The sequence below is a fragment of the Sorex araneus genome, chromosome X (assembly GCF_027595985.1).
Source record: "Sorex araneus isolate mSorAra2 chromosome X, mSorAra2.pri, whole genome shotgun sequence".
NCBI lineage: Eukaryota > Metazoa > Chordata > Mammalia > Eulipotyphla > Soricidae > Sorex > Sorex araneus.
In genome coordinates, this window is record NC_073313.1 from 265,773,721 (window position 1) to 266,054,173 (window position 280,453).

The 280,453-nt window shown below is 51.2% G+C and overlaps 13 protein-coding genes and 5 pseudogenes across 15 annotated transcripts in view; 12 read left to right on the forward strand and 6 right to left on the reverse strand.

Moving 5' to 3' along the window:
• Positions 1-5,452: 5,452 nt before the first annotated feature.
• On the forward strand, positions 5,453-7,425 carry LOC101553431 (UDP-glucuronosyltransferase 1A9). The gene is made up of 2 exons (XM_055121283.1): positions 5,453-6,334; positions 7,369-7,425. Exons 1-2 carry the CDS (start codon positions 5,480-5,482, stop codon positions 7,423-7,425), a joined length of 912 nt encoding a protein of 303 aa, XP_054977258.1. The 5' UTR covers positions 5,453-5,479.
• A 630-nt stretch (positions 7,426-8,055) lies between these two features.
• On the reverse strand, positions 8,056-8,584 carry LOC129400134 (proline-rich protein 3-like; annotated as a pseudogene).
• Positions 8,585-13,565: 4,981 nt separating this feature from the next.
• LOC129399883 (UDP-glucuronosyltransferase 1A9-like) lies at positions 13,566-15,504 on the forward strand. The gene is made up of 2 exons (XM_055121284.1): positions 13,566-14,420; positions 15,460-15,504. Exons 1-2 carry the CDS (start codon positions 13,566-13,568, stop codon positions 15,502-15,504), a joined length of 900 nt encoding a protein of 299 aa, XP_054977259.1.
• Positions 15,505-18,194: 2,690 nt separating this feature from the next.
• LOC129400132 (proline-rich protein 3-like) lies at positions 18,195-18,720 on the reverse strand (annotated as a pseudogene).
• A 3,110-nt stretch (positions 18,721-21,830) lies between these two features.
• Positions 21,831-23,758, forward strand: LOC129399884 (UDP-glucuronosyltransferase 1A9-like). Its single transcript, XM_055121285.1, has 2 exons — positions 21,831-22,693; positions 23,714-23,758. Exons 1-2 carry the CDS (start codon positions 21,839-21,841, stop codon positions 23,756-23,758), a joined length of 900 nt encoding a protein of 299 aa, XP_054977260.1. The 5' UTR covers positions 21,831-21,838.
• A 2,885-nt stretch (positions 23,759-26,643) lies between these two features.
• LOC129400135 (proline-rich protein 3-like) lies at positions 26,644-27,169 on the reverse strand (annotated as a pseudogene).
• Positions 27,170-31,542: 4,373 nt separating this feature from the next.
• On the forward strand, positions 31,543-154,093 carry LOC101555017 (UDP-glucuronosyltransferase 1A9). 3 transcript variants are annotated; one of them, XM_055120542.1, is made up of 5 exons: positions 31,543-32,397; positions 149,319-149,450; positions 150,039-150,126; positions 150,573-150,792; positions 153,386-154,093. In XM_055120542.1, the coding sequence occupies exons 1-5, from the start codon at positions 31,543-31,545 to the stop codon at positions 153,681-153,683; spliced, it is 1,593 nt and encodes a 530-aa protein (XP_054976517.1). In that variant the 3' UTR covers positions 153,684-154,093. The 3 variants fall into 3 exon arrangements, with proteins under 3 accessions (XP_054976517.1, XP_054976516.1, XP_012788707.2); XM_055120541.1 differs by lacking the exon at positions 31,543-32,397 and adding an exon at positions 81,161-82,015; XM_012933253.2 differs by lacking the exon at positions 31,543-32,397 and adding an exon at positions 146,121-146,986.
• On the forward strand, positions 40,081-41,010 carry LOC129399599 (UDP-glucuronosyltransferase 1A10-like). Its single transcript, XM_055119861.1, has one exon. It carries the CDS (start codon positions 40,081-40,083, stop codon positions 41,008-41,010), a length of 930 nt encoding a protein of 309 aa, XP_054975836.1.
• Positions 49,310-54,962, forward strand: LOC101554227 (UDP-glucuronosyltransferase 1A9-like). Its single transcript, XM_055119867.1, has 2 exons — positions 49,310-50,185; positions 54,918-54,962. The coding sequence occupies exons 1-2, from the start codon at positions 49,331-49,333 to the stop codon at positions 54,960-54,962; spliced, it is 900 nt and encodes a 299-aa protein (XP_054975842.1). The 5' UTR covers positions 49,310-49,330.
• Positions 55,421-65,151, forward strand: LOC129399600 (UDP-glucuronosyltransferase 1A9-like). Its single transcript, XM_055119868.1, has 2 exons — positions 55,421-56,275; positions 65,122-65,151. The coding sequence occupies exons 1-2, from the start codon at positions 55,421-55,423 to the stop codon at positions 65,149-65,151; spliced, it is 885 nt and encodes a 294-aa protein (XP_054975843.1).
• On the forward strand, positions 65,828-66,700 carry LOC129399601 (UDP-glucuronosyltransferase 1A8-like). Its single transcript, XM_055119869.1, has one exon. The coding sequence runs from the start codon at positions 65,828-65,830 to the stop codon at positions 66,698-66,700; it is 873 nt and encodes a 290-aa protein (XP_054975844.1).
• On the forward strand, positions 75,054-79,366 carry LOC101553956 (UDP-glucuronosyltransferase 1A9). The gene is made up of 2 exons (XM_055119870.1): positions 75,054-75,929; positions 79,340-79,366. The coding sequence occupies exons 1-2, from the start codon at positions 75,075-75,077 to the stop codon at positions 79,364-79,366; spliced, it is 882 nt and encodes a 293-aa protein (XP_054975845.1). The 5' UTR covers positions 75,054-75,074.
• Positions 136,047-136,808, reverse strand: LOC101557802 (dnaJ homolog subfamily B member 3). The gene has a single exon (XM_055120544.1). The coding sequence runs from the start codon at positions 136,806-136,808 to the stop codon at positions 136,047-136,049; it is 762 nt and encodes a 253-aa protein (XP_054976519.1).
• Positions 140,140-141,028, reverse strand: LOC101557530 (transcription initiation factor TFIID subunit 9-like; annotated as a pseudogene).
• A 4,510-nt stretch (positions 154,094-158,603) lies between the features above and the next one.
• On the forward strand, positions 158,604-205,394 carry MROH2A (maestro heat like repeat family member 2A). The gene is made up of 43 exons (XM_055121286.1): positions 158,604-158,688; positions 158,802-158,983; positions 161,106-161,237; positions 161,484-161,646; positions 164,227-164,325; positions 164,708-164,859; positions 165,334-165,477; positions 166,792-166,884; positions 166,976-167,054; positions 167,154-167,267; positions 170,560-170,636; positions 171,996-172,115; positions 172,387-172,497; positions 173,908-174,049; positions 174,707-174,747; positions 175,135-175,276; positions 175,744-175,796; positions 176,052-176,159; positions 182,022-182,141; positions 182,486-182,608; positions 183,700-183,852; positions 184,754-184,876; positions 185,617-185,696; positions 187,868-187,976; positions 188,564-188,659; positions 191,335-191,439; positions 192,157-192,280; positions 192,668-192,786; positions 193,183-193,335; positions 193,796-193,950; positions 195,896-196,055; positions 196,141-196,334; positions 196,759-196,896; positions 197,197-197,311; positions 197,949-198,095; positions 198,407-198,589; positions 199,654-199,809; positions 200,917-201,048; positions 202,178-202,280; positions 202,467-202,532; positions 202,863-202,992; positions 203,091-203,111; positions 205,081-205,394. Exons 1-41 carry the CDS (start codon positions 158,604-158,606, stop codon positions 202,982-202,984), a joined length of 5,013 nt encoding a protein of 1,670 aa, XP_054977261.1. The 3' UTR covers positions 202,985-202,992; positions 203,091-203,111; positions 205,081-205,394.
• On the forward strand, positions 177,974-178,720 carry LOC105943082 (60S ribosomal protein L18-like; annotated as a pseudogene).
• A 1,875-nt stretch (positions 205,395-207,269) lies between the features above and the next one.
• HJURP (Holliday junction recognition protein) lies at positions 207,270-217,181 on the reverse strand. The gene is made up of 9 exons (XM_055120540.1): positions 217,078-217,181; positions 216,372-216,438; positions 215,386-215,438; positions 213,557-213,629; positions 212,871-212,920; positions 211,907-211,999; positions 210,862-210,940; positions 208,550-209,922; positions 207,270-207,529 (listed from the first exon to the last, which is right to left on the reverse strand). The coding sequence occupies exons 1-9, from the start codon at positions 217,171-217,173 to the stop codon at positions 207,464-207,466; spliced, it is 1,950 nt and encodes a 649-aa protein (XP_054976515.1). The 5' UTR covers positions 217,174-217,181; the 3' UTR covers positions 207,270-207,463.
• A 56,485-nt stretch (positions 217,182-273,666) lies between these two features.
• Positions 273,667-280,453, forward strand: part of TRPM8 (transient receptor potential cation channel subfamily M member 8) — a 76,311-nt gene continuing 69,524 nt past the window's right edge. The window contains exons 1-2 of the mRNA XM_004610822.2: positions 273,667-273,783; positions 276,796-276,869. Coding sequence (XP_004610879.1) covers positions 273,667-273,783; positions 276,796-276,869 — 191 coding nt within the window. The remainder of the gene's footprint in view (positions 273,784-276,795; positions 276,870-280,453) is intronic.

The window sequence follows — 280,453 nt, forward strand, 5'->3', positions numbered from 1 at the left end:
TTCCTGCTGGACGAATGTCAGAGGTAGAAGGAGCCACTCTGATTGGCTTGAGTATGAGCACCCAGCCCAGCAGAGAACCACAATGCTGACGGCGGATCACGGCAGCAGGTTGTCTCCGAGGCTGGAAGCCAGAGAGTGGGATTGAGACAGTATCAAGGCCGGGCTCCTCAGTGCTTTCTTGAATCCCCCCATCTCCCCCACCCCCATGTCTTCCTCTCCCGATCTTTTGGCCCCACCTGGACTGGCCCTGCCTCTCTGGACAGGTCCTCTGTCTTCACGTGGCTCTTAGGTCACCAGTCATACTGCACGGGGGCATCGGAGACCCTCTCGCAGTTTGACCTCCTCTTACCTAATGGCCCCTGCAATGATCCTGTTTTCCAACTGAAACGCAGGATTAGGGTTTCAATATCTTTTGGGGGGAGGATTCTGCTCAATCCATGAAAATCACCCCAAGTTTCTTTGTAGTCCTTCACTCCTTCCCCTCACAGCAGCAGCCTGCTGTCCACCTCTGTCCACCTCTGTCCCCCCTGTTTCCCTAGTTACCACCCAGAGGCCTGTCTCCCGGGAGATTAGTTTGCATCTTCCAGAAATGTCCATGAACAGAATCACGGAGCGCAGAGCAGTGGCGCTGACCTCCACGTATCAGAGCTTTGGTCACACCGACTCTAGACTTGCTCGAGTCGGGCTCATTTTATTTAGCAAAATCCACACTGTTGTCTTGCATATCCATAGTTGACACTCAGAGATGCCTTCCATTAGAGGTGGCTCCGTCGTTGAGGATCCGTTCCCCCACCTGAGCTATTTCCACGATATTATAAATAAAGTGACTGGGCTAGAGCGATAGCCTTGCATGTGGCTGGCCTGGATTCGATTCCTCTGTTCCTCTCGGAGATCCCAGCAAGCTACTGAGAGTATCCCACTTGCATGGCAGAGTCTGGCAAGCTCCCCGTGGTGTATTCAATATGCCAAAAACGGTAACAAGTCTCACAATGGAGATGTTACTGGTGCCTGCTTGAGCAAATCGATGAGCAACAGGATGACAGTGCTCCAGTGCTCCAGTGATGCAAGTGTTTCCTTGCTGGGATGAGTGATTAGGCACGCAAGGAGACACGGGGAGGCTCAGGAAAGGAAAGGATTCCTCGTGTTGAGCTTGTGTTAGACTTGTCCTGGAGACAGATGTCTAGGGGCCACCTGGGGCATCACCGAGCCAATCAGGAGAGAGGAGAAGCGGGATCCCGAGAGCTAAGCTCTGACCTTTGACTGGTTCTTTCTCGGGAAGGCTTGGGTGGCAGAGCAGAACGTGCAGGGCAACCAGCTGAGGAGGGGCCACTAAGAACAACCATGGGGGTGCTTCCTCGTTGCCTGACTCACAGCTCAAGCACCATCGAGGCAGAGAGACATGACTGGGCACGCTGGAGATCTCCCCATTGCTGGGACAGGCTCTGAGAACTGACCGGCCCAAGGACAGCCGCCTCCCCCCAGCCAGAGGGTATTGGATGAGGTCACAGTACCACAAGAGAACAGGAAGTGTGTCTCGAACGTAGGCTTACCGTGTGGGGAATAGGACCAGGATGCTTCTCTATAAGAAGGGATGGCCTATGGCCGATCCATCTTAGATCAAAGCCATGGTCCCAGGTGCGAGAATCAAACGCTGGTTTTAATGGACTTACCTTAAGGACTAAGGGAAAAACGTCTTTTGGTGTGTTGTTTTGTTTTGGGGCCACACCTGGTGGTTCCTCAGGATTTATTATGGACTCTGCTCAGGGATCAGTCTCAGTGGTGCTGGGGTGAGGGTAGGACGAGCTTGACTGGGGTTGGTGCATGCAGGCAAACACCTGAAGCCCTGTACTATCGCTCTGGCTCCTGTATTCCTTTTTTTTTCTCCTTTTGGGTCACACCCATGGTGCTCTGAGGTTACTCCTGGCTCTGCACTCAGGAATCACTCCTGGCGGTGCTTGGTGGACCAGATGGAATGCTGGGGATTAAACCCAGGTCAGCCGAGTGCAAGGCAAATGCCCTACCCACTGTACTATCGCTCCTGCCCTTGTATTCTTTAAAAAAAAAAAAAAAACAAAACCCGTTTTGTTTATTTAAAATAGATTTCAAGGGCTCTGGTATAGCTCAAAGGGCCAGTGCATATGCTTTGCATGTTTGCTTGCATTGGAGGCCCGTCAACGGGCAGCTCTGTGAAGCCCTGTTGGAAGATGAGATGGAAGTGGCTGCAGAGAAAGCCACTGGAGAAAGGCTCCATTTTTACCCCAAGATTACTCACACGGGGCTGGAGCAATAGCACAGCGGGTAGGGCATTTGCCTTGCATGTGGCCGACCTGGGTTCGGTTCCCAGCATCCCATATGGTCCACCAAGCACTGTGGGGTACAGTTACAAACTTATGGACTTTCGTGTTTGCATTACAGTCATACAATGACCGTTTAGCCATCCCTCCACCAGTGCCCATTATCCCCCACCAATGGTCCCAGCATCCCTCCCCCCAAAACCCCCTGCCAACCACCCATCTCGCCTCAGCTGCAGGGCATTCCCTTTAATTCTCTCTCCTCTTGGGTATTGTGGTTTGCGATAGAGGTATTGAGCAGCCATCATGTTAGATCTATAGTCTACTTCCGGCACGCATCTTTCAACCTGAATGAGTCCTCCTAACATCCTTTACGTGGTGTCCCCTTCTCTATCTGAGCTGCATTTCCCCCCCAGCATGTGAGGCCAGTTTCCAAGCCATGGAGCAGATCTCCTCCTAGTTCATATTTCTACTACTCTTGGGTGTTAGTCTCCCATTCTGTTACTTTATATCCACAGAGGAGTGCAATCTTTCTGTCTGTCCCTTTCTTTCTGACTCATTTCACTTAACATGATACTTTCCATGTTGATTCACTTATATGCAAATTTTATGACTTCATCTTTTTGAACAGCTGAATAGTATTCCATTTGTAGATGTACCAAAGTTTCTGTAACCAGTCAAGTGTTCTTGGGCATTCGGTTGTTTATTTTTTTGTCTTTTTTTGCCTTTTGGGTCAAACCTGGCGATGTACAGGGGTTACTCCCAGCTCTATACTCATGAATTACCCCGGCGGTGCTCAGGGGACCATATGGGATGCTGGGAATCAAACCTGGGTCGGCCGTGTGCAAGGCAAATGCCCACCCTGCTGTGCTATCCCTCCAGCCCGGGGGCACTCGGGTTTTTCCCCCCGATTTTGGCTATTGTAAATAGTGTGGCAATGAACATACAATGCAGATGTCATTTCTACTATACTTTTTTTTTTGCCTCTCCGAGATCTATTCCCAGGAGTGGTATTGCTGGGTCAAATGGGAGCTCAATTTCTAATTTTTTGAGAATCGTCCATTCTGTTCTCCAAAAGGGCTGAACCAGTCGGCATTCCTACCAGCAGTGAAGGACAGTCCGTTTCTCCCCACATCTGTGCCAACACCGGTTGCTTTTGTTCTTTTGGATGTGGGCCAGTCTCTGTGGTGTGAGATGATATCTCATTGTTGTTTTGATCTACATCTCCCTGATGATTAATGGTGTAGAAAATGCTCTATTTATTGAGCCATTGATTAAGCTGATTGAATTGGGCATTAACTCCACATTACTTTTTTAAAAAAATCTTTAAATTTTATAAGTTAGTTTTCTCTGCAGAGAGTCTCTTGCCTGCGCGCCTGGCTGTCTTCCCCAGGGCCTCCTCAAGGGGATGGGTTCCAGCTTCCCTCCCTGCCCGAGCAGAGGTCCCAGCGGCCGAAGACCTCAGAAGCCTAGCCACAGCCATGCTCAAGGCAGAGCCAAGAGTGACCCCTGTGTATCGCCAGGTGTGACCCAAAAAGCAAAAAAAAAAAAGGTCACTCTCCACACGTTCAGATGAGCCTCACGCATGAAGGTACCAGCAGAGGATCTCAGGTGTGTGGGACCCGGGGCTGAGACCCCCAAGCCTGCTCAGATCAGGACTGGGCCTCCTCCTCCCAGATTTCCCATTTCCCAGTAGCAAGGCGATCACACCCAGGGACTGCCCCCTGTGCTGTGTAATCCCGTCAATGGCCAGCATCCAGAGACTTAAAAGCAAGCTCCCGGAATCATGTGGCCGCAGCATGATATCTTAGCCTACTTCTCCCCCTGGGAGAACCTGGCAAACTACCAGGAGTTTCCTGCCCACATGGGAGAGCCTTGCAAAGTCACCATGGTGTGTTAATATGCCAAAACCAGTAACAAGATGGGTCTCATTCCCCTGACCCTGAAAGAGCCTGCAATATGGCATCATTGGGAAGGACAAGTAGAGAGAGGCTTCTAGAATCTCAGGGCTTGGACGAATGGAGACATTTCTGACACCGATCGAGAAATTCAATGATCAACGGGATGATGATGATGATGATGATGATGATAAGCTAGTTCACAATGTCTGATTAAACTCGATATTTAAACGCCAATCCCACCACAATTACACCTTCCCTCCACCAAATTCAGGATGTTTCCATCCCAAACCCCAATTGTAGTCACAAAACAAACCGAAGTAATATATTTTGTATTGTCTGTTATGAAGAACTGCCACCCCCACACAACCCCCTACCTCTGTGGCAGGCACATACCTTCTTATTTCCATTCTTACTCTACTATATTGGCATTAGTTTTTGCAACACAGATACTGAGAGGCCATCATGTATGATCCTTTGTCTAGTTTCAGCACACACCTCCCATCCCGAATGATCCTTCCCACCAACATTGACTTAGTGGTCCCTTCTCTAGCCCAACTGCCTTCTCCCCTGAGGCAATCTTAGTTTAGATTTCTTTTATCCTGTTTATTCAATTATGGCTCTGACTAGACTTCCCAAACTGTGTATAAAAGTACTGGCAGGTGCTTCTGACCAGCCCTGGGCCGGATAGCACCTTGTGTGCATCACAGATATGGAAGGAAACAATTCAAGCCAATGAGTCAGCTCATCACCAAGCCAGGATGGTTTGCTGATCCTGTTTTAGCCTCTCCTGGACTCAGAGTTTGGAATGATTCAACACGAGCAGTAAGCCCGGTGAAGGGCAATTTTCTTCCTCATCTTAACAGTACTAAAGGGCTTCAAGACTTCAGATGAAACATGAAATATGAATGACTTCTACATCTGGGCAATCTGTGATCATTTCAGTATAAGTCAAAAATATTTTGGGTTTTTTGAAAAAACTATCAGGTTAATTAAACTGACTTTCCAGTGGTGTCTCTGAGTTCTTTGGGGTCTCGAACATTGCTTAATAGTTCAGCGCAAAGAGGGCATAGAGTCCAGAACATGATCTTTGACCAATCAGAGCGGAAACTCGTTTAATCAGGGACATGCAAACAGAAATCAGAGCATGTTAATCTTTCTATAATTTATAATCTCTTCATTGAGTGCATGAGTGCACGCCCTCTCCTGGGCAGGACCTGTGCCCAGGTTTCTTCTACAAACTGTGACAAGCTCGGAATCAGCAGCTCCCTGCTCTGGCTGTGTTTCCCGATGGCTCCCACGGTGTTGGCCGCTCTCCTTCCCCTGAGTGTCTGTCTCCTGCTGGTACCCGGCCCCACCGAGGCGGGCAGGCTGCTGGTGGTGCCCATGGATGGCAGCCACTGGTTCACCATGAGGCCAGTGGTGGAGCAGCTGATCCACAGAGGGCACGAGTTAGTGGTGGTCATGCCAGAGGTGAGTTGGCAGCTGAAGAAATCTTTGAATTTTACAGCCAAAACCTACAAGCTCTCTTACTCTCTGGAAGATTTGAATCATGAATTCAAGGTTTTTGCTGACCATCAGTGGAAAATTCGGGAAAAGAATTTGCTTTCTCTTTTGATGGGCTCATCCAGCAAAATTTTTGATTACTTTTTCTCACACTGTAAGAGCGTGTTCGACGACAGGAAGCTAGTGAGATACTTGGAAGAGACTTCTTTCGACGCGGTGTTCCTAGATCCTTTTGACATGTGTGGTCTGATTATAGCCAAGTACCTGTCTCTCCCTTCTGTGATCTTCACCAGAGGGATGTTTTGCCATTATCAGGATGAAGGGACTCAGTGCCCAAGTCCCCTGTCTTATGTCCCGAGAGGACTCTTAGCTTTCTCGGACACCATGACTTTCTGGGAGCGAGTGCGGAACCTCCTCTTCCATGTAGAAGAACATTTATTTTGCCACCATTTTCTGAAAGTGGCTACAGATATTGCCTCTGAGATTTTGCAGACCACCATCACCCCCTATGACCTCTATAGTCATACGTCCATCTGGTTGTTGCGGACTGATTTTGTGTTGGACTATCCCAGGCCCGTGATGCCCAACATGGTCTTCATCGGAGGCATCAACTGCCATGCTGGAAAGCCCCTGACAGAGGTAAGCCCCCGCCTGAGCAGAGCAGGGAGAATCCGGCCATTCATGCTGCACTTCTCTCTCTAAGTGATGAAATTTTCTGTGATTATTTAATTGTACATGTGAAAAATGTGAAATTGCTATTCTGATCATATAGCTGTATTGTAGAGTTGGTTTATAGATCAGTCATAAAGTCTTTTTTCAAATCCTATGTTTTGTAAAGTACTGAAAACCCTTGTCAACAGTGAAATTCCCTGAACTGGAACTTTCTGGCTCTCATTACGGAACTGCATTCAGAGTGTGATTTGTGTTGCATCAAAAAAATTGCACGATGTCCTCTGTTTTCGATGACTAGGATTAATTTCACTACCCCATCCTACTAAGTATTTATACTTTTATACTTTTTTGTATTTCTTCAAAGTGCAGCAACTTCCTTCAGGACCATATAACAGGAAATGTGGGTGTATGCTAAACATGAGACATCTTTCTGAATTGATCATGTCAAGATTTATCAGTTTTGAAACTAATCAGTTTCAATAAATTGATCTAGCCGATGTTCAAACCCTCATTTATTATACTGGCAACCAAAATATTCGAAATCATTGTGTCTCCGAAGCCCATTGAAAAGTAGAGAGAAGCTCCTAAAATTCATGGTTATGCCAAAGGGCATGAATATATTTTACAGAAATCCCTGTAAAATTTAAAAAGATAGAAAGTATGATAATAAAATTCATATACAAAAAAACCACTTCTGTATCAGAGGAGAATGTGGCTTGGAAATTCTTGTGGATTAATTTCAGACCCCGTGTTAAACCTAAAGGGAGCTATTAGTTTTGGGTCTCAGGAATCACAATAATGAGTTTTAGAGATCACTATTTCCAACAGTACCACTCCCTGATCCGGAAGTACCAGGTATACAATAACAATCCCCTTTCTTTGATACCTAGAAGAAGATTTCTGTGAACTGATTCCTGTGGCCGGACTGAGAGTTGAAAATTATTGGTCTGTGTTTTCTTCTGTTTTCCTGAGTTTTGACCTAATGTTAATTTTCTCTTCAGAATTTCACCCAGGCTGCAAATGTTCTGCAGCTATCCTTTTTCCTGAAACTCTTTTAGACGTAAACTTGGGAATTTGTCCTTGGTTTGCATAACCTATCCAATTTTGAGAAGTTTCAGTTATGTACTCAGTGGAATTTGGCTTAATGGCAGTTTATATTTTAATTGTGATTACAGCTGAGGAAGTTCCCATGGTGTTGAATTTATAGTGTTGGAAAGCTACAGTTTATCTGTTTTGGATGCTAAATAAAATCAGTCAGTAAGTTCAAGATAATCACTGCATGGTGTTTCTCCTACATGGGACAGAGAGAAAATAAAAAAACTTGCAAAATAAAAAAGCGCAAAAGTATGGGCTAGGCTGGACGAAAACTGTGGAATAAGTGTTGCCTTGACCAACTTGACCTTGACCAACCAATCCCATGAGCATTATTTCCTCTCTTTTTATGACAGTGTTGTGTTCCATTGGGGAAAACCACAGATGGGGTCCCCTGGCGAGTCTCTCAAGGCTGGATCAGACGAGCAGTGTACCAGTGATAAAACAAATGGACCCCAGTTGGTGGACTGGGGTGGTTGTCACTGATTGAGGGTGGCAGGTGAAACAGCCTCACACTAGCCGTCACAGGGTCACAGGGAAATATATGCCCGCCAGGTCACAGAGGGCTCCTTCCCGCCTGTATGGAAGGTGCAGTCTCAAAGAGGAGGTCCATTGATGCCTGGGTGGTAGAAGGCACATAGGTCCTCGTAACGGCAATGGCCCTCTTTGGCAAAGTGCCAGCAGACCGAAAGGCTGGATTTGTCTTCCATAACTTGAGGTCCAAACTTAGGCAGGCAGGTATTCTTGATAGGAGACCAACTTTTGAGCCTTTGAGGGTTTCTCTGCTCTTTGTGAAAGCCACCCCAGGAGGGACCCTCATGGCCTGGTCCAGGAAAAGGAGGTTCAGCATTGACTCCCCACCAACCACGGCCATATGGGGTAGACCTGGAACCTAGGGCCCCTCGAATTGGGCTCCTGCCTGTGGGGGAGGGGAGGTGGGAGACTCAGCAGTGGTGGAATTCTTGGTCCTCTCGGTTCTGGAGGACCTCTATGAAGAGGGATGAGACTTCCATCTTCCTGTCTCCAGGCTCCTCCTGTCTGGCATTGGGGCTGTTGATGCGGGGGCTGTAGCTGAATCTGCTTCTTTCGCTGCGGCATTGTGGTTGCAGCAATGGCTGCCGTGGGATTAGGGTAGGGAGTGTTTTGTGATGTGTGACACGGCCGCTTCTGTGGCCGCACAGTCCACAGTCCAGGAATATGTTTGCTCATATGTGAGACTGAACTCTTCAGAGCGTGGGGAGCGGCCTTGAGCATGGCGGCAGTTGGGTTGTGGAGGTCTGTGGCTGCCGAGTTGGGCCCCTTGGGGCGGGGATGGCTCTCACCCCCTCCTCTGGTATGCCCATGTGAAACAGCCTGGCCCGGAGTCAGGTGGCATGGTTATGGGGGCCTCATGTTATGCTCCCTTCGGGAGAAGCAGCCGTGTGTTCTGGACAGTGGCAGATGATGGGATTATCTGGCACTGGCAGGAGGTGGCTTATGGGCTGACCCCTGTGTCTCCAGAGACTGGGAAAGTGGGCAGAGGATCTCTGCTCCTGGTCCCTTGAGCCCAGAGTCCAAGGCCACAAAGTTCCACATTACCTGGGTGTTGCAACAATGTTGCAGTAAGGTTTAGCTAGACAGTGTGAGGCATTTAAGATATGCACGCAAAAGAAATAAACGTTTTATTGGAGGATCACATAACTGTCTCCAGGGTTTTTTGTGCTGTGGTCTGCCAGAGAGCAGCCTGTTCAGCCCCCATTTATTAACTTGGTTGATGTTTATAACCAATGATATTCAGCCACATAGGCAGAATGTGCAAATTAACTTAGTCAATGGAAACAGTATTAAAGTCAGTTACACACAAGGAAGTACAGTCAGTTAAAGTAACAGAAGAGAAAAACGATATTTACATCCAAGCCTAGCTAGGCCTGATATGATGGTATGTTGTACACCAACACCTCGGTACCGTAAGACTGCACTCATGTGTGATCTTTACTCATTTTGAGTGCATGAGCTTACGTTTAGAATTTATTGTATCCTTCGTTTATAAGTCCAAAGTGATATATTACTGTACTTTTGTCGTGTATTTTCCTAATAATAGGGTTCAGTGAATTGTTCATTGGTCTGTGTTTTTTTTTGGGGGGTGGAGATAGGCGTTTCTAAGTGTTAAGCTCAGTTTCTTATTTATCTATTTTTGGTTTGTTGGTGTGTGTTTTGTATGTGTGTGTGTGTGTGTGCGTGAGCATGCATGTGTATGTATTAGTTCTTTCTTCAGTTTAACTCTGAGTCCTCTTGGAGTGCCAATATCTACTCTAGGGCACCAGGATGCTCTTTGCTTTAGATGGTAATTGGGTTTGTTTGTTGTTGTCACACAAAATCTTTTGAATTTGGAGCAGTTCATTTCTTTAGTGCAGTTCTTTGGTCTTTGTTTTGGGCCAAGCCAGCAATGCTCAGGGGTTATTCCTGGCTCTGTACTCAGGAATTACTCCTGGCGGTGCTTGGAGAACAAAGTGGGATGCCAGGGATGAAACTCGCGTCAGCCACGTGCAAGACAAGTACCCTACTGGCAATACTATTGCTCCGGCCCCTGTTTAGCATAGTTTTTCCTCTATATATCATTTTTTTCCTTTTTTTGCTTTTCGGGTCACACACGGTGGTGCTCAGGGGTTACTCCTGAATGTGCACTCAGGAATTACTCCTGGTGGTGATCAGGGACCAAACGGGATGCTGAAGATCGAACCTGGGTCTGCCGCATGCAAGGCCAACGCCCTGCCCACTGTACTATCGCTCCAGCCTCCAGTTTTTCCTATTTTCTGATATTTGAGTGCATTCCAGTTTGCATTTCAATACCATACAGTTTGAAATGCTAGTGTTTTTCTCAGTAGTTCAAAATCAGGAAGCTTATGCGATGATTTTCTTCTATCTCAGGATTGCTTTTGCTATTTGGGGTCCTTCTTGATTGTAATTGTTCATTCAATTTCTTTGAAAGCACAATGTGTTGGAATATAGCTCTAAACATTTCGGTTTAACATTGGTTTGTCTTTTCTCCCTGGCTACACGAGGCTTAGGTTTATTGGGTTACACCCATTAAAATGCTCTTGAGACACTCCAATTCCTCTGTGTTTAATGGAATATAGCTCTAGATATTTCAGGGTTAACTTCAGTATTTTTTTTCTCCCTGGCCGCAGGGAGTAGTTTCAATTTATTGGATTACACCCATCATAGTACTCCTGAGGCACTCCCATTCCTCTGTACTTATCTGTAACCTCTTCTCCTGTGCTCTGTTGGAACCGGTCAAGCACCTTTTCCCCCTAATCAGCCTCTGTTGACTTGTAAGGTCAGGACTTACAAGGACACTGGATTTGTATTTGTAAGTGTAATATTGCTCTTCTCTTGTCCTTATGTCCTTTCTCTAGTTACTTTAGAGCAATGTCCTTTTTGTATAGACACAGGAAGACAGTTAATGCCATGCTTTTGTAACTTGGGAGTTAATTGACTCTGAATAATATTCACTTCTGGGCATCTGTTTTTTCGATGTAAGCCTCACTTACCCTTTGTTCCTAGCATTTTGAGGAGGGACTGGATGGACCCAGGGCAAGCTGTGACCTACCCTGGCATCCAAACGGGCCAGGCCAAGCATCATAATACTTAACTGTAAGTTAAGAGCAGGGTCATGGACAAATTCTGTCATGATCCAAGAGTAACAATGGGATTAGGACCCACTAGGCTTAGGAAAGACTCATCTGGCCGGAGCACTGTATTCTGAGATCTATAGCAAGATGCCCCCAGGAGAGCCAAAGTTAATGTATCACTTCCTGTGTCCATACAAAATAACTAAGATGATTAAGCAGAAGAATTAAGATGAATGTTTCAGTGGTTGTTGGACTACAGAAAGAAGAAACGCACCCCTAGATGGTATTTTGTCCAAGGCGGGTCATCTTGCTGGATGAGAATCTGTCCTAGGAGAAGCTTTCCCTGAGGAAAGGACTTTGCATCTGTTTTTTTTGTATGACCACACTTAGGTGTTGCTGCTACCCCCAGTGCTTGGACTTAGACGAGACTTAGTGTGGAGAGACTAGCCTAGAAGACAGGAGGAGACGGGAATGAGGGGCAGTGTGAGACTGGAATGGGGCGCTTAGTGAGACTGGAACAGGCGCTCGGGGAGAACAGAATAAACGGCAACTGATCACCAACCAGACTTGCAGCCCTGTTTCCTCTTTCACCTGTCCCATTGCCACTGGCCATCGGGATTGGGGAAGCAGCCCGAGACCACTGAATGTAGGCAGCAAGAGAGTGCCACAGTTTTGTATTCATTTTGTGATTACACGTTTTCTGCTTACAAAAAGGATTCAGTGAATCAGTAGATGGCTTTAACTGAGATGCTATTTTAATCCTGTTCATTCTTTCAAGCAATGAATACCTGACATTTTCTATTTATATGTCTTCTCTGCCCTACCCGTCTACATGATGTGTTAGTTTTTAGTGCACAAATCTTTCATCTCTTTTTTCTGGTTTGTGCTTAGATTTTCTTTGATCTCTCTCTGGAATGATTGTAAACGGTATTGTGGTTGTCGGATTTGTTATTTTACTTTCTTCTGTCTCATTGTTTATATGTGGAGATGCAATCAAAGTTTTATTTTAGAATCTTTTATTTTCTTACTTTTTGGGTCACACCCATTATCACTCAGGGGTTACTCCTTGCTTGCACTCAGGAATTACCCATGGCAGTGCTGGGTGGACATATGGGATGTCGTGGATCAAACCCGGGTCGGCCACATGCAAGGCAAATGCCCTTCCTGCTGTACAATGGCTCTGGTCCTGCAACCAATTTTTATGTATTAATTTAATATCATCATTTTGTTGAAATCAGTAGTTAATCTAGTAGTTTTTTATGGACATAGGGTTTTCTATTTACATAATCATGTCATCTTCCAAACCTGTAGTTTTCATTTTTCAGTTTGGAATCTCTTCTTTTTGATTCACAAATTCAGTTTTTATATTTACTAACATATTTTGACTTTTATAATTTCATTGAAAGTTCCTTTTCAAAATTTAATTTAACTTTCTAGTTGAATCACTGCGAGATACAGCTAAAAAACTTTCATGACTGAATTTCAGTCATACAGTGATGGAACACCCAGTATGCATTTTCCACAACTAGTGTCCAAGTGTTCCTCCCTCCCACCACGACCCACCCCTACCTCTGTGGCAGGCACATTCCTTCTTACTTTCATTCTTACCCTCCCTATAATTGGGCAGTATTTTTTTGCATCACAGATACTAGGGGCCATCATGTGTGATCCTTTGTCTAGTTTCAGCACACACCTCCCATCCCGAATGATCTTTCCCACCAACATTGACTTAGTGGTCCCTTCTCTAGCCCAACTACCTTCTCCACTGGATGCAGTGTTAGTTTGGATTTCTTTTATCCTGTTTATTCTATAGTGGTTCTGACTAGACTTCCCAAACCGTGTATAAAAGTATTGGCAGGTGTTTCTGACAAGCCCTGGGCCGGTGAGCACCTTGTGTGCATTACAGGTATGGAAGGAAACAATTCAGGCGATGAGTCAGCTCATCACCTGGCCAGGACGGCCATAGAGAGGCTTTGCTGATCCTGTTTTAGCTTCTCCTGGATTCAGAGTTTGGAATGAGCCAACAGGAGCAGTAAGCCAGTGAAGGGATATTTTCTTCCTCATCTCGCCAGTGCTAACGGGCTCCAAGGCTGTAGATGAAACATGAAGTATGAATGCCTTCTACATCTGGGCAATCTGTGACCGTCTGATGATAAATCCAAACATTGTTGCGGGTTATTTTGAAACTATCAGGTTAATTAAACTGACTTTCCAGTGGTGTCTCTGAGTTCTTGGGGTCTCGAACATTGCTTAATAGTTCAGCGCAAAGAGGGCATGGAGTCCAGAACATGATCTTTGACCAATCAGAGTGGAAACTCATTTAATCAGGGACATGCAAACAGAAATCAAAGCATGTTAATCTTTCTATAATTTATAATCTCTTCATTGAGTGCATGAGTTCACGCCCTCACCTGGGCAGGACCTGTGCCTGGGTTTCTTAAACAAACTGTGACAAGCTCAGAATCGGCAGCTCCCTGCTCTGGCTGCGTTTCCCGATGGCTCCCACGGTGTTGGCCGCTCTCCTTCCCCTGAGTGTCTGTCTCCTGCTGGTACCCGGCCCCACCGAGGCGGGCAGGCTGCTGGTGGTGCCCATGGATGGCAGCCACTGGTTCACCATGAGGTCAGTGGTGGAGCAGCTGATCCATAGAGGGCACGAGTTAGTGGTGGTCATGCCAGAGGTGAGTTGGCATCTGAAGAAATCTTTGAATTTTACAGCCAAAACCTACTCGCTCTCTTACTCTCTGGAGGATTTGAATCATGAATTCAAGATTTTTGCTGACCATCAGTGGAAAATTCGGGGAAAGAGTTTGCTTTCTTTTTTTACGGGCTCGTCCAGCAAAATTTTTGATTACTTTTTCTCACACTGTAAGAGTGTGTTCGACGACAGGAAGCTAGTGAGATACTTGGAAGAGACTTCTTTCGACGCGGTGTTCTTAGATCCTTTTGACATGTGTGGTCTGATTATAGCCAAGTACCTGTCTCTCCCTTCTGTGGTCTTCACTAGGGGAGGATTTTGCCATTATCTGGATGAAGGGACTCAGTGCCCGAGTCCCCTGTCTTATGTCCCGAGAGGACTCTTAGGTTTCTCGGACACCATGACTTTCTGGGAGCGAGTGCGGAACCTCATCTTTCACGTAGAAGAACATTTATTTTGCCACCATTTTCTGAAAGTGGCTACAGATGTAGCCTCTGAGATTTTGCAGACCACCATCACCCCCTATGACCTCCACAGCCACGTGTCCATCTGGCTGTTACGGACTGATTTTGTGTTGGACTATCCCAAACCTGTGATGCCCAACATGGTCTTCATTGGAGGCATCAACTGCCATGCGGGAAAGCCCCTGACAGAGGTAAGTCCCCCGCCTGAGCAGAGGAGGGAGAATCCGGCCATCCATGCTGCACTTCTCTCTCTAAGTGATGGAATTGTCTGTGATCATTTAATTGTACATGTGAAAAATGTGAAATTGCTATTCTGGTTATATAGCTGTACTGTAGAGTTGGTTTATAGATCAGTCACAAAGTCTTTTTTCAAATCCTATGTTTTGTAAAGTACTGAGACCATTATGAACAGTGAAATTCCCTGAACTGGAACTTCCTGGCTCTCATTATGGAACTGCATTCAGAGTGTGATTTGTGTTACATCGAAAAAATTGCACAGTGTTCTCTGTTTTCGATGACTAGAATTAATTTCACTAACCTGTCCTGCTAGGTATTTATACTTTTATACTTTTTTGTATTTCTTCAAAGTGCAGCAACTTCCTTCAGGACCATATAGCAGGAAGAGTGGGTGTATGATAAACATAAGACATCTTTCTGAATTGATCATGTCAAGATTTATCAGTTTTGAAAGTAATCAGTTTCAATAAATTGATCTAGTTGATGTTCAAACCCTCATTTATTATACCGGCAACCAAAATATTTGAAATCATTGTGTCTCCGAAGCCCACTGAAAGGTAGAGAGAAGCTACTCAAATTCATGATTACGCCAAATCGCATGAATATAGTTTACAGTAATCCCTGTAAAATTTAAAGAGATAGAAAGGATGATAATCAAATTCCTATACAAAAAAAAAAAACCACTTCCGTATCAGAGGAGAATGCCGCTTGGAAATTCTTGTGGATTAATTTCAGACCCCGTGTTAAACCTAAAGGGAGCTATTAGCTTTGGGTCTCTGGAATCACAATAATGAGTTTAAGAAATCACTATTTCCAACAGTAGCATTCCCTGATCCGGAAGTACCAGGTATACAATAACAATCCCCTTTCTTTGATACCTAGAAGTAGATTTCTGTGAATTGATTCCTGTGGCCGGACTGAGAGTTGAAAATTATTGGTCTGTGTTTTCTTCTGTTTTCCTGGGTTTTGACCTAATGTTAATTTTCTCTTCAGAATTTCACCCAGGCTGCAAATGCTCTGCAGCTATCTTTTTCCTGAGACTCCTTTAGACGTAAACTTGGGAATTTGTCTCTGGTTTGCATAACCTATCCAATTTTGAGAAGTTTCAGTTATGTACTTTGTGGAATTGGGTTTAATGGTGGTTTATGTTTTAAGTGTGATTACAGCTGAGGAAGTTCCCATGGTGTTGAATTTATAGTGTTGGTAAGCTACAGGTTATCTGTTTTGGATGTTAAATGGTATCAGTCAGTAAGTTCAAAATAATCACTGCATGGCGTTTCTCCTACATGGGACAGAGGGAAAATAAAGAAATTTGCAAAATAAAAAAGCGCAAAACTATAGGCTAGGCTGAACAAAAACTGTGAAGTGTTGCCTTGACCAACTTTCGATTGATCCCATGATCATGATTTTCTCTCTTTTTATGACAGTGTTGTGTTCCGTTGGGGAAAACCACAGAATAACTTTCATAAATATTTCGTTGTTGTTGTTAGTGAACATGGTTTACAAGAGAAAATTCTCTACAGCTGCTTTATCCATCATCAATCCAAGAACATTTCCATCGAGTCTGTGTTTTGTGTATTGTGATGTATGCTGCTATGAACAACTGTATGCAGATACGCGATAGAAATGATATTTTTCATCTCCTGCCCATAAATGTCTAGTAATGGCATTCTGGGATCATATGGTATTTTATCTCTTTTTGGTGGGGATGTCACTCAGCGGGGCTTGATGGCTATTTCTGGCTCAGTGTTGCTCCCGGCAGTGCTCAGTGGGTCAGGGAAGACCGGAATGAACCCAGGGCTCCCTCGTACCAAGTCTTTGCTCCAGTCTGTTGAGTGTGTCCAGTTCCTTTTAGGTTCATTGATAAGGAGCCTCCATGCTATTTCCAGAGTTTGTACCTCTTTACTCCTTTCGAATGCATTAGTTTACATTTTGAATTTATTGTATATATTTATAAATAGAAGGTGAAATTGTACTTTTGTGATATATTTTTCTAATAGTTGGGGCCTGTGCATTGTTCATTTTGTGTGTCTTTTTTTTTTGGAGATGGGCGTTTTGGAATGTTTAGTTCATATACTTATTTTTTACTCACTTTTTTGTTTGTTATTCATTAGATCTTTTTTCACTTTAACTGTGAGACCCCATACGACTCTTGAAGTGCCAAAGTCTTCTCCTTTTTAAATTTTTCTTTTGGTCATTTTTATTTTTGCTTTTTTTGAGGGAGTCACATCTGGTGTTGCAAAGGGGTCACTCCTGGCTCATGCACTCAGGAATTACTCTTGGAAGTGCTTGGAGACCATATGGGATGCTGTGAATCCAACCCAGGTTCGCTGCATGCAAGGAAAATGCCCTACCCACTGTACTATCGCTCCAGTCCATCTTTTAAAATTTTAATAAAATTGTTAAAAATAAATTTGTTCTCAATAACTATATACATTTAATATTCCAAAACCAATTCCACTGCCATTACACCTTTCCACCATCAATATTTTGAATTTTCCCCACCACTACCCAGGGCTTCCCCAATAGAAGTCCCTAAATAATTAATTTTGTATTGTTAGTTATTAATAATTTTCAAAAATGATCAAATAATTTCCTTAGAATAAACTGTGTGAAGATTGTTGTATCTCAGTCTGGAAGCATTAAGCCCGTGCATATGAGATTTACTAGCATACTTCTACGCATTGATAAATGGACATCAGTTGCTTTCTACTTTACACCCCACCCAATGCGCTGTGCTACTGGTACATCAATGGTGTAGAGTATGAGATGTTGCTCTAGGAATTCTCACGTTTCACTCAGAGTGATACAGCTCAAGTTTAATTTTCAACTGTATGGCGACTTTGGGGTCCAGAGTCATCTCTACAGTTTATTGATCTCTTCCAAGATTTCTTTGTGAGTCTCTGGATTATGGCTGTTAATGAGCTATCATGGTGCCAGAGGCAGTTTTTTGACGTGTCTGCCATGCATCCAGAAGAACAGGGATATGTGGGGAGGTTACCCATCCTGACTCTGAAAGCCTGGCGATTTCAGTCACAAAACCCTGCATACCTATGCTTTTCAGCAGTTTCACTCATGGATGAGACTCGTCTGAGTCTGTGGATATTGGCTGTGAGCATGATGGCAATTGATTCACAGAGTTTCACAAAGCACAGTGATCACAGACCACAGTGGTAGGGAATCATGCTACTGACAACAAAACTGCAAAATCCGAAAGTGGGGAAAACTGATCTACCAGGGAGTGACTCTGTCCCAGTCAGCCAGACTTGCCCTAGGCGAGATAACCTGGTGAGTTCACAGAGCACTTGAGGACAGTGGGGAGAAGGAGGGTCACATTAAAAGGCCTTTAACAAGCAGCTGGAAGGAGGAAGGGTAAGAAAATGCTCCAGGGCTCTCAGGAATCGAGGGCGATCCTGGGAACCGTGTGGACAGATGTGCAAGAAACAGCACCAAAGAGGTTTCCAGTTCAGCAGGCACTCGGTGATGGGATCCAGGAAGTGGTCGAAGGGAGCAAAGGTGGGGTCCCCTGGCGAGTCTCTCAAGGCTGGATCAGACGAGCAGTGTACCAGTGATAAAACAAATGGACCCCAGTTGGTGGACTGGGGTGGTTGTCACTGATTGAGGGTGGCAGGTGAAACAGCCTCACACTAGCCATCACAGGGTCACGGGGAAATATATGCCCGCCAGGTCACAGTGGGCTCCTTCCCGCCTGTATGGAAGGCGCAGTCTCAAAGAGGAGGTCCATTGATGCCTGGGTGGTAGAAGGCACATAGGTCCTCGTAACGGCAATGGCCCTCTTTGGCAAAGTGCCAGCAGACCGAACGGCCGGATTTGTCTTCCATAACTTGAGGTCCAAACTTAGGCAGGCAGGTATTCTTGATAGGAGACCAACTTTTGAGCCTTTGAGGGTTTCTCTGCTCTTTGTGAAAGCCACCCCAGGAGGGACCCTCATGGCCTGGTCCAGGAAAAGGAGGTTCAGCATTGACTCCCCACCAACCACGGCCACATGGGGTAGACCTGGAACCTAGGGCCTCTCGAATTGGGCTCCTGCCTGTGGGGGAGGGGAGGTGGGAGACTCAGCAGTGGTGGAATTCTTGGTCCTCTCGGTTCTGGAGGACCTCTATGAAGAGAGATGAGACTTCCATCTTCCTGTCTCCAGGCTCCTCCTGTCTGGCATCGGGGCTGTTGATGCGGGGGCTGTAGCTGAATCTGCTTCTTTCGCTGCGGCATTGTGGTTGCAGCAATGGCTGCAGTGGGATTAAGGGTAGGGAGTGTTTTGTGATGTGTGACACGGCCGCTTCTGTGGCCGCACAGTCCACAGTCCAGGAATATGTTTGCTCATATGTGAGACTGAACTCTTCAGAGCGTGGGGAGCGGCCTTGAGCATGGGGGCGGTTGGGTTGTGGAGGTCTTTGGCTGCCCAGTTGGGCCCCTTGGGGTGGGGATGGCTCTCACGCCCCTCCTCTGGTATGCCCATGTGAAACAGCCTGGCCCGGAGTCAGGTGGCATGGTTATGGGGGCCTCATGTTATGCTCCCTTCGGGAGAAGCAGCCGTGTGTTCTGGACAGTGGCAGATGACGGGATTATCTGGCAGTGACAGGAGGTGGCTTATGGGCGTGACCCCTGGGTCGCCAGAGACTGGGAAAGTGGGCAGAGGATCTCTGCTCCTGGTCCCTTGAGCCCAGAGTCCAAGGCCACAAAGTTCCACATTACCTGGGTGTTGCAACAATGTTGCAGTAAGGTTTAGCTAGACAGTGTGAGGCATTTAAGATATGCAAGCAAAAGAAATAAACGTTTTATTGGAGGATCACATAACTGTCTCCGGAGTTTTTTGTGTTGTGGTCTGCCAGAGAGCAACCTGTTCAGCCCCCATTTATTAACTTGGTTGATGTTTATAACCAATGATATTCAGCCACATAGGCAGAATATGCAAATTAACTTAGTCAATGGAAACAGTATTAAAGTCAGTTACACACAAGGAAGTACAGTCAGTTAAAGTAAGAGAAGAGAAAAACGATATTTACATCCAAGCCTAGCTAGGCCTGATATTATGGTATGTTGTACACCAACACCTCGGTACCGTAAGACGGCACTCATGTGTGATCTTTACTCATTTTGAGTGCATGAGCTTACGTTTAGAATTTATTGTATCCTTCGTTTATAAGTCCAAAGTGATATATTACTGTACTTTTGTCGTGTATTTTCCTAATAATAGGGTTCAGTGAATTGTTCATTAGTCTGTGTTTTTTTTTTGGGGGGGTGGAGATAGGCGTTTCTAAGTGTTAAGCTCAGTTACTTATTTATCTATTTTTGGTTTGTTGGTGTGTGTTTTGTGTGTGTGTGTGTGTGTGTGTGTGTGCGCGTGAGCATGCATGTGTATGTATTAGTTCTTTCTTCAGTTTAACTCTGAGTCCTCTTGGAGTGCCAATATCTACTCTAGGGCACCAGGATGCTCTTTGCTTTAGATGGTAATTGGGTTTGTTTGTTGTTGTCACACAAAATCTTTTGAATTTGGAGCAGTTCATTTCTTTAGTGCAGTTCTTTGGTCTTTGTTTTGGGCAGCAAGAGAGTGCCACAGTTTTGTATTCATTTTGTGATTACACGTTTTCTGCTTACAAAAAGGATTCAGTGAATCAGTAGATGGCTTTAACTGAGATGCTATTTTAATCCTGTTCATTCTTTCAAGCAATGAATACCTGACATTTTCTATTTATATGTCTTCTCTGCCCTACCCGTCTACATGATGTGTTAGTTTTTAGTGCACAAATCTTTCATCTCTTTTTTCTGGTTTGTGCTTAGATTTCCTTTGATCTCTCTCTGGAATGATTGTGAACGGTATTGTGGTTGTCGCATTTGTTATTTTACTTTCTTCTGTCTCATTGTTTATATGTGGATATGCAATCAAAGTTTTATTTTAGAATCTTTTTTTTTTCTTACTTTTTGGGTCACACCCATTATCACTCAGGGATTACTCCTCGCTTGCACACTTAATTACCCAAGGCAGTGCTGGGTGGACCATATGGGATGTCGTGGATCAAACCCGGGTCGGCCGCATGGCTCTGGTCCTGCAACCAATTTTTATATATTAATTTAATATCATCATTTTGTTGAAATCAGTAATCTAGTAGTTTTTTTATGGACATAGGGTTTTCTATTTACATAATCATGTCATCTTCCAAACCTGTAGTTTTCATTTTTCAGTTTGGAATCTCTTCTTTTTGATTCACAAATTCAGTTTTTATATTTACTAACATATTTTGACTTTTATAATTTCATTGAAAGTTCCTTTTCAAAATTTAATTTAACTTTTTAGTTGAATCACTGCGAGATACAGCTAAAAAACTTTCATGACTGAATTTCAGTCATACAGTGATGGAACACCCAGTATGCATTTTCCACAACCAGTGTCCCAGTGTTGCTCCCTCCCACCACGACCCACCCCCTACCTCTGTGGCAGGCACATTCCTTCTTACTTTCATTCTTACCCTCCCTATATTTGGGCAGTATTTTTTTGCATCACAGATACTAGGGGCCATCATGTGTGATCCTTTGTCTAGTTTCAGCACACACCTCCCATCCCGAATGATCTTTCCCACCAACATTGACTTAGTGGTCCCTTCTCTAGCCCAACTACCTTCTCCACTGGATGCAGTGTTAGTTTGGATTTCTTTTATCCTGTTTATTCTATAGTGGTTCTGACTAGACTTCCCAAACCGTGTATAAAAGTATTGGCAGGTGTTTCTGACAAGCCCTGGGCCGGTGAGCATCTTGTGTGCATTACAGGTATGGAAGGAAACAATTCAGGCGATGAGTCAGCTAATCACCTGGCCAGGACGGCCATAGAGAGGCTTTGCTGATCCTGTTTTAGCTTCTCCTGGATTCAGAGTTTGGAATGAGCCAACAGGAGCAGTAAGCCAGTGAAGGGATATTTTCTTCCTCATCTCGCCAGTGCTAACGGGCTCCAAGGCTGTAGATGAAACATGAAGTATGAATGACTTCTACATCTGGGCAATCTGTGACCGTCTGATGATAAAGCCAAACATTGTTGCTGGTTGTTTTGAAACTATCAGGTTAATTAAACTGACTTTCCAGTGGTGTCTCTGAGTTCTTGGGGTCTCGAACATTGCTTAATAGTTCAGCGCAAAGAGGGCATAGAGTCCAGAACATGATCTTTGACCAATCAGAGTGGAAACTCGTTTAATCAGGGACATGCAAACAGAAATCAAAGCATGTTAATCTTTCTATAATTTATAATCTCTTCATTGAGTGCATGAGTTCACGCCCTCACCTGGGCAGGACCTGTGCCTGGGTTTCTTAAACAAACTGTGACAAGCTCAGAATCGGCAGCTCCCTGCTCTGGCTGTGTTTCCCGATGGCTCCCACGGTGTTGGCCGCTCTCCTTCCCCTGAGTGTCTGTCTCCTGCTGGTACCCGGCCCCACCGAGGCGGGCAGGCTGCTGGTGGTGCCCATGGATGGCAGCCACTGGTTCACCATGAGGTCAGTGGTGGAGCAGCTGATCCACAGAGGGCACGAGTTAGTGGTGGTCATGCCAGAGGTGAGTTGGCATCTGAAGAAATCTTTGAATTTTACGGCCAAAACCTACTCGCTCTCTTACTCTCTGGAGGATTTGAATCATGAATTCAAGATTTTTGCTGACCATCAGTGGAAAATTCGGGGAAAGAGTTTGCTTTCTTTTTTTACGGGCTCGTCCAGCAAAATTTTTGATTACTTTTTCTCACACTGTAAGAGCGTGTTCGATGACAGGAAGCTGGTGAGGTACTTGGAAGAGACTTCTTTCGACGCGGTGTTCCTAGATCCTTTTGACATGTGTGGTCTGATTATAGCCAAGTACCTGTCTCTCCCTTCTGTGGTCTTCACCAGGGGAGGATTTTGCCATTATCTGGATGAAGGGACTCAGTGCCCGAGTCCCCTGTCTTATGTCCCGAGAGGACTCTTAGCTTTCTCGGACACCATGACTTTCTGGGAGCGAGTGCGGAACCTCATCTTTCACGTAGAAGAACATTTATTTTGCCACCATTTTCTGAAAGTGGCTACAGATGTTGCCTCTGAGATTTTGCAGACCACCATCACCCCCTATGACCTCCACAGCCCCGTGTCCATCTGGCTGTTACGGACTGATTTTGTGTTGGACTATCCCAGGCCCGTGATGCCCAACATGGTCTTCATTGGAGGCATCAACTGCCATGCGGGAAAGCCCCTGACAGAGGTAAGTCCCCTGCCTGAGCAGAGCAGGGAGAATCCGGCCATCCATGCTGCACTTCTCTCTCTAAGTGATGGAATTGTCTGTGATCGTTTAATTGTACATGTGAAAAATGTGAAATTGCTATTCTGGTTATATAGCTGTACTGTAGAGTTGGTTTATAGATCAGTCACAAAGTCTTTTTTCAAATCCTATGTTTTGTAAAGTACTGAGACCATTATGAACAGTGAAATTCCCTGAACTGGAACTTCCTGGCTCTCATTATGGAACTGCATTCAGAGTGTGATTTGTGTTACATCGAAAAAATTGCACAGTGTTCTCTGTTTTCGATGACTAGAATTAATTTCACTAACCTGTCCTGCTAGGTTTTTTGTATTTCTTCAAAGTGCAGCAACTTCCTTCAGGACCATATAGCAGGAAGAGTGGGTGTATGCTAAACATAAGACATCTTTCTGAATTGATCATGTCAAGATTTATCAGTTTTGAAAGTAATCAGTTTCAATAAATTGATCTAGTTGATGTTCAAACCCTCATTTATTATGCCGGCAACCAAAATATTTGAAATCATTGTGTCTCCGAAGCCCACTGAAAGGTAGAGAGAAGCTACTCAAATTCATGATTACGCCAAATGGCATGAATATAGTTTACAGTAATCCCTGTAAAATTTAAAGAGATAGAAAGGATGATAATAAAATTCCTATACAAAAAAAAAACCACTTCCGTATCAGAGGAGAATGCCGCTTGGAAATTCTTGTGGATTAATTTCAGACCCCGTGTTAAACCTAAAGGGAGCTATTAGCTTTGGGTCTCTGGAATCACAATAATGAGTTTAAGAAATCACTATTTCCAACAGTAGCATTCCCTGATCCGGAAGTACCAGGTATACAATAACAATCCCCTTTCTTTGATACCTAGAAGTAGATTTCTGTGAATTGATTCCTGTGGCCGGACTGAGAGTTGAAAATTATTGGTCTGTGTTTTCTTCTGTTTTCCTGGGTTTTGACCTAATGTTAATTTTCTCTTCAGAATTTCACCCAGGCTGCAAATGCTCTGCAGCTATCTTTTTCCTGAGACTCCTTTAGACGTAAACTTGGGAATTTGTCTTTGGTTTGCATAACCTATCCAATTTTGAGAAGTTTCAGTTATGTACTTTGTGGAATTGGGTTTAATGGTGGTTTATGTTTTAAGTGTGATTACAGCTGAGGAAGTTCCCATGGTGTTGAATTTATAGTGTTGGTAAGCTACAGGTTATCTGTTTTGGATGTTAAATGGTATCAGTCAGTAAGTTCAAAATAATCACTGCATGGCGTTTCTCCTACATGGGACAGAGGGAAAATAAAGAAACTTGCAAAATAAAAAAGCGCAAAACTATAGGCTAGGCTGAACAAAAACTGTGAAGTGTTGCCTTGACCAACTTTCGATTGATCCCATGATCATGATTTTCTCTCTTTTTATGACAGTGTTGTGTTCCGTTGGGGAAAACCACAGAATAACTTTCATAAATATTTCGTTGTTGTTGTTAGTGAACATGGTTTACAAGAGAAAATTCTCTACAGCTGCTTTATCCATCATCAATCCAAGAACATTTCCATCGAGTCTGTGTTTTGTGTATTGTGATGTATGCTGCTATGAACAACTGTATGCAGATACGCGATAGAAATGATATTTTTCATCTCCTGCCCATAAATGTCTAGTAATGGCATTCTGGGATCATATGGTATTTTATCTCTTTTTGGTGGGGAGGTCACTCAGCGGGGCTTGATGGCTATTTCTGGCTCAGTGTTGCTCCCGGCAGTGCTCAGTGGGTCAGGGAAGACCGGAATGAACCCAGGGCTCCCTCGTACCAAGTCTTTGCTCCAGTTTGTTGAGTGTGTCCAGTTTCTTTTAGGTTCATTGATAAGGAGCCTCCATGCTATTTCCAGAGTTTGTACCTCTTTACTCCTTTCGAATGCATTAGTTTACATTTTGAATTTATTGTATATGTATTTATAAATAGAAGGTGAAATTGTACTTTTGTGATATATTTTTCTAATAGTTGGGGCCTGTGCATTGTTCATTTTGTGTGTCTTTTTTTTGGAGATGGGCATTTTGGAATGTTTAGCTCATATACTTATTTTTTACTCACTTTTTTGTTTGTTATTCATTAGATCTTTTTTCACTTTAACTGTGAGACCCCATATGACTCTTGAAGTGCCAAAGTCTTCTCCTTTTTAAATTTTTTTTTTTTTTTTTTTTTTTTTGCTTTTTGGGTCACACCTGGCGATGCACAGGGGTTACTCCTGGCTCTGCACTCAGGAATTACCCCTGGCCGTGCTCAGGGGACCATATGGGATGCTGGGATTTGAACCCGGGTCGGCCGCGTGTAAGGCAAACGCCCTACCCGCTGTGCTATCTCTCCAGCCCCAAATTTTTCTTTTGGTAATTTTTATTTTTGCTTTTTTTGAGGGGGATCACATCTGGTGTTGCAAAGGGGTCACTCCTGGCTCATGCACTCAGGAATTACTCTTGGAAGTACTTGGAGACCATATGGGATGCTGTGAATCCAACCCAGGTTGGCTGCATGCAAGGAAAATGCCCTACCCACTGTACTATCGCTCCAGTCCATCTTTTAAAATTTTAATAAAATTGTTAAAAATAAATTTGTTCTCAATAACTATATACATTTAATATTCCAACACCAATTCCACCGCCATTACACCTTTCCACCATCAATATTTTGAATTTTCCCCACCACTACCCAGGGCTTCCCCAATAGAAGTCCCTAAATAATTAATTTTGTATTGTTAGTTATTAATAATTTTCAAAAATGATCAAATAATTTCCTGTGTGAAGAAACTGTGTGAAGATTGTTGTATCTCAGCCTGGAAGCATTAAGCCCGTGTATATGAGATTTACTAGCATACTTCTACGCATTGATAAATGGACATCAGTTGCTTTCTACTTTACACCCCACCCAATGCGCTGTGGTACTGGTACATCAATGGTGTAGAGTATGAGATGCTGCTCTAGGAATTCTCACGTTTCACTCAGAGTGATACAGCTCAAGTTTAATTTTCAACTGTATGGCGACTTTGGGGTCCAGAGTCATCTCTACAGTTTATTGATCTCTTCCAAGATTTCTTTGTGAGTCTCTGGATTATGGCTGTTAATGAGCTATCATGGTGCCAGAGGCAGTTTTTTGACGTGTCTGCCATGCACCCAGAAGAACAGGGAGATGTGGGGAGGTTGCCCATCCTGACTCTGAAAGCCTGGCGATTTCAGTCACAAAACCCTGCATATCTATGCTTTTCAGCAGTTTCACTCATGGATGAGACTCGTCTGAGTCTGTGGATATTGGCTGTGAGCATGATGGCAATTGATTCACAGAGTTTCACAAAGCACAGTGATCACAGACCACAGTGGTAGGGAATCATGCTACTGACAACAAAACTGCAAAATCCGAAAGTGGGGAAAACTGACCTTCCAGGGAGTGACTCTGTCCCAGTCAGCCAGACTTGCCCTAGGCGAGATAACCTGGTGAGTTCACAGAGCACTTGAGGACAGGGGGGAGAAGGAGGGTCACATTAAAAGGCCTTTAACAAGCAGCTGGAAGGAGGAAGGGTAAGAAAATGCTCCAGGGCTCTCAGGAATCGAGGGCGATCCTGGGAACCGTGTGGACAGATGTGCAAGAAACAGCACCAAAGAGGTTTCCAGTTCAGCAGGCACTCGGTGATGGGATCCAGGAGGTGGTCGAAGGGAGCAAAGGTGGGGTCCCCTGGCGAGTCTCTCAAGGCTGGATCAGACGAGCAGTGTACCAGTGATAAAACAAATGGACCCCAGTTGGTGGACTGGGGTGGTTGTCACTGATTGAGGGTGGCAGGTGAAACAGCCTCACACTAGCCATCACAGGGTCACAGGGAAATATATGCCCGCCAGGTCACAGTGGGCTCCTTCCCGCCTGTATGGAAGGTGCAGTCTCAAAGAGGAGGTCCATTGATGCCTGGGTGGTAGAAGGCACATAGGTCCTCGTAACGGCAATGGCCCTCTTTGGCAAAGTGCCAGCAGACCGAACGGCCGGATTTGTCTTCCATAACTTGAGGTCCAAACTTAGGCAGGCAGGTATTCTTGATAGGAGACCAACTTTTGAGCCTTTGAGGGTTTCTCTGCTCTTTGTGAAAGCCACCCCAGGAGGGACCCTCATGGCCTGGTCCAGGAAAAGGAGGTTCAGCATTGACTCCCCACCAACCACGGCCACATGGGGTAGACCTGGGACCTAGGGCCCCTCGAATTGGACCCCTGTCCGGGGGGGAGGGGAGGTGGGAGACTCAGCAGTGGTGGAATTCTTGGTCCTCTCGGTTCTGGAGGACCTCTATGAAGAGGGATGAGACTTCCATCTTCCTGTCTCCAGGCTCCTCCTGTCTGGCATTGGGGCTGTTGATGCGGGGGCTGTAGCTGAATCTGCTTCTTTCGCTGCGGCATTGTGGTTGCAGCAATGGCTGCAGTGGGATTAAGGGTAGGGAGTGTTTTGTGATGTGTGACACGGCCGCTTCTGTGGCCGCAGAGTCCAGGAATATGTTTGCTCATATGTGAGACTGAACTCTTCAGCGCGAGGGGAGCGGCCTTGAGCATGGGGGCGGTTGCGTTGTGGAGGTCTTTGGCTGCCGAGTTGGGCCCCTTGGGGCGGGGATGGCTCTCACGCCCCTCCTCTGGTATGCCCATGTGAAACAGCCTGGCCCAGAGTCAGGTGGCATGGTTATGGGGGCCTCATGTTATGCTCCCTTTCGGGAGAAGCAGCCGTGTGTTCTGGACAGTGGCAGATGACGGGATTATCTGGCAGTGACAGGAGGTGGCTTATGGGCGTGACCCCTGGGTCGCCAGAGACTGGGAAAGTGGGCAGAGGATCTCTGCTCCTGGTCCCTTGAGCCCAGAGCCCAAGGCCACAAAGTTCCACATTACCTGGGTGTTGCAACAATGTTGCAGTAAGGTTTAGCTAGACAGTGTGAGGCATTTAAGATATGCAAGCAAAAGAAATAAACGTTTTATTGGAGGATCACATAACTGTCTCCGGGGTTTTTTGTGCTGTGGTCTGCCAGAGAGTAGCCTGTTCAGCCCCCATTTATTAACTTGGTTGATGTTTAGAACCGATGATATTCAGCCACATAGGCAGAATATGCAAATTAACTTAGTCAATGGAAACAGTATTAAAGTCAGTTACACACAAGGAAGTACAGTCAGTTAAAGTAAGAGAAGAGAAAAACGATATTTACATCCAAGCCTAGCTAGGCCTGATATTATGGTATGTTGTACACCAACACCTCGGTACCGTAAGACGGCACTCATGTGTGATCTTTACTCATTTTGAGTGCATGAGCTTACGTTTAGAATTTATTGTATCCTTCGTTTATAAGTCCAAAGTGATATATTACTGTACTTTTGTCGTGTATTTTCCTAATAATAGGGTTCAGTGAATTGTTCATTGGTCTGTGTTTTTTTTGGGGGGGTGGAGATAGGCGTTTCTAAGTGTTAAGCTCAGTTACTTATTTATCTATTTTTGGTTTGTTGGTGTGTGTTTTGTGTGTGTGTGTGTGTGTGTGTGTGCGTGAGCATGCATGTGTATGTATTAGTTCTTTCTTCAGTTTAACTCTGAGTCCTCTTGGAGTGCCAATATCTACTCTAGGGCACCAGGATGCTCTTTGCTTTAGATGGTAATTGGGTTTGTTTGTTGTTGTCACACAAAATCTTTTGAATTTGGAGCAGTTCATTTCTTTACTGCAGTTCTTTGGTCTTTGTTTTGGGCAGCAAAAGAGTGCCACAGTTTTGTATTCATTTTGTGATTACACGTTTTCTGCCTACAAAAAGGATTCAGTGAATCAGTAGATGGCTTTAACTGAGATGCTATTTTAATCCTGTTCATTCTTTCAAGCAATGAATACCTGACATTTTCTATTTATATGTCTTCTCTGCCCTACCCATCTACATGATGTGTTAGTTTTTAGTGCACAAATCTTTCATCTCTTTTTTCTGGTTTGTGCTTAGATTTTCTTTTTTTTTTTTTTCCCAAATAAGTATTTTTATTTTTTTTTATTTTTATTTTTTTTTAAATTTATTTATTTTTAATTAGAGAATCACCGTGAGGGTACAGTTACAGATTTATACACTTTTGTGCTTATACTTCCCTCATACAAAGTTTGGGAACCCATCCCTTCACCAGTGCCCATTCTCCACCACCCGTAAACCCAGTGTCCCTCCCACCCTCCCCAATCCCATCTCCCCCCCACCCCACCCTGCCACTGTGGCAAGGCATTCCCTTCTGTTCTCTCTCTCTAATTAGCTGTTGTGGTTTGCAATAAAGGTGTTGAGTGGCTGCTGTGCTCAGTCTCTAGCCCTCATTCAGCCCGCAACTCCCTTCCCCCACATGGCCTTCGACTACAATGTAGTTGGTGATCGCTTCTCTGAGTTGACCTTTCCCCGGAACGTGAGGCCAGCCTCGAAGCCATGGAGTCAACCTCCTGGTACTTATTTCTACAGTTCTTGGGTGTTAGTCTCCCACTCTGTTATTCTATATACCATAGATGAGTGCAATCTTTCTATGTCTGTCTCTCTCTTTCTGACTCATTTCACTCAGCATGAAACTTTTCATGCCCATCCACTTGACTACAAAATTCTTGACCTCCTTTTTTCTAACAGCTGCATAGTATTCCATTGTATAGATGTACCAAAGTTTCCTCAACCAGTCATCCATTCTGGGGCATTCGGGTTTTTTCCAGATTCTGGCTATTGTAAACAGTGCTGCGATGAACATACATGTGCAGATGTTGTTTCGATTGTACTTCTTTGCCTCTCTGGGATATATTCCCAGCAGTGGTATTGCTGGGTCAAATGGGAATTCAATATCTAATTTTTTGAGAGTCGTCCAAATTGTTTTCCAGAAGGGCTGAACCAGTCGGCATTCCCACCAGCAGTGAAGAAGGGTCCCTTTCTCCCCACATCCTCTTCAACAGCGGTTGCTTTTGTTCTTTTGGATGTGTGCTAGTCTCTGTGGTGTGAGGTGGTATCTCAAAGTTGTTTTGATCTGCATCTCTCTGATGATTAGTGATGCAGATGTGCTTAGATTTTCTTTGATCTCTCTCTGGAATGATTGTAAACGGCATTGTGGTTGTCGCATTTGTTATTTTACTTTCTTCTGTCTCATTGTTTATATGTGGATATGCAATCAAAGTTTTATTTTAGAATCTTTTTTTTTTTCTTACTTTTTGGGTCACACCCATTATCACTCAGGGATTACTCCTCGCTTGCACACTTAATTACCCAAGGCAGTGCTGGGTGGACCATATGGGATGTCGTGGATCAAACCCGGGTCGGCCGCATGGCTCTGGTCCTGCAACCAATTTTTATATATTAATTTAATATCATCATTTTGTTGAAATCAGTAATCTAGTAGTTTTTTTTATGGACATAGGGTTTTCTATTTACATAATCATGTCATCTTCCAAACCTGTAGTTTTCATTTTTCAGTTTGGAATCTCTTCTTTTTGATTCACAAATTAAGTTTTTATATTTACTAACATTTTAGACTTTTATAATCTCATTGAAAGTTCCTTTTCAAAATTTAATTTAGGGGCTGGAGCGATAGCACAGCGGGTAGGGCGTTTGCCTTCCATGCGGCCCACCCGGGTTCGGTTCCCAGCATCCCATATGGTCCCCTGAGCACCTGCCAGGAGTAATTCCTGGGTGCATGATCCAGGAGTAACCCCTGTGCATTGCCAGGTGTGACCCAAAAAGAAAAAAAAAAAAAAGCAAAATTTAATTTAACTTTTTAGTTGAATCACTGCGAGATACAGCTAAAAAACTTTCATGACTGAATTTCAGTCATACAGTGATGGAACACCCAGTATGCATTTTCCACAACCAATGTCCCAGTGTTGCTTCCTCCCACCACGATCCACCCCTACCTGTGGCACGCACATTCCTTCTTACTTTCATTCTAACCCTCTCTATAATTGGGCAGTATTTTTTTGCAACACAGATACTAGGGGCCATCATGTATGATCCTTTGTCTGGTTTCAGCACATACCTCCCATTCCGAATGATCTTTCCCACCAACATTGACTTAATAGTCCCTTCTCTAGCCCAACTACCTTCTCCACTGGATGCAGTGTTAGTTTGGATTTCTTTTATCCTGTTTATTCTATAGTGGTTCTGACTAGACTTCCCAAACTGTTTATAAAAGTACTGGCAGGTGTTTCTGACAAGCCCTAGGCCAGTGAGCACCTTGTGTGCATTACAGGTACGGAAGGAAACAATTCAGGCGATGAGTCAGCTCATCACCTGGCCAGGACGGCCATAGAGAGGCTTTGCTGATCCTGTTTTAGCTTCTCCTGGATTCAGAGTTTGGAATGAGCCAACAGGAGCAGTAAGCCAGTGAAGGGATATTTTCTTCCTCATCTCGCCAGTGCTAACGGGCTCCAAGGCTGTAGATGAAACATGAAGTATGAATGCCTTCTACATCTGGGCAATCTGTGACCGTCTGATGATAAATCCAAACATTGTTGCGGGTTGTTTTGAAACTATCAGGTTAATTAAACTGACTTTCCAGTGGTGTCTCTGAGTTCCTGGGGTCTCGAACATTGCTTAATAGTTCAGCGCAAAGAGGGCATGGAGTCCAGAACATGATCTTTGACCAATCAGAGTGGAAACTCGTTTAATCAGGGACATGCAAACAGAAATCAAAGCATGTTAATCTTTCTATAATTTATAATCTCTTCATTGAGTGCATGAGTGCACACCCTCTCCTGGGCAGGACCTGTGCCCAGGTTTCTTAAACAAACTGTGACAAGCTCAGAATCGGCAGCTCCCTGCTCTGGCTGTGTTTCCCGATGGCTCCCACGGTGTTGGCCGCTCTCCTTCCCCTGAGTGTCTGTCTCCTGCTGGTACCCGGCCCCACCGAGGCGGGCAGGCTGCTGGTGGTGCCCATGGATGGCAGCCACTGGTTCACCATGAGGTCAGTGGTGGAGCAGCTGATCCACAGAGGGCACGAGTTAGTGGTGGTCATGCCAGAGGTGAGTTGGCATCTGAAGAAATCTTTGAATTTTACGGCCAAAACCTACTCGCTCTCTTACTCTCTGGAGGATTTGAATCATGAATTCAAGATTTTTGCTGACTATCAATGGAAAATTCGGGAAAAGAGTTTGCTTTCTCTTTTGATGGGTTCATCCAGCAAAATTTTTGATTACTTTTTCTCACACTGTAAGAGCGTGTTCGACGACAGGAAGCTAGTGAGATACTTGGAAGAGACTTCTTTCAACGCGGTGTTCCTAGATCCTTTTGACATGTGTGGTCTGATTATAGCCAAGTACCTGTCTCTCCCTTCTGTGGTCTTCACTAGGGGAGCATTTTGCCATTTTCAGGATGAAGGGACTCAGTGCCCGAGTCCCCTGTCTTATGTCCCTAGAGAATTCTTAGCTTTCTCGGACACCATGACTTTCTGGGAGCGAGTGCGAAATCTCCTCTTCCACGTAGAAGAACATTTATTTTGCCACCATTTTCTGAAAGTGGCTACAGATGTTGCCTCTGAGATTTTGCAGACCACCATCACCCCCTATGACCTCCACAGCCACGTGTCCATCTGGCTGTTACGGACTGATTTTGTGTTGGACTATCCCAGGCCCGTGATGCCCAACATGGTCTTCATCGGAGGCATCAACTGCCATGAGGGAAAGCCCCTGACAGAGGTAAGTCCCCCGCCTGAGCAGAGGAGGGAGAATCCGGCCATCCATGCTGCACTTCTCTCTCTAAGTGATGAAATTTTCTGTGACCATTCAATTGTACATGTAAAAAACGTGAAATTGCTATTCTGATCATAAATTGTATTGTAGAGTTGGTTTATAGATCAGGCACAAAGTCTTTTTTCAACTCCTATGTTTTTTAAAGTTCTGGAAACCATTGTCAACAGTGAAATTCCCTGAACTGAAACTTTCTGGCTCTCATTGTGGAATTGAATTCAAGTCATGTGATTTGTGTTGCATCAAAAAGATTGCACAATGTTCTCCGTTTTGAATGACTAGAATTAATTAAACTAACCCGTCCTGCTAGGTATTTATACTTATATACCTTTTTGTATTTCTTCAAAGTGCAGCAACTTCCCTCAGAACCATATAGCAGGAAGAGTGGGTGTATGCTAAACATAAGACATCTTTCTGAATTGATCATGTCAAGATTTATAGTTTTGAAACTAATCAGTTTCAATAAATTGATCTAGCTGATATTCAAACCCTCATTTATTATACTGGCAACCAAAATATTCAAAGTTATTGTTTCTCCGAAGCCCATTGAAATGTAGAGAGAAGCTACTCAAATTCATGATTTCACCAAAGGGCATGAAAATATTTTACAGAAATCCCTGTAAAATTGAAAAATATAGAGAGGATGATGATAAAGTTCATATACAAAAGATCCCACTTCTGTATCAGAGGAGAATGTGGCTTGGAAATTTTTGGTAGATTCCTTTGAGACCCCGTGTAAAACCTAAACGGATCTATTACTTTTGCTAATAGCTATTAGCTCTTAGTTTCAGGAATCAAGATGTTCAATCAATGCCAGCTCGTCTCATGGTACATTGGGACAAAAGATGACTCTCATGGCCTTCCTATCATTCCTTTTTGAAAAATTATTTTTCCCAAGAGTCATTATATTTATTTTACAAGGCTGTTCATGATGATTTGTTACAGACATTCAATATTGCAACCCAATCCCACCACCTTTGCACCTTCTCACCTCTATTATTTCCAATTTTCCCAACCACCCCTTAATACTGCCCCAAAACAGGCTCTCAATAATTTGTTTTTTTTGCTAAGTAATTTTTTATATTATATTACCTGTTATATATAATTTGCTAAAGGAATGATAAAAAGTATTTTCTTAGAAGAAAGTAAGCGACGATTGTTGTATCTCACCGTAGAGGTATTAAGTCCTTATGTAAGAGGTCACTAAATCTGTTGTTACAGGCTAAGCCTTCTGTGTTAAAATCTTGTTATCAAGATTTGATGCCTTCTACATTACATCTTATCCAATCTTGTATGCTACTCCTGTTTTATCAGTCTTGTAGAGTTTGGGGTATTGCGTGGCCACAAGTGTGGCTGCATGCTCCAGAAAGCTCTAGATTTATAATGGATGATAAGTATGGAGTTAAGTTTTTAACTAGGTGGCAGCTTTCGGGTGTGTATATGTCTACCAGGGCTTCCAGAAATTCCAGGGAGGTGGAGGAAGCAGCTCATCTGCAACTCCACGAAAGCCTGAGATTTCTGTCACAAAACCCGCATACCTGAAGTTTTCAACAGATTAATTTCTGGATGAGGCTCACCTAGCAGTGGATTGGACTCTAATTAAGCGCCCTGTTGTCCTGAGAAAGCAGCCATACAAAGACCTAGGGGAAAGTCACGTAACATCATTATGATGATATATTTATCACAAATATCATATTCTAGGGGGCTGGAGCGATAGCACAGCGGGTAGGAAGTTTCCCTTGCACGTGGTCACCCGGGTTCAATTCCCAGCATCCCATAAGGTCCCCTGAGCACCACAAGGAGTGATTCCTGAGTGCAGAGCCAGGAGTAACCCCTGTGCATAGCCAGGTGTGACCCAAAAAGCAAAAAAAAAAAAACCCACAAATATCATAATTCTAATGGTATGTTTATTACATAGCGTTCAGTAAAGGTTTTACCTGTGGATTTCAACCTTCTGACATCTAGGCATTAGGGGAAAAAAAGAAGTAGTTAATGAATCACAAAGTAGCATATATTAACTGTTTTGCACAATAATGAGTTTTGGAGACCACTATTTCTAGCAGTACCATTCCCTGATGCCGAAGTACCAGGTATACAATAACAATCCCCTTTCTTTGATACCTAGAAGATTTCTGTGAACTGATACTTGTGGCCGGACTGAGAGTTGAAAATTATTGGTTTGTGTTTTCTTCTGTTTTTTCTCAGTTTTGACATAATGTTAATTTTTTCTTCAGAATTTCATCCAGGCTGCAAATGCTCTGCAGCTATCTTTTTCCTGAGACTCTTTTAGACGTAAACTTGGGAATTTGTCCTTGGTTTGCATAACCTACCCAATTTTGAGAAGTTTCAGTTATGCAACTTCTGGAATTTGGCTTAGTGGCAGTTTATGTTTTAAGTGTGATTACAGCTGAGGAAGTTCCCATGATGTTGAATTTATAGTGTTGGAAAGCTACAGGTTATCTGTTTTGGATGCTAAATGAAATCAGTCAGTAAGTTCAAAATAATCACTGCATGGTGTTTCTCCTACATGGGACAGAGGGAAAAATAAAGAAACTTGCAAAATAAAAAAAAGCACAAAACTATGGGCTAGGCTGGAAGAAAACTGTGGAGTAAGTGTTGCCTTGACCAACTTTGGGTTGATCCCATGAGCATTCTTTCCTCACTTTTGATGACAGTGTTGTGCTTCACTGGGGAAAACCACAGAGTCTCTTTCATAAATATTTCGTTGTTGTTAGTCAACATTGTTTACAAGAGAAAATTCTACTACAGCTGCTTTATCCATCATCAATCCAAGAACATTTCCATCGAGTCTGTGTCTCGTGTATTGTGACGAATGCTGCCATGAACATCTCTATGCAGATACACTATAGAAATGATTTATTTCATCTCCTTCCCATAAATGTCTAGCAATGGCATTCTGGGATCATATGGTATTTTATCTCTTTTTGGTGGGGAGGGCACTCAGCGGGGCTTGATGGCTATTTCTGGCTCACTGTTGCTCCCAGCAGTGCTCAGTGGGTCAGGGAAGACCGAATTGAACCCAGGGCTCCCTCATACCAAGTCTTTGCTCCAGTCTGTTGAGTGTGTCCAGTTCCTTTTAGGTTCATTGATAAGGAGCCTCCATGCTATTTCCAGAGTTTGTACCTCTTTACTCCTTTCGAATGCGTTAGTTTACATTTAGAATTTATTGTATTCTTATTTTTATAAGTTTAAGGTGATATTGTACTTTTGCGATATATTTTTCTAATAGTAGGGGCCTCTGCATTGTTCATTTTTTGTGTCTTTTTGGAGATGGACATTTCGGAGTGTTCAGTTTATATACACAGTTTTCACTCACCTTTTTTTTGTTATGCATTAGATCTTTCTTCACTTTAACTGTGAGTCCCCATATGACTTTTAAAATGCCAAAGAGTGGGGGCCGGAGCGATAGCACAGCGGGTAGGGAGTTTGCCTTGCTCGGGGCCGACCCGGGTTCAATCCCCGGCATCCCATATGGTCCCCCAAGCACTGCCAGGAGTAATTTTTGAGTGCAAAGCCAGGAGTAACCCCTGAACATCGCTGGGTGTGACCCAAAAAGAAAAAAAATGCCAAAGAGTTCTCCTTTTTACACTTTTCTGGGTCATTTTTATTTTTGATTTTTTTTTGTTTGTTTGATGGGGTCACCCCTGGTTCATGTACTCAGGAATTACTCTTAGAAGTGCTCGGGAGACTATATGGGATGCTGTGAATCCAACTCAGTTTGGCTGCATGCTAGGAAAATGCCCTACCCACTGTACTATCACTCCAGCCCACCTTTTAAATTTTTTTTTTCTGCTTTTTGGGTCACACCCAGCGATGCTCAGGGGTTACTCCTGGCTTTGCACTCAAAAATTACTCCTGGCAGTGCTAGGGGGACCATATGGGATGCCGGGGATCGAACCCGGTCGGCCGCGTGCAAGGCAAACGCCCTAACCTCTGTGCTATCGCTCCGGCCCCACCTTTTAAAATTTTAATAAAATTGTTAAAAATAAATTTGTTCACAATAACTATATACATTTAATATTCCAACATCAATTCCACCGCCATTACACCTTTCCACCATCAATATTTTGAATTTTCCCCACCACTACCCAGGGCTTCCCCAATAGCATTCCCTAAATAATTAATTTTGTATTGTAGCTAAGAATAATTCTCAAAAAAAGGTTAAAAAATTTCCTTAGAAGAAACTGTGAAAATCGTTGTATCTCAGCCTGGAACCTTTAAGCCCTTGTATTTGAGATTTACTAGCATGCTTTTACACATTGATAAACGGACATCAGTGCCTTCTACTTTACACTCCACCCAATGTGCTGTGCTACTCCTGGTACATGAATGGTGTAGAGTATGAGGTGTTGCTCCAGAAATTCTCAAATTTCACACAGAGTGTTTCAGCTTAGTTAAATTTTCAACTGGATGGTGACTTTTGGGTCCAGAGCCATTTCTGCAGTTTGTTGATCTCTTCCAAGATTTCTTTGTGAGTCTCTGGATTATGGCCATTAATGAGCTAAATTGGCGCCAGAGGCAGGTTTTTTGACGTGGCTGCCAGGCACCCAGAATAACAGGGAGATGTGGGGAGGTTACCGATCCCGGCTCTGTGAAAGCCTGGCGATTTCAGTCACAAAACCCCGCATACCTATGTTTTCCACAGTTTCACTCATGGATGAGACTCCTCTGAGTCTGTGGATACTGGCTGTGAGCATGATGGCAATTGATTCTGGAGGTTTTCGGCTGTGGGGTGGATGAGTCCCACTACCCATCGCCCTCCAGGCTGCCCCGGATATGATATCAGCCTGGCACAGGATCTGGAGTTATCTCTGCAGCTAGTAGAGCTCTCCTGAGATTAATTTGTGAGTCTCCCAATCTTCTCCCGAGTGCCAGGGTGCTCTTCGCTTTGAATGGTAGGGTGTTTGGTTCTTATTGTTGTTGTTTTTGCCTGTGTAACATTTTTTCAATTTGATGCAGTTCATTTCTTTAGAGTAGTGTTTTATTTTTTATTTTGTCTTCGTTTTTGGGTCAGACCTGGTGATGTTCAGGGGTTACTGAACGCTCAGGAGCTCTACACTCAGGAGCTACTCCTGGCAGTGCTTGTAGGACCGCATGGGATTCTGGGAATTGAACTGAGTCAGCTGCATGCAAGGCAAGTGTCCTCCTTGCTGTAATATCACTCCAACTCCTCTTTAGCTAATTTTCCCCTTTTCTCTTATATTATATGAATGTCTGTTTTCATTCCACTATCACACTGTAGTATTAATGCTTTTTACAGTAGTTCAAAATGAGGAAGCTTAAGCCTCTATTTTCTTGTACCTCAGAATTCCTTTTATTTATTTGGGGATCTTTTGTGGTTACATAAAAATATTAGTATTGTTCAGTCATTGTCCTTGAAAACATCACCGGTGCTTATAGAAGGGATCCATTGAATCACTAGATGGCTTTGGCTAAAATAGCCATCTTAATCATGTTCATCCTTCCACATCCTGAAGATCTGGGGCTCTCTCTTTATTTGTTAGTCTTCTCTCCCCTTCCCCCAAATGCTGTCATAGTTTTCAGTGCACAAGTCTTTCATCTCCTTATTCTGGTTTTTGCTCAGTTTTATTTGATCTCTTTCCGGTATAATTGTAAATGATATTGTGTTTGTTATCCTTCTTTCCCTCCCACTCATTGTTCATGTCTGCAGATGCAACCAGTTTTTTTTCAAGTTTTTTATTAGTGAATCACCATGAGGTTCTACTGTTACATACTTATAAACATTCGTGTTTGCGTTTCAGTCATACAATGATCCGTTACCTATCCCTCCACCATTGCCCATTCTCCACTACAAATGATCCCAGTATGCCCACCCCTCTCCCTAACCCCCCCCCCCCCCCCCCCCCCCGCCTCTGTGGCAGGATATTCCCTTTTGTTCTCTGTTGGGGCTGGACTGAGCTATCAGGGCGAGCCCATGTATACTGTACCGTACTACGGACAGGAACATAGGGACCCATGAAAATGGGCGAGATTTCTCATGTGTCCTGACTGGTTTGGATGAAGCTGAACATTTTCCCCCTTCAAACTGCCTTCAGAAAAATAATTTCAGAATACTGAAAAGAGCAGTTTTTCCTTCTCTCACAGAAGCCTGGCTGGTCTTTGATATGCAGATGGTGTTAGCCAGGCCTGACCTTTGATATTGTAAATTGTAGATTTCAGGTGCAGGCCCAGCTTTGTCTTTGGGATGTAAATCCAGGTGCCTGTAGAAGGTTTCAGTTTCGGTTTTGTATCTTTTCCTTCTGAGTTCTGTATTCTTTTCCCGAGGCTATAGGCCTACCCATACAAGGAAACAATATGTTTCCATTGTCTCAATGTTCTCCCTGTAACATTTTTTGATGCCTTTGGTGATGTCACTATATTGCGTCCTTTAGAGCTACCATGATCAACAAAAGGAGGTCCACGAGGCCCTCTGCCTTTGCTAAGAGCCAGAGCGAGCCTTAGTCCTCCAATCAATGCATTTCTTCGCGTTCCTATCTCAGCGCCTCCGATTGCACGAACGTTCACGCAACAGTTCTCTCTCTCCTTTTGGATATTTTGGTTGATGCAACCAATTTTAATATATTGATTTAGTATCTTGTAATTTTACTGAAATCAGTAATTATTAAACATTTTTTTTCATGGACTTAGGGTTTTCTTTTTACAGTCATGTCATCTTCAATACGGTTTTCATTTTTTTCTAGTTTGCATTCCTTTTATTCTGTTTTATTGCGCAATGATTCTGACGAAAGCTTCCAAAACTGTGTATAAAAGTACTTGCAGGTGCCTCTGACAAGCCCAGGCAGGTGTCTGAGACATGGAGGGAGAGGAATTCAAGTAGATGAGTCAGCTCATCACCTGGCCAGAACGGCCCGTGAAGGTGTATTGCCGATCCTGTTTTAGCAACTCGTGGACTCGGAGTGTTTCGAATGAACCAATATGAGCAGTAACGCTGACATTGCCAAGCCCAGGGAAGGGCAATTTTTCTTGCTCAGGATGTCAGTGCTAAAGGCTTAGGAGGTTCAGCTGAAACATAAATGCCTTCTAAATCTGAGCAATGTTTGGTTGTGTGAGAATAAAATAAAAATTTTTCTTTGGTTGATTAAAATCTCCCAGGTTAATTAAACTGGCTTTCCTTTATTTATTTTTTTTTTTTGCTTTTGGGTCACAGCCAGCCATGCACAGGGGTTACTCCTGGCTTTGCACTCAGGAATTACTCCTGGCGGTCCTAGGGGACTATATGGGATGCTGGGAATCAAACCTGGGTTGGCCGTGTGCAAGGCAAACGCCCTACCCACTGTGCTATTGCTGCAGCCCCCTGGCTCTCCTTTTGATGTCTCTGAGTTCTGGGGGTCTCAAAGCATTGCTTAATAATTCAGTTCAAAGAGGCCATGGAGTCCAGAACTTGATCTTTGACCAATCAAAGAGCAGAAACTTGGCTTATCTGGCACATGCAAGCAGGAATCAAAGCGCATTAATCTTTCCATGCATTATTATCACTTCCCGAATTGCGTGAGTGCACGCCCTTTTCTGGGCAGGACCTGTGCCCGGGTTTCTTTGATAAACTGTGACAAGCTCAGAATCGGCAGCACCCTGCTCTGGTTGTGTTTCCCGATGGCTCCCACGGTGTTGGCCACTTTCCTTCCCCTGAGTGTCTGTCTCCTGCTGGCACCCAGCCCCACCGAGGCAGGCAGGCTGCTGGTGGTGCCCATGGATGGCAGCCACTGGTTCACCATGAGCTCAGTGGTGGAGCAGCTGGTCCAGCGAGGGCACGAGATAGTGGTGGTCATGCCAGAGGTGAGTTGGCAACTGAAAAAATCATTCAACGTCACAGTCAAGACCTACTCGCTCTCTTACTCTCTGGAAGATGTGAATCGTGAATTCAAGAGGTATGTTGATGTTCAATGGAAAATTCGAGATCAAAATTTCCTTTCAATGATGATGGCTACACCCACCCAATTTTTTGAGTATTTTTTCTCTCATTGTAAAAGTGTGTTTGACGACAGAAAGTTAATAAGATACTTGAAAGAGACTTCTTTCGACGCGGTGTTCCTAGATCCTTTTGACATGTGTGGTCTAATAATAGCCAAGTACCTGTCCCTCCCTTCTGTGGTCTTCACCAGAGGGGTATTTTGCCATTATCAGGATGAAGGGACTCAGTGCCCGAGTCCCCTATCTTATGTCCCTAGAGGACTCCTAGCTCTCTCGGATACCATGACATTCCCGGAACGAGTGTGGAATCTCCTCTTCCACGTGCAGGAGCATTTATTTTGCCGCTATTTTCTGAAAGTGGCTACAGATGTTGCCTCTGAGATTTTCCAGACCACCATCACCCCCTATGACCTCTACAGTCAAGCGTCCATCTGGCTGTTACGGACTGATTTTGTGTTGGACTATCCCAGGCCCGTGATGCCCAACATGGTCTTCATCGGAGGCATCAACTGCCATGCGGGAAAGCCCCTGACAGAGGTAGGCCCTGCGCCGGAGCACTGGAGGGAGAATCTGTCCTGGATTCTGAGTTTCTTACTGAATTGGGCTCAGTAGTTTCTTTTGTTGCATTTGCCGTTTGTCTGCGAGTGAAAGACTGCTATGTGATAGTTAAATTGTGCACTAGAATGGTGCATTAAGCTGCTCTCCTCAGGTGGATGTGCCCTATAGATGGTCTGAATAGCAGTTCTAAGCTTCTTTTTCTGTTCTACGTTTGGTACTGAAAGTCCCTGTAAGCAGTGATACTTTCTTATTACTAACCCAATGGCACCCCCTATGGGAATGTATTCCTAGAGATCTCTGCCTCTTTCCTCAATTTGTGTTGCATAGCAAATCTCAGAATATCCTCCACTTTGGATGTAGCTCTGTAGCACTGTCATCCCGTTGTTCATCGATTGGCTCGAGCGGGCACTTGTGACACTTGTTACTGTTTTTGGCATATCGAACATGTCACGGGGAGCTTGCCAGGATTGTACCTGCATTTATTTTGATGACCATATTGCTGGGTATTTATGCTTTCCCTCTATATTTTTAATGCTAAAGCAAAATTATTTTTCGTAAGAGTCACAAGAAGAATTTTTTTCTTTTTTTGCTTTTTCGGTCACACCCAGAGCTTAGGGGTTACTCCTGGCTCTACACTCAGGAATTACTCCTGGCAGTGCTCGGGGGACCATATGGGATACTGTGAATGGAACCTGGATTGTCCGCATGCAAGGCCAACGCCCTCCCCGCTGTGCAATCGCTCCAGCCCATGGGAAGAAAATTTATGTTAAACTCCAGACATCTTTTCTCATGGGGTTGCATCAAGAATTAGCATTATTGCATGTAAAGAAATGCAAGAAAATGATGACATAAGTGTAAAGACAGTGTAATGTAAAGAAAGTGTAATGACATAAGTGTAAAGGCTCATCTTAGGAAGGAGAAAGATGATGGTTAGCATGGTGAACAAGACAAATAGGAATGCTGTGGTGCTAGCAATATTCCATTTATTAAGCTTTAAACAACTGCTTATGTTTCTCTTTGTGATAAACTTTTTCTGTATAAAAATACATAATATTGGGGCTAGAGTGTTAGCACAGCAGGTAGGACGTTTGCCTTGCTGGAGGCCGACCCGGGTTCGATTCCCAGCATCCCATATTGTCCTCTGAGCACTGCCAGGAGTAATTCCTGAGTTCAGAGCCAGGAGTAATTCATGTGCATGGCCGGGTGTGACCCAAAATGCAAAAATAAAAATAAAGAAGAGCCTCTGCTAATTTTTAAAAAATACACAATATCTCACACACAAAAAGAATTATGATGATTAACTAATCATCTTTGTGAGAAAATATAGTTTGAAATTCAAGACTCTTAACAAACCCTCACGTACTAGCACTGGCACAAGTCATGTCTCAGTTCAGCAACCATCATAGCCAGGTAGCGTACTCTCTGAAATAAATATAATTATGGCTAAGAGGCATGAGCACAGTTTAGTATAATTATTTAAAAATACAGTGAGTTAGAAGGGATGATAATCAACTTTATGTACAATGACACTTGTTGGACAGGTCGGAGTAGGTGAATAACTTATTCTTGAAGACGCTGCTTCAGACCTCAGTGCAAAGGATATGGAGCCATTGATTTGGGGTCATAGAAATTAGACAGTGACCATCAGCTTGTCACAATGGTGCATTGGGATGAGTGATGGTTCTCATGGTACTGTCCTTTTCATTTTTAAAACCTTTTATGTAATTACACTTTTTGGGGATGCTCCGGAATTGCTCCTTGCTCCGCACTCAGAAATCACTCCTGGTGGTGCTCAGGGGATCGAACCCAGGTCAGCAGCAAGCACGGCAAACACATACATGCTGTGCTTTTGCTCCTGCCCCTGTAATTATATTTTCACTTATGTTACCTTGTACCATCTTCCTTGCCTGTCCTTTGCTGCAATGACTCAGTCCTTGGCTGCAGGGCTCACTCGTGGTTGGGGTGTGCAGTGGTGGCATTTCTTGTGCCGCCATACTTCCCCTGGCAGTGTGGGACATAACATTCACGGGTGTGGAAACTTGATTCAGGCCAAACTCTTGGTCCCACATGCTTGAGGCTGACGCTGAGCCACATTCCCACGTTCCATATTTCTCTTTCATAGTCAATATTGTACTAAACATAGAGACTTTATATTAATATATGTCCATAATCTTGGTCTTGTCTTAGAAGGCCAGAATCTGAGAAGCAGTGAAGCTGGTTGAAAAAGAAAATAACAAAAAAAAAAAAGTAACCCATTTTTACATTTTGATGAAGTGGACAGATTGCTTTGACAATATTGAATGATTCAAGAAAACTAGTTTTCCACACTTTTTGCTCCCACAAACTTGCTGGTACAGCCACTTTGCATTGCGTTTGTCCTGTGTACCAGACAAGATCTGGAGAATAGAGTGGTACGACTCGGGACAGATCCCTAGCAGGTAAATGCAGAGGAAACAGGGGGTGTGTTACTCCAGAGAATCATTTATTTCTTTTGAACCGTGGAGGTTCCTGCTTCGAGGGTCAGTGGGTTTGGTAAGAGCCGGCCCCTCACCCGACATGCTTTTGGGCATATACCTTCAAAGTGAGAACTACCCAACCCGGCTGCGTCTTCCTTTGTGCCCGGGGCTGGGTGCAGGGTGTGGCACTCTGGGTGTCCTGCTGTGGCCGGTTTATCTAACCAGACACACCTGTGACCTCTGGGAACTGGGTGACAGTTTTTCATAGAATCACCCAGGTCAAGTTCCACCCTTGCGCACTTGTCTTTGTCATCTTGGCTTGGCTGGTGGTGCCTCTTGCTGCCTGGAGAAACAGACGAACACACACTCATTCCTCAGCCTTTTTCTTACCTGGAGTGCCATGCCTTGGGCGTGCCCTCAGTCCTGGGGTGGACAAGAGTGTTGGTCGCCTCGCCTGGTCCCAGAGATCTGCCGCTGGGATCAGGAGACAGGACTCCTGGAAAACCTTTGCTCTTCCCAGCTCTGCCTTCTGCCCACAGAAGGGGGCTTGTTTCTTGCAAGCCGACAGGAAATAAAGGTGTTTTGTTCTGGCAAACCTGAGCAAAGAAGAGGCCCGAGACAGTGGTCATCATCCCGGATTGCCTTCCAAGGTACTGAAAGCCACGTCCCCCAGAATTGGCTGTCCCGGCATCTCCTCTGTCTGGCGTAGACCTGCTTAAGTTAGCCTTTTGGACATACGGACTGACGTTTATTTTCCTCAGAGGTAGTTTAATTCTTTTCTAGTTTGAATTCCTGTTTGATTACATAATGGTTTTGATTAGAACTTCGAGAGCTGTGAATAAAAATACTGGTGTGAGTGGAGAGACACACAGTCTTGTTTTGGATCTTAGAGGGAGAGGTTTTCATTTTTCATCCTAGAGTATGATTCAACTGTGGGTTTATCACACATGACCTTTATTTTGTTGAGGTATGTTTGTTCTATTTCCAATTTATTCAGATGGATGTTAAATCTCGGGAGATGTAGTGATAAGATCAGGTGGTGGGTATCTGTTTTTTGGTTGATGTGGTAGCACTGGCATCCCGTTTTTCATCAATTTGCTGAAATGGGCACCAGTAACATCTCCATTGTGAGACTTGTTGTTACTGTTTTTGGCATATCAAATAGGCCACGTGTATCTTGCCAGGCTCTACCATGCAGGCGGGATACTCTTGGTAGCTTGCCGGGCTCTCCAAGAGGGACCAAGAATCAAACCGGGGTCGACCGCATGCAAGGCTAATGCCCTACCTGCTGTGCTATTGGTTGATGTGGCAAATGACATTAATTTATTCTACTGAACCATCTTTGCATTCCTGAGATGAGCCCACTGGCCATGAAGTATTCTTGGACCTCAGCTTCCAAGATTTCAGCGTTACTCTTTATCAGAGATATTGATCTATATTTTTCTTTCTGCTGTCCTTTTTTGGCTTATAGATCAGAGTCATAGATGATATAAAATGTGTTCTAGAGAGTTCTCCCTTTACAATTTTTTAAAAGAGTTGGAGCAAGATGAATCATGCTTCTCTGAAAATATTGTCTAATTCACTAATGAAGCTGCTGGTCCTGGGAGTTCATCTGGAATAGATTTCTGTTAGCTGTTACAATGTCCATTCGAGATAACTTCCTTCCAGCCTTACAAACTTCAGTCTTAAAGTTTGTCAGATTAAAAAAATGTGGTGTTTTTCTAGGTAGTCCACTTTTATTTTTGCACATAGACGATTCTGATTAGTTTTTATGATGGCACCTTGCTTTGCAAAGTCATTCATACATGAGTTAAAGGCATGCAGTGTTTCAGGACCAATACAATACCACCACCAATGTCAACTTCCCCCCACCAGTGTGTCCAGGATCCCTCCCACCCCTGAGCCTGTCTCCTCGGCAGGCACATCTTTAAGTTGGATTGTGATTTATGTCTCCTTCTCTCTGATCTGGCCTACAGATATACCTCACCTCTACACCACAGCTGTCCCCAAGGCCCTGGAACTGCCCTTCATGGAATTGTTGTTGTTGACCTGTTGTGCTTCCCCTCTTGACTTCTTTCCTTTTAATTTTCTTTTGTTTTTGTTTTGGGTCACATCCAGTGGTGCTCAGGCCTCACCCCTGTGTCTGCACTCAGGAATCATTCCTGGCTGGCTTGGGAGACAGTATGGGATGCTGAGGGTAGAAGTTCCTTCCTTGTCCTTCTCCTTCCTAAACTTTGGAGACATTCTGCAAGGAGCTGCCCATGTTGAAGTTGGTTCAGCTGGGTCTGGATTCACGCTCGTGCAGCTGTGGAGGAGCCGCACGTGTGTGCGGCCCTGGGGTCACATCTCGGCAGTGGTGGGAGGGGCCGGTGCCTCCCACCTTCCCAAGAGCACCTTCGCGTCCTTTTGCTGTAGTTTTTGTCGTAAAATCCCATCTGTGGTCGTAAAATATGGCATCCCCACGCCCTTAATCCCTGGGTAGGGACAGGCGAGAGAGAGAAATACGTTTCCTCTCCTGGGCGGGCATGGGGTCGAGGCTTAGTTCTCTGGCTGGAGACATTCTGCAAGGAGCAGCCCATGTTGAAGTTGGTTCAGCTGGGTCTGGATTCACGCTCGTGCAGCTGCAGAGGAGCCGCACGTGTGTGCGGCCCCCGGGGTCACATCTTGGCTTCGGTGGGAGGGGCTCCTTCCTAAAGTTTGGAATCAAGGATGACCTAGTTTTTGTTTGTTTGGTTTTGAGGGGACTGTCCACCTAGCAGTGCACACGGAACTAACTATGTGTGGTGTTGGGGATTGAACCGGGGGGTCAAGTACGAGGCAACTGCCCTCCCTCCCCCCAGTCCAGTGAAGTCAAAGCTAGGAAGTTGCCTTCAGAACTGCTCCATTTCCCGCCCAGGTCAGGGTCTCCCCCACACAGGAAGACCTGGCCAGATTAGCAACTGGGCATTTCTTCCTTTTGTACAGAAGGATACACTGACACTCTAGGTCTGGTCACTTATCCACACAACAAAACACTAAAAACACCTCCATCTTGCAAAAGTCGCTATGAAAATGCAATTGAGGCAGTCTCGGACCGGGGCCGATACCGGAGCGCGCTCCGCCGAGACTTGAGCCGGGAGACCACACTTTGGTGCGGCCGCTTTGCTGCTGATTGACCACGATCCAGAGGGTAGCTAGACTACTTTTGGTCCCAGAAACTGCTTGCAGCCATGTCTCTAGACTGTGAACTAAGCCATTGCCCCATACTGCCCCAGGAAGGGAAACGATGCAATTTCTAACACAAATCTCCCTGGACTTAATTACTAAAATGCTAAAATACAGAATCAACTCTCAGTTTCATTGATTCTTTGGATAGTTTATTTGGATTCCAGTTCATTAATTGCTGCTCTGCGTTTAATTATTTCCTTATTCCTGCCTGCTTTGGCCACATTTTGTTGATATTTTTCCAATTTCTTAAGATGTGTAGTCAAGTTATTATGCGGGCTCTTCTTTCCTTCTGATGAATGTTTTCATAGTCATGAACTTTCCTATTACACCGTTTTAGCTGTGTCCCACAATTCCTGGTAGGTCATATCCTCATTCTATTTTTTTCTTTCTGGAAATCTTTTTGATTTCTTCTTTGATTTCTCTCTGGCCCACTGGCTGTTCAGTAAATAGCTGTTTAATTTTCACCTAATTGAGTTTTAATTGTTTGTTATAAACTTCTATTTTCATGGCATCATTGTCTGAAAAGATGGTACAATTTCTATCTTCTTCCTCTGGACTGTGAAGGTCTCTTTTGTGACTCATATATGGTTTATTTTATAGAATATTTCATGTGCATTGAATAAGTCAAAAGACGCCTGGCCGCCCACCTATGAGATGGTCAGACTTCTTTGTCAAAACCGTGGACGAGCGTTTTGAGGCTCTTCGTGTTCTGGAGCGAGCAGATACCATTTGGCAAGCGACAGGCACGAATGGAGAAGTTACTGGCACTCGCTTGAGCAAATCGAAGATCAACGGGATGATAAGTGATACAAGTGATACAAGTAATGCCTTACTGAGCTCTAGTCTAGTTATCTATCAAGAGGTGTCAGATGGGTATTGAGGTCTCCAAATACTATTGTGCTGCTATCAATGTCTTTCTTCAAGTTTACCAGTAGTTGTTTTGAGTATTTGGCTGGCCCCTCATTATGTACGTGTATTTTAGGACTGTGAGTTCTTTCTGGTGTACATGCTCCTTGAACATTAAGAAATGGTCCTCATTTTCTCATAAATTTAGGGGGGTCTTGGGGCACACCCAGCGGTATCCAGTGGTTTTTCCTGGCTCTGTAGTCATAACTCACTCCTGGAAGGCTTGGGGAACAGTATGGGATGCTGGGAGAGGACATGGGCTGGCCACATGCAAGGCAAGTGCCTTCCCTGCTGTGCTACTTCTCGGGCCCCTCATAATCTTTTGAACCTGAAGTGTATGGAGCCTGATACTAGAATGGCCACCCCGGCCTGTGGGAGAGAGTTCTTTGCTTGAAGAATTGTCTTCCAACCTTTGGTTTTGAGTTTGTGTTTGCTCAGGCTACGCAAATATGTTTCTTTCGGGTAGCAGAGTGTTGGCTTTTACTTTCTGATCCATTCTGCCTCTCTGTGCCTCTAATTGGTGCGTTTAGCTTTTTGAGGTGTAGAGAGGTTCCTGTCATTGAGTTATGCACCATCTTTCTGTAGAACTGTGGTGTAGTGTGGGATTCAGATGGTCTTAAAGAAGACTCTATAGTTCTTCTTTATAGATATGAGTTTTGAGCCTATGAAGTTCCTGAGCTGCTGTTTATCCAGGTGACTTACTCAGAGAAGTGAGCACTGTGGACGAGGCTGGAATCACGGAGAAGTCCTTGACTTCAAGGACTTTCTGGTGATGTGTGGTGGCAGATACAGAATTTCTGAAGGAGTCACCAGATGATTTGGGGGTGATTCCACAAAGAGGTCTAAATGGAGGAATGTCAGAACTAAGAGGAGAAGGGGAGAGCTGGAAGAGTGCTTCTGGCTGATTTTGGGCAGATGACCACTGTGTGTGTGTGTGTGTGTGTGTGTGTGTGTGTGTGTGTGTGTGTGTGTGTGTGTACATGTCACAGGAATGGAAGAAAAGAAATTCAACTAGATGAATCAGATCATCAGCTGGCCAGAATGGCCCATGGAGGTAGGTTGTTGAATTTGTTTCAACAGAGTCTCAGAGGGGTTGGAGATGGAACAAGAAGAGGACCAGCAATGCTGGAAATGCCCCCGTGAAAGGCAATTCATTTGTTTATGTTTTCCTCTATTTTAAGAAATGGTCTTGGGCCACACCGGTGATGCTTAGAGGTTACTCCTTGCTTTGCACTCTGCCAGAAATCACTCCTGGCAGTGCTTGGGCGTTGAATCCATGTTGAGTGAATCCATCAGAGATGGAGGGGATTGAATCCATGTCAGCGGAATGTAAAGCAAGTGCCTTATCCTTGGAACTATCACTCCGGCTCTTGTGAAAGGCAATTTCTATCTCTCCAGCTTCCAGTGCTACAGGGCTTCAAGACTTTGCGTGGAACATGAATGCAATTCAGATCTTAGCAGTCCTTGGTCATCTGAGGATAAAATTGAAATTAAAAATTACCTTCAGGTTAACTGAGTCAGCTTTAATATCTCTGGGTTCCGGGAATAAAAACATTGCTTAATGATACAGTTCGCAAGAGGCCATGGCAGTCCAGAGCATGAGTTTGAACCAATCAGAGAGCAAAGCTAGTTTTTTCTGGTGCATAAAAGGGGTACGCAAAAACATTGCCCTTTAAATAAATGACAGTTTCTTTATTAGTGCATGACCACACTATCTTCTGGACAGCACCCCGCCTATACTTCTGGCGAACACGCTGACTGGAGCTCACAATCCCGGCAGCTGCCTGCTCTGGCTGTGTTTCCCGATGGCTCCCACGGTGTTGGCCGCTCTCCTTCCCCTGAGTGTCTGTCTCCTGCTGACACCCGGCCCCACTGAGGCAGGCAGGCTGCTGGTGTTGCCCCTGGATGGGAGCCAGTGGTTCACCATGAGCTCAGTGGTGGAACAGCTGGTCCAGAGAGGGCATGAGTTAGTGGTGGTCATGCCAGAGGTGAGTTGGCATCTGAAGAAATCATTCAATTTTACAGCCAAGACCTATTTTGTTCCTTATACCCTGGAGGATTTGGATCGTGAATTCAAGGTTTTCGCTGATGCTTATTGGAAAATTCGAGAACTAGGAATACTCTCATTCTTGAATAGTTCACCCAGCAAGCTTTTTGATTATAGTTTCTCACACTGTAAAAGCATGTTTGACAACAGGAAGCTGGTGAGATACTTGGAAGAGACTTCTTTCGACGCAGTGTTCCTAGATCCTTCTGATATGTGCGGTCTGATAATAGCCAAGTACCTGTCCCTCCCTTCTGTCGTCTTCACCAGGGGAGCATTTTGCCATTATCAGGATGAAGGGACTCAGTGCCCGAGCCCCCTGTCTTATGTCCCTAGAAAACTCTCAGCTCTCTCGGATACCATGACATTCCCGGAGCGAGTGCGGAATCTCCTTGTCCATGTGCAGGAGCATTTATTTTGCCCCAATTTTCTGAAAACAGCTGTAGATGTTGCCTCTGGGATTTTCCAGACCACCATCACCCCCTATGACCTCTACAGTCAAGTGTCTATCTGGTTGATACGGACTGATTTTGTGTTGGACTATCCCAAACCCGTGATGCCCAACATGGTCTTCATCGGAGGCATCAGCTGCCATGCGGGAAAGCCCCTGACAGAGGTAAGTCAGAGCCTGAGCATAGGAGGGAGATTCCGGCCCTGGATTCTGTGTTTTTTACTGAACTGTGTTCAGTAGTTACTTTGTCACATTTGCCATTTGTCTCTGATCCTCTGTGATCATTTAATTGTGCACTAGAGAAATGTGCTAGTTTTATCAAAAGGATGTACTGTTTGGTTGGCTTGTGTATCAGTCTCAAAGTCTTTTGTTTAAGTCCTACTTTTGGTAAAGTAAAGGAATCCACTGTGAACAGTGAAACTCTCCTCTGCCTCTCATTAAGAAAATATGTTCTTACAAGTCTTTGTGATTTGTGCTGCCTAGAAAACTTGCACCATGTTCTCTATTTTCGATGTACCAGAATCTATTCCACTAACCAACCCTGCTAGGTATATGCTCTGCTCTATATTTCTTCAAAGTGCAGCAAATTCCTTCAGGGTTGTATAGCAGCAAGAGTGGGTGCATGCTAAACAGGAAACATCTTTTTGAATGATCACATCAAAGATTTATCAGTTTTGAAACTAGTCGTTCCAAAAACTGATCTCTGCTGATTTCATTATTTCATCAAACCCTTATCTAATATAGGGGTGATGACGTAAATATCCCAGGTCAATGTGTCACCAAACCCCTTTGGAAGGTAGAGAGCACGGTTCCTCAGATTCATGGTTCTGCCAAAGAAATCTCTATAAAATCCAAAAAGATAGAAGGGATGATAATAATGTTTCAGTATAAAAATGAACATTTCTTTAACATGTAGAAGAATGTGGCTCGTGAATTCTTGGTGGATTCACTCAGACCCAAGTTAAACTTATTAATTGGGGTCTCAGAAATCAAGACGTTCAGTGAATGCCAGCTTGTTACAGGGTATAGTGGGATGAGAGAAGGCTCTCACACACCCTTTTAGAAATCCTTTCAAAAACATATTTGGAAAGACCCTTCCATTTCAGTTCCCCTGTGCCCCATTCCTTGGCAGTTCTTTTTGCAATGACTCGGTCCTTGTCACAGGGCTCACACTGGTTGTGCATTGCAGTGGGTTGCCCTTGTAACACCTTCTTCCTAGTGACAGGTTGGACATCACACTCAAGAGTGGCATGACTTGGTCCACATCTGCCCCACATCTGCTCACTACCAGCCAATTCCTGCTCCCTACATTTCTCCTTTATAATTGAGATTGTATAAAACACTGCTAAAGACGGTCTTGATAGTCATATGTAAAAAAACTTTGCACCTGAAGGGTGTGTATTCGCAGGCTCTCTGGGTGGTTCTGTCTCACCATAGGAATGGGCTGGATTGGGACGGCTATTGGCCAAGGACAGGCGAAGGAAGAAGGAGGACCAAGCTGGTTGCTGGTTAGTTACTGCTTATTCAATCTTTCTTCTCTCACATCTTAAGCACTCTTTTTTTTCCCTAGCTTCTCACACCTCCATCCCAGCTCTCTGGATTCTTTGCCCTCTTCACTAGTCTCTGGCCCTACTTGTCTCTCTCCACCTTGCCCTCTAGGCTCCGCACAGTCTGGTAGGAAAATCAACATATGAAAGTCCTTCCTGACTGCCTGCAGGCAAAGTACCTCTTAAAGTGTTTTTCTCTTTTCCTCAGTCCAGAAACTCCATCAACATCTTAATACTAGTTATTTTTGTATGGACAGAGTAAGAGATATATTGAGGCTTGTAGGGCATCTCTCCTGGCAACATCTTGCCACAGACTCAGACTGCATTACTCAGGCCAGGTTAATCATTCCTAACCCTAGCAGGGTCCAAATCTAGTTATTACTTTTTGGATCATGACAGCATTTGTCCATGACCAAGCTCTTAACTTATAGTTAAGCATTAGGCACTTTGGCCAGGCCCATCCTGATGCCAGAGTAGCACACAACTCACCGCTTGCCCTGGGTTCGTCCCGTCCCTCTTGGGACCCTGCCTTTGGGGGTGCTAGGAAGTAAAAGCAGAGTCTCTTGCCCGAGCACCTGGCTGTCTTCCCTGGGCCCCTCGGAGGCGGGTGGAGGGGGGGTTTGCTCCAGCTTCCCTCCCCGCCCTGAGCAGAGCTCCCGTATTCGAAGACCTCCAGAGCCTAGCCACAGCCCTGCTCAAGGCCCCTCTCCACACGTTCTGACAAGCCTCACACATCAAGGTACTGGCAGAGGAACCCAGGTGTGTGGGACCCGGGTCTAAGACCTCCAAGCCTGATTGGATCGGAACTGGGCCTCTTCTGCCCAGATTTCCCATTTTCCAGTAGCTAGGTGGTCACACCCAGGACCTGCCCCTGGCGCCGTGTAATCCCACCAACGGCCAACATCCAGAGACTTAAAACCAAGCTCCTGGAAGCTTATAGCCTACTTATAGCCAACATCTTATGCCTACTTCTTCGTCTGGGAGAACCTGGCAAGCTACCGAGTTTCCTGCCCTCATAGGAGAGCCTCAGAAACTCCCCATGGTGTATTCATATGCCAAAACCAGTAACAAGCTGGGTCTCATTCCCCTGACCCTGAAAGAGTCTCCAATGTGGCATCGTTGGGAAGGACAAGTAGAGAGAGGCTTCTAAAATCTCAGGGCTAGGATGAATGGAGTTGTTACTGACACCACTCGAGAAATTCAACGATGAATGGGATAATGATGATAATGATGATGAGGAGGAGGAAGTAAGGGCAGCCGAGGCTTAGGTTGAGAGAACAGATGTCCAGGAGAAACATTTCATGCAGAGTCAAATGACTCCCAGGTTACAAAAGCATAGCATTTGCTACAGTCTTCCTGTGCCCATACACAAGGACATGGCTCCGAATGAAGTATGCAAAGGACTCAAGAGGAAGAGAGAAACAGTATTTACAAGTCAACAGAACACAGAGAAAGAAGTTACAAATAAACACAGAGGAATGGGAGCACTGTGATGGGAGTAACTCAATTAGCCTAAACTATCTGAGGTTACGTTATCCTACATCCATATATTTTCAAGTTCTGTTCAACTGTGGCCTGCCATCTTCCTGCTGGCCCAGGCAGCAGGGAGGAAATCAGAGCAAAGTGGGAGCGGTGTGTTCCACAGTAGGACAGATGCAGGTGTGGAGGGAAGCGAGACTTTCAGTCGGATGTGGGGTGGCTGGTGACCAGAGATGCAGGGACCTCACACCCAAATGTGTTACCTAACCGGCAGGGCTTGCCTCCGGATGCCTCAGCAGGGGACTGGCTGGTCGCTGCTTTCCTCAGATCCTGGAGCCCTGGGATGGTTGGCTGTGTTTCTGCAAACACTTGAGCTTGGTGTTAAAATGTTCCTGGAAAGTTCCAAAGAGCACCCAAGCCTTGGCACAGAACAATGCGGGAGACAGAGAGAGCAACAGGGTTCTCGGGGAGACATCTGCTCCCTCCCACCCTCTCGAGCCTTTTACCCTCTCCCTCCTGGGGACTAAACTTTCTGTCCTTCCTCTTCAGCTTGCTGGCGCTGCTGCTCGCCTATAAGCCAGTGCTCTCAGGAACGCTTCTGGGGTGGTTTCCCCATTTCCCTCTCTCCTCTCCCGATTCCTGTGCAGAAAGCCCAGGTGGTGCGTATCCACCCCCTTACTCTATTCTCTGTTCCATTCCTGTGGGTTCAGGGGTCCTGAGGCCAGAGGTTCACGTGTGGATTCCTTCTGCCTGTTTTCCCAGCATCTCTCTCATTCCATCATCCATAGAACATGTCCAGAACCTGACCAACCACTCGGAGCTGGACGGGGGGTCTGCAGGGTAGGTTGAAGGGAAGTTGTGGGCTGTTACAGGTTGTGCTTTATTCTCTTCTACTGGCTACAACACCAAGTCCTTGATGTAAAAAGCTAAGAAAAGGGTCTGGTAGAGTAGGGTGGGCCCCAATTCAGTGTCCTGTTGCCCTCAGAGAGAGGACCGTCATATAATGATCCAGGAAAATCTCATGCAAAGTAACGATAAGATATTTATCACAAGTATTGTCACTCGGATCGTATATTTATTACATAAAATCCAGTAAAGACTTAACTGTGGAATCACAAAAAGGGGGCAGGCTGCTCGACCCTAACACCTGCAGCCAGGGAGAAAGGACATATGGATGTTAAACCTGAAATATTTCGAGCTATAATCCATTAAACACAGAGGAATGGGAGTGTCTCGGGAGCATTTAGTGGGTGTAACCCAGTAAACTTAAGCTCGGTGCATCCAGGGAGAAAGTACAAACCAATTAAACCTAAAATGTTTAGAGCTATATTCCAACATCAATGATGTTTTCAAAGAAATTGAGTGAACAATTATAATCAAGAAGGACCCCAAATAGCAAAAGCAATCCTGAGTAGAAGAAAATCAGAGCATATGCTTTCTGATTTTGAACTACTGAGAAAAGCACTAACATTTCAAACCATATGATATTGAAATGAAAGCAGGCATGCACTCAAATATCAGAAAATAGGAAAAGCTGGAGGCTGGAGCGATAGTACAGTGGGTAGGGTTTTGCATTGCACGCGGCAGACCCAGGTTCGATCCCCAGCATCCCTTTGTTCCCTGAACACTTTCAGGAGTAATTCCTGAGTGCACATCCAGGAATTTGATTTCTTTTATCCTATTTATTCAATTATGGCTCTGACTAGACTTCCCAAACTGTATAAAAGTACTGGCAGGTGCTTCTAACAAGCACTGGACTGGTGAACACCTTGTGTGCATCACAGATATAGAAGAAAACAATTCAAGCTGATGAGTCAGCTCATCACCCGGCCAGGACGGCCCATAGAGAGGCTTTGCTGATCCTGTTCTAGCCTCTCCAGGACTCAGAGTTCGGAATGAGCCAACACGAGCAGTAAGCCCAGTGAAGGGCAATTTTCTTCCTCATCTTGCCAGTAGTAAAGGGCTTCGAGACTTTAGATGAAACATGAAATATGAATGCCTTCTACATCTGGGAAATCTGTGATCATTTGAGGATAAATCCAAATTTTGACTTGGGTGATTTAAAAACTACCAGGTTAATTAAAGTGACTTTCCAGTGGTGTCTCTTGAGTTCTGGGGGTCTCGAACATTGCTTAATAGTTCAGCGTAAAGTGGACATGGAGTCCAGAACATGATCTTTGACCAATGAAAGAGTGAAGGTCATTTAATCTGGGGCTTGGAAACAGAAATCAGAGCATGTTAATCTTTCTATAATTTATAGATTATTGAGTGCATGAGTGCACGCCCTCTCCTGGGCAGGACCAGTGCCCTGGTTTCTTCTGTGAACTGTGACAAGCTCAGAATCGGCAGCTCCCTGCTCTGGCTGTGTTTCCCGATGGCTCCCACGGTGTTGGCCGCTCTCCTTCCCCTGAGTGTCTGTCTCCTGCTGGTACCCGGCCCCACCGGGGCGGGCAGGCTGCTGGTGGTGCCCATGGATGGGAGCCACTGGTTCACCATGAGGTCAGTGGTGGAGCAGCTGGTCCAGAGAGGGCACGAGTTAGTGGTGGTCATGCCAGAGGTAAGTTGGCATCTGAAGAAATCCCTGAATTTTACAGCCAAGACCTACTCGCTCTCTTACTCTCTGGAGGATTTGAATCATGAATTCAAGATTTTTGCTGACCATCAATGGAAAATTCGGGAAAAGAGTTTGCTTTCTCTTTTGATGGGCTCATCCAGCAAAAGTTTAGATTACTTTTTCTCACACTGTAAGAGCGTGTTCGATGACAGGATCCTCGTGAAATACTTGGAAGAGACTTCTTTCGTCGCGGTGTTCCTAGATCCTTTTGATATGTGTGGTCTGATTATAGCCAAGTACCTGTCTCTCCCTTCTGTGGTCTTCACCAGGGGAGGATTTTGCCATTATCAGGATGAAGGGACTCAGTGTCCGAGTCCCCTGTCTTATGTCCCTAGAGAATTCTTAGCTTTCTCAGACACCATGACCTTCTGGGAGCGAGTGCGGAACCTCCTCTTCCACGTAGAAGAATATTTATTTTGCCACCATTTTCTGAAAGTGGCTACAGATGTTGCCTCTGAGATTTTGCAGACCACCATCACCCCCTATGACCTCCACAGCCCCGTGTCCATCTGGCTGTTACGGGCTGATTTTGTGTTGGACTATCCCAGACCCGTGATGCCCAACATGATCTTCATAGGAGGCATCAACTGCCATGCGGGAAAGCCCTTGACAGAGGTAAGCCCCCGTCCTGAGCAGAGGAGGGAGAATCCGGCCATCCATGCTGTACTCTCTAAGTGATGAAATTTTCTGTGATCATTCAATTGTACATGTGAAAAACGTGAAATTGCTATTCTGATCATAAATTGTATTGTAGAGTTGGTTTATAGATCAGTGAGAAAGTCTTTTTTCAAATCCTATGTTTTTTAAAGTACTGGAAACCATTGTCAACAGTGAAATTCCCTGAACTGAAACTTTCTGGCTCTCATTATGGAATTGGATTCAAGTCATGTGATTTGTGATGCATCAAAAAGATTGCACAATGTTCTCTGTTTTGAATGACTAGAATTAATTAAACTAACCTGTCCTGCTAGGTATTTATACTTTTATACCTTTTTGTATTTCTTCAAAGTGCAGCAACAACCTTCAGGACCCTATAGCAGGAAGAGTGGGTGTATGCTAAACATAAGACATCTTTCTGAATTGATCATGTCAAGATTTATCAGTTTTGAAACTAATCAGTTTCAAAAAATTGATCTAGCTGATGTTCAAACCCTGATTTATTATACTGGCAACCAAAATATTCAAAATCATTGTTTCTCCGAAGCCCATTGAAATGTAGAGAGAAGCTACTCAAATTCATGATTACACCAAAGGGCATGAAAATATTTTACAGAAATCACTGTAAAATTGAAAAATATAGAGATGATGATGATAAAGTTCATATACAAAAAAACCCACTTCTGTATCAGAGGAGAATGTGGTTGGAAATTTTTGGTAGATTCCTTTGAGACCCCGTGTAAAACCTAAACGGAGCTATTACTTTTGCTAATAGCTATTAGCTCTTAGTTTCAGGAATCAAGATGTTCAATCAATGCCAGCTCGTCTCATGGTACATTGGGACAAAAGATGACTCTCATGGCCTTCCTATCATTCCTTCTTCAAAAATTGTTTTTCCCAAGAGTCATTATATTTATTTTACAAAGCTGTTCATGATGATTTGTTACAGACATTCAATATTGCAACCCAATCCCACCACCTTTGCACCTTCTCACCTCTATTATTTCCAATTTTCCCATCCATCCCTTAATACTGCCCAATAACAGGCTCTCAATAATTTGTTTTTTTGCTAAGTAATTTTTTATATTATATTACCTGTTATATATAATTTGCTAAAGGAATGATAAAAAATATTTTCTTAGAAGAAAGTAAGTGACGATTGTTGTATCTCACCGTAGAGGTATTAAGTCCTTATGTAAGAGGTCACTAAATCTGTTGTTACAGGCTAAGCCTTCTGTGTTAAAATCTTGTTATCAAGATTCGATGCCTTTTACATTACATCTTATCCAATCTTGTATGCTACTCCTGCTTTATCAGTCTTGTAGAGTTTGGGGTATTGCGTGGCCACAAATGTGGCTGCATGCTCCAGAAAGTTCTAGATTTATAATGCATGATAAGTATGGAGTTAAGTTTTTAACTAGGTGGCAGCTTTCGGGTGTGTATATGTCTACCAGGGCTTCCAGAAATTCCAGGGAGGTGGAGGAAGCAGCTCATCTGCAACTCCACGAAAGCCTGATATTTCTGTCAAAAAACCCGCATACCTGAATTTTTCAACAGATTAATTTCTGGATGAGGCTCACCTAGCAGTGGATTGGACTCTAATTAAGCGCCCTGTTGTCCTGAGAAAGCAGCCATACAAAGACCTAGGGGAAAGTCACGTAACATCATTATGATGATATATTTATCACAAATATCATAATTCTAGGGGGCTGGAGCGATAGCACAGCGGGTAGGGTAGGGAGTATGCCTTGCACGCGGTCACCCGGGTTCAATTCCCAGCATCCCATATGGTCCCCTGAGCACCACCAGGAGTGATTCCTGAGTGCAGAGCCAGGAGTAACCCCTGTGCATAGCCAGGTGTGACCCAAAAAGCAAAAAAAAAAAAAAAAAGACCACAAATATCTTAATTCTAATGGTATGTTTATTACATAACGTTCAGTAAAGGTTTTACCTGTGGATTTCAACCTTCTGACATCTAGGCATCAGGGGGAAAAAAGAAGTAGTTCATGAATCACAAAGTAGCATATATTAACTGTTTTGCACAATAATGAGTTTTGGAGACCACTATTTCTAGCAGTACCATTCCTTGATGCCGAAGTACCAGGTATACAATAACAATCCCCTTTCTTTGATACCTAGAAGAAGATTTCTGTGAACTGATTCCTGTGGCCGGACTGAGAGTTGAAAATTATTAGTTTGTGTTTTCTTCTGTTTTTCTCAGTTTTGACCTAATGTTACTTTTCTCTTCAGAATTTCACCCAGGCTGCAAATGCTCTGCAGCTATCCTTTTTCCTGAGACTCTTTTAGACGTAAACTTGGGACTTTGTCCTTGGTTTGCATAACCTACCCAATTTTGAGAAGTTTCAGTTATGCACCTTCTGGAATTTGGCTTAGTGGCAGTTTATGTTTTAAGTGTGATTACAGCTGAGGAAGTTCCCATGGTGTTGAATTTATAGTGTTGGAAAGCTACAGGTTATCTGTTTTGGATGCTAAATGAAATCAGTCAGTAAGTTCAAGATAATCACTGCATGGCGTTTCTCCTACCTGGGACAGAGGGAAAATAAAGAAACTTGCAAAATACAAAAGTGCAAAACTATGGGCTAGGCTGGAATAAAACTGTGGAGTAAGTGTTGCCTTGACCAACTTTGGGTTGATCCCATGAGCATTCTTTCCTCTCTTTTGATGACAGTGTTGTGCTTCATTGGGGAAAACCACAGAGTCTCTTTCATAAATATTTCGTTGTTGTTAGTCAACATTGTTTACAAGAGAAAATTCTACCACAGCTGCTTTATCCATCATCAATCCAAGAACATTTCCATCGAGTCTGTGTTTTGTGTATTGTGATGGATGCTGCTATGAACATCTCTATGCAGTTACCCTATGGAAATAATATTTTCATCTCCTGCCCATAAATGTCTAGCAATGACATTCTGGGATCATATGGTATTTTATCTCTTTTTGGTGGGGAGGAGGCTCTCAGCGGGGCTTGATGGCTATTTCTGGCTCAGTGTTGCTCCCGGCAGTGCTCAGTGGGTCAGGGAAGACCAGAATGAACCCAGGGCTCCCTCATACCAAGTCTTTGCTCCAGTCTGTTGAGTGTGTCCAGTTCCTTTTAGGTTCATTGATAAGGAGCCTCCATGCTATTTCCAGAGTTTGTACCTCTTTACTCCTTTTGAATGTGTTGCTTTACATTTAGACTTTATTGTATTCTTATTTTTATAAGTTTAAGGTGATGTTGTACTTTTGCGATATATTTTTCTAATAGTAGGGGCCTCTGCCTTGTTCATTTTTTGTGTCTTTTTGGAGATGGACATTTCGGAGTGTTCAGCTTATATACATAGTTTTCACTCACCTTTTTTTTGTTATGCATTAGATCTTTCTTTACTTTAACTGTGAGTCCCCATACGACTTTTAAAATGACAAAGAATTCTCCTTTTTACATTTTTTGGGGTCATTTTAATTTTTTTTTAAATTTTATTGAATCACCATGTGGAGGGTTACATAGTTCTCAGGATTATGTCAGTTATACAATACTCAAACACCCTTCCCTTCACCAGTGCCCATCTTCCATCACCAACCCCCCCAGTATACCTGCCGCCCCCTCCCACCTCCCCAGTCCCCACCCTTGTAAGTGATAAGTTTCACTTTGTTTACGCCTTATCTCGATTACATTCCATGTTTCAACACACAACTCACTACCGTTGTTGGGGTTTCCCCCAAAAAAGAAAAAGACAGTCCTATTGCCAAGGAGGCATTTGATAGTTCTCCACTGCTAAGTATATAGAGATATTAAGTCCCGCTGTTTGTTACATAACTTTTCTTTTTCCCCCTTGCCCTGCGCCACCGAGTTCACGCCTGTTTAGTAATCGCCACGCTGCCTGACAAGGGAAAAAAAACCGAAAACCGAAAAGGATGGTTATTTCCTGTCATCAGCAGGCGTGGGGCTCTGGCTTAGTTGATAGACTGTAGAGTGTCTGCAAGCAGTTTCTGGAACCGAAGGTCTTGCGCTGGTATCGGCTCCGGCTCAAGATTCCACCAGCGTCCCACTGTTCCATGTACATAATTTCCCCCCTTATATCCAATTCCCACGCCACCAGGTCTGTTTGCTTAATGGACATCACACTATAGTTGACTCCACGCCGCGTTTCTTCCCGAGAAAGAAGAAAATTTCTTCTCCGCCGGCGTGGGGATATAGCTTAGTTCAGTCTAGAGAGATGGCTACCACTTTGATTGCCTTCAATATTTCAGCAACAGACTTACTATTCTTCCCATTTCTCCACGCCCGCACCCCCAGAATGACTGACGAAGAGGATGGAGCTGCTTGGGACACCGGCAGCCCACCAGCAACCTGCAGTATGTGACTTGAGAGTTTCCGCCAGGTCCCCCGAGCGGGGGCCTGGCGTTTCTCTTTTTTTTTTTCTTTAATCTATCTCTCTTCCCCTCAACCTCTGGGCACAGCACAGCATCTACCCCACTTCTGAGCACAAAATGGAGAGACGCACCCAAGTGCGCGGCGCGGCTGGCGGGGGATCGAGGGCGGGGAAGTACCGGTCTCCGCCCACATCGGACACTTAAAGAGAGTGCAGCCACGTGGGCTTTCCCATTTCTCCGCGCCCGCACCCCCAGAATGACTGACGAAGAGGATGGAGCTGCTTGGGACACCGGCAGCCCACCAGCAACCTGCAGTATGTGACTTGAGAGTTTCCGCCAGGTCCCCCGTGCAGAAATCTCTCTCTCTCTCCTTCAACTTTTTCCCTGGACTTTAGACAGAAACCCAAAACCGCGCGGCCGCTGCCTAATGACCTAATGTCATCTTAGTATCAGCAGTATGTAATGGTTCCTTCTTAATGGGTTGGACTTTTGTGGGTGATCCTAACAAGAATAGTAAGTATTTTGTTGAAATATTGAAGGCAATCAAAATGGTAGCCATCTCTCTAGACTGAACTAAGCTATATCCCCACGCTGGCTGAGAAGAAATATCCTTCTTTCTCGGGAAGAAACGTGGCGTGGTGTCAAACATAGTGTGATGTCCATTAAGCAAACAGACCTGGTGGCGTGGGAATGGGAAATAAGGGGAAAAATTAGGTACATGGACCAGCGGGACGCTGGTGGTATCTCGAGCCGGAGCCGATATCAGCGCAAGAGCTTTGGTTCCAGAAACTGCTTCCAGACACTCTACTAGACTATCAACTAAGCCAGAGCCCCACGCCGGCTGATGACGGGAAATAACCATCCTCTTCGGTTTTTTTTCCCTTTGTCAGACAGCGTGGCGATTACTAAACAGGCGTGAACTCGGTGGCGCGGGGCAAGGGGGAAAAAGAAAAGTTATGTAACAAACAGCGGGACTTAATATCTCTATATGCTTAGTAATGGAGAATTATCAAATGCCTCATTGGCAATAGGACTGTCTTTTTCTTTTTGGGGGGAAACCCCAGCAACGGTAGTGAGTTGTGTGTTGAAACATGGAATGTAATCGAGATAAGCGCAAATGAAGTGAAACTTATCACGTATAAGGGTGGGGACTAGGGAGGTGGGAGGGGGCGGCAGATATACTGGGGGGGTTGGGGATGGAAGATGGGCACTGGTGAAGGGAGGGGTGTTTGAATATTGTATAACTGACATAATCCTGAGAACTTTGTAACCCTCCACATGGTGATTCAATAAAAAAAAAAAAAACAGACTTACTATTCTTGTTAGGATCTTCCACAAAAGTCCGACCCATTAAAATGGAACCATTACATATTGCTGATGCTAAGATGACATTAGGTCGCGTGGCAGAGGCCACGCGGTTTTGGGTTTCTGTATAAAGTCCAGGGAAAGTACAACCAGAAATAACATCACTACAAACTTTTACCCTTTTATGGTGCTCATAAGATGGAGAAACCTAGAGAGAGGCTCGGCGTCTCCATTTTGCGCTCAGTAAGCCGCGGCCCCTGCGCTGTGCTCGGGAGGAAGGAGTTGAGAGAGAGAGGTTAAAAGAATTGGGGGATGCCCGGTTCCCACTGTTTCAGCCCGCCGTGGGGTCTCCGATCGCATGCCGGAATTAGTTCAGTGGGCTGCTTGGAGTCCAAGGGCGCTTCCTTGGGCTCTTCCATCATGGTCTCTCCGTGGCAGGGTCCAAAGGGGGTCATTTTAATTTTTGCTTTTTTTGTTTGTTTAGTTGGGTCATACCTGGTGATGCACAGGGGTCACTCCTGGCTCATGTACTCAGGAATTACTCTTGGAAGTGCTCGGGAGACCATATGGGATGCTGTGAATCCAACTCAGGTTGGCTGCATGCTAGGAAAATGCCCTACCCACTGTACTATCGCTCCAGCCCACCTTTTAAAATTTTAATAAAATTGTTAAAAATAAATTTGTTCACAATATCTATGTACATTTAATATTCCAACATCAATTCCACCGCCATTACACCTTTCCACCATCAATATTTTGAATTTTCCCCACCACTACCCAGGTCTTCCCCAATAGTAGTCCCTAAATAATTAATTTTGTATTGTTAGTTCAGAATAATTCTCAAAAAAAAGGTTAAAAAATTTCCTTAGAATAAACTGAGTGAAAATCGTTGTATCTCATCCTGGAACCATTAGGCCCTTGTATTTGAGATTTACTAGCATGCTTTTACACATTGATAAACGGACATCAGTGCCTTCTATTTTACACCCAACCCAGTGTGCTGTGCTACTCCTGGTACATGAATGGTGTAGAGTATGAGGTGTTGCTCCAGAAATTCTCAAATTTCACACAGAATGATTCAGCTTAGTTAAATTTTCAACTGGATGGTGACTTTTGGGTCCAGAGCCATTTCTGCAGTTTGTTGATCTCTTCCAATATTTCTTTGTGAGTCTCTGGATTATGGCTATTAATGAGCTAAATTGGCGCCAGAGGCAGGTTTTTTGACGTGGCTGCCAGGCACCCAGAATAACAGGGAGATGTCGGGAGGTTACCGATCCCGGCTCTGTGAAAGCCTGGCGATTTCAGTCACAAAACCCCGCATACCTATGCTTTTCACAGTTTCACTCATGGATGAGACTCGTCTGAGTCTGTGGATACTGGCTGTGAGCATGATGGCAATTGATTCTGGAGGTTTTCGGCTGTGGGGTGGATGAGTCCCACTACCCATCGCCCTCCAGGCTGCCCCGGATATGATATCAGCCTGGCACAGGATCTGGAGGTACCTCTGCAGCTAGTCGAGCTCTCCTGAGATTAATTGGTCAGTCTCCCAATCTTCTCCCGAGTGCCAGGGTGCTCTTCGCTTTGAATGGTAGGGTGTTTGGTTGTTATTGTTGTTGTTGTTGTTGTTTTTGCCTCTGTAACATTTTTTCAATTTGATGCAGTTCATTTCTTTAGAGTAGTGTTTTGTTTTTATTTTGTCTTCGTTTTTGGGTCAGACCTGGTGATGTTCAGGGGTTACTGAACACTCAGGAGCTCTACACTCAGGAGCTACTCCTGGCAGTGCTTGTAGGACCGCATGGGATTCTGGGAATTGAACTGAGTCAGCTGCATGCAAGGCAAGTGTCCTCCCTGCTGTAATATCACTCCACTCCTCTTTAGCTAATTTTCCCCTTTTCTCTTATATTATATGAATGTCTGTTTTCATTCCAATATCACACTGTATTATTAATGCTTTTTACAGTAGTTCAAAATGAGGAAGCTTAAGCCTCTATTTTCTTGTACCTCAGAATTCCTTTTATTTATTTGGGGATCTTTTGTGGTTACATAAAAATATTAGTATTGTTCAGTCATTGTCCTTGAAAACATCACCGGTGCTTATAGAAGGGATCCATTGAATCACTAGATGGCTTTGGCTAAAATAGCCATCTTAATCATGTTCATCCTTCCACATCCTGAAGATCTAGGGCTCTCTCTTTATTTGTTAGTCTTCTCTCCCCTTCCCCCAAATGCTGTCATAGTTTTCAGTGCACAAGTCTTTCATCTCCTTATTCTGGTTTTTGCTCAGTTTTATTTGATCTCTTTCCGGTATAATTGTAAATGATATTGTGTTTGTTATCCTTCTTTCCCTCCCACTCATTGTTCATGTCTGCAGATGCAACCAGTTTTTTTTCAAGTTTTTTATTAGTGAATCACCATGAGGTTCTACTGTTACATACTTATAAACATTCGTGTTTGAGTTTCAGTCATACAATGATCCGTTACCTATCCCTCCACCATTGCCCATTCTCCACTACCAATGATCCCAGTATGCCCACCCCTCTCCCTAACCCCCCCCCACCTCTGTGGCAGGATATTCCCTTTTGTTCTCTCTCTCCTTTTGGATATTTTGGTTGATGCAACCAATTTTAATATATTGATTTAGTATCTTGTCATTTTACTGAAATCAGTAATTATTAAACATTTTTTTCGTGGACTTACGGTTTTCTTTTTACAGTCATGTCATCTTCAATACGGTTTTCATTTTTTTCTAATTTGCATTCCTTTTACTCTGTTTTATTGCGCAATGATTCTGATGAAAGCTTCCAAAACTGTGTATAGAAGTACTTGCAGGTGGGGCTGGAGTGATAGCACATTGGGTAGGGCGTTTGCCTTGCATGTGGTCGACCCGGGTTCGATTCTCAGCATCCCAGATGGTTCCCCGAGCACCGCCAGGAGTAATTCCTGAGTGCATGAGCCAGGAGTAACCCCTGAGCATCTCTGGGTGTGACCCAAAAAAAAAGTACTTGCAGGTGCCTCTGACAAGCCCAGGCAGGTGTCTGAGACATGGAGGGAGAAGAATTCAAGTAGATGAGTCAGCTCATCACCTGGCCAGAACGGCCCGTGAAGGTGTATTGCCGATCCTGTTTTAGCCTCTCGTGGACTTGGAGTGTTTCGAATGAACCAATATGAGCAGTAACGCTGACATTGCCAAGCCCAGGGAAGGGCAATTTTTCTTGCTCAGGATGTCAGTGCTAAAGGCTTAGGAGGTTCAGCTGAAACATAAATGCCTTCTAAATCTGAGCAATGTTTGGTTGTGTGAGAATAAAAGAAAAATTTTTCTTTGGTTGATTAAAATCTCCCAGGTTAATTAAACTGGCTTTCCTTTTTTTTTTTTTTTGCTTTTTGGGTCACACCCAGCGATGCACAGGGGTTACTCCTGGCTTTGCACTCAGGAATTACTTCTGTCGGTCCTAGGGGACTATATGGGATGCTGGGAATCAAACCTGGGTTGGCTGTGTGCAAGGCAAATGCCTACCCACTGTGCTATTGCTGCAGCCCCCTGGCTCTCCTTTTGATGTCTCTGAGTTCTGGGGGTCTCAAAGCATTGCTTAATAATTCAGTTCAAAGAGGCCATGGAGTCCAGAACTTGATCTTTGACCAATCAAAGAGCAGAAACTTGGCTTATCTGGCACATGCAAGCAGGAATCAAAGCACATTAATCTTTCCATGCATTATTATCGCTTCACGAATTGCGTGAGTGCACGCCCTCTCCTGGGCAGGACCTGTGCCTGGGTTTCTTTGATAAACTGTGACAAGCTCAGAATCGGCAGCACCCTGCTCTGGTTGTGTTTCCCGATGGCTTCCAGGGTGTTGGCCGCTCTCCTTCCCCTGAGTGTCTGTCTCCTGCTGGTACCCAGCCCCACCGAGGCGGGAAGGCTGCTGGTGGTGCCCATGGATGGCAGCCACTGGTTCACCATGAGCTCAGTGGTGGAGCAGCTGGTCCAGCGAGGGCACGAGATAGTGGTGGTCATGCCAGAGGTGAGTTGGCAACTGAAAAAATCATTCAACGTCACAGTCAAGACCTACTCGCTCTCTTACTCTCTGGAAGATGTGAATCGTGAATTCAAGAGGTTTGTTGATGTTCAATGGAAAATTCGAGGTCAAAATTTCCTTTCAATGATGATGATTACACCCACCCAATTTTTTGAATACTTTTTCTCTCATTGTAAGAGTGTGTTTGACGACAGAAAGTTAATAAGATACTTGGAAGAGACTTCTTTCGACGCGGTGTTCCTAGATCCTTTTGACATGTGTGGTCTAATAATAGCCAAGTACCTGTCCCTCCCTTCTGTGGTCTTCAACAGATGGGCATTTTGCCATTATCAGGATGAAGGGACTCAGTGCCCGAGTCCCCTGTCTTATGTCCCGAGAGGACTCTTAGCTTTCTCGGACACCATGACTTTCTGGGAGCGAGTGCGGAACCTCCTCTTCCACGTAGAAGAACATTTATTTTGCCACCATTTTCTGAAAGTGGCTACAGATGTTGCCTCTGAGATTTTCCAGACCACTATCACCCCCTATGACCTCTACAGTCAAGCGTCCATCTGGCTGTTACGGACTGATTTTGTGTTGGACTATCCCAGACCCGTGATGCCCAACATGGTCTTCATCGGAGGCATCAACTGCCATGCGGGAAAGCCCCTGACAGAGGTAGGCCCTGCGCTGTAGCACTGGAGGGAGAATCTGGCCGTGGATTCTGAGTTTCTTACAGAATTGGGCTCAGTAGTTACTTTTGTTGCATTTGTGAAAGACTCCTATGTGATAGTTAAATTGTGCACTAGAATGGCATATTAAGCTGCTCTCCTCAGGTGGATGTGCCCTATAGATGGTCTGAATAGCAGTTCTAAGCTTCTTTTTCTGTTCTACGTTTGGTACTGAAAGTCCCTGTAAGCAGTGATACTTTCTTATTACTAACCCAATGGCACCCCCTATGGGAATGTATTCCTAGAGATCTCTGCCTCTTTCCTCAATTTGTGTTGCATAGCAAATCTCAGTCAGAATATCCTCCACTTTGGATGTAGCTCTGTAGCACTGTCATCCCGTTGTTCATCGATTGGCTCGAGCGGGCACTTGTGACTCTTGTTACTGTTTTTGGCATATTGAACACGTCACAGGGAGCTTGCCAGGATTGTACCTGCATTTATTTTGATGACCATATTGCTGGGTATTTATTCTTTCCCTCTATATTTTTAATGCTGAAGCAAAATTATTTTTCGTAAGTGTCACAAGAAGAACTTTTTTCTTTTTTTGCTTTTTCGGTCACACCCAGAGCTTAGGGGTTACTCCTGGCTCTACACTCAGGAATTACTCCTGGCCGTGCTCGGGGGACCATATGGGATACTGTGAATGGAACCTGGATTGGCCGCATGCAAGGCCAACGCCCTCCCCGCTGTGAAATCGCTCCAGCCCATGGGAAGAAAATTTATGTTAAACTCCAGACATCTTTTCTCATGGGGTTGCATCAAGAATTAGCATTATTGCATATGAAGAAATGCAAGAAAATGATGACATAAGTGTAAAGACAGTGTAATGTAAAGAAAGTGTAATGACATAAGTGTAAAGGCTCTTAGGAAGGAGAAAGATGATGGTTAGCATGGTGAACAAGACAAATAGGAATGCTGTGGTGCTAGCAATATTCCATTTATTAAGCTTTAAACAACAGCTTATATTTCTCTTTCTGATAAACTTTTTCTGTATAAAAATACATAATATTGGGGCTAGAGTGTTAGCACAGCAGGTAGGACGTTTGCCTTGCACGCGGCCGACCCGGGTTCGATTCCCAGCATCCCATATTGTCCTCTGAGCACTGCCAGGAGTAATTCCTGAGTTCAGAGCCAGGAGTAATTCATGTGCATTGCCGGGTGTGACCCAAAATGCAAAATTAAAAATAAAGAAGAGCCGCTGTTTATTTTTAAAAAATACACAATATCTCACACACACAAAAAGAATTATGATTATTAACTCATCATCTTTGTGAGGAAAATATAGTCTGAAATTCAACTTTTAACAAACCCTCACATATTAGCTCTGGCACAAGTCATGTCTCAGTTCAGCAACCATCATAGCCAGGTAGCGTACTCTCTGAAATAAATATAATTATGGCTAAGAGGCATGAGCACAGTTTAGTATAATTATTTAAAAATACAGTGAGTTAGAAGGGATGATAATCAACTTTATGTACAATGACACTTGTTGGACAGGTCGGAGTAGGTGATTAACCTATTCTTGAAGACGCTGCTTCAGACCTCAGTGCTAAGGATATGGAGCCATTGATTTGGGGTCATAGAAATTAGACAGTGACCATCAGCTTGTCACAATGGTGCATTGGGATGAGTGATGGTTCTCATGGTACTGTCCTTTTCATTTTTAAAACCTTTTATGTAATTACACTTTTTGGGGATGCTCCGGAATTGCTCCTTGCTCCGCACTCAGAAATCACTCCTGGTGGTGCTCAGGGGATCGAACCCAGTTCAGCAGCAAGCACGGCAAACACATACATGCTGTGCTTTTGCTCCTGCCCCTGTAATTATATTTTCACTTATGTTACCTCGTACCATCTTCCTTGCCTGTCCTTTGCTGCAATGACTCAGTCCTTGGCTGCAGGGCTCACTCGTGGTTGGGGTGTGCAGTGGTGGCATTTCTTGTGACGCCATACTTCCCCTGGCATTGTGGGACATAACATTCACGGGTGTGGAAACTTGATTCAGGCCAAACTCTTGATCCCACATGCTTGAGGCTGACGCCGAGCCACATTCCCACGTTCCATATTTCTCTTTCATAGTCAATATTGTACTAAACATAGAGACTTTATATTAATATATGTCCATAATCTTGGTCTTGTCTTAGAAGGCCAGAATCTGAGAAGCAGTGAAGCTGGTTGAAAAACAAAATAACAAAAAAAAAAAGTAACCCATTTTCTCATTTTGATGAAGTGGGCAGATTGCTTTGACAATATTGAATGATTCAAGAAAACTAGTTTTCCATACTTTTTGCTCCCACAAACTTGCTGGTATAGCCACTTTGCATTGCCTTTGTCCTGTGTACCAGACAAGATCTGGAGAATAGAGTGGTACGACTCGGGACAGATCCCTAGCAGGTAAATGCAGAGGAAACAGGGGGTGTGTTATTCCAGAAAATCATTTATTTCTTTTTAACCGTGGAGGTTCCTGCTTCGAGGGTCAGTGGGTTTGGTAAGAGCCGGCCCCTCACCCGACATGCTTTTGGGCATATACCTTCAAAGTGAGAACTACCCAACCCGGCTGCGTCTTCCTTTGTGCCCAGGGGTGGGTGCAGGGTGTGGCACTCTGGGTGTCCTGCTGTGACCGGTTTATCTAACCAGACACACCTGTGACCTCTGGGAACTGGGTGAAAGTTTTTCATAGAATCACGCAGGTCAAGTTCCACCCTTGCGCACTTGTCTTTGTCATCTTGGCTTGGCTGGTGGTGCCTCTTGCTGCCTGAAGAAACAGACGAACACACATTCATCTCCTCAGCTTTTTTCTTACCTAGAGTGCCATGCCTTGGGAGTGCCCTCAGTCCTGGGGTGGACAAGAGTGTTGGTCACCTCGCCTGGTCCCAGAGATCTGCCGCTGGGATCAGGAGACAGGACTCCTGGAAAACCTTTGCTCTTCCCAGCTCTGCCTTCTGCCCACAGAAGGGGGCTTGTTTCTTGCAAGCCGACAGGAATTAAAGGTGTTTTGTTCTGGCAAACCTGAGCAAAGAAGAGGCCCGAGACAGTGGTCATCATCCCGGATTGCCTTCCAAGGTACTGAAAGCCACGTCCCCCAGAATTGGCTGTCCCGGCATCTCCTCTGTCTGCGTAGACCTGCTTAAGTTGGCCTTTTGGACATACGGACCGAGGTTTATTTTCCTCAGAGGTAGTTTAATTCTTTTCTAGTTTGAATTCCTGTTTGATTACATAATGGTTTTGATTAGAACTTCGAGAGCTGTGAATAAAAATACTGGTGTGAGTGGAGAGACACACAGTCTTGTTTTGGATCTTAGAGGGAGAGGTTTTCATTTTTCATCCTAGAGTATGATTCAACTGTGGGTTTATCACACATGACCTTTATTTTGTTGAGGTATGTTTCTTCTATTTCCAATTTATTCAGATGGATGTTAAATCTTGAGAGATGTAGTGATAAGATCAGGTGATGGGTATCTGTTTTTTAGTTGATGTGGTAGCACTGGCATCCCGTTTTTCATCAATTTGCTGAAGTGGGCACCAGTAACATCTCCATTGTGAGACTTGTTGTTACTGTTTTTGGCATATCGAATAGGCCACGTGTATCTTGCCAGGCTCTACCATGCAGGCGGGATACTCTTGGTAGCTTGCCGGGCTCTCCAAGAGGGACCAAGAATCAAACCGGGGTCGACCGCATGCAAGGCTAATGCCCTACCTGCTGTGCTATCGGTCGATGTGGCAAATGACATTAATTTATTCTACTAAACCATCTTTGCATTCCTGAGATGAGCCCACTGGCCATGATGAATGACTCTCTTGAAGTATTCTTGGACCTCAGCTTCCAAGATTTCAGCGTTACTCTTTATCAGAGATATTGATCTATATTTTTCTTTCTGCTGTCCTTTTTTGGCTTATAGATCAGAGTCATAGATGATATAAAATGTGTTCTAGAGAGTTCTCCCTTTACAATTTTTTAAAAGAGTTGGAGCAAGATGAATCATGCTTCTCTGAAAATATTGTCTAATTCACTAATGAAGCTGCTGGTCCTGGGAGTTCATCTGGAATAGATTTCTGTTAGCTGTTACAATGTCCATTCGAGATAACTTCCTTCCAGCCTTACAAACTTCAGTCTTAAAGTTTGTCAGATTAAAAAAATGTGGTGTTTTTCTAGGTAGTCCACTTTTATTTTTGCACATAGACGATTCTGATTAGTTTTTATGATGGCACCTTGCTTTGCAAAGTCATTCATACATGAGTTAAAGGCATGCAGTGTTTCAGGACCAATACAATACCACCACCAATGTCAACTTCCCCCCACCAGTGTGTCCAGGATCCCTCCCACCCCTGAGCCTGTCTCCTTGGCAGGCACATCTTTAAGTTGGATTGTGGTTTGTGTCTCCTTCTCTCTGATCTGGCCTACAGATATACCTCACCTCTACACCACAGCTGTCCCCAAGGCCCTGGAACTGCTCTTCATGGAATTGTTGTTGTTGACCTGTTGTGCTTCCCCTCTTGACTTCTTTCCTTTTAATTTTCTTTTGTTTTTGTTTTGGGTCACATCCAGTGGTGCTCAGGCCTCACCCCTGTGTCTGCACTCAGGAATCATTCCTGGCTGGCTTGGGAGACAGTATGGGATGCTGAGGGTAGAAGTTCCTTCCTTGTCCTTCTCCTTCCTAAACTTTGGAGACATTCTGCAAGGAGCTGCCCATGTTGAAGTTGGTTCAGCTGGGTCTGGATTCACGCTCGTGCAGCTGTGGAGGAGCCGCACGTGTGTGCGGCCCTGGGGTCACATCTCGGCAGTGGTGGGAGGGGCCGGTGCCTCCCACCTTCCCAAGAGCACCTTCGCGTCCTTTTGCTGTAGTTTTTGTCGTAAAATCCCATCTGTGGTCGTAAAATATGGCATCCCCACGCCCTTAATCCCTGGGTAGGGACAGGCGAGAGAGAGAAATACGTTTCCTCTCCTGGGCGGGCATGGGGTCGAGGATTAGTTCTCTGGCTGGAGACATTCTGCAAGGAGCAGCCCATGTTGAAGTTGGTTCAGCTGGGTCTGGATTCACGCTCGTGCAGCTGCAGAGGAGCCGCACGTGTGTGCGGCCCCGGGGTCACATCTTGGCTTCGGTGGGAGGGGCTCCTTCCTAAAGTTTGGAATCAAGGATGACCTAGTTTTTGTTTGTTTGGTTTTGAGGGGACTGTCCACCTAGCAGTGCACACGGAACTAACTATGTGTGGTGTTGGGGATTGAACCGGGGGGTCAAGTACGAGGCAACTGCCCTCCCTCCCCCCAGTCCAGTGAAGTCAAAGCTAGGAAGTTGCCTTCAGAACTGCTCCATTTCCCGCCCAGGTCAGGGTCTCCCCCACACAGGAAGACCTGGCCAGATTAGCAACTGGGCATTTCTTCCTTTTGTACAGAAGGATACACTGACACTCTAGGTCTGGTCACTTATCCACACAACAAAACACTAAAAACACCTCCATCTTGCAAAAGTCGCTATGAAAATGCAATTGAGGCAGTCTCGGACCGGGGCCGATACCGGAGCGCGCTCCGCCGAGACTTGAGCCGGGAGACCACACTTTGGTGCGGCCGCTTTGCTGCTGATTGACCACGATCCAGAGGGTAGCTAGACTACTTTTGGTCCCAGAAACTGCTTGCAGCCATGTCTCTAGACTGTGAACTAAGCCATTGCCCCATACTGCCCCAGGAAGGGAAACGATGCAATTTCTAACACAAATCTCCCTGGACTTAATTACTAAAATGCTAAAATACAGAATCAACTCTCAGTTTCATTGATTCTTTGGATAGTTTATTTGGATTCCAGTTCATTAATTGCTGCTCTGCGTTTAATTATTTCCTTATTCCTGCCTGCTTTGGCCACATTTTGTTGATATTTTTCCAATTTCTTAAGATGTGTAGTCACGTTATTATGCGGGCTCTTCTTTCCTTCTGATGAATGTTTTCATAGTCATGAACTTTCCTATTACACCGTTTTAGCTGTGTCCCACAATTCCTGGTAGGTCATATCCTCATTCTATTTTTTTCTTTCTGGAAATCTTTTTGATTTCTTCTTTGATTTCTCTCTGGCCCACTGGCTGTTCAGTAAATAGCTGTTTAATTTTCACCTAATTGAGTTTTAATTGTTTGTTATAAACTTCTATTTTCATGGCATCATTGTCTGAAAAGATGGTACAATTTCTATCTTCTTCCTCTGGACTGTGAAGGTCTCTTTTGTGGCTCATATATGGTTTATTTTATAGAATATTTCATGTGCATTGAATAAGTCAAAAGACGCCTGGCCGCCCACCTATGAGATGGTCAGACTTCTTTGTCAAAACCGTGGACGAGCGTTTTGAGGCTCTTCGTGTTCTGGAGCGAGCAGATACCATTTGGCAAGCGACAGGCACGAATGGAGAAGTTACTGGCAACTCGCTTGAGCAAATCGAAGATCAACGGGATGATAAGTGATACAAGTGATACAAGTAATGCCTTACTGAGCTCTAGTCTAGTTATCTATCAAGAGGTGTCAGATGGGTATTGAGGTCTCCAAATACTATTGTGCTGCTATCAGTGTCTTTCTTCAAGTTTACCAGTAGTTGTTTTGAGTATTTGGCTGGCCCCTCATTATGTACGTGTATTTTAGGACTGTGAGTTCTTTCTGGTGTACATGCTCCTTGATCATTAAGAAATGGTCCTCATTTTCTCATAAATTTAGGGGGGTCTTGGGGCACACCCAGCGGTATCCAGTGGTTACTCCTGGCTCTGTAGTCATAACTCACTCCTGGAAGGCTTGGGGAACAGTATGGGATGCTGGGAGAGGACATGGGCTGGCCACATGCAAGGCAAGTGCCTTCCCTGCTGTGCTATTTCTCAGGCCCCTCATAATCTTTTGAACCTGAAGTGTATGGAGCCTGATACTAGAATGGCCACCCCGGCCTGTGGGAGAGAGTTCTTTGCTTGAAGAATTGTCTTCCAACCTTTGGTTTTGAGTTTGTGTTTGCTCAGGCTACGCAAATATGTTTCTTTCGGGTAGCAGAGTGTTGGCTTTTACTTTCTGATCCATTCTGCCTCTCTGTGCCTCTAATTGGTGCGTTTAGCTTTTTGAGGTGTAGAGAGGTTCCTGTCATTGAGTTATGCACCATCTTTCTGTAGAACTGTGGTGTAGTGTGGGATTCAGATGGTCTTAAAGAAGACTCTATAGTTCTTCTTTATAGATATGAGTTTTGAGCCTATGAAGTTCCTGAGCTGCTGTTTATCCAGGTGACTTACTCAGAGAAGTGAGCACTGTGGACGAGGCTGGAATCACGGAGAAGTCCTTGACTTCAAGGACTTTCTGGTGATGTGTGGTGGCAGATACAGAATTTCTGAAGGAGTCACCAGATGATTTGGGGGTGATTCCACAAAGAGGTCTAAATGGAGGAATGTCAGAACTAAGAGGAGAAGGGGAGAGCTGGAAGAGTGCTTCTGGCTGATTTTGGGCAGATGACCACTGTGTGTGTGTGTGTGTGTGTGTGTGTGTGTGTGTGTGTGTGTGTGTGTACATGTCACAGGAATGGAAGAGAAGAAATTCAACTAGATGAATCAGATCATCAGCTGGCCAGTATGGCCCATGGAGGTAGGTTGTTGAATTTGTTTCAACAGAGTCTCAGAGGGGCTGGAGATGGAACAAGAAGAGGACCAGCAATGCTGGAAATGCCCCCGTGAAAGGCAATTCATTTGTTTATGTTTTCCTCTATTTTAAGAAATGGTCTTGGGCCACACCGGTGATGCTTAGAGGTTACTCCTTGCTTTGCACTCTGCCAGAAATCACTCCTGGCAGTGCTTGGGGGTTGAATCCATGTTGAGTGAATCCATCAGAGATGGAGGGGATTGAATCCATGTCAGCGGAATGTAAAGCAAGTGCCTTATCCTTGGAACTATCACTCCGGCTCTTGTGAAAGGCAATTTCTATCTCTCCAGCTTCCAGTGCTACAGGGCTTCAAGACTTTGCGTGGAACATGAATGCAATTCAGATCTTAGCAGTCCTTGGTCATCTGAGGATAAAATTGAAATTAAAAATTACCTTCAGGTTAACTGAGTCAGCTTTAATATCTCTGGGTTCCGGGAATAAAAACATTGCTTAATGATACAGTTCGCAAGAGGCCATGGCAGTCCAGAGCATGAGTTTGAACCAATCAGAGAGCAAAGCTAGTTTTTTCTGGTGCATAAAAGGGGTACGCAAAAACATTGCCCTTTAAATAAATGACAGTTTCTTTATTAGTGCATGAGCACACTATCTTCTGGACAGCACCCCGCCTGTACTTCTGGTGAACACGCTGACTGGAGCTCACAATCCCGGCAGCTGCCTGCTCTGGCTGTGTTTCCCGATGGCTCCCACGGTCTTGGCCGCTCTCCTTCCCCTGAGTGTCTGTCTCCTGCTGACACCCGGCCCCACCGAGGCAGGCAGGCTGCTAGTGGTGCCCCTGGACGGGAGCCAGTGGTTCACCATGAGCTCAGTGGTGGAGCAGCTGGTCCAGAGAGGGCACGAGTTAGTGGTGGTCATGCCAGAGGTGAGTTGGCATCTGAAGAAATCATTCAATTTTACAGCCAAGACCTATTTTGTTCCTTATACCCTGGAGGATTTGGATCGTGAATTTAAGGTTTTTGTTGATGCTTATTGGAAAACTCGAGAACTAGGAATACTCTCATTCTTGAATAGTTCACCCAGCAAGCTTTTTGATTACAGTTTCTCACACTGTAAAAGCGTGTTTGACAACAGGAAGCTGGTGAGATACTTGGAAGAGACTTCTTTCGACGCGGTGTTCCTAGATCCTTTGGATATGTGCGGTCTGATAATAGCCAAGTACCTGTCCCTCCCTTCTGTCGTCTTCACCAGGGGAGCATTTTGCCATTATCAGGATGAAGGGACTCAGTGCCCGAGCCCCCTGTCTTATGTCCCTAGAAAACTCTCAGCTCTCTCGGATACCATGACATTCCCGGAGCGAGTGCGGAATCTCCTTGTCCATGTGCAGGAGCATTTATTTTGCCCCAATTTTCTGAAAACGGCTGTAGATGTTGCCTCTGGGATTTTCCAGACCACCATCACCCCCTATGACCTCTACAGTCAAGTGTCTATCTGGTTGATACGGACTGATTTTGTGTTGGACTATCCCAAACCCGTGATGCCCAACATGGTCTTCATCGGAGGCATCAACTGCCATGCGGGAAAGCCCCTGACAGAGGTAAGCCAGACCCTGAGCAGAGGAGGGAGAATCTGGCCCTGGATTCTGTGTTTTTTACTGAACTTTGTTCAGTAGTTACTTTGTCACATTTGCCATTTGTCTCTGATCCTCTGTGATCATTTAATTGTGCACTAGGGAAATGTGCTAGTTTGGTCAAAAGGATGTACTGTTTGGTTGGCTTGTGTATCAGTCTCAAAGTCTTTTGTTTAAGTCCTACTTTTGGTAAAGTAAAGGAATCCACTGTGAACAGTGAAACTCTCCTCTGCCTCTCATTAAGAAAATATGTTCTTACAAGTCTTTGTGATTTGTGTTGCCTAGAAAACTTGCACCATGTTCTCTATTTTCGATGTACCAGAATCTATTCCACTAACCAACCCTGCTAGGTATATGCTCCGCTCTATATTTCTTCAAAGTGCAGCAAATTCCTTCAGGGTTGTATAGCAGGAAGAGTGGGTGTAAGCTAAACAGGAAACATCTTTTTGAATGATCACATCAAAGATTTATCAGTTTTGAAACTAGTCTTTCCAAAAACTGATCTATGCTGATTTCATGATTTTATCAAACCCTTATCTAATATAGGGGCGACGTAAATATCCCAGGTCAATGTGTCACCAAACCCCTTTGGAAGGTAGAGAGCACGGTTCCTCAGATTCACGGTTCTGCCAAAGAAATCTCTATAAAATCCAAAAAGATAGAAGGGATGATAATAATGTTTCAGTATGAAAATGAACATTTCTTTAACATGTAGAAGAATGTGGCTCATGAATTCTTGGTGGATTCACTCAGACCCAAGTTAAACTTATTAACTGGGGTCTCAGAAATCAAGACGTTCAGTGAATGCCAGCTTGTTACAGGGTATAGTGGGATGAGAGAAGGCTCTCACACACCCTTTTAGAAATCCTTTCAAAAACATATTTGGAAAGACCCTTCCATTTAAGTTCCCCTGTGCCCCATTCCTTGGCACTTCTTTGTTGCAATGACTCAGTCCTTGTCACAGGGCTCACACTGGTTGTGCATTGTAGTGGGTTGCCCTTGTAACACCTTCTTCCTAGTGACAGGTTGGACATCACACTCAAGAGTGGCATGACTTGGTCCACATCTGCCCCACATCTGCTCACTACCAGCCAATTCCTGCTCCCTACATTTCTCCTTTATAATTGAGATTGTATAAAACACTGCTAAAGACGGTCTTGATAGTCATATGTAAAAAAACTTTGCACCTGAAGGGTGTGTATTCGCAGGCTCTCTGGGTGGTTCTGTCTCACCATAGGAATGGGCTGGATTGGGACGGCTATTGGCCAAGGACAGGCGAAGGAAGAAGGAGGACCAAGCTGGTTGCTGGTTAGTTACTGCTTATTCAATCTTTCTTCTCTCACATCTCAAGCACTCTTTTTTTCCCCTAGCTTCTCACACCTCCATCCCAGCTCTCTGGATTCTTTGCCCTGTTCACTAGTCTCTCCCCCTACTTGTCTCTCTCCACCTTGCCCTGTAGGCTCCACACAGTCTGGTAGGATAATCAACATATGAAAGTCCTTCCTGACTGCCTGCAGGCAAAATACCTCTTAAAGTGTTTTTCTCTTTTCCTCAGTTCAGAAACTCCATCAACATCTTAATGCTAGTTATTTTTGTATGGACAGAGTAAGAGATATATTGAGGCTTGTAGGGCATCTCTCCTGGCAACATCTTGCCACAGACTCAGACTGCATTACTCAGGCCAGGTTAATCATTCCTAACCCTAGCAGGGTCCAAATCTAGTTATTACTTTTTGGATCATGACAGCATTTGTCCATGACCAAGCTCTTAACTTACAGTTAAGCATTAGGCACTTTGGCCAGGCCCATCTCGATGCCAGGGTAGCACACAACTCACCGCTTGCCCTGGGTTCGTCCCGTCCCTCTTGGGACCCTGCCTTTGGGGGTGCTAGGAAGTAAAAGCAGAGAGTCTCTTGCCCGAGCACCTGGCTGTCTTCCCTGGGGCCCTCGGAGGGGTGGAGGGGGGGTTTGGCTCCAGCTTCCCTCCCTGCCCTGAGCAGAGCTCCCGTATTCGAAGACCTCCAGAGCCTAGCCACAGCCCTGCTCAAGGCCCCTCTCCACACGTTCTGACAAGCCTCACACATCAAGGTACTGGCAGAGGAACCCGGTGTGTGGGACCCGGGTCTAAGACCTCCAAGCCTGATCGGATCGGAACTGGGCCTCTTCTGCCCAGATTTCCCATTTTCCAGTAGCTAGGCGGTCACACCCAGGAACTGCCCCTGGCGCCGTGTAATCCCACCAACGGCCAACATCCAGAGACTTAAAACCAAGCTCCTGGAAGCTTATAGCCTACTTATAGCCGACATCTTATGCCTACTTCTTCCTCTGGGAGAACCTGGCAAGCTACCGAGAGTTTCCTGCCCTCATAGGAGAGCCTCAGAAACTCGCCATGGTGTATTCATATGCCAAAACCAGTAACAAGCTTGGTCTCATTCCCCTGACCCTGAAAGAGCCTCCAATGTGGCACCGTTGGGAAGGACGAGTAGAGAGAGGCTTCTAAAATCTCAGGGCTAGGATGAATGGAGTTGTTACTGACACCACTCGAGAAATTCAACGATGAATGGGATAATGATGATAATGATGATGAGGAGGAGGAAGTAAGGGCAGCCGAGGCTTAGGTTGAGAGAACAGATGCCCAGGAGAAACATATCATGTAGAGTCAAATGACTCCCAGGTTACAAAAGCATCGCATTTGCTACAGTCTTCCTGTGCCCATACAAAAGGACATGGCTCTGAATGAACTATGCAAAGGACACAAGGAGAAGAGAGAAACAGTATTTACAAGTCAACAGAACACAGAAAAGAAGTTACAAATAAACACAGAGGAATGGGAGCACTGTGATGGGAGTAACTCAATAAGCCTAAACTATCTGAGGTTACGTTATCCTACATCCATACATTTCCAAGTTCTGTTCAACTGTGGCCTGCCATCTTCCTGTTGGCCCAGGCAGCAGGGAGGAACTCAGAGCAAAGTGGGAGCGGTGTGTTCCACAGTAGGACAGATGTAAGTGTGGAGGGAAGCGAGACTTTCAGTCGGATGTGGGGTGGCTGGTGACCAGAGATGCAGGGACCTCAAACCCAAATGTGTTGCCTAACCGGCAGGGCTTGCCTCCGGATGCCTCAGCAGGGGACTGGCTGGTCGCTGCTTTCCTCAGATCCTGGAGCCCTGGGATGGTTGGCTGTGTTTCTGGCCAACACTTGAGCTTGGTGTTAAAATGTTCCTGGAAAGTTCCAAAGAGCACCCGAGCCTTGGCACGGAACAATGCGGGAGACAGAGAGAGCAACAGGGTTCTCGGGGAGACATCTGCTCCCTCCCACCCTCTCGAGCCTTTTACCCTCTCCCTCCTGGGGACTAAACTTTCTGTCCTTCCTCTTCAGCTTGCTGGCGCTGCTGCTGGCCTATAAGCCAGTGCTCTCAGGAACGCTTCTGGGGTGGTTTCCCCATTTCCCTCTCTCCTCTCCCGATTCCTGTGCAGAAATCCCGGGTGGTGTGTATCCATCCCCTTACTCCATTCTCTGTTCCATTCCTGGGGGTTCAGGGGTCCTGAGGCCAGAGGTTCACGTGTGGATTCCTTCTGCCTGTTTTCCCAGCATCTCTCTCATTCCATCATCCATAGAACATGTCCAGAACCTGACCAACCACTCGGAGCTGGACGGGGGGTCTGCAGGGTAGGTTGAAGGGAAGTTGTGGGCTGTTACAGGTTGTGCTTTATTCTCTTCTACTGGCTACAATACCAAGTCCTTGATGTAAAAAGCTAAGATAAGGGTCTGGTAGAGTAGGGTGGGCCCCAATTCAGTGTCCTGTTGCCCTCAGAGGACCGTCATATAATGATCCAGGAAAATCTCATGCAAAGTAACGATAAGATATTTATCACAAGTATTGTCACTCGGATCGTATATTTATTACATAAAATCCAGTAAAGACTTAACTGTGGAATCACAAAAAGGGGGCAGGCTGCTCGACCCTAACACCTGCAGCCAGGGAGAAAGGACATATGGATGTTAAACCTGAAATATTTCGAGCTATAATCCATTAAACACAGAGGGATGGGAGTGTCTCGGGAGCATTTAGTGGGTGTAACCCAGTAAACCTAAGCTCCGTGCATCCAGGGAGAAAGTACAAACCAATTAAACCTAAAATGTTTAGAGCTATATTCCAACAGCAATGATGTTTTCAAAGAAATTGAATGAACAATTATAATCAAGAAGGACCCCAAATAGCAAAAGCAATCCTGAGTAGAAGAAAATCAGAGCATATGCTTCCTGATTTTGAATTACTGAGAAAAGCACTAACATTTCAAACCATATGATATTGAAATGAAAGCAGGCATGCACTCAAATATCAGAAAATAGGAAAAGCTGGAGGCTGGAGCGATAGTACAGTGGGTAGGCTTTTGCATTGCACGCGGCAGACCCAGGTTCGATCCCCAGCATCCCTTTGTTCCCTGAGCACTTCCAGGAGTAATTCCTGAGTGCACATCCAGGAATTTGATTTCTTTTATCCTATTTATTCAATTATGGCTCTGACTAGACTTCCCAAACTGTATAAAAGTACTGGCAGGTGCTTCTGACAAGCACTGGACTGGTGAACACCTTGTGTGCATCACAGATATGGAAGAAAACAATTCAAGCTGATGACTCAGCTCATCACCCGGCCAGGACGGCCCATAGAGAGGCTTTGCTGATCCTGTTCTAGCCTCTCCTGGACTCAGAGTTTGGAATGAGCCAACACGAGCAGTAAGCCCAGTGAAGGGCAATTTTCTTTCTCATCTTGCCAGTACTAAAGGGCTTCGAGACTTTAGATGAAGCATGAAATATGAATGCCTTCTACATCTGGGCAATCTGTGATCATTTGAGGATAAAACCAAATTTTGACTTGGGTGATTTAAAGACTACCAGGTTAATTAAAGTGACTTTCCAGTGGTGTCTCTTGAGTTCTGGGGGTCTCGAACATTGCTTAATAGTTCAGCGTAAAGTGGACATGGAGTCCAGAACATGATCTTTGACCAATGAAAGAGTAAAGGTCATTTAATCTGGGGCTTGGAAACAGAAATCAGAGCATGTTAATCTTTCTATAATTTATAGATTATTGAGTGCATGAGTGCACGCCCTCTCCTGGGCATGAGCAGTGCCCTGGTTTCTTCTGTGAACTGTGACAAACTTGGAATCGGCAGCTCCCTGCTCTGGCTGTGTTTCCCGATGGCTCCCACGGTGTTGGTCGCTCTCCTTCCCCTGAGTGTCTGTCTCCTGCTGGTACCCGGCCCCACTGAGGCGGGCAGGCTGCTGGTGGTGCCCATGGATGGCAGCCACTGGTTCACCATGAGCTCAGTGGTGGAGCAGCTGATCCACAGAGGGCACGAGTTAGTGGTGGTCATGCCAGAGGTGAGTTGGCAGCTGAAGAAATCTTTGAATTTTACAGCCAAAACCTACTCGCTCTCTTACTCTCTGGAGGATTTGAATCATGAATTCAAGATTTTTGCTGACCATCAGTGGAAAATACGGGGAAAGAGTTTGCTTTCTGCTTTGATGAGCTTGTCCAGCAGATTTTTTGATAACTTTTTCTCACACTGTAAGAGCGTGTTCAATGACAGGCAGCTAGTGAGATACTTGGAAGAGACTTCTTTCGACGCGGTGTTCCTAGATCCTTTGGATATGTGCGGTTTGATTTTAGCCAAGTACCTGTCTCTCCCTTCTGTGGTCTTTACCAGGGGAGGATTTTGCCATTATCAGGATGAAGGGACTCAGTGCCCGAGTCCCCGGTCTTATGTCCCAAGAAGACTCTTAGCTTTCTCGGACACCATGACTTTCTGGGAGCGAGTGCGGAATCTCCTCTCCCTAGTAGAAGAACATTTATTTTGCCACCATTTTCTGAAAGTGGCTATACATGTTGCCTCTGAGATTTTCCAGACCACCATCACCCCCTATGACCTCCACAGCCACGTGTCCATCTGGTTGTTACGGACTGATTTTGTGTTGGACTATCCCAGACCTGTGATGCCCAACATGGTCTTCATTGGAGGCATCAACTGCCATGCGGGAAAGCCCCTGACAGAGGTAAGCCCCCGCCTGAGCAGAGCAGGGAGAATCCGGCCATCCATGCTGCACTTCTCTCTCTAAGTGATGGAATTGTCTGTGATCGTTTAATTGTACATGTGAAAAACGTGAAATTGCTATTCTTATCACACATTGTACCGTAGAGTTGGTTTATAGATCAGTCACAAAGTCTTTTTTCATATTCTATGTTTTGTAAAGTACTGGAAACCATTGTTAACAGTGAAATTTCCTGAACTGGAACTTTCTGGCTCTCATTATGGAACTGCATTCAGAGGTCATGCGATTTGTGTTGCACCGAAAAAATTGCACAGTGTTCTCTGTTTTGATGACTCGAATTAATTAAACTAACCCCTCCTGCTAGGTATTTATACTTTTATACTTTCTTGTATTTCTTCAAACTGTAGCAACTTCCTTCACGATCATATAACAGTAAGTGTGGGTGTATGCTAAACACGAGACATCATTCTGAATTGATCATGTCAAGATTTATCAGTTTTGAAATTAATCAGTTTCAATAAATTGATCTAGCTGATTTTCAAACCCTCATTTACTATACTGGCAACCAAAATATTTGAAATCATTGTGTCTCCGAAGTCCATTGAAAAGTAGAGAAAAGCTCCTAAAATTCATGGTTATGCCAAAGGGCATGAATATATTTTACAGAAATCCCTGTAAAATTTAAAAAGATAGAAAGGATGACAATAAAGTTCCTATACAAAAAAAAAATAAAACCACTTCTGTGTCAGAGGAGAATGTGGCTTGGAAATTCTTGGTGGATTCATTTCAGACCCCGTGTTAAACCTAAAGGGAGCTATTAGTTTTGGGTCTCAGGAATCAAGATGTTCAATAAATGCCAGCTCGTCGCATGGTACATTGGGACAGAAGATGACTCTCATGGCCCTCCTATCGTTCCTTTTACAAAAATTGTTTTTCCTGCAAGTCATTTTATTTATTTATTTATTTTACAAAGTTGTTCATGATGATTTGTTACAGACATTCAATATTCCAACCCCAATCCCTACACAATATTTCTGTGAACTGATTCCTGTGGCCAGACTGAGAGTCGAAAACTATTGGTCTGTGTTTTCTTCTGTTTTCCTGATTTTTGACCTAATGTTACTTTTCTCTTCAGAATTTCACCCTGGCTGCAAATGCTCTGCAGCTATCCTTTTTCCTGAGACTCTTTTAGACATAAACTTGAGAATTTGTCCTTGGTTTGCATAACCTACCCAAATTTGAGAAGTTTCAGTTATGTACTTTGTGGAATTGGGCTTAATGGCAGTTTATCTTTTTAGTGTGATTACCGTTGAGGAAGTTCCAATGGTGATGAATTTATTGTGTTGGTTAACTACAGGTTATCTTTTTTGGATGCTAAATTAAATCAGTCAGTAAGTTCAAGATAGTCACTGCATGGTGTTTCTCCTACATGGGACAGAGGGAAAATAAAGACACTTGTAAAATAAAAAAAAACCCGCAAAACTATGGGTTAGGCTGGAAGAAAACTGTGGAGTAAGTGTTGCCTTGACCAACTTTGGGTTGATCCCATGAGTGTGATTTTCTCTCTTTTTACGATAGTGTTGTGTTCAATTGGGGAAAACCACAGTGTCTCTTTCATAAACATTTCGTTGTTGTTGTTAGTGAACATGGTTTACAAGAGAAAATTCTACTACAGCTGCTTTATCCATCATCAATCCAAGAACATTTCCATCGAGTCTGTGTCTCGTGTATTGTGATGAATGCTGCCATGAACATCTCTATGCAGATACGCATTGATTTATTTCATCTCCTTCCCATAAATGTCTAGCAATGGCATTCTGGGACCATATGGTATTTTACCTCTTTTTTGGTGGGGAGGGCACTCAGTGGGGCTTGATGGCTATTTCTGGCTCACTGTTGCTCTCAGCAGTGCTCAATGGGTCAGGGAAGATGGGAATGAACCCAGGGCTCCCTCATACCAAGTCTTTGCTCCAGTCTGTTGAGTGTGTCCAGTTCCATTTAGGTTCATTGATAAGGAGCCTCCATGCTATTTCCAGAGTTTGTACCCCTTTACTTCTTTGGAATGCATTAGTTTACATTTAGAATTTATTGTATCTGTATTTATAAATAGAAGGTGATATTGTACTTTTGCGATATATTTTTCTAATAATGGGGCCTGTGCATTGTTCATTTTGTGTCTTTTTGAGATGGGCATTTTGGAGTGTTCAGCTCATATACTTATTTATTTATTCATGGTTTTGTTTGTTATGCATTAGATCTTTTTTCACTTTAGCTGTGAGCCCCCATACGACTTTTGGAACACTAATGTCTTCTCCTTTTTAAATTTTTGTTAAATTTTTTTTGGGTCTTACCCGGCCATGCACAGGGTTTACTCCTGGCTCATGCACTCAGGAATAACTTCTGGAGGTGCTCGGAGGACCATATGGGATGCTGGGAATGAACCCGGGTCGGCTGTGTGCAAGGCAAATGCCCTACCTGCTTTGCTATGGCTTCAGCCCCAAATTTTTGTTAAATTTTTTTTGTTTTTTTTTTTTCATTTTTATTTTTTATTGAATCACCATGTGGAAAGTTACAAAGTTCTCAGGTTTATGTCTCAGTTATACAATACTCAAACACCCATCCCTTCACCAGTGCCCATATTCCACCACCAAAGACCCCAGTATACCTCCCACCCCCCGCCCCCCGCCCCCATCCCTGCCTGCTTAGTTGATAAATTTCACTTCATTTTCACTTTACCTTGATTACATTCCATATTTCAACACAACATTCAGTATTGTTGGAGTTTTCCCCCAAGAAAGACAGTCCTATTGCCAATGCAGCATTTGATAATTAGTTTTCCATTGCTGAGACTGGAGAGATATGAAGTCCCGTTGTTTCAAGTATATAGAATTTCCCCCCCCCCTCCTTTCTGCGCCACCAAGTTCGTGCCTGCTTAATGAATAGTCATCATATTATGGCTGACACCACGCCGCTCGACGAGAAAAAAGGATATTTCCAGTCCTCGGCCGGCGTGGGGCTATGGCTTAATTCAGTCTAGAGACATGGGGCTATGGCTTAGTTCAGTCTAGAGACATGGTTGCAAGTAGTTTCTGGAACCGGAGGTAGTCTAGTTAGGCTCTGGATTCTAGTTGATCAGCAGCATCGCGGCCACACAAAAGTGTGGCCACCCGGGTCGAGTCTCGGCGGAGCATGCTCTGGTATTGGCCCGAGACTTCCCAAGCGTCCTGCTGTTCCAAGTATATAGAAGGGATGATAATAACATTTCTGTATAAAAATGAACATTTCCTTAACACGTAGGAGACTGTGGCTTGTGAATTCTTGGTGGATTCACTCAGATCCAAAGTTAAACCTAATAATTGGGGTCTCAGAAATCATGACATCAATGAATGTCAGCTTGTCACAGGGCATATTTGGATGAAAGAAGGCGCTCACACATCTTTTTTAGGAATCCTTTCAAAAACATTTTTGGAGTGACCCTTTCATTTAAGTTCCCCTGTCCCCATTCCTTGGCAGTTCTTTGTTGCAGTGACTCGGCCCTTGGTCTCAGAGGTCACACTTATTGGAGAGTGCAGTGGGTTGCCCTTGTAACACCGTCTTTCTAGTGGCAGATTAGACATCACACTCCGGGGTGGCATAATTTGTTCCATATCAGCCAACGTGTACCAGGCTCACCAGCAAGCCACATCCTGGGTCCTTACATTTCTCCTTTATAATTGAAATTGTATGAAACACTGCCTAAGAGTGTTTTTGTATTCATACACTTCCATGTTCCATTAAACAGTGGCCTGCCATCTTCCTGCTGACCCAGGCAGCAGGGTGGAAGTCAGAGCAAAGTGGGGGCGGTGTGTTCCTCAATAGGACAGATGCAAGTGTGCAGTGGAGTGAGGCTTTCAGTGGGATGCGGGGTGGCTGGTGACCAGAACTACAGGGAACCCCGTTTCCTCACACCCAAATCTGTTACATAACCGACAGTGCTCAGCTCTGAGATGCCTCAGAAGGTGATTGGCTGGTCGCTGCCTTCCTCAGATCCTGGAGCCCTGGGATGGTTGGCTGTGTTTCTGGCCAACACTTGAGCTTGGTGTTAAAATGTTCCTGGGAAGTTCCAAAGAGCACCCGAGCCTTGGCACAGAACAATGCGGGAGACAGAGAGAGCAACAGGGTTCTCGGGGAGACACCTGCTCCCTCACCACCCTCTCGAGCCTTTTACCCTCTCCCTCCTGGGGACTAAACTTTCTGTCCTTCCTCTTCAGCTTGCTGGCGCTGCTGCTCGCCTATAAGCCAGTGCTCTCAGGAACGCTTCTGGGGTGGTTTCCCCAGTTCCCTTCTCTCCTCTCCCGATTCCTGTGCAGAAAGCCCAGGTGGTGTGTATCCACCCCCTTACTCCATTCTCTGTTCCATTCCTGTGGGTTCAGGGGTCCTGAGGCCAGAGGTTCACGTGTGGATTCCTTCTGCCTGTTTTCCCAGCGTCTCTCTCATTCCATCGTCCATAGAACATGTCCAGAACCTGACCAACCACTCGGAGCTGGACGGGGGGTCTGCAGGGTAGGTTGAAGGGAAGTTGTGGGCTGTTACAGGTTGTGCTTTATTCTCTTCTACTGGCTACAACACCAAGTCCTTGATGTAAAAAGCTAAGATAAGGGTCTGGTAGAGTAGGGTGGGCCCTAATTCAGTGTCCTGTTGCCCTGAGAGGACCATTATATAAAGATCCAGGAAAATCTCGTGCAATGTCACGATGAAATATTTATCACAAATATTTTCACTCTGATGTGACATTATTGCATAATGTCCAGTAAAGACTTAACCTGCTGATTTCAACCTCCTGACACCTAGGCATCAGGGGAAAAGTAGAAATAATTCATGAGTCAAATATTAACCGTTATGTACACTATTTCTAACAGGAACACTCCCTAATCCAGAAGTACCGGGTATACAGCAGCAATCCCTTTCTCTGCTGTCTAGGAGGATATTTCTGTGAACTGGTCCATGTCCCAGGACTGAGAGCTGAAAACTTTTGTTCTATACTTTCTCTGTTTTGAGATGAGATCTGGTGCAGCCGCGCACGACACGGCCCCTCTGCTTCCTAAATACTATGATCCGGGAGGTCTACTAACCCATTTTGGCACCCAGAGACTTATAGAAATGCATCTAGACTGTGAGCTGAGCTACGACCCCATGTTGTCCAGGGAGGGGGAAGGATTTTCTCTCCCAACGCTTTCTTTCTATGGGGAAGATAGCAGCGGCAGCAGCAACAGCGCCCACGTGGCGTCCACCGTTCTCTAGGACTCACAACCCAGAGGTATGAGCTTATAGTGATGTGGCGTGCAAGAGATCATAGGATGGGGCTGTTACTGGCATGCCCTCCGCCCAGATGAGATCCGGAGCAGCCGCACACAACATGGCCCCTCTGCTCCCTATACTTTTATCTGTTCTTCCGAGTGTTGGCTTAATGCCCATTCTCTCTCCAGAATTTCACCCATGTCACAAATGCTCTGCAGCTCCAAAGCTGTCCTTTTTTCTGAGACTCTTTCAGACATAAACTTGGGAGTTTGTCCTTGGTCTGCATACCTACACAATTTTTGGAAGTTTCAGTCATGTCCTTTGTGGAATTTGGCTTAATGGGAGTTAATCTCTTAAAAGTGATTATAGTTAAACAAGTTCCAATGGTGTTGATATTATACTGTTGGTAAACTACAAGTTACATAATTTTAAATTTTGAATCCTAAATGAAATCAGTCATTAAGTTTAAAATAATCACTGGATGATTTTCCTCCTACATAGAACAGAGAGAAAGTAAAGAAATTGGCAAAGAAAGAACAAAAGTATAAGCTAAGTAAGGTGAAAACTGTGGAATAAGTCTTGTGGTGATCAACTTCATAAAACACATTCTTGTCACTTGTCATCCTGTTGCTCATCGATTTTCTCGAGCCAGTAACATCTCCATTCGTCCCTGTCTCGTGCTAGTGTATCCCAATGGTGTCTGATCGCTCCAGGAATATGAAGAGCCTCAAACCATTCGTTCAGGGTCTTGACGAAGTAATCAGACCATATTGTAGTTGGGCGGCCAGGTGTTCTTTTGACATCTGTAGAATCCCATTGGTAACAGCTCTAATCCAGTGGTTGTCTCCAAATCGCATTACGTGTATGCAGATACTGTATAGAAATGATATTTTTCATCTCCCGCCCATAAATATCTAGCAATGGCTTTCTAGGATCATATGGTATTTTATCTCTTTTTGGTGGGGAGAGGGCACTCATCGGAGATTGATGGCTATTTCTGGCTCACTGTTGCTCCCAGCAGTGCTCAGTGGGTCAGGGAAGATGGGAATGAACCCAGGGCTCCCCCATACCAAGTCTTTGCTCCAGTCTGTTGAGTCTGTTCCATTCCTTTTAGATTCATTGATAAGGAGCCTCCATGCTATTTCCCAGAGTTTGTACATCTTTACTCCTTTTGAATGCACTAGTTTACGTTTAGAATTTATTGTATCCTTATTTTCACAAGAATAAGGTCATATCTTATGGTACTTTTGTCTTGTATTTTTTTTCCTTTTTTTTTTCTTTTTGGGTCACTCCTGGCAATGCTCAGGGGTTACTCCTGGCTTTGCACTCAGGAATTACTCCTGGCGGTGCCCAGGGGACCATATGGGATGCTGGGAAAGAAATGAAGTGTCTGGATCAAAACTGAAGAGTTGTCTTTGTAACAGCAGCAGTAGTGGTAGCAGCAATGAGTCCCACCCAGGGACGCCAGCTGTAAAAAAACTAAAGCTCGCCAGGGGGCGAGCGCACCGCAGGCTCTCGGGGCGGCTCTGTCTCACCGCCCTCGTTTGGTGCCCCGGAACCGCTGTGTGTGCTGTCGGTCGAGGGCAGGCGACAGGAAGGAAGAAGGCCAGACTGGTTGCTCGATCCGTTTATTTCATTCTCTCTCTCCGATTCTCTCCCGCTCTCAGTCTCTCTCTGGATCTGTGGATCTGGCCCCCGTGGATCTGGCCCCCGTGGATCTGGCCCCCCAACCCACTCTTACAGCCTAGTTAAATCTCCACAGCATGAGGGGGTTGGGGCGTACACATAGGTGTGGTCACCATCAATAGGGTAAGGTTCCTTTCCCTTAGGGGATGCTTCTAGAACTTAATTCTCTTTCAGCAGGAGGATCCACCCAAGGGCGGAGTCCCATGAATGTGTTTCTCTTCTCCTCAGCCAGCAAACATATAAGAATTCGTAATGTTAATTATTTTGTATGGACACAATAAGAGATGCATTAAAGCTTATGGAATTGCTCTCCTGGGACCATCTCAATCTCAGACTACAGAGCTCAGGCCAGATCAGTCTTTCCTATCCCTGGCAGGGTCCTAGTCTCATAATTACTATTGGATCACTACAGCATTTGTCTATGATCAAGCTCTTAACTTATAGTTAAGAATTAGGCACTTTGGCCAGGCCCATCTCGATGCCAGGGTAGCACATAACTCACCACTTGCCCTGGATCCTTCCCGTCCCATGTAGGGGACCCTGCTTTGGGGTGCTAGGAACTGAGGGCAACTGAGGCTTAAGTGGAGAAAGCAGATGGAGGGAATAATATTAGAGGCCAATTAATTACCAAGTTATAAAAACATAATATTGTCTTCTGTGTCTATACAAAACAGACATAGCTTTAAAGTAAATTATTCAAAAGGCACAAGAAGAGGAGAAAGGCGATATTAACTTATATAACATAAATTCAGTATCCTAGGAAGTTCTGACCTTACAAATTAGCAGAGTCAGATTAAGGGAAAGCCGAGGATTAACTCTTTTGGGGAAGAGAGCATGGAGAGGTGATTATAGCTAAACAAAGGGATGGGAGAGATTCGGGAACACCTTGATGGGTGTGACTGGGGTAAGCCTAAACTCTGGGTAAAACCGGGACAAGCTACTTGTGGCAAGGAGGGAAAGGGCAAAGTAATGTCATCCTACACCTGGGTCGGACGCGTGCAAGGCAAACGCCCTACCTGCTGTGCTATCTCTCCAGCCCCTGTCGTGTATTTTCCTAATACTAGGGGTCTGTGCATTTTTCATTTATCTGTGTTTTTTTTTTGGGGGGGAGATAGGCATTTCTAAGTGTTCGGCTCATTTTGGTGTGTGTGTGTGTGTGTGTGTGTGTGTGTGTGTGTGTGTGTGTGTGTGTGTGTGAGAGAGAGAAAGAGAGAGAGAGAGATGAGCATGAAAGGAAACAAATTCAACGAGATAAGTCAGATGATCAACTGGCCAGAATGGCCCACGGAGGTTGTTGAATTTGTTTCAACAGTCTCAAGAGGTTGGAAATGAAATTAACATGACCAGCAATGCTGGAAGTGCCTCTGTGAAAGACAATTCATTTGTTTCCTTTTCTTCTCTTTTTAAAAAACGTTTTTGGGCAACACCTGGTGATGCTCAGGTGTTACTCCTGGCTCTGCACTCAGAAATCACTCCTGAAGTGCTTGGGGACCGTAAGGGTTGCTGGGGAATGAATCCATGTCATCAGCATGTAAAGCAACTGTATGCTATCACTTCAGCTCCAGTGAAAGGCAATTTCTACCTCTCCAGGTGCCAATGCGACAGGGCTTTAAGACTTTGGGTGGAACATGAATACCATTCAGATCTTGGCAGTCCTTGGTCATCTGAGGATAAAATTCAAATTTTGCTTTGGATGATTAAAAAATTACTAGGTTAACTGAAGCCTGAGTTATGTCTGAGTTTGTGTCTCTGAGTTCCATTGCTTTATAATTCAGTTCACAAGAGGCCATGGCAGTCCCGGAGCACCATCTCGGGCTAATCAGAGAGCAAAGCTCGTCTCATCTGGTGCATACAAAGGGGCACGCAAGCACATTGCTCCTTAGAGAAGCAATCTCGTCATTGAGTGTGTGAGCACACACCATCTTCTGGACAGCACCCCTGCCTCTTCTTTTGGTGAACACTTTGACTGGAGCTCACAATCCCGGCAGCTCCCTGCTCTGGCTGTGCTTCCCGATGGCTCCCACGGTCTTGGCCGTTCTCCTTCCCCGAGTGTGTGTCCCCTGCTGACAACCGGCCTCACTGAGGCAGGAAGGCTGGTGCCCCTGAGTGGGAGCCACTGGTTCACCATGAGCTCAGTGGTGGAGCAGCTGGTCCACAGAGGGCACGAGTTAGTGGTGGTCATGCCAGAGGTGAGTTGGCATCTGAAGAAATCATTCAACTTCGGGGCTGGAGCGATAGCACAACGGGTAGGGCGCCTGCCTTGCACGTGTCCGACTTGGGTTCGATCTCCGGCATCCCATATGGTCTCCCCAGCACCGCCAGGAGTAGTTCCTGAGTGCATGAGTCAGGAGTAACCCCTGTGCATCGCCGGGTGTGACCCAAAAAGCTAAAAAAAAAAAAAAAGAAATCATTCAACTTCACAGTCAAGACCTACTTGCTCTCTTACTCTATGGAGGATTTGAATCATGAATTCAAGGTCTTTGCTGATGCTAATTGGAAAATTTGAGAACAAAGTATACCTTCATTCTTGAATAAGTTCACCCAGCAAGATTTTTTTCTTATTTTTTATTTCATAAATTATTTATTTTATTTTAAAATTATTTTATTTTATTTTATTTTATTTTTTTGCTTTTTGGGTCACACCCAGCGATGCTCAGGGGTTACTCCTGGCTTTGCACTCAGGAATTGCTCCTGGCGATGCTTGGGGGACCATATGGGATGCCGGGGATCGAACCCGGATCGAACCCAAGGCAAACGCCCTACCCGCTGTGCTATCGCTCCGGCCCCTATTTTTAAATTTTTATTGAAACACTGTGAGAGCAGTTACAAAGTTTTCAGTTTAAGTCTCGGTCATACAATGATGAAACACCTGTCCCTTCACCAGTGCACATTTTCCACCACCAAAAACCCCAGTATCCCCCCGATCCCACACCCTCCCGCTACCTGTGTGGCATACGATTTCCACGTTACTCTCTCTCTACTTTGATTACATTCAACATTTCGACACCAGACCCACCATTATTATTTGGGATTTTACCCCAACACTCATATCTGCCAAAAAGGCAACGTTAGACAATTTGTTTTCTATTGCTGGTTATGAATTGCATGTGATGATGCGTGGCTGCTATTGTGGCCGTGTGATTTTGGAATTCTGAAGTTTTAATAATTAAATCTGGAGGAATTTCTGCCAAAAGCCGCTGGGTTCCGAGCCTTGTTTCTGAGTCTCCGGGATAGTGGACGATAAGCAACTAGATCAGCAGCCAGAGGGCTCGTTCATGGGAGGCAACTCGGGGTCTCGTAGGGGCGGGGGAAAGGGCTGGCTCCACCCCCATCCCATAAGGCCCCACATTCCCCGTCACTGTGACACCCAGCAAGATTTTTGATTACACTTTGTCACACTGTAAGGGTGTGTTCAATTTCAGGAAGCCAGTGAGATACTCCGGGGAGACTCCCTTTGACACGGTGTTCCTAGATCCTTGGGATATGTGTGGTCTGATCATAGCCAAGTACCTGTCCCTCCCTTCTGTCGTCTTCACCAGGGGAGCATTTTGCCATCATCAGGATGAGGGGACTCAGTGCCCAAGTCCCCTGTCTTATGTCCCTAGAAGACTCTCAGCTCTCTCAGATACCATGACATTCCGGGAGCGAGTGCGGAATCTCCTCGTCCACGTGCAGGAGCATTTATTTTGCCGTTCTTTCCTGAAAACGGCCGTAGATGTTGCCTCTGGGATTTTCCAGACCACCATCACTTGATTCGACCTCCACAGTCACGTGTCCACCTGGTTGTTATGGACTGATTTTGTGTTGGACTATCCCAAACCCATGATGTCCAACATGGTCTTCATCGGAGGCATCAGCTGCCATGCGGGAAAGCCCCTGACAGAGGTAGGCCCTGCGCCGGAGCAGAGAGGGAGAGTAAGATTCTGAGCTTCTTACTCTCATGGGTCCTGTAGTTGCTTTTGTTGCATTTGCCATTTGTCTCTGAGTGAAGGAATCCTCTATGATCTTTAACTGTGCTCTAAAAATTAAATAAAGCTGCTGTAATCACGTGGACATACTACACTTGGTTTGAATATTCTAAAAAAGTTCTGAGATCTTTTTAAAATTCGGTAAAGTCCAAAACACCACTGTAAACAGTGAAACCACCCCTGTTGCTAACCCTTTGGCATCCTCTGCAGAGATATGTTCGTAGAGGTCTCCGCATCTTTCCTGATTTGGTTGCATAACAAAATTGTAGAGCATTTTTAAAAATATGCAAGTATTTATTTGGATGGCTGATATTGCGACACATTCATGGTTTTTCTTTTCCAATTTTCCCAATCTTGATATAAATTCATTTGGGGAAGAATATTGGTAGGAATATATGCTAAACATGAGGTATTTTTTCCTCAAGTGATTGCATCGAGTCATGATTTCTTTTTGAGGTTTTATTTTATTTTTTAAATATAATTAATTTTTTTGTTAGTGAATCACCATGAGACAAAGTTACAGACTTACAGGTTTTCATGCTTACGTTTCAGCCATATAATGATCGAGTGCCCGTCCCTCCACCAGTGCCCATTTTCTACCACCAATGGTCCCAGCCTCTCTCCCACCACCCCTACCCTGTCCCCTCCACCCCACCCTGACTCTGGCAGAGCATTCCCTTTGCACTCTCTCTTCTTTTGGGTGTTGTGGTTTGCAATAGAGGTATTAAGTGGACATCCTGTTCGGTCTATAGTCTACTTTCAGCGCACATCTCCCATCCTGAGCAGGCCCTCCTAGCACCCTTTACTTGGTGGTCCCTTCGAGCTGCCTTTCCCCTTAGCATGTGAGTCCGGCTTTTAAGCTGTGGAGTAATCCTCCTGGTACTTATCTCTACTATTCTTGGGTGTTAGTCTCCCATTCTGTTACTTTATATTCCACAAATGACTGCAATCTTTCTATGTCTGTCCCTCTCTTTCTGACTCATTTTACTTAACATGATACTTTTCAGTTGATCCACCTATATGAAAATTTCATGGAGAGTCATGATTTTGAATAGGTCAGTTTTGAGAGAAAATACACTTTGAAGTTCAGGATTTTTTAGCAGGCCCTCATATATTAGCATGAGCAAAAAAAAAACAACCACATTAATATCTCAGCTCATGAATCACATTGTGAGCTAGAGAGCACTTACTCTGGTAGATTTGATAATTGCCAAAGGGCATGAAAATATTTTACAGCTATCTTTATAAAATCCTGTAAGCTAGAAGTGATGACAATAAAATTCATGTACTATAACATTATTTTTCTTTTTGGGTCACACCTGGCGATGCACAGGGGTTACTCCTGGCTCTGAGCTCAGGAATTACTCCTGGCGGTGCTCAGGGGACCCTATGGGATGCTGGGAATTGAACCTGGTTTGGCCTAGTGCAAGGCAAAAGCACTACCCACTGTGCTATCACTCCAGCCCCACAATAACATTTTCTTGATAGGAGTAGGTAGAGTCAATTTTTGGTGAACCCATTTCAGATTACAATGCTAAATATGAAGGAGCTATTTATTTTTTTGCCCTGGAAATAGAGTTCTGGGGACCGTAGAAATAGCACATCAGGTAGGGCACTTGCCGTGCACATAACTGATCTAAGTTCGATTTCTGATATCCCTGAGTGCAGAGCCAGGAGTAAATCTGGCATTGCCACATGTGCTTCCCTCTGCCTCCCACCCCCTGCCCTCCACAGAAAAAAAAATTTGAAAAGTTAAAGGAATACCAGCTTGTCACAATGGTGCAGTGGGGTGAGTGGTGCCATTCCTGGTACCCTCCTGTCATTTCTTTTTTTTTTTTTTTTTGCTTTTTGGGTCACACCTGGCGATGCACAGGGGTTACTCCTGGCTCTGCACTCAGGAATTACCCCTGGCCGTGCTCAGGGGACCATATGGGATGCTGGGATTTGAACCCGGGTCGGCCGCGTGCAAGGCAAACGCCCTACCCGCTGTGCTATCTCTCCAGCCCCCCCCTCCTGTCATTTCTTTTCCAAAGAGTTTGTGATGACAGTTTCCTTTAAGACACCTTCTATCCCCTTCCTTGGCCTCTTGGTTGCAGGGACTTGGTCACTCACTTGGCTACGGGGTCACGCTTGGTTGTGGGGTGCAGTGGTTTGCACTAGTTGTGACACTGGGGTTACACTGGAGGAGTTGGCGCTGGAGGGTTTACACGCCCAGGGATGTGGTCCCTCGTCCTGGGTCAGCTCACGGCCCCAGGTGTGCGAGAGCGACTATGGGTTTCATGCATGGGTACTTACCTTTCTCTTTCATTGTCAAGATCGTACTAAACATTGGGAAAGAGTGTCTTGATATTCATATATGTTCTTGGTCCTTCATCAGAACCGGAGAGAGCACATGTCTGGATCAAAATAATGCACCTATTCCATTTTGGTAAAGTTGTCCCTCTCGGAGAGCCCGGCCAGCTACCGAGAGCATCCCGCCTGCATGGCAGTGCCTGGCAAGTTCCCTGTGGCATATTCAACATGCTAAAAACAGTCACAACAAGTCTTACAATGGAGACGTTATTGGTGCCCGCTTGAGCAAACTGATGAACAACCAGACGACAGTGCTACAGTGCTAAAGTTGACAAATTGCTTTAAAAACAGTGAACCATCCAAGAAAGCAGTTTTCCCGGGCTTCCTGCTTCTCACGGATTTGCTGGTCCACAGCTTTGAAGCAGGTGTTTGTTTGTCCACTGTAACTGACAAGCTCTGGGTAAATACAGCAGGAATATTTACACATGGGATCACGAGATAATGTGTAAACTTAGAGGAAACAGCAGTGACCTTTATCGGGCTGAGACCCATAACGGGCGACTCTAATTTCTTAGCAGTGTTTGTTAACGTTACAGGGCAAACAGCTAAAAAGCTAGTTTCTGGGTTCTTGGGGACAACAAGTAGGAGTGGATTGCCAACCGCAGAATCCAGAGGATGCCTTCAGTGTTCTTACTCTAATTGCAGCTCACAGGAGGTCAAAAGCAACCAGTGTTTGTATGTGGACTTCAGAAACTTTCTCCCAGGAAAAATTCCAGTAGCTCCCCTCCCCAGCACCTTTTTTAAGAGCTCTTCTCCACAGCAAGAGACTTGCTTCTCTTCTAGGACTGCAATTCCTGCAATGTGTAAGCTGTGCTTAGATACTTTATCTATCCTACCCTTATTGTCTAATGGTTATGTCTGACGTTAATGAGGATTTGAAAACCAATGAATCTGATTGACTATGCAAAGTGTCCAATAAAAACTCCTTGAGGGGGCTGGAGTGATAGCACAGCGGGTAGGGCATTTGCCTTGCACGCGGCCAACCCGGGTTCGAATCCCAGCATCCCATATGGTCCCCTGAGCACCGCCAGGGGTAATTCCTGAGTGCAGAGCCAGGAGTAACCCCTGTGCATCGCCAGGTGTGACCCAAAAAGTTAAAAAAAAAAAAAACTCCTTGAGAGTGGGGCTGGAGCAATAGCACAGTGGGGAGGGCGTTTGCCTTGCACGCGGCCGACCCTGGTTCGATTCTCAGCATCCCATATGGTCCCCTGAGCATCACCAGGAGAGATTCCTGAGTGCAGAGCCAGGAGTAACCCCTGTGCATCGCCAGGTGTGACCCAAAAAGAAAAAAAAAAGAATTCCTTGAGACTAACCAATAAGAACAGTTTTATTTCAACCAATCAGATCACCTAGAGAACAACCAATCGGATGAGCTCTATGCCATCCACACAGATGGTATATATAGAGGTGCCTAGCTTCCTCTGGTCACTGTAAAGTTCCCCTCTCTAGGACTGGGTACCCTGATTTTAGGGATAAAGGGCAAAGGTCCATCTTCTGAAATTACTTCTTGTGGACAAGTGAGTGCTGATTTTTCTCATGGAATTGAGGCACTCCTCCTTTTTCTCTGCTAGGGGTGTAGTGGCCAACCCGGGTTTGATTCTACAGTCCCTCTTGGAGATCCTGGCAAGCTACCAAGTGTATCCCACCCGCACAGCAGGCAACCTACCTGTGGCATATTCGATATGCCAAAAACAGTAACAACAAGTCTCACAATGGAGACGTTATTGGTGCCCGCTTGAGCAAATTATGACAGTGCTATAGTGCAGGGGTGTAGTGGAGGGTATGTCCAATTCTTAGAGGGCTGTTTGAGACTCAGTAGGAAGAAGCAGGGTCTTTTAGGAACTCCCGAAGTCTGGAAAGACTAAATAAACTCTAAGATCTCCCAAGAGCCACACTGTGAAATAGGGATTTAGGTAACAGAAGATGAAGTCTTGATGTTTCTACTTACTTGGAAGTTCAGAAGAGGTGTCTTAGAGCTTCCACCTGTTTTGGGTGGAACTCTGTCCTTATGGCCAGTATGAGCACCTGGGTTCTCAGTCTCTGACGTGAAAGTTCATCTAGGTTAGAGTTCCCACACGCTGAGCCCGGAAATCCATCCACCTTTCACCCGAGTCTGATTAACCCAGCTAAGTTTGCAGGAACCTTAATGGCTATAGGAGCAGAGAATGATCGGTCATAGGCCTTTCCATAGAGTTTGTAAATCTGGTGGATCTGGTTCACTACAGAAGGCTCTCATTAATAGGTACTTGGGGGATAAAGACGTCTTTATCTTTATTTGGGGAATACTTGCTGCCCAAACTCTGTTTAACTCTAAGAAACAATGGAGAAAAGTAGTGTATTTTTTGCATCAAGGAATATTCGGTTCAAGAGAGTCCAGGAGAATGAAGAGTCTCATCTCCAAGGGATTAACTAGTCGATGGGGCTGTGTGTGTCCAAAGCAAAGTCAGAGAGCTTGTAGCCAATTTTGACTTCTCTCTTCAAAGTCTGATTTATTCTCGGGGCTGGAGCGATAGCACAGCGGGTAGGGCATTTTCCTTGCATGCGGCCGACCCGGGTTCAATTCCCAGCATCCCATATGGTCCCCTGAGCACTGCCAGGAGTAATTCCTGAGTGCATGAGCCAGGAGTAACCCCTGTGCATCGCCAGGTGTGACCCCAAAAGAAAAAAAAAAGTCTGATTTATTCTCTCCACTTCTGCTGAAATACCAGGTCAGAAAGTAAATGACATCCAACCCCTGGGGACTTAGCCAAGGCTGGGTTAGCTCTGGTAAGAGGGGCCATTGCCACTTTGGAAGCTATGGGGTAACCCAAACCCAGGGATTGTTTGCTGGAGAAGAGCCTTTGTTTCTTTTTTGCGTCAGCTCAGTTCTGGTTGGAAATGCTTCTTTTGATCCTGTGGGAGTTCTCCACTAGGACCAGTCAGTGTTTGAACCCACCGTGTAGGGTTGACTGAGTGAAGGCTGGTTGCCAAAGCTCTCCAGGATTTGTGCTCTGCCTCAGTGCACTACTGATTAACCAGGAGACTAGGTTCCCTATGGCTGTTACAAGCACAGATTTCACAACTTTTTCAGAACTACAGACAGCCTTTTTCTAAGAAAGACATAGCGAGGATGCGGAGTTTGCCCCTCTCTCTAGAGGGCAGATGTTATGCAATCCTTTCATGGTCTTCCCAGGAGAGCTCGGGGCACATGCAGAGGATTTCCCTTCCAGAGACTTCTCTCCTTCTCTTCCCGTCCTTCTGTTAACACCCAAGATTGCTTCTCCTTTGTTTAAGAGGGCAAGTGTTTCCAAACTGTGGTTGAGGGACTGAGCCCATAACTGCGTCAGCTGACCGGGCCTCTTTAGGCTTTCTGGTCTACCTTCTTGGTTCCCAATGCTGCCTCACTATGGTCACGTCAAAGGACGCTGTGAGGCATAAGTATCATCCTTGGATGCAGATGTCCTGCTGTGAGTGGTTTCTGGATGCTTTTCTTTCATGTGGTGATGTGGGCTTGAAGACCAAGAAGACATACTAGAATTTTAGATGTTACCTGACTTGCTGCAGAGCTAAAGCTGGTGTTTGTGTTCAAGTTCATTTTAGATCTGATATTGAGGTTGTTTGTTTGTTTGTTTTTGCTTTTTGGGTCACACCCAGTGACGCTCAGAGGTTATTCCTGCCTCTGCACTTAGGAATTACTCCTGGCGGTGTTTGGGGGACTATACGGAATGCTGGGGATTGAACCCGGGGATCGCTAAGTGCAAAGCAAATGCCCTACCACTGTACTATTGCTCTGGCCCTATTGAGGTCTTTAATCCATTTTGATTCAACTTTTGTGTCTGATGTTAGAAAGAGGTCTTGAGTTCATTATTTTTTGGCAAGTGGCTTACCCAGTTTTCCCAGCACTACTTTGTGAAGAGGTTTTCCTTGTTCCACTTCATATTTCTTGCTCCTTTATCGAACATTAAGTGATCAAATATTTGAGGTCAAAGATGAAACATCACTGACAAAGCAGGAAAAGCAAAAATAAACAAATGGAACTACATTTAACTAAGAAGCTTCTGCACCCAAAAGAACTGGTGACCAAGACACAAAGATAGCCTGCAGAATGGGAAAAATTATTTACCCAATGCCCATTTGACAAGGGATTAATACCAAAAAGATATATAAGGCACTGATAGAACTATAAGAAAAAACCCTAAATCCATCAAAAAATGGGGAGAAGAAATGAACAGAGACTTCCTCAAAGAAGACATATAAATGGTCAAAAGGTACATAAAAAATGTTCTACATAAGTAAACATCAGGGAGATGAAAGTTAAAACAACAATGGGATATCACCTCATACCACTGAGACTGGCACATATCGAAAAGAACAAGAACAACCAGTGCTGGTGTGGATGTGGGGATCGAGGGACTCTTGTTCATCGTTGGTGGGAATGCCAATTGGTCCAATCTTTTTGGAAAGCAATATGGTCATTCCTTAAAAAACTATAAATTGAGTTTCCATATGACCCAGCAATAGCACTTCTGGGAATATGCTCTGGGAGCCCAAAAATGTACTTCACAAAGAAAACAATGCACTTCTGTGTTCATTGCAGCAATAATCACAATAACCAGATTCTGGAAAGAACCAAGTGCTGAGAACAGACAACTGTATATGTATATGTGTATGTATATGTATATGTATATGTATATGTATATGTATATGTATATGTATATGTATATAGTTCATCTGCACAATGGAATATTATGCAGCCACCAGGAGAAATGAAGTCATGAAATGCTTATAAATGGATGGACAGGGAGACAATCATGCTAAGTGAAATGAGTCAAAACGAAAGACAGAATAATTGCACTCACATGTGGGATATAAACAATGTAATATGAGATTAATACTCAAAGATACTAGAAAGGGTCAGGAGAACTGGTCCACGGATGGAAGCTTGCAAGGGTGGAGGGCAGTTAGGCTAGAGAAGGGGTCACTCTGACAATCATAGTTGGAAATGGTCACTTTGGACCAGAACTGAGAGCTGAGAGGAGGGAAAGGAAAATGTGTGATGACCGATTAGTATCTGTATTGCAAAAAAACCCATAATGCCCAGAAGGAGCGAGAGAGAGAGGAGGGAGAGAGAGAGGGAGGGAGAGAGATGGAGAGAGACAGAGGGGGGGGGAGGGAGAGATAGGGAGGGGGAGAGAGGGAGAGAGAGATAAGAGTGCCTGCCATAGAGGGGTGGTGGGGTGGGGTGGGGGAGGGGGATGGTGGTGGGAGGGAAACGGGGATCTTTGGTGGTGGGAAATGTACACTGGTGAAGGGATGAGTGTTGGAACATCTTATGACTGAAACCCAATCATGAACAACCTTTATGTAATTATATATATATGTATATATATATATATATATATCTCACAGTAATTCATTGTAGCACTGCATCACTGTCATCCCGTTGTTCATTGATTTGCTCAAGCGGGCACCAGTAATGTCTCCATTGTGAGATTTGTTGTTACTGTTTTTGGCATATTGAATACGCCACGGGGAGCTTGCCAGGCTCTGCCATGTGGGTGGGATACTCTGGGGAGCTTGCCGGGCTCTCCGAGAGGGAAGAGGAATCAAACTTGGGTCAGCTGCATGCAAGGCAAATGCCCTACACGCTGTGCTATCACTCATTAAAAAAAAAAATTTTTTTTAAGTTCCTTTTAGGGCCAGGAATGTTCTGATTCCCCATAGAGTGGAATGTTCTCCATGTCCTTAGACTCTCAGACAGGATTTCCCATTTTCCTGAATGTGAAAATCCATGATTGACAATATCCGTCCAGTTCAGCCCGAGACAGCTCGGAGTTGCCTTTGGTTGCAGGCATGGGAAGGCTCGGGGCAGCCTGGGGGCCGGGGTGGGGTCTGCGTGAGTCCCAGACACTCGGCCTGCCGTGGGCCGAGCCGGGCCTCATTTCTGGTCACCTCTGAAGCTAGAAAATTCGGCACCTCCTCAGTGTTTCCCCGTGACTTCTGCTCTGTGGGGGAGAAGTTCACGCTGGGTGAACTTTCCCTCTGTCAACACTCCAGGCGTCACTCACTTTTCATCCAGATACTTGGGGCCTCTCCGGAAAGCCACGCACGATGCGGCTCGATTCCCCCATGCCCGCTCAGAAGCAAACGGGCACTAAGACACACCCACTACCCAAAGCCTCCTGTAGCAAGAACCCGTAAACCAGTGGCGGGGGGGATGCATCTTAAGGGGTCCTGCAGGTTTGGACCTACTGGGTGGACTGGAATAGCAACTGTGTGGTGGCCCTGCAGTCTCCCTCCTTGCCCCACTAGGCTCTTACTGGAGAGCTATGTGGGGGATTCGCACGTTCTAAAATGTGGTTGGAGGTCATGTGGGGGAAGGGTGATGCGGGCCGAATACAGACTAGAGACTGAACACAATGGCCACTCAACACCTTTATTGCAAACCACAACACCTAATCAGAGAGAGAGAACAAAAGGGAATTCCCTGCCATAGTGGCAGGGTGGGGTGGGGGGAGACCGGACTGGGGAGGTGGGGAGGGATGTTGGGTTTACTGGTGGTGGAGAATGGGCACTGGTGAAGGGATGGGTTATCGAACTTTGTATGGGGGAAACATGAGCACAAAGATGTATGGATCTGTAACTGTACCCTCACGATGTCTCTCTAATTAAAAATAAACTAATAAAAAAAAAACTAATAAAAAAAAAAGATTGAGATGGGGCGGGAGCGATAGTACAGGGGGCAGTGTTTGCCCTCCACGTGGCCCACCCAGATTCGATCCCCAGCATCCCATACGGTCCCCTGAGCACCGCCAGGAGTCATCCGTGACTGCAGAGCCAGGAGTAAGCCCTGAGCATCGTCGGGTGTGACCCCAAAAAGCCGGAAACGAATAAACAAATAAGAGTATGAGATGATGGGCTGTGATCCCACTTTGACTTGGCGTCTGTTTGGGAAGTGGTTGGCTTCTTCTACTTGAAAGCACATGGGTTTGGACTTTATGCACCCCTAGAATAAAGTCCCCCTCCACAGGCTGAAGTGTCCATGCCCCATAAATCTTCAACTCGAATTTGAACAAAAAGAATAGTTGTCTGGATGTCCAAGAGGGAGACGGGGCCTTTAAATGCTTTAAGGTTTGCTTCCACAACAGAATATATGGGCAGGCACCCCTTACCAAAACAGAAGGCACAAAAAAAGATGGTCACCCCACAGACGGCAGAGAGGCTGGGTCAGGAGGTCAGTACCTCCCTGAGGCTTCTCACTGTGTCACGTTACCCTCTGTGGCCCCAGGAACTAGTTTGGCCGAGTCGAACTGAGCAGGCTGCCACCATTTCCAGGAGAAAGTTGTCACCTTTTGGTTGGTTGATTTTGGGGGGTGCTCAGGACTTGCTCCTGGCTCTGCGTCCCGGGATCACTCCTGGCAGAGATCAGGGCACCCCAGGCAGTGCGAGAGATCAAACCCAGGCCAGCCGTGGGCAAGGCAGGCACCTTAACCCGCTGAACTCTGGCCTATTTTCAGACTTTTCCTTCAAAGGTCCCCAGGTTCTTTGTGCAGAGGGAAAAAACCCTGAGCTCCAAGGGGAATAAACAAATGTCCAGCTGTTTAGTGTCCAGGAGGGTCCATCTTGGCGTCTAACACATGGTGCCGCAGATCAGTGGCAGAATTCCTCACTGGAGAGCCTCAAGGTCTCCCTGGTGAGAGAGAGCGACCTCTGAGCTCACCCACGAAGGGAACCAGTCGTGATTCAGTCCCCTTGCTGGTGCATTTTCTCTGGGTGAGGCAGAGCTAGAGACCTCGTGGGTAAGGCTGTTGCACTGTCGTCCCGTTGCTCATCAATTTGCTCTAGCGGGCACCAGTGACGCCTCCATTGTGAGACTTGTTGTTACTGTGTTTGGCATATCGAATACGGCCAGGCTCTGCCGTGCGGGCCGGATACTCTCGGTAGCTTGCCGGGCTCTTCCGAGAGGGACGGAGGAATCGAACCCTAGCCAGCCGTGTGGAAGGCAAACGCCCTACCCGCTGTGCTATCGCTCCAGCCCATAAGGTTGGAAGGAAGAAGAAATAATCCCCTACTCAAGGGCCCGGTTGTCCGGGAGCGGGAGTGGCAGACACAGAGTTTCTGGGGGGAAGCATCCCAAAGAGGCCCATGGGAGCCAAGGCAGACAGGGGGGCGCCGGCTGGCTGCTTCCGCAAGGCCTGGGCAGGCGAGCACGGCGGGGGGGTGGGGGTGGGGGGGAGGCGATTTCAAGTTGTTGAGCCAGTTCACACACACACACACACACCCGCCCCCCGGCGGCCCGATTCACGGAGGGCTGTGGAGGCACGTTCAGGCCCTGTGAGTCTCGGGGGGCCTGGGAACACGAGCAGAAGCAGAGCTGGCGCTGCCCAGCCCCTGCGAGGGGGTTTCTCTCTCGCAGGAAAGCAGCTCGAGGGGCTTCACGTCTTCTGTGGGAACCTGGATGCCACCTGTGAAAAACTTCGCACGCCGAAGGGTGTGTGTTTGCGGCTTCTCGGGGCGGCTCTGTCTCACCGCCCGTGTTCAGTGCTCTGGAGCCGCTGTGTATGGGCCGGGTCGGGATGGCTGTTGGCCAAGGACAGGCGAAGGGAGAACGAGGACCCAGCTGGTTGCTGATTAGTTACCATTTATTCAATCTCTCGTCTCTCTCATCTCACTCACTCTTGCTTCCTAGCTCCTCACTCCTCCATCCCCGCTCTCTGGATTCTCCTCCTCTCTCTTCCCTCTTCTCTCCCCCTACTTGTCTCTCTCCACCTTGCTTGCCCTCTGGGATACACCCAGTCTGGTAGCAAAATCAACATAAGAAAGCCCTTCCTGAGGGCCCACCAGGCTCAAAGGAAACACCACCTAGAGGTAATTCCAAAGCCCTTCCTGACTGCCCGCAGGCAAAATACCTCTTTAGGTGTTTTTCTCTTTTCCTCAGTCCAAAAACTCCATCAACATCTTAATACTACTTATTTTTTGTATGGACATAGCAAGAGATACATTGAGGCTTGCAGGGCAGCTCTCCTGGCAACATCTTGCCACAGACTCAGACCACAGCACTCAGGCCAGATTAATCACTCCTAACCCTAGCAGGGTCCAAATCTAGTTATTACTTTTTGGAGCATGACAGCATTTGTCCATGACCAAGCTCTTAACTTATAGTTAAGCATTTGGCACTTTGGCCAGGCCCATCTCGATGCCAGGGTAGCACACAACTCACCGATTGCCCTGGGTCCATCCATCCCTTGTCAGGACCCTGCTTTTGAGGGTGCTAGGAAGTAAGGGCAGCTGAGGCTTAGGTCCAGAGAACAGATTTTCCTGGGCAGGAGGAAAATATGTAGAGTCAATGACTCCCAGGTTACAAAACATAGCATTTACTACAATCTTCCTGTGCCCATGCCAAAGGACATGGCTCTGAATAAACTGTGCAAAGGACTCAAGGAGAAGACAAAAACAATATTTACATGTGAACAGAACACTAAGAAAGAAGTTACAAATAAACACAGAGGAATGGGAGCACTGTGATGGGAACGACCCAAATAAACCTAAGCTCCCTGGGGCTATCTTATCCTACAGTCACCCAGTACCAGGCAGAATCATTGGTATTCTGAAGATGAAAATCCAAATTTGGGGACTGGTGACTTAGTGCAGTCTTTTAAAATTTCTTAAAAAAAATTTTTTTTTTTGGTTTAAATTGAATCAGTGTGAGAACAAAGCTTTCAGGATTAAGTCTCCGTCATACAATGATCAAACACCCATCCCTTCACCAGTGCACATGTTCCACCACCAAGAACCCCAGTGTACCCCCATCCCAACCCCCACCTGTGTGGCAGATGACTCTTACTTTACTCTCTTTTTACTTTGATTACATTCAATTTTTGACAGAAAACCCACTTAAAATTTCTTTTTTTTATTATTACACTGTGATTTACCAAGTTGTTAATCATATAATTGTTTCAGGAATTCAATGTTTCACAGCAATCCTGCCACCAGTGTGACCATCCATCTACCAATGTCCCCAGTCTCCCACCCAGTACCCCAGCCTGTCCCCTTAGCAGGACCAAAGTTACTTCATATTTTTTCAGTCTTGAGGCTCTGGGTTCAGTCTCTGCCCTCCAAAACCACTTGCCCCCTTACACACACACACACACATACACACACACACACACACACACCACACCACACACACACACACACACACACACACACACATTTTTTTCTGAGTTACCGTCCCATGGCGATAGGGATCTTCTGGTGCATTCAGGGCCGATGATCATCCCCCCCGGCCCATGGTCGAAGGAATGGGAACACAGGCTGGCACTTGGTTAAAATCCATCAGGGTTATAACAGAAACTGTGAAGGGTAGGGGGGCAGCAGTGACACATAGGTGTGGTTGGACATTAACATAAGCAACAAGCAGATGTAAAGCCCCTCCTTCAGGGGAAATTCTTCTGGGAGATCCACCCAAGGACAGAATCTCATCTGGGGGTCCTAGCACTCTAGATTTCTTCTAGGAGATCTGCCCAAGAATGGAATACCATCTAAGGGCATATTGCTTTCTCCTTTTTTCCTTTATCTGTACAAAAAGGACATTGCTCTAGAATAAAAAAAATATACAAAGGACACAAAGGAAAGAGAAAAGCAATATTTCACTTACGTATACAAAATCCAGAGTCCTCAGGAAGTTTGGCTTTATAAGTTACTGTGTTTGATTTGGAGTTGTTTGGGAGTGCCGGACAGGGGAAGAAGAGCACAGGGGAGAGGTTTATTTATTAATTTTTTATTTTGTTATTTAAAAATTTTTTTATTAGTGAATCACCGTAAGTTACAGATTTACAAACTTTTGTGCTTGCATTTCAGTCATACAATGGTTGAGTACCCACCCCTCCATCAGTGCCCATCCTCCACCAATTGTCCCAGTATCCCTCCCACCACCCCCACCCTGTCCCCTCCACCCCACCCCGCCTCTGTGGCAGGGCATTCCCTTTTGCTCTCTCTCTCATTTTTGGTGTTGTGGTTTGCAATAGAGGTATTGAGTGGCCATCGTGTTCGGTCTATAGCCTACTTTCAGCCTGCACAAGGGAGAGGTTTAAACAGAGAGGATTGGAGAAACTTAGTGGGCTTGGGTGTACCCCCAGGAGCACTCAAATAGGTGTAATTCAGTTAACCTAAGCTCTCTACAGGACAACAATGGGCAATCCATTGTTAAGCCTAAAATGCTTGGAACTATAATCCAACACATTTTCCTTTAGGACAGTTTTCAAAACTACCAGCTTTATTGAATTGGGCTTTCCTATTTATCTAAGTTCAGGATCTAAAAGGGTTGCTTAATAATTCTGTTTGTAAGTGGCCATAAAATTCTAGTCAGTGATACTCTGGCCAAATCAATTAACAAAATCAATAAACAGGTATTTAAAATACTAATCATTGGATACTTTTTTTTTGGGGGGGGGCGCCAATGATAATGTTATCATGAATGATTAATACCAGTCTGGACTGAGTAAGAACACGCCCTCTCCTGGGCAGGACCTGTGCCCAGGTTTCTTAAACAAACTGTGACAAACTCAGAATCGGCAGCTCCCTGCTCTGGCTGTTTCCCGATGGCTCCCACGGTGTTGGCCGCTCTCCTTCCCCTGAGTGTCTGTCTCCTGCTGGTACCCGGCCCCACCGAGGCGGGCAGGCTGCTGGTGGTGCCCATGGATGGGAGCCACTGGTTCACCATGAGGTCAGTCATGGAGCAGCTGATCCACAGAGGGCACGAGTTAGTGGTGGTCATGCCAGAGGTGAGTTGGAATATGAAGAAATTCCTGAATTTTACAGCCAAGACCTACTTGCCCTCTTACTCTCTGGAGGATTTGAATCGTGAATTCAAGATTTTCGCTGACCATCAGTGGAAAACTCAAAAACAAAATTTGCTTTCATTGTTGAATAGTTCACCGAGCGAAGTTTATAATTACATTTTCTCACACTGTAAGAGCGTGTTTGACGACAGGAAGCTGGTGAGGTACTTGGAAGAGACTTCTTTCGATGCCGTGTTCCTAGATCCTTTTGACTTGTGTGGTCTGATTTTAGCCAAGTACCTGTCTCTCCCTTCTGTGGTCTTCACCAGGGGAGGATTTTGCCATTATCAGGATAGAGGGACACAGAGTCCGGTTCCTGTGTCTTACGTCCCGAGAGGACTCTTAGGTTTCTCGGACACCATGACTTTCTGGGAGCGAGTGCGGAACCTCATCTTCCACATGGAAGAACATTTATTTTGCCGTTATTTTCTGAAAACGGCTGTAGATGCTGCCTCTGAGATTTTGCAGACCACCATCACCCTGTCTGACCTCTATAGCCACACGTCTATCTGGTTGATACGGAGTGATTTTGTGTTGAACTATCCCAGGCCCGTGATGCCTAACATGGTCTTCATCGGAGGCATCAACTGCCATGCAGGAAAGCCCCTGACAGAGGTAAGCCCCCGCCTGAGCAGAGGAGGGAGAATCTGGCCCTGGATTCTCTGGTGGATTTATTGTTTTTTGTTTGTTTTTTTTGTTTTATCTCACCCTCAGTGCTCAGGGCTTACTCCCGGCTCTACACTCAGGGATAATTCCTGGAGTGTGTGTGTGTGTGTGTGTGTGAGAGAGAGAGAGAGAGAGAGAGAGAGAGAGAGAGAGAGAGAGAGAGAGAGAGAGAGAGAGAGAGAGAGAGAGAGTGTGATGGGGGCCGGCAGGAGCTGGGGGGATGGCTCAGTGGACCATATGTGATGCTGGGGACCAAATCCCAGCTGGCCATATGCAAGGCAAAGCCCTTACCCGCCATGCTATCATCCTGGCCCAGATTTCATGTTCTCGACTGAACTGGGTCCTGAATGACTTCTGTTACTCACTCTCTCTGGCTGAAGGGACACTTTGTTATGATTTAATTGCATGCCAACAAATTCTATAAAACTGCTGTTACTGATATATGTTTGCAAGTAGTTGGTTTTATATATTATTTCCGGGCTGAATTTTGGGGAGGGAACCACTGGTTCTTGATGGTGAGTCTGGGCAGTTCTCACAGGAACATCTGGTGCTGGGATTGAACTCAGGTTGGCCGTATGCAATTCTAGCACCCTAGCCCCGGTACTGTATCTGTGGCCCATAGGGTTCATTAAAAAAATTGAATCACAGTGACATACACATTTGCAAAGTTGTCCGTGATTGGATTTCAGTCATATAATGTTCCAACACTTGTCCCTTCCCCAGTGTACTTTTCCCTCCATACTAGTTCCAGTTTCCCTCCTCACCCTCCCCTTGCCTGCCACCATGGCAAGTACTTTTCTTCTTCTTTCTTCCTTCTCCTCCTCCTCCTTCTTCTGCTCCTGCTTCTCCCTCTTCCTCTTCCTTCTCCTCCTCTTCTTCTTCCTCTTCCTCTTCTTCCTCTTCTTCTTCTTCTTCTTCTTCTTCTTCTTCTTCTTCTTCTTCTTCTTCTTCTTCTTCTTCTTCTTCTTCTTCTTCTTCTCCTCCTCCTCCTCCTCCTCCTCCTCCTTCTCCTTCTCCTCCTCCTTCTCCTCCTTCTCCTCCACCTCCTCCACCTTCTCCTCTTCCTCCTCCACCTCCTCCACCTCCTCCTCCTCCTCCTCCTCCTCCTCCTCCTCCTCTTCCTCCTTCTGGGCCTTATGGTTTGCAATACAGATAATGAAAGGTTATCATGTATATTCTTTTACCACTTTCAACACTCAGTTCCTATCCAAAATGATCATGTCCAACTATTATTGTCATGTTGGTCCCTTCTCTATCCTAACTACCCTTTGCTCCCACACACTCTTGTGGCAAGCTTCCAATCACTGACCAGTCCTCCTGGCTCCTGTTTACCCTCGCCTTGAATATTACTCATACTATAAAAAGTATTATAAACTTCCAAAATAAGTAAAGTTCCTTGTGTTGTTAGAGAAGGTCTGAGTATGCCCTTCCCAATCTCTCTGGTGCTGTACGTACATAAGCTTGTATCTTGCATAGATTCCCTCATTCATTTTCCTTAGTTACAATCGAATATCATCCTGGGCTTGTTCCATCTTGTTCTTGCCTCTTGTGCTGACACCTGCAAGGCCAGTCACCAAAATCTTTCTTGTCATTAATGCACGTTGCATGACTTTTCATTATTCCTCAGAATTCTGCATTTGGGTGCACCGTTGTTCATTAAACTACCAAGATGAATGAATGGAATGTGAAACGTGTATTTTAAGGTTTTCTCACACTTTCCATTTAGACAAAACCATATGAAACTATTTTAAATTGGGGGGGGGGAGGAGGAAAGCTGGCACGTCGTAGGTCTAGTTTTAGAACTTGGGTTTTAGACCATTGTAGGAGGAATCTAAAGATATCCTCGTCATCCTTACCTCTTTCCAGGAAACAGCTGTACTTTCCTCAGGAGCCGCTGACCTGCCCGTGTTGTGACACTCTCCAGTTATCTTAGACACGCACAGAATTTCCTGTACTTTGCTCCCAGAGCACTTGGCTGCAATCTGAGGAGTAAATCTGTGGGTGAAAGGATGTTACAGGTCACATTTTGCTACACTTGATTAAATGTCGGGACAGAGCGACCAACCCAAAAGAACATTCTCTCCACCTGTCCCTGCCTCACAGGGCTTGCTGCTCCCCACACAGACCCGGGCTGGTCCTGGGGTCCCGCAAGGCTAAAGAAGGCAGGGCCGCCTGCAGGAGGGAGCCCCAGTGTGTGACCCGGTTCTTCGAGGGGCGCCCAGCCCAGTGAATCATTCCCGAGGGGTTGTCCTTCCTGCCCCCTACAGTCTGCGCCTCCCCTTGTGCTCACAGTGGGCCAAGGGCCAGGCACACGCGGGCGTCTCTGCTGCGACCCCTCTTCTAAGTGAGGCAATCTTTGACAGCATTTGTAAGGGGCTGTCCCGGCCCTGCTGTTGCAGGCTCCCGAGCCCACACAGAGCTGGGTAAGATTCACACACACATGCACGCATACCCACATATGCGCACACACGTGCACACACACTCACACACATGCACACACACATGCATGCATACACTCACACACACTCATACACATGCATACACACCTGCACACACACTTACAGACACATACACTTATACACAGGTACATATACACTCACAAACACACACAGGCACACACTCACACACATGCACACACATGTACACACATGCATGCACACACATGCACATGCACACACTACACACATACACACATGCATGCACACACACTCTCATATATATGCACGCACATGCACATACACATGCACACACAGTCATATACACATACATGCTCTTACACACAGGCACACATACACTCACACACTTGCACACACATGCGCATATACACTCACACACACATGTACGCACACACTCACATGCACACCACATACACACATTCACACACAGGCATACACACACACACGCACACACACATACAGAGCGTGGCTCTCTCCGCTGGTATCTGCACCAGAGCAGCTGTGGGTTCTGTTTCTCCGTGTGTGCCGTGGGGTCAGGAGCTGGAAGGGTCAGGAGCTGGAAGCCCCGAGACAGACGAGCTTGTGCTTGTGTCGTGGTGCGGCTCAGGCCTCACTCGAGGCCCTGGAAGCTATGCTGGGCCCCCTCAGACACGAGAGGCTCCGGCTGGCCACAGATGTGGGGTGCCACATGGCAAACACCAGCCGCGGGGTGGGGGCGGTATCTTCCCCACTGACTTTCGGGGTGGGGGACGGCAGTGGTGCAGCTGGAACCTGCTGGCCTGGACGTTTAGGCTCCAAGGGCCACACACCAAAGGCCTTTCACCACTGCTGCTTTCTGGAACATTCCTGTCTTGGTTTGTAAAAAGAAGGCAGACTCAGGGTCTGATCCGCCTGGGACCCTTCTAATTTCTTCCCCATGATGGGATGGTCCCATGGGTGCGGGTCACTCAAAAGCATCTGGTCACCCTCCCCCTGTCTGCCCGACGCTCCTGGCTGAACACCTTCTCCCGCTCTGGCTGCCCCAGGCCATGGGCCGGCCGGCCCCTGCTCTCCCCACCCTCTAGAAGTTTCTCAGCAAAGTGTAGTTAGACTGCAGGAGACTCAGGCTAGGCCGGTGCCCCGGGTCCATCCCAGCCCTGCATGTCCCCCGAGCCGGTGGGGTGAGACTTGGGCCCTCACCACCACCGTGAGGGCAGCAGGGGCCGAGAGAAAGAAAGGGCGTAGGTACGTGAGTCGAGGCAGGGCCTTGAAGGGAGAGGAAGCAAAGAAGGGAGAGGAAGGAAAGGAGGAAGAATGAAAGGAAAGAGGAAGGAAGGGGGAAAGGATAAAGGAGGAGAAAAGGAGAGGGAAGAGATGAGGAAAGAAATAAGGATGGGAGGAGGAAGGGAAGGAAGATGAGAGGGAAGGGGGAAGGAAGGAAGGAAGGAAGGAAGGAAGGAAGGAAGGAAGGAAGGAAGGAAGGAAGGAAGGAAGGAAGGAAGGAAAAGGAAGGAAGGAAGGAAGGAAGGAAGGAAGGAAGGAAGGAAGGAAGGAAGGAAGGAAGGGAGGGAGGGAGGAAGGAAGGAAGGAAGGAAGGGAAGGAAGGAAGGAAGGAAGGAGGGAGGGAAGGAGGGAAGGAAGGAAGGAAGGAAGGAAGGAAGGAAGGAAGGAAGGAAGGAAGGAAGGAAGGAAAGAAGGAAGGAAGGAAGAAAGGGAGGGAGGGAGGAAGGAAAGAAGGAAGGAAGGAGGGAGGGAGGGAGGGAAGGAGGGAAGGAGGGAGGGAGGGAGGAAGGAAAGAAGGAAGGAAGGAGGGAGGGAGGGAAGGAGGGAAGGAGGGAAGGAAGGAAGGAAGGAAGGAAGGAAAAGGAAGGAAGGAAGGAAGGAAGGAAGGAAGGAAGGAAAAGGAAGGAAGGAAGGAAGGAAGGAAGGAAGGAAGGAAGGAAGGAAGGAGGGAGGGAGGGAGGGAAGGAAGGAAGGAAGGAAGGAAGGAAAGAAGGAAGGAAGGAGGGAGGGAGGGAAGGAGGGAGGGAGGGAGGAAGGAAAGAAGGAAGGAAGGAGGGAGGGAGGGAGGGAAGGAGGGAGGGAAGGAAGGAAGGAAGGAAGGAAGGAAGGAAGGAAGGAAGGAAGGAAGGAAGGAAGGAAGGATAGAGGAATAGAAGGAAGGAGAGAGGGAGGGGAAGGAAGGTAGAGAAAAAGAAAAGAGAAGGGGCGGGAGGAGGAAGGGGGAAGGCCTCTCTTGCCTCTGCCTGCCTGGCGGGGGCTGCGGTCTCCCCCTGCGGCCCTCCCTGTCCAGGCGGGCACCCGCGACTCTGTCCCTGCAGGCAGCGCCCAGGTGCCGCCGTGCGTCTGCCTGGCTCTGTGCCCAGCTCCTCTTCCATCTCCTTCCTCGGCGGCTTGTCTGCCCCGAGTTGGAGACGCAGGCCAGGCCAGGGGCTCGCGTGCCGGGCCGGCTGTGCGTGACAAGCCTGCAGGGAGGAGCCGTGGAGTGAGATGAGGCCCCGGCTCCCTGGCCGTGGTGGACAAACCTGAAAAGCAGGAGCTGGCCCCGGCCCCTGGCTGATGCTTGCAGGACTGCCGCCAGTCCAGGAACTCCGCCTGCCCCTGGCAGGACGCACGTGCCTCCAGGCCCAGTGTCCTCCAATGGCCGGCCTCTTCCCCACGTGGGGCGTAGGGCGTGTCGGGGGCTCCTTCCTTCTGGTGAAGCCTCAGGAGCGGAGAGGGAAAGGGGGACCGTGGCACGGAGGCAGCCCGGCAAGAGCTGGTTCCTGTACCAGCCCGCAGGACACATTGAGAGCTCGGTCCCTCTGACCTCCTGGGCTTTCACGCAGCAACGCATAAATGAGGGATGCTGGGGCAGGAATTCCAGGCAGAAAAACCAGGGGCAATCTCAGGAGAATGGGGGGCTGGAGATAGGACAACCGGGTCACCTGGGAGATGATACCCACGGAACTGTCAGGGACAGAGCAAGTTCTGGCACCATTCTTTTTGTTTGTTTGGTTGGTTTGGGGTCATGCCCAATGATGATCAGGGTTTACTCCAGGCTCTGCACTCAGGCATCACTGCTGGCAGTGCTTGGGGGGCAATATGGGATTGAACCCGTGTCATCCGTGCGCAAGGCAAATGCCCTCCCCACTGTGCTTTCGCTCCGGCTCCTGATGCGGTTCTTCTCAGCATCTCGAAGCCGGGCTGGAAGTTAGCGCTGTGTTCCCCGGGGCACAGCTGCCACCTGACGAGGCCCCAGGGCATGCTGCGCCTTCTCCTGGGGTGGCAGCAGAGGGCGCCCTCGCCTGGGAATCTGGTGGTCCCCAGAACCTGAGCGATATACAATGTGGGTTTTGCAAGCTAGCGTGGGCCCGTTCCCGAGGGCGTCCTCAGAGTGTGTCCTCGGCACCCCGAGGCATCTCTCCCGGTCTCCGGGGCCCCGAGCACAGTGTGGCCATCCCAGGACCAAGGCTCTGATCTTCTCGCGAGGGCATGCTGGCGTTTTCCAAGAGGCTGTGCCCCGCGTGGGCAGGTCACAGCTCCCCCCGGAACCAGCTGCTGAAACTGCCGGGAGGCCAGCGGAAGGCAGACACACTCTTGACTGACTCGGGGCCTGCCCTGGCCATGCTCAGGGGCTTCCCGGACCCTGTGGCACTGAGGGTGAACGCAAAACACTCTCTCACCTTTAAATTGTAATTTTTTAAATTAACAAAATGTCCGTTGCTGTTTGTAACTTGGGGGGAGAGAGTGACTTTTCATGAGATACCTTCTGTTGGCTTGTTCTTTCAAAGAAGCTGAGGATGAGACGTGGTGTTGCTGTTGTCTGTAACTCTTCCATTTCCAACCCAGGCCACTGGCTTTTTTTTTTTTTAATCACTGTATCACTGTCATCCCGTTGCTCATCGATTTGCTCAAGTGGGCACCAGTAACGTCTCTATTGTGAGACTTGTTGTTGCTGTTTTTGGCATATCGAATACACCACGGGTAGCTTGCCAGGCTCTGCCGTTGGGCGGGATACTCTCAGTAGCTTGCTAGGCTCTCTGAGAGGGATGGAGGAATCGAACCCGGGTCGGCTGTGTGCAAAGCAAACACCCTAAAAAAATATTGAATTGCTGTAAGGTGCAGTTACAGAGCTGTCCATGACTGGGAAGCCATGTTATGTTCATAACCCGGCCTTTTACCAGTACACATTTCCCACCACCCATGTCCCGTTCCCCTCCCACCCCACGCCCAGCCTGCCTCTATGGCAGATACTCCCCCCCCACTCCCTCTCCCTTTTAGGCACTGTGGTCTTCAATACTGTTACTGAAAGGGCGTCATGGGTATCATGCTCACTGGCTTTTGCATCGGCGCCCGCATCAAGACCCTTTGGGGAGAGCTCTGTGATGTCTATGGCACGAGGGAATCCCGAGGATAAAGTATTTGAGTTGATCTAGGAGAAGTCGGTTCCAGCTTTCCTTATGACGCATGGCAGAAGCTTCTAGAAAGTGGCCCTTCTGTGCACAGACAGCCTGCCCAGCACACGAAGCTGCCAGCACACGAAGCTGTTCCAGCAGCCACTGGGCTCTGGGGTCTCCTGCCTGACATGATGGTGGGCTTCTGGGGTTCAGTCACTCTCCCCTGGAGCTGTGTTGAAGTCCCTGCACCTCAGAACATGGTCTTATCTAAAAACACACTCAATGGGGGTGCAGTTGGTGGGCTTCCAGCAAGGGGGTCCAGGCACAGAAAGGTGCCAGTGAGGCCTGTGGGCCTGTGTGGAGGGTCCTCATGGCATGTGCCACCTGACCTGGTCTTTTGTGTGAGGCCCTTGGAGCTGAGATGGGGAGGTTGTTTCATAAGCAGGTGCTGGGGGTCTGCCCTGGAGCCTCCTTTGTCTCAGCTGCAGGGGGGCAGAGCCACAGCCGCTGGCCACTGACCCTTCCCCACTGCTGTTTCCTCCTTCCCTTTTCTAGATCCAGGAATTCTAAAATTTAAATACGGTTATACAGCTGGTGTTAATTACATTTTTTTAAACTGGATGGTGACTTTGGGGTCCGGAGGCATCCCTGAGGCACGTCGCTCTGTGTTGCTTCTTCCAAGAGATTTATTAGAGGGTCCCTGGATCATGGTCGTTAATGAGTTTATACGGCACAAGAGGCAGTTAGCGAATATGACTGCCAGGATACCAGAAGCACAGGGAGATGGGGAGAAGTTGCCCATTCTCGACTCCGTGAGACCCTGGAGACTTCAGTCACACGTCCCGCATACCTGGGTTTTTCTGCAGATTTACTCATGGATGAGGCTTGTTCGAGCCTGTGGAGAGGGGCTGTGAGCATGACAGTGATTGAGTTCTGGAGTTTTTCAGCTGCCGGGGCTCCACTGGGGCGGGAAGGGGAACTCACCCGCCCCACCTCGGTTGTAGATTTTTTTTTTGCTTTTTGGGTCACACCCAGCGATGCACAGGGGTCACTCCTGGCTCATGCACTCAGGAATCACCCCTGGCGGTGCTCAGGGGACCATATGGGATGCTGGGATTCGAACCCGGGTCAGCGCGTGCAAGGCAAACGCCCTACCCGCTGTGCTATCGCTCCAGCCCCGGGTTGTAGATTTTTTTGAACCTTCCCTTTGCTCTTGTCATCATTACGGTTGGGGTACTGGACCCCTCGCGTGGTTTCCATGTGCTGAAATGTGCACACTGATTCCGACCGCGCCCAGGATCACGCTTGGCGTGAGAGGAGGTGCCGGCCATCGAACTCGAGGTCTCATGCCTGCAAGGCAGAAGCTCTGCCACTGAGTCTTCCCTGGGCCCTCGAGTCTGTGCCCTCCTGGGAGAGAGAAGCCCCCTAGGCAGGGGTGTCCCCAGGAGAGGGAGAGTGGGGAGCCCTCTGAGTGCCTGCTGTCCCCTTTGAAGCCAGGCTTGGGGTGGTGGCCGGGCTGTGTGTCTTAGAATCCTGCGAGCACCATGGACAGCTCCTGCGTTATCCGCCCCTGTGCAGTGCTGGGCAGGGGCCAGCAGGGGGACCCAGAGAGCGCTGGAGACAGGGCAGGGGAAGGGGGTCCGAGCTGCCTCCTGGGGATTCTCCACTGCACACTTTGGGGCCGGGGCCCGGGGCCACGCGGCTGGCGGTGCCGGGGACGGAGGTCACCGGCTGATGACCAGGCACGTGGGGGAGCTCCTCAGGAGGGGGCCACCTGCCGTGGTGCTGGTTCCCCGGGTGGTCTCGGCACCACGCCTCTGGGCCCACCCGGCACCCCAGCCCAGGGGAGCTGCAGCCTCGCTCCCGGGCCTTCGCCGAGCGGCGGCGGCTGGACACGCCGCGAGGGACCCCGCGGTGGCCGTGGACTCAGCAGCTGCCCGCCAGGCCAGCACCCTGCGCTTCCGCGGGGAGGGCAGCGCCCCCCAGACCCCGCCTTGCCCTGCGGGTGCTCCTGGCCCGGTACCCGGCTCTGCCCCGTCGCCTCTTCCGTGGCGTCCCCTGTGCCCCGAGCGCGCCCCGTGTCCCCCCGCGTCCCGCGGTGCTCGTGACCCGCAGCTGTCCCGCGCCAGCCTCCCCGCCCGCTCCCCCAGCCGCTGCTCTTCCAGCTGCTCCTCCCCGCGTGCGAGACCCCGGCGGCCGCGCACCCACCCCTGGCTCTGCCGGAAGGGCGGCCGAGTCCCCGCGGCCCGCCACGCCCAAGGTGGTCCTTGCAGGTGGCCCCAGCGGCAGGCAGAGGGCTGTGCTGTCGCAGGTGGGCGCTTCCTCCAGCTGGGCTGTGGCCACTCTGTCTGGGGGCGCCACCTGGTGGTGCTTGTGGGACAGTGCAGCGCCGGGATTGACCCCGGAGCTGCTGCGCATGAAGCCCAGCCCCTGGCCCTTGGGATCTCCCTGCCTCCGTCTCATCTGTTTAGGGCCCCGTCCCTGCTCACACCCGCCCACCCTCACGCCGCTCTCATCAGCCCTCACACGTGGAGCTTGTGCTCTCTGGAAAGAGGTGGCGGGAAGGAGGGGCTGGAGAATCTGTGTGCTACCCCCGAGCAGGGAGGCATGGACCTGAGCGAGGGCGAGTAGGGGTGCATAGACCTGAGAAGAAGTGCTGCTCAGAGTAGGGGTGTATAAACTTGAGGGGAGGGCGAGTAGGGGTGAGTAGGCCTGAGGGGAGGATGAGTAAGGGTGCATAAACCTGAGGGGAGGGTGAGTAGGGGTGTGTAGACCTGCTAAGAGGTGCTGCTCAGGGTAGGGGTGTATAGGCCTGAGGGGAGGGTGAGTAGGGGTGTGTAGACCTGCTAAGAGGTGCTGCTCAGAGTAGGGGTGTATAGGCCTGAGGGGAGGGTGAGTAGGGGTGTATAGACCTGGTAAGAGGTGCTGCTCAGAGTAGGGGTGGGTAGGCCCGAGGGGAGGGCAAGTAGGAGTGTATAGACCTGCATGAAGGATAAGTAGGGGTGTTTTGCCTGAGGGGAGGGGAGTAGGGGTGTGTAGGCCTGAGAGGAGGGTGAGTATATGTGTACAGATCGGAGGAGAGGGTGAGCATAGGTGTTTAGCCTGAGGGGAGGCTGAGTAGGGGTGCGTAGGCTTGAGGAGAGGGTGAATGGGGTGCACAGGCCTGAGGGCAGGTTTTGAGGACCCAGATGCTGAGGCAGCACTGGGAGTCTCTTTGCTGGCTCACCGGGGACCCTCCCAGCGCCCCAAAACGCGCCCTGGCAGCGTCAGAAGCGCCCGGTCCAAATCCTCCGGGTCCTTGTTGGGGAGAGTGAAGGTCTGACCACAGGCCGCAGAGCTGGGGACGGTCCCGAGAAACCCACCTCCAGAGGCTCGTGCAGAGGCGTAAAGCCAAGCAGCAGCCGTGCTGATGGCCCCCAGCCCCTGAGGCCTGCAGAGAGCCTTGCTGACCTCTGACCCTTGGCGAGTGCCCCGCGGCGCTCTCCTGCCCCCTGGGGGAGGGTCGTGGTGCTCATCACAAGGCCTCTGCAGTGCTGAGGGACAGTCCTGCTCAGAGCAGGGGTGAGTGCAGCGCCGGGCTTCAAACTGGGGTGGGCTTGCCCCCGGCCCCGGCCCCCCTCTTTCCATTCTCCGCATGCCTGTCCACCAGGGGTCACACTCTTTCGCTCTCCCATGATCTGCCTCTCTAGGGGCCACAGTCCCTGACATGCTCTCAGCGTGGCACACGGTCCCTGGCACGCTCTCAGCGTGGCCCTGGCTGCCGTGGTTCTCCGGCACACCGGGCGGGGTGTGTCCAGGGGCCTGTGCTGCAGTGACCACGGGCAGCGGAGGGACGGGCCCGCACCACCCGCTCAGAGGCTGTCCCTCCGGGAACGGGCAGCTGGTTTGGGGAATAAAACCTCGTGAGTTCCCTGTGCTTCTGCCCTGCTGTTGCCCCGACTCCGAGGCCTGGGGCAGGTTTAGTCTCGCCCACCACAAGTCCCTTTTTCTTCCTGAAACTCTTCGTAGATAGTATTTTTTATACTTTACTGTGTTGTGGGCCACCCCCCACCCCGGCAGTGCTGTGGAGGTTGGGGGCCACTTCCGGGAACCCTCCACCAGCTGTGGAGTGTTTGCAGTGTTTGCGGCCCGCCGGGGCCAGCGTGGCAGTGCCCGGGGCCTTGTGGTAGCCAGAGATTAAACTGAGATCCTTGTGCATGAAAGGCCTGGTCCCCAGCACTCCCTTTTCCAGAACCTTCTCCCCAGAAAGCAGCCCGAGCTCGGCCCTGGCCCTCACAGCCCCTCCCGACGCCCCTGGGTTTCTTTGTAGACGTGTTGAGTGTTGGCAGGAGTTTGGGCCGGGATGATATGCAGGATGGGGCCCGATTGTATAACTGAGACTTAAACCTGAAAGCTTTGTAACCTTCCACATGGTGATTCTATAAAAGAATAAAAAATTAAAAAAAAAAAAAGAAATTCCACATGTCGGGAGAACTGACGTGAGTTAACACTCAAAAGTGTATTCAAAGGGGCTGGATGGGTAGTACCGTGGGTCGCCTTGAACACTGGCTTGCAGGGGACCCAGGTTGATCATGGCACCCGACAGCATCCGAGCCCAGCCGGGAGTGATCCCTGAGCACTGCCAGGTGTGGCCCCCAAACCAAATCAAACCAAAGGTGTGATCGGAAGCATCTGCTATAAGAAGGGGGAAAAATACCATTTTCCGTGTGTTGGAACCAACCATTCTGGTTTTGTTAGTCCCGCTGCAGGGACGGTACTGCCCACCCCAGCCCACCTTGTGTTCCCGCTGCTGTGACAGTAAAAGGGGTTGGGTGTGGGTCGCACACTCCAGCTGTGGCCGGGACCCCCGAAGAGCCGAGCTGCCGTGACCTCCGGCTCCTGAGGGCAGCGCCCAGGAGCAGATACCAGCTGTGTGCTTGGAAGCAGCGGCGTTTACTGGCCGAAGTGTGGGCTTTGGTCACACTTAGCGGCCCCAGTGACCCTCCCGTGGCTTCCGTCTCTCCCCTGCATCTCCATTGTCTCCCCCTACGTGGGCAGAGAGCTCACCTGTCTCCCCTCCTGCACGTCCTGTCCCTGCAAAGACCAGGCATGAGCATCAAGTGATCACCCCATCTCAACACTTGAACTCTTCACTTTGTTTCTGTTTTGGTTCCTGGACACACCTGGTGGTGTGTGGGGTCGGGGATCATTCCTACACTCCTAGCCCTTGGAGCCCTTGGAGAAATGCCAGTTCCCCCTCTCGACCTTGGCATCTGGCCCCAAGGACGCTCCCCACGTCAGCCTGTTGGTTTGATTCTCCCACTCGACTCTCGCTGCGTGTCGTGTGCAAAGGGAGGCGTTCTCCAGTGCCCCTAGCCCGGCTGGCACTGCCCCACCCACCCCGCCTTGCCCTGCCCTTTGGGTTTCTGCTTTGCTCTGGTTCCCAGCCCGATCCTCCTCTCAGCGCTCTTGACATTTGGTGATTAGAGGGGTGTTGGGGACCCTTGTGAGCACACGGGAACTCCCAGAGAAACCGGTGAATCCCAGAGGCATCTGCTGAGAGTTTCAACAGTCCGGGGGGAAGGAAAGACCAAGTCACGCGATTCCATGACTTGCTCTGTGGATGAAGGATCTGGAGAGTATCACGTGCTGGGAAGTGGGTCAAAGGGGTCAGAGGGCGAGGGACAGACACACAATGGCCTCTTTCCTATGCGGGATATAAAGAAGCTCCATGGGGAGCAACAGAGCCCCAAAGGCAGTAGAAATGCAAAGCAGAAAGGGGCTCTTGGGTAGGAAGCTGGCCCTGGGGTGGCGGTGGGGGGTAAGTCTGGGAAGGGGGCACCCGGATGATGGGGGAGCAAGTGCCGTCCCAGAGGCAGGCTGGGAGGCAGAGGGAAGTGGACACTGGTGAAGGGACTGAGGCTGGAACATTGTATGCCTGAAACTTATTCACAGTGATTGACGGAGGAATCGAACCCGGGTTGGCCACATGCAAGGCAAACGCCCTCCCCGCGGTGCCATCGCTCCAGTCCGATTACTGTTTAAAAAACACTTTTTAAAAAGGATGGAGTTTCTAATCCCCAGATCTGCCCTCTTAGGCCTTGGGCTCAGATCAACGCTCGGCCCCGCCTCTTCTGCAGCGAGTTTGGGGTCAGCACGGACTGAGCGGGGCCTCCCGTGGCCCCTGGGACCCTCCCCTCGCTCCCCTTCCACTCAGAGCATCCGGTTGCATTGAGGGCCCAGCGAGGGACGTCCCAGAGTCCTGCAAAGTGGGAGCACTCAGAGGTGGGCTAGAGGAGCTGCCCTAGGGAGCACTGGGAGCAGAGTCAGGTTGGGATTTCCGGGGGTCGAGGAGCAGGATGGAGGGGCACCACCCGCACCCCTCCCCTGGTGTCTGGCCAGCTGACTGGCAGTTGGGGGGGCGCTGGTCCCCCTCCCCCGGGTCCACGCGCCCATCCCATCTCTCTTCTGCTGATCTCACAAGCCCCGCGTAGAGGGGACCCTCGCCTAGGCAGACCCCTGAGAGAGGCCTCTCGTCACAACCCCAGCACTTGTCACCCGAGAGGACAGTTGAGTTCGAGGCGAGTCACGGGGGCTGCACAAGAAAATGTCAAGTCATTCTTAGTCGACACTTTAGAGCGCGTAACTTGGCCAACGTCTGCCAGTGCTATCGCCTGGGGCGCCTATTTCCGTGTAGAGACCTCACTGACCTTTATAACCGGCTATCTGGACACGAGTTGGCACGCGGGGCACTTCAGTGGCGTAATTCCTGTTGATCAGGAATTACGTAAGTGGACCGCTGAGTATTAGACTGAGAGCTTTAAATAAAGCAAGATTGGGGCTGGAGCGATAGCACAGCGGGTAGGGCGTTTGCCTTGCACGTGGCCTACCCGGGTTCGATTCCCAGCATCCCATAGGGTCCCCTGAGCACCGCCAGAAGTGATTCCTGAGTGCAGAGCCAGGAGTAACCCCTGTGCATTGCCAGGTATGGCCCAAAAAGCAAAATAAATAAATAAATAAATAAATAAAGCAAGATCCGGGGGTGGGAGAGAGAGATTCGGTTTCCAGCATCACAGATTCCCAGAGCACTGTCAGGCGCAGCCCCGGGCCCCCCCGTGCTCAGCCCCTCAGCCTCACGGTTCCGACAGCGGGGCTGCCCCAAGGATCGCTGGCAGCCCCCCTCCGTCCCGGAAAGGATTCACTGGGCATCTCTGAAGCGACTAGAAATCCAGTGGATCGGGAGTGAGAGAATCTTAGGAGGATGCGGCTGTGAGCGAGATGAGATCAGATCAGCCTGACTGACTTAGTTCAGGGGCCGCGCACTCCGCTCACGGGCCGTCTCAGAGGGCCGCGCCCCTCTTGCCGTAGCATCCCAAAGAGCCCTCCTGCTGCCTGGGGCTGAAGCGATAGCGGCAAGCGGCCAACCTGGGTTCGATGCCCGGCACCCCACTGGGTCTCCCGAGCACCACCAGGAGGGACCCCTGAGTGCAGAGCCAGGAGGAGCCCCTGAGTCTAGCTGGGTGTTGCCCCCCAACAAAACAAAACACCCCCCCCCAAACTTCCCAAACCAGAACAGCCTGAGCCCATTAGCAGCTGTGCCCACTCCCTGTCCCCACCCTCTGGCTCTGTCAGCACACAGAGGCAGCTGGCGGGCGGGATGGCTTCCTCCTGCTCCCGCTTCCCGTTCCTCTTCCCTCCCCTTTGGGGTTCGGCTGCCATTGTACGGCCCAGGGGTCTCCCACGGGGATTCCAGTCCGTGCACACGCATGGTTTTGGTGTCACACGCTTGCGGTGATGCCAGGGGTCCCCGAAGGCACTCGAGCTCACGCCCAGACGTGTGACGTGGTATCAGGGTCTCTCCTGCACGGCCGGCATCTGTCCCCGAGTCGCACCCTGGCCCGGCAGTACTCAGGGCTGAGCCCTGAGCCCCGCGCAGCTGCTTGGGGCCTGTCCAGGCTCTCTGCTCAGGGTTGGCTCCTGGCCGTGCCGCAGACAACCTAGAACGGCGTCGGGACCAGACCAGCGTCAGGTGGCTCAGCCCTGGACTGTCCCTCGAGTGCCACCACAATGGCTTCTCTTGCCCAGTTGTTGGGGATCAGTTATGCCCATCATGCCCAGTGTGCGGGCAGGAACCCGGCCGCGGGGCGAAGGAGGACGCGTGCGCAGAGAAACCCCCCTGGGAGCAGTTGGACACAGCTCACTGTGTGGCAAACACACACACTTGCATAGGGGGTCCAGTCACATTGGAGATGACCACTCTTGGCCCATCCCGTATCTCCCCTCTCGGCTTTGTGCCCCGCCCCCGTCCAATCCCCCTCAAGGCTGTATGTTGGGGTTAGGAGGACTTGCTTCAGGTGTGTGTGATGGTCTCTGAGTTTCAGGCGTACGTGACTCGGGGGTTGAGGTCGAGTGAGGCTCGAGGCCCGACACACGGTGCAGGCGCCCTGTTTTGCTGTCTCTGCCCAGTTGCTCCCTCCTGCGGGGTGTCGCCAGGCTGCTTCCTTCTCTGTGCGTTTACTTTATTCCGGATGTTTCCTACACGTGGGATTTTACTGTGTGTAGCTTTCACGCCTGGCTTCTTAGTCACGTCTGGGCCCCTCGCTGGCATTGTTAGGGCGTGCCTGGGCAGCCCCCTCTGTCCCCGCCTTCTCTCTCTCTCTCTCTCTCTCTCTCTCTCTCTCTCTCTCTCACTCTCTTTTGCTTTTTGGGTCACACCCAGCGATGCTCAGTTGTTACTCTTGGCTCTGTACTCACGAGTTATTCCTGGTGGTGCTGGGGGAACTATATGGGATGCTGGGGATCGAACCGTGGTCGGCTGCATGCAAGGCAAACGCCCTCCCTGCTATGCTATTGCTCCAGCCCCCCTTATTTCTTTAGAGCTCCATTTTTTTTGTTTGTTTCTTGGGTCACACCTGGTGATGCACAGGGGTTACTCCTGGCTCTGCACTCAGGAATTACCCCTGGCGGTGCTCAGAGGACCATATGGGATGCTGGGAATCGAACCTGAGTTGGCCGTGTGCAAGGCAAATGCCGTCCCCACTGTGCTATCGCTCCAGCCCCTAGGGCTCCATTCTTGTCGGTGTGCATGGGATAGATTTTCTTCATCCTCTGTTAGACTCTCCATTTCCATCTCATTAGAAGAGACATTGGCAGAGTTTTCTTTCTCACTCGGTCTATTAAAGTAAAACCCCCCCTTTTTTTTTTTTTTGCTTTTTGGGTCACACCCAGCAATGCTCAGGGGTTACTCCTGGCTTTGCACTCAGGAATTACTCCTGGCAGTGCTTGGGGGACCATATGGGATGCCGGGGATCGAACCCGGGTGGGCCGCGTGCAAGGCAAACGCCCTACCCGCTGTGCTATCGCTCCGGCCCCTAAAAACCCTTTTTAAAACACCGAATCATAGTGAGCTACAGTTACAAAGCTTTCATGTTTGAGTTTTAGTCCTACGGTGATTGAACACCCATCCCCCCACCAGCGCACATTTTCTGCCACCAATGTCCCCAGTGTCCCCCCCATCCCAGCCCTCCCCCTGCCTCCATGGCAGTTTTCCCTCTCCCTCTCTCTCTACTTATGGGCATTGCACCGTAGCACTGTCGCACTGTCATCCTGTTGTACATCGATTTGCTCGAGCAGGCACCAGTAACGTCTCCATTGTGAGACTTGTTACTGTTTTTGGCATATCAAATATGCCACGGGGAGCTTGCCAGGCTCTGCCATGTGGGCAGGATACTCTCAGTAGCTTGCCGGCCTCTCTGAGAGGGACGGAGGAATCGAACCTGGGTTGGCTGCATGCAAGGCAAATGCCCTACCTGTTGTGCTATCACTCCAGTCTGCTTATGGGCATTATGGTTTGCAATACAGATACCGAGAGGCCATTATGTTCGATCCTAATAAATATCTGTTTAGCATCTGCTTTGCTTTTTCGATTTGAGCTGCTGCAGCTCATGACTTGAAGATCTTCGTTATTTTGAAACTTGGAGGTGTGTGTGGGTGGGGTGGGGGTGGGGGTAGGTCCATCTGTCAGGGGTTTTCTTTGGTCACTGCCTTGGGACTCTGGGCCATGTCCCGTCCCTTGTCACCATGCCGAGAAACTCTGAGTTCAGTGACTCTGTCTCTAATCCTCCTGCTAGCCGGGCTTGGTACCTGCCATGGTTGGTGGCTTTCTCTGGCGACAAGTGCACGGAGCTTAATGAAGGGGTGTTTGGGCAGGGTTGGGGGGGGCGGGCGCCTTTCCCCAGTTCTCTATCCATGGGGCTGCAAGGAAGCTTTCTGTAGTGAGGGGCTTTGGCAGCCGCAGAGGTTTAGATTTGGGGTACGGGGAGATGAGGTTCTTCCTGCCACGATACGTCAGCTATCCTCTCTCCGACTCTCCCTTGGGTGTCTGTGAAGATGCTTCTGTCTGCTGTGAAGGAGATTCCAGGGCCTCCGGAGACTGGCCCAACCCCAGAGTCCAGGTGCTTTTCTGGTCACGGCCCAAGCATTTTTGCAGCCTGCGCCTCTGGGAACTGTGACGGTTAGGGGTGAGGGGAGGAGGGCCTGTTTGGCAGGCAATATCTGCTGAAGTTGCTGGGTTCAGAGTCCAATCAAAGCCCCTTATCAAAGATTATAGGATCATATACTTGAGGGTGTGTGTAAGGATATTTAACCCTATTCCACCGGTCTGTGGATCTGCTTTTGTCCCAATACCATGCAGTTTTAATTACTACCGCTTTGTAGTACAGTTTGAAGTTGGGGAAAGTGATGCCCCCCATCTGTTTCCCACCCCCAATAATTGCTTTAGCTATTTTTGAGGTCTTGTGGAAGGGGAGGGAGTTACGGGAGGGACATGGGGAACATTGGTGGTGGGGAATGGGCACTGGTGGAGGGATGGGTACTTGAACATTGTTTGATTGAAACATAATCACAAAAATTTGTAAGTCTGTAACTGTATCTCATGGTGATTCACTGCACTGTAGCACTGTCTTCCTGTCCGGTTGTTCATCGATTTGCTCGAGCGGGCACCAGTAACGTCTCCATCGTGAGACTTCTTGTTTCTGTTTTTGGCATATTGAACGCGCCACAGGGAGCTGGCCAGGCTCTGCCGTGCGGGCAGGATACTCTCGGTAGCTTGCCGGGCTCTCCGAGAGGGACAGAGGAATCAAACCTGGGTTGGCCGCATGCAAGGCAAACGCCCTACCCGCTGTGCTATCGCAATCCCATGGTGATTCATTCGAATAAAAAAATAGATATAATAATAATTATCTAAAAGCCCCGACGTCCAGTTTGCACCCAGTCCTGGGCCCCTCTGCGGGCCCCTTCCTGACTTCATCCCTCGCCTGCTGAAAGGACACTAGCTAAGGCGGCGAAGGTTGAAGGGCTCTGGGGATGATGGACGACTGCCCACCCTGGGTACTGCAGGACGTGCTCTGCGGGCTGTGAGCTCCCCCTACTGGGCACTTCTGCACCCTGCTCCACCCCAACTATCTGGGCAGCTGCGGCTTAGAGGCGGCCACCCATCGTGGCGACCACCTACCTTCCCAGGAGGGCAAGCTGGATCAAGGACACGAGCATGTGGGAGCACTCTGAGAGTACAGAGCCAGACGATGCCACCTCAGGCACAGCCGAGGTTTGTCCTGCTGCTCAGACCCCCGGCCCTTGGCAGCTCCTGGTCTGTGGGCTCAGTCTGTTTGAAATGTGGGCAGGGGTGTATTTTCTCCATCTGCTAGATCTGCTGGTGGCAGAAAACTTAGATGGCGGCTCCCTAGCTCATGGCAGGAGCACCCAGCGCCCCGGAGTGCCACCTCCCGGCCACACGATCCTTTCTCTGTCCCGTGTCCCTGGGTGTGCTACGGGCAATGTGGCCCCTTTTCACCCGAGTTCACTCAAGGAAAGCCACCAAGGCCAAGTAGGAGAGGTGGGCAAGACACTATTTGTGCTCTCTCTTCACTGCGCCGTGGGGCTTTGAATTCTTGACCCGGAACTCAAAACCGCGATCACACTTATGCCCTAATGCTACAGTCTGGTGAAGAGTCAAACAGCATCAGTGAAAGCATGTAAGATGATGGACTACAGTCTCTGTATTATACAGACCACAGAGAACAAGATAGGGTTACAGTCAGGTCATCACAAAGGAAGAAAATAATTTCTAGGACAGTTCTTGGGGTCACTTAAAATTATTTTATTTATTTATGTTTTATTCTCTTATTTTTATTGAATCACTGTGAGATAGTTATAAGCTTTCATGTTTGGGTTACAATCATACAATGATCAAACACCCATTCCTCCACCAGTGCACATTCCCCACCACCAATATCCCGGATATACTCCCCCTTTCCCACCCTCCCCCTGCCTCCATGGCAGACAATATTCCCCATATTCTCTCTCTACTTTGGGGCATTATGACTTGCAACACAGACACTGGGAGGCCATCATGTTTGGTCCATTATCTACTTTCGGCACACATCTCCCGTCCCGACTGGTTCCTCCAGCCATCATTTTCTTAGTGATCCCTTCTCTATTCCATCTGCCTTCTCCCCTCCACCCATGAAGCAGGCTTCCAGCTATGGGGCAATCCCCCTGGCCCTTGTATCTACTGTCCTTGGGTGTCAGCCTCATATGAAAATCATTTTATTAAAGCACCGTGATTTACAAAGTTTTTCCTAGCTGGATTTTAGACATGCAATGTTTCAGCACTGATCCCAGCACCAGTATCAATGTTATCCCGTGACTCAGTTTCCCGAAAAACCACCAAGGAGCCGACTCTGATGCAAACACAAGAGGATATTTATGTATTAGCTCGAGCTAGGACTAGCCCAAGCTAGGGCCCCTGTTCGGCTCAAAGACACAGCGGCATCCTCGGAGCAAGTGGCCCCGAGTCACAAAAGCGAGGGGGTTCTGAAACATAACAGTTACATAAAGATACGAAGGGCTTTCCCCTGGCAAGGTCTAGGGGACTTTTTCCATTACCTGGTAACTTCTGATTGTATAGGGGCCGAGGTTACGTGGATGGAGGCGAGGTTACATGGAGGGCATGGTGGGATATGATTAGATCAGGTGTTCTAGTTGGTGTCATGTCTGATTAGTTGTTCTGCTGACCTCGCCACTTTATTTTGGGGAAACTGCAACTCAAGTTTAGGGAACAGAAGCTTAGGTCTAGTCAGGCCAAGTTCTTCACTGTCACGGCACTGCCTCAGCCTCTCTATCTTCCATCAACTTCCCTCCACCAGTGTCCCTTGATCCTGCCAGCTGTGTCAACTTCCCTCCACCAGTGTCCCTTGATCCTGCCAGCTGTGTCAACTTCCCTCCACCAGTGTCCCTTGATCCTGCCAGCTGTGTCAACTCCCCTCCACCAGTGTTCCCAGGTTCCCTCCCCGACCTCCCCAGCCCCAGACTGCCTTCTTGACAGTCATCGTTTTAAGTCTGGTTGTAAAAGTTTGGGTCTCGTGATCTCAGTGCTGTTGACTTTGTAGTTTGGGGACTCAGCGCTATCGTTCCTTAACGTCACCAATGTATCTGGATTCCCTTGGCCTGGCTCCTTGTTGCTTTGATTTTTTTCTTTTTCTCTCTCCCTTCTAATCTTCCACCCCCCCTTCTGCTCCCTATATTCTGGGGCCAAAGGTGCTCCTTGTCGTCTTGATTTGGACTTCCCCTAGTAATAAATGATGGGAATTTTTCATGTGTTGTTGGTTTTCTTCTTGAGAAGTGTCTATTTCTTCTCCCAGTTTTATTTGGGAAAGGTTTATATCTATTTTTTTTGTTGTTGATCTTTGTATTTCATGTATCCTGGATATCAACCCTTTGTCTGATGTGTTGGATTCACTTTGCTAAGATTTTGTTGAGAGTACATGCATTTGTGCTCATCAAGAAGATTGGTCTGAATTTTTTTTTTTTTTTGGTACTAACTCAGCTTTGCGTTTCGGTGTAATGTTAGCTTCATAGAAGGTGTTAGAAAGGATTTCTGTTTCTTTGATATTTTGAAAGAGTTTAAGGATCAATGGGAGTAACGCATTTCTGAAGGTTATCAAACTGAACCATAAGCCCGTCTGGGTCAGGATTCTTATTTTTGGAGAGATCCTTAATTACTTGTCAAGTTCCCTGCTTGTGATTGGCCTGCTCAGGTTTTCTACTCTTTCCTCATCAGTTTTGGGAGATAACATGTTTCTAGGAATCAGTCCACTTCTTCCAGCCTCTCTACTTTAACAGAGTAGAGTTATTCAGGGCTGGACGATAGTATCCCAGACACAGTATCCCAGAGCCTCCCCGAGGGACACGCGTGTCAGGGCTCTGGGCTGGGAACTAGGACAATGGGGTCTTCAGCACTTTGGCACAGCCCTTCACACACAGGTTCTGTTTTGAAAATGTTTTGTGATGCTTTTTATTTATTTATTTATTTATTTATTTATTTATTTATTTATTTATTTGTCACATTAAGCTATGTTCTGGGCTTTCTCCTGACTCTGTGTTCAGCAGTGATCCCTAGCAGTGCTCAGGGGAACCATTTGTAGTCTTGGGTATTGAACCAGGGTTGGCTTCTACGAGCAAAACACCTCTGGACTGTCTCCCCACCCCCCATAATAGGCTTAACAGAGGGCTAGGGGACTCACAACATCCTTCCTCCCTGTCGCAGCCTGCCGTTGGGAGTTGGATGAAAGACTCGAGAATGGTCTAGGGTGTTCCCTGGAGAGCAAGAAAACCGCGTTGCTTCTTTCCATACTCACGGGATGGGATTCCCAAGGCAGGGCAAGTAGAGGGAGGTATTGATGGCATCACTGAGTCTGGCTGTGAGTCCCTCCGAGAAGATGGCTGGTAATGATTAATAGAGGAGGCGCGTCTGCTTCCAATGACCTGCCCTCTGGCCCCTCCGAGGCTGCTGTTAAGATAAAGGCAACCTGTACACAACCCTCCGATCAGCCAGACGGCAGCGGCTCGGACCTTACAGTGATGCCTGCAAGTCTCCGTGGGGCCCTGTTGTGGCTCTCGGCGCTCTTGGCCCTCCTGTGTGCCGGGCGCTCGGTGGAGGGCGGGAAGATGCTGGTGGTGCCCATGGACGGCAGCCACTGGCTCAGCATGCGCAAGCTGGTGCAGGAGCTTCACAGCAGAGGCCACCAGATCGTGGTCGTGGTGCCGGAAGTGAACCTGTACATCAAAGCTGAGGACTTTTTCACCCTGAAATCTTATGCTGTTCCCTTTACCCAGGAAGAATTTCAGCATATCTTAGTAGGTCAAGGAAAACTGATTTTTGAGGAAAAATATTCTTTAGTGATATTTTGGAAAATTATGGATATTTTGAAAGAGGTATCTCAGCTCTTCCTCAGCTCTTGCAGAGAGTTGCTGAACAACAAGGACTTGATGGCGTCCCTGAGAAACAGTTCCTTTGACGTGCTTCTGACAGATCCTGTCTACCCGTGTGGGGCCGTGCTGGCCCAGTACCTGTCCATTCCTTCAGTGTTTTTCCTACGGGACATCCCCTGCGACTATGCTTTTGAGGGGACCCAGTGCCCAAACCCTTTCTCCTACATCCCTAAGTACCTCACAGCGCATTCAGACCACATGACGTTCCTGCAGAGAGTCAAGAACATGCTCTACCCCCTCTCCTTGACGTATGCCTGCAACATAGGCCTTCTTCCCTATGAGGGCCTGGCCTCTGAAGTGCTCCAGAGAGAGATGTCGCTGGGAGAAATATTTGGTTCTGCATCTGTGTGGCTGTTCAGAGGAGACTTTGTGTTAGACTATCCCCGGCCCATCATGCCCAACATGGCCTTCATTGGGGGCATCAACTGTGCCTACCGGAAGCCGTTGTCTCAGGTCTGTATGGGTGCCTTGATCCAAATCAATGCTGTGGGTATGATGGTCTTGGAAAGAGTTCACTTCTGAGTGCTTGCTTAGGTACCAATCATCTGAAAGATTTCTACCTCCGTTCTCCCTCTCACAGTACCAGCTGTAGCTCTTGAACCTCAAGGCATGTGTTTCGTGTGGCACTGGTCATAGAGAGAAGTCGTAGGCTGGGCGTAACTGACAAATGATGGTGTTCTTTCCCAGGGGTGTAATTTTTGTGGTAGTGCAGTGTCCTGTGCTGTGACGAGCAGAGACATGAGTCTGTGAGCTCATCAGCAGGGAGGAGATTTTGCTTGTGTGGTTGAGAAGCGTCAGGGGTTAGCAAACAGCCCGGGACCTGCTAAGTTTCTTGTACTCCTGCCTCGTAAGGGACATGTGTCTTGGCATTAAAACCTAAAAGAAACTTTGTTGGACTTGGTGGAGGTGATGGGAATGGGGATTTAGACCTTTCCGAGTGGTTGGAATAGTGTGATGATCAAGGGGAAATAAAGAGGCTGTCTCTCTGGGATCCAAGGGAAGGAGAACAAAGCCCAGCTTTCCAGGTGCTCGTTGTTTTTATTTATTTATTTATTTAATTGAAACACTGTGAGATACAGTTATAAATACATGTTTGAGTTTCAGTCATACAATGAGCAAACACCCATCCCTCCAACAGAGCACCTTCTCCACCACCAATGTCCCCAGGACCCCCCCCCTCCCCACATCCCACCACACCCCCTGCCTCTATGGCAGACAATCTCCCTCTTTCTCTCTCCTTTTGGGCATTATGGTTTGCAATATAGATACATAGAGGCCATCATGGTTAGTCCTTTGTCTTCTTTCAGCACACTAAAATATTTTGATTAAAGCACCGTGATTTGCTAAGTTATTCATGGTTGTGTTTTAGACATACAATATTGCAGATCTGATCCTACCACCAGTGTCAGCCTCCCCCTACCAGGATCCTCCCCATATCTCCCTCTGGTCCCCCTCCTACCTGACAGGCACCTTTCTGGGTTTGATTGTTAAAGTTTGAGTCTCTTGATTTCAGTATTGTTGATCTGCGGTTTGGATATTTGGCTCTGTCATTTGGTAACACCACCTTTGTGCCTTAATTCTCTGAACGGGCCCCCACTGCATCTAATCTGTCTCTTCATCCCCTCCCCTCCTAGCTTTCTTTCCTTCTCCTCCCTATACTCCGGGATTAAGGTTGATGTGGGCACCCCACTTAATTTAATTTAAGCGATAGCACAGCAGGTTGGGCATTTTCCTTGCACACAAAGTATCCCGCCTGCACGGCAGAGCCTAGCAAGCTACCCATGGTGTATTTGATAAGCCAAAAACAGTAACAACAAGTCTCATAATGGAGATGTTACTGGTGCCCGCTCGAGCAAATCAATGAACAATGGGACGACAGTGACAGTGACAGTTTTTGAAATACTGTAAGGGAGGTGGAATATATTAGTTGCTTACAAAAGAGCAGGTTTAGGAGTGCAAGGATAGCTATTATTCTGGGCAGGATCACACCGTTGTTTTCTGTTAATTCTTGAGTAATTATTCACTTTGGTAAGAATCCTGTTAAAGGGGCAGGGGGGTCCTCCTAAGGATAATACGGCATTAAGATTAGTGTGGTGATTTGTGATGTTTCGTTTCATGTAAGCGAGAGTGTGGTGGAAGATGAGCTGTGAATAAATAGTATAAATGTGGAAATAGTTACTATGACATAAACAACTAAATTTAAAATTATAATGTTTTAATAGCTGTTATTCATCCCATGTGGGTCATAGATAAATAAGCTATAACTTTTCATAACTGTGTCTGCTTAAGTTACTCTCATCCACCAACCATAATTAATAGTAATATTAGCAGTACATCTAGATTGATGGGAAATTTTGATATAATACAAATGAAGAAGCACTTTTTGTCATTTTAATAAAATTAATCCTTATGTTAATGAGATATTTTGAGTAACTACTGGCACTCAGAATTGGACTGGGGATAAACCTAATTTGATGACTAGAGATACAGTTACTAGTATTGAAGCTGTTGGGGGTCTTGATTTTTGTAATGGTCCTTTGACCTGAATACAGTGAGTTATTGATAGCTAATATTAAAATCATTGACACTATGGCCTAGTTTAGGAAGTAATTAGTGGCAGCTTCTATTGAATGAGGGTTGTAGTTTTTTATTAACACAGGGATAACTGCCAATATATTTATTCTACCCCAACTCAGATTATAAATTAATGCAAATCTACAATTACAGTACCTGCTCTGATAGTAAATTAGACTACAATGAAGATTAAAGGATTTATCAGCAGGGGAAGGTATTAGCTAACATTTTCAGGGTATGGATCACCTGATAGTTTATTTTAGCTTACTTAGAATGTGGTGTAATATGATAGTATGGATTATTATTATTTTTTTATTTCTTGAGTATTTCCAGTTCTAATGAAGGACTTTCCCTGGTTTTTCAAAGACATTCTCTTCACCTAAGTGGCAGGAAAAGAAAGAAATTCTCTTATAGTGCTCGATCTTTGTGGGCTTCTTTCTGCTTGAGGAGATTGAAAGGAGCATATTGATAGAAGAGAGAGTTTTGCCATTACTCAAAGATCCAAACTCCAGCTGCTGGTGTAAGCATAGAGAAGGACACTTGTTCCCAGGCCACTATTTTCCACTGTCACCTCAGGAGATTGATGGTGAGCAAAGTTAAGTGAACAGATTTAAAGGGAGGAAACAAAAGCAAATCACTGTTTCTTGAGCACATTGAAGTAGAAATTCTTGAGAAGGAAGGGTCAGGTGGATAATTTCCCAAGACAGGAAGGGCCCTCTGTGGGAAATGGACTAAGTTCCTGGAAGGGAAGCATCTCTCAGGACGAGGGAGGAGCCTCGTCCCTCTATACCCAGTGCCTGTGCCTGGGAAAGTGAGCTGAATTGGTGGCGCTGGCCACATCAAGTGCTGAGCTCTATAGGCCTCAAACCCATTACTGAATATTCATAATACAGGGGCCTAGAGCAGAGCAAGGCTTTTTGTTTGTTTATAATAGATGCAACATTTAAAAAGAGATTTTCAAGCTTGACAATTCTTTCATTAAAATGTTTCCTCTTTTTGTCAAAGGAAGCTAATATAACAGTTGAAATTCAGAATGCTGCTTCAAAAGCCCAGCATTAAAGCCCAATACTATTTGTCCTCAACAATTATAACTAGTCAAATCATTTCAAGATCCGTGACCCTTCAAAGAGGACAAATTACCACGTAATCTCACATATCTGTCATCTAGAGAGCAAAAAAAAAAAAAAAAAAACAAGAAACAGTAATGAAGAATGACAAAATCTTGACCGTTTAGTCAAAGTTGAAATTACCAAGTATTGTGTGTGTGTGTGTGTGTGTGTGTGTGGTGGTGGCAGAGGGGGGTTGATGAATGAAGAGTGAACTGGAAGGAACAGGGAGACAGTGGCAGAGGGACCAGGTGCTCTGGTGGTGAGAAGTGTGGTAGCTTATATCAAGACCATAAGCATTAACATGATTGCAAGCCTATGACCTTCAATATGCATTTAAGAAACATGAGGACCTCAGGCCATCGAGATAATACAGGAGTTAGGCAATGCATGTGGCCAGCTTATGTCCTAACCCATTCCAGTCCCTGGGGCATTGCCCCTGAAGGCCCTTTGCACCTTTGGCTGTGGGTTGGAGGTGTGGGTGAGGGTGATCCCTGGCACTGCCCAGTCCTTGCAGCATTGCCTCCGTGGGTCCTTGAATTAAACCACCCAGCACGTAGAATTGAGGAGTGACCCCTCCCAAGCACTGCTTGAGAGCCCCTCCCGGGTGTCCCTGAATGATGAGGTACAGGAGAGACTCACTGGATGCAGCTGGAGGCTTTTCTTCTTTTAACCAATGTAAATACGATTTTGAGTCAGTCCTATTCAGGTGATTTTCCACCCTTAATTAGCATAACCACCACAAAACTTCACCCTCCTTCCTGTCTCTTCAAATTTCCTGGCATCCCTTTTCTTTCCCCACAGCCCCAAGCCCCTGGCCACCTAGTTACTTTTTTCTGGTCTGAGTTCCCTTGCCTGGCAAGGAAAATGACTTTTGTCAAAGCCTTTAAAAAGAATTTTTTTTGCCACACCTGGCTCAGGACTGTCTTGGCTCTGCTCAGGGATTGCTCCTGGCAGGATTGGGGTGATCACATGGGGTTCCAGGGACTGAACCTGGGTCAGCTGCATATAAGGCAAGAACCCTTTTCACATACGATTGCTCCTGCCCTATTTGATTCAGATACTGGCTGTGTTACCAGCGGCAGGCCAAGAGCCCTATTTACTGTGTCTCTATCTGCGGGTATTGGAGTGGGCACAAGCAGCATCTTGCTGGGTAGGGTGATATCCTTTCACCGGGACCCTGCTCATGCAGTGTGGGTTGGAGGCGCCCAACCCCTCCAGGGTGCTTTCATGCCTATGCCAACCTTCTCCTTGGAGATGACCAAAGGGGCTGGCACCCCTGCTGGTGGACTCTCAGGCCACAGGCCCAGAAGGTTCTCAGTGGGCCACCACCTAGTGTGGCATGGGGGCATCAGCATGCCTAATAAACCTTCCAAGTGCTTCTTGGTCCTCACCCCTGCTTGGCACGGAGAACTGCACGTGGGCTCAGGGGCAACCCTGTGAGCCTCACAGAAATGTTTCTGCACTTCCTTCCATGGGGATGGCTCCCACGGCCCCATCTGCACAAATCAGCCACTACCTGCCACTGCATTCCCGTCCTAGAGCTGCTCCCCGTCAGGTGGTAAGGAACTGAGACATGTTTGTCATTGGGAGTGGGATGATGCTCCACCCACAGCGATTTTGTTTGCTGAAACCAATTTCTGATTTCTCATCTCCACTTTTTTTTTTTTTTTTGGTTTTTGGGTCACACCCAGTGATGCTCAGGGGCTACTCCTGGTTCCGCACTCAGGAATTACCCCTGGCGGTGCTCAGGGGACCATATGGGATGCTGGGATTCAAACCCAGGTTGGCCGTGTGCAAGACAAGCGCCCTACCCGCTGTGCTATTGCTCCAGCCCCTCCACATCTTTTAAAGCTTTTTTTTTTTTTTAACCTTGTTCTGGATACCACGGAGGTTTGGGGATGTGTTACAGGAGCCAATGGAGCAGTACACCCACGTGTCAAACGCCCAAGGCCTAGGCCTAACGCTCAGCAACCACCAAATAACATCACTACCATTTACAGGGCAAAGAAAAAAAAATCTTAAAGCCAGAAATGATTATAAAGTTAATCTTACCTTTTACTAAGATGCTTTAAAAAAAAAAATAGCCAAGGAGCCTGGTTCTCTTAGCCCAGCTTCAGAGAAACGACCTACGGACTGTCCCAAAGGCCACCCCCACGGTGCCCTGGGGCACTCCCACGCCAGCCCCCCAAGCAGCAAGAGAAATAAATCACCGACTACCTTAGGATCATGTTTAATAAATAGCAACGTGCCTCACAGACATTTACAACAGGTTCGACAACTGGGGGCGAGGGGGTGGGGGGGCGCTTCTGTGCACGGGTCCGAGGGTGGGTGGGCGGACGGGCGTTGGCCTGAACTGCTGCGAAACGTCCTGAGCACGGCTGTTCTGAAAGTAGAGTCCACTTGCAATCTTCTGATACAAAGGGGGGGTGGGGTGGGGGCCCCGCGGGCCGGGCCGGGCCGTTACCGGGTGTCGATGCGCAGCAGCTGCTCTTTGCCGTTGATGAGCAGCGACTTGAGCTCTCCGTCTTCCTCCACCTCCACCCGCTCCTGGCCGTTCTCGACGGTTCTGCGGGTGGTGATCTTCCTGCCGTTGACGATCTCGGTGGACGTGGACACGGACTTGAAGTGGCTGGCGCCGCCGCCGCCGCCGCAGGTCATGGAGAAGGTGGACAGGCCGCCCGCGGGGCCCACGAACGCCGAGAAGCCCGCGTCGGCGCCCGGGAAGCGGCCCGCGAAGGCCGGGAAGTCGCCGAAGGTGGAGAAGAGCGACGCGGGCCCGCGGCTGCCGCGCTGGCTGCCGCGGCCGCTCCTGCGCCCGCCCAGAAGGTTCTCGAACGGGTCCCCGAAGAAATCAAACGAAAACGGGTCGCGGTCGCCGAAGAACTCCCTGAAGACCTCGGCGGGGTCGCGGAAGGTGAAGACGTACTTGAAGGGGTCCTGGAAGTGGCCCCCGCCGCCGCCGCCGCCGCCCGCGTGGCCGCGCCCGCCGCGCCCGCCGCCCTCCACGCCCGCCTCGCCGTAGCGGTCGTACACGTCGCGCTTGCGGGCGTCCGACAGCACCTCGTAGGCCTGCGCCACCTGCTTGAAGCGCCGCTCCGCCTCCTCCTTGTTGTCCGGGTTCTTGTCCGGGTGCCACCGGAGCGCCAGCTTGCGGTACGCCTTCTTGATGGCCTCCGACGAGGCCTGGCGCGGCACGCCCAGCACCTCGTAGTAGTCGACCATGTCCGACGGCCGCGCTCGGCCCGCGGGGCCTCGGGCCTCGGGCACGGCAAGGGCGCGGCGGCTGGCAGCCCCGGGCGCGGGCCCAAGTGCCGCGACTGGCTCCTGCCGCTTGTGACGCAGCTAGCCCCTCCCTGGCCCGGGCCGCCCTTGGGACGCGGTTCGCTCATTGGTTCCCCCGCCGCGTGCCCGCATGAGGCCGCTTGCCTCCTTATTGGTCCGGGCCTGGTGATGCCGCTTGCTCATTGGTCCCTGCCACTCTTGTGATGCGGCGCGTTCGTTTATTGGTCCGCCCCTCTCATGTGCTGCAGCTTGCTCATTGGTCCCTGCCGCTCTTGTGATGCGGCTCGCCACCTTATTGGTCCGGGACACCCTGAAGCTAACGCCCTTATTGGTCTGGGACATTCGTACTCTGGTGAGGCAGCTCGCTTATTGGTCCCTGCCGACCTTGTGATGCAGCTAGCCGCCTTATTGGTTCGGGACACCCTGCAGCTAACGCCCTTATTGGTCTGGGCCATCCTTGCACACTGGTGAGGCAGCTCACTCATTGGTCCCCGCTGCCCGTCCGATGCCCCTCGCCTCCTTATTGGTCCAGGCCTGGTGATGCAGCTCGCTCATTGATCCCTGCCGCCCTTGTGATGCGGTTCGCCACCTTACTGGTCCAGCTATCCTGCAGCTAACCCCCTTATTGGTCTGGGCCACCCTTGTACCCTTGTGATGCAGCTCACTCATTGGTCCCCGCCGCTGGTCTGATGCCCCTGGCCTCCTTATTGGTCCAGGCCTGGTGATACAGCTCGCTCATTGGTCCCTGCCACAATTGCGATGCGGCTCAGTTTACTTATTGGTCCACCTCGCTCATGTAATGCAGCTCTCTCATTGGTCCCCGCCTCCTGTGTTGATGCTTGCCGCCTTATTGGTCTGGGTCTGGTTATGCAGTTCGTTCATTGGTCCCTGTCGCTCTTGTGGTGTGACTCGTTCACTTATTGGTGCGCCTCCCCTTGTGATGTGGCTTGCCTCCTTATTGGTCTGGGCCATCCTGAGCTAACTCCCTTATTGGTCTGGGCCACCTTGTAGTGTGGCTCGTCCTATTGGTTTGAACCGCACTCGTACTCTGGTGATGCTCTTGGTGACGCAGCTCACCCTTCATTGGCAGGGCTGGGTCCCAGAACGCAGCGCCGGGGTGGTCTAACTCCCTCGCTCCGGTGGAACCGTTGGTCCTCCGGTAACCCCCTATGCCTAGAGTAGGAAGAAGAGGGGAATTGGGGACTGTGACTGTAACTGTAATTGCATTAGCAAGTTATTTCGCTTTTTCTTGGTGGGGGTGTTTGGAGTCACACCTGGCCATGCACAGGAATTGCACCTGTCGCTGCACTCAGGGATTACTCCTGGTAGTGCTTGGGGGACTGCAATAGGATGCCGAGGATTGAACCCAGGTCAGCTGCATGCAAGGCTAGTGCCTTGCTTGCTGTTCTAGGTCTCCAGCCTGTTTCACTTATTTATTCATACATTCATTTATTCTCGCCCCCTCCCCGCCTTGCCTTGTGTGACAGCTCACACATACTTGGGGAGCTCACACACTTCGTTCCAGTGTGCCGAGATGGTGCGAGGGATCACAAACAACGGTGCTTCCAGGATCCTTCGGGTCATGTGCAATGAGCCAGGGATCAGATTGACTCGGTGTTCGTACTTGTGGGCACTGTACCACTGGGCTGTATCCAGGGCTGAGGAGGATTTTATTTTTTTTTTCAAGTGGAACAAAAGTCTATTTATTTTTCTGTTTTGCCTACCAACTCCTGACAGGCATAAATAAATTGAAAAGTTTATCATCATAACTGTAATTTTGGATTCAGTATGTTAAATCTAAGTTTTATCCCTCTGACTTTAGGGTCTTTCCTGTTACTAGAATGGTGATAGCACAGCCCTCAGAATAGAAGAAAAATCATTTACTAACTCGTTCTTTGTTACAAGGCTTCTTAAGGGACTTCCAAATTGTTTAAGTGGGTGTTGTGATGCCTGTTCGTGGATGTGGCCCGACTTTGAGCCTGAATGAAAGGAACCGGAGTTTAGGACTAGGTCAACAGTTTTGGTCTCAGGTTTTTAATTTTCCTTTATGTGGATTCTATCCACTTGTTGCACTAGAAATTAAAGCTATCAAAAAGACCCCTTAGTTTTTTGGACGATGTTAACATAAACCATGTGTCATTAAAAAAATGTGTTTCAAAAATAAATTTAGAGGGGCTGGAGCAGTAGCACAGCGGGTAGGGCGTTTGCCTTGCACGCGGCCGACCCGGGTTCGATTCCCAGCATCCCATATGGTCCCCTGAGCACCACCAGAGGTGGTTCCTGAGTGCAGAGCCAGGAGTAACCCCTGTGCATCGCCAGGTGTGACCCAAAAAGCAAAAAATAAATAAAAATAAAAATAAAATAAAAATACATTTAGGGCTGGAGTAAGGCACTTGCCTTGTGTGCAGCAGACCTGGGTTCTATTTGTAGCACCGCATATGGTCTCCTGGGTACTCCCAAGAGAATCTCTGAGCACTGTCTAGTGTGGCCCGAGAACAGCAGAAACTAACCACCTTCCCCCCCACCAAACGTAGCAGAGAGATATTTTATTTTTTCTTTCTCCATATTTCTGGTGTAATAAAAGAGAGCTGGATGTCCACATCTGTGTTTAATCTGTTGCTCTAACACTGTCATGTAACCATCAAGAAACTCCACTCTGCCGTTAGAGAATGGGAGTGGAAAAGTCAAAGACCCCTAGTATAGGAATAGATCTGATAGCAAAATCCCTTGGCAAAATTCACGGGGTTCTCCAGGTCCCCTGGTCCATATCTTGGTTAATTCTTGCTCTAATAGGTAACAAATGATGAAAGTTGCTAGCTATGTTCATAGCACCGTGGCTAAACTTAGGGTGCAGTGATTATTTCCCTCAAAAGTGGTATATCATATGATTCTTTTATTTTTATTTTAGAACAAAAATTTTTAGTTACACAATCCCGCATCTCAAGAAGCTCTGATCTAAACATCTGAAGACATCAGTAGTGACATGCTGATGGTATGGAACTTAGGAGTTGTTGCTGGTTATTCCTGTTAGTGATAGAGGAAAACTTCTGAAAACAATTCCCAAAGTACTAACAATCAAACTGATAAATAAAAGTTTTATTTTTAAAGGCCAATAAAATGAACATTTTTAAACTTAAGGAAAATCCAACCTGTAAATGACAAGGTATGGTAACTATATTTACTCAAAACTCAAAAATATCCAGCATGCGTTTTCAATCTCAATGCAATTAACTCAAGGTCAAGTACACATATTACATGCTTCAAGCCTAGATTATAAATTATCATAGTCATCCTCCTCCTCCTCCTTCTCCTCCTCCTCCTCCTCATCATCATCTTCACATTTTATTTTCAATGTATTCGATGATTCTTTGGCAGTATTTTCTGATGACACCATATTCGTGGTAATAAAGAGTTTGGATCCAATTAGAGATGGATTAGTAAGATCATTCTGAACTGCTGACACCGTAGGAATTGATGTTTTTACAGCTGGGGTCTGTGAAGTAGGCATCTGTACAGCAAAGCTTTGCCCTATAAGGAACATTGAAGTCCCTGCTTAAGTTGCAACAGACATTATTTGTGGGGTTCGTGTGCCAAGTGTAGGAATACTTGGTCTAATACTAACTGAACCAACACTTAGTCATGGAGCTGTTATTCTTCCCACAGAAGTGGATACCTTTTTTGGTCAATACTTGTTTGGAACAGTCAAGCAGGATCTATCAGGTGGTAATCTAGGGCCAGAATATAGCTTGATCAGTGGCAAAGGGGTATGATTTCTTTGCTTTGCAATATCCAGTAAAAAAAAAATCTCGGGGAAGGAGAGGTAAAAGACTGGTCAGCACAACATTGGATTCCCAATTGCACATCATCTGCATCAACAATAGCATGACTTGAATAGATTTTTGCATCATCTACAATTGTAGTCATGTGTCTGAAGGTGAACTCCAACATCTGATTTATGACTCTCGGCTCATATCCTGTAATCCCCATATCCTTCAGGATTTGTGCCATCATCTGTGCATCTTTCGGCATGCTCTTGGGAAAAGACATCTTGCCAGTCTCCATGATATCCAGTGATCAGACTTCTCGAGCTAAATCACCCACATTAATGTATTTCAGTCCTGATCTTGATGAGAGTTCTTTGCCCAGCATGGTTTTTCCAACACCTGGTGTACTGGCGAGCAGTATATTTAGAAGCAATATATATATATATATGTATATATATGTATATGTATATATATATACATATGTCCCAAAATACTTCTTGTTTTCTTGTTATAATTGAGGTGATAGGGTTATAATAGTGTTCAAGTTTCCAATAATAGGGGCCTGAGTGATAGTACAGCAGGTAGGACGTTTGCCTTGACCAACCCAGTTTCAATCCCCATCACCATATGTGGTACTTCGAGCTCACCAAGAGTAATTCCTAAGTGCCGAGCCAGGATTCAACCCCAAGCACATCTGGGTGGGCCCCTAAAACCAACACCAACAAAAACTTTCAGTATTGATGTACAAAGTTACTGTCAAAAGTGCCCTTGACCCCCGCTGTCCCAATCTCAGACCTTCCTACCCGTTATTGGTTGATTGACAGTTACGGTTCAGACTATTCCCTCCCTTCGCCCATCCATGTGCTGGGAGCTCTCCACCTATGTTCCTGGGGTACCATAAGGGGTATTCATTCCCTTCTCCTCCTCTGCACCAAACTGGCATCCTCAGGGCATTGCCACAACTCTTTTTCCCCCCTGGGTTTTGGGGGTCACACCTGGTGGTGCTCAGGGGTAACTCCTAGGTCGGCACTAAGGAATCACTCCTGCTTGTGTTCAGGGTTCAAATGGGATGCCAGGGATCGAACCTGGGTCAGCTGTGTGCAAGGAAAACTTACCCACTTGTCCTACGAGCTTAGTCCTTATCTGACCCCCCATGACCATTACTCTTCAACCTGTGATTTCTCTACACTTTGCTTTTTGGCAACTGATATGACAAGCTCAATAAAGACTGTGCTGTACTAAGAGGACAATGATTAACAAGTGAACGATCATATTTCATCATAGAGAGCAGGACATTGGGAAGGTCACTTATCTCTCCAGAACAAACTCTTTTCACCTTTGCGTGACAGTGTAGAAATCCTTGATCTTGCACCTGGCAGGCACATAATGAACAGCAGTTCAAAGTGGACCGATGACCAGGAGTAGAGTTCAAGATGAATAAAACATCACCAAAAGTTCAAACCATATTTGGGGGCAGGCAGGTGATCCAGAATGACAGTGGCGGGGCTCAGGAGAGTGGGGACGGGGGGGAGGCCGGAGAGGGTGGGGAAACTCAGGCAAAGGTGCTGGGGGCTGGTCTGGACCACTCTGAGGAATGGCTGAGGAGTCAGAATTTTATTCTTGGCCCTTAGAAACCATTGCTTGCGCCAGAAGTAATTCCTGAGTGCAGAGCCAGGAGTAACCCCTGTGCATTGCCGGGTGTGACTTAAAAAGCAAAAAAAAAAAAAAAGAAAGAAAGAAAGAAACCATTGCTTGTTGCCATGTGGATTGCTTGCCATTCCGATCAGCAAGCAACATTCGTTGTCCCTACACGACTTCTCGGGTGGGATGGGTAGGGCGGCTTCAGGCATGAGGGAGGGCTGGGAGCCGGGCTGGGCTCGCAGGGGCTGCGGCTCTGCTCTGGGGTCTTGGCAGCTGTTGCTCGGGCACAGTAGGAGAACCATGCTGATTCAGCACCTGGGACCTGGCTCCAAGGGAGAAGGAAAGTTGTGTCCAAACTGAAGCATCCGGGGACTGGGACATAATGTCACCTGAGCGGACGTGATGGCAAAGCTGTGGAAACCCTACCCCGGACTGCCAGAGACAGCAATGCACAAGGAAGGATCAGGCAAAACGTTCATCGTGGGAGATGGCTTTGCTCGCCTTGAATTATACAGAGGGCAATGAACTAACACACTTTCATCGTGACTCGAGTTGCAAGCATGCCAGTCAGATCTTGTCAGAGGAGCAGGAATGTGTCTTAGATGACTGACTTTCGGGGGGGGGGTTCCAGAACAAGATCATGCCACTGTCCTGCTCTGCACTCCCTCCACTGTCCCCTCTAGGACACCCTGGGCCCTGCCCTATAAGTATCTGGCTGGTTGATAGGTCGCAAACATTTCTTACTTGGTTTTCTGGCTTCCGCTCCTGGAAACTCGGCAGGTTCTGCTGCTCTCTGGTGTCAGTCTGTTTGAAATGTGGGCAGGGGTCTCCGTGTCTCATCAGCTAGTGTGTGGACAGTGCCTGTGGGCTGGGCCGTGAGCATGGGTTTCTGCACAAGCACACACAAGCCCAGAGGCCCGTGGTGGGGGCACGGTGGTAAGGGAGGGGAGTCAAAGTGACAGGGGAGAGGGTCCCCGTGAACATACCCTGCAGGACAGCATAGCTTCAAAGCAAGTCGTTTCTTGAGGCCCACCCCGGGGAGCACGGGTCTTGGGGGTCATGCATGGGTCTGTGATTTCATCCGGGACTGGAGGGAACAGCAGTGGAGACCCACAAAAGAAAGAGTGAGGGGCTTGGGCTCCTGAGCACTTGCCTTTGCTTTACCTCCAAAGGACAATTACTTTCTTTTTATTTTCTTTTATTATTTTTTTAATTTTTAATTCCTTTTGGCTTTAGGGGCCACCTCTGGTGATGCCCAGGGGTTATTCCTGGCTCTGCACTCAAGAATCACTCCTGGTGGTGCTTGGGGATACCCTAAGAGATGCCAGGGATTGAACCCAGCTTGGCCCCGTGCATGGAAGGCAAATGCCCTCCCCGCAGTGCTATCTTGCTCCGGCCTCTGTCCAAAGGACCATTTCTAACCGGCAACTCTTAAAGCCCAGCACAGGCCCCTGCCCATGCATAGACATCGTTATCCTTTGAAGGAAGGGATGGAGCGAGCGGTGAGCCAGCAGCCAGGCTCCTACTTCCTCCACCTTTGTTTCAGGACACTGTATACTTGGAGAAGGAAGTTCTTGAAACTTCTGTCTTGTCTATTCCTTGACCAAAAAACCCAAACCAAACAGGAGGTAAGCCTTGAGACCGACAGGAAGGGGCCTTGGGGAGAAACAAGAATTCTCAGAATAAATAGAATGATCCTGTGCATGTCCTCCTAAAAAATGGAGCGTGAGGGGGCTTAGATTCTTCTGGTTATTATGTTTGGAGGTAAAAGAGAAGTGGTAATTGGGAAGGGGAGAGGGATGTGGGTGAGTTTCTGCTTCTTGTTACTTCCTGGAAAACAATGGAAACCTGTTTACTGCTTCAATAAAGCAGCTCCAACCAGCGTGTCGAGTTTTAAAACATTTTTGTCTAATGCCATTCATCATTATCAAGTAGCTTTGTCTCTGTCCAATGAGGGCACATCTGGTGATGCTCAGGGCTTCCTCCTGGCTCAGTGCTCAGGACTTACTCCTGGCTCAGTGCTCAGAGACTATTCCTGGTAGGAACTGGGACAAGAAAAGGTTTTTCTTTCTGAAAGTTACCTTGTCAACTTTTTAAAAAATGATTTTATGTTTATAAAGTTGTTCACAACATTTGATTACATTTGAACACCAGCCCCACCATGACACCTTCCCACCACCATATTTTGGATGTTTCCATCCCAAACCCCAACCCCTGCCCCAAAGAAGAACCAAAATAATTTATTTTGAATTGTTTGTTATGCATAAACCACTGAAATGATTCAAAAAAGTTTCCTTAGAAGAAATTGTGTGAAGATTGCTATATGTCACCCAGGGGTCATTAAGCCCTTCTATAAGAGATCACTAACATGTTGTTAAAGGTTGAGCCTTGTGTGCTAATATATATACATATATATGTATACATATACATATACATATATATGTAAACATATTTCCCTCTAAGATTGGTTGCCTTCTGCTTTAAACCTCATCAAACGTGGTGCATTACTCTTGAATATTAGTGGTGTGAGGTATGAGATGTTGCGTGGCTGTGAATGCGGCCACATGGTCCAAGAATAGGTTTACTCATGAGTGTGTGGAGAGCAGCTTCGAGCATGGCGGCAATTGAATTCTGGAGGTTTTCGGGGTCTGGGGCTGGGTCCTTGGGGCAGGGAAGGGTCTCACCCACCTACCTCTGGTGTGCCCTGAATGGAATAGCCTGGCATGAGGTCCAGCGGCACGGCTATGGCAAATTGTTTTACACTCTCTTCCGAGAGATGTATTGTCGAGTCTCTAGATTATGGCTATTGATGAGATTATCTGGCGCCAGCCAGAAGTGGTGTGTGGACGTGACTGCCAAGTTGCCGGAAACAGGGTGGCCTACGGGGAGGTCATCCATTCCTGGTTCCATTGAACCTGGTGTTTTCAGTCACAAGTCCTGCATACCTGGGTTTTCTGTGGATTCACTCATGGATGAGGCTCGGCCCGAGCAAGTGGCTCCTCGGGGCCGGGAAGGGAACTCACCCCTACCTGCTGGGTTGCCCTGAATGACCTGGTCAACTTTTTATTTCCTTTTCCACACCCAGTGGCCCAAAACCAGGGGGCGGGGCTGTCCCTGGCTCTGAGCTCAGGGGCGTCTCCTGGCGGTGGTCAGGATAGGCAGTGCCGTATGAACCGAGGGCCGCCACGTATAAGGCAAGCGCGAGACTTAACCCCTGGATTGTCTATTTTCTGGAGAGTCTAATTTGATAGGACTTCGCCTTTTCCCCTCTCAGGACTTCTTTGGGGCCTTGCATACATCACACTAATGGATTCAGGACTGAAGGTGTGTTCTGAGAATATGGTGGGATTGATACGGAATCCCAGGCTGCTTAATAGTGATTGCTCAAGAGAAGTCCAGTAAGGAGGCTGGTCCGGGAGGTGATTTCAAGGGCTGAGCAGAGGCTCTGGATGAGGGAGGCCCGGGTTCCATCCGGTATCTCAGGGTCTGCCCATCATGGACCAATAGGACTCCAATACCAAAAGAAGGAAATAAAGAAATACACAAAGTCCAGGCATCAGAACAGTAGTGTAGCGGGTAGGGTGCTTGGCTTATATAAGACTGGTCTGGGTTCGATACACTGCCCCCCCCCCCGCACCCCACCCCATGTCATGTCCCCCTGAGCCCTGCCAACAGTGATCTCTGAGCACAGAGCCAGCCCTGAGCACCACCGAGATTGTCAAAAGAAATAAAAAGCAAACAGTCAAATTATCTGCCGGCCCTCGGGACGCGTCAAACATTAACTGGGGTGCGGTGGCTCCTGCGAGGAGGAGAGGCAGGCGCAGGTCTGCATGGCAGAGGCCGGGCACCATGGCGGCAGAGTCCCAGCTTCTCCGTGCCGTCGCCCTGGGCCTGCTGCTGTGCGTGCTGGGTCCCGGGGCCACCCAGGGCGGGAAGCTGCTGCTGGTCCCGATGGACGGGAGCCACTGGCTGGCCACCCTCGGGGTCATCCATCGACTGCAGCAGAAGGGACACGAGATCGTGGTGGTGGCGCCGGCCGCCTCGGTGCATATTCGAGAAGGACCCTCTTACACCTTGAAGAAGTACTCCGTGCCCAAGGGGAGGGAGGAAATGCAAAGGATCATGGCCAAGCTTGGGAGACGGGTGTTCGAGGACAAGCCTTTCCTGCAGCGCGTGGTGGAAGCGTACCAGAGCGTCAAGGAGGACTCGGCCCTCTTCCTGTCCTTCTGCTCCTCTCTGCTCTACAACAAGGAGCTCATGGCGTCCCTGGCCGCCAGCAACTTCGACCTCATGCTGGCTGACCCCTTCCTGCCCTGCGGGCCCATCGTGGCCCAGCACCTGGGGCTCCCCAGCGTCTTCTACCTAAACGCCATGCCCTGCAGCCTGGACTACCAAGGCGCCCAGTGCCCCAAGCCCCCCTCCTACGTGCCCAGGTCGCTGTCCATGAACTCGGATCGCATGACCTTCCTGCAGAGGGTGAAAAACGTGCTCATCGCCTCCACCGAGAGCTTCCTGTGCAGCGCCGTGTACTCCCCCTACGCCCAGCTGGCCTCCGAGTTCCTGCAGAAGACGGTCACGGTGCAGGACCTCATGAGCAACGCCTCAGTCTGGATCCTCAGGAGCGACTTTGTCAACTACCACCCCAGGCCCATCATGCCCAACATGGTCTTTGTTGGGGGGATCAACTGTGCTAACCAAAAACCACTTGCCCAGGTGTGTGCCTGTGAGAGTTTGTGTGGGTCTCTGTGTGTGTGTCTGTGTGTATGTGTGTGTGTGTGTGTGTGTGTGTGTGTGTGTGTGTGTGTGTGGACCTCACTCGTGTAGCTGTGGTCACAGATGGGTTCAGGCTGGGATTGTCGGGTGCCCCTCGGATTGATTTCTACCGCGCGAGGCTCCTGGGTCTGAGCTGCCAGTTGCACTGGTCTTGGGCGTTGTCTTCGGAATCACCACACTGTCACAGAGACTTGAGAGCCAAGTCTGGGGTGAGAAATCCTCCACTCGTATCAGACCGCTGGGGAGAAGGCTGGCTTCTTGGGGTGGGAGGTGCACACACCGGTAGGGGGATGAAAGGTTATTTTCAGTGGGCACCTACTTCACTCATTGGCCCAGTCCAGAGTCTAGGAAGTTGGACTGAGACGGGGGTGGGGTGGGGGGGATGTTTTGCGACCTTACCTGAACCAGGGAGAGCTGGCCTTGAGAGCAAACAGGGTGTCCGAGGCCGACTCGCTACAACTTGCCGGTGAAGGTTCAACCCTAGTGAAATGCCTGCCAAGTTCTCTGCTTCACGTTGGGCGTTTCTGGCCCTTCGTTAAGCAGCCACTTATCGGGACCCGCCTCTGGTTGGTGGACGGGGGCGAGAGGACAGGGTAGGGACCCGTGAGACTGGCGCTTTCTAGACAAGACTGAGGTCGTGGGGATGGGCAGGCAGAAATAAGGTGCGACATGGCCAAGTGACTCTCCGCCTTTTGTCCCCGAGCCCCCGCCCACCCCTCCCCGCCAGCCTAAGATAAGGACAGGCTAAACTTTCACACGCCAACTTTTGCCTTAGTTTCCGGATAAGGTGGCGCGTGCTCTGGGGACCAGCCCGGGAGGGAATTCATTGTTTCTTCTGCCCCCCCCCCCGCCTGCCATCCACCCTTCCTAAAAACTCTTTCCCGTTTCCTGCAAATAGCACTTCTGTGACCAGGTGAACAAGGTGGTCACCTTGAGGCCCTGGGTTCAGCCTCTTCCACCCCGCACGCTGCTTGCCAATGAAGTTCTTTCTCTGCCTCCCCTCGTATCTCTTGGTGGGTGCGGAACTGGGCCTGGGCAGCTACAAGGAGACCTAAGATCAGGGTGATCAAAGGAGGAGCCGTGTGCACGGACCCCAGGGAGGAGTCTGGGGGGGGGGACGCAGCTCAGGGTGTTCTGCCAACACCGCACTGTGTGGAGGGGGAGAGGGGAGAGCAGGGTCGGGGCCGGCCCGAGAGAAGCCCTCACCCCCTCACCCCTCCCAGGCCTGCTCCAGTTCACACTGGGCAGACGTCTCTGCAAATCCCGTGGGCAGGGCTTTGGCAGGAACGGACTGCTCCCCACGCTTAGAGGGCAGCGCCAGGTGGGTCCCGCACGGTTTAGGGTCGACCGCAGAGTCTTCTGGTCCTGGGCAACCCCATCATCCCAGACAGCATGACTTGGCGTTCTTTGGAAAAGTAAAACCACTTGCACCGTGGGATGGGAGCTCTCCCGGTCCGCTGCAGCCGGGGAAGGGGTCCGACTAATGCCTCGTTCTGTTTCCTCCAAGTAGAATTGCCCCTGTGTATGCATGTGCAGGGGTGTGTGTGTGTGTGTGCGCGCGCGTGCATGTGTAGGGGTGTGTGTGTGTTCAGGTACATGTGTATGTAGGTGTGGGTAGGGGTATGCCTACACAGGCATGTATCTGAGCAAGTATATATGTATGTGCGTGTATGTATGAAGGTATGTGTTGCACACAGATGTGTACAGGTGTATGTTGACATGAACATAGATATGTGTGCAGGTGTGTGTGTTTGTGTGTTTATGTGTGTGTGTGTATGTATGTGTGTAATTCTCTGCATTAGCACAGAAGGGTAAGGCCCTATCAGGCTGAGCTAAGATTACTGCCTTGGGTAAGATCAACTTCCTGGGGGCCAGTCCCCCTCTTCCCACCCCACAGTCCTGAACTAGTCCTCCTGTTGCATCGTTAGAAGGAGATGGGAGGAATAAATGCCATCAAATACTTTGCGCCTCTAACACACGCTTGTATGTATGTGTGTACTGCCCCCCCATCATGTTCTTCTTTTTTTCTTTTTTGGGTCACACCCAGCAATGCACAGGGGTTACTCCTGGCTCTGCACTCAGGAATTACTCCTGGTGGTGCTAGGGGGACCATATGGGATGCTGGGAATCGAACCAGGGTCGATTTGTGTGCAAAGCAAACGCCCTCCTCACTGTGCTATCGCCCTTAATGATGTTCTTAAGAGGAAGAGGTCTGGTTCGTAGCTTGAGATACGCAAAGAAAAATTCACCGGGGATTTTTCTTCCTGTCTAGGAATTTGAAGCCTATGTCAATGCTTCTGGGGAACACGGGATCGTGGTCTTCTCCCTGGGCTCCATGGTTTCCGATATTCCAGAGAAGAAAGCCATGGAAATTGCCAAGGCCTTGGGCACCATCCCCCAGACGGTAAGAAACTCTTCCATGCTTCCTGCTGTCTTCGCAGGAGTTCTGATACCTGCTCTGGGGTCACAATTTCCATTACTGGACTTGAAGCAGGATTTTTTTTTTTTTTTTTGCCACAGCACCACAGTTTATTCCTAAGCTCTCTGAACAGTTTCACACTTTGCAGCACCCCCTTCCAGCCCAGGGAAAGGGCTCCTCTTCCCTAGGGGACACCGAGGTGTACTGAGGAGAAGAACTTCCACAGATAAAGTGGGAAGCACTTCCTCTTCCGCAGGACCGTTTCTCTCCTAAGCTGCGGGGCGGGGGGAATTGGTGGACTTGTTTCTCAAATACCTGTCCTTAAGGTTCTGTGGCCATGCTGCCCAGTCAGCCCTCTCTGGCCCTGCGGATAAGTGCGGACGCCCCACATGTCCAGCCCGATGAGTTTTCACAGCTTCACCGCCTTCGGCCAGCCCCCAGAGGCCTTGGGGTCCCCTCACCCCCAGCCTCGCACAGGCTCTGCTCATCCTGAGAGAAGACTCTGGCTGCCATTGCAGAGTTTCCCCATTAATATTTCCCTGGGTCTTTTTTTTTTTTTTTTGTCTCTGCAAGGTCCTGTGGCGGTACACGGGAACTCCACCCTCGAATCTCGCCAAGAACACGAAACTTGTCAAGTGGCTGCCCCAGAATGACCTGCTCGGTAGGTGGGGAGGGTCTGAGGCATTGGTCAAACCGAGGTTAAGTCCAGAAACTGGCTTCCGCCTCGATCTCCTGAAGGGCTGTGGGAAACACACTGGCCGGTGGCCCCGGCCTTGCTTCTTACCCAGTGGGGTGCCTCCACTCATTTTCTTTCGCAAAGGCCATGGTGGGCAGGAGGAGTCCTTTGATGGGGAACTGAGCCACGCCCAGCAGTGCTCATGGTCTATCCTTGGATCAGGGCTCCTGGGCAACCCCCTGGCAGTGCTCAGGGGTGTCATACGCAGTGCCGGGGATGGGCTCAGGGTCAGGTGTGTGCAAGGCCAATGCCTTCCCCTGTCCTGTCTCTCTGGCCCCAGCGTGGAGCCCATGAGTCGCCGGGACTGCAGTGAGGTCGGGTGGAGGGTCTCAGCGACCCGACAGTGGGCACCTCCCGCTTGCTCCTCCCAGGGCACCCCAAGACGCGCGCCTTCATCACGCACTCCGGCTCCCACGGGATCTACGAGGGCATCTGCAACGGCGTGCCCATGGTCATGCTGCCCCTCTTCGGGGACCAGATGGACAACGCCAAGCGCATGGAGTCCCGGGGGGCCGGCGTGTCCCTGAACGTCCTGGAGATGACCTCGGAGGACCTGTCCCAGGCCCTGAAGGCTGTCATCTATGACAAAAGGTGAGAGGGGAAGGGGGGGGCGCGGGGGCCCGGGGTCTTCCTTTAGGGGGCCATCACGTGCACAAGAAACGCTCAGCTGTGATCGCCGAGGTGCAGGTGTGCCCGGATTGCAACTGGAGGGAAAGCGAGCCTGGGGCTTTGGTGGCCGTGGGGTGGGGTCGTGGGGTCACTCGGGCCGCTTCTCGGGCCGAGGGAACGACCCGGGGGAGGGGAGTATCCCATCAGGCGGTCTCTGCCGTCTGTCTCTCGGCTGCCAAGCTCACGCAGGGTGATGGAAATGTGTGGAGAAGCTCCGTCGTGGAGCTTCTGTCTCGCACGTGGGAGGCCCTGGGCTCCGACCCCGGCAACACACGCACAAATCCCTGTGAGAGAGCGCATGGCCTGCAGTGACTTTATACCCAGCAGTAACGTGTGCGGTCGTCGGTGAGAGTACGTGTGGGCACGTGTGCAGGTACAGGGACGTGTGGGTGATTACGTGTGTGCCTGCGTGTGCCTGAGTGAAGTGCACCAGCTTAAAGGTGTGTATATGCACGTGTGTGCATGTATGCATGCACGTGTGTGTGTGCATGTGTGTGCACGTGTGCGCATCCACGAGCATGTCGGGAGTCTTCACTCTTGGTTGCTTCTTTTTTTTGGAGGAGGCGCTCAGGGGTTTGTGTGAGGGAAAGCGGGCATGTGTTCAGGTGGGAGCGACACTGCCCAGCGACTCACACTGGCCTGGGCAGGGGAGAAAGGGGAGAGACGAGACCCGCTGTAAGCTCTTGTATGCCCGCCTGTGGGGTGTCCAGTCCACAGGGGGAGATAGAGAGAGGTGCCCCGCCCACGGGCCGTGGGTGAAATGTCCAGAGACTGGGGCAGCCCCCCAGAACAGGAGGGATAGTTCTCAGCTCTTCCTTCCAGCAACTTCCCCAGAAACCCGAATGCCAGGCCAGGCCATGACACCCACACATTCACACAATGAAAACCCATCTTCTCTCCAGGTGCCAAGAAAACTCAGGCCCGAGAGTCCCATCAACAGGACTCTGACCCGTCCCAGCACAGGGCACTCTTGTAACCGCAGGACGACTTGGCACCAAGTCCGACAGTAATACTGTTGGTCCAATCACGAACCACTGCGTTCACTAACCAGCCAGCACTTCACAGGAGCCAGCTCTAAGTGTGCCAGCGCCCCCGGCTGGCATGGTGCCTCGTGAGATAGAGTGGACAATGTCAAAAAAGCAGATTTTGCAACCAGGACACAGCAGTCCTAAAAGTGCTTTTCAGTCCAAAAAATTTTATTTTGCTTAAGAGAATGTTTTCACGAGATAGATATTTAACCATTTATGGTCAAATATTAATGTTACTCTCAAAGACTGTATCCAAATCAGATGAGTGTATTTAAGGACAACAAAGATAATAATTACCCCTGGATAAGTGTCTTATTTTCTCTTTCTCTCTCTTTCCTCCTGCTCATCCATCTATCCTCTCATCCATCTCACTCCCTCTTCCCTTTACCCCTTCCTCCCTTCCTATCTTTCTTCCTTCCTTTATTTTCTTCCACCATCTCTTTCACTGTTCCTCCCTTCCTCCATGCTTTCTGCTCAGTTCATCTGTTCATCCATCCCTCCATCCCTCCATCCATTCATCCATCCATCCATCCTTCTATCTATTCCTCCCTCCCTCCCTCCCTCCCTCCCTCCCTCCCTCATCCCTTTCTTCTATCCATCCCTCTCTCCCTCCCTCCATCCATCTATGCTTCTCTCCATCACTCCCTCCCTCCATTTCTCTATCCATCCAACCATACATCCATTCTTCCATCCCCCTCTCCCTCCCTCCCTCCCTCCCTCCCTCCCTCCATCCATCCTTCTGTCCATCCATCCACTCACCCACCCATCTCAATGATGGAAGCTTCTAGCCCATTTTGGACCTGGCTGTTCTGCACTGTCCGGAATAACCAAGGGTCTACTTCGCTCTACCATCTGCAGAGGTGCAGCCTCCTGGCTCCAGTGGGCATTTGGATGGTTTGGTATTTCAGCCAGTGAGCTGAAACATAGCCGTCACCTCAGAGGTGACACTTAAAATGGCATTTCCTCTGGCAAGATGTGGTTGTTCACAAGGTCAGATGGGAGCCGCTCCTGACCTAGCGTGCCGTCATCTCTCTGTCGTGCTATGAAGCAGAAGGCAATTCCACCAACGATATCACAGAAGAATAAAAGAACAGTGGCATGTTTCGAGTGATTTAAAATTGTGTGTTCCAGCACCCAGTTTTCTATTTTTTGACTTCTGTTTTGGGGCCTTACCTGGCCGTGTTGGGTGGAAGGAAGCAGGGGGTTGGGGCTTGGCTAGACTGAGCGTCAAACTTAGGACGTAGGAATGCAAGGCTGCTGTCCTAGTCTCTCAAGCCTTCTCTCTGGCCTCTCTTATCTAATTTTTAGCAAAAGTTGAGTGTGTGTGTGTGTGTGTGTGCGCGCGCGTGTGTTGTATATGAGGCCTTGGGAGTTTTCTTGCTTGGTTCTAACAGACACAGCTCTGCTCCCAGGCAGCGACCCCCCACCCCCACAGCGAGCAGACCCCCCGGCGTCTCGCACTCAGCCCTGCCCCTGTCTTTGTCTAGCTACAAGGAGAACATCATGCGTCTCTCCAGCCTGCACAAGGACCGCCCCATCGAGCCTCTGGACCTGGCCGTGTTCTGGGTGGAGTTCGTCATGCGGCACAAGGGGGCGCCGCACCTGCGCCCCGCTGCCCACAACCTCACCTGGTACCAGTACCACTCCCTGGACGTGATCGCCTTCCTCCTGTCCATCGTGCTGGGCGTCCTCTTTGTCGTCTACAAGTGCTGCGCCTTCGGCTGCCGGAAGTGCTTCGGGAAGAAACCGCGTGGAAAGAAATCACACAAGTCCAAGGCGCACTGAGAGGGGCCAGTGGCCACAGCAGGGGGGTAGCGGGGGACAGGTGGGGTCACCGTGGCTGTTCAGAGATGCCCTCTGCCATGGCTCCATCACCAAATCACGGGTCACACCTTTAGGTCGATTTTTCAGACATGTTTTCTGTGTGTCCGTTTCCTCCAACCCTGACCACACTCAGGAACTTTCACTCGACACCCCCCCGGAGGGCCGTGAAGGTCTCCAGGCACTTTTTCACTTAGAAAGGGGGCCAGCCGGGGGCCGCAGTGAGATAAAACACCTTGGATGAAAACTGTGACGTCACCTGGCTTTGGAGAGGCTGGAGAAGGGAGCCCGTCCCCACGACGACGATGACAGGGGGCTTCGGGCTCCCTGGAGGTCGGTTGCTGTCTACTTGAAAAATAAATCAATGAAATAAAGAGCCGCTCCCTCCTCTGGAGTGAGCCGCAGTGAATGATTGAAGAGCTGTGTGAGGTTTCTGGCTTTGGGGGAGCCGAGGGGCGTGTGTGACCGGGGGTGCGGGCTCCGAGGGTGACCCTGGTGGGTTTGTGCCACGCGGATCAGCTGTGTGATGGGTGCAGAGTGCTCTGGGTCTGGCGTGGATTGTTCTTGCTGTGTTTCCCACCTTGAAAGCATGTTAGTAAGTTCTTGGAAATCTGATTTCTTGGGTGCTCGTCTCTCTGTGTTGGCTTTGGGGGACATTCATTGGCTCAACGGTACGTATTCTGATCACAAAAGTGATGCCTGAGGGTGGCAGAAAATGAGAAGAATATGGAGACACACACAGAGAGATGGCAGGAAATAGAAACGGCCGGTAGTCACGCTCCCTGGGAATAAGCAGGCGTGAGTCTGGCCAATGCAGGTACTTCTGAGACGCCAACACAGCTGAAAGCAAAGAAGACATTCTTCCTTCACGTCTCTCTACCGAGAGTATCTCCCCCGGTCTGGAGAGCATCTCACTTGCTTTCTTTTTCCCTATTTCTCATCACCAGTGTCCCCAGTTTCCCTTCCGCCCCCTGCCTGCCTCTATGGCAGGCATTTCCCTTCTCTCTCTCTCTCTCTCTCTCTCTCTCTCTCTCTCTCTCTCTCTCTCTCTCTCTCTTTTCTATCTCTCCCTCCCTCTCCAACTCCCCTTTGGTAATGGTGATCATGGTTTGCAACACAGATACTAAAAGGTTCTCTGGTACATCCCTTCCCTATTTCAACACAGAGTTCCTGTCCAAAGTGATTGTCATGTCATTTGTTTTATTGACAACAACTATTCTTTTTTTTTTTTTTGCTTTTTGGGTCACACCCGGCGATGCACAGGGGTCACTCCTGGCTCATGCACTCAGGAATTACTCCAGGCGGTGCTCAGGGGACCATATGGGATGCTGGGAATCGAACCCGGGTCGGCTGCGTGCAAGGCAAACGCCCTACCCTCTGTGCTATTGCTCCAGCCCCAACAATAACTATTCTATGGCATGGATTTTCTAGGAAGTACTTAAATAACTACTCCTGTGAGATGCTTCTGGGCTTCATTTTTATTTTCATCCATTAAAAAAGCCTCATAGATGGGCTGGGATATGCTACAAGGGGCAGAATCACCGTGAGGACAGTTACAAAGCTTTCGGGTTTAAGTCTCAGTCATACAATGATGAGACACCCGTCCCTTCACCAGAGCACATTTCCCACCACCAAAAAACCCCAGTATCCCCCCTATCTCACACCCTCCCCCTGCCTGTGTGGCAGATGATTTCCACATTACTCTCTCTCTACTTTGATTATATTCAACATTTCGACACCAGACCCACCATTATTATTTGGGATTTTTCCCCAACACTCAGACCTGCCAAAAAGGAACATTAGACAATTTGTTTTCTTTTGCTGGTTATAAATAGCATATGATGTTGTGCGGCTGTGATAGCAGCATTTTGGAATTCTGAAATTTTAATAATTAAATCTGGAGGGATTTCTGCCAAAAGCCGCTGGGTTCCGAGATTCGTTCATGTGTCTCTGGGATCATGGCGTTCAGCAGCTTAATCAGTAGCCAGAGGGGGCGACTCAGGGTCTCGCTGGGGCAGGGGAGGGGAAGGGCCGGCTGCACCCCCATCCGGTGAGGCTGTCAGGGTAGTTCTGAGGTGGAACCTGGCGATGCCTGAGAGGGGCAGGTTTCACAGGGGGGCTGTCCATCAAAGATGATCGCCAGATCCAGGAAAAAGGAAGTTCAAAGGGAATTTTAAAAAATTTATTAAACCACCATGCGGTAAATAGTTACAAAGTTGTTCGTGATTGGGTTCCAGTCAGGATTTTTTTTTTTTGGGTCACACCCGGCGATGCACAGGGGTTACTCCTGGCTCTGCATTCAGGAATTACTCCTGGCGGTGCTCAGGGGACCATATGGGATGCCGGGGATCAAACCCGAGTCGGCCGCGTGCAAGGCAAACGCCCTACCCGCTGTGCTATCGCTCCGGCCCCAGGATTTTTTTTTTTTAACCGGAGAACCACGCAGGGTCCACTTCTGTCCCTTGAGCCAGGGTCTTCGCTAGATCCAGAAACGTCTCCCTTTGCTTTGGTCCCCGCCTCCGCTGGTGGCTGACAGGAACATGGCTCTTTTCTCCAGCCCGCCACGGCCTCCCACCGGGTGACTCTCAGCTCCGGCCCTCGAGAGGAGACAATCTACCTCCACAGCTCTCGAACCCAGCAGGCCTGGGGACTATTTTGGCCGTAAGTCCCGGCAGAGCTGGTGACAGGGGCTAATTCACAGTCTAATCCTCGGCAGACCTTCACATTCTGCTCACTCGGCCGCGCGACTTCTAGGAGAACAGCCACATCCCTGTCACCCTGGTTCCTTCAGCCTGCAGCCACCTCACTGCAGGGCGTGTGCGTGAGGTCAGGCTGCCTCACTCGGCCCCTACCTGCCCACACGTGTCTAAGTGACTCTAGTCGTCCATGCCCGGATGGGCTCAGATCAACAGAGCTGCGTATGTGTACAGAAAAATGAGCAACTGTGTTCTGTCATTGTGTGTGGAAGTTTCTCTTGGAGTGACAGCGGGAGCCTTCACTCTGGACTTTTCTTTTCTTTTTTTTTCTTTTTGTTTTTTCTTTTTGGGTCACACCCGGCAATGCACAGGGGTTACCTCCTGGCTTTGAACTCAGGAGTTACTCCTGGCGGTGCTCAGGGGACTATATGGGATGCTGGGAATCGAACCGGGGTCGGCCGCGTGCAAGGCAAATGCCCTCCCCACTGTGCTATTGCTCCAGCCCCCACTCTGGACTTTAAATTCACCTTCTTCCATGTGTTGGGGCTTCAGAGTCTCAGAGCAAAGGGACATGGCCTCCTTTCCATAGCCCCTAGGGAGGTGGACGGCTGTCGAGCTGTCTAGAGCCTTTCGTGGCACACCCAAGGCAGGTGGCGGGGGTCTGGGCACGGAGCTACAACCGTCTTCCTTGAAAGAGAAAAAAAGGCCAGCGCGGAGGGGAGGAGGTAGATAGAGCGGAGAGCTGTGAAGGAAGCAAGTATGACTAATTCTCTTCTCGGGGGTCTTCCCGCCCTGGTATTCTGGGGTCCAAGCAGAGGCTGAGGCGCTCCCTCAGGCCAGGTGGGTGGGAATAGCAGCCCAGATCTGAAGTGGTGCTGAGTCCCAATTTCTTCTGGTCCAGAGATACACGGAACGGTTTCCCCAGCCAGGAGGCTGGCCTGGACCGTCTCCCCACAGCGAGCGTGACAGGATTCCTCTGGGCTCTCCGAGGCAGAGTCCCCATCCCTGCAGTGCTTTATCTTCTTAGCACTCCGCCCGTAGGAACCTCCTGGCCCATCCTGCAGGCAGGTGCCGCCTCCCTGGAGCCCTCCGTAACAGCCACCGCCACCTGCGGCTCTGACGTCACACCTCCACACCTGGGGCCCCTGGGACCACCCCACACCCACCCTTCCACCATACCGCCTCAGCTTCGGGCGACAGAAACGGTGACTGACAGGACAAGGTCGAGTTTGTCAGCCCTGCGTGCGGCCTCTGCACACCCCAATGCTCCCGTGGGACGGGCGCCCAGAGGCAGTTGGGTCTCAAAGTTCCACAGGTGTGGAAGCCAACGGTGACAATTCTGATGCCCCCCCCGCCCCCCGGGCAGGAGAGCCTCCCTCGCTCGCGTCCACCCCAGGGCCCAACTGCCACCTCGCTTCCACCCACCTTCCTACTGCGTGTATTCAGCGGAGGCCGTTTCTCGTGGCCTGTCCGCGTTCCGCCCGGGAGAGGGCTCTGGGGAAAGGTCAGTGCGTAGGTCCCAGGCAGGTTCTTCGAGGCCACCCCCTAGGAGTGGGGCAGGAGGCGAAAGGGGCATCCAGTCCCCGTGTTCGCGCCCGCGTTGGTGTTTGCCAGCCCATGAGGAGCTGTGGCCGGAGAGAGGATGGGGCGGGTCTCGTGCTGTCGTTACCATCCCTCGGTGTGGACGTGCCCCCCGGGGGGGGGGTCCTTCTCTCGGGCCTCGCAGAGCCGCGGCCGTTCCGGGAACTCGGTTCTCCAGGATGACGCAGCTGGTGGTGGGATGCAGGTGACCGCGTGGCCCCATGCCCTCCTGAGCCGTCACTCCTGCCCACCCAGTCAGGGACTAAACCGTCTGCAGGGTCACTTGGTTGCCGGCAACCCTGCCTGCACTCCAGGGCACGGGGCCACGCAGGCTGTGATTGGTGGAGAATCGTGTCGGGGCGTGCTGCCCTCAGAAGCGCTTTAGGGCCGGAGAGAGACAGTACAGGGGTGACGGTCTGTGGCCAGTTCCTAACACGGCGAGTGGCCATTGCCCTGGGCGCCACCAGGGGGCCCTCTCGAGCACAGAGCCAGGAAGAGCTCCTGAGCACTGGTGGGTGTAGCTGAAACCACACACACACACACACACACACACACACACACACACACACAGATGAATGTTGCTTCTCTCAAAGCGTTTGAGGAAGAGATGGCGGAAGCAGCCCCAGACTCCGGCAGCGAGGACCCTTCGGAGGACGCAGAGGGCCCGGAGCCTCTGCACCCCAGGGACCACGGTGAGAATCCTCCCCTCCCCCCGCAGAGCCCCCTCCCTCCTGCTGCCTCTGAGAGGGCACGGGGACGGGCCGGGGAGCCGGCCTCAGGGCGACCCCTCCCGGCTCCACCTCAGCCACCTTCCAGCAAGTCACAAACCTCCTGGACATCATGGAGAGCGAGTCGGCCAGGACAGACGGGGCCGGGGCCGGGCTGGACATGCGCAAGACGCTGGCCTCGGTGATCATCACGGACAAGGCCACCCGTGAGCCCGCCTCGGTGATGGATGCGCTCATCTGCTGCCTGCAGGTGCCAAAGGTAGGTCCGGGGTGCGAGAGGGGGGTGGGCAATGCCGGGGGGTGCCCCGGAGGACCCCGCGGCTCCCGGGGCTCCAGCCGCCCAGCTCCAGGGGCTGTGGGGCTGCAGGGCCCACCTCAGGCCAGAGGCCGAGTCAGTGCGTGCTCTGTACTCAGTGCTCTGGGGGGCAGCTGTGGACTTGGGGCTCATGGGGGCGTCTTGAACAGGCAGGTTCGTAAGGGGAGGGTGTTGCAGAGAACAGGGGGGCTTTGGAGGCTGATCTCCCAGGATCCAGGTGCCCCCCGGATTCTCACAGCATTTGGTCACTTCCTGGGCTTGGCATGGCGCTGGCGGGTGTGGCTGTCCCGGCTCATGTACGTGCCACAGTGCGCCATACGCTAGCTGCCCGTCACGCATCTGTCACCTTTGGGGGTGGCATGGCTTGGACCACACCCGGCAGTGCTCCTGGCTCTGTGCTCAGGGATGACTCCCGCCAGTGCCAGGGGAAATGTGTGTAACGCCGGGGATTGAACCCAGGTCAGCTGCAGGCCAGGGCAGCCCGACCTGCTGTGCTGCGGCTCTGACCCGTCTCTCTGTCACCGGCTTCCTCCATCGCGGGTTTCCTTGGCCCCCGGGCTCCAAGGGGCCTTGGCCCTTGCTCACAAGAGCACCGGAAAACACGGGAAGTTCCCGGCATGAACAAAGGCTGCGGGAGAGGCCATGCGTGAATCAAGAGGGGAGGCGTCTTGATTGACTGATTGATCAATCTTGATTGATTGATTGATTGATCAATCAAGATTGATTGGAGGCAGGTGGGGAGGCTGGAGACGGTGAGGGGAAACAGGGTGGTTCTGGTTCCCACCGACACACACGGGCCTTTGGCCTGGGTGCCAGGATGCAGCCGTACCAGGCTCTGCGGTGTGTCCACGAGTGGGGGGGGGGGGCGGGGGCGGGTCTCTCCCATAAGAGGTGAAGTGCAGGACTCACACCCGCCCTGTCTCGTTCACCGTCAGCCCCTGGGCCGAGCTCCTGTCTTTGTATCAAGGGGAAGGGGCTGATCGGAGAAGAATGTCTAAGGCTGAAAAACTGGTCTGGGGGCTCGTTCTCAAGTGCTCACACAGTTCTCCCGGCAGGAGTTGGCATGAGGAGGCTCTACGGGTCTTACTGCCCACACAGAGGCACGGCCAAGCGCTGTCGAGTCCTGTGAGAACAGAGCAGGCGGGGCACCCGCCTCTCGGGACCCTCTCACTGTTGGGGTGCAGCCAGGCCCCGCACCCCGGCGAGGGCTGTTCGGTGCCTCGCCCCATCTGGGCCGTGTTCTCCCTGCCATGGCCCAGGCTCACCCATTGGTTCGAACCCGCTGGGTCAGGGTGGGGAGTGTGATCAGATCGGAGTCCGCGGGACCAAGGGCAGCACACGACCACCTTCTCCTCCTCCTCCGGAGTCTGCCGTCTGCGCCACACCTGGCCCGTGCCCAGGGCTTTCCCCAGCCCCGTGCTCAGAAATCGCTCCGGGTGGGCTCGGGGAGCCAGAGGGGTCCCGGGGAGTGAGCCCGAGCCCGCGGGGGTGCCGGCAAGCCCTCGCCCACGGCTCTCCCTCCGCCCCAACACACCACCTCCTGGGTCCCGTGGGGAGGCCGGGCTGACGGAGAAAACCCGGGGTGAACAGGGCCCAGGCAGGGGCCGGGGGAGGGCCCGGGGGAGGGGCCGGGGGAGGGGTCGGGAGAGGACCCGGGGGAGGGGCCGGGGAGGGCCCGTGGGAGGGGCCGCTGGGAGGGGCCGGGGGAGGGCCAGGGGGAGGGGCCGCTGGGAGGGGCCAGGGGAGGGGCCGGGGGGAGGGGCCGCTGGGAGGGGCCAGGGGAGGGACCGGGGGAGGGGCCGGGGGAGGGGCCGGGGAGGGGCCGGGGAGGGCCCAGGGGAAGGCCCGGGGAGGGGTCGGGGGAGGGGCCGGGGAAGGGCCGGGGAGGGACCGGGGGGAGGGGCCGGGGGGAGGGGCAGGGGGAGGGCCCGGGGGAGGGGGTCGGGGGAGGGGCCAGGAGGGCCCGGGGGAGGGCCCGGGGGAGGGCCCGGGGGAGGGCCCCGGGGGAGGGGCCCGGGGGAGGGGCCGGGGGAGAGGCCGGGTTCCCACCACGCGGCTGTTGCAGATTCCCACGCTGCGCAAGGTCAACATCTACAGCATCCTGCAGGACATCATCCGGCAGGAGGGCGAGCTGGAGGAGCACTGTGTGCAGAGGCTGGTCTCCATCGCCTCCAGGGAGATGCGGGAAGGCCTGGAGGTAGGTCACGCCCGCCGGCGCCTCGCACGCACGCGGGCCCAGGGCCGCCACGGGCCACTGTGTCACGCCGTGCCAGCCGGCCCACACGCCGTGCCAGCCTGTCCACACGCAATGCCAGCCTGCCCCACTCGCTCGGCCCGGGGCGGCCGCGGGGCCAGAGCCTGCTTGGCCAGAGGAGGCCGAGCGGGAGTGGGGGACTCCCTGCGGGACCCCCGCAGGCCCACACAGCCCCCCCCCCGCCCGCAGGAGGAGGGGTACGTGAAGGCGGAGGTGGCCAGCGACACGCTGGTGGCCCTGTCCCGGAACCACTTCAGCCTGGTCATGTACGAGCTGCAGCACCACCTCAAGCCCCTCAGCCTCTCCGACGAGTTCGTCATCGTCACCCTGGCCAAGCTGGCCAACGGCAACGGTGGGCACTGACCCCCGCCCGCCCCCTGCCCCCACCCAGGCTGGGAGCTCGCCCCCTCCTCCCTCCTTCCCTCCCTCCTTCCTCCCCTCCTTCCTTCCCTCCCCTCCTTCTCTTCTCCCTCCCTCCCTCCCTTCCTTCCTTTCCTCCCTCCCTCCTGCCTTCCTTCCTTCCCTCCCTCCTTCCTTCCTTCCTTCCTTCCTTCCTTCCTTCCTTCCTTCCTTCCTTTCTTCCCTCCTTCCTTCCTTCCCTCCCTCCTTCCTTCCTTCCTCCCTCCCTCCCTCCCTCCTTCCTTCCTTCTGTCCTTCCCCTTTCCTTCCTTCCTTCCTTCCTCCCTCCCTTCCTTCCTTCCTTCCTTCCTTCCTTCCTTCCTTCCTTCCTTCCTTCCCTCCTTCCTTCCTTCCTCCCTCCCTCCCTCCTTCCTTCCTTCCTTCCTTCCTCCCTTCCTTCCTTCCTTCCTTCCTTCCTTCCTTCCTTCCTTCCTTCCTTCCTTCCTTCCTTCCTTCCTTCTTTCCTTTCCTTCCTTCCTTCCTTCTTTCCTTTCTCCTTCCTTCCTTCTTTCCTTTCTTCTTCCTTCCTTCTTTCCTTCCTCCTTCCTTCCTTCTCTCTCTTCCTCCCTCCCTCCCTCCCTCCCTTCTTCCTCCCTCCCTCCCTCCCTCCCTTCTTCCTCCCTCCCTCCCTCCCTCCTTCCTTCCTTCCTTCCTTCCTCCCTCCCTTCCTTCCTTCCTTCCTTCCTTCCTTCCTTCCTTCCTTCCTTCCTTCCTTCCCCTTTCCTTCCTTCCTTCCTTCCTCCTTCCTTCCTTCTTTCCTTCCTCCTTCCTTCCTTCTTTCCTTCCTTCCTTCCTTCCTTCCTTTTCTCTCTTCCTCCCTCCCTCCCTCCCTTCTTCCTTCCTTCCTTCCTTCCTTCCTTCCTTCCTTCCTTCCTTCCTTCCTTCCTTCCTTCCTTCCTTCCTTCCTTCCTTCCCTCCCTCCTCCTTCCCTCCCTCCCTTTCCTTCCTTCTTGATTTTTGGGCCACTCCCGGTGGTGCTCAGGGCTCACTCCTGGCTCTGTGCTCAGGGGTCACTCCAGTGTTCAAGAGACCCATGGGGTGCCGGGGATCAAACCCAGGTCACCCTCACACAAGTCCAGCTCACACCCCGGTCCCATGGACACATTTCTCGCCATGGCCCCTCTCTCCCAGCTGCCTCATTTCTCACCCCTAGTCCTCTCCTTAGTCTCTCCCGTGCTCCAGCCCTCCCTGCTGCCCCACCTCTGTCTCCTTGTCTGTCTTTCCGTCTCTGTGTTCTTTCCCTGGTTCTCCTTCTTTTCCTTTATTCCAGGGGAGGGGGGTCGTCACACCGGGCGATGCTCAGGGGTTCCCCCTGGCTCTGCACTCAGGAGTCACTCCTGAAGGTGCTCGGGGGACCATAAGGGATGCCAGAGGTCGAACCGGGGTGGGCCGCGTGCAAGGCAAACGCCCTCCCCGCTGTGCGACGGATCCTGCCCCCCTCTGGCTCTTTCCTCTCTGTGTTTTCATTCCGCCAAGAACGCGGGGGGACACGGGGGGCTCCCGGAAGCCACAACCCCAGTACAGGTTCCTGCCGCCCCCAGCTCTGCCCCTCCTCTGCCCACACCCCCCGCTTCCCTCCCCCTCCCTCCTGTCTCCCCTTCCCCGGGCCCCTCCCCGCTCCTCCTCCTGTGTCTTCCGTGCTGCAGCTGCAGCCCTCACTGCAGCCCCACACACTCGCAACACACATACACACTCGGATACTGACAATACCTGCACACCCGCACACTCACACACCTGCACACACACACTCATATTTGCCCAGACACACTCGCCACCAGCACACGGAAATATTCGTGCGTTCACATGCACACTCACACCCACACACTCAGACATTCACACACACTCACACCTGCGCACTTACACACACCCACTCACCCCTACACACCTGCATACTCACACACCCACACACTCACACACACTCGTGCACTCACACATCCGCATTCACAACTGCATTCACACACACCCTACACCTACATGCACACCCTCAATCTTACCTGCACACACCCCCATACACACACACCTGCACTCACACACACACCTGCACTCACACATACCTGCACTCACACACACACCTGCACTCACACATCTATACACACCTGCACACCCACATGCCTGTACACACCCTCACACTCACACAGCTGCACACACACACCCATACACACCTGCACACCCACACTCACACACCGGCACAGCCACACACTCACAGTTGCACACACCTGCATATTCACACACCTTCACACATCTGCACATTTACACAACTGCACACACCGGCACACTCACACACCCACACATCTACACGCTTGCACACCCACACACTCACACACCTACGAGGTGCTTGCCAGGGCCTCACCCTCCGGCGAAGGTGCTGGATCACACGCGGGAGCACTGCCCCCCTGAGCCTCCCGGGCCTCTCACACTCACTCTGACCCCTGCTGACACTCCACATGTGTCAGGGCCCCGGGGCGTTTGTGCGGAGACCGGAGGCGCGGGCCTGGGCTCACCCTCTGTGCCTCCCCCTGTGCCCCCCCGCCAGTGTTTGAGTTCATGCCGTACATGGGCATCACCCTGGTGACCATATTCACCATGCTGAGACTCGCCAACGAGGCCAAGATGCGCCAGGTGATCTGCGGGGGTACGTGCCCGGCCGGGGCTGCAGGTCCGGCTTGATCCAGGGTCGGAGGGTGCGCGGGACTGAAGAGGTGGAGGGGCGTGCGTTTATTCCCTCCGTGAGGCCTCTGGCGAGCTCTGAGGGAGACGAGGCCGGACCCTCCAGTGGCTCGGGGCGCTGTCTCTCCTGGGGGCCCACGGGGGATTCCTCCACGCTGCGTCTCTCGTGGCCTCGCGCCCCGCCCCGTGCGACACCAGCTTGCTGTGCTCTGCCCTGGGGCCCCCCCACTCTCTTCCAGTCCTAGTCCCGCCCCAGGACTTGCACGGGGTGGAAACTGAGTCACGGCCTGGGAGCCTGTGTCCTGCCTGCACCCCGGTGGGCTCACGGCCCCCCCGCTCCGCCCCAGCCATGGAGACCTTCTGCGAGGCTGTGCAGTTCTACCTGCGGCACCTGGAGAACAGCGTGTACCCCGTCATGACCGAAGACCAGTTCGCAGTCAAGCTCTTCCCCATGTTCCGCTATTTCGTCACCGTGTGGCTGCGCAACAGCAACCCCGAGGTGAGAGGGCGCCCCCTGGTGGCTCCCTCGTGAAACTCCAGGTGAGGCTCCCTGGGAGGGGCGCCCCCTGGTGGGTTCCTCGTGTAACTCCAGGTGAGACCCCCGGGAGGGGCGCCCCCTGGTGGATCCTTCGTGCAACTCCACACGAGGTGCCCTGGGAGGGGTGCCCCTGGTGGGTCCCTCACACTACAGCACCCCAGGACAGAGTCCTCGCTGGTTCCAGCCTCCCTCCTGGGACCCGAAGTGGCATGACCTGCGATGTGAAGCCCCTCCCAGGCACGGCAGGGGAGCAATTTCCCCACCAGCCCTCTGCCATGAAGCTGTTTTACGGGGGGAAACTGAGGCACAGAGCCTCCGTGTTCCTAATCAGGGCCCCCTAAGCCCCACGGCCGGCCCCGCGGCCTTCCCGGGCCCGTGCTCTCTGCCCTGGTTGCTGTGGACAGGCCGGGAGACCGAGGCCCCGTCTCGTGGCAGGTGAAGCTGGGGGTCGTCAAGTCCCTGCGGCCCATGCTGAGCCTGCTGCTGCCCAGCGGCGACCTGCGTGAGCAGGTGTACGACTACATCCCGCTGCTGCTGGCCGAGTACGACAGCGGCCTGGAGGCGCTCTTCATCACCCAGGTGCCGCGAACACGCCCCGCGCACCCACGCCTGCGCCCTCTGAGGGCCCCGTCGGTGGGGCCAGGCGGGGCGGGCCCAGGGCGGGGGGGCCTCGATGGTCCGTGTCCCCAGGCTGCGGGACCCCGAGCCCCGGGCAGGGAAACTCCAGGCAGCAGAACTGTGTCTCAGCTGACTCGGGGCCCAGCAGGCCTGGCCGGAGTGTGGGCAGGGCCCAGGAAGAGGCCTGCCTTGCCCCCTTTAGGCCCCTGGCGACCCCAGACATGGTTCCCCTCCCCGACATCCCACGTGACCACGAGCTCCGTGATCCACTGCAGCTGGTTCCAAAGACGCCACATTTCCAAGGCCCCGGGGTGGGGGGGTGGGGGCGGGGTGGGTGCCTCCGACCTGCATTTCAGCCCCCTGAGCTGGAGCCGGGCAGGCTGCCCCTAGCGCCCCTGCAACCGTGAAGGAAAGTCACGGTCCTTCACTGTGGGCCCCTGTGCAGCAAAGAGAAGGCGGCCTGGAGGCCGTGCCAGCCCACAGACGGGGATTCTCTGGCCGGGGAGACGACACCAAGGGTCAGAGCACTGGTCCCACCTCCCGGGAACTACACGCTCTTCGAGCACCAAGCTGGGAGCAGCTACCAAGCACCACCGGGTGTGCCCCCCAACCCGAGCAGGATGGGGGGGTCACCTCCAGGTCGGCAGGCTTTGGGTGCAGGGTGCTGCTTCCACCTTACCGCGGCCCCCAGATACGTTGACATTTCCCAGAATAGGAATATCGAGCCGTAAAGACGCTCAGATGCAGAGTGAGGAAACAGAAGGGTGCTGGGAAGTGGATGGAAGGAACCTAGGAGAGGGCCGAGTCAGGGGTCTCGTGGCGTGGGTCTCTGGGCTGCTTCCCAGGGGGTCCTGGGGGCTTAGGGCCCGTCTGTGTTGCTAAGACTGAAGGACGCCCCTCACTCGCGCTGCGGCCGGTGGGACCATCTGTGGATTCGCGACCCTCTCGGGTCTGTATCTCACCATCTGCCTGGGTGACGGTGGTGACGGTGCCCGGGTGCCCAGGTGACGGTGCCCCCTTGCCTCTGGGCTCCTCCCTGCCAGCCTGCGGCCCAGGGCAGCTTTCACAGGAAAGTGTCAACTTCGCCCGTCTCAGAGCGAGCCGAGGGTGTCTCAGGTGGAGGCTGGGGGCTGTTCCAACGGAGCTGCCTCAGCAGTCGGCGAGGGGAAACTGAGGCTTCCCCCTGCACCCCGAGAGGCCCCGCCTGCCCAGAGCGCCCTGAGTCGCTGGTGGTGGGTGGCCCGCCCCCTCGCCTACCCTCCCCCACCCCCACAGGTGCTGAGGCAGATCCTGGAGATGTCTGTGCTCACCAACACACCCGTGCCCCCCCTGCAGCTGCACAACATCTTCTCTGAGCTGCATGTCCAGGCAAGGCAGGGGGGCCAGGCTGGGCTGCTGGGGGGCGGGGGGGCAGCGCCGGGGGGCGGCGCCCCTGAGCCAGCCCCCACCTGCACCCCAGGTGTGTTCCCGGGCGCCCGCACAGCACCAGTACAGCAGCCAGAACCTGGCGGAGATCGTGCACTGCTTCATCGCGTTGGGTGAGGGCCCGGCTCCCCTCTGGGCGCTGGGGGGCTCCCCTCTGGGCCACGGGGTGCCGCCGGCCCTGCGCGGTGACGCCGGCGCTCTTCCCTCCGCAGCTCGCTCCTACCCCAAGGAGCTGATGAAATTCTTCCTGGGCCAGATGGAGACCAGCAAGGAGTCCACGCGCGTGGGAACCCTGACGCTCATCAGGGCGGTGGTGAGTGCGGACGGTGAGTGCACGGGGCACGCCCCGAGGTCGCTCCCAGGCCATTCCCCGCTTTTGGGGGGGGGGCTCCCTGGCCCTCCGGCATTGTCTCAGGGGGGCGACAGCACCTCGCCTCTTGCATCCTGCAGTCCAGCTCCCAGTTTCAGCGCTGGCCCGAATCCTCCTGCTGAGCCCCTAAGTTAACCCGGAGGTTGAACCGTAAGGCGCCTCTGATCGTGGAGGTGCAACCCCCAAAGCCCCCCAGACCCACTCACCGGCCTCCGTCCTGAGCCTGAACCCCAGAGGCCACTGTGCTAAACCGGGCCCAAGCTGGCTGGCAGCACGGCGCTCTCTGCTGGTGGCAGGCAGCCCTGCAGGTCTAGGACTTCTTCGGGGAGGACAAGCCCCAAGTTAAGCATGGGCTGGAGTGATAGCACTCCAGTGATAGCGGGGAGGGCGTTTGCCTTGCACGCGGCCGACCCGGGTTCTATTCCCAGCATCCCCTGAGCACCGCCAGGTGTGACCCCCCCAAAAAAAAGCAATGGTGGTGCGACAGATGGAGATGATGGTGCACGTTGGTCCAGCCCTCTTTCTGGAAGAGGTCAGTTAGTACCAGTTAGTAAAAATGTTTTCAGCCTTACACCAGGGGCATCCACGGGGGCGTCTGTGCCAGAGACTCAGCCCCGCTGTTGTAACCAAGACACCAACCTCTGGCTCTGGGCTGGGATTTGCCCCGGATGTTCTGTGCTGTGCCCCCATCCGACGCCAAGACGCCAGACTCTCAGCCCGGCTGTGGTGACCCGGTCTGACTGAACCCTGCTCAGCAAGCCAACTTCGGGGAAGTTGTCAGGAGTAGACAGGTGCTTTTAGGTCCCTGGACAAAGAGGGCTGTTTGAAACCTAAAAGTGAACCCTTAGAAAGGAGCATGGTGGGGCTGGAGTGATAGCACAGCGGGTAGGGCGTTTGCCTTGCACGCGGCTGACCCGGGTTCGAATCCCAGCATCCCATATGGTTCCCTGAGACCGCCAGGAGTGATTCCTGAGTGTAGAACCAGGAGTAACCCCTGTGCACCGCCAGGTGTGATGCCAAAAAAAAAAAAAAGAAAGAGAAGAGCACGGTGCCAGCCTGGGGAGCGGGCAACCCCCGCCCCGCCTTCTGATGCCGACCTGCTCACCCCGACAAGCCTCCGCTGCTTTATTTCTTTTTAATTTTTTTATCTTATAGGTTTGTCCACAAACCTATTTGATTGCACAGTGGGTAGGGTATTTGCCTTGCACACGGTCAACCTGGGTTCAATTCCTGGGTTCAAGCCCCCGAAAGCAGGGAATGCCAGAAAGCCTGGCAAGCTACCGAGAGTATCCCGCCCTCATGGCAGAGCCTGGCAAGCTCCCTGTGGTGTATTCAATATGCCAAAAATAGTCACAACAAGTCTCACAATGGAGACGTTACTGATGCCCGCTCGAGCAAATCAATGAACAACAGGACAACAGTGCTACAGTGCTATACAGTTAATATTCAAACACCAACCCCACCACCATTACACCACCTTCCCACCCCCCAATTTGGGGTGTTTCCATCCCAAACCCCAACCCCTGTTCCAAAACACAACTGAAAGAATATATTTTGTATTGTCTGTTATGAAGAACTGCTGAACATGCTTACAAAAATAAGTGTTCACATAGGAAACAGTGTGAAGACTGTTCTATTTCGGCAGGAGCCATTAAGGCATTCTATAGGATATCACTAACATGTTGTTAAAGTTTGGGTGGTGTGAGCTTTGGCATATACATCTGAAAATATGTATACATGCATACATATTGTATATTTCCCTCTACGGTTTGTTGCCGACTGTCTGAGCCCATCAAATGTGGTGTGGTAACTATGGGGAACGGGTAGGCAGTGTCTTATGATGTGTCCAGGAATATGTTCACTCATATGTGAGGCTCGGTCGGAGTGCGGGGACAGCCTTGAGTGTGGTGGCCGTTGGGTGGGGGAGGTCGGTGCTGAGGCTGGGTCCCTTGGGGCGGGCCACAAGGACACACCCAGACTCTTTCTTTTATGGTTTTTTTTTTTGTTTTTTGGGTCACACCTGGCGATGTACAGGGGTCACTCCTGGCTCTGCACTCAGGAATTACTCCTGGCGGTGCTCAGGGGACCATATGGGATGCTGGGATTCAAACCCGGGTCGGCCACATGCAAGGCAAACGCCCTACCGGCTATGCTATTGCTCCAGCCCCTTTTATGTTTGTTTTTTTTTGGGGGGGGAGGCGACACCCAGCAGTGCTCAGGACTTACTCCTAGCTCTGTGCTCAGGGGTCACTCCTGGTGGTGCTCAGGGGACCTTAGGGGATGCTGGGGATCGAATCTGGGCTGGCCGAGTGTCAGGCAAACGCCCTCCCCACTGTGCTCTCACTCTGGCTCCTGCCCAGACCCCACCCTTTTCCAAGGAGGTTCACATCTGGCAGTGCTCGGAGCTTACTCCTGGCTCTGCACTCGGGCATCACTCCTGGCGGGGGGGCGGGGAGCATGGGATGCGCTACCCATTGTGCTATCTCCCGGGTCCCGCACCCAAACTCCAGCGTGGTTCTCTGTGGGCCGGAGAAGCAGTGCGGGAGGGGGGGGCGCCCCTGGACTGCCCGGAGCACTGTCCGCGCAGGCCTCGGCCCTCCCACACCCTTAGAGAGCTGAGACCCGCTGGGAGGAACCCCCAGACCCCTAAGCACCCCCAAAAGAGAGGTTTCCGGGCTTCTAGAGGCGATTTTACAGTCCCCCCAAAAGAGTCTCTGCTCTGGAGGCCCACCTTGTAGCCCCCCTCCCTCTCCGTGCCCTGCCCCACCGCCAGCTGTCCCGCCCACGCCCGTTCCCACTTCCCCTCTCACAAGTGGCGCTGACACCTCGTGTCCACCGTGCGCCCGGCTCTCATTCTGCCCAGAACCTCCTCGGGGCTCGCTCCGGCCTGCCCAGCGCCTCCAGGAGGCGCCCGCCCGGGGAGAGTGTAGACCAAACTCAGGGCACGCAGCCAGCAGCACCAGGCCTCCTGGCACCGAGTCCCGTTTCTCCCCAGTATCTCCAGCCGTGCAGGCAGCCCCCGCCGGCCCCCAAAGGCCCCTTGCCCCGGGGGGGGAGGGGGGGAGGGAGACCCCACTGCACGCTCAAGGGGACCCCGCAGGTTCAGAGACACAGTGGTCGAGGGTGGAGACAAGGACCCCCCCCCCCCCCCGCGAGCAGAGGTGGGCAGGAGGAGCCGAGGCTTCTGCAGGAGGGGGGCGGCCTAGGGGGGCCCTGAGGCTGCGGCCCGCCTCGCCCCTTCCCGGCAGAGCCCAAGATGAGCGTGCGCACCATCTACCTGGCCATCCGCGTGGTGAGGGGCAGCCTGGCCGACACCCGCTCCAAGGTGACAGGGCGGCCCACCAGGGGGGCTGGGGAGGGGGGCTGGGGGAGGTGGTCAGTGAGTCTCAGGAGCCTCCAGGCCCGTAATCTTGGGGTGAAGGGAGTCAGGCCCCACTCTGGCACCCGGGAAGTCGAGAGCCGCCCCTGCCAGGGAGACAGCGGTGGGGGTGCCCCCGCTGCATGCGGGCAGAGGGCCCCCCAGGACCGGGCACCTGTGAATGCAGCCACCGGCCCTGGGGACGCCCACGTGAGGCAGGAGGGGGGCCAAGCCAGTGGTAGGGGATAGAGAAGGGAGTAGGAGGGGACGGGGCAGAGGAGGGGTGGGAGGGGCGGGGCAGAGAAGAGGTAGGAGGGGGTGGGGCAGAGAAGATGTAGGAGGGGGCTGGGCAGAAGAGGGAGTGGGAGGGGGCGGGGCAGAGGAGAGGGTAGGAGTGGGCGGGGCAGAGGAGGGGTAGGAGGAGGCGGGGCAGAGAAGGGTTAGAAGGGGGCGGGGCAGAGGAGGATGGGAGGAGCGGGGCAGAGGAGGGGTGGGAGGGGCGGGGCAGAGAAGAGGTAGGAGGGGGTGGGGCAGAGAAGATGTAGGAGGGGGCGGGGCAGAAGAGGGAGTGGGAGTGGGCGGGGCAGAGGAGGGGTAGGAGGAGGCGGGGCAGAGAAGGGTTAGAAGGGGGCGGGGCAGAGGAGGATGGGAGGAGCGGGGCAGAGGAGGGGTGGGAGGGGCGGGGCAGAGAAGAGGTAGGAGGGGATGGGGCAGAGAAGGGTTAGAAGGGGGCGGGGCAGAGGAGGGTGGGAGGGGGCGGGACAGAGGAGGGGTGTGGGGCGGGGCTGAGGAGGGGTGGGAGGGGGCGGGACAGAGAAGGGTTAGAAGGGGGCGGGGCAGAGGAGGATGGGAGGAGCGGGGCAGAGGAGGGGTGGGAGGGGCGGGGCAGAGAAGAGGTAGGAGGGGATGGGGCAGAGAAGGGTTAGAAGGGGGCGGGGCAGAGGAGGGTGGGAGGGGGCGGGACAGAGGAGGGGTGTGGGGCGGGGCAGAGGAGGGGTGGGAGGGGGCGGGACAGAGGAGGGGTGTGGGGCGGGGCAGAGGAGGGGTGGGAGGGAGCGGTGCAGAGGAGGGTGAGAAGGGCGGGGCAGAAGAGGAGTGGGTGTCGGGGCAGAGGAGGGGTGGGTGTCGGGGCAGAGGAGGAGTGGGTGTCGGGGCAGAGGAGGGGTGGGTGTCGGGGCAGAGGAGGGGTGGGTGTCGGGGCAGAGGAGGGTGGGAGGGCGGGGCAGAAGAGGAGTGGGGGGCGGGGCAGAGGAGGGCAGCCTAGCGGCCCGAGAGGCCCTGGCCCGTCCAGCCGCGACCCGCCGTGTGCCCGGTGCGCGCCCGCAGGTGCGCATGGCCATCCTCCGCATCATCGGCCAGCTGGCCCTGTCCGGCTTCCAGGACAGGATCAAGGGCTGGGGCCTGAAGTACGTGTCGGCGCAGCTCACCCTGTCCACCTACAAGCTGGTGAGCGGGGCCGGCGGGTGGGGGGCTCGAGGGGCACAGAGCGGAGGGAGAATGCCAGGCGGCCCGTGGTGCGGCTTAGACCCGTGTCCCCCGGGCTGTCTGCCCGTGACACCCCAGGGGGCCCTTGCACACGGCCCTCCAGTGCGGGGCGGCGCAGTGGGCGTGTGCACCGTCCACGCCGGCCGGGAGTCCACGCGCAAGGGCCCGTGTCTGGCGCGCAGCCCCCGGGTGGGCGCCCCGAGCCCCCGCAGAGCCTTCGCTTGTGTCGCAGACGAATCGCCGGGAGAGCTTCTGCCAGAGGGACTTGGAGGAGAAGATGGTCCACAAGGTGACCATGGACACCGTGCGGATCATCACGTCGTCTGTCAGCGGCATGACCAGCGTGAGTGGCCGGCGGGGACACGGGCCTGACACTCAGCAGCCTCCCCACCCCCACCCCGCCACCCGGAAGCCCTGAGCTCCTGGCACCGTGCCGGGCTTGGGTGGGAATCCTAATGTCCACACCAGTGAGTGTCTCCCGCAGGGACACGCGGGGCGGCTCCGGTTAACCCCAGGCTGCCCAGAGGGTTTATGGGAAACGAAGGTGCCAACTTCCCTTCGCAAAAGACTCTCTGACTTAGCCGCAAGACAGGAGGGAATTTTCGTCAAGGAGGGAATCACTGACCACCCAGAGGCCACAGGCTAGTGGTGTCCCCAGTGGTTTAGTCTGGAAGGTTCTCTCATACAACTGTCCCGAGGAGTGAGTTTCCCCGAGCCCAGAAGCTGACAGCCCGTGGAGGCAGGTCCCGTCCCCGTGACCTCCGTCTAACTCTGGAGATGGCGTTTGCTAGCCATGGGTGGAGGGCGTTTGGTGCCCGCCTGCTACCGTGGCCCTGCACTGCGGGGGCCGTCCCGACCACAGAGGCAGCAGGAGGCAGAGGCTGGCCCCTGCCGCTGGACGGGTGTCGCGCAGCCTGGAATCCGCGGGGCTGAGCTTGGGCTCTGGCCAGGGCCTCCAGGAAAGCTGAGTTTCCGCTCCAGAGCCCTTCAGTGCTGAGAGGCGCCCACCCCGGTCACAGAGGGCGTCGCCCTGTAGGAAGTTGGCGCGTCCACCCCCCTCTGAAGCAGCCTCATGGAGACCCCCTCCCCCTGGGCCAGTGTTTGGAGAAGCGCTTGTTCAGACGGGTGGTCATCTCTCTGAGTGCCGGGCACCGGCCGGGGCTGTGTGGCTGTAGACTGGCATGGGGTTACCATGGGGGCTCAGGCCGGCCCAGGACCTGCCCCCTGCCCCGCCTGGGCAAAGTTGGCATCATGACCTAGCCAGGGTTGGCACAGGGCAAGCGGGGGGCACTGGAGAACTGGGGTGAGGCCGACTCTGCAGGGGAGGGTGCCTGTACATGTATGTGTGTGTGCATGGACATGCGTGCACATGTGTGCAGGTGCCTGTGTACCATGTGCATATACATGTCCATGTGTGCATGTGTGTACTGCATGCTTGTATATGTGTGCATGTGTGTGGATGTGCATGCGTGTGTGCCTGTGCATGTCCATGTGTGCATGTGTCTACTGCATGCTTGTATATGTGTGCATGTGTGCGGTTGTGCATGCATGTGTACCCGTGCATGTTCATGTGTGCATGTGTGTACTGCATGCTTGTATATGTGTGCATGTGTGTGGATGTGCATGCATGTGTACCCGTGCATGTTCATGTGTGCATGTGTGTGTGTGGGGGGCGCGGAGCTGAGCCATCTCCTCTCATGGCCACGGGGCACCCGCACTCAGGCCGGCCCCCTCACACCACCCCCTCACCCAGGATTTCTGGGTGCGGCTGCTGTGCTACATCATGGAGACGGACTACACGGAGGCGCTGGCGCCCATCTGCGTCAGCCTCACCAACCTGGCCGAGCGGCAGCTACACGGCAAGGACGCGGCTGAGGGTGGCGGGCTGCAGCCCTGTGCCGGCTGCGTGGGCTGGGCAGGTGGGCAGCCCCGCCTCCCCTGCCCCCACTGCCCACACCCTTCCCTGCAGGTGGCTTTTGGGGTGACGGTGAGTAGCCGGGGGTGCCATAGGTACCCCGCCAGGTGCTGCAGGAACCCCACTCCTGGCACCCGGCACAGAGCATGCTCAGTTCCAGGATCTCCGAAAAGCAAATTTGCCAGCCCACGAGCGTCAGGGGGGTGGGGGTGGGGGTGTCGGGGAGGAGAGGTGGACAGGGTGCTGTTCCGAGGCACATGCCGGGCTGGGGTTGGGGGGTAGCAGGAACCCCTTAGGGTCAAGGGCCCCCTCAGAGGACTGACACAGCTCCCTGATTCTGATCTGGGTGGCCAGGGCCCTCTCCTGGGTCCCCTCCCCCAATACCTGACCCTTCTCAGAAGCCTGGGACCCCTGATCCCCAGTGCAGGCACTGAGGTGCTTCTCCGGGGCTCAGGAATGAGAGGAGGGGTGACCCCTATCGTGGGCGGGGCCTCCCCGCAGACGCTCCCTGCCCACCACGGAGTCCGTTGGTCTGTATGAGACTGTCCTTCATGGACACCCCAGCCCCCTGACGCTGGAGGGGCGCCCCTGGAGGAGCTGCCCCAGCGAGGCTCCCCTCCCCTCCCCCTTTCTGCAGTAGACCTGCCCGCCCCGCAGAAGTTGCTGGCGCGCCTCCTGGTGAGTGTCCCTGGGCCACGTGCTGGGGTTGGTGGGGTCCTGGGGTCCCCCTGGAGGCGAGGCGACACGACCAGTGTGCCCAGACGCCGGCCCATGCACCTGACCAGCCTCCAACAGCCCCAGACGGAAGAACCGCCTGCTCTGGGGTACCTAGTCCTGCACCCACACATCCTGCTTCTGCACTCAGGACGCGGCCCTGGGACAGTGCATGGGCCTGCCCCCAGTGCGCGGGGACCCCCCAGACACCCGTCCCCTCAGAGTCTCCCCACCATGCTTTGATGCTCTTCCAAGCCGGGACAAGCCCCCGAAGCAGGGGATGCAGTGGGGGGAGACATAGCGCCCATGTGTCCGTCCAGGGCTGGACCCCACCTATGCCGTGCCCCCCAGGTGCTGATGTCGTCGCCCTATAAGGGGGAGGGCCGTGGGGTGGCCATGCTGAACCTCCTGAGGACGCTGAGCCGCAGCATCGCGCCCGCCATGGCTGACACGTGGGACGAGGAGATCCCAGAGCTGGTCAGGTACCTGGAAGGTGAGGTGCAGGATGGCGGGGGGCGTGGCCTGGTCGGGGGCGTGGCCCGGCGGAGGCTTGTATGGTGGGGGCGTGGCCGGGTGGGGCGTGGTCATGTGGGGCGTGGTGTGGTGGGGGCGTGGCATGGGTAGGACGTGCAGGGGCGTGTCCTGTTGGGCGCGTGGGGGGGCGGGACAGGGTGGGTTTTGGGGGTGGGACGTATCAGGAGCAGGGCCGTGGCTTGGCGAGGGTGGGGCGGGGCTTGGCGTGGGCGGGGCAAGGGGCGTGGCTGGGGCGTGTCATGTTTGGGTGGGGCGTGGCGGGAGTGTCAGGGCGGGGGTGGTGTGTTGTTGGGTCGTGTTGGGGGCGTGGCAGGGCGGGTTTGGGGGCGTGTTGGGGGGGCGGAGTGGGTTTGGGGGCGTCCCTCCACTAGGCTGGGGCCCGCGGGCGGCCGCAGGGAGCAGCGTGCGCCTTGCTCGTCTCTGCAGAACACACCGAGTTCACCTGGAGCCAGACGCTGTGGGAGGAGAAGCTCATCCAGGTGACGAGGGGCGCCGGGGCGGGCAGGGTGGGCGCCCGCGGGTCCCCGCGTGGGCACGGACGGCCGGGACGGAGAACCTTCCGCCCAGGGGAGCCACCCAGACAGCCCCCAGATAGTCCCCCGTAGTCACAGCGCGCCCAGACCCAGCCGCTCCCGGGGCGGTCCAGGGGAGGGGACTGAGGGGACGGGGCCACCCCCGGGACCAGGCTGGGGGGCCTCGGCACCGCCCACCCACGCCGCCTGCCCCACCCCCAGTTTCTGAGAAACTCCCTCAAGAGGACTCGGGGTTCCACCTGGAGCCTGCGTCTGAGCAAGGAGCTGAACAACCAGATTGAGAGTTTCGACAGCCCCTCCCTGGAGAAGGTGGGTGCCCACCCCGGCCCGGGACCCCTAGAGCCAGGCCGCGGCGCCCCTGAGCTAGCTCTGGGTTTTCTTCCTGAGAACCTGCGTGCCCTCTCCTCAGCTCCCGGACCCCCCCACCTCAGCTCCCAGCCCCCCACCTCAGCTCCCGCTCACGGGGTGCACTCGCCTCAGCTCCCAACCCCCCACCTCAGCTCCCAGCCCCCACCTCAGCTCCCGCTCACGGGGTGCACTTGCCTTAGCTCCCAACCCCCCACCTCAGCTCCCAGCCCCCACCTCAGCTCCCGCTCACGGGGTGCACTCGCCTCAGCTCCCAACCCCCCACCTCAGCTCCCAGCCCCCACCTCAGCTCCCAATCCCCCCACCTCATCTCCCACTCATGGGGGTGCCCCTTCTCCTCAGCTCCCAGCCCCCTGCTTACCTCATCCCCCTCTCACAGGGATGCTGTGTCCTTAGCTCCCAGCCCCCTGCTCACATCACCCCCTACTTGCAGGGGGGCTCTCTTCAGCTCCCTCCCTCCTACTCACCTCATCCCCCTCTCAAGGGATTTCTAGAAAGCCCAGCAGGAAGGAGCGAGACTGCACAGCGAGAGGGCGAGGCTGACACCGGCTGGGAGGAGTCCCCGGGTCCCAGCTCAGGGATGAGGGAGAGAAGGCTGGGTGGGAGGCTGGGGCTGGACTTCCCACTGTCCTCACCCCCACCGACAGCCCACTGGGCAGAGTCAGGTCGGCTCAGCTCCTCCAGAAACCGAGGCAGGATCCCAGGTGACTATTTCATCCTGAGGGGTTATTTTTTTAGTATAAAAAGAAAAGAGAAGAAAAATCTCTAAACATTGCGGCTGAGCGGCAAAGTGCTTGAAGCTGCATGCTTGAGCCCTGAGCTCTCCCCCATGCACCACAAACAACAGGTACCAACGTTGCTGAAATGTTGCTGAACTCAAACCAGCCTCCGTCACCCTTGGTTAAGAGGGCGACACTGGCGGGAACACGGCACAGCGTGTGGGGCGCTGGCCTTACACACGGCAAACCGGGGCCAGTCCTAGCAGGTGAAGATGGTCCTCCCACCCCACCAGGAGTGATCCCTAAGCACAGAGCCCTGAGCATTGTGGGTGTGGCCTAAAAATCATCATCATAATTTTTTTTAAAGATGATGGCGCTTCCCAGATGTGTCTATAAATCAAAATGCAGAGATGTCGGGGCCGGAGCGATAGCACAGTGGGTAGGGCGTTTGCCTTGCATGCGGCCAACCCGGGTTCGATCCCCGGCATCCCATATGGTCCCCCAAGCACTGCCAGGAGTCATTCCTGAGTGCAAAGCCAGGAATAACCCCTGAGCATCGCTGGGTGTGACCCAAAAAGCAAAAAAAAAAAAAAAAACAAAATGCAGAGATGTCGAATCATCCCCAAGGATGATCTTGATCTTGGTTGCGTTTTGGGAGGTTTGTCTTGGCCATGGATCAACCAACTGATTCTAAAATTCATGCAGAAGCGTATGGGGGTTCAAAAGCTCCGATCCACTCATGATCAGAGGACAAAGTTGGGGTATTCGAGCTTCCCGTTTTCTGCCGCCCTGGCCAACTGCAGCAAAGAGGTAGGGTGGCAGCCCCGAGAGGCTGCTGGAGCACCGGGCCTGGAGCTGGACCCAGCTGTGCTGTTCCCACCCGGCAATAAGGCCGCTGGGCCAGCCCCGCTGGGGAAGCAGAGACTTTTCAACAAACGGCACAGGAACAGTCCCGTGCTGGGCCCCATCCTCAGGCTCACACAACCACCAGTTCAAGGTAGAGCACAGAGCAAGAGCCACATGCACAGAACTGCCTAGATGAAGATGTCTGCAGGCGTGGGTCCGGGGGGCTTCGCCTGGGCAGATTCTCAGCTCTGACACCGAGGCCACAGGGCACAGTCTGGCGGTGGCCGTTGGACCCATTTCCCTAGCCCGAAAGTCGATCTATTAAGAAAATGAAGGAATTGGCTCTTTCTGGACCTGGCTGAACTGCAGGTGCCACCGTGGGAGCAGACATCTGCCACATCAGAGAGCGGAAAGGGCCATGCCGGGAGCCCCAGAGCCAGGACGTCTACCCGAGGCTCAGTCAAGCTCTATCCGTTTCTGGCCTGACGTACCAACTCCATGTTCAACCAGCTGGTGCTGAAGAGACTCTTCATGCATCGGGACCCCCGCTCCCCGGCTACCTTTGTCCGTGCCCTGTATGATTCGAAAGATGAAGCTTCCTGGCTGGAAAGGCAAAGCAGCCATGGAGTTGGGGACAGTCACAGATGATGTCCGCATCCAGGAGATTCCCAGACTGTAGGCATGTGCCCTGCATGTGACCGACCGGCCCCCATGACATCCTCAAGGCCAGAACAAAATCCTAACTTTCAACCAGCTGGCCCTGGACTCCCCGCAAAGACGGTGGGCCTGTCCTGCTCTCTGGCCCCCGGGAGGTGTAAGGACACGTTGGCAAGGCTCCTGGCACCCCACACAGCCACACTAACCTCTGTGCGTGCTTCAGGGGCCACAAGTCTTGAGTGTGCCAGAGGCAGAAGGGTCAGCCGTGGCTACAAGAACTGACCCGGATCCTGATTTACAGTTCGAGATTTTGGATGCTGGAAAAGAGAAAAAGTGAAGGAAACAGGAGATGGCTCAGAGGGTCAGTGCCCAGGCACCCCCGAAACTGCGTGCTCTACCTGGACACAGAGCTGGAAGTGACCTGGAAAACGTGAAGAAGAAAAGACTCACATACTGAGAAAAAAAGAGGGGGGCAGTCAAAATCCTCCAGGGAGGGTTTGTATCCAGAATATAGTGAGATCTCCTCAAGCAACAGTCAAGGGACAAATGCACCAATTTTTAAACATGGGTCTGAAGAGACTGTTCTTCAAAACTCTGTACAAATGGAAAGCTTTGTATAGGGTTGTTCTCAATAAGGAAATGCAAATTAAAATCATAGCAAGACACTACTTCATGCCCATCAGAGAGGCTGAAATAAGAATGGTAGATGATAAGTATTGGGTAAGAATGTGGAGAAGTTTGAGACTTCCTACATCGCTGTCATGAATGTAAAGTGGTGCCGTGGCTTTGAAAAAGTTTGACATTTCCTCAAAATGCTAAATGCAAATCTCACCATTGTACCACTTATGTTTGCCCAGAAGAGATGAAAATGCACATTCGGGGGGTGGGTAGGACAGTGGGGAGGGCTCTTGCCTTGCACAAGATTGACCCAGGTTCTATCCCTAGCACCACATATGGTCCCCTGAGCCCTTCTACAACTGATCCCTGAGCACAGAGTTATGAGTAAGCCTTGAGCACTGCTGGGTATCACACCAAAGCCAAAAATAAATACCCATACAGAAAACTTGCATGGAACCTTTATGGTAGCATTACTCATATAGCCCCCAAAAAGGTACAACTCAAGTATCTAGCCATGGCTGAACAGGTAAACTCAATATGGTATGTCCACAAAACAGAATAGTATCTAGCTATACTAAGAAGACAAATTTATGATACAAAAAAACATGGTCCTTGAATATGTAACAAAGAAAGGAACTAGATGCAAAGAAAATGAAAGAGCACATAGTCGATAATTTTATTTATTTAAATGTCCAGATTGGGCAAATCCAGAGACACATAGGAGACCTTTGGTACCAGGCACAGGGAAGGGGTGGGTAAGAATTGTGGGGTGACTGCTTGTATATGGAGGGTTTTTTTTAGTGGAGAGGTAATAGTCCAGCTTAGATTGTGAAGGTGGCCTCATATCCCTAAGTTTACATTAATCTTGTAATCACTCATTACGTGGGTATGTGAATTATATCTCAATGGTATATGAATTATATCTCAACAAAGTTGTAGCACTGTAACACTGTCATCCCGTTATTCATCGATTTGCTCGAGCGGGCACCAGTAACGTCTCCAGTGTGAGACTTGTTGTTACTGTTTTTGGCATATCGAATACACCACAGGTAGGTTGCCAGGCTCTGCCGTGCAGGCGGGATACTCTCGGTAGTTTACCAGGCTCTCCGAGAGGGATGGATGAATTGAACCCGGGTTGGCCACGTGCAAGGCAAATGCCCTACCCACAGTGCTATCGCGCCAGTCCATTAATGGACTCAACAAAGTTGTTTAAAGAAAGTATTTTAAACAACAAAGTTGTTTAAAGAAAATATTTTTATAGGTTCCAACCAGAAGTTGTGTTTGTTCAAATAGATACCCTTATTTGCTGCTTGGCCTTTGACAAGATCTAGTGTGTTACGAAATATACACCTTTTATAGGTGAGTAATGGAAAGCAGCAACTAACAAAGCATATCTTACAGATATCTGTCTTGGTATTAACAGATAGCAGCTTATACTTAGATATTCATCTATAGGAAAGTGGTATGTGGCATCTAATAAGCAAAAGTTCAGTCATATTGCAGTAACTCAATTAGCATAGAGAAGGTAAATCAGAAAACTTCCAAAGGCACAGTTGGGAGGCAGCAGCTGAAGGGACTTCTTCAAGACTGTCCCCAGCTGCCACCAATCTCTTCACGGCCAAGTGTGTGCCTACAGGTCAAGCCTACAGGCAGATGCCCAGTCTTCCGCCAAAATCACGAGCCAAAGCCACCAGCTTTATATCAAATAAAGCCCAAACTACAATATAGTGAAAAGAAGATCCCACTCAAAATAGCCAATGTGAATTCCACAATCAAATGAGTCACCGTATGACAATTGATTGTCATTCTCCATGGATGATGAACTGGACCAAAGCAGTCAACTCTGGCATGATTATAGGAACCCCAGAGGATGTGGGCATCACCTCTTGTCCCAGGATAGTGGGGTTCCCAAACAGAGCCCTGGAAAGTGAGGTGTTCATTGTAGCAGATTTCTCTGCAAGACGCATTGGCTCCCTTCTCTAGTGCACAGAAGGATTGTGCGTACATGCGTGTTTGTGTGTGTGTGTGTGTGTGTGTGCAGGCGTGCTTGGATATGTGTATAAATGTGACTATTTTGTGTAATTTGGCAAATTACTTCGAAGTTGATCTGAATGAGGAAGGAGTAGGGGAAAGGGCGGTTTGAGCGTCTTACAGAAGAATTTGCTCTGCCAGGGGAAACACTAAAAGTCTCAGTGTGCAAAATGAAGCTGTGGAAACACGCGAAGAACATATTGATGGCCGTTTTGTAATTTTAGGATTGTTCTTCAAATGTATAAAGGAAATAATAAAAGGAAAGGAAAAGAAACTTATAGAAAAGAAAGTACTTTCTGGGACCCAAACAAGATTATGAGTAAAATCCAAGGAAGTGAAATCTTGGGGACAAGGATACCCCAAGAGTGAGTCACCCTTGCGGTGGTTGCTGTGTGCTAGTAAGAGGTGCCTCAGACAGTGCCTGATTTTCAATTCTGCCTCTCTAGCCACACTTCCGCCCTCACCTCTAAATGAAACCGTTGGGTTTACAGAGTTATGGATTAAGTGAGATGATATGTGTGTGTTCTTTTTGTTTGTTTTTGCACTTACTCCTGGAAGTGCTCAGCGGCTACTCCCAGCTTAGTGCTCAGGGCTTGCTCCTGGCACTTTTCATCTCTGAGTGAGAAGCCTAGACATTCTGCACACCGTGCATTCACTCAGCCCGTTGGCGGCATCACCCTGGCCAGACATGTCTGTCCTTACTGTCTGCCCGCATGTGCAAAGGTCCTGCTGCGTTTTCTAAATGGGCGATACCCGCCCAGAGCCGGGCAGTCCAGCCACTCAGAGTGACCTGCACATTTATCTTCGAGAAGATGCTCAGATGTCTGCACTTGGAGGTTTTTTTTTCCCTTTTAAATGTGGAGTCCTCTGGTGAGCGCCGTCACGGCAGCGCCCCCTGGTGGCCCGGCTTCCCCGTGTCCCTCTGGCTCTGCAGGGCTTCCTCTACCGGGCCTTAGGCCTCACCCTGGCCACCGGCCTGGAGGCCGACAAAGTGGAGGTGCTGCTCCTGGAGCTGCTGTACAAGACCGACTACAGCAACGACTTTGACCGGGAGGTGAGCATATGCGCTGCGTGTGGGTGTGGGTGTGCATGTGCGTGGACACACGTGTGGCATCAATGTTTGTGCCCAATGTACATATGCACGCGGGTATATGTGCTCTGTGGGTGTGTCTGCAAGTGTGCCGGTATCATGTGTGGGTACACAGTGTGCACGCATGTCCGTGCGCACACATGTGCACGTTTGTGAGTAAACATACGTGTGTACATGTATATACACACATGCACGGACGTGTGTGCCCGTGTGTTGCTGTGTGCAGGGAAATGTGAGCATCGTTGGAGTGTCCCGCTGTGTTGGGGGGGAGATGCTCACCGCCCTCACGCCCTGTCCTTGCCCGCCAGGGTGTGATCCTCTGCTTCGGCCTGTGCGCCCGGGGCCAGGTGAAGACGGTGCTGGACGTGCTCCACGAGTTCGAGGAGCGGATCCAGGAGTCGGAGCAGTCCTGGCAGATCGGCGCGTGGCGGGTGAGACGCCGGGGCTGGATCTCAGACAAGTGCTCCCCCCGACCCCTCTTGCTCTCACCAAATGAAACTGCTCGAGCCTTCGCCAGCCAAGCTCGGGCTTTCAGGCATTTCCAGGGGCTCCCGAGACCCCCGGAGGAGCGCCCAGGGTCTGTTGGGAATGCAGAATCCCAGGCCCCTGGGGCTCAGCCTCTCATCATTGGGAGGGAGGGGGAGCCCCAGGGTCGCGACCCCCAGCCAGCAGCTGGCAGTGGGGAGCAGGAGTCAGACTCCAAGCTGCCCCGCCTGCCACAGGGCCCAGGGCCACGGCCGGGTCAGCCTCAGGGAACCAGCCGGAACCACCATGGCCCTGGAGGGCTCACTGGAGGGAAGACTGGGGAGTGGCCCCCACCCCCCAGGGCAGGCCCCCAGAGCTCTCTGACTGCCACACGGGGGCCCATGCCTGGGACATCTTCCAGGAGAACCGGCTGAGATCATTTGTTCCCAGGGGTTCCCCAGCACCCCGAGAGCTCCTGGCTTAGAGCAGGCCCCCGGCAGGCACAAGAGAGCCTTGTCCACGTGGAGCCCCTGAGCCCCAATAACGGGTGGCCCTGGCATTGGTGACCTCTGTCCGCCCAGGGCCCGGCGTGTCGTAGGTCCCTGATAAAGACGTATTGATTTTGCTCAGTGCCGGGATCGAACCCAGGTTTCAGGCATGTGACATGGCACTTTGTCACTGAGCCACATCCCCGGCCCGAACTGTGTCAGAGGAGAGCAGGAGAGAAAGTGCGGTGGGCTGGGTGCCCACCTTGCCCTCGGGAGCCTCAGGGTCCATTCCAGAGCTGCGGGTCCCCTGACCCTTGTCTCCAGCACTGAGATGGAAATAGCCCCCGAGCTCTGCTGGGTGTAGCCCCAAACCCGAACCAGTCACCAAAAACCAAAAATGGGAGAAGAGAGACGTGTGAATGAATGAATGAATGAATGATTGGATGGATGGATGAATGAATGTGCATCTCCAGCAGAAAGTCAGGTGAAGCCCCTTCCGTTGCCTGAGGGGCTCCCGCGGTCACGTGAGCAGCGCCCCCCAGCGCCCGCCCCTCTGCTTGGCCCCCTAGAAGGACCACCCCTGGAGGCGGGAGGCGGTGAAGAGCGCGCTCATGGTCATGTACAGCTGCGTGGCCGCCTACTGCCACCCGCAGCTGCTGCTCAGCCACGCCGACAGCCCCATCACGGCCAAGATCATCCACCACTTCTCCAGCAGCTGCCAGGTACCCGCACCGCCGCCCGGGAGATCGTGTCCCAGGAGAGACCTCCCTTTTTTCTCGTCTCCCCACCCTGACCCCACCCTGACATCTGGTGTAGACCCACCGCCAGGGGCAGGAAGTGGGGGTTGTCTTTGCGGGGCACAAGGGCACAGGCGAGGAGAAGGGTCCCGGGAAGACCACACTGAGCGTGTTCCACTGCAGGGGGCAGGCACTGACCTCGCACGCGGCCGAACCCCCGTTCAAGCCCGGGCACCACACCGGGTCATCCCTGGGCACAGAGGGGGGAGGAAGCCCCAGGCCCTTCAGGTGTGCCCCGCCCCCAAGCGAAACAGCTCTCAAAGGGCCGGAGAGCCCAGGGGTTAAATCCGATGCCTTACACGCATCTGCCCCTGGTTCAGTCGCTCCCTGGCACTGTACAAGGTCCCCCAAACACCACCAGGAGTGACTCCTGAGCACAGAGCAGGGAGTTAGCCCTAAGGAAGGGCTACCCCCCCGACCCTTCCTCCCCCAAATTACAAAAAAAAAATAGGTAAATAAGAAATGAGAATCAGTATGGGTAAGCACACACCCCTGCTCTTCGCGAGCGTGACCTTGTCCGTGCTCGCTACCCGGCCACCGCGGCCCGTTCCCGGGTCGGCCACCAGGATCCTGTGCAGCCTGATACAGGCACCCCGCCAACAGCGACCCCCCAGGCCTCCCGGTCACTGGGGGCACAGTCCTCCAGGCTTGTCCGTCCAGGAAGTTCCTTTGAACCTGATGCTTCTGGGGCGGGCTCAGGCCTGGGGGTTCCCGAGGACTGGGCTGGCCTTGGACCCCTCTGGGGCTCGGGGTGGAGAGAGACGGGCGTGGGGGCAGACCCTGGGTCCACTCACCGTGTGCCCTCCCCTGGCCGGGTCTGGTGCAGGACGTGTGCCTGAAACTGGCCTTCATGAAGAGCGTCGTGCAGGTCACGGGCGCCCTGAGGAATGTCCAGGGCCTGAGCGACTTCCAGTTTTCCCAGAAGCACACTCTGACTGGCCTGATCATGGTGAGCCGGGCGGGGTCCATCCTAGCTCTGATGACCCTCTTACCCGCCCAGAGCTCGTGTTCCTGTAGGACCCGGGGTCCCGGGCGGCAGCGGGGCTCTCTGAAGACCCTCCCTGGGCCACTTTGGCTCCATCCCACTGCAGGGTTTCTGAGCATGCGCTTTGTAACTAGGCTCACACATGGGGGCCACAGCACAGCTGCCCATAGTGCCCGCGGCTGCCCACTGGCCCGCGGGGTGTTGGACCACTGAGACCACAGGGGTGTCACCCAGGGTCTCCACGAGAGGGACTTGGGGAACCTCCCGCAGGCTGGACTCAAAGCTGATCTTGCCAAGAGCTAAGGTCACATCTGGGAAGCGTCAGCCGCTGCTGCTGTCCCTCCCGCCCCGGCCCCACCCCGTGACTGAAGGTGTCCCGGGGGCCGAGGGGCATGGGTGGAAGTCTCCAGAAGGGGTAGAAGCTGTTGGGCCCCGTGCTAGGCCTGACCCAGCCTGGCCCAGCGCCAGGGCACAGGCCCCAACATGTCACAGGAAAAGGGACTTGCTAAGAAGGAAGGTGGGGACCCTCCGGAGACTTCAGGACTGCCCGGCCCCCGCACTGGGGACTTCTGACACATGGGAGGCACTAGCGGTCCCGGATACCCCCCTTTCTGGGGGCCTGACCGGGGGCCGCCACTGGCCTAGGCTCCCCGTCCTCCTTCCCAGGGACCCTCACAGGTCACCACTGCTGCTTGTGCCGGCAGGACATCATGAAGGCGGAGCCCAGCAACAGCCTGGTGTCCCCCGTGAGGGCCATGGCCATGGACGCCCTGGCACACCTGAGGTGAGGTGCCCCTCTCCTCCTCCCTCTGCCTCTGTAGCGGGGTCTGGAGGGTGGGCAGCTGTGGAGCAATGGGCTGTCTTTGAAGGTGGGGTCTGCCCTGCCAGCTCTTTTCTGGAATTCTCTGCCACAGGTGGGGAGTTGATCTTGCACTTGGAGGGGAATGATCAGGGGGTGGTTGACAAGTGGATGATTCGTGTATGAAATCCCAGGAGGTGGGGGCAGCCTGGCCAGGAGGCTGGGAACTCGGTCACCAGATTCCTGTCTTGCGTAGGGCAGACGTCAGTGTTAGTGTTAGTGTTCATGTTAGTGTTAACCTTCATGTTAGCACTAGTGTTAGCGTATTAGTGTTAACATTAGTTAGTGTTAGCATTAGTGTTAGTGTTAGTGTTAGCACTAGTGTTAGCATTAGTATTAGCGTTAACATTAGTTAGTGTTAGCATTAGTGTCAGTGTGTTAGCATTAGCGTTAGTGTTAGTGTTAGCACTAGTGTTAGCATTAGTATTAGCGTTAACATTAGTTAGTGTTAGCATTAGTGTCAGTGTGTTAGCATTAGTGTTAGTGTTAGTGTTAGCATTAGTATTAGCGTTAACATTAGTGTTAGCATTAGTGTCAGTGTGTTAGCATTAGTGTTAGTGTTAGTGTTAGCACTAGTGTTAGCATTAGTATTAGCGTTAACATTAGTTAGTGTTAGCATTAGTGTCAGTGTGTTAGCATTAGTGTTAGTGTTAGTGTTAGCATTAGTATTAGCGTTAACATTAGTTAGTGTTAGCATTAGTGTGTGTTAGCATTAGCATTACTGTTAGTGTTAGCATTAGTGTTTGCATTAGCGTTAGTGTTAGTATTAATGTTAGTGTTTGCAGTAGCGTCAACTGTTTGCATTAGTGTTAGCGTTAGTGTTAGCATTAGTGTTAGTGTTAGTGTATATGTTAGTGTTAATGTCAGCATTAGCATTAGTGTATTAGCATTAGTGTTAGTGTTTGCAGTAGTGTTAGCGTCAGCATAGTTGGTGTTAGCATTAGTGTTAGTGTATATGTTAGTGGTAATGTCAGCGTTAGCATTAGTGTATTAGCATTAGTGTTAGTGTTTGCAGTAGTGTTAGTGTCAGCATAGTTGGTGTTAGCATTAGTGTAGCATTCATGTTAGCGTTGGCACTAGTGTTAGCACTAGCGTTAGCCTTGGCATGCAGTGTTGCGGTGCCTTAGTTGACCATCCTGGAAACACGTAAGCAGAGGGATAGGGGGATAGTGGGGGTGTGCATCATGAGGGTTGGACTCTCTCCAGAACCTTCTCTCCGGGGTGGGGGACGGAGCAGCCTTGGGGAACCTAGTGGAATCACTTACAGCTCACAGCAGGAACAGGTGGCAGAGGGTAAATGAATCTCCAGCCTCCCTCTGGGGTCTCGGGGAGAAGGTGCTCACGCCCTAAGGGAATTCTCGGACAGGCAGGCGTGTGAGGGTGAACCCTGAAGAAGGACCCTGAAGGCCAGGACGAGGGGCTTCCTCAGTGTGCCGCGGGACCTGCAGCACAGGACCCCGGGAAAGGCTCTGTGGATGGGGCAGCCCTCGGGGGCAGATGTTGGATGTTTTGGTGCCGTCACGACCCTCAGTCTGCAGGCACCATAGGATGGGGTGGGGGTGCTGCTAATGAGGCTGATGCCCGGACCCACTCCAGGCCTTTAAGGATGGACCCCAGAGTCTGGGCCTATCCCCAGGGACCTGACAAAGCCCCCAAATGCTTCCAGTGTGCAGCCAGGCTTGAGAATCACAAAGAAGGGGGTTTCGGAGAGAACAGGGGTGGGCGGCTTGAGCCAGGCAAGCAGGTGCCACCCCAGAGGGCTGAGCTGGGCTCAGAAGGCTGTGCGCCCCACCCCTGCCTCGCCACCTCCCGAGCTCTGGGCTCAGCGGGTCTAAGGTGCTGGGCTGGGTCAGATGGGACTAGCGTCCTTCTGAGCCTGGAGCAGCCTGGGGACAGAGGCCATGCTGTGACCGAGGAGGGGAGCTGTGGCCAGTGTCCACCCAGACGGGAACAGGCTCGAAGCCACAGGACACGGGGGCCTGGGTGTTGCCCACACCCCTGGGCAGGGCGCGCAGCCTGTCCTCCCCCCTGTGCCCTGGGAGGCAGGAGCCCCACCCCCCCACTGACCCCGGCCCTTGTCCCTGCTTCCTCCCCAGCAAACTGAAGCCTTTCTACTCCACAGAGGAGAGCGCCGAGCTGATGGAAATCAGCGCCCACTCCGTGATCTCTCTCCGGCCCCCCGCGGAGGACAACGAGTCCATTAGGGTAGGTCCCCGGGGCCAGCTCGGTGGAGGCAGCCTTCCCACCCAGGTAAGGCTAAGGGCTCAGCCCAGACTTCTCTGTGGCTCAATGGACAAAGCCGTCCTTCCCTCCCTCCGGAGTAAAGTCCCGTTGGCATCAGTGGAAGGGTGAGGTAGTAGCTGCCCCACCTCCTTACTCAGGACCCCAAGACAGAGGACCCACAACCCAACCCTACTGAAAGCCTGGAGGACCTTTGAACCGCTCTTCCCCCTTCCATTGGCTGGAGCTGGGTCACATGGCTCCATCCAGACGCAAGGGCTTCTGGGAAATGTCCGACTATGTGGCTGTCTTCCAACAACTCTGTAGAAAGTGGGGTCAGATCTTTGGCTGTTAGTCCTCTTGCCTGGGGTCCCGGTCCTGGGTGAGAACCTGGATGAGAAGCTCAGTTTCCTCCTCCGTGAAAGGAACTCCTCTTTAGGCCACCTGAGGAGGTGTGGAGAGAGCACTCGGCCTCACTCAGGGAACGGGGAGTGGTCAGACCTTCTTACGCCCAGACTCTGGGTGTGGAGTTCTGGTTGGTTGTGCCCAGCCCTCCCCTCTCTTGGCCGCAGACCCTCTATGCGAATGCCCTGAGCGCCCTGGAGCAGCTGATGGAGGGTCTCATGCAGCGGCAGCTGGACCCCAGGGGCCTCCAGGACATGGTGCATGTGAGTTGCGTGGGGAAGAGGCCCCCTGCCCCTCTGGAGGGAGGGAGGGAGGGAGGGAGGGGGCAGTGAAGGGTTATTCCCGGGTCCTGGGTTTTCTGATCACAGAGACTGTCACAAGTGAGAGCGCAAAGCGAAGGAACCTGTATTGCCAGCTCGAGCTAGGGTCCAAGCCTCATCCCACACACTGGGGTCTTGACAAGGACCCGGACCCAAGTTCCAGGGAACGTTAAATGGCATGTGGTTACATAAACAGAGTTGGCACAGTTGTTGGTCAGAGTTGGCAGTTTTCCTGAGAGTTCCGGCGAAGCAGTCATGAGTCTAATTGGTCATGCCCTCCTGCTGTTCGCAGAGCTGTCCTACTTAGCACAGGACTGGCTGGAGGTGTCTAGGGGATGTCCAGCTTCTGCCAAGGACAGTCTCAGGGAATTCTTTGGCGGGGGGGGGGGGGGGAACAGAAACTTAGGCCTACTGCTTGTTTTGCTGAAGTGCAGCGTGTCATGGCGCATGTGAGGTTCTTTCTCGACCTCACAGAATCACAAAATCATTGTATATTCTTCATCACCCAGATTTCCAGTTACTAATGTTCTGATGTATATGTGTATGTATACATAAGAACATGATAAATACATATATGTGTATATCTGTGTTTCTTTTTTCTGTCTTTGACTTTCATCTCTTGGTTGTGATGCTCTTTCTCGGGGCTGCACACTTTAGCTGTGGGTGCAGTGGTCAGAGGCAGGAAGCAGGATGTGTCACCCTGCCCCCAGGCCGTAGGTTAATCTCTAGACCACACCCAGCTTTCACTGGACCCTCTGATCTTCTGTGACCAAGAGCTGCTCGGGGTCGTGCATGCAGATGCCATACTTCTTTGGTCTTTGTCTTGGCCTCTTTTCAGGAATACTCATTAGTGTTGCTATAGGTTTTATTCCTTTGGAGGGAGTAGGGGTTTGGGTTTTTGTGCTACACTCAGTAGTTTTGGGGGGCTGTTCCTGGCTCTGTGTTCAGGGTCACTCCTGGTGGTGTTCAGATCAGATGGGCTGGGGATTACCACATGCAAGGCAAGCACTCTAACTCTCGTGCTATCTCTCTCACCCAAGTTGCTGGCGTAAAAAATTGGATTATTTAAATATTGATTACTGTATTTAGAGGCTTTCTAAATTCTGAACATCCGTCCATGGAATCAGGTGTGTGATGTGCAAACATTTCTCCCAGTCTGCCTGAGAATTGTTTTCATATTCTTCCTTCTCGGTGTCTTTGGAGAGCACATGTCTGAAATTTTGATGCCATGTAACTTGACCTTCCTTTTCTTCCATGGATCCTACTTTTGGTCTCAGATCTGACAGACTTTGTCAGACTCCAGGTCACGAAGATTTCCTTCTTGGGGTCTGGAGTTTCAGGTTTTACCAAAACAGATCCACAATCTATTCTAAGATCAGTTTAAAATACAGCGTGAGGTATGGATCAAAGTTTATTTCATTATTTTTTCCTTGCATATGGATAGCCCATTTCTCCAGTACCATTTGGTGGATAGAAGGCCTTTTCTCCCTTGCTTTATCTTTGTCAAAAATAAGTAGGCCTTGTCCATGGGTTGGCCTCTGGATGACTGGTTGTGCTGCATGCATGGTGCTTCTTTTCTCTCCACCAGTGTCTTCTTGTGTCAAATTCTGTGTGTTGGCTCGCACCAGCCTCGCCAGCAATCAGGAGCACAGAGGATGAGTCCATCCTTCCAGTATTGATGAGATAGGTTCTGACTTTATTTCACCTTGAAACGAGTTGCAATCATCTCTGATTTCTCCTTTGACCCAGGTTTGCTTAGAAATACCCCCAGTTTGCAAAATTTCCCCGGAGACCTTTTTTGGTCTGGATTCCTCACTTCCCTCCACAGAAACTTGATCCAGAACTTGGTGTGATCCGAACCTTTTGAAATCAGCTGCGGCCTAGATGATGCCCAATGATGGTTTGGGTCAGGGACTGTTCCACATGTGCTTGGAAAGTACAAGTGCTGCGTGGGCACTGGAGGGTCCCAGCATCCTCAGTCAGAGGGCATGGGTGGGTAGAGGCGGTGATTCCCCATGTCCATCCTCTTGTTGCGACTCTCTCTTCTTGTTGGCTCAGTTACCGGGATGAGGTCCTGAGACTCCAACTCACGTGGATCATTTCCTCTTTTCTGTCCCCTGTCCCATCTGTGGAAAGCTCCCCATGGCATATGCGATATGCCAGATACAGTAACAATCACAGGTCTCATTCCCCTGACCCTGAAAGGCCTCCAATCATTGAGAAAGATGAGTAAGGAGAGGCTGCTAAAATCTCGGGGCTGGGACGAATGGAGACATTACTGGTGCCCGCCCGAGCAAATCGATGAACAACCAGATGACAGTGATACAGTGATGCAGTCCCATCTGTGATTTAAGCTCTGGGAGGCAGGTTTCGAAGTGCAAGGCATGGTGGGCCACCTGCAAACAGAAGACATGTATGGTAAGGCCGGCTCTGTCTTCCTCCCTGCTGGCCACGCACTCAGCCCGCAGCCTCCTCATCCCCTGGTGGGGCATGGGGAGAATGCCAGAAGCATCCAGAATCATCTAGAAGCATGAAAGTCAGACTCAGTGGGAGGGGGGGTGAGGTGGGCCCGGCCTCAGCATTTTAATGCCCCTCATCTGTGTTGGGGTCCCTCACAGCTCCTGGAGAAGTGGATCTTGTCAGAGAAGGACTGGGAGCGGGAGAAGGCCATGCGCCTCCACCTCCGGCTCCTGCAGATCTACGTGCAGAGCGTCGGCGTCTGCGTGAGTGTGTGAGGCGCCGCTGGTCTGATTTACAGAGCGGGGGAACCCCTCTGACGCCAAGTCTGCCCGCTCCCAGACCCCCGCAGGGTCCCTGGGGAAGATGCTTCCGGCCACTAGGAACAAGGGTGATGCCTGTGGTGGCACGGGCAAGGAGGATGATACCCAGGGGTCAGGCGAGGGGAAATCTTCAGGCCTCAGAGGACAATGGTGTCTGCTGAGGGGACGAGCCTCAGGCCTCAAAGGACGATGGTGTCTGCTGAGGGGACGGGCCTCAGGCCTCAGAGGATGATGGTGTCTCCGGTTCCTGGTGTCCGACAGCCTCACTCTTGGGGCTGGTGTGAGGTGGGAACCAGGGGACTGGACATGGGATTTCAATGAGGCTCGTTCATGGGAGTACATGTGAGTACATGTCTGTCCCATGTTCTCTGACCCAGTTTCCAGGAAGTGCCTGAAAGAGGCGGTGCTCTGCTCTGACACGAGACACGGGGTGCTTGGTACTGGGTCAACGGGGGCCCACACCTGGGACCTGGCCCTCGTCACACCACCCAGGCTGTCCTCTGGGACCCGGGAGGGTCTGGCCAGGCATCCCTCGGGGACAGAGAACGGTGGCCTCTGCCACCTCCCCAGAAAGGGTGTCCTCCGAGCAGGAGTCCCCGCTCAGACCCCGCCCTCTCCCGTGTGTGAGCCGCAGCCTGAGTGGGCGCCTCCCGCCCGCAGATCCCCCTGAAGCTAGGCCAGTTCGGCATGCTGGTCGGCCTCGTCGCCCCGTGCACCTGCGACTCCCACAGCAAAACTCGCATGACCTCCACCGACATCCTGTCCACTCTGCTGGACCTCCACGGTAGGGGGACAGTGGGGTGGGAGGACCTGGCCTTGTTCTAAAAAGAAGGCTTCCCACAGAGTTGGGGGAGGGAGCACTGCTCAGAGAAGGCCATAGAAGCTTCTAGAAGGAAAGCCTCCTTAGTCCGGGAGGGCACATGCTGAGCACTGAGGGTCTCGGCCAGGCTGTGGTCAGCTGGTCTCCCACAGGCGAAGCAAAAGTAGCCATCGTTGAGCTCTGGGGATGCCGTCGCGTGGGGACGGGAGAGGGGAAGAGTCAGCGTCTGACTCGGTGTCCCCGGAGGCTCCCTGAGGGCAGGCGGCTGAGCTGTGGGTGGAGGCGGTGTGAGGAGAGGGGCCAGAGGCTGGCCTGCGCCACCCCCGTGACCGGGAACGGGGTTCCCCACAGCCAGCCAGACCTGCTCCCCGTGGGGCGCCTCCAAGGAGCAGGAGCTGGAGCGCTGTAAGGAGACCCTCCGGAGCTCCGACACGGACGTCATTCTCGGGGCCACGTCCCGAATCGCCAAGGTGCCCAGCAGGGCGGGGCGGGGCGGGGCGGGCGGCTGGGCGGCCCCACAGAGACCCTGTCCCAGTCAAGGCTCCTGGGGCCCCTCTGCCTCTAGACGCCCCTGTTGCCTCTGGTGCTCAGGAGGAGCCCAGGGGAGATTGTGGCCCCGCTGCCCAGAGCTGCCCAGACTTGCAGGGGTCGGGGGGCGCAAGGGCACCGCTGCCGGAGGGGCAGAGGGCATCCTGGGGCAGCTGGAGGAAGAGAGTGTCGGGGCGGGGTGAGGGCTTGGAGAGGCTGGGTGGGAGGCGGGAGGCAGGTCCGAGGGAGGAGGGCTCGCTGGGGGGACGGGTCCCTGGGTGGTGAGCGGGGGCAGGTGTGGGTGGAGCGCGGGGCCCCAGCGGCTGCCGGGGTTGCAGGTGGCGTGCCCGGAGTTCAACTGCGACGAGGTAGTGTCGCTGCTGCAGAAGTTGTGCGAGAACATTGGGGCCATGGACCCGCAGCACGACAGGGCCTCGGTCACCTGGATCTGCACCTTCCTCCAGATGCGGGCCAAGGAGCTGGAGGACAAGGTGGTGGCGGACACATGGGCGGGACCCCTGGCTGGGCGCGAGGAGGAGGAGGAGGAGGAGGAGGAGGAGGAGGAGGAACATTAGAAAGTTCTAGATGATGTTTTTCTTTGCGGGCGTGGTGGGCACACTTGGTGGTGCTCAGGGCTCACCCCCATCTCTCTACACTCCGACATCACACCTGGCGGGCTTGGGGAAACCCTATGTAACACCGGGGTGGAACCCGGGTTGGCCATGCACAAGGCAGGCTCCCTACCTGCCTTACTATCTATCGCTCTGGCCCCAGAAAGTTCTAGATGTTCTGCAAAGAACCAAACCCCTGGAAGATGGTCTGGACAGCAGGAGTCCCAGGGCGGCCTACTGGGGGTGCCTGCTGGCTCCGAGTCCGAGTTGGGGAGGGGCCCCGGGGATGAGGGCAGCTGCCCGCCTCACCCAGTGACCCCCCCCCCCCCCGCCCTCCCAGGTGGCCGAGATCCTGGGCGCCATCCTGGTGCACCTGCCCGTGGTGGAGCAGCCGGAGGTGAGGCGCCTCCTCGTCGAGGGCGTCCTCCTGCTGGCGCACTACCACCAGGAGACCGTGCTCACGTCGCTGCTCAGGCAGCCGCTGCCCATGGAGAGGTCGGTGCCCCGCGCTGTCACCTGAGCCGTGAAGCCTGCCCCCCCGCCCCCACTTACCCCACCCGGCCTTTGAAGCCTAGATCAAGCCTGAGTCGCCACCCGCGTGCGGCCCTGGACACCCGCAGGGCCCCGTCTCACTTCCTGTCCCCCCTCTCTCCTCTGGGGGAACCTGGGCCTGGAGCCCCCTCCCATGCCGTGGAGCTGAAATCCCGACCCTGTCCCTTCTCACGTGCCTGGGCCACCTCTCCGTGCCTGCTGCAGGAAAAAGCTCTGGGGCGGCCTCGCTGTTGGGTGTCTCCAGGACGTGTCCCAGCTCCCCACTTTGTCCCCCCTCCTTTTTGGCTGCATCCGGAGAGGAGAGGGGAGGGCCCAGTGCTCCAGGACCGAGTGGCAGGACCCCAAGTCCCTCGGGGCCTCTCGATAAAACTGTCCTTTGCGCCACCTTAGCACCCAGCGCAGAGTGCCGTGCCTGGCCGTGCGGCTCGGACGGCGGCCGGGTGTCTGGGACGGTCCCCGATACATCGGGGAGGTTCCAGAGATGGGAAGATGGGGGCTGGAGTGATAGCACAGCGGGGAGGGCGTTTGCCTTGCACTCGGCCAACCCGGGTTTGATTCCCAGCATCCCATATGGTCTCCTGAGCACCGCCAGGGGTAATTCCTGAGTGCAGAGCCAGGAGTAACCCCTGTGCATCGCTGGGTGGGACCCAAAAAGAAAAAAAAAAACAACCAGAGATGGGAAGATGCTGGTGCCCCCAAGTTGCACTGCAGACGGAAGTGCCTGCCCAGCGTGCATGGCACCTGCCACCTTAGGAAGCTTGAGCAGAGGGGGCCGGAGTGATGGTACAGTGGGGAGGGCGCTGGCCTTGTTCATGGCCCATGCAGGTTTGGCCTCCAGCATCCCAGTCGGTGGCTGAGCCGCGCCAGGCGCGATGCCTGAGTGCAGAGCCAGGAGTAAGCCCTGAGCATCGCTAAAGTGGCCCCAGACCAACCCCCCAGCAAAGTCTGGGTAGAGAAGAGTGAACTCAGCCTCCCGGGGCTGCCCGTGGGTATCTGGAACCTTTGGCGTGAAGGAGGGCTAGCGAGTCTGGCAGCCAGGGTGGCACCTCCATCAGCCTGGCGTGCCTGGCCATGTGGCCGCGGCTGCTCATGATCTTGGTGTTTCCCATCCTGCATCCCGTCCCGGACCTCACATGCTGCGTCTGGCTCTGCCGGTCACTCCCTGGCCCAGCGGGTCCTTCCTGCTCACCTCAGGGGTGACCACACCCTGCTTTCTGGCTTCACCTTGGGCCTGCCTGGGAGCCTCTTCTGTTCCTGGCCCCGACCCCCTGCCTCTGCCCCCTGCCCCTCAACTCGTCCATTCACGCCTGTGCTGTTGGGCCAGTGGGGTGCACGGCCCCCTTGAGGTTATGGGCTTGTGTCTTTAGCAGCCCCTCCCTGTGGCCTCATCAGCCATGGCGGTCACCCCGGGGCCAGGCCCTTCTCGACTGGTCTCGGGCTGGGACTGGGGGCAGGGGGACTGGTCAGACCTGAGCCTCCTGAGGCGGTTCCTCTCGTGTGGGGCGGGCAGCGGGGAGCACCCCGCTGAGATGTGCAGGACATATGGGGCAGCTATGTCCACAGGCAGCCTGCTGAGGACTGACCTGGCCAAACCCAGCGCCCAGACCCTCTCGGACCGTACCTGGGGGCCTCCCTGAGTCCAGCCCGCTGTGAGCTCAGTACCCCCGAGGTGCAGAGCATGGCTGAAGTGGAGGCGGCATCCTGGGTCGGGTGACCCACTACCTTTGGGGCCCGCTGCCTGTGGTGGCCTGCCCGCCTCCGCCTCCCCCTCCCCGGGAGGCTCAGCTCGAGCACCCCACTCCTGCCCAGGCACTTCCTGGGGTCCTGCCGGGGCATTGGGGACCCTCCGTGCCAGGCAGCAGCCCGCAGCCCTGCCCCTTCTCCGTAGCCACCTGAAGGAGGTGTGGCTGGCGGTGGCGGAGAACGCGCCCTTCGCCCGCACCGTGCTCCGCGGGCTGATGGGCCGCCTGCAGGCGCGCTTCTCCCCCAGAGTGACCCCCGCGTCCAAGGCCGACGTCTGGCGCCTGGCTGCGGTGGATCCGCTGATGGTGAGCCGTGGCGGTGGGCCGGGGCTCGGCTGGGGCCTCGGTGTCAGCGTGGGTGGCCTGACGCCCCCGGCCCTTCCCTCGGCAGACCCTCTGCACCATCCACTTTCTCATCGAGAGGCTGGACCAGGACGAAAAGCTGCCGGACCTCTTCCCAGACCTCGTCTACACTCTCCTGCTGCAGCTCAGCGTCAGCCACGGGCCCGAGGCCCTGTCGCCTGTGCTGAAGACCTGGAGGATAGTGCACTCGGGGACCCTGCCCGAAGACGTCAACCTGCAGAGGTGCCCTCCGCGGGCGCGGCCGGGCTGGGCGGGGTCTCCGGGATCATCTCCCGCTGGGCGTGGCCTCGCATGGGCGTGGCCACTGGTGGGTGTGGTCGTGGGTGGGTGTGGCTTGGGTTGGGCGTGGTCTCAGGAACTGGGCGTGGTCTTGCCTTGGACTGCTCTCAAAAGCTTGACCCTGGCCTCCTGGGACCCTCATGGGACCCCCCACTCCTCCCAGGGGCTGCCTCCTCCTCTTCCTGGTGAGAAATTACGGGAAGCTGATCTTATCTCCACTGCATGGAGTGGTGGTGAGGATGTGCAGACCCCCTCTGGGGAGCGTCCCTGAGCCCCTCCAGCCCCGACCTGTGCTCAGGTCACCCGTCAGGGGCGCCGCGGCCGCCCGCGGTGGGAGCTGCCGCCCGACGGGCTCGCCTCCTCACAGGGTCACCACCAAGTCCATGCGGCTTTTGTTCAGGAGAGCGGGGGACGAGCCGCTGGCCCAGCGCCTGGAGGAAGGGGGCGTGTGGGCCCTGCTGGAGAACAGCGCCACCTTCCTGCAAGGAGTGGGCCTGCTGGCCAGGTGGGCGCCCAGGTGCACCCTGCAGGTGCACGCCCTCCCACTAAGGGCACCTGAATGCCTCACTGCCACCGCGGGGCGGGGCAGGGGGGGCTGCCCCAGGGCTGGGATGGGCGTCGGGTGCAGGACCGGGAGGAAAGGTCCCAGGCAGGGCGGGACCTTAAGGAGAAGGTGATGGGAGGGTTCCAGAGGCCACTGGGCGGGCTCCGGGGAGGCATCGATATCAGGAGTCGGACCCCCGGGGCAGCCGTGGCAGGAGCTGAGCTGTCCCCACGCCCGCCTGGCCGGGTGCCGCCCCTGTAGGCTGTGCTTGCGTGACATGGAGGGTTACCAGGTGCGGCTGTCGGAGCTGGTGCTCAGGGGCATGGACTCGGAGGAGCGGAGCTGTCGCATCAGCAGCACGGCCGTGTGCGTGGAGGTGAGGCTGAGCGGGCGTGGGGACAGGGGCCTCCTCTGGGGGACGAGGTCATCCCCAAGGGCTTCTGCCGGGGCCTGGGAGCAGTGGCAGAGACACAGCCTGAGTGTGGGTGTGTGGCAGCCACAGGTGTGGGGCGTGGTGAGAGCCAGCCACCGCCTGGCGCCTGCAGGGGGACACCGGCACTGCTCACCTGGGTCCAGCTGCTGCGGGAGTTCCCAAGGGGGCTCTGGGGGGAGAGCCACCCCCCAAATAATTAAGGCACTTGTGTGCAAATGCATGCATGAGTGCGCGCGCGCGCGCGCGCACACACACACACACACACACACACACACACACACAGGTCCCAGGAGAGAGAAATGCACTCCTGGGCTGCAGTGGCAGCACTCCCCCATCCCCGTAGCCCAGACCCCAGTGACAAGCACAGGTCACACCCCACCTTTCCTGGTCTAGTCCCCACCTCAGCCCCCTTCCCAGATGAGGAAACTGAGGTCCCGAGGACCTGCAGTGACTTGCAGTGGGGCGGGGGGCCGTGGTCTACCCCTCTGGGCGCTGCAGAGCGCCAGGCACCCTGTCTGGGCGCTGAGAGAAGGGCTGGGTTGGTAAGAGAAGGGGTGGGGGGTCACTGTCCCTTTTGCAGTTCATGTGCGAGCCGGTCCTGTGCCAGGAGAAGCTGCTCAGGCCCACGGTGCGGGCGCTGGAGAGGGGCGCGGAGCAGGAGGACGGCGTCCTGCGGGTGCTCTCCCTGCGCGCCCTCGGCAACATGGCCCTGGGCGCCCCCAAGAAGGTCCCGGCAGCCCCAGACGCTGGGGGGAGCGGGAAATGGGGCTGTGCGAGGAGGTGTGGGTGCGGGTGGGGGCAGTGGGGGGTGCTCACGGCGGGTGCTGGTGGGTGGGAGGCACAGGGAGTGCTTAGGGGGGGTCAGGGGGGAACTGTGGGTGCTGGCAGGTGGGGGTCAGGGGGTCACTGGCGGGGGGTGCTGGCAGGTGGGGGTCAGGGGGTCACTGATGGTAGGTGCTGCCCGTTGGGGGTCAGGGGGCCTCTGAGGTGGGTGCGGGTGGGCAGGGGTCACGGGGGCTCTGGCGCGGGTGCCGGCAGGTGCGGCAGTACCGGAAGCTCCTGCTGGAGAAGTGTCTGAGCGGCCTGCAGGAGCGGGCCAGCGCCAGCATCACGTCTGAGGCCATGGACGCCCTGGCCAAGCTCCTGGAGCAGCTCCGCGAGGGAGACCTGGGCACCTTCTTCGGGGCCATCTCAGAGCACTGCAGGGCCTTCTTCGACAACGTGAGAGCCCTGGGGTCCCCTTTCAGGCTTGGCCCCCTCAGGGCTCCCCAAACGCTGCTCAAGGGAGCGGCAGCATCCGCCCCCCACGGGAGGAAAGGTTGGGGCGGGTGGGACAGGAGGGAGCATGCGCTCACCGTGGGGTCTCGGCCACAGGCTCCTTCTGTTCTTGCTAGCTTTTCCTTTGTTTGTTTTATTTTTTATTTCGTTGTTAGGTTTTCTGCAGTTAAGGTTTTGGGGTGGGTTACTTTTATTCTGCTGTTGCTTTTGTGTGGGGCCACACCCGGCTGTGCCAGATCTTACTCCTGGCTCTGTGCTCCAAGGTCACTGCTTGGGGGACCCCATGGGGTCCTGGAAATCCGACACAGGTCAGCAGCCTTCGAGGCCAGCCCCTTACCCGCTGCGCTATCTCTTGGATGCTGTGGTTTTGTTGGCTTGGTTTGGGGACGCAGCTGGCTGAGCTCAGAGCTTCCTCCTGGCTCTGAGTTCAGGGCTCACTCCTGGGGGGGCGTGGGGACCATATGTGGTACCAGGGGTCCAGCCCGGATCAGCCGCCATCCAGGGAAGCCCCCTGCCCCCTGTACTAGCACTCTGGCTCTCTCCACCTTTACCTTTTTTTTCATAACTACAAATATTAACACACATCACTAAGCCCCTTAGAGCCCTCTTCCCTTTGATTTTTTTTCTGTTTTTATTGGCTTTTGGGTCACACCCAGCAGTGCTGGGGGCTGCTCCCAGCTTAGTGCTAAGGGGGTGCTCCCAGTGGTGCATGGGACCATCTGATGTTGGGGACTGAACCTGGCCTCCTGCCTGTGAAGCTGTGGTCCGCCCATTGAACCATCTCTCCGGCCCGGAAACGCCCACACCCCCACCTTAGAATTCCCTGCAGCCATGAGTGCCTGGGGGCTCCTGTGACGTTCTGGGTGGACGCGTGTGTGGGGTTCACATGTGCAAGGCCACACGTACGAGGATCCCGCCCGGTCCCGTGCTCCCTGGAGGAGGAGGAAGGCTCCGTGGCGGGTGCGAGGGGCTGCCCGGCGCGGGGCTGACCTGTCCTCTGGGTCCAGGAGAGTGAGCAGCTGCGGCTCAAGGCCTTCGTCCTCTTCGGGAAGCTGGCCGCGGTGGTGAGACTGCCCCGGAGGCGCCTGTTCAAGGAGGAGGTGAAGAAGGCCTGGGTCCCCCTCCTGCTTCACTGCCAGGACCCCTGTGCTGAGGTGGCTCAGGTGAGGCCCTGCAGGAAGGCAGGTGTCTTCCCAGCAGCCCCCCTCCCCCCCAACCGTCTGCGTGACCCAGCCCCCCAATTCCGAGTCCTCTACTCAGGCTGAGACAGACCAGCTCGGAGGACCCCAGAGGCCGGCCACTCTCCCTGGGCCCCTATTCTGGGACCCCCCAGCCCTTGGGGGCGTTTTGACTAGTCAGTCCAAGAGTCCCCTGAGGGGGCTGGGGCGATGGCTCCCGTCAGCAAACCGGAGCCTGCCACGCACGTTTGACCCCTGGTGCCTGCTGACCCCCAGCCCAGCTGGGTGTGGCTCTGTGGACCCCTGACCCCACTGCCCACCTGCCCCATCTCTGAGTTCCCACGTATCCAGGCTGAGCCTCGCAGGGCATGTCCCCCACCAAAAACCAGGGGGAAACCCCTCGCCCCGGGGGAGAAGGTTCACAGGCTGAGCACGGGCCCTGCACATAGGACACCCAGAGCACTGCCAGGGGTGGCCCCCAGATACCACTGGCCTTAGCGCTGACCTCTGCGGCCCCACACCTCGAGGTGACCCCAAACCCTCCTGCTGAGCTGCTTGGGGGTGAGGCCAACAGTTCCCCAGGCTGGGAGGGCTGTGGCATCTGCAGGCAGGTGACGGGGGCAGGGGGGCCACACCTCCCTCCTGCGGGCTCAGGTTCCTCTCCCTGCCCAGCTCCGCCCGGGGCTCCCAGTAGCACCTGTGCCCACCCCTTGTCACCTCTCCCGACTGAGTGTGAGGCAGCTGCAGGCAAGACCCCCCGCTGTCTCCAGTAAGGGACCCCCGCTGCCAGAGAGGGCCCCGGGCGCAGAGGGAGGGGTGAGCCACTTCTCTCTGGCCCCCAGCCTGTCGGAGTGTCCCCACTGCGACCCAGCCCCTCGGCAGCCAGAGCCCGAGCCCGGGGTGCTGCCGTGAGGGGTGTCTGTGGCTGTGACCGTGTGAATGATTTCTCAGCAAGCTCCAGTGCGCCAGCTAGCGGGCGCTGGTGCTGTCGCCCCCCTGGAGCCCGCCTGCTGCCTTCCAGAGACTCTCGGGCATCTCCCGGGGTCCCCGGCCCTGCTCCTGAGGCCTGTCCCTCCTGTGCCCTGTGCCCAGGCCTGCAGCTGCACCCTGTCCCAGTGTGTGCGTTTCTGGGGCTGGAAGGCGCTGGAGCATCCCGCGGGCTCGAGCTCCGCCAGCGTGGTCGACCAGATGACGGCCTTCCAGAACACTCTGTGCTCCGTGATGGTGAGCACACGGCGGCCGGGGGCGCTGGCCGCATCCCACCCCTGATTGCTCGGACCCTCAGGGGGCACCTTCCAGAGAAGGCCAAGGCTACACTGTCCCAGGGGGCAGCAGGCCGCCCGCCTGCCCCCCTCCCCAGCTTACATTTCTGTAGCCGAGTTCATGAAAAGGAGAAACCAGAAGGGATTGGGGAGGGCCCCGCCCACGGGGCTCGGGGCTCTTCCGGGCTCTGAGCTCCGGAGTGACGCTTGGCTCTATAGCCATGTGGTCCCAGGGCTAGATTTTATTGAGCCAGAGAGAGTAGTGGGGTCAAAGCACATTTGTCTTCCACGCTAACTCCAGTCCTTGGTACCACTCTCCACCCTCCACCGCCAGCACCACCAGGGATTATCTGTGAGCACAGAGCTAGGAGCAAGCCCTGAGCTGAGTGTGGCCCCCAAACAAAACAGATTTTATTTAGGGACTGGAGAAAGCTCAGCAGGCTGCCCCAGGCCTTTACTGAGGGAGACCCGGATTTAATCACTCAGACCACATGTGTCCCTGAGCACAAAGCTGGGAGCAAGTAGCCTGCAAGCACCACTGGCTGTGACCCCCAAACCAGAAGAAGATTGTTTTTAATGCGTGAGATCTGAATCCCTGTCATTTCTTTGTATAATGAAGATCAGAATTACTCGTGTGGTCGTTTCCATTTGATTGCGGGGTCTGATACTTTGAAATCCAAGGAACAGGGCTCGGAGAGCACAGGGGCTCAAGCATTTGACTTGTACCCGGCCAAGCCCCATTTGTCTCTGCACCCCACGGGGTCCCTGAGCCGTGCCAGGAGTGATCCTGAGCACAGCGCCAAGAGTAAGCCCGGAGCACATCCTGGTGTGATGCAAAAGCAAAACTCAACCTAAGGGGCAGGTCACACTTAGGGGACCAGCAGCAGACAGTTCGTGGGCCTGTGTGACCCACCCTCCCCTCCCAGATCAGGCCCCGGGCAGTGGGGCAGGCGGCGTGACGGGCCCTGTCTGCCCCCGGGCCTCTCTGTGCAGTGGCCCCGCACAGCAGACAGATGACAAGTTGCCCTGTGAGCATCCCCTTCTTGCTCCCTGCCCTTCTCCCAGGCCCTGCGTGCCACTGTGTCTTGCAGATGCAGAAGAAACCTGCCGTTCTCTACGGCTTCCTGCTGGAGACGATGAGCTACGTGCAGAGCAGCCTGGCCAGGATCAGAATCGCCGCGTGCAGCCTGGCGGGTGAGGAGCAGCGGGCGGGGGCGGGGGGGTGGAGATGCCAGAGCCTGCAACGTAGGGGGCAGCCGATGGAGCAGGGGCGAGAGTGCAGATGGCCTGTAGTGCCGCCCCGGGGCTGGGGCCCGTCTCTGGGCCGACTGGGAGCGGGGACCGTGGCACTCAGCCTCCTGGCATCACCTGTTGCCGCAGGAATCATCATGAAGCAGATGTCCGTGCAGTACCTGAGGCAGCTCGACTTCCCAGCTCTGCGCAACTGTGAGTCATCACCCCGGGAGAAGCTGCCCGCCGAGCCGAGCGTGTTGGGGTGGGGTGCAGGCAGGGCACGGGGGTCCCCCAAGGAGGACAGCTCTGGCAGGCGGCCTTCACTGAGCCCCTTCCACAAAACTGCCCTGCTTCCATCTGGGGTTGGAAGGCCGTGGGGGCGGGGGCGGGGCTCTCTTCTGTCCCTGCTGGAGTGATCGGAGCCCCAGGCATGCAAGCTGTGTGCCTGCAGCCCGTGTGTGCCCCTGAGTCCCCGCGCGCCTTCCTCGGGTCCCGCCGGCGCGGCGAGGACACGGCCCACGTCCCCTCTTTCCTCCCGCCCAGCTCTGCAGGAGCTGCAGCTGGACTCGGATCCCGGGGTGCACAGGGCAGCGCTGGAGACGCTCAAAATCCTGGATGCCTGCAGCCAGCACTGCCTTCTGGCCTCGCCTGAACACGCTTCCTAGGGAGCCCAGTGAGCACCCCCGCTGGAGCACCATGGGGGCTGTGTGCAGTGGTTTTGTAAAAAAAAGCAGTGATCTGAGGTCACGGTGTCCTTCCTTTCCTCCCAAGCCACTCGCCTCCTGCCTGGAGGTGGGATATGGAGACATCTAGAGTCTTCTAGAAGGGGAGGGCGGAGGGCGCTTCTGCTGGGGCTACCACAAGATTCCAGCTGTTCCCAGGTGTGTGGGTGTCAGGGTACCCCCCTTTGTGACTCTCCACGTGCATTTCGGCGCTGTCCAAACGGCGAGGGCCTCGCACCTCCCGGGCTACCCACCCAGCCTCGCCTCTGCCCGGTCACCACCCACTGTTCAAAGGAATCAGGAGGCAGAGGCAGGAGACAGTCAGGGCGGTGGGTGGGGCTTGGGGAAGGAGGGGCCTTAGTCCGATGTCTCCCTCTCAGAGGAGGCGCTGGGGCGTCTGTAGACTGTGCCATGGACCCCCAGTGCGCATGAAGTGACGAGGTTTTGGGCCAAGGAGAAGCGATCTCTGCATCCCAGTGAAAAAGTACTGGGGGCTCAGGGGGTGGGGGCACAGCACCTGTCCTGTCGTCTTCCCTGCGTCCAGCATCCCCAGTCCCTGACACCCCCCTTGTTCATCTAAGAGGGCAGGGAGGTTCCTTGGTGTCTAAGGCTGGCACTCTTTGGCTACTGCCAGTTGCCATGGTAACACCCTGGCCAGTACTTGGCGGGTGAGATTCCGATAGCGCAGGGTTGGGGGGAGTGCAGGGGCCGGGGGATCTCCTCGGATTGTTGCACAGGGGGCGAGAGAGACCTGATGCGGGGCCCGGGCTGGACTGCCTCGCTCTGCTGGACTTGGCTTAAGCACTAGCGTGCTCGGTGACTCTGCCTCGCGCCTCCCAGTGCTGCTGCTGGTCCGGCCTCTCCGAGTCACCAGGAAGTTTGTGCTTGTGGTGACGATGCCGGGAAGGGGGGTGCCCACGTCCAGACACGCTTTCCCAGAGCGTGTCCGTCACCAACGGAGGGTCCAAGGCAGTGCTTCAGCCCAGACGCCGCTGGGTCCACGCCGTGGGGTGGTAAAAGAAATTGCCAGGGGGCTGGAGCGATAGCACAGCGGGTAGGGCATTTGCCTTGCACGCGGCCGACTCGGGTTCAAATCCCAACGTCCCATATGGTCCCCTGAGCAAGGCCAGGGGAAATTCCTGAGTGCAGAGCCAGGAGTAACCCCTGTGCATCGCCAGGTGTGACGCAAAAAAAAAAAAAAAAAAAAAAGAAAAAAGAAATTGCCAGGAGTGAGTCAGTTTAGGTAGAACAAAGTCAGTTTATTTAGAGTCTCCACTGGTGAGATGGACCCCGTGGAGCTTCCAGAGAGAGACCCCTCTGGCATTCTGAGGGGGCACATTTGATCTGGGTGTCTGCGGGTGGGAACTACTGTCTTCTTCAGAATAGTTTGTCCTGGGAGGGGGCAAGCAGTAGACATGGACCCAGTTTGGGGGAAAAAGTAAATTGTTCATAACCCATCAAAAACATCCTAGCTCAGCAATAGCACAGCGGGTAGGGCACTTGCCTTGTGTGCATGTGGCTGACCCACGTTTGGTTCCTGGCACCACATAGGGGTCCCCCAAGGCTGCCAGGAGTGATCTCTGAGTGCAGAGGCAGGAGTAAGCCCCGAGTACAGCTGGGTGTGGCCCTCAAACAAACAAACAAACAAACAAACAGCAACAAGTCAAAATTCTAAGCCAACCCCCTAAAAAAGGATCAGACATACACATAGTAATTTGGATGTACTATGAAATGCTCCAAGCCAGTCACATTAAGATAGTAGAATTATTTTAGCCTATCCCGGGAGGGAGTAGTGTGGTGGGCTGTAAGAATTAAGGAAGCAAGGGTACAGGAATGTCTGTCTTGGTGGGCCGTTTTGATACAGAAGGCGTGCCCAGGCCAGTTCTAGAACAGTGGTGGCAGAACGGAGCAATCGAGCCTCCTGGGCACAGCCACTTGTCTGAGCCAGGAACATCTCGACCTGCCAGGCCTTTACAATGGGGACATCTTTTTCGGGGGCTTTTGCTAGACTACCTCAATCTTCAACCCCCTCCATGCAGCAGTGACGGGTTTGCAAGCAGGCACGCAGGCACGGGACGGCCCCTTGGCCGAGTTCCAGGAAGCAGCAAACAAGAGAGACGCTGAAAGGAAGATACCACGTGGTCAGCCGCAGCTCCAAGCCCAGAGGGTTCCGGACCATTCCTGTGTGTGACTGTCTGCTCTCCCGGGAAGGAACTTCAGGAGGACCTCAAGAGTGAAGCCCAGAAATCTTACTCAGAGGGGAGGGTGAGAAACGCATGGAGCCGAGAACACAAGCGTCTCCAGAGAAGCCCCGTGGAGAACGGTACACCCCAAGTGGATGCAGGTGACCCCAGAAACGGAGCAAGGCCGACTTGCTTTGCTGCAGCTGCTTTCGCAAACGGCTGGGCTTGGGCCCCTGTGCAGCTGAGAGTGGCTGTGGGCATGTTGTCAGAGAGAAGGACTTAGTCAAACTCTTGCAGGTTCTATTTTTTGTTTGGGGGTCACACTGGCAGTGCTCAGGGTTTACTCCTGGCTCTGTGCTCAGGAGTCACTTCTGGCGGGCTTGGGGGACCCTATGGAGTGCCAGGGGATCAAGCCTGGGTTGGCTGCATGCAAGGCAAATGCTCTTCCCGTTGTCTTATCTCTCCCACTGGTCTTCCTTCTCCTTGACAGAACCTTCGTCCCTGACGGTTTATCCTCTTCCTGGGGCCGGTCCAGCCTTCTCTCCCTGTTTGGCTGAATCATCCAGTCTTGTCTGTTTAGTATAGACAATCACCTCCGGGGAGAGGGAGTCTGTCCTCCCCCCACCTCCCCCCACTCTCTGCCCTCCCACCCCGTCTTCTCCACAGGGGATGAGTCTTGGGGTTTGGGCTTTTCACATCCTCTTGGCTCTATTATGTTAGTCCCAAACCTCAGGGCCACGGGGTTCCTCTGCTAGCCCGCCTGTATCTCTGCTCCCTGCTGGCATCAGTTACTCGCGACTTACGCGAAAGTAGGTTGGTTCAGAGACTTGGACATCCAGGACATACCCAGTGAGTAATACAGCAAATGAAAAAGCTCGAGTTTGTGCACATTGTCTTTATTCCACGAGGGTGGCAGAATTGGGACCTGTAGGTGGAAGGCAGACTGTGATGCTCCCCTCCTGTCCGTCTTGGGTCCTGAGTCCTGTGTCCTCTGCAGGACTGTCCCTGATTAAGGCTGCCCACAGTATCCAGCGATCTTGAAGTCAAGAGGCCTGCAGTACCTGGTACTCTGAGGCCTCTGGTCTATAGTCTGATCCACATTCTTGCTGTCGGATGCTCTTGGTTCCTTTGTTCTGTGGCTGTGAGCGGGTGAGAAAAGCTGCTGTTTGGACCCAGGTGAGGGGTCAGACTGCCCTGTGCTCCCTCTGCCCCCAGCCACTCCCATTACCTCTCAACCCACTAGATCTGATTGGCTGAGGTCACCCAGTGTCCCTCCCCATGGCCCCCCAACAGTACCACCAGAGGCAGTGACAGGAAAGGAGACTCTCCTGCTGTCACAGAGGCCTGGCCCTGGGTACACGATGGCTCTGAGCTATGGTCAGGCCGCTCCCTCCCATCTTGCCATCCTTCCTGAGACAAAACTTCCCCAGCTGGAGTCCCCCACTTTTCCTGGGCTTGCCTTGGCGGGCGAGGCCACAGTGCGGGTTTGTTGTGTATTGCATGGAGGATGAGGCAAATGACGGTATAATCCAGGGAAGAGGAGTGTTCTTCTTGGGGTGCTGCAGACGGGGAAAGTTCTGGAAGGATGCAGGGACCTGGCCAGCCACTGCGAGGGAAAGCAAATCTCTTGACCTGTCTAGGGCGCTTGGCTTTTGAACAGTGGTTCAAAAGTACTCACCACTTATTCAGTGGTGCTCAGTACGTACTCCTGGCTCTGAGCTCCGGAGATCATATATGGAATCAGGGATTGAACCTGGGGTAGGCCCTGTGCCAGGCCAGCACCACTCTGCACATTTCTGGCTCCCGTAGAATTACTTCTTAACGAGGGTTTACGTTTATTATGAATTTAATACCCCTGGGAGAGACCCTAGGACCATAGATCTAAATTTAAGGGACTAAAACACTTCTTCCTTCAAAGGTACTTGTATCCAGAATTTAAAATTTGGTTCCATAGTAAATATATAAGATTCTCTGCATATGTTTGTATTTCAAAAAGGAAACATAAGTCATATGAAGAATCAGTATTAAAAATTTTGATTGAAAAACTTTATTCCAGTAGCATGAACACTGAGAACTCAGAGGCAACATGATGGAACCCATTTTAACAGGCATGTGCCTTGAGTGCAGAGAACTGAAGACAAGTTCTCAAACATGCTTGGTGATTTAAAAATTACATAAACATAGAGCAAGGGAGGAAAGGGCTAATACTGCAAAGTATCTTATTTTTGCTGCCAGTTTTTCAGCTTGACATTTCTTTCCAACATAAAACCACTCTTCCATCTTGAAACACACGTTGCTCTTTCCTCTAGAAGAAAAAACCAAAGAGAATGATTTCAGTATAACTCCACTACAACGCCCAAGGCCAAATGCCTTTGAATTCAGACATACTTCTGGGAATTCACTCAGGGAATTCCTTACGAGTGCCCTGGGGTCCAGGGTGGGACATGTCAGCACACTCCACGAGGACCCCGAAGATTGGAAAAACAATTCCACAACCCACAGGGTGGCCAACCATGGGCCTTCTGGCCCTCACCAGTGAGTCTGATTCATCAAGGGACCTGGGACCTGCCGCAGGGCAGACACGCAGATACGGACTCAGGAGGAGGTGTGCCCAGGAAGGCACAGTGCAGCCCGGCCAGTCAGGGTGCCTGTGGGCTGTGACCTGTGTTCCTGCGTGTGGCCCGAGGACCCTGTTATTACAGGAGGGCCAGGAGGACTGTGCAGGCTGAGACTGAAGGTCACCTGGGGTGTCCATGGGAGGTTCTGGTGACTCAGACATGTGAGCTCGAGGCTGGGCTACAGACTGTGGCTCTATCCCAGAAGGCCAAGTGTGTCCTTGGTTGGGGGTGGAGGGGGCCAGGGTTCTGGCTAAGAGCCAGAGAAGGGGAAATGTTCCTCCCTCCGGGGAGGAAAGGATTCAAAGCTTTGCCGTCATCCTGTACACGACAGATTAGGAGGCAGCCTGCTCACAGGACAGGATGGGGGTTTCTAGTACCGGGAGCTCTACACTATGTACGCGCTCCCTGGGACACAATCACAGGGGACAGCCAAGACAAATGAGGCAGGCGGGCACTGCTTACCTCCCACCTACATGACCCCCGAGCACCTGGCCGAGGCTGACTTTGAGCTGGGCTGGCAGCCCTCGAAGAGCTGAGAGCAGTGTCTGAATTGGGAAGGCGGGCGCGGCCCAGGACTCTGGCCCCCGTGGGGAGTGTCACTGCCTGACTGTGGTGAAAACAGGAGCGTTGCCGTGCCTGGACACACCACGTGCGCAGGACAAACCCACAATTCCCAGTCACACCCCTCAACCACCCCCCAGATGCACCTTCCGCTCGTCCATGTCATTGTCATCAGGCTGATGCAACTCCGCCTCCTTCACCGGCCTCGAGGAGTCCCCGGGCTTGCACAGCACGGGTGCTGACAAGCGGCGCCTCTTCACCGGGAACTCGGCGCCCTCCCTGGCCCTGTGCACGCACGGTGCAGACAGCTGAGCCTCTGCTGAGACTGTGTGGCGGAGACAGGGTGAGGATGACTTTGGGGGACCTCCTTTCCCAGAAGCGTCCCGAGGAGAGTGAGGTCCCACGGCCGCCTGTGCCGGGGCCTTGCCGCACAACTCCCGGTGGAGTCTGTCGAAGGTTTCTTTGATTTCCCGGTAGCGAGCGGCATGTGGGGAAGAGTGTGCTGGACTGGGCAATGCAGACATCCGAGAGGCTCGGGGGCTGGGTCCCAGGGACTGCAAGCGACCGGGGCTCAGTGGCCCAGGATGTAGGGGGCCATGGGAAGGAGAGGGGGGCGCCGGGAGCAGGCAGCGGGCAGCCCCCACGGAGCCTGTGACAGTATCTTTGAAAGCCTCCCTGAGCCTCCTGGCCTGGGCGTCCCTGAAAGCAGTGGCCGGCCTCTGGGAGATGACCAGAGAGCCTGGCAGGGCAGCAGGGCTGGGCGGCATCCGGGGACTTGGGCAGTGTTCCTGGTGCAGCTCTGCAAACCTGGTTCTGATCTCCTGGTACTGAGTGCCTGTCCGCCCGGGCAGCACCTGCAGCTTCGTAATCAATTTCAGGGGAGAAATCAGCCACTTTAATTTCAGCAACTGGTTTTCCTGGTCCAAGCCACACCCCGAGCTGGTTCCTGTGCAGGTCAATGGGGCGCGCTTGGGCGGAGTGCCCTCATGTCCCTGCCAGTCTGCACCCGGGCCCGGGCTCACTGCCAGGAGCTCTTTCTCCACTTGGAACCTTGTCCAGGGCCTGAGGGCCTGCTGCAGATTTTCGGGGTCTTTCGGGATGTCCCGCCCAGGCTCCGAGGCAGGCCCACAGGTGTCGGGGGGACTTGGCACCAAGGCTCGTCTGCCCCGGCAGTAAGTCCGGTTCATCCTGGCCCTGACCCTGGCCCTCCACCGAGGCCTCCAGTTCTGCAGGATGGACGTCTTGGTGGAGATGACACAGGCTGGCCGGTTGCTCAGCAGCTGGCTCATGGAGTGCAGCATGCCCACGTACAGGTCACTGATGGTCACCTCGCACAGGTCGATGTCCTCCAGGGACTGGCTGCTCAAGAAGCTGCCACCCGAGGCCTCCTGGAAGGACAGACCTCTGGGCACGGAGGCCGGGTCAGCCAGGCCCGGAGGAGAGGGTTGGCACTCTGTGGCGGCGCAGGGCAGCGTGACCAAGGCTCCGGGGCGATTGTTAGAGCCGCTGCTGTGGTTTCCTGCAGAGACACACACACAGACCTCACCAGCCAGAACCAGCCCAGGGCCCATCATAACACACACTTTCGGGTGTGGGGTGGAGGGTGGGCGGGCTTGGGCCACAGCTGGCGGTGCTCAGGGACCACATGCAAGACGCAGGAACTGAACTGGGGTCAGCCCCAAGCAAGGCAGGTTAGCTCCTGTCTCTCTGGCCCCAAAGGTCTTACAAACAGGAGCCCAAAGAGGAACGCTCAGACCACCTAGATGAGCTCATCTCATGCATCCCCCCAGTCTCTCAACTCTCCTGCTTTCTCTCTCCCCTCTTTCTGACTGCCCCCCTCAGGCCTCATACACCAGCAGGTGACTTCTCCCCGGCTCCTGAGAGAGGAAGGGCACCTCATCCAGCAATGACCGGAACTACCATAAACTAGCCCATAAACACAGAACCAGGGAGAGAGCACAGGGCTCTGCACACGGCCAACCTGGGTTCAAGTCCCAGCACTCTGGGAATGACCAAACCCCAAACAAGCAAGGCTCTGGATCACCCGCCCTCACGAGGCCGAGACAGTCCTCCCTTTCACATCGCAGGGTCGGCTCTTTCGTGTTTCTTAAATAAAACTATTTTTTCCAATAAGCAAATAAATAACACACATTCCAAAAGCCCCACAAGGAAAGGGGAAAAGTAACCAAACTGGCAACAGCCGAGACACCTGAGGCCGAGGCTGAGGCAGGGTGCTCAGGGGCCCCAGCCCAGGAGGCGACTTGTCCAGCATTAATGGGACCCTGGCAGGGAGGTGGCACGGGCGGATTACAAAGCTGAAACGGGCTGACTGAGAACAGTGAGAGATGTAGATCTAAGAGGTGGGTGTGGGGAGATCATGGACGGGGTGAGGAATGGGGGAGCCGTCACAGGGAGGCCACCAGGACACAGTTCACACCAAGCCCTGTTCGTCACTCACCCTGAGGTGGCCTGATGAGCGAGAACAACACGGGGTCCCATGTCCCCTGGATGTCTTTGTCCTTTCCACAATCAGTGCCCTGAAATCAAAGCAAGTGATTGATGACCATGGAGTGTGAGCAGCCGGACTGAGCCCCCAGGCTGGTTTCCCCTCAAACTGGCTCCAGAGGGTGTGGGTACCCCTTCCCCCACACTGCGTGCCTGAGCCCAGCAGCGGCAGCTCCCAAGACAGTGGCTGAACCTTTATTGAGACCAACAACCCAACAGTCACTTGATTCCAGCAAACCCCACTGAATCGTCCCCAAGAACAAGTCAGAACCCACCATTACAGGGGCCAACCTTCCCGTTTCCGAGGGGGCAACATGCCGTCATTGCCCCAGGTAAGCTGGGGAGGCTGTGTTTGAGCACCCGCAGACATGGGGGCTGGGGGAGGACGACATGGAACTGTGCGCTAGACCAGAAGCTAGGGTTCCTCTAGGGCTCTTGGGGCGGCCTACACCCCCAGTCTCCCCAGATAAGCTACCGGGCTGGGCAGTGGGAGCCAGTGTGTCAGTTCCTGCTGAGCTGGGCCCAGTCGCTGGGCACAGAGGGGTCAGCAGACTCCCAGTGCTCAGTCCACGCGACAGCGAGCAAGCGGGGTCTGGTGAGTGGTGGGCCAAGGTCCCTTGCCTGAGACACCTCCATCTCCCCCGAACTGCAGTGGCCCAGAGGATGGGCACCACCCCTCGGGGTGCTTCCTGCAGTGCGAGGTGCACCCCTCACTGGGAATCAGCGGGCAGAACGCCCACCCCGAGCTTCCCACCTGTTTGGAGGCAAAGCTCTCAAGACTGGCTGTGTGCAGCCATACCTCACCTGCAGGGTCACGGCTATCGCTCCCCCTCACCCGAGCACAGGCTCGGGCACACGCTGCCCCGCGCCCCAGGGGAGTGGAGGTTTGGGGGGATACAACACGCTACTCCCGCCTTTAGCATGCAGCTGAAACCCCGGCCCAGAGCACAGAGTGAGCGGTGTCCCCCTCGGCTCCTCGGGAAGCGCAGTCCAGTCACCTGGGCATGTCCCTGGTCCTGTAGCAGCAGCTCCACCTGTGCCAGGTACTTCCTCCTGAGCTCATTCTTCAGAGGGCTCTGGGGCACTGCCAGCTGCGAGAGGGAAGGTTCCAGATCTTGGCACCCCTGCCGCTGGGTTGGCAAACGTCCAGTCAAGCCGCCCTCCCTCAGGCATCTGATGACGCACCGCCCCCAAATCTGACGTTGGGGCATTCCCCCAGTGCTAACAATCCACAAGAACAAGAGGACAGAACAGAAGCCCAGAAACAGCGCCCGGGGCGGGAACAGCCTGGCTGCAGAGGGAGCATCCTCAGCGCCCCCCGCAGGGCCCTCATCCCCGTGCATCTGACCAGACACAGTGGCCGTGCGTGAGTGGGGACCAGACAGCTGGACTAGGGTTTCTGCCCTGCACACAAGGGCTGAGGGGCAGGGGACACACACGATTAGCCATGCCCCCGTATTTCTCCCTCAAGGCAACTGCTCCCCAACACTGCCCCCCGACTCCTGACCTGGTTGATAGGCCGGCTCTGCAGAGTAGGTTTAGGGGACCCACCCACACTCTGTCATCCCCCCAGGAGACCCCAGCAGCTCACTCTCTTCCCACCTAGTGGGAAGACTCCACAGAAGGACAGTCTGTTCTGGGGGCTGGGTGCATATGGGGAGCAGAACCAGACCATGTGACCTGCAAGTTGACCGGAAGTACTTCTGGACAGTGACCCCCACGCTGGTGGTCTCTGCGGGAAAGAGCGGAGAAACTGGGCACCCAAATTCACAACTGGGGTTTAGGCAGAAGGAGCGTAGTTTGCATCGGTTCTGAGTGCAGTCACCACATATGCACGGACATCCTGCAAATCTAACTGGGAGGAAGGGGCGGCCTGGTGGGTGGGGGCAGCTTGGCTGCCAAAGAGCAAGCCTTGGAGGGCTCCCAGGGTGGTACAGGTGGGCACATAAAGGTGGGACTTACTGTCAGTTCTTCCTGGTGATGCGTGGACTCTGCATTGCCACTCTCAGCCTCTGCAAGCAAAGACCCCGTGAAGCTGGACCCCTGTGGTTGCAGCTCCCCCTCACCCGCTTGCCCCCTCTGTGAGAATCTTGAGGGACGGTGGGCACTTTCTTGACCTCTGACCCTAGCTGAGCCTTTACTTATTTTTAAAATTTTTTTTAATTTATTTTTTTTTTAATTAGTGAATCACCGTGAGGTACAGTTACAGGCTTACAGACTTTCATGCTTGCGTTTCAGTCATACAATGATCGAGTACCCATCCCTCCCACCATCCCCCCTGTCCCCTCCACCCGCCACAGAGGTGGGGCATTCCCTTTTGCTCCCTCTCTCCTTTGGGGTGTTGTGGTTTGTAAGAGAGGTACTGAGCAGCCATCGTGTTTGGTCCTAGCTGAGTCTTTAAACCTTAAACCTTATTTAAAGTTCCCCCTGAGACTGAACTGTACTATTGCTCCAGCCCAATTTTAACTGAGAAGTTGCCGGGCCCCGGGGCTGTCCCACTGGAAGTTATTTCCCGTCATCCCAAGGGCCAGGAAACCCTCGGGTGCGCAGCAGTGGAGTTAAATCTAGACCAATGGTAAGCACACATCTCTGAGGCTGTGTCAGCAGCCCCAAGACCCGAGCACAGGTCAGGGATGAGGGGCACTCACCGGCTCCCACCGGACTGGTGGCTGCAGCTCCCCCCTGGCCATCGCTCCTGCCCTCCACCTTCTGGGGCGAGTCCTCCAAGTCCAGAAACACAGGCTTGTTTCAGTGACGACAGTTCAGCGGTGAAGGAACAAGCCCATGTTCCTCCCCCGACACATGAGGACAGGGCTCCCCAGACCACGCCCAACCCACACGCCACACACTCGGGTATAGAGCACCAGCTGGAGCACCAGGCAGAATGAGAGCAGGAAGAGGCTGGGGGGTACTGTGCAGGGCCTGGGTCTCAGTCCACGTGTTACTTGGTATTTTATAGCTCTAGGGCCACACCCAGGCATGTGTAGGGCTCACGCCTGGCTCTGTGCTCAGGGGGCCAACCCAAGCGCCTCCAAGGCCCCCGTACTGTCTCTGTGGCCCCTCCACATGCTCAGCAGGATGCCACGAGGGCCATGATCTTTTCCAAGCTTCGCGGCAACATGAAACCACCTGCACCGTAGGTCGCAGGCCTAATCCCAAGGCTGCCCACAGGCTCTGGGAATGCCAAGCAGGAAGTCAAGAATCAGACCAGCTTTGTGATTGGGGTTGGGGGGGACCCCCATTGCATCTTTGCAGAGTGAGATCATGGAGGGGCTCAGCCTTGAGAACGCACCCTGAGGCTACATCTCTAAGGCTCAGAGTTGGGGGCTCATAATCACTGTGGAACTCCCTCTAACCTCAGGGTTGCTTCCTCCTTGCCCCTAGACCGCCTGGGATGACAATAGTAGGGTGTGTGAGGAGTTTCAGGGGCTGCACTGGGGTGTGTGTGTGTGTGTGTGTAACAATGGGGTTGCTTGGGACAATCTTGGGCTGGGGAATTTGGCCAATTCTTATATCCAATACCCATAGCCCTGGGGCCCACAAAGGGCACGACCCTACCAGCTTCAAGGATGGGGGCGGGGGGATGACAGAGGGGACAGGGTGTGTCCAACCATCTGGGTACAGCTGCTCACTGCCACTTGCAGGGAGGTCAGACCTGGTACAATCCCCAGTGCCCAGCTCTGCCACAGAAGACAGAGCCGGGCGCTTCCAACACCCCCACCACTAACACATTCACACCTGGGCTCAAGGAAGAAACCTGAGCCCAGATGTGCTGCCCGTCTCCCCGTGACCCTACATGGAAGGACCACACGGAGTCAGAGGCGCCCACAAGCTCCCACCCTAGATTCCCCAGTGCCCATATGGGTGGGGTCCTCCCCTCGCAGGGTGGATGTCACTCGGGCCCCGGGCCTGGGTGCTGGAAGGTGGGCAACACACAGGGGTATTCCCTGCCAGCCCCCTTCTACCTCCGGAAGAGGAAAAGGAGCATCTCTTTCCTGCGGTGACCCGGATGGGGTGTGTCTTTCTTGAGGGGGAGCAAAAAGCTATGCTCAGGGGTTCCTCCTGGTAGGCTCAGGGGACCATATCGGGTGCTGGGGATCAAACCTGGTGCCAGTCACATGAGAGAAGCCCCCTCCCCACTCTTGCTCCTGCCCCAGGACGGGTCTTTCTGGAAGGACTACTGGTCCCTTCCAAACTGTGGAGGCTGAACGCCCGGGTGGGCCCAAGGGCTGGAGCCGCAGGCCAGATGGCCGAGGTCATGCAGGGGACAGAAACAGCAGGTACATCAACCCGTGCTCCTTACACGTAACAAGCAAAGAAGGAAGAAGCAGTAGCCAGGAAGGCCTCAAGAACAGGCAGACGCACTAGCCAAGCGGAGAAAGCCAGGACCAGCGCTCAGGGGTCTCCAGCCAGGCACCCCTCCCTGCATGACACCCCTGCACAGAGGTGCCAGGCCCTAAAATCCCCCTGTACCTACCTCGCACTGTTCTCTGCTCCTGTCCACTAGTTTTCCACCCCAAATTCTCAAACCTTCAGGGAAGAGAGAGAAAGGGCGCTGTGTACCCTGACTTCCCACTTAGCCTGCATGCTAGAGTCGCTGGCAGGGGCAGAGCAGGGCCAGGACACACACTGATGGTCTGCATTTTATTCTTGTGTGGCAGGAGGATTGAAAAAAAAAATCAAGATGAGATCATGAACCATGAAGCTGCCACCAATGAAAATCTTTCCTAGTCAGTGGGAGGCAGCCTGCGTGGCAAGCACCAGTGCCAAAAGGCGTAGAGAGACGTTTGCAGGGGGGTGTGTGTAGCCTCCACGAATATTTGCGGGGGGCGGGGCGGGGTGGTGTGTGTGTGTGTGTGTGTGTCTGAAACAACAACTTGGCTTCCTTTAAGGCACAGATCTCAGGAACCTTGCTGGCCCAGCAAATGGGATCTGAAACTTCTTTTCGGAGTCGGGGACACACTTAGGGATCACCCCCAGTGGTGCTAAGGACCCACACGGGGTGCCGGGCATGTAACCCAGGGCAGCTAGCTGCGTGCCCTGCCTGCCGTGCCTTGGCTCTGGCCCGGGGGTCTGACACTCGCTTTAGCAGCAGGACGTATAATAAGGGAACAGCCTCCTCTGGCCCACTCCCCTCCGGGTCAGCACCCCAAGTCCAGCAGGTGCTCCCATGCCCTTCCACACGGACACCGGGGAGCCAGCACTGCTGCTATTGCGCTTCACACCCAAACCCGGACCCACACCGCTGGGGGTCACGTGGTCAGGTGGGCGCCCCCTGCCCCTTCGGGGGGGGCATCTTCGCCATCGGTGTTCAGGGAGGCAATTCTGTTGGGGTTCGGGGCTTTTACTCCGGTTGGTTTGCAGCAGAGACCCACCAGCTCTGCGGAATCCCGGGAGGGGCCCTCGGATGCGACCCCCCCCAGCCCCCCAGAACTGCAGCTGGAAAGTGGGGGTGCTCCGTACCCTGAGATGTCTCGTAGGTCAGCGTGGACATCTGCACCAGCGGGGAGTCCTCGTAGGGCCGGTCATACTGCGGGAGAGGTGGGCGCCCGTCAGGCGGTGTCAGGTCGCGTCGGCCCCGTCAGGCCCGTCTGATCCCGTCGTATCCCGTCAGGTCCCGTCAGTCAGCCCCGTCAGGCCCCGTCAGGCCCCGCGTCAGGTCCCATCAGGTCCCGTCAGCCCCGTCAGGCCTGGTCAGCCCAGTTAGGCCTGGTCAGCCCAGTTAGCCCTGTCAGGTTTCGTCAGGTTCCATCAGTCCCGTCAGCCCCGTCAGGCCCGGTCAGCCCAGTTAGCCCCGGATCCCGTCAGGCCCCGTCAGGCCCCGCCAGGTCCCGTCTGTCCCGTCAGGCCCAGTTAGCCCCGTCAAGTTGTCAGTCCCGTCAGCCCCGTCAGCGCCGTCAGGCCCCATCAGGCCCCGTCAGGTCCCGTCAGCCCCGTCAGCCCTGGCCCAGTCAGCCCAGTTAGCCCCGTCAGGACCGTCAGCCCCGTCAGCGTCGTCAGGTCCCGTCTGCCCCGTCAGGCCCAGTCAGCCCTGTTAGCCCCATCAGGTCCCGTCAGCCCCCTTAGGGTCCCTCCAGCCCCATCTGCCCCGTCAGGTCCCGTCGGGTCCCGTCAGCCCCGTCAGGCCATCAGGTGCCGCCGCCCGGCGCCGGCCCCCGCCGGCCCGCACCTTCGCGATCAGCCTCTGCATGCGCTTCTGGAAGCGGCACCGGCTGTCCCGGAGATGGAGCAGCAGCAGCTCCGCGTCGCATCCGCGGGCCGCCATGGCGAGCCTCACAGCGCCACTTCCGGCCGCGCGTCCGGTTCAAACGGCGAGGCGGCGCCCTTCCGCCCTCCCCCTCGGGCTTCCCATTGGCTGGAGCGGAGAGCCGGCCGCTGATTGGGTCTTTTAAATAGGCCGCCCGGCCAATCCGCACCCGCATTTTCGGCCCCGCCCCGCCCCGCTCGCCGCTCTGGTTGTGAACCCCGGGAGAGGCTCGGGAACTGCGGAGCGAACTGGCTCTTCCCCGCGTGGGCGCCGGGGCTGTGCCGCTGCCGGTCCTTCCCTGCCCAAATCCGCCCTCCTGGGCCCTGGCGTGGCTGTGAAGCCAGATGGGGCGGAAAGACACGCCCAAGTTCCCAAATACGGAAGATAGCGGGAGAGCGGATATACCTCCAGGAAGGAAAAATAGTACAAATATACAGAATTCAGGAGAATAATTTTTTTTTGGGGGGGGCCGTCCCAAGCGTTGTTCAGGAGGTGCGGGAGGGCCCCTTCTGGCCCTTCTGGCTCAGTGCCAGGGCGTCTGAGCTTGCCTGGCTTTGCTTATGCTTTATCCCAACCCTGCAGTGCCCGGGAGCCTCCAGGGCTGCACCCAGCGGTGGCAGGAGGGGGTCTGTGTGGTGCCAGATGGAACCAGGGTGGGCAGCTGCAAGGCTCGTCTTAACCTTTGTGCTATTTCCTCTGGCTTCTAGGAAAATTGCATTTTTAGTAAATTTCTTGGTACTTCTCTTGCTAGAACTGTAGTGGTTACTTATTGTCGATGAAGTGGGTTTTTGTTGGACATCAACCCTAAGTGCTTTAGTCTTTATTAGTGAATTGCCCCTTCCCTCTGGGATGGACCCGGGGCGAGTGGCAAAACTACCGGGCAGCGAAATGGGACATTCTAGAAAGCATAAATGCATGGTTTTCATGCAAACTGTTACAACTTTAGAGACAGGACTCCCCTGGGGAAGGACTAGCTGAACTGGCCTGAGGACTTAGTCTGGGATTTACGGTAAAAGCCTTGCTTGCACTCAGAGCCCAGACAGCCAAGTGTTTAAAGCCTTGTTTGCTCTCAGCCCAGAGATCTAAGTGTTGGATCTTTGCCTCTTGCTGTGTTTATCCAAACAACTGCTAGTATCATAACTTATACAATTAGAGGGAAACATAAAAGCAATGCAGTTGCCCCTGGGAGACAGAGTGTCTCCTTGAGTTGATCTCCCTAAAAGAATTTCCTCTGCCAAATGTTTATCTATGTAAATGACCACCACACCTGTGCTGACCTCAACCCCCTTCAGATGTTCTATAAGGATGCTAGCAACCCTGCATTAAACGGGCCATTTTCACCATCTGACTGTGGTCCCCAGGCTCCCCGTCTCCCCGTCTCTCTGTGTCTCTGTTGGGGGGCCCTGGGGAGGTGGGGAGACGGCTCAGGGCTACGGAACAAACACAGGTATCCAGCAGCAGCAGCAGCAGCAACCACCCGAGGATTCATCTTCCTTCATTTCTTTATTGTGATTACACAGTTTTTTTTGTTTGTTTGTTTGTTTTTGCTTTTTAGGTCACACCCAGCAATGCACAGGGATTCCTCCTGGCCCATGCACTGAGAAATTACTCCTGGCGGTCCTTGGGGGACCATATGGAAATGAACCCGGGTCATCTGCGTGCAAGGCAAACGCCCTACCTGCTGTGCTATATTGCTCCAGCCCCTCATGAAGTTATTAACTTCATTGACAATAACTTAATAACATTTTCTCTACAGGGCATGGGAAGATAATTGAGGTTTTCCCCTGATAGGATGGAACTCATTGTACGATGAACACTTCCGAGAAGATTTTTTGTGTTTTGGAGGAGGGGGAGAGGGGCTCCCAAACAGTGTTTAGGGGCCCAGGGGCCACTCCAGAGGTACTCTGCCTACTGTACCAGGCTGTTCAACACGAGCCCTTCAGGTCTGAGCAGCACCAGATCATACCCATGGTGCTTGGGAGCCTCCAAGGCTAAACCTGACAGTGCCACACGGTGCCTGAGGGAAGGAGGAAGGGATAAGTGGGAGAGAGAATAGTGAAAATAACGTGCTCAAGAGAGAACGCGGACTCCTCCAAGGGTGGAGGAAGCCCCTACACACAATCGAGCTTTAGACACAAAAGTATGAAAACATGAAAGTACACATCTCAAGAGGGGAGATGTGGGCAACACATGTGCCCGGCCACGCGGGCGAAAGCAGCACATGGACTCAGGCAGCATATGTGCGCTTCCTTTGTTCAAGGTGTCTTCCATAGTGTTTCTTCAACCTGCCCCCAAGTGGGGCTTCTTTCCAGGTAAAAGTTCGTTGCTAAGGTTACCAGGGAGGTTGGGAGTGATGATGGCCCTCTTTGGGGACCCTCCTGGGGAGGGGTCCATTATCCTCAGGGTCCACTGATGGTTTCCTCCGGGTCTTTTGTTTTCTTGAATCTGCAAGTCTTAAGATTCTCCTTCCCAGAGACTCTGTTGAATCTCAATTTTCATTGCCAAGGGCCTTTCCCTCTCTAGCTGCCTACATCACCTTGAGCACTGCTAATAGTAATTTTAGCACAAAAGTAGATTCTCCTGCGCTGGTGGTGTTTGCGAATTGTATGAAAGATTTGCATACAAAACTTGGGAGAAGGAAAGTTAGTTTTTGTACAGAAAAGGTTGGTGGGTCCGGTCCCTCCCCAGATATCCAGGCCTCTCTTGTGCCCGTGAACGATGCCACCCGTGCGGCCTGATCCTGTGAATGACTTCCCTGTCTTTCTCACGCGGTCCACTGGCCTCCTGTAAACTCGACAGCCAGGTCCTGTCCCTGCGCTGCCCTCTCTATCCTGTGTACGCTTTCCTCAGTGTCCAGCCACGGCCACAGGCAGGCGGGCGAGAGCCTGTGCTCTGTCCCTGTCCTGGGCCTCCCAGCCGTATCCCAGCAGTTCCTGGCATCCTGTCTTGGCTTTCCTAGTCTCTGGTCACAGCCCGAGTACAGGTGGGTCAGACTCCTGTGTCCATTTTCTGCAAGTGGGTCAGACTCCTGTACCCGATTTCTGCCCTGTCTGGCCCTGAGTGACCCACCTGTACTGGGCCCTGTGTCTGGCTCTGCCACCCTGCAGAGAGAGGCATGGGGGAGAGGGGAGTGTGGGATTTATCTACTGCCAAATCTCACCCCCAGCTATCCCATTCTGATTGTCTACCTGTTTCATGTTCCAAGGTCCACACTCTACTTCTACGGTATCAGTAATTGCTGAGTGCAGTGCAGTGCTCCAGTAAATTGATGAACAACGGGATGACAGTGATAAATTAATAATTGCATAGTTATTTTTAATGATCCCCGTCACCCAACTTCTCAGGGGGCTGCGGGACCCAGACTGGAGAGAGGAATTGCTCTTTGCCGAAAGCCAAGCCAGCCCGACCTCTTCCCCAGGCTTCCTGCGGCCTTCCCTCACGCAGGGGGTGAAGAATAGCCAAGCAAAACAAGCTTATTTGGAAAATCAAGGGACGGAAAGAGGGTAATTTGTGCTCAAGGGCTTCTCCAGGGCAAAATCCAAAGCAGAGAGTGTATGTCCCAGGCAGGGAAGTTCTGAGGCCATTTCCTCAGAATGGGGAAACGTGTTTTTAAGGAAGAAGAAGCGGGCAAATGGGCACCATTTCCTCTGCCAAGTTAGTTTGTGCAGTTTCCCCAACTGCGCCATACAGTCTGTTGCTAGGGTTGTTGCCAAGGAGAAGAACTTGGAGCCGCTGCTGATCCTTTGATATTCTTCCTTGGCGCTCCCGGGACCTCCCTCGGGGCGATCCAGCTTCCATCTGGGCCTGGAATTCTGTATCTCAGTGATTTTTCTGGACTCCAAGATGGATCTTTTGGCGTCAAGCCTTCGGGCTGGGTAAGCTTTCAGCCCGTGTTTCCCAACATACATTACTGGGGCCTCGTCTCTGCTAGGACCGTGACAGACACAGCCACACCTTTGGCCCAAGGTCCACTTTCAGAGGCCCTTGAGGACTGGGGGAGGGAAAGCCTGTCTGTAGATGCCTTCCAGGGTCAGTGCGGTGGGCGGGGGTGTCAGAGGACCCACATCCTAGAACCTCCAGGCACGTCTCCAGTGGGGAGGAGAATGTCTGGCCATTTCTCGCCAGGGGAGACACTGCAGGAGGGCAGTGCCAGTTTCTGAGCTTAGGGATTTAGCAGAGGCAACCGCCCAGTGCTGATTCCTTCCCTTCTGTCCACAGGTGTGGACCCATAGTGAACACCCCCAGCAAACACCCTGATACTAACTTGGTCCACCTGCTGCTCCCCAAAGACATACCCTGTCATGGGGAACGTGCTGAAAGATAATACACGTTAAAAAAAAATAAAAGAGGGGCTGGAGTGATAGCACAACGAGTAGGGCGTTTGCCTTGCACACGGCCGACCCGGGTTCGATTCCCAGCATCCCATATGGTCTCCTGAGCACCGCCAGGAATGATTCCTGAGCGCAGAGCCAGGAGTAACCCCTGAGCATTGCCAGGTATGACCCAAAAAGCAAAAAAAAAAAAAAAGAAAAAGAAAAAAGAAAAGAGAAAAAAAAACATTAAGAACAATAAAAAACAATAAAAAGAGAGAATAATAAAAAACAATAAAACAATAAAAAGAAATAATAATAAAAAGAAAAAGAAATAATAATAAAAAAGAAAAAAACAATTAAAAGTATATCACACATCGATATATTTGATGTGTGGCTTTTCCAGTGTTCACAAATCAGGGATAATTCCTTCTCCCTGGAGTGCCTACATAAATTAACATGCTGTTTCTTCACTCTGGGCTTCCACAGTCAAGTTAGTTTTCGAACATTTGACAGAGCACTTGTAGAGACTTGAGACTAAGATCAATAGTCAGAAACTCCATCTAAAGGGGCAAGAATTCCCAGGCTCAAGCAGCCAGGAAACTACAGGACCCAGCATGCCTTGCAGCTGTTACCGGAAATGACGTTTACCCCCGCCCTAGCGGAAGAGGGCGCTGGCTTGCTGGTCCCAAACTCGCTAAAAGCCCTTTTAGGGCGCCGGTTTTTTATTTTGGGAAGGGCTGGTGTCTTCTTTAAAGAGTACACTTTCCAAATTCTCCCCCGCCTTTTTTTTTTTTTCTTTTTGGGTCACACCCGGCGATGCACAGGGGTTACTCCTGGCTCTGCACTCAGGAATTACTCCAGGCGGTGCTCAGGGGACCGACCACATGGGAAGCTGGGAATTGAACCCGGGTGGGCCGTGTGCAAGGCAAACGCCTGCTGTGCTATTGCTCCAGCCCCACTTTTTTTTTTTTTTTTTGTCATTGCTCCTGAGGAAACAATAGCACGGGAGCACTGTAGCAGACCCTCAGGGGAAGCTCGGGGTTGAGAAAAATGATCTCTCAACCTCAAGCTAACTGCTGGCCTCCCCAAAAGACTTCAGCCAGTCCCCGCCAACCAGCCAAGCCTGCATACTGACCTTTGTCTGGCCTGCTGGTCACTCCTCGGCTCTGTCTGCCTCCCCGCCACCCAAGACCCAGTGCTGGCCCTGCGGAAGAAGGAAGCACCCTGAAACGTTCCCATAATGACAGATGAGAAGCTCTGTGTAACGAGTGTTATCAAGCTGTAATGAAAATTAAGAAAATGAGATGGGGACTGGGCAGCTGAAACGGACCCCCTAAGTTAAACAAAAGAAGGGAGGGAGAAGCATTCTCTTTAGGACGCCAATTAATCGAGTTAAGGGCCCACCAGCCCACCAGATTGATGGGGCACACCGGACCTGACAGATTGGTGGGAGGACCTGGGAGATGGAAACTGAGGGCCGCTCCAAAAATGGGCAAGATAGACTGACACTATTTTATTTTTGAGTACCTGAAGGCCATACTATGTGGGAGTGATGCACTGGTTGTTTTTCTTTTACTTATTACCTCTATATCCCTTGCTTCACTGGTAAGAATGTATGTAGATTGTAGCCCACTTTTAGAGGATAAAAGGGACCCTCTCAGCAAACAGGGCTCCAAGTCTCTTTCTCTTCTAGTAGGGGTCCTCAGCGCTGAGCCTCTAATAAACTCATTGTCCTATCCTGAGCGGTCTCTCTGTTCATTCACGCTCACATCAGTACACAGTTCCGACTGTTGCAGGTGACTTGTGTCAGGTGGGGAAGAGAAAGGAATCTGCCACTTCTTTCTTTACCCACCTGAGTCACCCAAGAAGTTGCTGGGGAAGTCCAGGGCTGATGGAAACCTGCGGTGAATCCCTGCACAGTACAGACCTCACATCTCACCAGCTCCGAGAGACAGCTGTAAGGCTGTGCCTCACACCCATTCGCTCGGCACGGGGTGGGGAATAATCCCTGACTCCCAGTTGCTCAGGGAGCCATGGACTCAGGCTGGAGCAAAGAATTGCTCTTTGCAGGAAAGGGAAGGAGAAGGAAGAAGAGAAGGAAAAGAAGAAAGGGAGAAGGAGAAGGAGGAGGGAAAGGAGAGGAAAGGGAGAGGAAGAGGAGGAGGAGGAGGAGAAGGAGAAGGAGAAGCAGTTGAGATGCAGGACATTCTCTAGTAGGGGGAGGTACACATTTTGCAAAGTTGATTTTATAGGTTTTCTCCAAAGCTACTCCCACCTGGGGGGTTGTCAAGGGAAAGAGCTTGAAACTTTTCATGTCCCCCTTTATGTCCTTATCACAACCCTTTGTACATGCTGGAGCTTCTCTCCCTGGGTTGGGGTGGGGGTGTCCAGCTTTCTCTTGGTCTGTGCTGGCACTAGTTAGAGTCTTATCAGGCCTCAGTTCTTAATATTCTCTTTCGTTTGTACCCTGTGGTACTCAGGGCTTACTCCTGGCTCTGCACTCAAAGATCACTCCTGGAGGGCTCTGGGGACAACATGTGTTTCCAAACTCTGGAGGCATCATGCAAGGCAAATGCCCTACCCACTGCTGTGTCATTGTTCCTTCCCCAGACACATCATTTCTTGTGTCCACAATGTGGGTCTGTCAATGATGCTTTTACTTGCTTTAGGGCTAGTGACAGACTAACTTCAAATCCTATCTGGTTTTATTGCATCCCAGAATTCATTACCCATTACTCATTACTCATTACCCGTTACTCATTACTCATTACCTGGCTGCTTTACTGCTTCCCTATCATCCCCACAACCACCCTCGCTGTCTGAGTAGGAAAGCTCTAGAACCCAGACTCCCTAGGCAAACTGCTGGACCTTGCTCCCCACCCCTTGTCACGGGGCAGGACCCAGAGGTAAGTCCTTCCTCAACAGCAGGATTTTTGGGTGCAGCGTCTGAGGGGTTCAGGAATTCCCCAGACAGCAGACTCAGGATTTTGAACCCCGTCCTTGTCTCTCAGCGATGGCTCTGTCTCCACAGCATGCTCTGTCAAGCTGGTCGGGATTTCCAATCCTCGAAACACCCTTTCAAATGAGCTGCACCGGAAATAAGTTCTCATTGAAATGATTTTGTGTCTGTGCTCCTACAGCGAGCCCCACTCCCGTTTCAAGAAGAATAGATGTGTAGTGATTGTGCAGGGAGTTGACATGGGCATAACTGCACGTTGGAAAAAGCTTGAAACTGCGAGGTGACAGTGGACACGGTGACCAGCGCCAAGCGCCATCCCTTGATTTCACTCCCTGGGCTGTTGGAAATGCAGAGTCTGGGAAATCACTGACCCACTGACTTCCCCAAAGGGGTCAGTCAGAGCTCACCAAGTGTTTCCTCGATGATTCTAGCAGTCGGTGTCCTGAGATTTATCCTAAGTGAGTCATCCAGGACTCAGTGGGAAGATGCTTTACGCAGCCCTCTTAATTTATTTACTAGTTTTTTAGATGTGAGACTTTATTTAAATACTATCATTTACAAACTAGTTCATAATAAAATCATTTCAGGTATTCAATGGTCCAACACCCATCCCACCTCCAGTTTCCCACCCGCCTCCCAACCCTACCCCTTTAGCAGAACAAAATAATTTACATTTCTTGTTACAACATATATCTCACCATGGTGTTCTTTAAAAAAAATACACTTCTATTGAATCACTGTGAGATAGATCATTACAAAGCTGTTTATGATGGATTTCAGTCATACAGTATTCCAGCACCCATCCCTCCACCGGTATCAGTACATTTCCCTCCCATCACCCCCCACCCTGGTCTGCCTCTATGGCAGGTGCTTTTCTTCTCTTTCTCTTTCTCTCTCTCTCCCTCTGGGCATTATGGTTTGCAATATTGATTTTGAAAGGTTATCAAGAATATACCTTACCTGCTTTTAATCCTCAGATCCTGTCCAGCGTGATCATTTTCAGCTATTATTGTCATACTAGTCTCTTCTCTATATCACCTACCCTCAGCCTCACACACACTTGTGGTTAGTTCCAACTATTGACCAGTTCTCCTAACCCCTGTTTTCCCTGGCCATGAATATTAGTCTTCTACTATATATATTTTTATACCACAAATGAATGCAGTCATTCTATATCTGTCCCTTTCCTTCTGACTTATTTCACTCAGCATGATACTCTCCATGTTCATCCATTTATAGGCAAATTTCATGACTTCATTCTTCCTGACAGCTGCATAGTATTCCATTGTGTCGATGTGCCATAGTTTCTTCATCCATTCATCTGTTTTGGGGCATGCAGGTTATTTCCAAATTCTGGTTATCCACCATGGTGTTCTTAAAGCTTTTGTCTGAGGATTTTCTGAGCTGTTAGTTGCTGGGGCTCCTTCTCTGAGATTATTTGCATGCATTGAGTTTAGTGCGCTTCTTCACAACTTTCCCTAATTTTGGGCAGTCCCTTTTCTGGGATGCCACTGGAAAAGTACTACATACCCGGGTAGAGATGCATATGATATATTCAGTCAATAGTAATTTTGAAGAACTCTATTTATGGCATCTAAAATGTCACCTTTTGGGTGTTGCAGAAATGGATGCTTTATACCCCTCTATTTGAGAAATATACATGTTAAAAATGTTGAGGATGTACAAGTCAGAATGTTCTAGTGTAATCTCTGGGTGACGGCATTATGGATTTTTTTTTGTTAGTTTTCCTCCTCTACATTTTCTAGAATGGACAGGCATTCCGCAATCAGGAGTGCACGACCAGGGCCAGAATACACAGACCCAGCCCTGTGCTGCCCTTCTGGAGCCCCTGCTGAGATTGTTGGGAGAGATCCCCCTTAGAACCTTTTTCCATGCAGTGCTCGAACAAATAAGGGCACTCCCTGACCACCTGGCCCAAACTTGTGTGTCCTTTATTTCCAGTGCTGGGCACTTCAACCTCAGCAGTGCCCCAGGTTATCATGAGTTTGCCTGAGCTCTCAGTGCTGATTAAATCTTGGGATCTGTAACCAAATGGTTTTGTTGCTGTTTACAGAGTCACGGTAAAAGCAGAGGCTTGGGTCTGTGTATTCTGGCCCGAGACTCAGATGTAGGCCTGTAGATAGACTCATTAGATCTTTAAATCTGGTGATGACAAATAGCTTTATGCATTAGCCTATAAATTGCTTTGCTTGCTTGTTTGCATGTGGTGTGTTTGTGTGTGTGTGTTTGCGTGTGTGTGTATGAAATATTATTTCAACCGTCTTTGTTCTACTTTATGTTATCTTATGCTTATTCATTGCAGACAGAAATTTCTACGAGAAGCCTATGGAGATAGAAAAGGATTCTCAGTTCCAATTCTGTCTGCCTTGAAGACACACACCCGGGGGTTCATTAGACTCGTGAACAACCTTATGTGACTCAACCAGCAACTTTACTCTCCTCCCATGAATGAGAATCTCACGAGTTCTGTCAGTTCATCCGTGTTCAGACAGATCTTTCCACAGCCCTGTACAAAATCCTGATGCAATGATTCATGCTCTCTTAAAAGTAAAACGGATGATGAAAAAATAAAATGGATGAAAACAAGCGAAGATAAAAAGGCACTGTAGGTGATAAGGCAGTCTAGCTGACAAGGACTCTTGCTGAAATCTGGGATTTTTTAAAAATTTTTTATTGTTTTATAGAATCACCATGTGGAAAGTTACAAAGCGTTCAGGTTTAAGTCTCAGTTATGCAATGCTCGAACACCCATCCCTTCACCAGTGCACATACTCCACCACCGAAATCTGGGATTTTTAAAAAGCTTCCCCCCAATGCTATGGAATAGCTCTACTGAGCTGTTGGCTGTGAGGTCAATTTGAAGGACTAGTGATGTATTGCCTAGAAATCTCCAAATAACACCTTTATCTATAATCAATACTGCTATGTAAATTCTCTTGAATTTACATCAATTCTTGGTCTGGGTATATGAGCCTAATGGTTAAATATTCAGGTCAGGTATTGTGGTGCTGCTTGGACCCAGTGGGACTGGGGTCACCAGGATAACATCTGCCAGAATTAGGGACCATCAGGCTCAAAGCTGGATGTTCTGAAGGCCACAGGACTTCCTGCATGTAGGTCAATTCTCCAAGTGCGAGGGAAGCGGCCTCCTTGCTCTATGGTCACTCTGGTCCGCTGCCTTCTCTTTTTTTTGCTTTTTGGGTCACACCTGGCGATGCACAGGGGTTAATCCTGGCTCTTCACTCAGGAATCACTGCTGGCGGTGCTCAGGGGACCATATGCGATGCTGGGAATCGAACCCGGGTCGGCCACATGCAAGGCAAACGCCCTACCCACTGTGCTATCACTCCAGCCCCTCAATACTCTATTCTTGAGTACCAATTTGTGATATTTCTCTTGACTTCTTCTATTTAAAAAGCTTTATTTCAAAAATGTAATCATTTTCCATTATGTAGATGAAAGTTAATATATCACTGCAAAAAATCCAAGTACAACATCAATAGATATTAAATATTAAATTTAGGAGCATTGAATATAAGCCAAACATTACGTGATTTGATGTCTAATTTTTTATGTCTAATTTTAAGATTAAATAAACAATACATGGGGCTGGAGTGATAGTACAGCAGGGAGGGCACTTGCCTTGCACGCCACCAACCCAACTTTGATCCCCGGCATCCCATATTACTCCAGCACCGCCAGGAGTAATTCCTGGGGGTAGTGCCAGGAGTAACCCCTGAGCATTTCCAGGTGTGACCCAAAAAGGCAAAAAAGAAACAAAACAAAACAAAATGTACAATACATATATAAAACTTCAGTGTCATACACAATGTGAAGAATAAAAATGAAGTTAGCAATTGTACTCTATATCAGACTTCTAGTTACTGTACACTTTTGTCAATACTCAGCATTATACTTTTGCCAATATTTTATGTACCATATTATTCATTGCAATCGTAATGACATTTTCTCAATTCAGGAAAGATTGAGTACATTGTGCTGTGATTTATATATTTACTGACCTATTAATGTCAAGTCTAGACTTGACATAAATTCCCTTTCTCTTATTGGTTTCTCACTCTGATTTCTGTGTGCCAAAATGTCACTTGTAATGATTCTGTCCTAGTGTGTGATTTGTACTTTCTTCTCAATAGTACTTTAAGTTATTTAGAATTCTTTGTTTTATTGAAATGAAAAGTTTGTTTTCCCTCTTAAGATAAACATTTCTGGTGTTTTATTTATGGAGTCCTTCTCTGTTCCAAGGTTATAAAATCTGTCTTTCACATTGACATTTTCCTGCCTCACCTGGCCCTGCCTTCCTTTCCCCCCACTTCCCTTTCCTTCCTGCTGTGATGACTGGGGCTTGCGAGCTTGGTTGCGCTGCTTGTTGGGGTGGCACCCTTCTTTTGCACACTGGGGCTGGTGGCACTGGAGATCATCACCATCAAGACACTGCATATGGCACGTGGAGCGGTGAGGGGATCACACTCCGCCTTTTCACCTGTAAAGCAGGTGCTTCTTCACCGAGCCACATCTCAAGGCCCACACTTCCGCTTTTGATCCACCTGGGACTGTCTTTTGTATTTGCTTTAAGACAGGAAACTCAATTCCCCTCAGTACGGATCAGCATCCTTTGAACAGTTTTATGGTAGTTATCCTGTTCTGTACCTTTGGTTGTCTCTGAGTTAGGTATAGGTCTCACTGGTCTTTTAAGATTGCTTTACCTATGTCAAAAAGTATTAATACACACCTGTGGGGGAACTCCTTCACTGTGTTCATTTTTAGTAATGCTATCATTAATCTTGACTTTGAATTTTTTCATGTAAATTTTTATAACCAGTTTGTCATTCTTTACAGAATACTCTATAGGAATTACTTTGATTAGAGTTGTTTTTTTTTAAATGTACAAACCTATCAGAAGGAAACTTACATCTGTATGACAGTGAGTCTTCTAACCCATTTATATGGAATAAATATATTTTTCTTCATAGTTTTAATTTTGTCAGTTAAAATCATTTATTGTCAGATTTTTCCTAGAGTCTGTTATAAGGATTGTGGTTTAGAATTCCAGTAGCTTACTGTTGATGTATAAAAGGGAAATTGTTTGAAAAACATTGAAAATCATATCAAAATAGTTTTAGATTCACATGCGAGTGTAAAAATAATGCAGATATATCCCTATTATATTTCAAATGGCGTATTCATATCCAAAATACAGTAACAGATATATACATACCTCTCGGAGAGCCCGGAAAGCTACCGAGAGTATCCCACCCACATGGCAGAGCCTGGCAAGCTCCCCATGGCATATTCGATATGCCAAAAACAGAAACAATAGGTCTCATTCCCCTGATCCTGTAAGAGCCTCCAGTGGTTGGGATAGACGAGTAAGGAGAGGCTGCTAAAATCTCAGGGCTGAGTGTAATAGAGATGTTACTGGTGCCCGCTCGAGTAAATCAACAAACATGGGATGACAGTGACAGTGATTTCAAATATAAATATACTTTTATCCTAATGCAATATTTATCTTGTGTGGATTTATTTTGCTCTTCCTTTTTCCCCTTGGTTTTATTCGGGGATCACACATGCTGGTGCTCAGGGCTTACTCCTGGCTCTGTGCTCAGGTATCACTTCTGCTAGGGCTTGGGGGACCAGATGGGGTGCAGGGCTCAAATCTGGTCTGGCAGCTGGTAAAGTTGGTGCCTGGCCCACGGTAGAACTGCTCTGGCACCAGCTCTTCTTTTTCTAGTTCTTTTTTTTTTTAAATGTAGGAGCTTAGGTTATTAATTTTAGACTTTTCCTTATTTCTAAAGTTAGTGTTTAGTATTAGTAATTTTCCTCTATATCTTGCTGTGTCCTATATATTTTGTTTTCTTGTTTATTATTTTCATTCTATTGCCTTGCACGCGGCCGACCCGAGTTCTAGAGCCCGGCAAGCTACCGAGAGTATCCCGCCTGCACAGCAGAGCCTGGCAAGTCCCCGTGGCACATTCGATATGCCAAAAACAGTCACAACAAGTCTCACAATGGAGATGTTACTGGTGCCCACTCGAGCAAATTGAATGAGCAATGGGACGACAGTGCCACTGCTTATCACTTGTCATCCCAATGATCCTTGATTTGCTCGAGTGGGTGCCAGTAACATCTCCATTCATCCCTGTCACGGGCTAGTGTAGCCCAATGATATCTGCTCGCTCCAGGAACACGAAGAGCCTCAAATTGTTCATTCAGGGTTTTGACGAAGAAATCTGACCATCTCGTTGGTGGGCAGCCACTCGGTCTTTTGACATCCCGTGGAATCCAGTCAGTAACAGCTCTAGTCCAGTGGTCGCCTCTGAATCGCATTACATGTCCGGCCCATCTGATTTTCGACGCCTTGGCAAACGAGACAGCATTCCCTGATTCTTGATCATCGACGGAGGTTGGAACCCTGAATTCTTTCTGTCACTTGAGTGAGACATGATACTCCTAGCATAGCTCTTTCTATTCCTCTTTGGGATACCCGAATAGCATCCTCATCCTGTTTGCGTAGGGTCCAGGTCTCCGAGGCGTATGTTAGTGCAGGAAGAATGGTGGAGTCGAAAAGATGTGCTCAGGGCTGGAGGTTCTTCATCTTCTTAACCACTTCTTTGATGCTCTTGAAGGCGTTCCATGCTGCTCTCTTCCTCCTGTGCAGTTCTGGCACCAAGTCGTTTCTCATGTTGATTTCTCGACCCAGGTACACATAGCTGCTGCATTTGGAGATATTCGTTCCATTGAGAGCAAATGGAGTGTCAGAGACTAGTTCGTTTTTCATGAGAATCATCTTGTTGAGGTTCAGCTGCAGTTCGACCTTTCCACACTGGTCGAAGTTGGCCAGCATTTGTGCAGCTTGGCCTATGTTTGGTGTTATGAGAACAATGTCATCAGCGAAGCCGAGGTGGTGTAGTTGCCGGCTGTCTATCTTCACTCCCATTCCTTCCCATCCCAGTCATCGCATGATGTTCTCGAGGGCGACACTGAAGAGTTTCGGTGAAATGGTATCACCCTGCTGAACTCCTCTCTTTACGTCCATGATCACTTCTTTGTAGAATGGTGAGATCCTGGTGGTGAATCTGTAATACAGCTCGAGGAGGATCTTGATATACTGAGTTTGAATGCCCTGTTTGGCTAGGACTTCGATGACCGCTTCATTCTCAACAGAATCAAAGGCCTTCTTGAAGTTGATGAATGTTAGACAGAGTGGCATCTTGAACTCTCTCGAAACTTCGATGACTTTTGTCACCGTGTGTATATGGTTCATCGTGCTGAATTCTTTTCAGAATCTGGCTTGCTCACGTGGTTGTCCTTCATCTAGTGTTCTGCCTATTCTCTTCAGGATGACACAAGTGAACAACTCATAGATGATGAACAACAGGCAGACTGGGCGATAGTTGTCAATGTCGTAGATGTCTCCCTTCTTGTACAACAGAACAGTCCTGCTGGTTTTCCATTGGGACGGAACCTTGCATTCGTACAGGTAGTGTGTGAAGAGCTGAACCAGTGTATTGACGAGTACTGGTAGCAGATTCTTCAGGTGTTCAGGTCTAACCTTGTCTGGACCCGATGCTGTTCACGTCTTTACCGATGAAACGGCGTGTCGGATTTCTGAAGGGAGAACGTTGGGAATGACATATCCATTCTGCAGAATTTGGTATGTGGGCAGGTAGACATGGCTGTCGAAGAGATCCAAGTAGAAGTCATGAATAATCCTCTCCATTGCATTTCTGGAAGATGTGATAGATCCATCAGGATGTCGGAGTGCAGTGCTTATATATTACATTTTTATTTTTATTATATTTTATTGGAAACTTCATTGCTGATCTGTGGATCATTTAAAAGTGCAACTGAGAGTAATTTCTACATGCTTAGAGATTTCCTTATCTTTGTTATTCATTGTTAATTTAAATCCATTTCTATTGTGAATTGTCTACCTATGATTTCAATGACTTAAAGTTTATTTTATGGTCCAGAATATGATATATCTTTTTGTTATTGGATGAAGTGAATGGTTGTACAAATCATGCATGTCCAGTCAATATTTAAACTTATTTTTTATCAAATGATAAGGAAGAAGTTTTGTTCATAGTAGCAAGATGGTAGCACTGTAGCACTGTCATCCCGTTGTTCATTGATTTGCTCGAGCGGGCACCAGTAACGTCTCCACTGTGAGACTTGTTACTGTTTTTGGCATATCGAATATGCCATGGGGAGCTTGCAAGGCTCTGCCTTGCAGGCCAGATACTCTCAGTAGCTTGCTGGGCTCCTCGAGAGGGATGGAGAAATTGAACCCAGATCAGCCGCGTGCAAGGCAAATGTCCTACCCGCTGTGCTATCACTCCAGCCCCATTATTACAGGCAATAAAGAGTGATATGTCAGAAAAAAGGCTTAAATAGGGGCTATTCCTGGCTAAACTTGACCCAGCAGAACAGACCTAATGGCCTGGTGCTCGTTGGGGATTTACGTAGTGCTGGAGAATCAAACTTGGTCTTGCAAGTACTAGGTTCTACCACTTGAACCCTATACATGACATCAGGAAAAAAAGCTTGTTCTTCTTATCTCTGCTACCTTCTCTGAATAGCAGAGCAAAACTGTACAAATGAATAAGAGACATAAGATACAGATTCCAAGAAATGCATGTTAAAAAGATTAGATCCCATACTTAATGCTACTGTAGAACTTATACAATAAAAAGTAATAAACATTTAAGTACTTAGAAATGCAGCTATTCTTGAAAATTAAATGAGATTCTTCTAACTCTTAAAAAAATGAGATACAGTCAATAAAGTAAAGGAAATTCCTGTGAAATTCATTGGCAATCTGAATTATTTAAAACTTGCTTTCAGAGTTTCCATCTTTATAGCAGACAGTTAAAGATATTGATTTGGAAATGTGTTAGTTTAGATGATAAAGAAAAAAGTAGTGATTACACTTAAAAACTAGCAACAGTATGGTAGGTTTAGAAAAGACACTTTGGGGGTGCATCATTTTCTACGATGTTTCTGGAGGTCATTTTGTGGGTACATATAAGTGTCGTCAAACATGTCTATTCTTTGATTTAATTGATCTACTCTTTGAAATATAACCAGAATAATTTGGGATGTTGTCAAAGAGTTAACTCTAGGCCTTTCAATGAAGCACAGCTTAGGAAGTCTGATACTAGAAGGCTGACTGAATAAATCATCAGGGACAGATACCTGTGTTCTAATAACAATTTTGAAGGACTACATTTATAGCCTCTAAAGTGAATATGATTGGGAAGGAGTTGTTTGGATTACACATGGTAGTGCTCAGGGGTCACTCCTGGAAATGCTCAATGGACCATAGGTAGTGCTGGGGTTGAGCCCCATCAGCTGCATGCACTGTGTAAGTGCCTTCACCCTTGGGCTCTGCCTGGCGTGAGGTCCTTTGGGCATTGAGGATGGGTTCATGTATCAACTTGTTTCCAGGGTGCTTCTTGGGTGCGGGGACTATGGATTCTGGCTAACCTTAGTTTTCTTTAGCTGCCTTTTTGTAGAATGAAAGTGTATTCTGCACTTAGGAGTTCACATTACTTGTGTAATAAAATCCAGCAGAACCATGGATTTTTGTTGGTTTTTTTTTTTTTCCCTCTTCTACAAAGTTAGAGATCACTTATCTCCATAAGAGAGCCACGGCTCCAAACAAGCTAAAAGTGTTGTCTAACAGGTGGACAACGTTTTATCTTAATGATAGCTCACCTCCCTCCCAGCTTTTACCCAGAAATGCCCTTTTTTTTGCCCGGGAAAAGTAGGGCTCTAGCTTTGTCTGATGGTGTTCCCGCCCCTGTTCCAAGTGGTGGCAAATTGCTTTTTATTCTTCACCTTAGGCTTTTTGCAATACAAATACACTCTTAGGGTCATGATTAATGTGTTTTAATGGGCTATCCATTTTAAAAATCAATGAAAAGAATTTACATTAAAAATAGAAGGCAATTAGATTGATTCGGATGACCTATTTTTAATCAAGCCCATTATTTATGGATCTGAGTACTCTCAAGATTTCTTTCTCTGGAGCATCAAGGACCATCTCTTCTGTTATTAAGTGTAAATAATTTTAGAGCAGGAGGTGTGGGGTGAATTGATAATTTGTGAACTCTCTTTTAAAAAATCCACCTTTGATTATTTTTTAAAAAATTTAAAAAATTTTATTTTAAATTTATAAAGTTGTCTGCAATAATTTATTACATTTAATATTCAAACACCAATCCCATCACCATTGTACCTTCCCGCCACCATATTTCAAATGTTTCCACCCCAAATCCCAAACCGTGTCCCCCAAAGCAGAACTAAAACAAATAATTTTGTATTGCTTGTTATGAATCACTGTCACTGTCACTGTCATCCTGTTGTTCATCGATTTGCTTGAGTGGACACCAGTAACATCTCCATTGTGAGACTTGTTGTTACTGTTTTTTGGCATATCGAATACCCACGGGGAGCTTGCCAGACTCTGCCATGAGGGCGAGATACTTTCAGTAGCTTGCCAGGCTCTCCGAGAGGGGCGAAGGAATAGAACCCGTGTCGGCTGTGTGCAGGGCAAATGCCCTACCTGCTGTGCTATCACTCCAGCCCCCAAAAGGTAAGATACTTAAAAAATAAGTTACTGGCCCCAGAATCAAACAAACAACGCTCCTCCTCCCCCCAACAAACAAAAAAACTCAAACAAAATCCAGAACAGGAAGTTTGAAGACCAGGGATATAGTTCAAAGCACTAGAGAACAACGTTTGCATGTGGGAATCTTGGGTTTGATCAGTGGCTCTACACAGTCCATGAGCACTATGCTGGGAGTAGCCCTGAGAACTTCTGGGTGCACCTCAACCTCAATAAATAGCAAATAAAAAACGAAGAACCCCATTAAACACACAAAAAAGACAAATATGGTTCTATTTCTATAAGACGTATGGATTATAATCCGCTAAAAATGATCCAGTAAAGTTTCCTCAGAGGAAACTGTGTGAAGATTGTTGTATTTCATCCCAGAATAATTAAGCCCTTGTATAAGATATTATTAACATGTTTGTTAAACTCAATCAAATGTTGTGTGCTACTCTTGGCACATCAATGGTGTAGAGTATGAGAGGTTGTGTGGCCACAAATGCGGCCGTGTGCTCCAGGAATTCTAAAATTTACAAAAAATCCACCTTTGGAACATCTCTTTATTCTTTCCCTTGCTTGCTGTACTCCTTCTTCCCTCTCATGATTTCCTGGAGTAAGTGTAATAGGTACAGAAGACACTCTGCTCTGCTTTTTGAAAACTGTGAGTCTAGTTATTACTCAGAACTGCCTGTATTTTGTAGTGCTAATGTTTCTATGGGCTATCTTTTTATATTTAACCAGTGTCATCACGATTTCTAATCTTGTTTATTGAAAGAAATGAGAATTATTTCTGTGTCTCTCATGTATCCTAATTGTTTCTTAGCATAGAAATAAAGTACAAAGTTGAGTTTAAAAAGGATTCTTGTTTTCTCATCTTCTACACTTTAAATATCTCAGTTATATTCCAGCTTAATTTTTCCCCTTCTGAGCAGGATGTATATTTTACATACATCCTTTATAAAGATATTTTTGTTTTGTTTTTGGGCACACCCAATGGTGCTCAGGGCTTACCTGGCTCTATACTCAGGGATCAACTCCTGGTAAGCTTGGGGGATTATTTTGGGGACTTGAGGAAAACCTGGGTCAGCCATATTCCAGGGAAGGACACTACCTGCTGTACTATCACTCTGGCCCCTAAAATTTTAATTCTATAGTTTTGAAAGTTTTGAAGAGAAGAAAGTAATTTCCACTTGATATTGACTCTTTTCTAGGGTCTATGAGTATCCATTTTTAAATCACATGTTAAATTAACTGTGAAAATGTCATATACTGTGTTTGCTATTTTGAAATTAGTAATATAATTTGCTAATACTCAATGAAGAAGAAGAAACCACACAAATCAAACTGTTCTCAGGAGGTTGGGAGGGGGCACTGAGGATTTTTGGCCAACCAGGCTGGCGGATCATACAAGGGCTTGAGAATGTGACGCTATTAAGGCCATGTAGAGCCAGAGATTTCTCGGGCCACTCTCACAGGGCTGAGGGCCCCCCCAGGGCCACAACCGGTGGTACTCTGGGGCCTCAGCATCGCTTCCTGTGATGCTCAAGGGGACCTAGGCGTGGCGCATGCTCAGCATTCATCCTACCTCTGTGCTCTCTCCTGGCCCCTGTATTCCCTGGAAAAGCTTGAATTGCCCGTCTTCAACGATGTTACATATGACTCATTTCTTAAAAGTGGAATTTTTGAGTCTTAAGCTTTGTTGGATAGCACAAAATGCAACCATTGCACAACGATGTCTGGGCACAATTCAAAGTACGGTTCCCTCTGGGTATTGGTTGTCCCTACTGTGTTTTTATAATAAAGAATCACATGCATTTTCATCCCTTACTTCCTACACCTGTTCTGTGCATGTGGCATTGATTCTCTTTGTGTGGTCCTGAGGCTGAAACAGAAGCTCAGGATGGAGCTCACGTGCGCAGGGCCACCCCTGGGGCTGGGGTCTGGGGCTCACTCGCTAGTAACCTCCCAGTGCTCCCAGCCTCAATCTGTTTCCAGTGTTCTTCTGCCCTCTAGGATGTTGGACTCCAGAGAAGGAACTGGGAATTCTCACAGTCTCCAGACCTTAGGGTCAACTAATTGCTTTGTTTCCTCTCATGTAAACAAGGGGGTCCTGAAATGAGGGGAGTTGTCTCTGGAAGTGAAAACAAGACACCTGCTTGCCCTCAGATTATCACAACCCTAACTGGGAAGATTTTCAAGTGGACTGATACTGTGGTCAGCTGGGATGTTTTCTTGGGTGGGCAAAGCAGGTCAAAGGAGGGACACTTATCTCTTCCTCAAACTCTAGACTTCTTATTTTTAAAAGTTAAGAGAAAGATTCATATTTTTTCAAGAAGCCAGTCAACCAAAATGACATTAGGAACAAACCCACCTTTGTTCTAGCCTGATGTACAGAAATCAGGATTCAGGTATTGGTTGTGCTGATTTCTTAGCTCCTGTCTAAAGTCTGAACAATTCAGAGTTCAGCTGTGAGTGGGGAAGACAAAGAAGTGTGTCCACTGGGGTCCATCTCTGAGAACATTATTTGAGCATTACTTCCAGGATTGGGGCGATCTCTGATGATTTTTCTTCTTTTACTTGGAGTGTTTTTTGGATGAGATGCATTTCCAGAGAACAAAGTGGAAAAGGCATGTCAAAGATGACCAAACCAAACCATTTGCTCTTAAATACAATAGTTGGTATATCCAAAGATCTGAAAACTGAAGATCAAGAAAGGACTTCTGTCTACTGCTCAACCAAAATGACATTGGAACCTATTTGGTTGCCTACCAGGATACTTAAGTAGCTGTGACGTCATGCCCTGGACCTTCATTTTCCCTGGTGGGTTCACTGGTGAGTCAGTGCTGATGACCCCTGGAGGTCCTCATCCCCAGTGTCCTGTGTCCATCCCATCCATTCCTGATCACAGTGCCATTTGCAGGGCTGACACACACACCTTCCCTCTGGAGTAGGCACTTCCCACCTCTCTCCTGGGTGCTTCTAGGAGGATGGTTGCACCACCTCCTCCCTCACTTATAAAAGGGTGTCACTGAGTTCCCAAATGACCCATCAATTCCATTTTTGGCACCTACCCCATGTGCCCCCAAGTTCCATTCTTAAAAGGCATTTTCACACCTATGTTCATTGCAGCACTATTCACAAGAGCCCAAATTTGGAAACAACTCAAGTACTGAAGGACAGATGAGTGGATAAAGAAACTATGGTGCATAGACACAATGGAATATTACTTGGTTATAAGAAAAGATGAGATCGTGCAGTTTACTGCTGCATGGATGAGCCTGGAGAGTATCATGCTTAGTGAAGTTAGCCAGAAGGAGAGGGACAGATACAGAATAATATCTCTCATATTCAGGCTATTAAAAAGCCTGGTAAGGAAATAACAAATGCCCAAAGGCAATTGAGAACTGGTCTTTGTTAGGAAGATTATCATCGGAGGGGGTGGTGGGGAAGGGAAACTGTGACAGTTGTGGGGGTAAAGGAGCACTCTGGTGGAGGGTGTGGTGGTGTTGGAACGACTCATGTAAGAAATCCTATGTCCACAGTATTGTAAACCACAGTGTTTAAAATAAAATTAAAAAATTTAAAGCCAAGTAAAACCCACCCTTGATGGAAATATGCTTGAGTTTTTTTTTAGCCTAGTTGCCCATATTTTTTTTTACTTTTCAGGATCCTGTCCAGCCTCTCAGATGACATTTCCTTCCTGAGTCTCCTTCGACTCTTGGCGTTGACATGGTGGTGACCGTTGGTAGACTTCTGGTGTTTGGAATGATCTGGCGGTTCTGAGAAGTTTGGTGCAGATCTTGTGTGGCTCAGTCCTCTAGGGGAGCTGGCAGCTGTTTGGCGTCTAAATTAGACTGAGCTTCTGGGCTGGGGGAGGAAGCCCACCGAGGTCCATGAGGCATGGTCGCATTTTCACAGCAAACCTTCCTAACTATCAATCTGAGTGATCATGGTTGCTGTTGAACTTGATGCTGAACTGGCCAGGGAGTAACTCTTCTCTCCCTTCCCATCTCTCTGTCTCTGCTCTTTGGAAGAAAGTCACGGTGTGCAAAGGGACCCCCTTGATTTCCTTCATAAGCCACCTGAGCTTTCTCTTGGATGTACTTCTACATGAGAGATTCATTTGCTCTGCCTCACCATTTAGTCGTATGCATAGACATGAGGAAACCTATTTTATACTTTGCTTTTGTTTTGGGGCCACACCTAGCCATGTTTGGCACTCAATCCTGGCTCTGTGCTCAGGGATCACGTCTGGAAGGAATGTATGGGGGACCATACAGGGTGCCAGGGATTAAAGGTGTTCAAGGCAAGTGTCCTTCCCACTGTTGAGTCTCTCCGGTCCCCTCTTTTATACTTTAGATTGTAGTCCTCTGTTGTTTTATTCTGTTACTTAAGTTGCTGTGACTTGAACATCTGGGCACTTCTGCTGTCTCCTGTATTCCCTTGTCGTACCCCACCAGTGTGTCTGCTTTTGAACTCTTCTTAACTTTCTGGCACTATGAGATATGCTTCTGTCCTTACTCTGATTTTATTGAGAAACTTGTCCCCATAGTTTATTTTTTGTAAGTGTTATAACACACACGTATATTATATATATTTTTGTTTGTTTTGTTTTGTTTTTGAACTACACCCAGGGGTCCTTTTGGGGCTCCTTCTGTCTTTGTGCTCTGGTACCACGTGGTGTAGGGGTGTGAACTCAGGCCTTCTACATGCAAAACATACACTTGAACCCTTTGACCTACCCGTTTGGCTCTTTAAAGGTGTCATTCCTAATCACTCCATGACATTCTACTGCTTTTCTGCACCCAGAGGAAGTGAACCATTCGGATCTTTAGAGTCTATTTTGTTAAGTGTTGTATCTGCTATGAACTTATTTATCCTTAAAATATATCTAAATTTTAGGTAATTTTCTTTGGCTACATTGCTAGAAGGAGAGTTATGCAACTGTGTAAGATTTGAAAGCTTTTAATAAGTAATGTCAAATTGCTGTCCAGAAAGCATGGTCCAACCTGCTTTTCCATTACTGGGCTATGAGCGCCCCAGATTTCTTGTCCCTGTTTCCTTTTCCTTCATAGACACCGATCATGACCACTCAAAAAAAATTATCAAATGCATCTTTTTGTAAGGATGATTTGTATTTCCTGAAAACTAGCTGGACAGAGCACTTTTCCGATTAGTTCTTGATGTCCAGTATTGTCTTCTTATTTTACTTATTCATTTTTATACAAAAGATCAGACAGTTAAAGGTTTCCTTCCCTGAGCTTGCTTTTGTTTTAAATTGTGGATAATTTTTAATCTTTTAAAATGGGCAAAGGTCGGAAGTCACTCCCTTGACCCGCCCTCGGTGCCATCTTGCCACAACCAGCAGCAAAGAATCCGGGCCATTCCGGCAGCACCGCAAGCCGGAGATTGCTCCGGACCCCAGACCGGGCCAACAACACCCGGATGCCAGACAGAGAAGGTACAGGTACAGCCAGCATGCCTTCTCCAGATGGAACCCCGGAGACACTGAGCTTCTACTAACACGGCTCCGGTATGTGGGACTGGGACATCTCCAAACCATGCGGCCATGACCTTTCCTGATATACAAAAGATATGCTCAGGAATGGCTCCACCACCCCTGAACGTCCATTATCCCGGAGGCACAGAAACCAATCTCAGAATGCAGCGGTTGCTGACAGATATACTCCTGGACTCTGAACTAAGCTATGGCCCCACACAGCCCTGGAGGGGAAGGGTTTCTGTCCCATGGCCTTTCCCCCTCTGGACAGCATGGTGACCGCCAACGTTCAGAACCAATTGGACAGAGAGGTAGGGGTTTTCAGTGATGAGACACATGGGGAATCTTGCGATGGGGGAGGCAGAACCGGCCCTGCCTCCTGCCCAAATGAGACCCCGAGCGGTCGCCTATGAACAGCTCCTCCGCTCCTGAACAGCCATGATCCCAGCGCCAAGAAACCAGGCTCTTCTTCTTCTTCCTCTTCTTCTTCTTCATCTCCTTCTCCTCCTCCTCATTTTTTTGGCTTTTTGGGTCCTACCGGTGGTGTTCAAGGATTACTCTTGTCTCTGCACTCAGAAATATGGGATATCGGGGATTGAAACTGGGTCAGCAGCATACAAGGCAAACACCCTAGTCACTGTATTATTGCTCCAGCTCCTATGGTTGAGTTTCAAGTACATATTGTTCCAACAACACTCCCTTATCAGTGCCCACTACCTCCACCAATGTCTGCAGTTTCCCTCCCACCCCCTGTTTTAATTTTTTGAGGGGGTTTGGAGGTCACACCTGGTGCTGTTCAGAGGCTATTCCTAATTAGGTGCTTGGGGGACCATGTGGTATTGGGGAAAGAAAGAAAGAAAGAAAGAAAGAAAGAAAGAAAGAAAGAAAGAAAGAAAGAAAGAAAGAAAGAAAGAATGAATGAATTTGGTCCTCATCCATGGAAATGTTCATGTTATTAAGCACCAAACCTCTATTTGTTGGCAAGATATACTCACTTAGATGTTTTCCAAAAAATAGTTTGCTTTTTAAATTTCCTATACCACCACCATGACACCTTCCTGCCACCATTATTTCGAATTTTCCCACCACCACACAAGTCTGCCCCTAAAGCAGGCCCTAAATAATTTATTTTGTAATTGCTACTTGTGACTAATCTGCTAAAAAGATCCCCAAAAGTTTCCTTAAAGGAATGTGTGTGGAGATTGTTATATTGTACCATGGAGCCATTAGACCCTTGTACACAAGAGATTACTAACATGCTGTTACAGGTGAAGACTTGTGTGTGCTTTTATATATATATATATATATATATATATACATATATATATATATATAACTTGTATCACTAGTCTTCCTGTTGATCTTCGATTTGCTCGAGCAGGTGCCAGTAACATCTTCATTTGTCCCTGTTGCATGCTAGTGTAGCCCAATGATATCTGCTTGATCCAGGAACCTGAAGAGCCTCAAACCATTCATTCAGGGTTTTAACAAAGAAGTCTGACCATCTCGTTGGTGGGCGGCCACACGGTCTTTTGATGTCCCATGAAATCCAGTCAGTAACAGCTCTAGTCCAGCGGTCGTCTCTGAATCGCATTACATGTCCGGCCCATCTGAGTTTTGATGTCTTGGCAAACGAGACAGCGTCCCTGATTCTTGATTGTTGACAGAGGTTGGAACTCCGGATTTATTCTCTCACTTGAGTGAGACGTGATGCTCCTAGCATAGCTCTTTCAATTCCTCTTTGGGATACCCGAATGATGTTCTCATCCTGTTTGTGTAGGGCCCAGGTCTCTGAGGCATACGTTAGTGTAGGAAGAACGGTGGAGTCGAAAAGATGTGCCTGGAGCTTCGTCCTCTTAACTACTTCTTTGATGCTCTTGAAGGCATTCCACGTTGCTCTCTTCCTCCTGTGCAGTTCTGGCACCAAGTAGTTCCTCATGTTGAGTTCTCGACCCAGGTATGTTCGGCCACTGAGAGCAAGTGCAGCGTCAGGGACTAGTTCATTTTTCATGAGCAACGTTTTGTTGAGGTTCAGCTGCAGTCAGACCTTTTCACACTCTTGGTCGAAGTCGGCCAGCATTTGTGCTGCTTGGCTAATGTTTGGTGTTATGTGAACGATGTCATCAGCAAAGTGGAGGTGGTGTAGTTGCCAACCGTCTATCTTCACTCCCATTCCTTCCCGTTCCAGTCATCGCATGATGTTCTTGAGGGTGGCACTGAAGAGTTTTGTTGAAATGGTATCACCCTGCCGAACCCCTCGTGATCACTTCTTTGTAGAATGGTGAGATCCTGGTGGTGAATCCGAAATACAGCTTGCGGAGGATCCTGATGTACTGAGTTTGATTGCCCTGTTTGGCCAGAGCTTGGATGACCACTTCAGTCTCAACAGAATCAAAGGCCTTCTTGAAGTCGATGAATGTTAGACAGAGTGGCATCTTGAACTCTAGCAAAACTTCAATGAGTTTGGTCACTGTGTGGATATGGTCGATGGTGCTGAATCCTTATATATACACGTATATGTATATGTATATGTATATATGCGTGTATATATGGGCTGGCGGAGCAATAGCACAGCAGGTAGGGTATTTGCCTTGCGTGCGGCCAACCCGGGTTCGATTCCTCTGCCCCTTTCGGAGAGCCTGGCAAGCTACTGAGAGTATCCTGCCTGCACGGCAGAGCCAGGCAAGCTCCCCATGGTGTATTCGATATGCCAAAACCAGTAACACCAAGTCTCGTAATGGAGACGTTATTGGTGCCCGCTCGAGCAAATCGATGAACAACGGTATGACAGCGACAGCGACAGTGATCTGGAATCTACTCATATCCATATTGCTAGTGAAGATTTAGAACTGAGGTTTCTTTTTAGCAGGCACACAATAATTTGTTTTATATTGCTGTAGCCCAGCTGTGCCCCTGCGATTGTTCTATGCCTCAGTGATGCCATCTGTAAAGTGGGGGTGGCCGCTTCTCGTGGTGCTATGGCAACAAGTGAAAGTGTTCAGAAGAGAACTGCCAACGCCTGTCCCAGGAGGGGTGCTCTGGCCCCTTAACTCCCTCCTGAGGTGTGGGCGGGCACCCGTGCAGAAGAGGGTCTCCCAGGAGTCCTGGGGCGTAGTGCAGGGGTGTGGCCATCCTGGACGGGCACTTGTATGTTCGAGAAAAAAGAAGGGGTGGGAGGGTATGATTTCCCAGTGAATACTCCAAAGATTATAGTTTTTTTTTTTTTCTTAGTCCTGGAAAGCGCTACCACTGACTTCAGAGAAGAACTCTGGGAGTTAAGTGGGCATTAGAACAAACAAACAATAGAAATCAAGTGGAAACCGAGTAAGAACGAGGGCAAGTCGGAGGGCGGAGCTTTCTAGAGGGCCGCAGGTCAGGGTGGGGTCAAGCCCCGCCCTTTCCTGGAGGAGGGTCTCCCGCGGTGCCTGCTCTGCTGCAGAGGACAGCTGCTGTGTTGTGGGTGGGCATGCCTGGGGGACGGGGCCTGGTGGATTGTGGTGGCTCGGGGCCCCCGGGGCTGTTTGGGATGCTGCGGGCAGGAAGCACCCTCCCCTCCGGCTCTCCTCCTTCCCAGGGCTGAGCTGTTCCGTGCCACTTCCTGTCAGCCACTCATCTGCGGGAGGGAAAAGCCCCATTCATAACGGGGACTCCAGCTCCTTCTTGGCGCTCAGTTCTTTCTCTCTTCGAATGCAGGACTCGGGAAGCGGGTGTGACTATGATGTCCCAGAGAGGGTCCGGGGCTGGAAGTTGGGCTCTGTGTTCCCTGGTTTGCTCCCCTGTGGCAGGGTAAGAGGGGGGTCAGGACCCCCGAAGGCCCCTGAAGGAGCCCTGGTCAAGCCCTCCTGCCCTGATCTTATCTGAGGAAAGGACGGAATGCCAGGTGACACAGGTCATAGCGTCATTAGGATGAGAGACCCCACAATGAATGGTCTTTCCTGCTTAAGGCCAGGGACAGTCACAGCAGTGCCACTACAACTGAGGGCCTTAATATCCTTATTGGGGGCTGGGGAGCTAAATCTTTCCCCTTCACAGCGTGAAGTTTATTGCGGCAGAGAGTGTCACCAAGTCTGTGTATGAAGAGGGCACACACAAGAAGCTGGGAGACTCTCTGTGCAATCACCCCCAGGACCCCAAAGGATCAACAATCCCGCAGTGACCGCAAGGATCAACACTGGGGCAATGCCAACACCTCAGCACCATGGCAAGCACACGCGACCTGCCACTGGCTTTGTAGTGCCCGGTCATATCTGCATGTCCTTTGGGGCCCAAGAACGCCCACCGCCAGGTGATCTGAGTTTGTCTCCAGCCGCATCGCCACCCCCCTGTGCTGCCTTCCAGATCCCTCCATAGGGGGCGGAGAGAGCCAAGCCTTCTGACGCCCTTCTCGACAGATCCCTGGGTCTGCAAGTCCCTGGAAGGAGCACAGTCTTGGGTCAGATGCTGGCTCTTGGTGTGATAGGCCCCTCCCCCCCCCATGCCAGGTAACCCGACACAGGAGGTATGAGTGGTCTGAAGACCACTTATGGGTTCATCAAATGGTTTGATTTCTTTTAGAATAGAAGGGAAAACATGGATGTAAACAACTTGGGTTGGATTATCCTTTGTGCTTGCACAGTTAACGAAGTATGCGTTGGTGTTTATGCGTCTTTAGGGAGGAGTTTCCTGTAGTCAGGCCCACCTAGGGTGCATGGTGTTCACACCGCAGGTGCAGGAGTCTGTTTGTACCCCATACTCCACCAGCTTGGCTTGGCTTTGGGTGCCAGAAACTTCATTTCATTCTACTCAGAAATTTTCTTTTTTTTTTTCTTTTTTTCATCACACCCGGGGCAATGCACACGGGTTACTCCTGGTTCTACACTCAGGAATTACTTCTGGCGGTTCTCAGGGGACCATATGGGATGCTGGGATTCGAACCCGGGTTGGCCGCGTGCAAGGCAAACGCCCTACCCGCTGTGCTATCGCTCCAGCCCCTACTCAGAAATTTTCTTATCCCATTTGTGTACCCAGGAATTTTGGTCTTTCATCCCAGAACAGAGAGTGACACACAGGTAGAAAGGAAGACAGTAAAACTCCTTCATTGAAGGCTCTGCCGCTGGACTCGAGGGCTGAGTTTGTGCCACCTGCAAAGTGGATTTGATATCATAGAGAAATCCGGGGACATCTGAGCCTGGAAGTCAGGGTATGGCCAGAGCACCCACGAGAGAGATGACCAGGAGCATGTCTGAGCTCTTTCCTTCCATGCCCGTCCTTTGGGACCACCAAGAACAATCTTGAAAGCGCATCTTCTGGAGAACCAAGGGATCTTATGTCCAACGAAGTGGTGAAAATTCTCCCTCTGACTTTTATTGTAAGGAAATTCACTTCTATTGTAAGGACCTGACGGGCTGATCGTGAGCCCGACACGGGTCTTTCTCTCCGTGTCGGTGGCAGGGAGGAACAGCTCCTTGAAGCGGGTCCCTGGGCTGTCCCTTTAAAGGCTACATGAAAGCCGCCAGTCCTGAGTGGTTTGAAATGCACAGCAACACAGGACTGGATAAATAATTGATATAAATTAACGGCCAATGAAAGAAACATATCCGCACTGATCTATAATTACTGGAAGCAACCTCATGTATTTTTCATAAAAGTGTCGTTTCACGGCAGTTTTTTTTTCTCTAAAATTTGGTGGATTTAAAATTTAAATTGCTTTCAATAATTGCTTTCAACTGCTCTCAGCGGTGGAGCAGCTCTGTTGATATGGACACCCACAGGGTCTGAGATTTGGGGGTGCCTTTTGTAGCTTCTTATCCTTCCCGGGGTGATGAGCCCCAAGAAGGAGAAGGGGTGACCAGGAGCACTTACAGGCACTCATCAGAGTCTATATTCTCATGTTGGGGCCAATGAGATCATCTCAGATTCTCTGAGGAGCAGAAATAGTTCCAGAGTTGGTGATACTAAGGGAGAGGTGATAGCCAACCAACTCCGTTTCCACGGGGCCAGTGTAGATATGGGATCTGCAATGGATCTTTAAAATAGTAATTGAGATTTCCACTCATGTTCTCAGTGAAGGTTGCCCAAATAAACATTCAGAAAAAAATGACAACAAAAATCTGCTCCTGGACTGGAAATGGACTTCTCTCGGGAAAGGTGAGAGTTCTGAATCACTGACTTTCAGCCTCTTCATAACTCTCTGTGTGTGTGTGTGTGTGTGTGTGTGTGTGTGTGTGTGTGTTGGGAGGGGGGAGAGGAGCCACACCCAGCCATGCTCAGGGGTTACTCCTGACTCTGCACTCAGGAATCACTCCTGGCAGTGCTCGGGATACCATATGGGATGCCAGGGATCGAACTTGTGTTGGATGTGTGCAAAGCGAGGACCTTACCTGCTGTACCATCACTCTGGCCCCCCTCTTCATAGTGTTGAGACTCGATTTCTTCACCTATGAAATGGGATCATCATATCTCCTTCATTTGGAGTTAGAGGAGGATGTGAATGGAAATATCTAAACTTGGTGGAGGGGCAAGATTTTGGAAAGAAACCAAGAAAGAACTGATTCACATAGTCATCTTCTCTTGGGATGTCTTTGAACCTGCAACTAGCAAAATCTCTAGACATTGGCATTCAGAAAGAGTCTATTTCCTGGCATTTAGAAATAATTACCTACTAGTGATGATTTGTCCTTTTACCTGCTGGAGGCAAGAGGCCGCCGATGCCGGTCAAACCCCTCGCGCTCTCCCAAACCCGACTCACCATCTCGCTCTGGATGACACACGACTCAGCACACCAGGCATGGAATTCCACGTGTGACCCCTGCTGGAACTCTGCGAGTGATCCCTGCTGGACACTGCCGGCTGCTTTGGGGGGCTGGGACAGAATGGCATCGGCAGGGTGAGGAAAAAAACGAGGCGGTGGCAGCAGCATCATCACCTCCCCCCTCTGGGCCGAGTCACAACACCATCGAGTGTGGAATAGTGAGAGTAGCGCACGCGGTGGCTTGTCCACTGCAGGACTCCGTCCATCAACCACCGAGTGTCTTGGGACTCGGAACAGGTGATCGACCTGGCACAGACCCTATGCGATGCGGGGTGGGGCGGGTAGTGACACCCTCTTCCTCTGAAGGCTGTTTGCACCTGGGCTAAGAGCTCACACGGGACCGTTTTTTCTATTTGCTCGTGGTTTACGGGAAACTCGGCAAGAAGGCACTAGGCACTCCTGGGAGTTCCGCTCTAGCCCTTTCCAGGATCAGAAAAGACATCGTCAGGGGTCAGAAGGTCAGGGATCAAAAGGTCAGGAGCAGCACCAAGGCCCCCATGGTACCCAGGATTGCCCCCGCGGTGGTGACATCTGGGGCCAGTGTGTTCTATGCACACCCAGGACCCCGAGACACAGCCGATCCTTCATCTGAAGCCTTCAGCTGATCAATTACAGTGAAGCTGGCAGTGCGTCTGTCTTCTCCTGTGCTCAGTGGCTCCAGATGCCTCCATTCTGCAGGGTGGGGCTCCCCTGCCCCCCCAGGCCCCTGCGCCACTGCTCAGAGTGGATGAATGGAGTGCCCGGTGCTGCACAACTTTTTTTCTTTTTAACTTCCTGTTTGTTTTTTCTTTTGGGGTCACACCTGGTGATGCTCAGGGGCTACTCCTGGCTCTGCACTCAGAAATTATTCCTGAGGGTGCTCAGGGGACCATATGGGATGCCAGAGATCGAGCCTGGGTCAGCTGTGGGCAGGGCTAGCCACGTGCAAGGCAAATGCCCTGCATGCTGTACTATCACTCTCTCTCTCTCTCTCTCTTTTTTTTTTGCAAGGATTTCTTACAGGTTTGCAATCCTACAGGCTTTTAGGGGTACAGTCTCAGTCTCGTGCTCTGTGAGAACAGCCTCCCTTGTAAGACACCCCAAGAGACCCTTCTTTCATTCCTCACACCTGCCTTCTTTTTCTCTAGCAACCTCCATAACTTTCTATGAGTTTAGGAGTCACGTGTGTGTGTGTGTGTGTGTGTGTGTGTGTGTGTATGTGTGTGTGTTGCCAGCGTGCCTTAGAGATTCTTATTTCTCCAATGAGTGAAATTACCTGGCAATTGTCTTTCACTTTAAAATTTAATTCGCTGAAAATAATCAGCTCAAGTTCTGGCCATTTTATCCCAGAGGCACGATTTCCTGCCTTTCAATGGCAGCATGTTCTTCATGGGTTGTTAGGAATCATGGTATCTTTCCCTGTCACCTCCCCCTGGGCATTTAAGTGGGTCCCGTGATCTTGTGCAAGCAGCCTTGGAAATGAGCGACTTTCCAGCCTCCGGATAGACTCCTAAGCGCGGCCATACAGGATCCCAGGGAACTTTCATTGCTTTGTTTTTAAAATGAAAGAAGCGTGTGAGCCTCTCAGTGATGGCTCCCCTTGGCATTTTACTTTAATAATTTTTGCTTTTTTTTTTTTTTTTGTCCTACCCAGTGGTGTTCAGATCTTACTCCTGGCTCTTTCAGGCTCTGGGGACCACATGGGATCAATGTTGGAGAACAAACCCATGTTGGCCGTGCTCAAGGCAAGGGCCCTACCCACTGTACTATCGCTCTGGCCTCTCGTTATTTATTTATTTATTTATTTATTTATTTATTTATTTATTTATTTATTTTTAATTAAAAAATTTTTTTTAATGCTTTTTGGGTCACACCCGGCAATGCTCAGGGCTTACTCCTGGCTCTGCACTCAGGAATTACTCCTGGCAGTGTTTGGGGGGGACCATATGGGATGCTGAGAATCGAACCCAGGTCGGCCGCGTGCAAGGCAAACGCCCTCCCCGCTGTGCTACCGCTCCAGCCCCTCTCGTTGTTATTTCTAAAAAGGAGTTTCCATGATGTTTTCTGGAGAAGTGGGCTGGGTGCATGATGTCATAATCAAGGACAACAGCACGACCACCCGCGGGCAGAGAGTGAGTGAGACCAGGCCCAAAGAGGCAGTTTCCAGACATGGAGGATGCGCAGGGATATGGAACTGCAAGGGTGGGTGATGCGGCTTCGAGCACTGTGCGGCTGCGAGTCACCAAGAAGAGCTCCAGGGTGTTGCCTCTCGGCAGAGTACACCGCTGATGGGCACTGTCGCAGGCTGTCTGGAGCCCCACGCTTCCTTATTTTCGCTATTTCAGTTGTGTGGGTCGTCTAATCGTGCTGTACGATGGTCCCGTCAGAACAGGCCGATCCATAACTCAGCGACACCGTTAATCTGCTCCCTAAAGCCTGTTGGAGTTGGCCCCGATACCCCAAATCCCGATGCTACGAAGTCTCTCCCTGTCTCTCAGCCCTTCAGGGGGGTCTGAGCGGGCAAGCATCAGATGTGTCTGCCCCTAAGTGCTATTTATTCCCCAATTCTCTTCTTGACGCTTTCATTTTCTGTTATGGGGATGAAAATTAACCCGGTGTTTCATAAAGATATGAAAAATTGAACGCATGTGACACTGCATTGCTCCGTCACAAAAGTCATTTTCTATGGCTGCCCTAACAAATCACCACAAGCTCAGGGCTTTAATCCTACACCAGCGTTGTATCTCCCAAGCTTAGGGGCAGTGGGGGCCTCCAGGGGGCCTCAGGGCTGCGTTCCTCTCTGGAGACTGTGATGGAGGAGGCTTCGCCCCAGTTCCAGCTTCTAGCTGTCCCCCACCTCCCTTGTCTCCGTGAGCCTGTCCCTTTCCCAGTGCCTGACGCTGGTCTTTTAGCAGCTGTTCCATTGCTCCCCTCAGCACCTCTCTCTCTCCAACAGACTCTGTGGCCTCCCAAAAGTGCTCTTAAGAGCACTTTTTATTCCATCGGGCCCTCTTGGAATTTAATCCAATTCCCCCTGGATTAAAGGGCGTGGGGTTACTTCCTCTTGCAATTCCTCTTCGTCTAACTTGTTCTTCACAGGGTCTGGTTATTAGGCTGTGGATATCTTCGGATGATTCTAGTTTCCATAGCAACAGGGTGCTCAAGAGTCTCTGATGTTCAAAGGGTCCCTCTGCCATTGCAAAGGACACGGTGACCATGGGCTAGAAGGAGTTACACGCCACCCACCAGCAGGAGCCCACAGCCGGATGACTCCTGTGCTTCCTCATCTTCTCTCATCCATCCTCTCTCACAGTGTCTCCAGACTCTTCCTCGTGATCACTCTGCACCCCGCGCCGAGGCTGACGCTTATTTTCTGTTTGTCTGCACTTCTGCTGTCATGGGAAGACCTGCTGTGTTGTGTGGGCTGTGGTGCTTGCTGAAAGGGGCAAACTTGAATATGCTCACACACACGCCTGCTAGGAGCTGTACTCGGTTAGATGTGCTCTCTCTCATTGTGCTCACCAGGGCCACACACTCCCCCACACACTCCACACACATGCCCCGCAGAGGGTGCACACCCGGGGGTGGGGGGCCCTCAAAGGAGTGTAGAGTTTGCATAGTCCACCGCTGTAGTGAACTGGAGAATCAATATTCTGTTGTGGAGCTGGAGGATGCCAATCACAGAGCTGTCGGGATCGAGGGCAGCACTGTGGGTCACACGCAAGGGCTTCAAACAGGCCAGGCAGGCACATTTGCAGAGAGCCATCCTGGGCTGGGGGATAAGGAACCAACAGGTGAGCATCCTGGGGGGTGAGGATGCTGGGTGAGGAGGATTCTGGGAAATGATGATGGGAGAGGAGAATTCTGGGTGAGAATGACACTGGAAGATGAGGATGCTGGGTGATGGGGATTCTGGGATATTCGAATGTGGGAGAGGAGGACTCTGGGAAATGAGGGTGTGGGAGATAAAGATATGGGAGAAGGCTTCTGCACGAGGGGCGTGTGGGAGAGGAGGCTTCTGGGTCAGGGTGTGGGAGAGGAGGATTCTGGGAGAGGGTGTGGGAAGGAGGCTTCTGGGAGAGGGTGTGGGAGAGAAGGATTCTGGAGAGGATGTGGAAAGGAGAATTTGGGGAGAGGGGCATGGGGGAGAGGAGTATTCTGGGAGGAGGGATGTAGGAGAGGAGGATTCTGGGAGAGGGGCATGGGGGAGAGGGGATTTAGGGAGAGGAGGTGTGGGAGAGGAGGGTCCTGGGAGAGGAGGTGTGGGAGAGGAGGGTCCTGGGAGAGGAGGTGTGAGAGAGGAGGGTTCTGGGAGAGCAGGTGTGGGAGAGGAGGGTCCTGGGAGAGGAGGTGTGGGAGAGGAGGATCCTGGGAGAAGAGATGTGGGAGAAGAGGATTCTGGGAGAGCAGGTGTGGGAGAGGAGGGTTCTGGGAGAGGAGGTGTGGGAGAGGAAGATCCTGGGAGAGGAGATGTGGGAGAGGAGGATTCTGGGAGAGCAGGTGTGGGAAAGGAGGATCCTGGGAGAGGAGGGGTGGGAGAGGAGGGTTCTGGGAGAGCAGGTGTGGGAGAGGAGGATCCTGGGAGAGGAGATGTGGGAGAGGAGGATTCTGGGAGAGCAGGTGTGGGAGAGGAGGATCCTGGGAGAGGAGGGGTGGGAGAGGAAGATCCTGGGAGAGGAGATGTGGGAGAGGAGGATTCTGGGAGAGCAGGTGTGGGAGAGGAGGATCCTGGGAGAGGAGGTGTGGGAGAGGAGGATCCTGGGAGAGGAGGGGTGGGAGAGGAGGATTCTGGGAGAGGAGAAGTGGGAGAAGAGGATTCTGGGAGAGCAGGTGTGGGAGAGGAGGATTCTGGGAGAGGAGATGTGGGAGAGGAGGATTCTGGGAGAGCAGGTATGGGAGAGGAGGGTCCTGGGAGAGGAGGGGTGGGAGAGGAGGATTCTGGGAGAGGAGGTGTGAGAGAGGAGGGTTCTGGGAGAGCAGGTGTGGGAGAGGAGGGTTCTGGGAGAGCAGGGGTGGGAGAGGTGGGTTCTGGGGATGAGGATGTCAGGTGGTGTGGCTGGCTGGAGGTGAGGGCATTGGTGAGGAGGATCCACGGTTGTCGCCACTGCCTGCATTTCCTGATTTACTGGCTTTACTAGGGAAGGCACCTGAAGTTCCTGGAAAGGGAACGTTAAAGTGGGAAGCTCTGGAACTGGGGTGGAGATCGCATGGCAGGCCAGCTGGGGGAGGCGTGATGTGGTGGTAGTGAGGAATGAGGAGGTCGCAGTGACCTGGGACGTGCTTGCCTCAGGGTGACCCGGACCATGCTTGGAGCAGAGGGACAGAATTCTCGGTGACTGGGCAGGGGGTGTGAGAGACACAGGGGGTGCCCAGGGTTGGCTGGACACAGGGGGGCTTGTGGGAAGACAACAGCGGGGGGCGGGCTTTGCCCCGACTCTGACTCAACCTACCAGCTCTGAGTTCTTTCCAGACACGTGAGGAGACACGTGCCACATGCCTTGGAACTTCCGGGAAACGTAGGTATGCCCTCAAGGTCGCCTGCAAGGGCAGCTGGACGGCCTTGTCTGAGCTTTGCTGGGGCTGACTCCCTCCTTGAGCTTTGTAGCTTACAAGTCTGTGTGTGAGTTGTGAGTGTGCTGGTGTGTGTGAGTCTGTGTGAGTGTGTGTACGCATGTGTGATTGCATGTGTGCATGAGCTCAGTGTATGAGAATATGTAAGCATGAGAGTATGTGTGAGTATTGTATGAGTGTGCTTGTGAGGGTGTGTATCGAGTATCTATGAGTGTGTGTATAAGTGCATGTGTGAGCATGAGAGTGTACATGAATGTGAGAACGTGCATGTGTGTGTCTGTCTCTGAGTATGAGTATGGATGAGTTGATGTGTGCAGCATGGGTGTCTGATTGTGGGAGTGTGAGTTTGATACTGCATGTGGGAGAGTGACTGTGCTTGTCTGTGGGTTTCTGTGCATCCATGTGGTCTATGTTATGTATGTATGTGGATCAGCAGCAGATTAGAAATGCAGTGAGTGAAAGGACCCCAGAACTGCTCAGATTTCCTGCTGTTCTCTGCATGCAAGCTTTGGTGCCTCAGCAAGTTGCTTCCCTGTCCGCGCCTCATGTGGGTTCTGTGTAAAATACTTTGTGCCTAGTGGTATTAGCCACGCAATGAGCTGCCATTGCCTGTCTGTGACTCAGTTGATTTTCGGGGAGCGGGGAGGTGCCATGGCCGCTCCCAGCGCCAGCTAGTTGGGGTGTGAGTGCGTGAGCCGGCCGGGGGCTGTGTTCCGGGCATGGCACCCAGCACGTGCTTCTGCCAGTGATCTGGGAGAAACCTGCCGGCCGTGTTGGGGGCTGGTCCCAGGTACAGGAGAGGGAGAGGGAGGTCAGCCGGGTCGCTGACTTCGGCCCATGGCTGGAGCGTCTTCCTAACACGCAACAGAGCTGAATCCACTAACCACAGCACCCGCTTTCTTCCCACCCGGCATGTGTTTTACGGGACCCAATTCTGGGTGCCCTCGGCACGTTTGAATCCCAGCAGCCGGCCAGCACCGGTTTGACGGCCAGCACCGGTTAGTCGGGCCAGCAGACCACAGGGCCTTCTTCCCCTTGGAAAATGTCTTTCCCGTCAGGTTACTTCTGGGGCAAATATCCACTCATCATCGGGGTCATGTGGCTATTCTTGTCTTCGACATTTGACCTCATTTGCTCCCAGGGACTGCTCTGCGGGATGTAATACCTCTAATAATCCTAATTGCCCACGCGGCCGTCTCTTCCATTACCCCTCCCCACAGGGGCCCGTGCTTTTAGCCGTCTCACACCTTCCTGTCATGGGCCGGCAGCAGTTCTTCGAATCCAAGGGCACCGGCCTCTGTCCTTCCCACATCAGAGTGCTCAGAAATGACTCAGAACTCCCCTGGGACTCTCCCAGCCAAACCTGCACCATTTGGGCAGATGGGAAGCTGGGCTCTGAGATCTGAGGCGCTCAGGTGGGAGAAACATGAGGTTAGAGGGGCCGAAGGGACGGCTCTGGGCTTCCGGTCTTCAAGGAGCCTGGATTCTCCCCCTCCTGGGGACTGGAGGGAGGGTCTCGGGTCGCCCCTTACCAGCCCTTTGTCCTCTCTAAGTGCGCTTCCTTTAGACATTCCTTCACAGCTCTCTCCCCCTGCCCACCCCTGGTCCTGGTTCAATGTCCATCGGCGTCTCTGAGCACGGAGGGAGAGTGTGTGCACACGAGAGAGCAATTGGGGTGGGGATACCATCTCACGGCGCCCACCTCCTTCCGGTCGCTCCTCTGTTTTGACCACGGGCACTGGGAGGTTCGCTGGTAGGTGATCACGGGGGACGCTCCTCTCCGCAGTGCTCAGAAGCCCTACCCAGGCTCACCCCAGACTCTGGGTTTGAATCCAGCTTGGGCTTCCCTGGACGGGGTATGCTCGCCTCTGGATCTTTCCTTGGCTCCGCGCATCTGAGCGGGGTATGGGTTGTGTACGCTCATGGTGGTGAAGAGCAAATTGGGTCAGTTCAAATCAGTGAAGAACTGTTGGGTCAGTTCTTCAGGGCCCTTACCACGTCACTGTGTCATTGCTCTCTCTCTCTCTCTGCCTCCGACCCACCCCAGTCTCGTCATCTCCGCCCTGTCTGCATCTCTCTCTCCTCCCTCCCTCTCTATCTCTGTCTCCATCTCTCTCTCCCTGCTTCCCCTTCTTATCCCTTCCCCACCATCTCTATTTATCTGCCTCTCACTCCATTTTGGTGTATCTCTGCCCCCCCATCCCATCTCTACATATGGGATATATGTAGATACATCCCATATATCTCTCTATATGGGATATCCCATCCCATCTCTATATATTCATTTAACTTCCTCTAAAAGAAAATCAGTCTCCGTTTGTCTCTTCCCTCCATCCTATCTCCACCCCATTCTCTCCACCGTCTCCACCCATCCTCACTCCATCCCCTCCATCTCTGTCTCCACGTCTACTTCATTTGCTTCTCTCCCTCCATCCTGCCTCCACCCCACCCCCATTAACACGACATCCCCCCATCTTCCTCTCTGTCGTCCCCAGCTGTCTGTCTGTCCACACCAACTGCTGCTCACTCTCCTTTTCCTGCCCTTGTGGGCTCTCGCAGACACAGACCAGGAAACCTGATCCAGAAGAATCATGACAAAGCTTCATTCAGCCCCTGGTGTCTGGCACCACCGCGGGAGACTCCCCAGGGGCCGGAGAGCCTCTCACGCTCCCCCTTCTGTTGAACTCCACGGTTCCCTGGCAAAGCCACCAAGTGATTTGGGAAGGGAAACCCAGGGTACGCCAGGCTGAGGGTGCCCAATGCTTGGACCTTTAAATTCTCCTTGACATCAGAGAAGGGTCACGTATTCAAAATTGCTCTCGGCACACGATTCTGTTAGTGGAACCGAGCACCAAATCCAGAGGGGCCCTTTCCCACCCAGAGAGAGCGAATCCAGGGATCTACGTGCCGGGACCTACATGAAGGACCATCTGGTTCCCATTCTCATCGGAGCTGGCCTCGGAGCAGGCAAGCTCTGGTCCTTCTGGCGCTGAGTGTCCATGGACCCGAATGTTGGCTCACCTGGGCAGAGCTTGTGAGGTCAGCAGCCTGGATCCACAGTAACGGGGTCCTCAGGTTACTTGTGTGCTCGGCCAGCGCTACTCTGGATTTCACCATTGCAGAGCCCCTGGGGATGGGGAAAGGGAGGCTGGGAGATGAAAGGAACTGGGGACCAGAGTGTTGGGGCGTGGGTTCGCTCTCTACAGGTCCGAGGCTTGAGGAGTGAAGAGACTCTGCACAGCTGTTTGCAGGGGTGGGGCACCCAGAGCGGAAGGTGTACCTCTGCTTGGAGCTTCCTATCAGAGGTGGGTGGGTACCTTGGGCCTCTAGGTGGGCTAATGGTTCTTTAGGATCTGAACTGGAGTGGAGTGGAAGTCCCGTCCTGGGAGGCGTGGCCCCGAAGGGGTGTGGCCCCCAGGGGATAGAGCCTCAAGGAGGCGTGGTCTCAGAGGGATGTGGCTTTCAAGGGGGCATAGCCTGAAGGAGGCGTGGCCTTAAAGAAGGTGTGGCCTCAAAGGGGGGTGTGGCCGCAAAGGGGACACAGTCTCAAGGTGTGGCTTTAAAGAAGGCGTGGCCTCAGAGGGGGTGTGGCCTCAAAGGGGTGTGTAGTGGGATTGCTTGGAGCACATAGACTAGAGACTAGAGACCAGCGTGGGACAATGAACTTTGTATGACCTGCACTGGGGGCTTGGGAGAGTCCTGTGCAGAGGGCCTCTTGAAAGAGGGGCCTTGAAAGTAAAACCTACCAGCAAGATAAGCAGGGCACATCCTGCCCGTACATACTTCTCGTGCTCTAAGTAACCTTGGGAATAATTTGACTTGGTATTTTTAATGAGAACATCTTGAGACAAACACAAAATATGTCTAACCCATGAGAACATCTTTGGACTTGGCTACGTGCCTGGGCCAAGGTATGCAAATAATATAAAACTGCTTGCTTGAGAATAAACGAGGCCTTCAGCCTCGAGGCCTTCAGCCTCGATAGCTGCTGGTCAACACATCATCTCTGAGTCGGCTAGCCATCATGCCGGAGCTGGACTCCGGCAGGGGTGTGGTCTTCAGGGGCGTGGTCTCAGAGGGATGGCCTTAAAGGAGGTGTGGCCTCAGTCCCCAGCAGCTCCTGGCTGGTGAGATGGACCCCGGCATGTGCAGATGTGGGAAGTGGAGCCAGGATCGGCTTTCTTTTTCAGGCTGGGTGTTGGTTAGGGCTTGCACAGCCATGCCAGTGGCGGCTTCCGGAACCTTGGATAGGAAGCTGTGGGCTATGGTCAGAGAAATTAGATTTTGAGGAAGGCAGTTAGTAAATCATTTTGGTGAAGAGCTTGAAATGGGTGAGTAGGTGGCAGTGCAGTTGGGGGCGGGTCGGTGTCTAGCACGGAAAGAGTCAGGGAGGCCTGAGGGCTTTGGACCGCAGAGGGTGTTGTCCGCCCAGGAGGAGATGGCCAGAGCCCCAGCCCTGTGCTCAAGGACCCCCCGGGGGTGCTGTATCCACCCGACCCCAGCCAGCGCCCCCAGTGCACGGTGGAGCGAATCCAATTCCAGCCCGATTCAAGCCTCAGCACCTCATACGGTCTTCCAGCTACTGCCAGGAGTCACCAAGCTTCAAGCCCAGAGTTAGGAACAAGCCATGAGCAGTGCTGGGTGTGGCACCAACGTACTCGCCAGCCGATTAGTTCTAGAAGCCAGACCTGGGTTAGCTGTGACAGGTCCCGGGAACCTGGCGTGTTAGCTGTACTGAAACCCGCAGTGCTGCTGGCGGTGCATGGAACGGCCGAGACTCGCCCCGTTGCCTCTCGGCTCTGCCCTCCTGGGGCTGTGGAGAGCTGGGAGGGGGCAGAGCAGGGGCAGCGCTCCAGAGCGAGGCTGGTCTCTCGTCGTCCTGCCTTTGCCAAGGGCAGGTGGTATGCGGATGTGAACAAAACCCGCAAACAGAACAACACGCTCCCCCCCAAATCTGTTTGCCAAGTTTCTTCTAAGAACTTCTCCTCCTCCCCAGCCTTAATTCAAAACTTTCCATCTATTAATCGTTTTTCATTATTTTCCCTAATGAGAATTTCCCATTTCATTTGTGGTTTTTTAGAAAATAGGCCACAAGTTGCAAAAGTTTGCAGTCACACTGTGATCCGATTGGCAGGCCGAGACAGGGACTTTTCTACACTGACTTTATAAACATTTAAATAGTTTTTTTCCACCCCCAGTGGGGAGGATCGAACCCAGGGCCTCACACGTGCAAAGCGAGAGGTGTAGTGCTGTGTCCCATCCCAGCCCTTGGCCAGGCTCCGTCAAGATACGCCCGCTCACTCATTGTCCACGGCTAAGCGGCTACCCGAATGCTGTGGCTTTAAGAGTCTTCCAGTGGCTTAAGTTGGTTCTGTGCCTCCCCTGAAGAGAAGGGGCGGGGAGAATGCCCCGATAAAAGCCACTTTCCTCCTGCACACGCCAGACAAGGAGGGACTTTGGATGAGAACTGATCCCGCCTGCTACTCAGCCACTGGTAGGTTGTTGCTTTAGCTCTTTCTCTCTCACATGCTGCCACTGCTTAACTTAGGGGATCAATGAGAGCCCCGTGTCTCTGGGAAGGGCACTGAAGAGATAAAACTTAGGAGAGATGAAACACAGCAGACTCGCTTTCTCCAAGAGCCATGTGGGTTAGTAACACGCTCACTCGTGATCTAGTCTGTACCCATTTGGATGTATCTAGAATGTGAGAATCTCTGCTAGATATTTGAATGATTCCGAATAGAATGACAGCTTCCCAGGCCCTGAGCGATAAGATGGCAAATTGCCTTAAATGAGGTTTACTAAAAAATTCTCTGGCATCTTCACCCCGCAACTACATATTCTAGTTAATCCTGTGATGCTGGACGCAGAGGGACATAATAAAGCAGGATTTTCTTCAATCAAGACTATGGGGAGACTTGTTAAGTGCAAGGAAGAAAGCTCTCAAACCGTCTTTTCTGATCATAAAAGGAGAAAGGCGTAGCTGACTCGGTTTTACACGCCAACTTTGCCTGGGTTTTCAGCTTCAGAAACCCGCTTCTGGCCTGAATTACTCAGAAGCCAGAGAAGAGTGCTGAGGGCTGGGATGAATAATTAAAGGTTTTATTTCTATTTTACTCTGAATCCATTATTGCCATGCCGACATTTTCAGCATGGAAGGGAAGAGATGCTGATTTCTGACGCCACTTCTCTATGTGCTGAGGCTAATAAACTCAGCACAGGGGTCTGGACCTGAGCTGGCCATGTCTTGAGTGTGTAAGAACTTTCTTGGATGAGTGTAACTTTGGACCAAAGTTGTTAGTATTCATTATTAAGTGTGTGTGTGTGTGTGTGTGTTGTGCGTGTGTGGCTAAGAACTAATGCTGTTTTTGGCACCTGGGAAGCAAATAGGGTCCCCAGGTCCCCTCGGCTCCCTGCCTTGTTCCTTATTCTAGGGCGGCTTTCAACAAACAGGCTTTGAGCACTTACTGCTGGAGTCCTGTCTTTTTTTTTCTTTTTGGGTCACACCCGGCAATGCACAGGGGTTACTCCTGGCTTATGCACTCAGGAATTACTCCTGGCGGTGCTCGGGGATCTTATGGGATGCTGGGAATCGAAATCAGGTTGGCCACTTGCAAGGCAAACGCCCTACCCTCTGTGCTATCGCTCCAGCCCCTGGACTCCTGTGTCTTATCTCTCTCCTTTCTGGGGTGGGATGAACAAGAGTTAATGGTGCCTAGAGCCTCCATTGGTTTCCTCCAAAGTCCCCGTCCCCTTATCGATGCAGACTTAGGGACATGGAAGCCAGTGGAGTGGCCGGAGTCCATCAGGTCTCAGTTCTTCTCCAGAGGAAGTGGCAGGGAGCCAGGGGGCATTGCCCATATGGCGCTGGCCAGTCGTGGCCGTGCCCGCCTCTGGCTGTCGCCAGCGCGGGAGGGAGCTGCCTTGGGAGGGGGTCGTGTATCCGGAAACCTCCGCGTGTTTCATGCCCCTCACTCCACAAATAACCAAGCGGCGGCGGCTGGGTTGCGGGGGGCTCTGGAACATTCTCCTCTGAGTCTCCGAAGTTTAGTTCCCCTCCTGTCTCACTTACGGTTATGGAGGGAGAGTCTCTTAGTTAGTCCTGCTTGAAAATGAAATCGTAGGATTGGTGAAGTCTGAACCACGCAAGGTGGAGCAGGCAAAATACTGTCCCTTTGGGGGTGGGGGTTGGGCTGAATCCGGCAGTGTTCTGGCTTCCTCCCGGCTCTGTGCCAGGGATCCCTCCTGGCCTGGAGAGTCAGGGACGAAGCTGGGGTCGGCCACCTGGAGGGCAAGTGCCCAAGCCCCTATATCATCTCTGCCCCCTGCCGTTCTTTTTCTCCTTTCTTTTAAAACAGTTTTATGGAGGTAATTTTGGTTTTCCAGACTATGTATCTTAAGCATCCACCTTGCCCCTCTGCAGATATGTGGTACCACCCCATGCTCCCCCCCACCCCAGATCCTTCCACCACTGTGTAAACACACACAAAAAGGAAGGGGCACCACACCGGGCACAGGGCAGCAGTGCTCTATCTCTCCCACCGCCCGTGTTCGGTAGCCTCCAGCCGCTTCCCCACCCCAGGGAGGTGGATGGCGATGATGAGGCAGGTGAAGGAAGAAACGAGGGCCAGGCTGGTTGGTCTCAGTTGCAGTTTATTCCAATCTCCTCTCTATACACTCCCGTCTCTCTCTCTGCTTCTTCCTCCCCCATGCTACTTCATTCTCCTTCTCGCTCGGGATCTGGATCTCGGGTCTGGCTTCTCCAGATCTGGCGCTAGCACAGGCCCCCCAGCCCACTATTACAGCCTAGTTAAATCCCTCAGCATCAGGGGTTGGGGCTTACACATAGGTGTGGTCACAATCAATAGGGGTAAAGTCTTTCCCTCAGGGGATGCTTCTTCTAGAACAGATTCTCTTTTAGTAGGACACCCGCTCAAGAGCAGAGTCCCATGGGTGTGTTTCTCCTCTTCTTGTCCAACTAACATATAAGCATTCATAATATCAGTCATTTTGTATGGACATAGCAAGAGATGCATTAAGCTTATAGAATTGCTCTCCTGGGGCCATCTCAATCTCAGACTACAGTGCTCAGGCCAGATTAGCCTTTCCTATCCCTAGCAGGGTCCTAGTCTCGTCGTTGCTTTTGGATCATGACAGCATTTGTCCATGACCAAGCTCTTAACTTATAGTTAAGCATTAGGCACTTTGGCCAGGCCCATCTCGATGCCAGGGTAGCACATAACTCACTGCTTACCCTGGGTCCGTCCCGTCCCTTGTCGGGACCCTGCTTTTGGGGGTGCTAAGAAGTAAGGGCAGCTGAGACTTAAGTCGAGAAAGCAGATGCCCGGGAGTGGATAATATTTGAAGCCAATTAAGTTCCATGTTACAAAAGCATATTAACAACTGTCTTTCTTTGTCCATACAAAAAGGACATTGCTTTAAAGTAAACCATTCAAAAGACACAAGGAGAGGAGAAAGGCAATATTAACTTACAAGTTCAGTGTCCTAGAAATGTCTGACCTTACAAATTAACAGAGTCTGATTAGGGGGAAAAGCTAATTAACTGGTTGTGGAAGAGAGCATAGAGAAGTGGTTACAGATAGACAAAGGAATGGGAGTGACTCAGGAGCACTTCGATGGGTGTGACCCAATATACCTAAGCTCCTTGTGGCAAGGAGAACAGGACGTACCAATGCTGTCTAAAACTGTTTAGAGATTATTACCAGATAAACCCAAACTCTTTAGATAAACCCAAAGGACAAACCAAAGTCAGGCCTAAAATATTTAGAGCTATATTCCAACACACCACCACCCAGTCGAACCCTGTCCCCACTCTTCCCAGCCCACCCCTCTTCCCTGGGAAGGCCCTCTTCCGCGTCCCGAACCCAATGGCTAATTTCAGTTCTGCTTGTTCATTTATTTTTTTACATTCTTCACAAGTTCGTCTCACTGGCTGCGAGAGACTCCTGTGTTGGGGTGACCACTGCACCCTGCCCGGCCACTGTGAGGCCAGGGAGGAGGCTCCAGGGGGCCACGCAAGCTCGCAGCACTTCGCCTTCACCTCGATTTTGATCCTGTGTTAATGTGGCCAACGCGGAGGTCTGGCCTTTTGCAAGGAGGGAAGGGTAGAACCGAGCAGCTGCAATGAAGGAGGTGAGCTCTGCCGGCTTGCTCGGGGGCGGCTCTGAATCCCCTGCGTGACTGTGTGACTTGAGGAGAGTTACTGAGCCTCTCTGTGCATGGCTTTCCCTACTGACGTATGTGGGAAAGGAATCCTTCGCTCGACGAACTCATGGAAGAATCGAGTTCATTGAAAGGGTGGGTGACACGGCCGAGGGCCCGGCCCAGGAGTGGCTTCCCTAAGACACTTCCTGGTGGCCTTGTGTGCTAGCTGAGAGGGTCCCCAGGTCTGGCTGAGCCCGTGAGCACTTTCCCCAGACTGGAACGGTCCCCTTACGTGGTGCTGCTCGAGAGTGAGCTGGTCCCCTGCTCGGACCCCTGCGGCGTGTCGGGAAGAGTCCCCGAGTGCCCTCGTCCCAGCACAGCCCCCAGGCCTCGGAGTGGGCCCTGCCCAGTGGCACCTGGGGCTGGGGAGAGTGGCAGGGCCTGGCCATGGGAGCGTGCCCGGGCCACAGTGACCCAGCCAGGGGGTGGGCTCGCTGTGTCCCCGAGGGACGGTGGGGAAGAGTGGCCAGTCTCAGCGCTGCTGCTGTCCCGCCCCGTGGGGGTCTGGCGCGCCCTGGTCTGGTCTCACGCGGGGCTCTCTGCAGGGCGTCTGCTGAGCCTCAGCCCCGCCAGCTCAGAGTGGCGGGAGTCACGGGGAACAGGATGGCAGCCTCGAGGAGGGAGAGGCACCGGCTTCTCGCACACGCCACCACCGGCCGAGTCTCGGCTCCCTCCTTCCGTCACAGGAGGGGGCGTCACGTGGGGGAGCCGTATGTGGCTCTGCCATGGTGTGGGGGGCGCTGCTATGGGTGGGGCGGTCATAGGGGCCAGACATTATGTGGGGGTACTTGCATGTGGAGGTGCCATCACGTGGGGTGCTGTTATACAGAGGTGCCGTCACGTGGGGTGATGTTATATGTGGAGGTGCCGTCACGTGGGGTGATGGTATATGGAGGTGCTATCACGTGGGGTGATGTTATATGGGGGTCACGTGGGGTGATGTTATATGGAGGTCACGTGGGGTGCTGTTATATGGAGGTCACGTGGGTGCTGTTATATGGAGGTCACGTGGGGTGCTGTTATACGGAGGTGCCGTCACGTGGGGGTGACATTATGTGGGGGTGACAACATGTGAGGGGCCCTGGGAAGGCGGTGGCACTCTTGCTTCCCTGGGATTTTGTTTTGGGGGTGCCACACCCGGCATGTGCCCAGGGCTCACTCCCGGCTCTTACTCCAGGAGATCTTCCTTCCTCCCCCTCCCTTCTTCCTCGCTGAGTGGCCACCGGGTCCCTCCTGGTGGGGCTTGGGGGAGGCTGTCCCGAGTCTCTGGCCTTCCTGGCTCTCACAGGCCCTGGCATCCAGGGGGCTCAGGAGTTCTTGGGTGACTGGGGGCCCACAGGGGTCCTGGAGGCTGCTTTATGCTCACAGGTAGACCCCGGCCCGCCCGCCCCTGCCTCTCCCTGTCCCCCGACTTACCCCCGCACAGGGCACCGGGCTGGTGGCTGCGAGCCATCCCTTGCACCACCTTTTCTGAGCCAGAGCGACGTGTAGACGCTCCCCACGGGGGCCCCCCCCCTGACCCACAGTCACCCTGACCTCTGCCCTCAGCCCTCCCTCTGCTCCACTGGCCCTCAGCAAGGAGTGCTGCTCGGCCCGTCCCCTAGTGCCCAGCGGTCACCCGTCCCCTAGTGTCCAGCGCTCAGCCTGTCCCCAAGAGCCCAGCGGTCATCCTGTCCTCTAGTGTCCAGCAGTCAGCCTGTCCCCTAGTGTCCAGTGGTCAGCCGTCCACTAGTGCACATCAGTCAGCCTGTCCCCTAGTGCCCAGCGGTCAGCCTGTCCCCTAGTGTCCAGCAGTCAGCCTGTCCCCTAGTGTCCAGCGTTTAGCTGTCCCCTAGCATCCAGCAGTCAGCCTGTCCCCTAGTGCCCAGCGCTTAGCCGTCCCCTAGTGCCCAGCGCTCAGCCCATCCCCTAGTGTCCAGCGCTCAGCCTGTCCCCTAGTGCCCTAGGCAAAGTATAAACATGTGACCAGAGGGGGAAAACTGGGCGTGTCCCCTGCAGTGTGCCCCACTCCCTCTTTCCCTCCCTCCTTTCCTCCCTCCCTCCCTCTCTCTCCCTCCTTTCCTCCCTCCCTCCCTCTCTCTCCCTCCTTTCCTCCCTCCCTCCCTCTCTCTCCTTCCTTCCTTCCTTCCTTCCTTCCTTCCTTCCTTCCTTCCTTCCTTCCTTCCTTCCTTCCTTCCTTCCTTCCTTCCTTCCTTCCTTCCTTCCTTCCTTCCTTCCCCCTTCCTTCCTTCCTTCCTTCCTTCCTTCCTTCCTTCCTTCCTTCCTTCCTTCCTTCCTTCCTTCCTTCCTTCCTTCCTTCCTTCCCCCTTCCTTCCTTCCTTCCTTCCTTCCTTCCTTCCTTCCTTCCTTCCTTCCTTCCTTCCTTCCTTCCTTCCTTCCTTCCTCCTCCCTCCCTCCCTCCCTCCCTCCCTCCCTTCCTTCCTTCCTTCCTTCCTTCCTTCCTTCCTTCCTTCCTTCCTTCCTTCCTTCCTTCCTTCCTTCCCCCTTCCTTCCTTCCTTCCTTCCTTCCTTCCTTCCTTCCTTCCTTCCTTCCTTCCTTCCTTCCTTCCTTCCTTCCTTCCTTCCCCCTTCCTTCCTTCCTTCCTTCCTTCCTTCCTTCCTTCCTTCCTTCCTTCCTTCCTTCCTTCCTTCCTTCCTTCCTTCCTTCCTTCCTTCCTCCTCCCTCCCTCCCTCCCTCCCTCCCTCCCTCCCTCCCTTCCTTCCTTCCTTCCTTCCTTCCTTCCTTCCTTCCTTCCTTCCTTCCTTCCTTCCTTCCTTCCTTCCTTCCTTCCTTCCTTCTTCCCTCTCTCCTTTCCCCACCCTTCCTTCCCACCCGGTGATGCTCAGGGTTGGCTCCCTACTCTTGGGACCCCGTGGTGCCAGGGCTGAGCACAGGCGCCTGCGTATGAATCGTGAGCACATTCCATAGATCATTTTATTCATTTGGGGGAAGAAGGAACCTCCTCTGCCCCCGCTGTGCTCAGGGATTACCCAGGTCCCTCTCGGTGGGGCTTGCAGTGCCCCATGCAGTGCCTGTGTCAAGCCCGGAGGGGCTGCTGGCAGGACAGGTGCCCTCCCCTCAAACTGTCCACTTTAAAAGGCTAGTTTCAGGCCAGGGACGGGGCTCGGTGGCAGAGCGAATGGCCCGAGTGTGTGTGGGGACCCGGGTTTGATCCCTGGCGCTGCGTGGTCTCTGGGCACCCTCTGCCCAGACCCGTCTGTCTGGTGTGGACTACAACAACTAGCCACACAATAAAGAAGAACGAAAAGCCCTTGCTAGCTGCAGCTGGTGTAAGCCCCGGTGCAGGTGGCCACTCTGGCCAGTTGCAGGGTGACAGGGGTCGGGGTGAGCCAAGAGCCCGCCAGGGAGGCAACCCCCCCCCAGAGCCAAGCCTGTGTGGGCTCGCAGCCGGGGCACGGTTCACTTTGGCTCCTCTTCCCTCACAGAATAGCTCCCTTCTACCTTCCTCCTGGGGGGTTTGCTTTGATATTCGTGCTCATGGCCCCCCCCATCCAGAGGGGGCAGCGCATGGGTGGTCCCGGCCCGGTCAGCTACAGGGAAGCTTCTCTGGTCCTCCAGGGCATTGGGGCAGCTCTGGGGGCGCACCCCTGGCCCTGCTGGCACTGCCAGTGCATTCTGGGGTGCTCCTGCAGGCGCCAGCACGTCGGAGCACAGACTCCCTGGCCTAGAGAAGCGGGGCCCTCAGAGGAGGGGGAGAACGTCTTACAGGCATGGGCAACGGAAACACGCCGGGCTCAGAACTGCTGCCGGAAGGCACTGTTCTCCCCACGCGTCTGCCTCCCCCCCCCCCCCCGTTTCCCTCCTCCCCTCACTCCCCTCTCGCTTGCCTCCTTCTGCGTCCCTGGCCCTTTAGATCGTCCTCCTAGTTCCCTCGACCTGCGCTCACCCCAGGCGCTGGGCTGGGCAGACGTGAGGTCCCCTGGAGGGAACTCGGGCTGTGCTCACAGGTCCCGAGAGCTCCCTCTCCCTTCCTCTCCCTTCCAGGAGGGCCTGACACTAGTCCTGGCGGCAGAGAGCACTGAGCACCGAGCCCCCTGCAGAGCTCCCAGTCACCTCCAGGGGGCGATGCCTCTTAGAGACCAAGTAACGGAGCCAACGGGGGCTAAGGATGCGGCTCAGTGTGGAAGAATCCAGCCTCTTTCACGGCTTTTCCGGACCCCAACCTCATGCTTGTATTTTCTTTTGTTTGTTTTGGTCTCTTGGGTCTTTGGCGCTCAGAGGTTGTGGGGCCACTTCTGGCCATCCTGGCGTACGCAGCCGGTGACTGGGCCTGGTGAGACCGTGATGCTTGGACCAGCCGTGCTGGGGACCTCCAGGGATACATCTGGCAGTGTGCGTGCATGCATGTGTGTGTGTGTGAGTGTGTGTGTGTGTGTGTGTGTGTGTGTGTGTGTAGGAAAACATTGGTTTGTCCTTCCTCCCTTGCCACAGAGAGCTTAAGTGCTCTGGAGACACTCCCTTTCCTCTGTTTATCTGTAAACTCTTCTCTGTGCTCTCCTCCCCAACCAGTTAATCACCTTTTCCCCTGATCAGATTCTGTTAATATATAAGATCAGATCCTTCTAGAACATTGAACTTGTAAGTTAAATATTGCTTTTCTCTCTTTTGCATAGTTTACCTTAAAGCAGTGTCCTTTCTGTATGGACACAGGAAGACAGTTAATGTTATGTTCTTGTATAAGTTGATTGACTCTGAATAATATTTACTCCTGGCATCTGCTTTTTTGACGCAGTTGCCCTTAGTTCCTAGCACCCCAAAAGCATGGTCCCAGTGAGAGACTGAATGGACCCAGGGCAAGCTGTGAGCTACCCTGGCATCGAAATGGGCCAGGTCAAAGCCCCACAATACTCAACTATAAGTTGAGGGCATGATCATAGACAAATACTGTCATGATTCAAAAGTAACGACAAGACTAGGACCTTGCTGGGGTTAGGAAGACTCACCTGGCCTGAGGACTGTGGTCTGGAATATATAGTGAATATCCTGAGAAAGAGCCAAACTTTAAGTCTGATATATCTCTTACTGTGCTCATACAGAATGACATTGTTAGAAATATTAGAAGTAGATTTACTATAGCTACTTAAGTGGATTACTAGCTGAGGGAAGAAGGAAGCGACACACCCTTGTTTAGATCTCACCCTTGAGGGGATCTCCTAATAATCTGGAGTAATCTCCTTAGATGACATTTTGTTAATCTCCTGGAGGAGTGGTCTTACCCCTCTTTGTTGATTTGTTAATTTTCTGACCCCCCTTTGTGTCACCACCCTGTGTGATTGCTATGTACACTAAGACTGTAGGAGAAGTGAGGGGAGAAGACACAGAAGCAGAGCACAAGGCGGAAGGGAATCAGGGAGTCATCGGAGCCAGAAGCAGGGGAAAGAAAGAGCACAAAGTGAGTGAGAATCAGAGTCAGAAGTAAGGGTCAGAGTCAGAAGTAAGGGTCAGAGTCAGAAGTAAGGGTCAGAGTCAGAAGTGAGAGTGAGAAAGGCTGGAGAGAGAGAGAAGCCGAAGGGGAACGGGGATTGGAATAAACTGCATAAACTGCAATTGAGACCGACCAGCCTGGCCCTCATTCCTTCCTTCGCCTGCCTATTGCCATCGACCTCCCCGGGGTGGGGGAGCGGCGTGAGATTACCGAACACGGGCGGCAGGAGAGATAGAGCGCCGCTGCCCTTTGTGAATACACATGCATGCGTGTGTCTGCATTGGGGGGCACGTGATGTTAGAGATGGAACTTGGGTTCTTCTATGGTCCTGGCATGTGCCCCTGGCCCCTGCACCCCCTTCCTGCTCCCTGTTTTGTTCCTTGATTGCTTCAGTCTTCATTTCCCTGTTTCAGTACAAGAATGAATTAGGGGGTAAGAGACAGGACAGGGATTAAGGTTTTTTGTCTCTCGTGGGATCGATCCCAGATGATCAATCAGGGAGCACTTCATAGCTAGGAGTGATCCCTTGGCAGAACCTGGGAGTGACCCCAAACAGACACACCCCCCACCACACACATAAAGAATATTTTGTTAGTTTGGGGGCCACCCGCAGTGGGATTCAGGAATTACTGATTACAGTGCTGGGGGGTTGATCCCAGTAGCTCTTGGGGGACCATGTGACATCAAGGACTAAACCCAAGACTCCTACATGCAAACCCCAGCCTGATCAACTATTCTCTGGCCCCAACAATGAATAATTTTTGGTGAGATTCTACTATGAATTTCTCTTCTCCTCGCCTCTTTTCTCCATTTTGGTGTTTGGGTCACACCGGACAGCACTCAGGACTGACTCCTGACTCTGTGCTCAGTGTCAGGATTGAGTGAGGTTGGGAATAGCCCCGGGCCGGCCACACGCAAGGCCAGCAAGTGCCTCACCCATTGTGCTCCCTCTCTAGAGGCCACTACTTTGATTCCTCTTGACGTAGTTGTCCAAGAAGCAAGGACAGTTCTTTCGTTGTCCCCCGAGTCACGTACTTGAAGGCCCGTGACAGGAACCAGAGCCTTCCTGCTTCCCCATCCCGGGGCATTTACAAGGAGACTCCTTCGGGAATTGAGTTCATGGATTCATGGACTCTTCCTCATTCTACGCCAACTTAAGTGTGACGGGCGCTACAGGCGAGCCCCCAGCGCTGAGGGCGAGGGGCTTGTCCCCACCCAGGAGGAGCCAGATTGACACACACAGTCTCTGGAAAGGCATGACTGCCACCGTGCCGGACTCGAGCTTAACGTCACCACGACCTGTGGCGCTCGGAGCTGGCAGCCCCCTCTGCCGTTGCTCCTTCCACGGGCCCCGGGTGTGGTTGCGATACTCCCACCAGAGAGGCAGTGACAGTCCTGCCTTCTCCGCCCACAGCAGGTCTAAACGTCTGGAGGCTGAAGTGTGTGTCTCAGGCGGGGGAGATGGTGATGGGGCAGCCCCAGGTGCCACCCTCAGCACGCCAAGGGCCTCCAGACACCTCTGAGGATGACCCCAAACATCAGGCTCAAGCACCACTGGGTGTGGCCCCCCGGGGGTGTTCGCTGTCTGTGCTTTGCTGTAGCTCCGGGTACGTTTCCTTCCGTGAATGTAATTCAGAGGCCGCGGGGACGGGAGGTGGAGGGGGTATTTCCAGCCCCCGCAGCAGGAACCCCAGCTCTGGTCGACCATCCAGAAGGTTCCTAGACTGGTGGCTCCCTCCTCCCTTTCAGGAGACAAGCCCCAGAGACCCGAGCAGGGGTGCAGATCACGGGGGCCAGATAATTGCAGCGTTTCCTTGGCCGTTAGAACCTGCCATCCACCAGGGGCACCTTCCAAGATGGGGGGCATTGAACATGGTGAAGACAGGGCTTCCCGCAGCTGTGGGGAGGGGACGCCGAGACCCTCCCAGCCAGAGGCACCCCCTGTGACACCATACTCTATGCTTGGCTGTTGGGGGGTGCCCCGAACCCCCAGGCAGTGTCTCATCAGCCTCTGCTCTGGGCCGGCAGAGCCTCAGGTCAGGGTGGAGGCTGGGGTGGGCAATGCCAGACGGTCCCGACAAAATCAGACGGGTGGTGAATTGGAACCCGATTCCCTGTCTGGGGCGGGGGGCACGCATGGGCTGAGAGGGGCGGTTTCCCTCGGCATTTGCCGTCCACCTCCAGCTTCCTCCCGGGTTCCTCCCCGGAGGCTGAAACATGGTCCCACAGCTAGAAAGCTGTCAACTTGGTTCCCAGGTGCCTGGGCTCACCCCAGCTTCCCCTGGTCCAGCCTCTAGGGAGGTTTCCTGGGCATCAGCTGTATTTTCCGAGGGACACGAGCTACAAATTTGATTTTGGTGAAGAGCAAAAATGTGGGCATGACCCTGAAGGCCTGTTACTCTCCTCCCAGTGGGCTAACACCCACCTGTGCCCTTTGGCAATGTTTCATGCACGTGGTGCGGGGGTGTGTGGCTGCTGTCCCCAGAGGCGTCATAGGGTCCTGCTGAATGTCCAAGGGGAAGCAGAGAGGGTCAGAACTGCAGGGTCACGGGCAGGATAGAATCCGTGTTGTGTCTAAAATCAGAGATTGGGGCTGGAGTGATAGTACGGAGTGGAGGGCGTTTGCCTTGCATACGGCCAACCCGGGTTCAATTCCCAGTATCCCATATGGCCCCCCAGCACTGCCAGGAGTGATTCCTGAGTGCAGAGCCAGGAGTATCACTGTATCACTGTCATCCTGTTGTTCATCGATCTACTCGAGTGGGCACCAGTAACGTCTCCATTAGTCCCAGCCCTGAGATACTAGCAGTCTCCCCTTACTCGTCTTTCCCAACAATTGGAGGCTCTTTTCAGGGTCAGAGTCAGTGAAATGAGATCTGTTATTGTTACTGTGCATTGCCGGGTGTGACCAAAAAAAGCAAATAATAATAATAATAATAAATTAAATAAAATCAGAGATTTCATTATAATCCCACCCAGTGAATTATAATGCTCTGTGTATGTCATTATAATTCATCCCCACTATCCTCCTACTCTTTCTGGACGTCTTGTTCTTCTGCGGGTAAAAACTACATCATTGTCTTTTTCCCACGAAACTAATATCCAGTGGCAGGTCAGGGTGTCAAGTCTGACCTTTTCAAATGTCTTGTGCCTGATGGCCCAGTTGCTTTGCAGGTAGCTTCTGTGTCCTCCAATCATACGCCTCGCTTGCTCTATGGTCTGAGAGCATCCGCTCACTCATCCAATCACGTGACAGCATGCATCCCACTCACCCAATCATATGAGAGAACCTGTCCCAACTGCCCAATCAGAGTAGAGCACCTATCTATTTGGAATTCCCGGTCCGGAAGCGCGGGTCCCACATTGCTGTCGGACTGTGATTTTTCTCTTTTTGGTACAGAGGAAGCTTAGTGTGTTCGGAGGGAGTTGTCGCCCCCATTTGGCAGACTTGGGCCTTTGCCTTTCATTCATTTTTCTATTGCTTTGAATTGTTCGCACAAGCACTGTGATTTAATTTTAGTTCATTGCTTATTTATTCGGATTACGTTGTTTCTACATAGGGGCTGCCCAGCCCATACCCAGGCAGGGCTGTGTGGGAATAAGGTGGACTCGCGGGGTAGGGCAGGCACTTCAGCCCTCTGAGCCACCTTCTGATTTTAGTCCTCTTCCTTAGCATGTAAGGAGTCTGCAATTTACCCTTCATCCCTCTCCCGGCTCCTGGCTGTCATCCTACTTTCCTTCTTCAGTGGGTCTTGCTGGGGAGGGGACACCCTGAACCCTCTCCCCTCCATCCAGACCCATTCCTGAGGCCCTGCTGGCCGCTCAGCCTGGAGCAGTGTCCTCCCCCCTAACCTCTCTGTTTGTCCAGCTCCCGAGCCTGGAAAGTGGTTTCTAGCTGCCCGGTGGGAGAGCATTTGATGCCAGAACGGGTGCTGGTGCTCCTTGCTCTCAGCTTTCCCTTTCTCTATGGGCTAAAAGCGAAAATGACACTTTTTCCATTGCAACAAAACAAGCAGTTGTTTTTTTTTTTTTTTCATCGTCAAGCAAATGAAACTGTTTCCTGACCATCGTGCCCTACTTAGAAGCACTTTGCTGTATGGGGATCATAGTACACGCCATGGCGATTGATCTGCGGTCTCCCAGTAATGTATGTAAAGCACCAATTAATTCTATCCTGCCAGCGCCTGGGGAGACAAGTTAAAAAAAAAAAAAGACAACGTGTGGCTTTAACCAGCCTGCACCAACTTTTCTCTTCAGAGCAGCTGAAGGAGTTTCTAGTCTCTGTGGCCTGGACTCAGGCTGACCTGGGCAGTAGGCTGGGGCTCTGCCCTTGCCTTGGCCATTCTTTTAAAAATTGAATCACGGTGAGAACAATCACAAAGCTTTCAGGTTTAAGTCTCAGCCATACAATGCTCAAACACCCATCCCTTCACCAGTGCACGTGTTCCACCACCAAGAACCCCAGTATACCCCCCTCCCACCCCCCACCTGCCTGTGTGGCTGATGACCTTCACTTTACTCTCTTTACTTTGATTACATTCATATTTCAACAGAAAACTCCCTATTATTATTTAGAATTTCCCCCCAACAATCAGACCTGCCGAAAAGGCATCCTTTGATAATTTGTCTTCCATTGCTGAGAATGAAGAGCATGTGAGGTCACACGGCTGCAACATTTCTGGTGGTTTAGTAATAAAGTCCAGAGAAATTTCTGCCAAAAGTCGCGTCACTGCAAGCTCGTACCTCTGTTTAGTGGGCTCTAAAAGATGGCGGTTGCCACGCCGCTGCCGCTGAAAGGAGAGGCCGAGGGACAAAAACCTTTCCCCACCCGGGGCGGCATGGGGCCGTAGCTTAGTTCACAGTCTAGAGGCATTTCTGCAAGAAGCCGCTGGGTTCTGAAATTAGTTAGTGGGCCCCTGGGGTCATGGACGTCCAGGAGCAGAGGAGCCGTCGTTGCCTTTTCTGAAGCTAGGAAGTAGGGGGATACGTTATTTATTCCTCTCGAGCAGCAGGATGCTTTTTTCCCTTTTTAGTAGGTGCTCCCCCCAACTCCTGTTGACATTTGGGGGCTCTATCAAGCTATACTCAGCAGTGCTGGGGATCTGATTCCAGAACCCAATTCCCAGAACCTTCCAGGCATGGGACAGATCCTTGCAGCATCTCTGTGCCGCTGTGAATTCAGTGGACAATGGCCGAGATCTCTCTGTGCGTGGAGCCAGGGCCGCATTAAGCTTTAGTGACCGAGTGGCAGTAGCAGGGCAGGCAGTGGGGCGGGCCGGACAGAGGGCTGCAGGGCATCGGCCCTGGCCTGCTGAACCGTGTCTAAGCTGCACTCTGGGGGCTGGGCAGGAGAAAGGCTGATGGCGAGGGCTTGGGGGAGAAGGTTCCAGACCGATGGGCAGGGGGTGGGGAGCAGGCGCTGGAGGCAGAGGGGTGGGCATTGGCCGGCCGGAAGCCAGCAGGACGTGGAGAGGTGAAGTGGGTCAGGAGAGGGGACCCGGAGTGTGGTGTGAGGGGGAGGGAGTGGAGGAGGCCAGGGAGGAAGGATGAGGCTGGTTCTAGAAGCTTCTCTCCCATCTCCACTCTTGGGGTACAGAGTTGCTCTTGGGGCAAAGGAGAGGGGATTCCCTGCCAGAGGGGCAGGGGGATGTCTGGGTAGGCCCGGTGGGCAGCTGAGGCATCTCCTTGGCTGGGGGCTGCTGCAAGGGTGAGTGGCCGGTTTAAGGCCTTCAAGCGCCCCCTGCAGCTCTATTTGAGTCTTGGGTGCCCTTTAGGCCCCTGGCCAGGGTCCAGGGGGTGTGTGTCTCTCTCTTGGTGGACTCCCCATGCTGCCTGGCCTGGTCACACTGCCCGTGACAGGTCGTGACTCTCCCATGGAGAGTCATAGAGGTGGGCGCATGAGCCTCAGGGTGGGCTGCACTGAGCTGCTCCCAGAGGGCATCCTGGGGCGGGGGTGGGGAGGACCAAACGCCCCCATTGGGGGTGGGGACAGAGGGGGGACACTGCAGAGGGCTCGAGGACTGGGCAGCTGGGTGCTGGGCTGTGCTCCAGCCACTGACCGCGGCCACCCCCCTCCTCTCCGCAGGACACCATGTCCTTCGACGGCGCCCGGCTGAGCATGCGCAGCCGCCGGAACGGGACCATGGACAGCACCCGCACCCTCTACTCCAGCGCCTCCCGGAGCACCGATGTGTCCTACAGCGAGAGCGTGAGTATCCACTGGCCCGCGGGGACCCTCCACACAGAGCAGCTTCTGGGGAGATCATCTATTTACTTTTATTGTTTTTATTCATTCGCCTCGAGCTGCACTGCTACAAAGCTGGGTTTCGGGGGTACCATCACAGAGCGTTTCCGTTCTGCCCAGGACGGCGAGGACAGCGGGGAGGCTGCTTGTCAACACGCAGAGATGCAGGTTCAATCCCTGGCCCTGCCAGGAGTCATCCCTGAGCACAGGCTCAGGAGTCATCCCTGAGCACAGGCTCAGGAGTCATCCCTGAGCATGGCAGAGTGAGCTCCCCCACCCCCAAACCTGAAAAGGAAGACATGAATATAGAGAAGCAGGTTCATGCCCAGGGGGTCTCGTGTCCTTCTCTCGGGGATGGCATAGCAGCGTGGGCGGGGGCCGGGGGGGTCGAGCGGCTGCGCTGTCTCTCCGTGTGGCAGCTCTGGCTTCCTGTCCTGTCAGCAGTGGTTCCTCTAACATGATTGTATGGAGGCGTGTCGGGTCCTGACATGAATGAGGCAGACTCCATGCAGTCAGCAGGGCAGCGGCCCTATCCTGCCCTCCTTCCTCTGCTGACAAGGACCCCTTGTGCCGCTGGGAACTGCTGCTTTGTCCTCAGCCTAAGCATTATTATTAATAATAATAATAATAATAATAATAATAATGCTCTGTTTGTTTATGCATTTTTTCTTTTTGGGTCACACCCGATGATGCACAGGGGTTACTCCTGGCTCTGCACTCGGGAATTACTCCTGGCAATGCTCAGGGGACCATATGGGATGCTGGGAATCGAACCCGGGTTGGCCATGTGCAAGGCAAACACCCTCCCTGCTGTGCTATTGCTCCAGCCCCCTATGCATATTTTGATCTTCCATGACGAGCTCTCTTCTGTCCTAGAGAATGTTCTGGAGTCTTCGTCCTTTCATTCTGCCTGGTGTCTTCTTGCCAGAGCTTTGGTGCTGGGGCTGGACTGGGGCCTCACCCAGCTGTTCTCAGGGCTGACCCTGGCTCTGTGCTCAGGGACCGCTCTGCTGGGGCTCGGGGGATCCCGAAGGGGTCCTGGGGGTCTAACTTGACTCTGGGGACCCTATGGAGCACCAGAGATGGAACCGGGCCAGTAGTGTCTGAAGCAAGCACCCTCGCCTCTGTCCCGCATCTCCGGCCCAGACTCTCATTTCTTCTGAGCCCCGGGACCAGGCGGGGGTGTTGCAGCCCGCGCAAGGTCTAGGGTGGGCTGGGGGGGGGCGGGGCTGGCCGGGCGCTGCCTTCTGTCACGCTGCAGAAGAAGTTGTGTGCCCACACGGCCTCCGCCGCCTCCTCTGCCCTGCAGGACAGCCCCCGGGGCTGAATGCCACTGCCAGGGGTCAGGGGCCACACCGCCTGCTCCCAGGGCGGTGCTTTGGGGACCGTGGTGCCCAGTCTGCTGTGGCTGTGCCATTTGTCCACCCTGGGCCTCGCCATCATCCACATCTGGTGCCGATGACTTTTCTAAAGAGATTTTTTTTTTTTGCTTTTCGGGTCACACCCAGCCATGCACAGGGCTTACTCTTGGCTCTACACTCAGGAATTACTCCTGGCAGTGCTGGGGGACTATTTGGGATGCTGGGAATCGAACCCGGGTCGGCTGCATGCAAGGCAAATGCCCTCCCCGCTGTGCTATCGCTCCAGCCCCTCAAAAGATATTTTTGATATATTTTTTTGCTTTTTTGTCTTGGGCCACACCCAGCTGTGCTCGGGGCTGACTCCCGCCTCTGTGCTTGGGGGTCCCTCTTGGTGGTGCTCAGGGAACCCCGTGCAGTGCGGCGTTCACCCCCGGGCTCGTTGCACGTAAAGACCAGTGCTCCCCAGCTCTGAGGCTCTCTGGTTCTCCGCTGCCTTTTTCATTTCTGCCTCTGGCGGGTGGGCAGAGGCGCTGGGTGGTCTCACTCCCATTAGCGTCCCTCCTGGTGGCACGGGGCATTTGACCCACACGTTTGCCCGTGACCTCCCTGTTGTTATCCACCCCAGGCCTGCTCATGCCACGTCCCCTTTTCTGCTAGACCGGTCTCAGTCTCTCTGCTTGGCTTCTGGTTTTGTGTTTTGAGATGCTGGGGATCCCAATCAGGGCAAGTGCTCCCTCCCTCCGCCCCATCCCTGGCCGAATCCTTAGGGATTTGTGCCTCTTTATTTTCTCGTTTGGTTTTGGTTTGGGGCGGCCCACACCCAGCAAGGCGCAGGAGTTACTCCAGGTTCTGCACTCAGGGATTACTCCTGGTGGTGCTTGGGGGCTGGATCCCCAACATCGGGGATGCTGAACCAGAGTGACCCCCAGCAAGGCACACGCCCTACCTGCCGTCTATGGCTCTCACCCGGATCAGCAGCTTCTTCACAGACTCTGTTTATCAGTCCTGTGATGAATCATGGGTCTTGCAAAACTCTTCTCCCACTTGGAGGAGTCTAGGTATTTTCAAAGTGTTTTTCAGCTATTGAAAAGTGGTTTGCTCCTGCCAACTTAAAGGGAAGCTTTTGGCTTATAAAGGCTTGTGGCTGCCTGTCAGAATTAGGTTCCAGATATGCCTTACCACATTGCCCTTGGGAGGATTGATACTGCCCTGGGGGGAGCCTTTGGAATATATCTCCTTTCGAAAGGCAGAGGCAGGAGCAATGAGAGTCTGCACGAATACATTATTGATGCTGAGCTACTGACAAATGCTCCCATCCTCCTGGAGCCTTCGAGAGAGAACATGATTTATATGTGCGTGATGACATTTATTACAAGAGAACTCCAAGTCACTTTTAGAACATGGTTGCATCTAGTTTCAGAACTCGAAATGGAAAACTCTTTAAAATAACAAAAGGGCATGTGTCTTGAACACACCGAGGATGTGGGGCGCTACGAGAACGGGGTCCAGTCTCAGGCCCTTCGCCACAGATTGGCCCTATTTAATCCTCACCAACAGCAGCGGGGGTGGAGGATGAATCCAAAAGCTGTTGTTTTTTGATGCTCTTTCTCCCAAGGACTTGGTGAACTTCATTCAAGCGAACTTTAAGAAACGGGAATGTGTCTTCTTCACCAAAGACTCCAAGGCCACGTGAGTGACTTTCCTGCTTCTCCCCTTTCACGGTTCCCTGTTAGAAAATCAGTCTTAACCCAGGGATGACTGGTCCACGAAGGCTCCGAGGGTCCTCACCCGCTCGCTGCTCTCAGGCGTGGTGTGGGAGCAGGAGCAAGTAGCTTGTGGTTACTCCCTAAGGCAGGATAGTCTGATCTTCCTTCTAAGCCGTAGCAACCTATGGTGAAGGCACTGAGACTGTCCCCTGAGCCTGGGCCCACCCCCACGTGTGCACTCCCTCAGCTTCCATTCGGCCCATTCCTGCTCCCCGTGGCGGGGCTCCTACTGCCACTCCACAGCTTCTGTAGGTTGCCCAGGGTCGCACGGCCGGGGGAGGTAGAGGCCGGCAGCTGGGCGCTCTGAGTTCTGGGTTCCTCCCCTCCCCCGCTCCCCGCCTTTCTCAGAACACCCCCGTCCTGGGCAGCCGGTGCAGGCTGCATCCCCTGGGCTCTAGTGGAAGGGGGTGAAATCGGGCTTCGGGCCGAGGCGCCGGGTCCCCAAGCCCTACCTCCTCCCCCCACCGTCACTCCCACAATCCCCGGGGGCAGTGTCTCCAGGAGTGGCGGCCAAACAGCACCCAAGTGTGGGCTGGCACGATGCCCCCTGCCCAGTGCAAAGGTCTGGTCTGCTCCCTGCAGTTCTGTGCCGAGTCCCCGCCCCCTGCCAGCGGGGGCCATGTGCGGCTGTGGAGAGCCAACCCCGGGCTCCGGGGATGGGTGGGGATGGCCTCGGGGACACAGCTCCGGGTTGTGGCCACCCAATGGTGGTGAAAGACAGGATCCCTTCCAGGGGACAGAAGCAGGTGCCAGGCGGCGCCCGCAGCTGCCCCCTGTGATCAGTGTGTGCTTGCCCTGGAACCTGGCGCTGACCGAAGCAGGGGAGCGGTCACTTCCCCCCCACCCGGTGCCCCCCACAGCACGGGGTAAAGATCAGAACAACTCCCCCCCCCCCGCTTCTCTCCCCAGCTCAGAAGGGACCCGGGTCCTGGAGCAGCGTGCAGACCCTGTCATACAAGCCACCCTGAAGTGGCCAGTACTGTGGCTACCCCTGCCTGGCCGTGCTCCCCCGGGTGGCCTCTCGGGCAGCCTGTCTCTCTGCTCTCTCCCCTCGCAGGCGTCTCTTCCTGGTGGGGGGGGGGTCTCTGACCCTTGCTGTCGGCTCGCTGACACTCACCCGCCCCCAGGGACTGCCCCTCGCTCCTGGCTCTGTGCCCTGGGTGGGCTTGTGCCCTGCAGCTCTCCCTGCCTCTGCCTCCGCGTCCTGAGGAGGAAGCAGGGGACGGAGACTCGAGTGACAGCAGCTCCACGCGAAGGAACGCTCTGCTGGCCTGTCTGCGAGGGCAGCCCCAGCCCCGCACGGCCCTGTGGCATCTGAAACCCAGGCTAACATGACCAGGGAGTTATTATGAAATTTGAACGTTATCAGACATAACGTCTCCATTGTGAGACTTCTGACTGGTTTTGGCATATCCAACACGCCACGGGGAGCTTGCTAGGCTCTGCCATGCGGGTGAGATACTCTGGGTAGCTTGCCGGGATCTCCAAGAGGGAAGGAGGAATCAAACTCGGGTCAGCTGCATGCAAGGCAAACGCCCTACCCGCTGTGCTATCACCCCAGTCCTATGGAGACGTTACTGGTACCCGCTCGAGCAAATTGATGAACAACAGGACGACAGTGTTAACAGTGCTATTAAACATAAATCTCCCTTCCTCCCCCCTGGCCAATGGCTACCATACTGGCAGTGTAGCTCAGGGATCACCCTTCTCTGGGAAAGAACCCGTAGCCTTCAAGCTCCCCTGCCCCCTTGGTCTCTCCTCCGGTCACTCCTTCCCTCCCTGGGCGCCTCCACCCCTGACTATGTATCTGGGCATCGTCCTGGCCTCCTCTCACCATTTGGAAACCAACCGGGGCTTTGGGGCAAAGAGCATCAAGGTGGTGTGTGGTTGTTGGTTGGTCAAGGCTCATGAGGTGTGTGTGTGTGTGTGAGAGAGAGAGAGAGAAAGAGGGAGAGAGAGAGAAAGGGAGAGAGAAAGAGGAGAGAGGGAAGAGAGAGAGAGGTAGAGAGAGAGGGAGAGAGAGGGAGAAAGAGGGAGAAAGAGGGAAGGAGAGAAGAGAGGAAGAGAGAGAGAAAGAGGGAGAGAGAGAAAGAGGAGAGAGGGAAGAGAGAGAGACAGAGCGGTAGAGAGAGAGGGAGAGAGAGAGGGAGAAAGAGGGAGGGAGAGAAGAGAGGAAGAGCGAGAAGAGGGAGAGAGAGAGGGAGAGGGAGGGAGAGAGAAGGAGAAAGAGAGGGAGAGGGGGAGAGGGAGGGAGAGAAGAGGGAGAGGAAGGGAGAGAGGGAGAGAGAAGAGAAGAAGAGAGAGAAGAGAGGGAGAGAGAAGAGAGAGAAACGGAGAGAGGGAGAAAGAGGGAGAGAGAGGGAGAGGGAGGGAGAGAGAAGGAGAAAGAGAGGGAGAGGGGGAGAGGGAGGGAGAGAAGGAGAGAGAGGAAGGGAGAGAGGGAGAGAGAAGAGAAGAAGAGAGAGAAGAGAGGGAGAGAGAAGAAAGAGAAATGGAGAGAGGGAGTCAGAGGGAGAGGGAGAGAAGAGGGAGAGGGAGAGAAGAGGGAGTGAGAACAGAGGGAGAGAGAGAATAAGAGAGGGGGAGAAAGGGGGGAGAGAGGGGGGGAGAGAGTTGGTTTTCTGTTAGAGGGAGGCTGGGGTCCAGGCACTTCTCTCCAGTCCCCCCTGAGCTGGTGACTCGCAGACTCCATGGCTAGTGGGATGGGGACAGTCGAGGGACAAGAGAGTCCTGATGGCATCTGGCCCCAGGAGCGCCCCAGCTCAGAGGGGTCCGTCCCTGGGGGAGGGAAAGGGCCACAGACATGGTACTCAGTTCTCATGTTTTCTCCCCCCCGCCCCCCCGCCCCGCCAAACCGAGTGATAGCCAAGGAGTCGTTCCCAGACGAGGCGTGATGCTTGCATCCAGCTCTACTGACATTTTGTCGCTCTAGAAAACACCAAATGTTTTGAAATATATTTTGACTAGGCTCGTTTCCAGGCTCTCTGTTACAAGGCACCCCAGCTCGCTCGGCCTCCAGAGGGCTGGGAGGCTCTGTCAGGAAACAGGGGTGCCGCCCGGGCCCCACAGAGCCCTCGAACGGTGAGGACGCAGCCGGGACACAGGACTGAGCACTCTCGTGCTCGGTTACGGGCTCCTCTCCCTCCGGCAGATAAGTCACGTCCTGTTGCTTGTCTCCACGTGCTGAGGAACCCCCGGCAGGGCGTGGGGACATTTTTGTTCCTGAATGTCCCTGGAAGGAATTTTGCTGTCCATCCCGGGTTCCCTTCTGCCTCTGGTTCCTGTGGACAGGCCACAGGACTCTGTGCTGTGACCGGGCTCCCGCGAGTCGTGAGGTGGCTGGGGCGTGCTGGGGTGTCTCTCGCTGACGCTCTGACAGAGGCATCACCCCAGGAGAGCCGGTGGCCGGCAGGTTCCTCCTGGGCCACCCTTGCTCCTCCTTAGAAGGTGTTGTGCAGCGGGTTTCGTCACCTGGGCTTCCCATTCCAGGTCCTTGCCACGGGCAGA

Coding starts and splice junctions, on each gene's coding strand:
- MROH2A (XM_055121286.1), top strand. CDS start 158,604: ATGGCGGAAGCAGCCCCAGACTCCGGCAGCGAGGACCCTTCGGAGGAC. Junction 188,660..191,334: donor GCCTCCAGGACATGGTGCAT/GTGAGTTGCGTG, acceptor GGTCCCTCACAG/CTCCTGGAGAAGTGGATCTT. Junction 193,336..193,795: donor CCAAGGAGCTGGAGGACAAG/GTGGTGGCGGAC, acceptor CCGCCCTCCCAG/GTGGCCGAGATCCTGGGCGC.
- LOC101553956 (XM_055119870.1), top strand. CDS start 75,075: ATGGCTCCCACGGTCTTGGCCGCTCTCCTTCCCCTGAGTGTCTGTCTC. Junction 75,930..79,339: donor CGGGAAAGCCCCTGACAGAG/GTAAGCCAGACC, acceptor CTTCCTCTTCAG/CTTGCTGGCGCTGCTGCTGG.
- LOC129399600 (XM_055119868.1), top strand. CDS start 55,421: ATGGCTCCCACGGTGTTGGCCGCTCTCCTTCCCCTGAGTGTCTGTCTC. Junction 56,276..65,121: donor CGGGAAAGCCCTTGACAGAG/GTAAGCCCCCGT, acceptor ATCCTGTTTTAG/CCTCTCGTGGACTTGGAGTG.
- LOC101557802 (XM_055120544.1), bottom strand. CDS start 136,808: ATGGTCGACTACTACGAGGTGCTGGGCGTGCCGCGCCAGGCCTCGTCG.
- LOC101554227 (XM_055119867.1), top strand. CDS start 49,331: ATGGCTCCCACGGTGTTGGCCGCTCTCCTTCCCCTGAGTGTCTGTCTC. Junction 50,186..54,917: donor CGGGAAAGCCCCTGACAGAG/GTAAGTCAGAGC, acceptor ATCCTGTTCTAG/CCTCTCCAGGACTCAGAGTT.
- LOC101555017 (XM_012933253.2), top strand. CDS start 146,123: ATGGCGGCAGAGTCCCAGCTTCTCCGTGCCGTCGCCCTGGGCCTGCTG. Junction 146,987..149,318: donor ACCAAAAACCACTTGCCCAG/GTGTGTGCCTGT, acceptor CTTCCTGTCTAG/GAATTTGAAGCCTATGTCAA. Junction 150,793..153,385: donor GCTGTCATCTATGACAAAAG/GTGAGAGGGGAA, acceptor GTCTTTGTCTAG/CTACAAGGAGAACATCATGC.
- LOC101553431 (XM_055121283.1), top strand. CDS start 5,480: ATGGCTCCCACGGTGTTGGCCGCTCTCCTTCCCCTGAGTGTCTGTCTC. Junction 6,335..7,368: donor CTGGAAAGCCCCTGACAGAG/GTAAGCCCCCGC, acceptor TTTTCTCTTCAG/AATTTCACCCAGGCTGCAAA.
- LOC129399884 (XM_055121285.1), top strand. CDS start 21,839: ATGGCTCCCACGGTGTTGGCCGCTCTCCTTCCCCTGAGTGTCTGTCTC. Junction 22,694..23,713: donor CGGGAAAGCCCCTGACAGAG/GTAAGTCCCCTG, acceptor TTTTCTCTTCAG/AATTTCACCCAGGCTGCAAA.
- LOC129399599 (XM_055119861.1), top strand. CDS start 40,081: ATGGCTCCCACGGTGTTGGCCACTTTCCTTCCCCTGAGTGTCTGTCTC.
- HJURP (XM_055120540.1), bottom strand. CDS start 217,173: ATGGCGGCCCGCGGATGCGACGCGGAGCTGCTGCTGCTCCATCTCCGG. Junction 210,941..211,906: donor AGGACCAGGGACATGCCCAG/GTGACTGGACTG, acceptor CTTTGATTTCAG/GGCACTGATTGTGGAAAGGA. Junction 207,530..208,549: donor ATGACATGGACGAGCGGAAG/GTGCATCTGGGG, acceptor TTTTTCTTCTAG/AGGAAAGAGCAACGTGTGTT.
- LOC129399601 (XM_055119869.1), top strand. CDS start 65,828: ATGGCTTCCAGGGTGTTGGCCGCTCTCCTTCCCCTGAGTGTCTGTCTC.
- LOC129399883 (XM_055121284.1), top strand. CDS start 13,566: ATGGCTCCCACGGTGTTGGCCGCTCTCCTTCCCCTGAGTGTCTGTCTC. Junction 14,421..15,459: donor CGGGAAAGCCCCTGACAGAG/GTAAGTCCCCCG, acceptor TTTTCTCTTCAG/AATTTCACCCAGGCTGCAAA.